We start from the raw sequence: 288,358 nt of genomic DNA, 5'->3' as shown, positions 1-288,358 counted from the left end.
CCCTTCCTTCCAGGTATTATTGTTCATTTTTTGGATGTTTTTTCACACATTGTTCCATGGGAATATTTTCTGTTAAGAATTAGCAGACATTATTAGCAGACAGTTTGCCCTTTTTTTTGCAACTTTTATTTCATTTTTTTCCCCCCCAACATTTTCTGATTAGAGAGCTGGTGTGCCAAATGGATCTTTGTATGTTTGTTTTTTGTCACTAAATTTGTCTGTATGGACAGGTTACTGCCCCCATATTTAGGTGTGTTTTGTGTTGTGATGTTTTAGTGGCAGAAGAAGGCCCTACCTATACAGAAAACGTGCAATCCATAGAGGGCGACCCAATTTCCCAGAGGACCCTGACGGTGCTGCGGGGGCCCCAGATGAGCAGCCCCTTAACGGCACCAGGGCCTTTGCGAACCGCCGGGAAAGGAGAAGAAAAGTCAACATGTCCGTGTGGGAGCAGAGAGCCAATCAACTACGCAAACGTCGTCAAATGGCAAGCAGAGAGGAACTGTTTGGCAGTCCTACAGAAGACAACAATGAAACTCCCTCTATTCCCAAACACGTCCCCGCCATCTCCCGAGAAACTAGCCCGGCTCACCTGCCTGAATCTCCCATGTCAGTGAAGATGCCCCTACCTGAGCCCCCTATGTCAGTCTCTATTCCAATGCCTGAGCCTCCAGCTGCTGAGCCTCTTGTCAATATGAGTGAGGAGAAAACAGCAGGAGCAAACCACCGGACCGCCGGCGGCGGGAGGCACCGGATGGCCCGGAAGTTCAGGTCCAGTCAGGGGCCAGAAGAAGGAGCCCGTCACAGGCGCCACCGTCACCGAGAAGCCCGGGTTGAAGCCAAGAGTCTGGACTGCACACAGACCCCACGTGAAGTTGTACATATCAGACGGTCGCTCAGTCAAGAGAGGAAGACGATTGATGAAAGAGAGGAGAAGGAAGAAAGAGACGAGAGTGAGAGAGCTGAAGGAGAGGGCGGACATCAGAACAATGCACAGATGGAGGAAGATGATGGAACATGCATTGTCAATCCATACGCAGAAGTCGGGGAAGAGTGCAGAAGGTAGGGAAGTTCTTGTGAAATATTTCTTTTTGTTATTTTTATGTTTAATTCTTCCACAAATTTCACTTTGAAAAAAAATTCTTCTGATCAAATCATCAGACTCGTCATTTTTTGCCACTCTTCTGCTCATTTTGCTATTTGGATGGCATGTAGTTTTCTCATATAACATGACATTAAGAGATAGAGAGCTCTTTAACTCTTCTTGTTAACATAATCTAAAAAGTAACATCAAAACTTTTTATGCTACATGATGGTAGGTTTGTGGAAAGTTAAAACAATGTGTCATATTTTTCTGTACTCATTGTTGTTCGTACCAACTGATGCAACTGCTAAACCCAAGCTTATTTTACTTAAATCTGCTGTTTAAAGTGCAAAATTCAACCTTGATCAAGAGGACCAAAATAAAAAAAGCACAAACTTCAAGTTAATTTACTTAAACTTATAAACAGTTCCTTCATGATAACATATTGTGGTATTTATTTATTTATTTTTTGCCTTTTTATGTTTTGAAATATTTTTTCTCTGATGAAACAGAGATGCTGCACCCAGCAGCGATATTCCTGATCCTCCACAGTGCACCTGGTCAAAACAGGGAGAGGGTGGCTGCAGGGATCCGTATGAATCCATGTCAACGGATCCCGCTTTAGAGGGAAAAGAGTACACTGTGAGTACCATTGAGTCGGAGAAACGCAAGATATCCATCAAGCGTGATAAGTCCAACCCAGAGGGAAGCGTGGCCATTGAAATGTCTTCACAGCCCCTACTGGAGCTCACTCCTGTCACAGGTAGGCCTGTGTTTCCTTTCCCCCTACAGTCATACTGCATTAAACATGGAGTCATAAAAATAGGTGAATTGTAAATTTAGTAGCTACTTGTCTTTTTTTTGGTTAATATTCTTTGTCATATATGTCCATGAATAAAATAACTCACTTCCACCTCTTGGTCTTCTCTCACATTCTGGGTTGTTTTAGAGAACAGCAAAGAGTTGGAGGCATACCAGTCTGATGAGAAAGAGGAGGAAACAGAGGATGAGGAACCACCGATGCCTCCTAAAGCCGTAGCGCCTGACAGCATGTTCATCTTTAAAGCCTCCAACCCGTAAAATGCAACAAATATCCTATGAATCATTCATTTTGAATTTTAGCATGCACCCATTCAGCATCCTCCCTTTTGTTGCTCCACAGCATCAGGAGGATCTGTCACTATGTGGTCAATCTTCGCTACTTTGAAATGACCATCCTCCTTGTGATTGTGGCGAGTAGCATCGCGTTGGCCGCAGAGGACCCTGTGTGCACAAACTCAGACAGAAACAAGGTACGTGAACTGTTAATGGCTGTTGCTAATTTTGGATTTATGGGTACATAAATTATGTTGTTTATTCTATATAAATAAACTTGGCATCAACATATCTTTTTATATTACTACCTAATATCAAAAGAAAACGTATTTGAACTCTAGAATGTGAATAAAGCCTAAGAACCTTTATTCTTTCCATTGTATCACAAACTGAAGATATTGTTAGAACATACTTAAGTGATGATTACAACCTCATGCTTTCTCATAGTAAATTACTGAAGATGACATTTTAGCTCAGTGTGACTGTCAGGTTGGATCTGTAGTTGACATAACACAGTCAGCAACAATGTGTCATGACACATTTGGCTTTCACGCACACACAAGGTGAGAATCAGCAGCTCTGCCTGGCAAATCGCTGTGCAGTTTGTTTTTTTTTACAACTTTTCCCTTTTCACAGTGTCATGGAAAGTGTCCAGAGTAAGCACACATTCGTCTTCTTTTTTTTACATCCGGTTAGAGCAATGCTCCAAATCCATTGTGAATTCATAAGAATTTCCTCAGCAATACTACAAAGACATTTTGATGCCCTGAGTTGGTGTATGGTTTGAAACCAGTTTGTTGCTCTGATGCTGATTTTCCTCTTATAAATTGGTTTAATGAGTCATGCAGCTTAATGGTAGCATTGCTCTACATTTCTGCCGCACTTTAGGTAATCAGCGTGGTTGTTATTCTGCCAAACAACTGATATTTTGTGATTTGTTTTGGTGAATATTGTATGAGTGAGGTGATTCAACAGACCCATATCCCGAGAGAACTAAAAATATCAGTATTTTTGTATCTGTGTCTATAATTGTATCTGCTTAGTTGATTCAGGCTGATTTTGATAGCATTCTCCAATGAGCTGTTCGGTTCTGGTGAGTCTTGTCCTGAGGTATTTTTTTTTGGTCACCTCTCTAAGTACTGGGTAACAAGTGTAGTACCCGGTGAATAAGTATACTGTAGATTTGATCTACTATGGGGAGTTTGATTTAATGCCTTTTTCAAACCGTACAGGTGCTGCGATATTTTGATTACGTTTTCACTGGAGTGTTCACCTTTGAAATGATCATAAAGGTAGGTGACTGAAGCAATTTTCCCATTTCCCATTTCAATTGTATAATACATTTTACAACATTTTTCTGGGCCTTTTTTCTGCATGCATATATTTTTGGCCTCCAGATGATAGACCAGGGTCTCATTCTGCATGATGGCTCCTATTTCCGAGACATGTGGAACCTCCTGGACTTCATTGTAGTGGTGGGAGCTCTGATCGCCTTTGCTCTAACGTGAGACACAACACAGTTCAGCCTTTTCCTATGACTAATGACTGACTCACTGCAGCTCATAAGTTTGAGAGCATGCAGTACTTTTATAAGTTGCCCTTCCTAAAGTCATAAGCTGCATGTATCAAGACACCTGTGAGCTTTTGGAGTGTGTAACTCAGTTTTAAGTTTCACTTCAAGGCTTTAAGAGGAGAAGATGGTTTTTGGTGTAAATTTTTTTTCTGTTGTCTGTCATGGCTTGCATGCAACAGATAATTCACTAACTAACTAATTAACCCCCGCTGTGCAATTTGTTGAAGTTTTACTGTATGTTAATTTCTCTGTTGTTAATATGGATGTGATGTAACCTTTTTTTATCCCTGAATTTTTTTTCTCTGTTGTTCCTGTGGATTTTATGACTGTTGGGGCAACCAGGAATGTGATGGGGTAAACATTTTTTACATGTGAACATCTCCCACAAGTCTTTTACATATTTCTCTAGTTCCCATCCATCTCCACCTTTGCTTTTTCTTTAGTTTTGTGCTTTTCTTACTATATTACAGTTTGCACATCACTCAAAGAGTCAGGCATTTATTAGGAGTATAAAAAGTGAATAAGACCAGATAGATAGATAGATAGATAGATAGATAGATAGATAGATAGATAGATAGATAGATAGATAGATAGATAGAGAGATAGATAGATAGATAGATAGATAGATAGATAGATAGATAGATAGATAGATAGATAGATAGATAGATAGATAGATAGATAGATAGATAGATAGATAGATAGATAGATAGATAGATAGATAGATAGATAGATAGATAGATAAATAGATAGATAGATAGATAGATAGATAGATAGATAGATAGATAGATAGATAGATAGATAGATAGATAGATAGATAGATAGATAGATAGATAGATAGATAGATACAGACAGACAGACAGAATCAGAATTTTACTAATCATGTTTGCCTTTCTCTCAAACATGAAGTTCTTTGCTACATTGTGTTTTATTCTCTTAATTCACTGACATTTTTCTCTCACTACTTATGTCATGTCTTCATAGTCAAGTTTGACAGTAGAGCTGTACTCCTTAATGCCTTATTTTAATGTCAACAGAAACAACAAGGGCCGTGACATCAAGACAATAAAGTCCCTCCGAGTTCTGAGAGTTCTGCGACCTCTTAAAACCATCAAGAGGCTTCCTAAACTCAAGGTCTGATCAAGATATGAGAAACTTGCTTTTGATGTTGCTTCACAGGCTTCTGACAGATTTTATTTACTTTCCCTCCCTCGTGTCTTTCTCCTCCACAGGCTGTTTTCGACTGTGTGGTCACATCCCTAAAGAACGTTTTCAACATCCTCATTGTGTATCAGCTCTTTATGTTCATCTTTGCTGTCATCGCGGTCCAGCTCTTTAAGGGGAAGTTCTTCTTTTGCACTGACAGCTCCATGAAAACAGAAAAGGAATGTCGGTAAATAAGCATCCAATCTGTTTTCTCAGACTCACATTAGTGTTCTGAGTAGGAATGCACGGTATATATCAGCAAAATCCTCCTACATGTTGTCACCATGTCCTTCCATGCTGTGTAATAGGGGAAATGTTGACACAGAACCTGAAAATGAAGAGACAAAATCTGTTTCTCTGTTGTCAGAAAGGTGGTTACAGCAAATTTCTTCTTGACATTTTGGGAAATATACTTTTTCTTGTCTTAAAATGTTAGGATTACAGCCTGATGGTAACTTATGGCAGAAATATTGGCAGGTAATTTGTGATGGTTTTCTGTATTGTGGGATTACGGTGTAAAATCAGTTGTGGTTTTATGAAAGAGCCAATCAAAACACTGGCACACATTAAAGCTACCAATGCTTATTCAAGCATTTTCAAGGCAGGAAATCCTATAATATGCTAGCCGCTTACAAAACATTAAAGATCTCTCGTGGCCACAAAGACATTCAGTACTGTACCTTTCGTATTTACATAACTTTCAGAAAATACAATAATGTATTGAAATAATTTTTTCCTTTTGACCATTTTTAGTTCCAGATCTCTTGCTTAGGGACTGGACCATCATGCATTCTGCTAAGAGCTAAATCCAGGTCTCACAAATATTTCTGAGCTGAAGGGTTTAAATCAGCCTAACTTTTGCAGATTTGTCTCACTGCCAGGAACAAAACATGATACTCCTAAATAACCTTATACAAATAAATTGGATTTATGTCCACAAAAGTCCACAGGATTATTTAAATTGCTCTATCCATGTTTGTGATGGTTAACATTCAGATGTAACCAAAGCTTCAGTACTGTTCATTAAGTTGCAGGTTTCATAGGTGACTAAAGGGAAATGATGACCTCCAGTCTGCTCTGGTCCCTGCAGAGGCTTCTACATTGACTACAGCAGAGACAAGAAAGAGGTCAAGAGAAGAGAGTGGAGGAGACATGAGTTTCACTATGACAACGTCTGCTGGGCCCTGCTCACGCTTTTCACTGTGTCGACTGGAGAAGGGTGGCCTCAGTAAGTTTACATTTGACCTAAATCTTTGGATGGTTTATGTTTATTTTTACAGCTCTGAAGCATAACAGAGATTATGTTTTCATGGATGAGTTAGGGAACCTGTCTCAATATGTCATAATTATAGGTGAGGGCTGGCCGCCATGAATGCACATCTATTTTACTGTTCAAGAGTGGAAACAGGAAGTATAATGGGGTTTTTTTGTGCTCCAGGGTCCTTCAACACTCCACCGATGTCACAGAGGAGAACATGGGGCCAAGTCGCGGGAACCGGATGGAAATGTCCGTCTTCTACGTGGTCTACTTTGTGGTCTTTCCGTTCTTCTTCGTCAACATCTTTGTGGCTCTTATCATCATCACCTTCCAGGAGCAGGGCGATAAGATGATTCAGGAGTGCAGTCTGGAGAAGAATGAGGTATGAACAGCATTTGTTAATGTTATTTAAGGCATAGCTTGTATTTATGCTGTTCAATTCCTCCCTTTCAGAGGGCCTGCATTGACTTTGCCATCAGTGCCAAGCCGATGACCCGCTACATGCCCCAGAACAGACAAACCTTCCAGTACAAACTCTGGCACTTTGTGGCGTCGCCTTCTTTTGAGTACACGGTGCTTGTTATGATTGCCCTGAACACAGTTGTTCTCATGATGAAGGTAAACCATTTTCTCAGTAATTTTTTCGGAAACCCTTTGAGATACCATTATAGTAATATCTTTCCTTCTTTTTAGTACCACTCCGCCCCAACAGCATATGACGCCGTCTTGAAGCACCTAAACACAGCCTTCACAGTGCTGTTCTCCCTGGAGTGTATACTGAAGATCATGGCTTTTGGATTTGTGGTAAGTGTGAATGTCAGCAGAAAACCTGCTAACTCAGGGGATTAAGAAATCAGTTTTTGTTCCTGCAAAGCATTTGAATAAAAACATCAGATTAAGTTTAAATTGTTTTTTCTATACAGAACTACTTTCGAGACACTTGGAACATTTTTGACTTTATCACTGTTCTTGGCAGCATCACAGAAATAGTTGTGGACTTGCAGGTAAGCCGTGTCCCGAATGACAATCCAGGCTGAAAAGTTACAGCCGAAAGTTCTGAATGCAGCATCAAATGTTTTTGAGTTTTCTCGTGTGTGACGGTCTCTGCCTCCAGTGCTGACTTAGGTCATGTAGTGTTGAATTTCACCATCTGTGATTTACATCCTGTCCTTGCTGTCCACCTGCCACTCTGTCCCTCTCTGACTGCATCACCTTTAATCAACTCATTCGGCGGTCCCAGTCGGTGAACACCATCAACATGAGTTTCCTGAAGCTTTTTCGGACAGCCAGGCTGATCAAGCTGCTCAGACAGGGCTACACTATCCGCATTCTACTTTGGACATTTGTACAGTCCTTTAAGGTCTGAAAGTTTTCACTATTATTTATTGAAGTTACTTAGTTTGTTAGCTAATGCAGTTGCATTGTAACAAAGTTCAGCATCGATATTTTCTTTCTTCTCTGACAGGCTCTCCCGTATGTCTGCCTTCTAATCGCCATGCTTTTCTTCATCTACGCCATAATTGGAATGCAGGTAATGTCATTGATACCATTGAAATAAGTTACAGGAACTTAACAAGAAAAGTTAGTGCAAAGTGATATATTTAAGTTTTAGTACACTATGCTATTGTTTGATAAGCATTTGAATCCCTGATTTTTTTGTGCGTTCTACAGGTGTTTGGAAACATCAAGCTGAATGATGAGAGTCACATTAATCAACACAACAATTTTAAGACCTTCTTCAGTGCACTGATGCTTCTGTTCAGGTGAGCTGTGCCGAGAAATATCAGAAGAGATTGCAACCATTATCAATTTAAACAAACGATTGTCTAAAATATTGCTTAGTGTGTTTAATGCTGTTTATGTTTTAAACACCAGGAGTGCAACAGGGGAGTCCTGGCAGGAGATTATGCTCTCCTGTCTATCTGGACAGGAGTGTGAACCAGATCCCTCCATAGCCCCCCTCACCTTGTCTCCAGACCACGAGGGTGGGTGTGGGACAGACTTCGCTTATTGCTACTTTGTCTCCTTCATCTTCTTCAGCTCTTTTCTGGTCAGAATGAACAAAAAAATAAAATAACAAACAATGTTTCTGCAATATTATTGTTTTTCTTTCTCCAAACCAGTGCTTTTATCTCCGATCTTTGTGTCTGTGTCTTTTTTTTTAGATGCTGAATCTATTTGTGGCTGTGATTATGGATAACTTTGAGTATCTGACACGAGACTCTTCTATTCTGGGCCCTCATCATCTGGATGAATTTGTCCGCATCTGGGGCGAGTATGACAGACTGGCATGGTGAGAACTGGCCTCATTTTTGTAACTGCTTTACATTTCACCATGTGAACCAGATCAGTGGTATTTTCCTTGTATCCAGCAGAGGGCAGTCAAAGAGCATGAAATGTCAAAGCCTCAAATTACCTGTGCTGCAATCTTATAATTACCTTGCTAAAGTACTCAGTGGACAATGTTTATGCAGTGGACACCAACAGTAAAAGCTTTTATTGATTATTTACATCAAAACACATTTGTGTGTAAGAATGGCCCAAACCTAAATGCACATTAATTGGAAATTTATGGCAAGCTTTCGAAATATATGTTTAATGTGTCCATTCTGAATGAGTTTGAGCTATTTTCCTTTGAAAAAGGAAGGTTTGAAAAAGGTTACTTTTTGGATTAGTATTTGGACAAAACATTGAAAACCATTTTTTTTTCTACTACTTTACAGTCATTCAGTACATTGTGCTGTCATATCTGAAAAAAGAAAAATATTGAATATATTAATAATAATTCTTGTGATTTTCATTAATCTATCCACTTTTTGCTCTCTGTCTCTGTTGTGTTTTCTAAAGTGGGCGTATTCATTACACAGCTATGTATGAGATGTTAACACACATGTCTCCGCCTCTGGGCTTGGGTAAAAAATGTCCCGCTAAGATTGCTTACAAGGTAATAAAAACATAATTATTGTTTTGTGTGAAAGATAAAATAAATTGAGTAACTAAAAAATGTGTCAATGCAAACTGTTTTGGATTTGAGGCGATAGAAATCAGACTGTTTTTGTTCAATTGCTATGATTTTACAAGAAAATTTTATTTCCCCTTTTTGTCTTCTTTAGAGGTTGGTGTTGATGAACATGCCCGTGGATGAAGACATGTCTGTCCATTTCACTTCTACTCTAATGTCACTGATTCGCACAGCTTTGGATGTCAAAATAGCACGAGGTCAGAGTCACTGTTAGTTATTATAGTAATTCATGAATATTCATGAAATGAATAAAAAAAAAATATCAGAATGTGCAAAGTATATATTGTCTCAGGCGGGGAGGACCGCATTGCTCTGGATGCTGAACTGCAGAAGGAGATAAGCATCATTTGGCCTTACCTGCCGCAGAAGACCTTGGATCTCCTGGTTCCTATCAACAAAGGTCAGCCTCTGACTGTGAAGACATTTTTCCATCTGCTGCTGTGAGACTAGAGGTGAGGCTTAATGAAGTTTGTCCGCTGCTCCTGCAGATACTGACATGACAGTGGGGAAGATCTATGCTTCAATGATGATAATGGACTACTTCAAACAGAACAAAGCAAAAAAGCTAAGGCAACAGCTGGAAGCTCAGGTCAGCACAGCATGTTTCTATGAACTCTGTTGCACTTTCTTTGAAGAGCGAGATTTTTTGTTATATTTGCATTTTCCTTTTCTTTGCTTTCTACCCCATAAAGTCACAGGGTTTCCTTAAAGTTAGGAAAAGAATGAATGATGAAAGGAAGGATGCAACATTCTATTTTTACAGTTGCATCCCTCCTTTCATCCTCCGGTCCAAATGTCCTCACCTTTTTTCCTTGTGTCTTTCCATTTATTTTTTACTTTGCTCCTTCTTTCTTACCTCATCTCCTAATCCCGCATCCGTGATGACTTTTACACTTTCTTTTCTTCTCTTTTCTTTTTTTTGTGTCTTACTTTTTTATATTGTTCCATATGTTCTCCTTCCTTTCATACTGATTTTTGAATACACCTTCCTTATGTTTTTCAATGTTTTCTTATTTTTATATGGTGGGAGAGATATTATGAATATCTCTTCATGATATTGTGGTCCATTTTATTTGATTCGTCTGCTTGAGGTCTTCCTCTGACATACATACCTCTACTCAATTCAAATGTTGTCAATTAACTATCGATAACTATCAGAAGTTTAAATGGCATTATTTCTAGGTTTTCAAAATTATTCATAGGCATAGTAATCTTGCAGTGTGCAAACGCCTGACTTTGAAGAATGTAAAAAAAAAAGATCTCTTTCTCTCATTGTTCTGGCATTTGGCAAAATTGAGAGATAGAAAAAATATACAAATATCTGGAAATAAAATAAGTTTAGATTAAAATTATGATAAATTCCACTAGGTACGGTTCTATGGCTCACATCATTTTTCAGCAATCCGTCTTGGCTCTAAAGATGTGAAGAAACAAAATCTTAACTGTGGTCTAAGTTAATTATAACGTTGTGACCTGTATTTGAGCCGTCATGTATATTCTTTTGTCTTGTTTCAGAAAAGCAACTTAATGTTTAAACGCCTAGATGCCTCCACCCTACCTGAGGACATTCTGTCCAACACCGCTTCACTGCCAATGATGGCTCACAGTGCGGGTTCGGCCCTGTGAGTCTGCAAATGTACAGGATGTGTGGAGCATCGCCGCATGTGTTTGCTTTCTGAATTTATTTCCCCCTATTCCTGTTTCTCTTATAGAACCAGAGGGGGCTTTGTGGCTTTGAGTCCTATCTCACCCCAGGAGCTATTTTTGCAGCCCATAAGCTCAGACGCTGAAGCCGGTCAGCAACAGAATGTGGTGAGACAGAGGACAGACGCAACCATCATCACTTTTTGAATGAATAATTAATGAAATTGCTTTAAATGTACAATTCAAACAAGGAAAAAAACAGTATGTAATTTTATGTGATCTCTTATTTTGGGTGAAGCTGTTTACAGCATATACAGTATAAGTGGTCAATAATGTTTCAGTGCCTCGCAGAGCACTGCAACGCTGCTTTTTTTGCTTCTATGTCTTCACCTTTAGCAGGTTGCAGACTGTCCCATTGTTGGTGTGTTGCTGTGTGTTTACAGACTGGTTGTACTGGTCTACACTCCCTGCCAGTCGAAAAATATCAAATTACTTTGACATGTTTTCATTTAAATTTCCAAAGGAATGCATTTGTCCCTCTTGACAGATGCTGTCTGACTTTTAGGATTTAATCTTCAATGACATATTGCTCTTCCAAGCCGGGACACACAGTGCCTGGCAAAAATATTTCTACTCATTACAGTTTATCCCATGTTGCCATCTTACAAATTAAAAATCACATGTATTTCAATTGGGATTTTAAGTAACAAAGGTGAGTCCCAAACTTATAAAAACTATGGTGTGGAGTTTTCAAAAATATCCAACAGTGTGGCATTTAATTTATTCAGGCCTCGTTACTCTGATTTGAGCGCATAATTTTCTTTGGCGATTACCTCAATAGCAAATTGTCCATCTGTATGTAAATTAATCATAGTATCAATACAGTTGTTCTTTTCAGTCCCCAGACATTTGCTAGAGAACTTAAGTGAACACAAACAGCATCATGAACACCAAGGAATACAGCAGATAGATCAGAGGCTCAAGTTCCAGAGAAGTTTAAAGCAACTGCAAACCCACCAAGATTTTTTTGATCACGTGAAATGGCAAGATGGGAAAAGAAAGCATTTCTCAGAGACAGTCAAGAGGTCCAAGGTAGCTTTGAATGGGCTACTGAGAATTTTTAGGAATAAGGTCCCTGTCAAAGCCTAGACACAAATCCAAAAGACATCTTTCTTTTGGATTTGAGTTCTGAGAATTAAGTTGATATTTACAGATCACAGATGGAGACAGAATTTTTTATTAGTATACTGATACATTTGGCAATAAAGAATGGGTAAGATATTCTCATCTTCCTAAAATAATGGCCTAAGTCATTTTTTGCCAAAAGGGACTTTTTTCTTTTTGCCTAAATCATCTTTTGGCAACAAAAAGGGGAACTTTTTTTCTTTAGGTTTTTAAAAATTAGATCATTATTTTAGGACGGTGACAATATGCAATGTTTGCATAGGTAGCTGTGGAAAAGATGATTCTGGAAAGTATTCACTCAGGGATCTGAAAAATTATTTGCCATATATCAAAAATCTTATTTGAGGAAAAAATGTAAAAACTCTGCATAATTTTTCTCCCTCTACTGCTTTGCGGTTCTTCTACTACATAAACCTCCTTGACCTTTGTGGTTGTAAGGTGACAAACATTTCAGTTACATTAATACTTTTGTCATGTACTGGACACTCTCTTTCTCTGTACGTTCTTGTCCTTCATGCTGCTCTTCTCTTTTATAGCCTCACTTTCTCATTTTTCCCTCTCCTCACTTAATCTAACTTTTCAGCTGTTAACATGTTTGTGTTTGGCTGAAATGGTTTCAATGGAGATTATGGCTGAGGTGGCCCTCAGTGATGAAATGGTTCGTTTGATTTTCTCTTCTTTGAGCTGGGCCTCTGCATAGGAGAGGCAGTGCTATCAGAGACGTGATCGGTGCTCTGTCTTTCCTTGCCCTCCTGTCTAATTTCTGTACTCACGTAGGTGGGCGAGTGCATTTGGGGCATTAAAGTCCCATTGGAGCTTCCACATGGGAGAGGTCTTTGTGTGCGGGCCTCCTCTATGCCGCGTCTGGCCGTAGAGTCGCAGGTATTCAAAATCTTCCATGACATGGCTCCCTGGCTGGATCTTGGCTTCGATGGCTGCATGGGCTCTTAAGCCAAAGTCCTCGGGTTTTTCTCTATGTGCACGGTTTGTCTGTTTTAAATCCAGAAGAATTTGGTTGTGACATTTGCTGCTTTCAGAAGTTGACTGAGGTTCAATGAGCTGTCAGGGTGTCATCCATGAATGCTGATGGCTAAACTTGTTATGTCTTTCATCCCCAAAATAGAACAAGCTAAACCAAAGGATTCACTGCACTTTTGCACCAATAAATGCATGAAAACTTACTTCTTACTGTTTTTTTTCTAAATCATGGGACGGAGCTTGTCATTTTCTAAATCTACTGTTGTTTTTATTTGTGGTCACATATTAGCAGGAAGAGGCTAAAGGTGGCTCCATGAAGCGTTCAGTCTCCACAGTTGCAGATCAATGTGTAAACGGTCTGTGGGAGGAGGAGAAAAGCCCTGAGAGAGTGTACCGACCTCGACATAAAAGCTACAAGGCTGCTGGTTAGTCATGTTTTTGTGTGTTCTTGACTATGCTCTATCCATAGTTACAAGTTCCTGTCCAAGTCATGAATGCAAATTTTGTCTCACAAGCAGAAAAGTATAAATCTGCAATATATATATATATATATATATTTTAGAAAACTGTCAGCCTGGCTTTGAAAGAAAGGTTGTGCATATAAGCGTTGTTAGAAACAGAACAAATGAGTTTCAACTGTCATGCTAAAGTCAAATGATCACAATAGACTGCATGACAGGAAGAAGCCGTCATAAAAAATTACATGTGATGATATCAATCTTCCAAAGCGTTCTGACACCTTACTAACCAATGATCAAAGCTACCCAATAATGGTTTACATAACTGAAGGTAATATAGTTACTTGAATTTTCTGTAAAGTTCCTGCATGTCCCTGGAAAATGCGTAACACCCCCTTAACATAGGAGGGAATAACTAGGGAATAACTATGTAATTGATGAAACAACATCTCTTCCACAAGGGTTAATCGGCTGGCAATTTAATAAACAGGACATTTTCATTACTATCCGTATTTAGCCTAGTTGTTCAATACAATATAGAGTAGTAGCAATAATAGGTACTAATAAGATAAAAATCTTTCAGTGTTATTATTTTATTAAATATGCACATTTATGTTCTTCTGTTTCTTACCAGTGTCACGGTCTGAGCACAAGGAACGAGGTCGTTCCAAGGAACTTTGTCACCTGTTGTCTCCAGACACGTCTCGCTGTAACTCAGAGGAAAGAAGTTTGCAACCCTCACGTTCCTCCAGCGTAGAACGAGCTCTTCCCCAGGATAAACAGGTGAGTAAAATATACACACCTAGATGCCAAACAACTAAATAAGCAGTTGTTTTAACATTATAAAACTTTTCTGCTACTTTAGCATGTTTCCTTGTATATTGACAGTCTCAATGATATATCTTTACCCAACCAAATCATGTTTGTTGACCAATTTTACTGACCTGTGGGGGACGTATCTAGTATTAGTCATCTTAGTAGCAGTAGCATTCCTAAAAATAGAATCACTTTAAAATTGTTAGGACAAAGACTTGGGAAAGAGAGTCGCTGTATCTTAATGTAAAAAGAAGAAACCCTGTCTTGAAGAAGAAAATGTTATATTATATTATTTTTAAATGTAATCTTTTATTTTTATTGAACTGTATTGTTATTATTTCTGCCATGAGTGGTCACTAATTATATGTATTTGAAGAAAAGGTGATATTATGCTGTGTGAGAAGGAGTAGTTTTATTTTAGAAGCATAACCAGTTATAGACTAAACATTTCAACCGCTTTAGTGCATAGAAAGATGGTTGAAATGTCCTCTTTGGCAGTTTTAGTAAAACTGTTGTTTCCTGAAAGTCTTGCTCTTTCTTTCTCTCTTGCAGCCTAAATGAAACACAAACAGGCCTAACTTTTCAGTTTCCTTTTTGAAAATCAGTCTATATGTCTGTCCTTCTTTTGACTTGATTTTCAAACACCTAAAATAATAATGAAAAATGTTAACTTTAAATTGTTGTACTTCAATAATTACTTCAACAACACCAAAGAGTGTTGCTGTTAATGCAACCTTGTTGCACTTAAGTAATATTTCTCAAGAAAAGATTGTAATTTTTAAGTTTTGATTGGTCAGGGCTTGGAAATTAGCTGATTCCACACATCATATTTCTCTGTACTTCTTTACTCGTAATAACACAGTGCCTTCCAACAAAAGGCCTTCCAGTGCCTTTTATTGTCTTAACATTCAAAACTGTAAACAATTTCACAATTTTTCACTACTTTGTAGAAATGTATCACATTTCTATAGGTCCCGTAAATTGATCTGAATGAAAAGTCAAGAGTAGCTACTGGATTAACTGACTGTATTTTTTCTTATTTCAGGGTAACAGCTCAGACAGCCCAGTACCATCCACCTCAGAGTCCAGCACCCCCAGCGGCCAACGACCTCTCTCACAAACCCCAACCCGTTCTCGCCCTCACATTTCCTATTCCCCTCTTGTGTGTCGCACACAAGCCTCTGTTGGAGAGGATGATGATGAACGAGGCAGCCCAGAGACCACGAGACGGAGCAAGGCCTCATGGGAGCCCCAAGAAGGAGCTGCGGGAGGGAGGAGGAGTCAGCTTGACATAAATGCGTCCCCACCTCGACGCTACCCCTCAGAGCCTTTCCTGGCTTCACAAGAAGACGACCACAGCCCGGATCCCTCTGGTCCCATGGAGACGTTGACCTTCGAGGCGGCCGTGGCTTGCAGCCTGGGACGCAAACACCATTGGCTCGGCCCACCCACGGTGGCGGACCGGCTGGCAGGTCCCCAACGGACACTTTAGGAAGCACCTGATGCAGACGGCCTCCGCTGCAGGCTGTGACCCCCTCAGCGACACAGAGGAGGACGACAGGTGCTAGGGACAGGACACACAGCATGGACGAGGACATCGGCACCCAGAAATGAAAGTCAATGAGTCTCTTTTTTTTGCCTTGTCAAGGTTGGATGTCGGGCAAATACCCAAAATGACAAAGACCTTAATACTTCCTGAAACTGTAGATGCCAACTTACAAAGAACACTGACAATCAATAAGGTCTATTTCCTGATTTGTACTTGATGATACAGAGTAATAATGCATCTCAAGTTGTCACTGAGTAAAGAAAATGACTGGAAACAATGGGCCAGGTCATGCCATTTGTGTCAATAGGAATTTTCATTTCTGAAGATGTTTTTAAAAGATTCTGTGTTGCTCTAAAAGGTATTTATCTGTGGGGTGTGTGAATATGTAACTATGTTTTGTTATAATTTTTCTGTAAATAAATCCTGATCATCTCACCATTGCCATCTATTAGAACAGGTCAATGCAACAAGCCATCATAAAGAGGCAATGTGATACTTTTCCAGGCAATGATATATTAATAATAAGAGACATACTAATAATGCTGGATTTTTTTACTGTATGAATGAATGTGCAGAGGTCAGCTGTCTAATTTCCCCTCTTCATTTTTCTTTTTTGGTATTAAGCATTGTAAGTTCACAAATCTGGGATGTGGTTAAAGTAATAGAATATTATAGAATGATTCGTTTGTGATTTCACTTAATATAATTATTAAATCATGCAATCATCACACCTCAGAACTCTAACTTTGGTCAGTTTTACATAATTTTTAATTGTTAATACCTTTAAAATGAACTTTTTTGGCAAAAAGACTGGCAGAAAACTAACATTGCATATCATGCAGAACAGAAATTTGTCACAGTGAAAAATGAGGAATTGCCTCTCTTCAATTTCTGACCATTAAAGCATCTCAGAACAGTTGAGACTGCGGTTTTACCACATAATGATCACAAAACTGATTTCCATCTATTGTGAAACTTTACAGGTACATCATGACACATTTTGCTTCAAAAAAATACATATTACTCTAATGCATTTGCAAATAATGTACAGAGAAAATATGCTGTTTATAACATTTAAAAAAGGGAAATTGTCTTTGCTGGCAAGCTTTAAAGATGGAACCTTTGGAAATATTCATATAAAGGTTGTGTATTGTTTTATTTGCCTGACAAATAGGTGAAATTATTGAAGCTCTCTTAACCAAAAGATTTTACTTTAAGTTCCAGGAATGCAAATACTCTGTGGGTTTGTATGTGTACAATAGCTGTATATACAAGTAAAGGTGTCCTCAAGTGGCCATTGTTATTTGAAGTCTTGTCATTTTTACCCTTTTATTAGGTCAAGTAATCTCAGACTTGGAGAGTTTCTGCTTATTTTGTTTATCTTTTATCCATATTAATATCAAAGCATTATATTTTGATATAAATATGTAACATAATGTCTACGAAGGAAGTCTATTTGTCGGGGGATATATAGTAATGCATAGAGGGAACTACAGAAAGAAACTTAATTAGTAATATACAAATGCAGACTGTGGCACATATCGATACTAAGAAGAGTATTTCATTGATGGTAAAGAAGAAGAATACGAACTATCCCAAACAAGAGATTTGCTTTTGGTTTAAAATGTTAACAGCATACAAACTATAAGTATAAATATTTAAACTTTTGAGGAAATAAAGGAAAAGACAAAAACAATACGTTCAGATATGTGAATGTACAGCCAATTCTGTTTCTTTTCATAGAGAAAAGTTGTTATAGTTGTCATATGCCTATTTGTCAATGGAGGAACAGACTCATAAAGAGGTAATTTAATACTTTTCAGGCAATGAAAAAGTATCAGCGGCAGTAGTCTCAAACTCAAATGCTCCAGCGCTGGTGTCCTACAACTTTTAGATGTGTCCCTTGTCCTACACACTGGGTTGGCTAAACTGCATGCAGTCAACACTGGAGAGCTCTGCTAGTGAGTTCTGTTGGAGCCAGCGGTGCTGAAGCAGGGAGACAACTGAAAGTTGTAGGACACCGGGCTTTGAGGACTGGAGTTTGAGACCTTAGATGTAACGATTTCATCAGAGAAACATTGTGGGAGAAGTTATGTTGGTGGCAACTGGTTTTGCACAGCTTTGTAGATGTGCCTCAACTGTTTATATACATTCAACATAAAAATACTACAAAGAGAACCTTTTAGATCCGGCCAAGAGTTGTGGTCAAAACCCTTTTTTATCAATAGCTGGAAAGTTTGAGAACTGCTGTATTACAAACCCTCTGTTTACTGAATATTTTTAAAGCTTTTCATAAAATGCCTTCCCTCAGTAAATAATATTTTCTAATCATGACCATACTGTTAGACGGTTTAAGACAGGAATGAGACCTTTTTTCACTTTGATGTGTTGCCTTAAAATAAAATAAAAAGTACACAGTAAGTCAAAAATAGAATTTATTTCTGAGTTATATTTCAGTTTATGGAATTTGATGTGAGCAAACTCTAATGAAAAATTCTCTAAACCTAGAAGACAAAAAGTTTAAGTTGAAACATTTTTAAGCGTTACATATTAAGCATATAGATTACCCATGGGGAATTAAAATAGGTGAGTATTTTTCAACCAACTTCAATGATAGAGATGTGAGAAGAAAAACTAACTTTCTGTCAGATTTAAGTGATTTTGATGGTCCCCAAATTCTCGGACTGAACAATAAAAATCCGAGGACAAAAATAAAATTCTAAGGGGAAACGAGTAAGAATTCTGATGCTATAAATTCTATTTGTAATAAAATAAAATATTTTATTTATTTTCTCCAGTACCTCTAATCTTCTTTCTTAATTATTTAAAATTATTTTGCAAATCCAATCATTTGTAGGCGTTTGTAAGGGGCTGGTCTTGTGTTCCGCTCCAGGACGCCTGATGGCGGTGTTTTCCCAAACAGAAGAAGAAAGGGGAGAGAAGAAACAGCTAGCAAGGAAACAAATTGTTTAATGTTACTCACGAAGTTGAAAGGCGTAAATGTTCTTTGAGTCTGTCACTCAGACAGCTCAGTGGGACATCCAAAGTTGCTTGTGAGCTATATACTGTGTGTAAAGTGGGAGTGTTTAGAAGGAATGAGCGTCACGCATTGAGGAAATCGAGCAGAAAAAGTAGCTATCTGGAGTGCTAACCGCTGTCATCCTCATCAAGGAGAGTTCTTTGTTTTGTTTCTCAGATTTGAGTGATCATGGGACGAAGCTAGTTCATTTTTCACTGTTGCCACTTGACATGTTTGCAGGAGTTGACTAAGCATGACAGGAATGTGATTGTCGATATAAACCTGAGTAGTGAATAATTCCTGGGACTAAACTAATATTAGCCGACCCAGAGCAAGTTTAGCAGCATAGTTGTGATTTTTGACGTCGGCCCTGAAACGGACTGGAGGCACGGAAATATGGGCAACTGTCTGAAGTCCCCAACATCCGACGACATCTCTCTGCTCCACGAGTCCCAGTCAGACAGGGCGAGTTTCGGTGACGGGACAGATCCCGATCTGGAGCCGCCTCCTCCGTACCAGGTGAGGATCTTCAACCGCTCTCTTGTTCCTTTAATAACCTGAGGTTAAAACAATTTAGTAAAGGGTTGGCTAGCACATGTTAACCTGTAGTTATGCTACTATTTGGTTTTCCAGTAATTCTGCAAGCATGGCGTGTTCAGTTTTATGGCCTCATTTGACTTAACTTTTATTCAAAATTAAAAAAAAAATGTATTGCTATTCCCGTAGGGTACATGATTGTAAATATTTCTGTCTGCAATAGCTCTTCTATTTTTCCGTGTCTGCCCTCTCAGTCAGGCCCTAATGGTGTGTTGACAGGTGATTATGTGTTTTTGCTTGTTTGTCTGCCACTAGGAGCAGGCTCACATGCCCATGTACCACCCGACACCCAGTCAGGCCCGTCTGGCCACCCAGCTGACGGAGGAGGAGCAGATCCGCATAGCTCAGCGCATCGGCCTCATCCAGCACCTCCCAAAGGGCGTTTATGATGGAGGACCAGACGGTTCAGAGAAGAAGATCAGAGAGTAAGGATTTAAACTATGTGGAAAAATGGATAGGAGTTGCTAGACGTCACACTTTTGGTTGTGTCTTTTCATACCTTGAAGTTCTGATTTCTACATATTGTGGAAACATGAAGTGTTTTCTTTATGATAAAGGCTTTGGGTGTTTACACAGAAGGTTTAAACAAAATGAAATTAGGTTACACTTATGTTTCTTTTTAAATTAACAGGTTCAAGTTCAGTGGTTATTGGAATTTTATGTCAAAATAAATTCCACCTCTCTTGTTCGTTGTTTATACATTTTTACAAATTATTTATTTATTTTTTTTTTTAATTTAAAGCAAGAATGGAAATATACTAATTTAGCAATCATTGAAGAATAGATAAATAGAAGAAACTCCCTGTATGAATTCAAAGTTTGTTGATTAGATTTTTACTGGTCAATACAGACTTTCAATTTTATCTGAGACCCGACTTTCTGATTCTGATTTTAGGTGATACTGTCACATTCAGTGTCTTAAGGGGATTTACCTTGAATTGTTCACATTTTGTCAAGTTACAAACTTTGAAGTATTTTATTGAAATTTAATAAGTTAGATCTAAACTTAGTAGTTTACATTTCCTTTTGATAATATTTATGTTTACGATGATGCGATTTATCACAAGGATTCCTGTTCTGCAGCCATGTTTGTTGTCTCTTTTAGAGCTACAACAAAATACATTTTGTTGAATTATCACAATATGTTCTCCTAAAATCTTTGGTTTCATTTTCTTTATTTCATTCTTTTTCAGGTGTGTAATCTGTATGCTGGACTTTATTTACGGAGACCCCATTCGGTTTTTGCCATGTATGCACATTTATCATATGGATTGTATAGACGACTGGCTGATGAGATCCTTCACCTGCCCCTCCTGCATGGAGCCTGTGGATGCCGCCCTGCTCTCCACCTACGGACCAACCGACTTCTCTCCCGATGCTTAGCCTGCTGTGGCAAACCCTAAACCTAACAGCTGCCCTCTTGTGGAATGAGAGGAGTTCAGAGATGTATCGTTTACCTTGCACTTTGGAAATTTTAAAACAAATTACTCGCCCAATGTTGGCCTTTCATTCTTCCGAGGTCTGATGCTAATTTAAGCTGGTCTTAAAACATCAGTTACGAGTCAGAAACAGTTTCCCTGCATGATTGTGCTTCTGTGTGTTTGTTTCGCCCAGATTGTGTCGTGTGTAGCAGCAGGTTAAAGAACACATTGAATTGTGATTGTGTGTGTCTGTGTGTGTGTGAGAGAGAGAGAGCTCTGTGGTAAATGAACATTTTCACTTGAGCTGGTCTCACTTCAACATCACTTTGTCACTTGATCACAAAAATGGATTCAAATGAACATATAGTTTACCAAATTACTGACTCTTAAGCTTAGCGATTGGAACATGTTTCTGCAACACTGATCTCCTTAACATGCTCCAACCTGAAATGGGCTTATCCTTCCGTGTGCAAATACTAAGACATGCACTTGTCAAGTCCAGATTCCAAACAATACACAGAAATACAACATAAGTCATTCAGTATAATAGACTGTATATTTGTTACATGAATGTTGCACCAGATGATGTTTAGGTTGTCTGTCAAGGGCTGATTTGTGCATGGACAAGGAGTGGGAGGAGTCAGTCAAACTTTAGAAACGCTTGCACACACCTTTCACCTGATCAGAGATTTGCACTTTACTTATAGGACATTATCTAAAACAGCATATTAATATATTTACCTTGTAACCTTGCACTATCAAAACTTTCTTTTATCTCCTGAGACGCAGGAGTTATATAGCTGATAAGATATTTCCCTACTGTCTGTAGTGAGTAAGCCTGAAGATGCATTTCATAAAATCGATGATCCAGCAGTGTGAACGTCTGTTTTGTTTTTCGTATTTTAATTTAGATTTTTCTCTTTTTTCTGTTTAAGAGAAGGGACAGAGGCTTGCTTGAGGTGAAGGGAGTAGTTTGACACTTTCAGATCAGGAGTTTTCTGATAGTGATGGTGTCGGGTATGTGCTGCAGACAAGTATGTTTTTGTAGCAAACAAATAAAAATGAATATATTGACTTCTCAAAGTATAAAATAAAACAGCAGCTAGATGTTTATTATGATTTTGATTTTTGTTCTTTTTTATTTTTCATCCGTTTTCTTCACTGTGTTCTTTTTAAGTTTGAAGGAGTCTTTTCTTGTGCAGTCAGTCTTCTTCGATATTATTTTAATTGAGATGCACTAATCGACATTTTCCTGACCAATACACATTTGCAGAGTCTTTTGTGTTGCCCTGTGATGAACTTGTGGCCTGTGCAGGGTGTACGCCACCTCTCACCAAATGACCACTAGGGATAGACAGGAGCTATTTGTTTTGAGCCCAAGAGAAAGTTGTTTAAACCTAATTTGTGCAATAAAACATATATCCCTAATTTTTTTTATATATACATATATAAATTTGGGCAAAAATGTGCATCAAACTACACAATTTAGGAGCATTTAGGAGAAACAAATGCTTCAGTAATTGACCTGCCAATCATTAATCAAAGCTGATCGAGGGAAAATTGACTGATGGGTGCATCTCTACATCTCGGCAATTTAAGTTGAACTTTTCATGTGTTTAACATAAGAATCTAGATTAATTTATTAAACACAAATGTTTTACTTTAAGTCACTGTAGCAGTAGTTAGCATAGTTGTTTATCTGATTTGTAGCATTATAAATTTTTTTTTTTTTTTGTCTTTTTCAGTTTAACTGTGTTTTTATTTCACATTTATGTTAAATCCACTGCACATTTAGTACATTTACTAGCTAGCTTGTACACTGTTTTTATGTGCAAACCTCTGTCCCAGTATTGAGACTTCTTTTGTGGTGGTAAAAGTAAGACATAAGAGGTAAAGTAAGACATACTGATTTCCTCTTGCTTTTCCTTTATTGTTTCTCAGTTTTAACTTTATTCTGAGCATTTCTTGTAATCGTTTTATTTCTGTCCCTTTGAAAGGTTAAGTCCTTGTGTAAACAATAAATTGGAGAAAAACTATTGGTGGTTTTTATTTAAAATACCCACACTCTTTCTGTTTTTAAATCGTCCGTCATCAAAAACACCCTATGTCCAATTAGATGAATTCAAGCCCAGGAGTCTGAATTTGTTTCATTGTGATTACAAAGCTGGAACACAACAAAATGCACAAATGCTAAATAGCTGAGCCTTACATTAATGCAATCCCAAAATCTGGCAGTGAAGTGGAAAGCGTGACTACATAATCAGGGCTGCTATGTTGCACCATGGCACTGCCAGTTTGGAATTTGAGTCCCTTATTTTTCATGTTTTTGCTGCTTCTATCCAATATGTTTGTGTATGCAAACTGTTATGACTCATGATTGGTGTGGCAAATTCTCAGATTTACACCATAGCTTAGTATGAAAATATTACACAGCAGACATCATCTTTAAATATGTGCAAGATTTTGAGATGTATGATTGAAAAATTTAAAGCAGAATCCAATTAAAGAGCATACTAAAAGTTTGAATGTGGTAATGGTGGACATGAATCTTAAATCTTCTTATTAGCTTTAATGATGCAGCTTTTGAAGTGGTAAAAAATCTAAACTTTCTGGCATAACTGTGGCTATGCCAATCTCATCAATGCAGAGTACTTAAATTTGAAAGCTTAAAGCTTACCAATTTAGAAAAAGATCTTCCTTTTTTGGTCCATATCTTCTAAGTACCTTGCGATGTGATTCATATTTTATTTTGACTTTGACTCATTTTCCAGGTCAAGGCAGGCTGACATTTTTTCTTTGTTGTTTCTGATCCTTTTCTATGATTTTTTTTATTATTTTCTATTCAGTTTGAATCAAGTTGCTAGGGCTTGGGATCTTTGCAAATATGATTTTGGAAAAGTATGAAATTTTGACATGTAAATTTCATGTCTTGCGGTTCCTGTGTAGGAACCTTGCAGGAATATTAGATTTATTGTATTCTTTTGTACTTTTGTTGCTTTTGTTCAATAGATCTAGAAACAATTCTCAATCTATTGCTTTAGGAATATTTATATGTTGTCATAACATGATGTCTGAATACGAACTTCTATTTCTGCTGAAATCTTTGCAGTCCTATGCTCAAAAACTGTTGCTTCAAATTAAGGTCTTGCCATTTTTAAATGCCTGTTTTAAATTAATAGCAGGTTTTTATTGATTTGAGCTGACATAAGTGACATTAAGGTCAGTAAGAGTCATTATTCACTATTGATGGAAAGCCATCCCTTTATATGAGAGGTGTGTAGGCAACATTTATCATTTGTTTGCTTTTTTGTGTGGGGGGGAGGGGTTAGTATAGGGGTTGCTATTACTTATCTGCCTTGTTTGCACTTCTGTTTATTCTTGTTGATCTCATGGTTGCTTTCCTTTTTTTAGATTTCATATTGATTTGGCTGCTTCTGAACTCAGTGCTTTCTATCTAAATACATCTGAGTGTTTTCTTGGACAGCAACCAAATGCGTATGTATTAAAACTTGAAACTGATCGAAGACCATTATATTGTTCTAAGATTGTCCTGAATTAATAAGAAAAAAGCCAGCACCTCGAGAGGGTTGACATAATAATTTGGTGTAACTTCTGAACTTTTGATGCATTATTTAAATGCCAGAATTTGAAAAGTGCAACCACACAGATCTTGCAACCCTGCCAATTAAATCCATTATCTATATATACTTTTCAGATTCTGGCAACACTGGAACAAGTTTCATATGTGACATGTATGCAAATTTTGTGCAGTTTCATATTAACTATGGAGATTTCTCAAGAACGTAAAGATGAAAAATCAGAGCATGGGGATTTATGGAAATTTAGTGCATTGTTAGAAAAGAAAATAACTATGAAGGCTACTGTCAGTCTTATCTTATTACATTTTTGTTTAATAAAATTTGTCTAAGTTAATCAGAAAATAGTTTGGACTATCTCGCCACTGGTGCCATTTTTTTGTATGTCGTGCTATTGTGCATCTTGTGGACCATGAGTCTGTTGAATAAAGTAATCAAGCGTTTCTCATGCTGATGCGAGTGAATTTTCAGCCCTGCAAAAAAGCATCTTTGTAGCACATCATGGAGTTTAAAGAACCTTTTATTTGGGTATTGTTGTAACACAGTTGCAGTGGTGCCAAGTAACAATGCTCATACCACCATCATCAGCATGTTCAAAAAGTCGTTAGAAATAAATCAACACCAGGATGTCATTTACTTAAAGTTGTGCATATTTTCAAAAGTCAGTTCTTTTCTTAAGACATTTCTTCAGATTCATAATAATATGACCGGCTTAGTAATTTTATACTTGAACTACAAAACCAAAAAATATTTTTTTCTCTAAAAATAATTATGCTGGCATGGAGGTGCTTTATATTGTCATTATTGGTTTAAATGCTGAGTAATTCGTTATACAACTGGACTGGATCATCACTGTTTGTACATCCCGTGAAAAGTGACGGGAATGGAGCACTCCACTTCTGCTCTTGCGATCTCTGACAGATCCTTGGCATTTAGAATGAGCATATATGCTGGTCTCTGGGAACCAGGAGCTGCCACAATGGTAAGAATGACACCTGTGGAGACAGCAGATCTGAAACTTGCTTAACAATACCCCAGTATGCATCTTTTGTGTGTAAATCAGCTTTAATATTAGTTTATTTTAATTTAATACCATCTAACTTACCATCATCTTCGTCTACCCCATCTGGAGTCTGAACAAACAAGGGCTCTGAGGGATATGACTCTGGCTCTTGCCAAACCCAAGTCTCCTTGGTCTTCACATTCAGCTTGCAGATCTACATATAAATTAGAAAAAGAAGTTAACATGAGTACATTTTAAGTCTGTCTCTTAAAATGAGAGAGACTTTTTAAACTCTCTAAGTTCAAAAAGTTTAATATGTTACTCTGTCTGGTATGAAATGGTTGAGTCCCAGGCCATAGGCATATGTGTAATTCTTTCCTCCATATCTCTGGTAGTTAATCTGTGGAAACTCGAAGGCTTAAACCCAAGAAAAGAGAAGTTTTAGACCAAAATGAGATTACTAATATTTGCCAAAAAATGCATGTATCCCAAACTATGTGTTGGTACCTTGGCGAGGTCCAGAGAAAAGTACTTCAGGCTCCAGCCAGATCATCCCATCAGCATGCATGACTGCAGTGGCTGTGGTATATGGCAGACTCACAAGATTCTTCCCCTGCTCCTCCTAGATAAAGTCCATAACATGGTTGGTGAGAACTAAAAACATATAACCTTTTACTAAGTGGAAGAAATGTATGGATTTATGATGCCTCACCTTGTGGACATCCAGAGGGATGACATATCGCCGCACCTCTGGCTGGGGCGCCATCATGGCTGCCTTCTTCACCTCTTCCCAGTTGGCTCTCAGATTGGCCAGCCACAAGTAGTTGTAAACAAACTCAAATCTAAAAGAACAAGAGATTTATGCTTACTGGCTACTATTTATTACAAATTGCTAGAGCCAAGTTTTTACCACTTTGCAGAGAATATTATTTTATTTTGCTAAAAAAAAAAAAACAACAACAACAAACCCCTTTAATTTTAGATGTCATAGACTCAACAGGGTGCTGGAAACAATTCCCAGAGATTCTGGTTCATATTAACTTATAAGCTACACTTTTGTGATGTTTGTTTCCTGTTTCAACATAACCCAAACATCTTCTCTTGATTTGCAAACCAGTGACAGTGGAGGAGATTGGAGTACAGTGAGCTCATTATCATTTACAAGAGTGGGAATTGTAAGCCACAATAAATATTGTCATAATTTATGCTTAGATGTTACTAAGTGAATCCAAGTCTATTCTGGTTTTCTGTTGTTCTAGCCAACAATAGACAACACAAGACATGTTGCCACCCACATGTAGAACCTGTTTGAAGGTCTCAAATGTGTTTTCAGAAATGGTATTTTGGATATGTTGATTGCAAGTGACCATAGTACATGTCTGCTTCAAACACATTTTTGAGACATTCAGGTTAAGCAAAAATTGCTAATTCTATGTCGCTACCCTTTCCATGAGCAAAGGTCAACAACAATGAATCCTTGATCCTCATAGGTGTTGATGTGGTGGAACATGCCAATCGGTGCTCCTTTAAACTTCAGGTCAATGTACTCTCCAGGGTCTTTCTTGGCAACGTGGAAAATGGTCTAGGAAGGTTAAATTACAATAGGTTAGACATTTGGCCTGAGAACAAATGATAAAATGCAGACTGATGTTTTAATTTCATTAAAAATCGTACTCCTTGGCTTTCATTAGACTCGAAGCAGTCCATGTAGTTGGAACCTCGGATGCTCCAGGCACTGAGGAACTTCAGCAAGTTGATCTTCACTGGAGTCTCAACGAAGACAAAGTAGTTTTCTGACATGCCAAAGCTGTGATGGAGGGAAGTACATTTTAACAACTTGGACTTCACACAACATTGTTGAGAACAAGCAAAGAAAAAAAAAATTACACAAAACTACACCCACCTGTGCACATAAGATGGCTTGAACCTCTCAGCACTGGGAAACTGAACCACCACTTTGGACTTCTCAATAGGGTCTGACTTATCTAAGGAATGAAAGCTGCTTTGAAGTGCAGGCGAAAAAAAACTCTTGTTTTACTTATAAAAAGACAGGAGAACCTCACAAGAGGCATAAGCAGAACATCAATATAATAATAATAATAATAATAATAATAATAATAATAATAATAATAATAATAATAATAATAATAATAATAATAATAATAATAATAATAATAATAATTTCATTGTTAAGTTTGTCCCAAAGATCTGATTATGTCACTGGGAATATGCGGGTCCAGGATCCTTTTCCAGCGTCCCATTCAGCTTGCAATGAATTCCATGCAGGGGTAAACATGGAGCCCAGGTTTTGAATTTGTTTTAATGCTGTTCATCCAAACCTTTCTGTGTGGGAGGAATCCTCACAATGTTGTAGGCCAGTGTTGCACCTTTTCCCATGCAGTTTCCAATGTTGTATACAGTACCATCTTGCTCAATATGGGGATGAGCTGTGATGCCATTGATGTTTACGAAGTTGCACATGTCAACCTGCATAGGAAAAATAACTTTTACAAGCTTTACAATATTTTTAAAGTTAAAAATTTATGTTTCAAGAGTCATGGATGGATGGATGGATGGATGGATGGATGGATGGATGGATGGATGGATGGATGGATGGATGGATGGATGGATGGATGGATGGATGGATGGATGGATGGATGGATGGATGGATGGATGGATGGATGGATGGATGGATGGATGGATGGATGGATGGATGGATGGATGGATGGATGGATGGATGGAACTTTTGCACAACTGGATACAAAATAAAGCCTGAAATTTCAGATATTTCTCTATATATTCTTTATAGGTTTTGAAACCTACCCAGAATGAAAAAGTACTTAAATCCAACATTAGGTTTTTCCAGACTACAAAACTCTGTTTTTGCTGTATCAAACTTAAAGAAGCTAAATGTCAAACTTTTATCAGATCAAAGTCCATTGTTACACTGAAATACCTTCTTCAGAGTCTCCAAGGTATCAGTGTTCACTTTAGTGATGTAGTTGGTTTCTGTCACGGCATAGAAATCCTCTCCGATAGGATAAACATTAACCAGGCAGTTATCTGTGACTTCAACTCCCTTAAAATAGGAGAAAAATCTGAAAAGAAACAAAAGGTAAAAACACATTTTAGGAAAGATGCATAATTTTAATATGCCCTACAACTGAAGAAATTATTTATGTGTGCAACCAACCTGGAGAAGATATTCTTGCAGGGATCTGGGTAGGCAAATGTCCCAAACTCAGTGATAACCACACGTTTTTCTGTGATGGCTCGGACATATGCATCTGTTCGAACAAACCTGAAAGAGGCAAGTGAAAGACCCAAGAAGTAAAAATTAATCATGCTTAAATATAACATTTGTTGTCTTGTATGACAAGAAACAAAACAGAATATTGCTTTGGTTCTAAAAAGTCATGACATGACATTTTCGTCACAGTTTTTAAAATTTTTGTGCTGGTTGTAATCATTGTGAATTCTGGAAATGTGCTAAAGATGAGCAGGCTGTGGTTTTGTGTTCAATTCTTACTTCCTGTAGTAAGTGACTTGGCCATTCTTGAAGTCAAATTTATGCATGAGGGCCTGTCCGTCAAAGAGGTGATAGAAGGGTTCATCTCCAACCTCAAAAAGTCCAGGTCCTAAACGGAGAAGGCTTCCCTTCAGAAATGAAGGAATTCTACCTGCAAAATTTTTAAGAAAATACATTTTTCAATCACATGGTTAGAAAATACACTAAAAAATCACAAATTTGCACAAACCTGTGACTGTTGCTGGCAGAGGTTCAGCAAGTTCCTCACATGTCTCAAAGATTTTCTTGTAGCTACCCGCTGGATGTTCAAATCTGTTACCAAACAGTAATGGCACAAATAAGCATGTTGAGATGAAGTTATATGAGGAATATGTGGCATTGCATATAAGGTTTAAACAATTTCATGCCGAGCAGTTTGTACTGTTGAGCCTATCAATAATCTGTTGCAAACAGACAAAATATCCACATTAGAAAATACAGAAATAATAGAAATGAAAAACAAGGCTTGCCCTCCTTTTGCGATGTACAGTATTTCACTTCATCAAAAACTCACCTGCTCACCATGTTTTCCTCCTGCGTAAGTAACACACAAGTGCAAACTTTTGAAAACTGTGGGTCACTTCTGAGCTGGAAGCTTCTGACCGTCCAGTGGATTTGGAGTATTTATTTTCCCTGCCAACGTCACGATTGCTGCACTGTTTTGTAAATCTTTCCCCTGGCCAATCATGTCACACCGTGAACAAAAAACCTTTTGTCTCTATATCCCTCTGATGGATAACTTGAGGCCTGACCCCTCTGGAAACGGATTTACTGAGAAAGATGTGTATTGCAGTAAACAATGCTTGGCAAAACTGTTGCAATGGTGCATGTGATTTTATTTTTGTCATCCTCAATAACAAAGGATGTGTGAGCTTCTGTGTTAAGACATTTTGCAAGATCTTTTTTTAAATCTTTTTGTATTGCTGCAGTCAGTCTGGAGAACAGTTTAAAAACAGAACTGAAAGTGGAGCGATATATGGTCTTTGTAATTAACAACTAAAACCTCTATTAGCTGAAATCTCTAATTGCATGTGGGAGAAGTATATTCAGATTAAATAAGAAAAATAGTTTTATGTATTTAATCATTTCAGATTAAATAGTTGGTACACATGCTAAAATAAGACATGAAATAATACTACATTTACTGTGTCAGGAACAGTGAAGGGTTTAAAACATAATCAGGTTATGAAGTACCATGACTGTTATACATAGTGCTAATAAGATAAAAACGTGCACATTAGTTCTTTGGTTTTCTTTAGCAATACAGGACCTCTGTTCAGGATAATCCAGGTGAAGGGATTAGACATAAAACAGAGTCTGTATTGTTCCACCAAGGAACAAAAAAAAGCACCATGAGAAAACCACATTTCACCAGCCACAGTGCTGTGACAGTGCTGTGACGTGGCTTGCGTGCAATAAGTCACATGCCATTCAATTGAAATAGTTTGGACAACAAGGTTGCCTCATTTTACTAAAAACAGTCCAGGGCCAAACCATATTTCCCAGATTTATTCTACAGTACCAAGCAGAAGTATTCACATCTCTTTTCTAGCATGCACACCCTGGGGCCATTACTTTGTTTCCCTGGAATTTTGCAAGGTTTATTTTTCAGTTGTTTTGATATTGTTTTGTCTCTACCATTTTAAAACTATCTTAAATGGCAATTTTTCTTTGTAAAATGACTTAAGGTCAGGCAATTGGAAAAGAGAGAATTTGTTCACTGAAAATTTGTTTCACTTGTAAGCATCAGTTTTTGTGATCTTGTTTTAAATTTCTCAAATATCTTTGATCTGTCTGGTGACAGACCTTGACATAGAAGCCATATTTGTACTGAAACTAAACTGATGTCAATATTTACTAATGTGCTGTCTTCTCAAAGCAATTTTAATGGTTTATTTTTAATTGGGCATCCTAAAGTAAAACGGGCAAAATAAATATGGTTGCAGTAAATACTGATATCTATCTATCTATCTATCTATCTATCTATCTATCTATCTATCTATATATATATATATATATATATATAATACCAACTGAGCCCTTAATGACTGTTGGTCATTAAGGGCGATTTATTTATCTCTTGTGCAATATTCATCTTATCCGCGCCACGATGTCTATTTACATAATTTGATTGAATCAAGTTAACAGAAAAGAAACGAAAGAAAGAAATGAGATTACAATGTGTCTATGTATTTACGTCCCTTCCTTTTACGCATGCGCAAAACATTCAGGCACTATCCAATATGGCCGCGACGTCTAGTAGTTGTTTCTTCTTTTAGTTGGAATCTAATCTTTGTTCTGCTAGTTATTTGCAAACAACCCGATTTTAATGCGATACGAATAGGCGCTGCAGTGATTTTTTTCCGCGTGTGTCTATTTTTTTGTTGTTGAAAAAACGGTACTTGTGTCGAAAATGAGTTACACGACGCGGGTGGTTCAGGTGACCAATGTGTCGCCAAGCACAACGTCGGAACAGATGAGGACATTGTTTGGTTTTCTGGGAACCATCGAGGAACTAAAGCTGTTTCCGCCAGAGTGAGTTGACTACTTCGCTTTTTATTTAAAATTTTAAGACTAATAAACTGCAAGTACATTTAACTGGGGTTCTAAAAGCTGTAAAAGTCTATTTTTGTTTAACGGAAATGTAGGCCCCACGCTCACCAGAGCACACCCCTGAAGCTAATGCTAGCTTCCGAATTAGCAAGGTTGTTTCACTGTCTTTTTAAATCCCGAGCAACCTTAAATCCGCTTTCAAAACTATAAATAAAACTGAGTATAAATTGCAAAAACAAACAAGCTAAAGAAAAACATAGGTTGATCTTTGAAACATATCTCTCAATTTGCGGGGAAAAAAAACCCCACTTGCTTTGTAAAAACTACAAAATTTAGGCTGGTCATGACTTGATGGATTACTTAAACAAGATTGCATAGAGATTTTTTTCTAGCATTTTAGCTCATCAACCGTGAAACACATTGTGCTTTAAAAAAAAAAAAAAAAAAAAAACTATTTAATGCAACAACAATAACAGCTGTTGTTGTATTAAAGCTGCATCAGATCAGGTTAATTTAAGACCCAGAACATCTAGTCTCATCTATAATTGTGGCTTACAACTCTCAACTTTCTTGTGATGTACTTAACATTTGTGAAAATACTCTTTTGTGGAATAAACATTTCCCCCCTCAATTTAGATGGTTTTCATTTAATAAACTGAAACATCACCTCTGTTTAAACCTACAGTGCTTTATAATAAACACCATAGACTCTTAACTCAGACTGTGATTTTCAAAACCTTTTTTATGTGTACAAGTCAGTCTACTGTAAGAAATACACTGAGTTGATGAAGAGGTCTGTTATGCAATTCCAATGTCTCAGCAATGTCCCCCTCAGTTACAAGATGATTCATCTAATGGTGGTCATCCATAACTATATACCCTGTCGTCTAATAATTATACAATTTGAGATCATTTTTAATGTATTTTTTTTTTCTAAATTCTTCATTTGCAGTGATTCCCCTATGCCAGTGACATCCCGGGTCTGCTTTGTGAAGTTCCAGGAGCCAGAGTCTGTGGGAGTGTCTCAGCATCTCACCAATACGGTTTTTGTGGATAGAGCTTTGATCGTGGTCCCGTTTGCTGAAGGTTTGTCTTGTCATTCTGCTCATGCTCCTTTTGAATGAATGTCATTATTTGTGAAAAGTAACAATGTTACCAAGTTAAATGGATCCTATTTCCTCAGCTCAACTTAACGTGTCTTATTTATATATAATTTTAAGGAAGATTGATTGAAACAGAAACTCCAGGTTCTTCTGGTTAGTAAAACGACGTGTAAAGCAGATTTTATGTATTTTCTTAAATCAAGAGAGGTAACACCACAATGCAGTTGTACTTGCTTTTTGTGGATTATATCTCTGGCTTATCTTTTCTTTTTTCAGTTTGTCTAGCTTTAACAGGTGGTGCTTGTACAAAGAAAAATGATGTAATGTAGCAAAATCTGCTTTACACACAAGAACATCCCCCAGCAGCAGGCTGTGCAGACTCCTCAGAGTTCTGAAATAAAGTAGAAAAAAAACACATTGCCATATGTACATTTTCCCCCATATTGGACTATCCACTGTTAAATCTCTCTCTGTTATTTGTGTGTGTGTATGTGTGTGTGTGTATGTGTGGTTTTTGTAGTGAAGAAGGCAAAAGCAGCTCCCTCGTTGATGGTCGTCTGCCTGCCAACAGGGAATTGTAGACATTTGCAAAGGCCAGCAAGCATTCAAGCCCCAACCCCTATTTTGTCCTCTATTCTGTCTCTGCCTGGACTTTCTCTTTCCCTCTTTTTTTTCTTATTTTAAGTGGTTTAAAGTATAAAGATCAGATGTGAATTACTTGTTAGAGGCATTGCTTAACATGCAATGTATTCAACCTCTTAAAGGGCTGCTTGGCCATGCATTATATTGGTGCAAGAGAGTCGTACTCTTAATGTCAATTTTCTGGAAGACAGAGCTAAAAACAAAGGTGTGTTAATTCACTGCTGCGAAAGAAATCAATACTTTTAATCAAAACCATTGTTTTAAATGTTTAACAAAACCCAAATATGTCAGTGTACACAAATATATATATATATATATATATATATATATATATATATATATATATATATATATATATATATATATATATATATATATATATATATATATATATATATATATATATATATACCGGTTTATTTTTTTTCAGTTAGAGATGCACCAATGAGGTTTATGGCTAATTTGTTGAATATAGCTATAAACTTTCAAAATTAGTTTGATCTTTTTCTGGTTTTGCTTTTTTAAATAACTGTTCAGTTTTTCTGTCTTGTCTTGCGATAAGACATTTATATTAGAAGCTGCAACACACAAGGTTTGAGGGCATTAGCTTTCTTTTTACTCAGACAAAATGCTCAGAGTTATTTTAATTTCTCTTTTGCATTTTATATTAGAAATCAGCACGATGGGTTACGTTCGCATTATTAACTGTACATGGTGCACTCAGCATTTAATTTCCTGGAGAATTTAACTCAGTCATCTAAAACGTCAATAAGTTTAAAACTAAATATTTAGATACAGTTTTTTTTTTATTGAACAAAGACGTTCAGCTTCCTTGGTACTTTTTTAAGTACATTTGGTTCTGAATGATGTTCTGTTTTTCTGATTCAGAAATGTGTGTCATTACCTTTTTAACCCTGAAAGTGAAATAGCTAAGTAAAAGAGTATCTCACTGTGTTGTAGTCTGACTGAACAGCAAACATGACTCTGCAGAAAACCATTTGTCAACTACATCCACTTCCTTTGATTTTAATATCTGTCTAAAATATCTGTCAGCTTTAAGTGTATTACCCAGAGTAAAACGTCCATATTGCAGATTGTAGAAGCAGTCAGGTATGAAACATGCTAGAGATTACATGAAGCACGTTCAGAAAAAGATCATGTGTTTTTAGTTTCTTACCTGCAGGTCAACATATAAATTGTCTGATTTTGGTCACCAGCCAGTTTCTCTGTACATCTCTAGATTTATCAAACTTTGCTAAAACAGCATATGTACAAGATGCTTCAGGAAATAAAAATATTCTACATGAACTGAGTATTTTAGCATTATTTGTGGCTGAGGGACAATTGAATATATACACATTCATGCTTAAAAAGTTGACCTTGAAAAGGCATTAGGTTTTTGGTTTTATTAGAACCAGGCATCTGAAACACCAAGGTGGCTTAAAATAACCCTATTCTTTCAGTGTGAGCTAAACCTGGACTTCAAAAAGGGTAATTCTTTTCATTTACTGGATGCCTGATGTCACTGATGATAAAACTCCTTGTTGTTAATTGTGTGAAATATCCACCCAACTTGACAATGCTGGTACAATATTCTCTTTTAACAGTGGTCTTTTTTTGTTTTGTTGTTGTGTTTTACAGTTCTTTTTCCTGGCTCAGCCAGTCCTGTATACCAGACCCTGCAGAAAATACCATCCAACAGTTTTGTGTCCTGCAGCAATTTCTCTCTCCAGTGTGCTCTTGTGTTTAAATGTTTTCCCTGTTGTGTGTCTGAATTTAGGTCATGTGATTTCTGTGAATAAGTTGCATTGGGAATAGGTTGAGACAAATGATAATGAGGTGTTTGGTAATCTGCGCAATATAAAACATAAAACTTAGAGGTGTTGTGTATTTCATGTTAAGCTGATAGCTTAAAAAAAAAAATTTAATCAAGACTCCATCCCCTGCCAAGGTGTGGTTAAGTGATGCAGTGTTGAGGTAAGGATTTTTAGCCTATGATGTAAAGCAGGCACGCTACCTACCCTGAATTTTATCATTTAGTCTAACCACTTAATCATTCTGAAATGTGTTTTTGGTAAGTAGACACTGATAGCTTTTTTTTTTTTTTCTTTTTTTAGTTTTCCTGCCAAATCCTTAAAATTCTCTCTGTTGTGTGTATCTCGATTTTTCTCTGTGTGCTTTTAGTAGCGAAGCCGCCAGCGTGAGTCGCTTGTTTCAGTAAGCATCTAAATGAAAATTGAGGGCACACCCAACTGGAGAAGCCGATGTGCTTGCTAACGTTTGGTTCATGACTTAAAAAACACATTCAGGTGATATATTCTTGGCAGTGTTCATTGGAATAGTGTGATTTATTCCAGCAATAGTTAAGTCACTGCAATGATTACGTTTTGAATTAGGGAACTCTGATCTGTAAGTGACCACTTTGTTGAACCTAATTTGAAGAAATGCAGTGAGAAGACTTCTTTTTTTTTTCTTTTTTTCCTTCAGAACGTCTTCTGTGAATTTTCCAAATGTGTAGACTTCCACACCTAATGCCTGTTTTTCATTTTGCTGTAGGATCTATTCCTGATGAGGCTAAGGCTTTGTCCCTTTTGGCCCCAGCAAATGCTGTTGCAGGGATCTTGCCAGGCGGAGGCCTTCTCCCAACACCGAATCCCCTCCCAAATCCAGCTGTAAGACTTCACATCTACAGACTTTAACTAGGACAACATGTACTTTGCTAGTGTGTTTACACCCCTTGACATTTTTCACATTATAACCACTGACTTTAATGTATTTTTGAAGTGTAATGTGTAATTGTTGAATGGTTTAAATGTTACTAAATGCACGTCTGAAAAAGTAGGATGTGTTTTAGCCGAAAAAATGGGTTTTTGTTCCATTAAATTACAATAAAATACATTGATGTTTGCGATGGCACTGTGACAAAATGTGAAAAGTGCAGAGAGGCATAAATACATTTTAACCAAAGGTTTGGCCTTTCTGTTCCACGTTTTAGATAAGTTATATTTCAGTATTCTTTTTGTTACCTAATTTGTAACTTTTAGTAGCAGTGTTAGAGCTGCTGGAAGGCCTGTGTTTTGCTACACATAGGTACAAATGCTATTTATTTCATTTTCTCAGCTTGGAGCCAACCCCTTTGGTCCTCCAACCATAGACCCAATGGCAGCGTTTGGATTTGCTGGACCCAATATGAACCCACAGGTGACAACTTTATGCCACTTAGTTCAGCTACTGTTTTCTTAAAAACACTTGAGATTTTGAAACTATCTTCTGTCTTCTTACAGGCTGCTGATCAGCTGCTAAAGATGATGACGGATCCAAAGTAAGTTTGCGAAGACATCAAAGTTAAATGAATGGAAACAATTTGGTGTAGCTACAGTGGTTAAGCGTAAGCTCTTTTCTCTGATTAGACTGAACCCGTTGGCTGCTGGTTTGAACCTGAGTGCGAGCCTGAAGGCCGATGCGTCAAATAAAGAGATTGAAGAGGCTATGAAGAGGGTCAGAGAGGCTCAGTCACTCATTTCTGCTGCTATTGAACCTGGACGTGAGTGCTAGAATATTTTCCTTTACTTGCCTTGGATGGTTTTTTTTTTTTTGTACAGTTAAATAAATAATGCATTATGAAACATATAAGGTGGATATGCTATGCTTCTTTCAGATAAGGAGAGCAAAAAGAAACATTCTCGGTCTCGATCCAGGTCCAGAAGAAGGAGGACGAGGTCACGTTCAAGACACAGGTATGGCTGTCATTGAGACAAATAATGTAGCTGGACCGTTTCTCTGTGTGTTGACTAGTAATTGGATTGTTTGTATCTTCAGCCGCAGGCGAACCAGGAGCAGGTCAAGACGCAGATCCAGCTCGAGGAGCAGGCGGCGTTCCAAAAGCCCACGCAGGAGACGCACCCACTCCAGAGACAGGGGCAGGCGAACTAGAAGTAGATCCAGGTGAGTTCCTAGTGGAAGAGTTTTACCTGGATCCCGCTGTGTGACATGAGCAACTTGTTGGTGAACTGTGTCATCAATTTATCAACAGAGACAGAAAGAAGGAGGATGTTAGTAGGAGGAGATCAAAAACGCCTCCTAAAAGCTACAGCACCGCCAGAAGGTCACGCAGTGCGAGCCGGTGAGTGACATCAGAACCCGCTTAGTTTATGACCATAGAACTTTGTTTGCTTGAACAAAGTGGGTGAAGATTGTTAGAAAGGAGCTTTAAGGATTATTGTACTTGATATAGAGAAGATGCATGATGGTAAATTTGATCAACATTTTAGCTTAAACAACGCAGCCCCTGCTGCCTTTACAGGCGTACAGTATAAGTAGTACCTATAGTTTCTTTATTAGCCATATTTGTTTGACAACATCTCCTCATTAAGCAGGTGTGTGCTTAGACAGAGCAAAGCTTTCTTGCAGGCTCGTCTGTTAATTGGAACATCTGTTCTTTAGCTGCCATCTGTGCTTTTCTGATTTTCACTAAAAACCCGGGAACTATGAGAATCTTCCTTTGAACTATTTTTTAACTTGAACATAAATTAATTTCCACACATAAGTCGCTTACATGTGGGGGGAGTATAAGTCACACCCCCGGCCAAACTGAAAAAAAATGCGGCTGATGGTTTGGAAAATACGTTACTCTATTCTTTGTAGAGTAATGCAAATACAACAACCTGAAATCAGCCTGGTTAGTCAGGCTATCTGCTCATAGAGCTCATGGTTGGCAATATTTAAATCTCCTTATTACTATCCTAGTTTTCTTCATTATTTAATCAGAAATGTTTCACAGCAAACAGGAAAAAAGTGTAGAAGCCGATTTTCAGCCAGCTGCCTTTCAGTGGAAAGCAACAGGAGGGCAAGGCTTTACTCACAGAGAATAATTTGATTTAAACCAAAGAATAGTTGTAACAGTTTTGAAACCATACATTTTTACAGCCTTTGTACACCTTTCCTATATTTGGGCTTATTCACTTTTTGTTTCCACAGGAGGCGCAGGAGAAGTCGCACTGCCAGCCGATCTCCAAAGAAGTCTCCTAAAAGGAGAGTTTCTCCCTCTCCTTCCCCTCGAAGGTCAGTGTACTGTGATGTTTGACAGATCTTCTTGACAGTCTACAAAAATATTGCAGTGTGGAATTTAAGGGCTCAATAATTAGGTACAAATGAAATAAGAAACTGGAAAAATGTTTTCATTTAGATTTTATTTTTCTTGTATATTTTTCATTCCATGTTTCCTTCCCTTTGTGTCTTTCTATTTCTTCTGTAGCATTTTTATACGTTCAAATCAATGTAAAGAACTGGGAACTTTAGAAAGTTGGCTACGGAGATGGTCTTTTTGCGTAAAGTTTAAAAAGTTTAATCATGTCAGGTTTCATTGTATGACCACACTGAATTTCCTTGTGGCCTGTGTTGAAGTTTTATTGGGATTTTCTCTTTACAGGCACAAGAAGGAAAAAAAGAGGGATAAGGACAGAGAGAGGGAACGCAGGAGTGATAAGGAACGTGTTCGCGAGGAACGAGAACGCTCTACTAGCAAGAAAAAGAAAAGTAAGGACAAAGAGCGGGAGCGGGAAAGAAAATCAGATGGAGACAAAGGAGATATTAAGGTTTGTTTTGTATCTGCAGAAACATTCTGAAACTATGGGAATCAGTTGTACTGTCAGCTTGCATAGAAAACATCCAGAGACCCAATCTTTTGTCTTTGTTTTTTTTTTTTTTCATACAGATCACTAGAGATTATGATGAAGAGGAACAAGGTTATGACAGCGAGAAGGAAAGGGAGGAGAGGAAGGATTCAGATGACTCTGCCATGTCTCCGCAGTCTGTGGAGGGAAACGGCTCAACCCGGCTCGTAAAGCAGGCCAAAGTTAACGGCGCTGATGATCGCCACGAAGAAGACATGGATGTCAGCGACTGAAAGCTGCTTCATCCCACTGTATCCACTTATTTTGGTTAGAAACATTCTATAAAATTTCCCCCACTTGGGTAAATCTAAAATGTGAAGTGTTTGGAAAAAAAAACCTGTTTATCGTACAGAAACAAGTCTGTCGTTTTGAAAATGTATATTGCAGCGTTGTTTGCCTAATAACTCATTTTTCATTTATCTTTTGTCAATCGTACACATTTATTCCTTGCCACCACAGATGTAATTAGTTTAAACTGGAAGTAGGTTTGCTTTACTACTATTGAGCTTGTTTTCAAATTTGTTGCTTTATGTATTGTATCTTTTTTTAGTGTCGTGGTGTATGCGTCTTTCCTTCTTCTTCACAGAACAGTTGCATCGTGCTTCTGACCTACAAGTGTTTTATCAACAATTTCTTTTATATAATAAAGCCTGTTTGAAGAGCTAAGAGTCTAGTTGTGTTTTCTTTGTCCAAAAGTATGAATGTTAGTTTACTAAATTAATGAGAAGGAATGTATTTTTGTACCTGACCAAAGCCGCCTTTAAATGATTTCAATGTTTCAAAATATCCCTTCTGTTACGTAATTGGTTTTCTAAGTAGTCTGACTGTAAACACAATTTTATATAATGCTTAATATTTAGCGTATTGTTACAGCAATAGGTCAGAATCAAACTCAGCATAGAGTTGAGTGATATTTAACACAATGTGTTTTCCATGTTAATGTAATTAATAGGATGCATCAAGCTCTGGATTCTAAGATTGTGTGAAGGTAAAATGATTTCAAATATATATTTTTTTTACTTTTGACAGGTGATTAGTAAATTTATATATATAATAAATATAATATGGTGGAACGCTTCCAATTCAGGAATTAAAAGTGCACTCCATTTTCAGGGCAGGGTTTCATTGGGTCCTTTAGCCTCAGTCACTTCTTAATATTGGCTTTGCTCAGGGTTTAAAAACTGCCAGTAACTCTTCATTTTACACATGCAACCTTTGACCCAAACAGCACCACACTGATAATTTAAATGACACCTACTTTAATTAGCTTTCACATAAGATACGTCACAGATATGCCTTTTGGTTTAAATTAGATTTATTTTGTATGGAATTACCTATTTAAACACTAGTTGGCAGTAGAATCAATGTGGGGGATTGAACTGGAGCCTCTTGTATTTGAATAGAAAAACTATTTAAAAAATAAATGAAAATGTAGCTTTTGCCTCGAGCTTATGATTTGAAAATGAAGGGAAAACATTTTAAGCACTATCTGGTGTTGCATTGTGCTTAGTTCTTGAGGGTCTTCAGTGCAAGTTTGAGTCGATGCCGCATGTTTATCACTCACTTTTTCTTAACTTCAGACTTCAAAATTGATTCCTTTACAGATCTGCATATCGCCTCCTGCATCAAGAACACTAACTCAGGAGTAATGACATTTGCACAAGTGCAGGTGAAACATGATGCTGGTGCTTTATTTAAAGGGACGTGAAGTAGGTATGGTTGTAGTACAGAAGAGCTGAAGCCAGCAACAATTTGATGGATCACATCATTTCCTCTCTCAATACTGACATCCAGTTTGATTTTCACAGCTTATTTTCCACTCCTTAAATTGATTATACACCTATATTTGGAAGAAAAAAAAAACATTATCAAACGGATTACATGTGTAACGCTAGAAGTTGTTTGAAAGTGTTAGTGTTACTTTTCACCTCCCTAATCTAAATATCCGTGTGTCTGCAAATACTATACAGTAACAAACTCTTAGATAATGTAGCATCAGGATGCATTTGATCCAGGAGGCTAACAGCCATAGCATGCCTTTAAATATCAGTGCAGTATTAAGACTACAAACTGTTTACCTGATACCCCATTCTGGGTTCTCCCACACACAAAAATATACAGAGAGGATGTTGACACAGTAGACGTATTCACTCGTACGGAGCACGACAAAACACAGAGACGGCTGAGAGGTAACATGAGCAGACCTGAAAATGCAGGAGGCCGTGTCCTGCACAGGGAAAAGGCTTTGATAACAAACTGTTTGAGGTTTTTTTTTTTAATATACTAAACCTTGTCCCAGGTGGGTAAAAACATTCTTAAGTACTGGAAATGTATTGCTACACAGTGTTACTCCATTGAGTTTATAGATATATAATATGCTATTTATAAATGACCAGTAAGCTCAGTTTAAGGGTAGCTCTATATTTGTGGGAGTTTTTTTTTTAAACGTCGTGAACAAAAATGAGAAGAATTATATACATTTCTGAAGGTGAGTGCAGCTTCGAGTATACTGAAATAGTAATGATTTGACAGCTTTAAAAATGGCGCACAGCAGCACAGAGCAGCAGCTTTACCTGCTCTGTGTATAAACAGCATGTACAACGAAAGCCATCAATCATTTCACAAAAACATTTGCAGATGTTCATCTGTAGCTGACACGGTGCTCAAATCTTGGATTAAATGATCAATAAGAGCAGCCCTCCCATTTTCTTCCCTTTGTTTTTATTTATTTTTTTTTTAATAATAGTAATAAATAGTTAATATGGATTCAGAGTCAGACCAGCGTCCTGTGTTCTGCTCTCACTCTCCCAAGCTGGACGCGTTGACAGGTCAGAGGTCCGGAAAGCGGCTTGGATCTTCCTTGTATTCGGCAGGGATGAAGAAAATAGATTCGTCAAACTTGTCGTAGCGGAACTCCTGAAAGGTGACAGTCGCTGTGATCGTGGGGAAGACGGGGATGTCTGCGAGACAAGGGAAAGAAAACGATAAAAAAAAAAAGATGTTTGTTTTTTGTTGTTGTTTTTTGTGATCTTTCCCCCTGAAGCTCGCCCACTTGCAGCCGGTGCAGAGGTAGGTCGACGTACCAAGTTTGACTGGAAACCCCGGAGGAAGTTTCATCTGAACAAACTCTCGGAGTTTGTTGAAGTGCTTGAATGGAGCAATGACTTCCAACACGTTGAGTAACCTGGAGGCAGAGCAAAAGGAATCGGCACTTGGTTTTTTTAATGCATAGACCATAAATGAACATGAAGGAGATTAAAAAAAGTTGAAAAATAATATGGAGGAAAAGATAGTTCTAAGCAGTGTTATTCTGAAATTTCTAAACAAGATTTTGACTCAAATTTAACCGAGAATGGACCGGAAAGAGGCGGGATAGGAACAATAGCAGCAAAGAGCTGATGGCCATTTTTTGTGGTTAGCTTTCAGAGAGGGGAGAATGCAGAAAAAAATCTTGTGGGATCAACTTTTCCATTTATACAGAACTGAACTTTCAAAGAACAGTCACCTTTTTAAAAAAAATGCAATGATTAGGAAGCTCTACAAAACCTAGGAATATTTAAGTATGTGCATCTGGAGCAAAAGCAAAATCTGTCTAAAAACATTTTGCTTTTATGCCAGACGGTGACTGATAATCACAGTGCATAATGCGAATCAAGCCATTTGCTGGCATAAGGTGCAAGAGCCAGTATAAATAGTCAACTACTAATTACTTCCACTTAGTTTTGTAATACAAGTTAAACCAACAACTGCTGTGTCAAGCACATTTTACTATAAATACTTAACATTCGCTCACTCCAAAAAAGCTAGAAAACAAAGAGGAATGTTAATTGGTTAAAATCTGTCCCTTGAAAATGCTAACTAGTATATCTTAATTATCGAATCATTAAAGATCTCAAATGAAAAAAAACAAACAAAAAACATTAGTGACTTCACAATAATGTACTGATTTCTCTTGTGCGCTCATAAAATTAAGGTTTGCGGCTCTTCTGTGACAAAATGTAAAAATATGGCCTAAAAAATAGACCATTTTACTTACATAGTGTTAAGCTGGGGAAGGAAAACTTACAAAGAACCACAAGGACTGAGACTTCAGATAATATCTGCTATAAAAAAGTCATTTTTCTCCAACCGCAGCACTGATGATTTTTTTTTTCCATTAAACACAACATTATAAAAGTAGTAAATATATTTTCAACAAAACAAAGCAGAAAATGTGAAGAGGAAAAATTACATCAAAAAGCCATTAACTGTGATAAAGAATGAGGTTTTAATGTTCTCCCCATTAAGGTTCACTCAGCAGAGGAGATAAAGCAATTTCCTTACGTAACACAGCCTGCTTTAATCTTACATCATCATTTACTCATCTTAACACTCATGTATCTTTTAAACTCTGCTTTCCACAAATCTACTTTACTTGTTCTCCATGACCGATTTACAGATTATAAGTCGACGAGAACATTATTTTAGTTGAAAACGACATAAATTTGTAGTTTGAGGATACAATATATTTTAGCTTTTAGTGTTTTACACCAAATAAAAGTACAGTAACGTACATGGTGCTAGTGTGAGAGTTAAAGTGCAGCTCCTCTAAAAGACAAACTTCAACACTAACTGGAGGTAATAACATGATAAATCTGTCTCTATGTTTTAGCAGACATTTTAGAATCTAGGATAGACTTCCTAGAACTTATGTTCTAGGAAGTCTAGTTTTTCAAGAATTAATTTTATTGAGTATAAAATAATAGTTCACTGGAAAATTTACTTCAAAAGTTGGAAGTTGTAGGCAGCCGCTCAACTTCTTATAGATATCTAACACAAAGTGTGGCAGAAACAGAAGAAGTCATTGTTATTTTTTTCTTAAATTTGTCTTCTGTTCATTAAGGTTTTTTTTTATTCCTTCTTGTTGCTTCTGTGGAGTTTTTGATCAGCGCTTATCGCGTGTAACAAGTGAAACCTTTCATGTTCTTATTGTCTGAATTATTTTATCTATACTCAACGCTTTTCTAAAACCCCAGGAGTATTCTGTGGATCAAGCAGCGCTGAAAGCTCTGCAGAGAGATCTGAGGCGGATGGGATGTACTTACGACTCGATGCCAAGAGGAAAATCCTGGCTCATGGCTACAGTAGCTTTGAAGTTCTTCTTGCTTTCCTTGCACACAAGCTCTCGGCCGAGGTGAGGCGGCCTGAAGGTGAGCGGAGACGCACAGCAGATGAAGATGCATTACGAACTCAGCACTTACAGATTCGCTTGTGGCTGCTCTGAATAATCAGGCAAATTACAGCAAAGACTGATGAAACCATAGAAACGTACTTTCCATGCTCTGCCGTTATGTACTCTTCCCAAGAAATGGTGTTGTGGGCCGGCGCTGTGAGCGACTCCCTCCTCGCAGGCTGCAGGCAGGAAAACATCAGTCAGGGGAATAATCGTCGCTCTACAGTGATACAACTATTAACTGCTGGTGAATAAACAGAGCACTGAAATTAAGATTTGTTGTTTTTTACCTCAAAATTCTGCTCGCTGATGCTGCCTCCCTTACTCAGACTTTCCATGATGGCTTTATTCCTCATGATGTCTTCTTCGCTTAAATGCTCCCGCCGTTTCCTCGACTCCAGCACCAGACCGTTGACAGCGTAGAAGTCGGCCAGGAAGTTTCCAACCCTTTCCTAAACAGAGCGCGGGCGCAGATCTTTAAACATCTTCATAAGCTGTCGTACTGTAGAGCTTCAAAATGGCAGCGACTCCAAACTTCAACTGGAAAACAAACCTCAGAAGGACGATCTAACCCTTCTGAGCATTTCAGCTCTGCAACTGAACTCTCTCTGCCTTCAACTTCAGGACTTTCCTCTAAATAATGTCTATAATACAATAAGGGATATGCTCAACATGAAATACATAGCTCATAACACAAAGTTATGACAGAAGGAGTCGCTTTGAACACTTAGAAACAAAATATTGACAGACATGTATCTTAAATCAACAAAATAAATGAAATATTTAGGTATTTTTATGGTTTTTGACTAAATGACAGATCTATACAAAGAAATGAAAGGACACAAATTTCACAGTCAGCTTTGAATTAGAAATGCATCTTAATAAACTAAAATAGCCATAGAATAGTTATTTGATTTCATAAATATCATTTCAAAAGTTACATTTGTGTTCATTAGACATTGAGCACTTATTATTACTTAGCACTTGTGGCTTAAAGTATAAAAAAACCTCAACTTTAGCTCCTGGAAAACTTCAATTATAACATACGACCGAAAAATAAAGAAAATAAATATTAGGACCTTGACAGCTGTCCAATAGAGACAAGAGGATTCTGTTGAAGAGGACTTGTTCACTGCTGTGGCATGGACTGGATAGAGAACTGAGTGACACCAGACCAGATTACATAAGCAACCTGGACTTTAATTAGAGCCTCAGCTGACTGTCTCCACGCCACGATGCGTTGATGCACTAATTCAAGCAAAAGGAGCCCTAACCAAATATTCATCACAAATACTGCACATTACGTAAACATATTTTTCCATTTCTTTATGAAAAATTATTTTTATTATGGTCTTTGTAATATTTCTACTTTGAACTGAAAGACACATAAAGTACTTTGTGTGTAGTCAATCTAGAAGCTGCATTAGTTTATCTCGAACCTGAATTACTGATATGTGCAACTGTATTTCTAAAACTATGTTGGGCAAGAGACTTATGAAAATAAATTGTTTTGTGGGTATTAATAAAAAACAAAAAAACAACTAAAAAACAAAACATAGTTACCAAATATACTTTAACTGGCAATAGGCGAAGTGGAATGTCACACAGATGCTTCAGACATGTTATCGTTACTCGATATTTACTGTGTGCTCCAACAGAATATTTTATTCAAGGAATAATATTTTTTCTTTAATAGATCAAACACTGTTGTTAATGCTGTAAATTATTCATTAGAATATCTCATTAAAGCTAAAAGTGACCTAGATCAATTAGCATAAAGTATAATGGTAAATTTGTTTTATCTTAATTTTTTTTACTTACTTTTTTTGTTTGTTTTTTATATTTATCTACCAGAATGCATTTTGGGGCTGCTACCTCTTACTTTCCTAACCTAAATAAATAAATTTAAAATGTCGCGTCTGTTGTGGTTTTTGTGGTAAATTGCTGTTTTTGGATTGTGAAGTTGTGACATTGTTCCTCAGTTTGCTCTGCTGCAGGCCTTACCGTTTTATCCTCTCTGAAGAGCCAGCCAATCTGACTCCGAGAGAAAGTTATTGACTTTGTTGACAGAGTTGCAGAGTAGACGTCGCTGCTCATCAGAATGTCCACTTCCTCTTCGGTCTCCATCTCTGATTCCTAGGAGGGTAGTGAGTGTCGCATGCCATATTAAAAAAACAAAAATCCCTCCCTGACACTGATCCCTGGTGACAGTCGCACCCGCTCACCTCGTGGTGTATTCTTTGGTACACTTTGGCTTCATTGTCCAGAACCACAAAGGACTGGGAAGGCGAGGCGTCACCGTTAAAAATGAAGCTCAGATCTCCGCGTTGACACTTCATGTCGTTGAAGTCGATGAGCGTAGTATCAAGTCTAAATCAGGATGGAGGGCAGAGAATTAGGAGGGAGAGAAAATTGTTTCGGCCTACTTTCTAGCTCTAAAAAAAGTTCTTGGCCTGAATATCAAATATTTGCTGCATTTAATACTCATCCTACTTTTTTACTGGTACAGGAACTTTTTTTGAATGCTTTACCTGATATTAATGCCCTGCTTGTAGATTTTGCAAGCATCGGACGGCAGCATCCTGGACAGCAATGGCACTAAAAGAGACAAAAAACAATTTAAATACATGAATCTATTACAAAGAAACAACTACCAATAGTTGCTGCAAAAAGAAGAACATATCTGCTTTAAAATGCACAGCATTGCAGACAATGTTATGAATGCTATGTTCTAATGTCTTGTTTAAGAAAATTAGTTATTTGCAACTTTTTATTCGTAAAACAAAAGATCTCACCCCAGCTCTGAAAGTCCCAATGAACCTCGAGGTAAAAGTCACCGAGCTGCAGAAGAAAAACACAAACAGACTCAAGGATCCATCTGATAAAAGGAGAAGACTGTTTGAGGTCATTTGCAGGACCGACTTTAATTATTTATACAAAATCTGTATAAATACAGTGAAACATAAAGTTCAGTGTTGCAGAAGAACAGCCACAGCAACAAATCCATTTTTCCAAACCAGCTGAGATTCTCACCTCCCTGAGAGCTTTCAGTAATTTCGGCCTCTTTTCCTCCACATTCTCTCTTGACTGCTGCTTTAACTTCCTCAATATTGCTGTAACTGGAGAAACAGAAAGAGCAGGCAAAATTTAGCAGCATATGTTGCCTGGTTCTCTACAAAACTAAACGAAAGCAGCTGACTTCTCAGCTTTGCCAAGGACGGTTGATGTCACTGGCTGACTCCAGATTTTTACACATGCGAAGAGGTCAGTAAATCTAAAGCTAGATAATAAACATGCCTTCTGGTCTGAAATGAGAAAAGTTTAAAGTGCAGCACATACATGTACACAGAACAAACATTTCCATTGCAAAATGTCTTGTTTTGTACCCAACTGAACTTAAGGCTTTATAGTGTTACTTTAACTCAGTTTGAGCTCTTTCATGATATTCTATTTGTTTTGACATCATGTGTCCTTCACAGATCTTAAAGTTATAAATTTTTGATGCATTTGTGGGGAAAAATATGTCTCTACTCTCTTAGAGAAAGAAACAAACACCATCCTGCAGTTTTAGTAACACCGTTTTACAGACAGTGATAGATGCTTAATTTAGTGACAAATATTTTTCAGAAAGCGTGTGTTTACCCTTCTTGCTTCATAAAAGCAACAGTTTTTTTTGCTATGCCTTTCCAACATTTCTAGACAACTTTGCATCGACTCATACTGGATGGGGTTCTGTAACAGATGCAACAAATTACACTGGTTGAAGTGGAACGTAGCCCTGCCCCAGTACCAACAGCGGCGACTGAATCAGCAGCTAGAACTCACTGGCTCATGAAATGTGCCTCTTTCAGAAACTAACCAGTAACCCTTTTAATGATAGTGGACCACACAGAGCAAGTCAGCACATATCAGTGTATCCTGGTTGACTCATGCAGAGGGGAATACCGGACCGGGAGTGGGCGTGATCAAGAGGCGCAATGCTGACGAGGCGCATGCAGCTTTCTGCTGCATGTTCTGGCAACCAGAAACGGAGGACAGAGGACAAGTCTGCAGTTTAAACTTTAACACACAATTTATTTCAAGTAAACACTGCCACATTTCCTGCTCAAACTAAATCTTTTAAGCAAAAACCTAATGATGGGGCCAGTATTCTCTGACTTTTCATGTCCTTGCACTCACTAACCCGCAATGCTGCCCCTTCATGAGACGTCACCTTCTGAAAGCAAAGCTCCTGGTCCAGGTCCTTCTGTCGTCGGCCAGCTTGCTGCGACAGGCAATAGTAGCCGAGATGCATACTAACTAACGTTTGGGGTTATTTGTGAAAATATCCAGCCTTAAAAGTCTCCAAAACCAGCTGTGAAAGCAGATGCTGCCAGTAAATCAGTTGTTTCATCCATTCAGCCAAAAAGAAAATACTGAATGCAGCAACACAAGATGGTTGCAAAAAGTGATAATTAAGGATTCAGGTCAGTTATTTATTTTTATTTATTTATTTTTTTTTATGTGAGATTAAAAACTGATAAATTAGCAGCCCCCTAAAGCGAGGGACAGAGCTAACAACAACTCCCGCCTTACACAATGCAAATTAAATGTTTCACCAGACATTAAACGTAAAAACAGCAGCATCACTGAGTGAAGTAGCGATTAGTCCAAAAGCTCAGGGCTGCCTCGTATCATCAGTCGGAGCACGAACTGCTTCCCATCCAATCTGGATGACGAGTGCTCCGAGAAACTCCAAGCCCTTTAGCTTTTGGAGCTGACATCATAGTGGTGCCAGGATTAAAAATTTAGTTTTAATTCTTTAAATTGCCCCAAAAAAACAAAAAACAAAAAAACAACCACCGTGGCTGAGCTGCATCCATAAATGAGGAATCTAGCATTGAAGTGACGTTTTGTGCATGAAATCTCAGGAAATCTTATGTCAAATTTGAATGTAAATGAAATTAATAGGAAGTTTTAGCAGCTTTAATGTAACCAGATATGATCGTTCTTTTTCACAGCTCAGTGTAAACAGATGACACACTGCAATGCTGCTGCCAAAGCATCGAAACAGAACACCATTCCAGTTGGTAGACAAAATAACAAGCGAGGGCCGTCAACAATCAGATACACAGATCTAATCCCAAGCGTCAAAACAGAAGGTTTGTTGCAGGCATGAAATTGAAAACAGCACAGAGTCTCATCATAAACTCCTCACAGCTGTGTTGTTGAAACTTACTCATCTGCCGATCACCGTAGCTGATAGCTTCCGCAAGCGGACTCCACCCCTGTGCATTCTTGATCTTAACGGGGGCATTGTGAGCCAGGAGGAGAAGAGCACACTCTGAACAACAAAACACACAGAGACAAACGTGTAATATATTCTGTGCATGGTTAATCTGACATGCCCAACATTTCATCAACAAAACTAAAGAATTTAGATTCAAAGGAAACAAGCTAATCCAAGAATCTAAAGAAGCCCTTTATGGCTGCTGTCTCATGTGCATCCTGCCACTTCAACTATGTGGCCAATATAAACACAAGAGCTGTTTGAATGCAAAAAAAAACAACAACTAAGAAATAAAAAAAGTCAGAGGGGTAAGGAGAAGATGATGAAATCTAGTCTGTGTATTAGCCAGGACATGATCTAAGGTACTTTATATTTACTACTGCTCATTTTTCTAGACAGCAGTTAATAACATAATAAACTAGGATGACTTTGACCTCCTCGCGCCAGTAAAAATGCTTCGCCCTCCATTTAAGAGGAAACCCGTCCCAGTCTGCTTTCTCATCACTTCTGCCCAGCTCATTTCCCACCTGATCGTGAAGGATCACGCCCGGTGTTGAAATTTTGATGCACATTTTGTACAACAGGAAAGAGCAATGACAGGAAAATAAAATCCATGTTTTAAGAAAACACTAAATGTTCTACGCTAATCATCCAGGCCGTATGTGATGTGCATTCGAACCACTCTCTGTCTGAGCGTGCACAGTTGCTGTTCATTAAGAATTAACAAAGGTGTTAAAATAAAATGCTTTATGTTCAGTTAGTGGAGGATGTTCCTAAATGCAGTGAGTGAACAGGTTTAGCCAAAATGCTGGGGACATTTTTCCTCTATTAGGACTTTCAGAAAGCATAAAAAATATTCTTGCTAGTTGTCCAAATTCTAACGAACACCTGCTGTTAAATTTAATTTACAAATATCTTTGTCTCCATGTACTGGCTTCTTTCTGAGATGATAGTGATTAAACTATGCTGTACTGCATCAAGCATAGGAATGGGCTAGACTGGTTTTAAAAAGTTGATTCCTGAACATTTCATCATATTGTGTTTAAGCCACCCGCCAGAAACCAGTTGCTGTGGATTGCCATGTGGCTGGTTTAAAATATAAACTGTTTCAATGAGTCCACGTTTCTAATTTTCTTTATTAGCACAACCGCTCTAGATACAAAAGAAAAGACTGGTTTTAATGCAGAGTGTGAACGCATCACATGTAAAATATTTTTGTTAAAATCCTAGTTCCTAAGTTGTGTGGCACACTCTCAATTATATTTCACAATAAAAACAGATTACCCCTAATTTACTGGGATACACTTCTGGTACTTGAGAACTTTCTGAAAAAAATATCCAAGGTAAAAACTGAAAAAAAAAAAACCCAAAAGACTTAAATAGTTATTTTGCTTTACCTTTGTGGCCCAACATTACAGCAAGGTGGAGAGGTGTGTTCCCTAAGAAGAAAAACAAATCAATCCATGTCCGGGTCAGTGATCTTAATCAAAAGGTAAAAATTCTAAGATAGATCCAAGATACACATAGCAAGACTCCAAGAACACTATGCGGCCAGAAGGTGGATGTTCAGTGTGCTGTATCAGAATATTCATGGAAAGTTAACTGGAAGGACAAAGTGGCTGCTAATTTAGTGCCCTAAACACCTTGTGAATGTGTCAATGATTGTCTGCTGCAAACTGTGAAATCAATCACATTAGATTGCTATTTTATTTATTTTACTTTTTTTTTTCATAATTATCTTTGCATTATAGTGAAAAGCAGCTAAGAAACCTTCATCCCCTTTTGGTAATTAATTTATGTAACATAAGTTTTACTTTTATAATGGAATAACTGATATAAATGAACTTGATTACATTCTAATTTAATAAAATGCATGAATACAGTCTGGGCCAATAGTTAGGTAAAAACAATATATGGGGCAAGTGTAAAAAGATTACCATGCACGTCTTTTTGAGAGATGCTGTGGGTCCTGATGAGAGAGGAGAGGCGACGGACATCCCCTTTGAACACACACTCGTGAACCGGAAACTCCAGCTCCTCACTTGTCAGGATTATTGGGTTTTTGTTGTCGTCATTCACAACTGATGCGTTGCCGTTTATGTTGTTCGCATTGAGCTGCTGCTGCTGTTGCAGCGCCGAGGTCTTGACAGATTTCTGAAAAGCCTTGTTAGACCTGAACAGGTTACTATTACCATTAGGAACCGTCCCGTTGGAGGTCTCATCGTAGGTGTCCATTATCGCTTCATTCTTATTTGCTTTATTATGATCCTTCCGCATGGTGCGTATCTTATCACCTGTCATGATGACTACCGTGCGTCGGTTGGATTACTATAGCTACTACAAAATGGTGAGGATGAAAGTGAACATGACAAAAGTCCTTATTTATAATTTTAAAAAATTGCGAACTCCTATTTTTAGTTTATATATAATTTAAATATATGCACTTGACAGACTGAACCCCAACATTAGCTTAAACCATCCGTTAGCTTGCTAGCCCCAAATAAAAAAATGAATACGATGGGTGCGGCGATGAATACAGAAATTAACCTTAAACATAACAGAACAGAACACAAACGCACAAAATGAACACAAAGAGAGAAGCTAAAACAACCTGTAGACGACTACATCGTTGTGTCTTCTACCACCTTTTAAATGTACGATTTAAAATAAAATCGGTTCAGTCTTTGCAGCAAAAGTCGGGCGGACAGGTTGGTACAATGAGACAACCGAGCTAACGTTCTCGCTCCCGACACTGCGAGCAGACCTCGCGAGATTATGGAAATTAGGTTTGATCGAACTGCTCTGGGTCTGAACGTAAATTTGCGGTGGGATTTATGGCTCTGTTTCGCGATCCAAATCAGTTGGCCGAGTTCCCCGAAGAGAACTGATTCCCTTGGACTTTAAATTAAATTACAATACAATATTATTCATATTTCCCCAAAAACAAACAAACAAAAAAAAAAACAAAAAAAAAAAAAAAAAAACGGATGGTTAAGCAAAAGTGTTGATTATACATCTGATAAGTAAACTAAAGAACAACTACTGTGTTAGAAAAACAAGAGCCCTAAACAACCCAAACCCCTTGGGGATGTTTTTTTGATTCTGTAGGTTTAAAAACATTTCAGATTTCTATCTACAAGAGGTTTGTGAAATCTAAATCTTTATATCTGATTTCATTTCATCACTGTGAAATATAGATATTTTTTCTAAGTTTTCAGTAAACACCTATTATGAAATTAAATTTCAAACAAGCAGAGTCAGTAATTAGGAGACTCATGAGAACAGTATGCGCTGCATTTTATTTAGTGATATTAGAAAAAATATTGAATACATATACACATCACAATTTTAAGATTAGTAAAAAAAAAATCTCTGAAAACTGTGCTTTTTTTTACTTCTGCTTCATAATAAAGAACTCCTTGTGTTGGTCTGAACAATTTTGCAATGCACTGTAAAACAGCAAAAATCAGAAACAAACAGAATGAAACAAAGAATAAAAAGCAAATACTTCCAGAATGCAGCCCCCAACAGAGGAAGAGTTAGTCTGATTGGATTGAATAGGGAGCATTTTTAATCTCCTTGGAGAAACAGAATAGAATATAAAATGTGGACACTTAAACACACTAATCTTACCCCATATATCTGGCTTAAAAATAATAAAAGACAATTCTTGACTTTAAGACTGTGTATATTAAGCCCGATGACAGAACCATGTTTCACAGTTGGTGAATCTTTGAGTTGGACTCCCTTCCAGATGGTGGCGCTGAAGAGGTGAGCCGTGAGAGCAAACACAAAAGGAAGCGCGACATATCTGTTTGTGGCGCAAGTAGCTAGCTAAGCTAACACGCTTCGTTACCAAGAATGGCAACGTCCAAGAAGGGGAAAAAAGTAGTAAATCAAGAAGAACTCCGGCGGTTGATGAGAGAGAAACAACGACAGAACACGGAGAAGAAACGCGTGGAATCTCCCTTCGCCAAATACAACAGTTTGGGTCACCTGAGCTGTGTCCTGTGCTCTGTGCAGGTGAAGTCTGAACTTCTGTGGCCAGCTCATGTTCTGGGGAAGCAGCATAAAGACAAGGTTGCAGAGTTGAAAGAAGGAAGGGGCCAAGCAGCTGTGTCACAGAGTCACCCTGTAAAAAGGAAAACACAGGACAGCGTGGAAGTTGTTGGAAAAAAGGCCAAACCAGCTGGCCAGTCTGAGGCGAGTTTGCCTGGAGACTTTGAGAAGCCCTCCGAAAAGGCGTCTGCTTCCACACAGAAATCTGCAGGACTGAGCCTCTTAGCAGGCGTTTACGACGAGGACGACGATGAAGACGCTGTCGAAGCCGATGTCCCAGCGCAGCCCGCTAAAGAACTGCCAGCTGATTTCTTTGACAGCTCCATCCCACCCACGCCTGCCATTTCCCACTCAGGGTCTATCCTCAAAGCAGACGCCCCAGAGAAGACTCCCGAAAAGAAAGACAACACTGCCGAGGCGCTGCCCGAGGGCTTCTTCGACGATCCGGTCAGAGACGCCAAAGTGCGGAACGTCGACGCCCCGAAAGATCAGATGGACAAAGAGTGGGAAGAGTTTCAGAAGGAGATCCGACAGGTGAACACAAAGTCTGAGGCCATCGTGGCAGAGGACGATGAAGAGGGACGCCTTGAGCGTCAGATCGACGAGATTGATGAACAGATCGAGTGTTACAAAAGAGTGGAACTGCTGAGGGACAAGCGGGATGTGTTGAAACGTAAATCAGGGCCAAGAAAGGATGAAGAAACGGAGACTGGTAATAACAATGAGGAGCAGGAGGGAGAAGAGGATGAAGAGGGGTTGCTGGGGCTTTTGTCCCAAGACTGGAGGGCCAAAGGGGCTCTGGCCTAGAGTTCTTCATGTAAAACCTGGTTTTGTTAAGATTGCTGATACATTTGCTCTTAAACATAGTTTTGGTAAAAGCCGCGACCTTTTGTAAATGCCATTTTCATTCATGCAAAAAATACTTGAGTAAAACACATGCTACACAAAATGAAATTTTCTGGATGTATCCTTAAAAAAACATCAGAAACTAAAGCCTTTAACTGTCTTTATTCATTGGTGCTCAAAACAACAAAGACATTCATAAAATCTCATTTACAGTTGCTTTGGGGACCCAAAAATCTCTGTGAGTCAAAAGCTTAACTAACCTTCATCCTGAAAGGAAACATTTTATTTAAGTATGTACTTATGTTAACATGGTGAATTTAACAAACATGTCATAATCAAATGGTAACTAATACCTTGATAAGATCAATTACAGAGCAGTTAGACCCCTAATATCTTTTTAATTTAAAGCATTAAAATGGAGAACACGTTTTTGGTCTAAAGAGGTATTGATCGAATGTGTAGTCAGATGCATTTTTTTTTAGGTAAGATCAGGAACATGTTAGCATAAAAGTGCATCAGACCTAAAATATCAAAAGGTTATTTAAGAAATTTACCAGAAAAGTGAAACTCCTAAAATTTAACATTCCTGGTTATTTTAATGATTCTTTACAACTACCCAATACCCAAATTTTAGCTTCTCAGAAAATTGAAATATTAAAGACCAAAGAAAAGGGATTTTGAACAGAAATGTACCACAGCGAAATTAATCTGGCTCTTCATCGAGAGCTCTATGCAAGCATATTACAGAAAGGTGAGTGGAAGAAAAACTGTTGGCACACTGTCTAAAGTACCAAAACATTGTTTAACGACCATTTTATCTCATTATGTTTCGTAAGCAAACTTTCCAGATTTATTGTCAAGAGGATGATGAAAGTATATCTGGAAGACCCAATTACCCAATCAAGAGCGAGTGCATAAGCTGGACAGTAACTGGCCATTTTTGGTTGGCCAGTAGCATAAAATCCTTTGTTTTTTTATAGGTCGTGTAGTCTATTGCAAACACAAAATTAATATCTGAGAAAGTACATTTTGAGTTTTCCTTTGCTGTCAGGAAAACTACAATTCCTAAACAATTAGTCTCTATATGTGATGAATCTGATTTTGACTTTTATTTACTGGAGTAAATAAAAAATTTCAGACATTCTAATTTGTTAAGATGTATCTTTATTGTGACCCAATTAATCAATTATCTGATGGATTTCAAACTATCAATTCTGTCAATTAACCTAGTATCGACAAAAAAAAAAAAAAAAGCCTTGTCGAGTATTTGTGTGATTAAATTTTAAACAACCCATCCCGTCTGACAATATAAGAAGTCTCAATATGGACATTTTATGAATACACTCATAGTTAGGTCCTTTATAATGCAATAAAATGTATCAAGTAAATGATGATGGTCAGTGTTTTTCACACTACCCGTTACATATTGTGAGCTCGGTGTGCCTTCATTCCACTGGAGTACTTATTGCTACATATGCCTCATAAATAACCCTTAAAAATTCTTGTAAAGAGTTTGTAGCCCTTCAAATCTGTGAAATATTGAGAAATGAGAAAAACAAAAACAATATGCAACAAAACTACAGATAAATGCACAGATGGACTAAGTACATGATCACAACTAAAGGTGGAGGAAAGCACTTCAAACTTTAGTTTTAGCTTAGAAAAGAGCATACAAAAGTTCTGACTGTTCGTACACTTGATTGTTTCTGAGATGAGCTAAGAAACTGTCTAAAAACACAAAGAAAACCTCAAAAAAGCCATTTCTAGTAGTCATTTGTAAACATTCATAAAAAGTCCTTCTCCGCAAACTTGTTTGCATCCTACAAAAGTTTTAGCTGAGCTGAACCAGGTGTTTATGTACACACGTGGGAACATCTGCGATAATCTAAAATACCTTGACAATAATCATTACATCAGGATGAGACAGAAAAACAAACAAACAAACAAACAAAAACTAAACACAATTATATAACAGAAACACTTCAAGTTGAAGCCCTCAGGTGGAAAACAGGACTTGTTCAAGGTCTACAAACATGATTTCAGGAACTCTGGTTAAAATAAGATCTGATTTTACAAACAGATACCTGTATGGATAACTTCTAAAATTTAAGAATTTTTGTTTTTTTTGCTGACAATATACTTCAGTTGGCCTGGGGGAGAGGTGTGAGAGGACGGCATACCAGTGCCACTTTTACCACCATCAAAATGATAAATATTCAGTTCACAGAAGGTGCAGCAACTACAAATAAGGGTTGGGAATCCCAGACCCGCTCCCAGACCCTGCTGGGTGTTCAATACTGTTCTCTGCTCTCAGTGACCCTGAGCTCACAAACCCACAGCAGCTCTCAGCTCCATGAGGGAGTACTTCCGGTCTCCATCATCAAAGCACGCCAGGGCGTGTTCGCTGGGAGTCGACGTCCCAAACAGCAACTTCAGCTCTTGGTAAGTAAGTCCAAGGGAGTCGTGTCTGACTCTGGCTCGCTGGTAGATGTCTTCAAGGTCTGAAAAAAAATCCGGAAACACAAATAAAATGATGGAGTTTCAGTGTGTTTTAGAAAAGGAACAACTATTACAGGAACACGTATATGTAGTTGAATGCTATGCAAGTTGAACAAATAGCCATGCTCATGGCAAATTGACTAAAACATTATAGGGATCTCTTGAATTAAATAAACAAACTATTATCACATTTCCTTTTTGACTAGGCTTTATTATCAACTTCCTCCCAAAACTGAAAACACATAAACATATGGATGATTAAGTTACTACTTATAAAAAACTTTACGCATTGCAACAAACAACTTTTTCCAGTATGAATAAATATGCAAAAAACACCCTGATTTAGCTCTTTGTTAAAGAAATAACACACGTTTTTAATGAAGGGAGAGGTGTCCAGGTTGTGTACCTGTCAGAGAATTGATGCCAGGCAGCAACACCCTCCCTGGACATTTTGTTCCAGCATTCCTCCTAAATCGCCTTGGAGTCAAGAAGCGAGGACGTCTGCTGGTCTGGGTCACTGTCAGCGGTGTGGACATTTCTGTCATAGGAAGATTATGTTAAACAGCTACAGAGTGCAAAGAAAGCCATGAGGATAAATTGCTTTTTTCTACACAATACCTTCCAACTCCTGAGGTGTTTCTTTCAGTGTTGTTGTTTCTGTCACCGTCTTAGTTTCAGGCTTTTTACTGCTGACAGCCAGTGAAGCTACTGTGTCATTATACTGCAACTGCATAGCAGGAAGAAGGCAATTAAATTACTGTGTGTTTGGAATCTGTGAACTCAAAGAGTTGGAACTAAAAGTTCAGTATTTTGCTGTTGCTGTTTTTTTTCTTTCTTTCTTTGAATGGTTAAATTTTCAAGGGGTTCATTCACCCAAATTCATTGTGCGTTCAGCTCTGTCAAGAAAATTCATTTTTAACAAGGGGATCAGTGGCAGTTGCCTTCCAATTGCATTCAAGTTGACTTAAGACAGTGTTTGTGAAGTTTTGAAAATTTTTCCCCCCTTACAGAGTGATGACAGTAACCAAAAATTTAATAAGGAAAACAATTGGCTAAGGAAAATTTATTTGAAAAAATGCATTTAGTTATTCTGATGAGGAGATCAACTGTTATCTGCTGCTGTTTGGATAAAACAAATTCAGAGGGAAAAAGCACATGTATGTATACATAAATTTAGTCACCATAGAATTAGGGTATTACTCACGCTGGGCTTTGACCCGTTCTCTAATGAGGCCACTCTTTGATGGAGGTCTGCAACAGTAGACAGAAGAATGTGGATCTGCTCATCAGTCCACATATGGTGCTGCTCCTCAGTCTTATTGACCTCACCCATGGCTCTTTTTAGGTCTGTGATGTCCTGCAAAAGATATGCAAGATGTCAATATATCTGCAGTTCAGAGTTGTACGAACAAAAATGGAGCACAGCTTCGGAGACAGGAAGAGGTATCTGGAGATATTTACTTCCCAACATTGAGTGGCGACATAAAAACATCTGATTTTTGTGATACAGAAAAGTGAAACAGTGATAAATGATTCAAAAATTAGTTCTGCAATGTTGTGATATATTCCAAGTACAGTTCACATAAAAAACAAGTATACTGTATTAAAAAAATATAAAAGCCATAAGGCTGCAATAACCTGAATGCATGTATGCACACCCTTAAATTAAAGATTTAAAATGTATAAATATTGCAAAAATATCAGTTGTGATTTGTGCATATTTTTCTATTTTCTCTCTCTTATCTATTATTCCTACATTCTATTATCTTTAGCATTTTCTTTAATTTGTGTCTGGTGTTTGCATCTTAACTGTGAGAATAAGACAATATTTTAACTCCAAACTGTCCCTTGGGATGCAAGTATAGCACACCCTGACATTGCAACAATATATTCAGAATATATCAGAATATGGTCTGTGGTCTGTTTGCAGCCTCAAGTCAGCTTGAGGCTGCAAACCAGTCATAGTCATAAAAAATAGGAACTTTTATCATTTGCAAAAACAATTCACATAACTAAAACTTGCAGTTTTAGTTATGTGAATGAAGTTAAGAACAGTTTGGGCTCAAATCCTTATGACCCAAGAAAATCCAATCTGTCATTTTTCCATAACTGAACTGATGCTTTGATAGTTTTCAAAGCATCTGCAGTCACACCAGTCATGTTGGATTTTATTCAATGTTTACATGCGAGACATGAGTCATAATTCTGCACCAGAAAAAGCCATTTCTTAGCTTCCTTCATCTTGTTATCATCTAGTGACGATAACACTGGCTCCAGTTGCTCAACTTTAAAATCAAACCATTATTACTTCTGTAAACAGTGTGCTATTTTGTGACTTCTGTGTTATTCATCTGGTAAAATAAAAACATCTTCAACTGAGTCTTAGTTAAAGAGTGTCCATGCTAATGCAACCAGGATATTACAAATTTTTTTTCTGCAATCATCTTTGTTTATTATTCATTTATTTTTGTTATGGCCTGATTCCAAAACATTCCTAAGAGGGATGAAGTGCACTCTTCAGAAGCTCTAAACAGAGCTTGCAAAACTATAGGTAAGACAAAATTATTGAGGTCACGGTATTATAAATACACGCATGCAAATTATTTGTTGACTTTCTCCTTTCATCGTGTTGCGCTTGTAAAGAAATAAGGAAAATATTTTTCCATTCTTTCAGAAATCTGACCTAGTTTTAGTTCATAGCATCGAAGCCCTCAAAATAGATTGGCAGTTGTTTAATGTATTATGAATGCAAAGCCAAGGCACAGATCCAAAGAACTGACAGGACCCTCTTATCCCAACGACTCCTTTAACATAGGCTTGACAAGAACTGCCAAGCTGCTTACATGCGTGGGTTAACACACATATTAATCTGGCTGTGGTGGCGATCACTAGCGCTCCTCATTTGGATTCATGCCAGGATTCGGAAGATCAACACAATAAGCCTGGATGTACGGTAGTAGATTTGCTACAGTTTTTAAACAAGACAAATACTACAGTTACAAATCAAAGGAAGATTAAACAACAATTTTGTCTCGCCAGTGTACGACAGAAATCTCAATGTGCTGCTGTTTGGTTATTTTTGGTGCCAATGACAGAAGACATCTTTAGCAGTATTTGGAGTGAGGCTACAGATGGAAATACAAATAGCTGAACAAGAGATATGCATATGTACTTTGGACCACTAAAAAAAAAATTCCTTTGCTTTGCTAATGCGAAAGAAATCAGCTTGAGGCTGCAAACCAGTCATAATCATAAAAGATAGGAACTTTATTGTTTGCAAAAACAATTTAATTGCAACATAGACTAAAAAAAACTGTAAAGGAATATTATGATTGGACTGTGTGATGGTAACTGGAATGACACAAAGATGTCCTATTCAGAAGTGGACCTGTTAGTTGACTTTTTTTGTTACCTTGTCCAAAGTGCTAAGAAACAAAATGAGCAGATTTATCTGCTTTCAAAGCAGTCCACGCCAAACTAATGCAAGATTAGCTGACAATGATGCCACACAGAAGATTGAAGACACATTTTCTAATCAGCAGAGGGCAGAGAGGTTTTAGATTTGGTGTGATCAATCAACAGGAGATGAGAACAGATGGTACTATATGGAAATCCCAATGGCTATATAACATACGGCCATTGTTTTCTACAAGTTTACAGCCTGGCATACACATGCTCCAACTCCTAAATAAGTGTAACCTCGTGTTCAAACAGTGGTTTGAACTGGACACTATTTCTTCCATGCTGCACATAATAATCTACTTCAACTGGTTATTTATGAACTACAACAAAAGTATTTCAGAATTACCATTGTCTTCTTTGACTCGTCGTCTTTCTTCTGATTTTCAAGAGAAGCCTTCATTGTTTCCACATCATGCTGTACACTTGTGAGCGTGCTACCAATCGTGGCGACACTCTGAAACAGCAAAAAATGCTTGAAGTAACCAAAATCAGAATAAAACTATTATATTTTAAGCTTTTGTTGGTTTTACCTTCTGAAGCTCTTCAACGGTGGTTGGAAGGCCAATTAAATCAGCAGAGGATTTCAGACTGGTTTTCAAATGGTTAACAGCTGAATCCAGAGATGTGATCTGTGTGGGTTAAAATAAAAACATTTTTGTTAAAAGTAAGGAAAGAATGTTGAATCTGACTGAAAATCTATTAGAAAGTTACTTGCAAATGTTACTAAATCTGACATATAGATGTCAAAATGTCAGGACTGTACTAAAGAGCTTGGTTAGACAGAGCACCATTTGAAAGGTTTATTTCAAAGGAATACCTATGAAAACTACAGAGAAGAAAAACTACACAAATAATAATGTAATTTCACTTCAATGTTTTCCGTTGATTTTTCCTTTATACGCATGTAATGTTACAAAAAATGACAAGCTTTGTAGCAGGCATGACTGACCTTACGATTCATTTCTGTGAGGTTAGACCAGAGTTTACTCAATCCCTTGTCCCCGTTTTCAATGTCTTCAAATTTTTTCTCCTTGTTTTTCAGATCCTCGTTTATTTTGGGTATTTCACTCGATGACACCTTCTGGCTGGATTCCACTGCAACAACAGGTGCCAAAAGCGTCTTAAGCAGTTCCAAGAACAATAAACACTTTACGACTAGATTAAAGAATACTAACAGGTTTTATGACCTTAAGGCATTGTGTTGTTTAATCACCAGACACTTACTGCTATGCAACTTTTCCTTCAGTGAGTCTAAATCTTCCTTCAGTGCAATTTGCATCCATATGAGTCCAGCACAAGCCATAACACAGGCAGCTAGTATGATGAACAAAAACAATGGGTAGCACACGTTGCAGCACTGCGAGTAGCTTCTTCTGTAAAAAGGAAGGACATGTAACATTAGACATTGAAACTCCAGAGCCTCTTTTATTATTCATAATGGGGATTTTTGGAAAGCTGCATGTGTGTGAGTAATAAGCTTGCTCAAAATGAAATGATCTTTAAGCTGTGAAAGGCAGTTTTTATAAATGTATTAATTCCCACTGAATTGCGATTTCATGACATAACAACTGGAAAGTGAAGGTGGACCTTAAACTAGTTTTTGCAGCAGACTTTTTTATAGAATTGCCCTGTATTTCCATCCATCCATCCATCCATCCATCCATCCATCCATCCATCAACTCTGACCAGTAATTTCCTTCATATACCAGAGCCTATTGACCTTGTAATTAATATTCTTCTGTCCAATCTTGTCAGTGTAGATGAATTGCCACATGTTAATAAGTTTAATGTGTCCGGCCAAGAACAGTGTTAGAGTGGAAATAATATAAATAATTTATTGTTCCAAAGTAAGGACATTCAGGATTCAATTTAAGGGGCCAAATGTGATGATTTTAGTAAAGTCAAATCATGTTTATTTGTGTAGCACAATTCAGCAAGTAGGTGGTTCAAAGTGCTTTTCACCATAAAATCATTACACAGCAACCAATTATATAACTGCGATAAACATTACATCATGTCCTGCCATCCTCAAAAACATCAAGCAAAGGTGCATCACATATGTTGATCAATGTTTCAGTTATTATGAATTAAAAGAAAATCTGAACAGGTGATTTAGCCTTGATTTAAAGGCTCTTGGTGTTTCGGCTGATTTACAGTTTTCTGGATGTTTGTTTCAGATCAGTGGAGCATTAGTGGCTTTAAGGCGGAAAATGGTCGAATACTCATTTTAAAATATGTAAATAATTGGCCAGACAATTGTCTAAGGAGTAGGTACAGACAGTGAAGTATTTTAGGAAAAGGATGTTGAATATTAGAGTTGCAATGTGAACACCAATTTAACATAAGTCAGAAAATACCTACAATTAATCCGCATATTCATATAGTGATGTGTAGAACAGCAATCACTCACTTTCCAAAGTTAGTTCCGCCGTTCACGTTGTTGAAGTCGTCATCTTCCGAGCTCGATTCTGACTCCGAGCCCGGTGGTTCGGTTCGAAGAAGTCGATGCCCTGACCCCTTCTTTGTCTTCTTTCGCTTACTGTCTCCGAGTCCGATCAAGGCATTCAGTTCCTTCCGCTTCTTCATTTTCTTCTGAGGGGTCAGCGAACCCGCCGAGCCCGATTTAAAGCCCACTAAATCCAATGTTTTGTCCAGTTTGCTGGATGTTGTCGTTTGTGTAGCAGCTAAGCTAACCTTATTATGCTAGCCTAAATTCACGCAGCGGAATGGGGAGATCCGACATAGAAAGACATCGGATTCGTAATCCGATAGGCTTATTTAACACTATATGTCAACATAAATACGTTTAGTTTCTGATTAACATATCTTCACACCCTAAAAGTCGCTTCTTTAAAATAACTGCTCCTGTAAGCTACCGGGTTTTCATGTCCTCTAAGCTAACTCAGCTAAGCAGCGTTAGCTAACAGTGGCTGTTCTAGCTTCTGGGTTCTTTTGCTTTACCTCAGTTCTGCTAGAAGATTGTTGGTTCTATAAAGTTAATTTTAACAAAAATGTATCAACAAAGTCAATACACGACTATGTCATAAAAGAGAAGAATGCTGTTTCTACAGACGACCTGCTGCCCACAGCTTGTAATAACCTCACAGTTGATTGGTCCAGTGACAAACACAACTTCCTGTGTATTGTTTTGTGACGAAGTGAAAAGGCGCAGCGCACTTCCCTCCTCTGAATGCTCAAAGTTTACAGTTTATTATGGAAAAAAATAGAACTGTAAAGTCAGGGTTTTTTTTGTTCACTGAAAAAAAACGTTGTATCTCAGGATCCGGGAATCCCTCGACGATGTACAAAATCACTTAATCGACATGTTCCAACAGAAAGTTCGGTACTACAAAAAACAGAATTTAGATAATGTATATAGTTATCTAAAAAATACTTCTCATTATTGTAAAGAAATACTTTGGATTCATCTCTGTGAAAAACAATGTCCAGAAGTGGTTAAATTTAATGCAGCTTTGAATATGAGAAGGTTATTATTGATTTTTTCTTTTTATTTTATTTTTTATTTTTAGACAGAGGAAGCTGTTCCCCTAAAGCCCGTCAGTCAAGCTATACTTATTTAGCCATTTACTGTTACGAACATTAACATAGCAAATAAGGCTTGTTAAGTCTTGAGTAAGTTTTATTTTTCTGTGCATCACTTCTCTGAATGATGTTTTTTTTTCTCTCTTGTGATAACTTTCTCATTGTAAAATTAGAAAGTTCAAACAGCTTGGAAATGGCTTTATAACCCCATTTAAATTGATGCCCAGTTGTTTGCATTTAATCTTTTTGGCAGAGTTCTTTCCACAGGAACAATTCAGTGCAACAGGCTGCCAAGACTCCTGCTTTTAAACAGATGGCCACACCTGTGGATGACCAATTAATCAAGTGTGTATATTAGCAGCACCTGGACCATCCTTCCCTCCCCTGAACACCAAGGAATCAGTAAGGGTGTGAGCTCTTTCTCTATCTGCACTGGCAGTAAAGACAGCTTCCAATTTCTCATAATTGTACATGATGTTGTGTAATACTTCCACTGTGTGAGAGCATTGGTTTAATGGTGAGGGAGTTGTTCAGAATCCCTCTTTGCTCGGTGTGGGATTTATTCTCTATGATTAATGTTAGCTTGTCCCAACTGCCTGCTCTGTGGAGTCCGGAGGAGAGATCTGAGCTAACCATGGTGACCAGCTGGTTCTGTTTTGTTTTTATGTTGTTGTACACATTACCCCCAGCAGACTACAGCTTAGTAAAGGCACTGCAGTTTCACTGGATGTTTTCAGCAGCGCCCTTCATGCTCCAAAGCATCCACGTCTTGACAGTTAAAGCAGATTTGGTCTTTGTAATAGGGGTTTGTGGGTGAACCATTTCAGATCAATGCTAAGACATTTGTTCTCTCCAACCATATCAAGATGAAACCATTTGCAAAAACTGTTTTAAAAGTCACAACCTTTTTTTTTCTCACTGCTTTACATGAATTAAGTCCAATGTTTTTCTCTTCTAAGTCAGCTAGCATAGATATATTTTTATATTATTCTGATTTAGTTTACCTATAATAATGTCATTGTGACTTAACAATTTGGCAATGCCCATGGTAATGCACATGTAATGTAAAATATGCAATCTATATTGATATTGAATGGCCATCCAAAAGCCTTGATCTCAGGAACATAGTCAATTTGTGGGCTGTGCTGAAACTGTGTGTGTGAGTGAGGTGGTCTGTAAGCCAGAAGTAGTTTGACCAATTATATCAAGAAGAATCAAGCAATATTCTAGAAAAAAGTGTTATAGGTTGGTAAATATCTGGATTCATCAGAGATTGTTGGTGTGCAGGGCATTCATATTGACAAAATTGTTGATGACTATCATTAATTCCATTTTGCCCCTTCTGACTCACAATAAGTTGTGTGGTGATATCATTTTTGCAGATGTGAGTTGTCCAGTATCTACTGCTCAGAATGAAAATGACAAGGAATATCGGAAACTCCTTTCCAGTAGGTATGTACAGTAAGATAACCTTGACTAAAAACATTACAGTGTCACATTATTTACACAAAAAATTGATGTGTGAAACGAATGAGTTTGCCTTGACCAGAATTTGCCTTCTTGTACATCAGGAAAAAATGTGGAAGTCATCTTTGAGCCAACTTGCTGGTAGATAACCACAGCACAGTGAAGTAGAAGTGTGAAGCCACTCCGTTCTTCATATATCTGGAGAAAACTGTTGCTCATTATTTGGTATTTGATTAAAATGTTTAGACATTTTTTCATCTTAAAGGTGTATTTTAAAAAAAATATTTTAATCCATTTGTCTAGTCAAGGCCTATCGCAGAGCTTTCCACAAAACAATATCCAGACCCTGTCTTACATTAAAAATGTTTAGAATGAATTGATGGGGCTGGTCTTCATGTAGTTAGTCGGCTGGCTGTTTCAGACCCAGTGCCTGCAGGCTCTCTTGCTTTTATCTAACATTACCTTCTCCCCTGGACAGCTGCTATGCAGAGATTAGGGATAAAATAAAGAGACCATGTCCAGCTGTGAGGGAGAGGATTGAAAAATCTATTTGAGAAAGACAAGATTGGAGGAGGAGGACATCGCTGGAGTTCCAGGTGTTGTGGAGGAGGGAGGGAGCTCGTGATCTGAAAGTAAATGCCTGAGATTCTGGATAGCAGTATATAGGAGAATGGGCTGACAAGAAAAGTCCCAGACTGATAGTTCAAGTTTTTGTTGCTCCCTAATATTGCTTTTTTTGTCTATTTAGGTTTGAATACTATTTCAAACCTATCCACTGATCTAATTTTGCATCTTGTTTTCTTCATGTGTTCAGAACACCTTTCTTCTCCTTTTTAGATATAATTTAAGATTTAATTATGTTGATTTATTTGTACTTTTGGGGTACTCAGTGTATTACTATCATATGGTGTGAGTTTAATGTCAATAATACCATTAGAGATATACTTATTAAAAACAAATTTTTCTGTTTTTAATATTTTATTTCCCTCTGAATATTTCTCGGTCTCTTTTTTTCCCCACGTTTGTGTTAATAGTAAAATATCAGAAGAATGAAAGATAATGGAAATCACCGAAGCAGTTGAAGAGGTGAGACTGGTGGCCTTAAAGTTGCTGTTGTGACATAACTGTGTGTAAAAGAGCTCACTATCTGCCTTATCATTGGCAAAGGGCAGAGCTGCTGATGTAAGCTGTTATCAGAATGATGGTTTCCTTGATCATAAGGTCAAAGAGCAATGACTTGCAGTTCAATGTCCCTTTCACAAAGCTTCTCTGAAGCTGATATGTTCAAGGTTGCACCATCTATTATTCACACATATCAATGCAACACAGTACGCCAGTATAACAAACAATATATAGAATTCCAGATTTGGAAAGATTTTGGTTTGTGTTTCAAAAAATGTGTACTTGTTTCATCACCTTCTTTAGCAAGAGTAGTTTGGAATCAGAGTCGAGTTTTAATAGTGTAACAAGTTTTCAAGTCACCATTGATAATACAGGATTCTTTGCTCTATAATGGATCAGGACCTCCTTATCCATTTCAGTCTCATAATTTAGATCTGGTCTTTCATGCGGCAGATGTTAGTTCACCAAAATTAATTCTTTACAACAAAGCCAGGGTGTTGCAATACTGACAGATTGTGATTTGGCTTCCACCTGGTTCAGTAAAAAAAAATCTGCTCCCTACAAAATAAATGATTCTGTGTCAATATCTTCAAACATGACTACACCCCTTTGATTTGTGTGAGGAAAAGCTGAATAATATTTGAATCGTGTGACATCATTCCATAGAAAAGTTTTGTACTTGGTCTCAAATAAATACAGAGAAGACAGTGGTGTTTTTGAAATGTGTTCACATTGCTTTTCAATTGCCATAAATTTGTCATTTCTATTATTGGGTTTTAGAAATCTTTTTAAGCATACCAAATTATTTCTTCAGTGGAGTCTTGCTTTGTTTATAAAGCAAACTCGCCTCATGATGGAACACCGCAGACATTTTGTCTCGGCTTTTATCCCTTGCTTTTGTGAAGAGAGTTTCTCTTTTAATTTTCAAAGTTTTTTATGGTTTGTCATGAGCTGGCTGTCAGTAATAAGTTAAGTCAGGGTTTTTGAAAAGTTAGAGTTTAAAAAAATGCAAAAATTGTCTGTCAGCTGGTTTCAATCATGTCCTCGTTGTTAACAACAGAAATCATCCCAACTGGGATTTAAAAAAATTGGCAATACTGATAGTCCATGTGACCTAATTCATCATTTTAAGTAAACACATATTTTATTGAAGAGATTTCTTGCCTCAAAAAACATTGTCTGACCATGGTGAGAAAACTACATCCCATTAAGATAATATCATGCAGTATAAGAACTTTTTGTTCTGTGCCTCATACTGTTTTATTTATTCTCTTTAGAACATTGAGATCTGTATCGTGCTCCATGTTTTCTCCAATGAATTTCAGTTCGTATTTCTTTGAACTCTTGGTTCTGGTTGCAGCAATAAGAACGATTATGGCAACTTGGTTGTACAAAAAATGTAAGCCTCTTTTATCTGAAGTAGTTAATATTTTCATGCCCAGTCATATTCCTGAGCAGATGCTTATTACACAAATTTGTGAGAGGTGTTTTTTTTTCCTCTTTAGCTCTTGTTAGCTCTTTGCAATCTTTTGGGGGATTATTATTTTTGGTTTTTACTTTTTGGGATCAGCCTCAAAATTGCCATGTGTTTTTAATAAAACAATAGAAATTCTCAGTTCTCATCTGAAATATTATCTTAGCTCTATTCTATTATAAATAGAGGGTATTTTGCTAATTATTACAGTCGGAAACTAAAACCAGCCAAAGTATTGCCCACTTCCTCAAAACCTGACAGAATGATGAATGTCTATTTACCTCTCTAGTTTGTCTAAAGTCCACAGTCTCCTGCCAAGATTTACTGGGTTTTTCTAAACCCAGAGGGTAGCCCACAGATTTTTGTCTTCAGTCTTTTGTCAGAGTCTTTGGAATTTGCTAAATACTTTTGATGTATTCAAGAAATTCCACAAAACAGAAATTAATGTTTTTGTCTCAGTTTCTTCATGTTCAGCATGAAATCTTAATAAATGTATTTGACCTGGAGGGCATTTTTGGCTGAACCAGTGGGACTCATGGCTGAAGACAGCTGGTGTTGCTGCATACAAGCTTTTAGCTCTTTATCATTGAAAACAGTCCCCCACTGGCCTGTTCTTGCCTTTGAAATATTTTCTTTTGTGTGCCTGTTGGCCCCCTGATCACCACTGTACAGTGCTAACATTAATGACACAGAATGAAAACCGCTCACTAGATGAATTTACAGACACACAAAAGAAACTGAAATGCTCCTCACAATCACAGTATGAATTTGATTATTGAGTTGCAAAAGATGAGGCCCACTGCTGATGCCTTATTATACTTAAAACATAATTCCTCGAGGCAACAGTTGTCAGTTAACGATAATAGTGTAAAACCATAGAAAGAAACACAAAGATAGTATTGTGATCTTTTAGCCAGACCGATGCCCCTGCCGCGTATTAAATTGTAGTATATATTCACTTTTTAAAACTTTTCATTGTCCATTGTGTTCAAGCTTGTAGCTCAAAGTAATTTAATTCATTTCTATCACTGAAGTTGAGAAATTTGGAAAAAAGGCAAGAAAGGGGAAAAAAACGAGAGCACAAGACAACAAAGCCAAAGCCAAAAGTTGGACTGCCAATTCAGGTATCACTGCATGATAGAATGTGCACCCAAGATGGCTTTGAGTTCAAAAAGTGAAGATTAATATAACGATTTATTCAGAGAAGAGAATAAAATCAAAAGAAGCTGTGTGAGAACAATAGCTTAGAAAACAAAAAAATCCCCTGCAAAATCCCCTGCACTTTATAGAAAGATTCAAAAGTCACCTGTCATGAGTTCAGTTTATCTGAAATTAAACCAAAAACAGTGACAAAACCCTCAATTAAATAAATTACAGATCTAGTAGGATTCAAATTTCTGCTCCAGTTCTGACCAGCATTACTGATCAGCATTCCTGTTTCATGTTCAGACATGAAACAGAAAACACCTCTTTACAGAGGAGGAGTTATAGACGTACGCTGGTTATGGGAATCTCAAATTCCACATGGTCAATCAGAGTTTTTACCACATTCACTACATTTTAGTCAAGCCATGTCAAGGTTATTTGTATTGCACATTTCAGCAACAAGGCAGTTCAAACTGCTTCACATCATAAAAACATAATACAGTCATTAATTATGACATAAGCGATAAACATTACATTCTGTCAAATGTTATCTCCAAAATCATCAAGTAAATACACATCAAATATGTTTAATCAACGTTTCATTTACTATAATCAAAGGCAAATTTATCCGCACAATAATAATGCAGCAGTTATCGTGTATCTAACTGTATAAAGGACATGTGAGCCATGCCCCTCAGGACTCAATGAGAGTCATTTTCTATAGCACATTGTTTGGCCTCAAAGAGTCCCTTTAAACCACCATTACCATGTTAAAATACAGATATACATCAGACTTCAGTCAGTTATGATTAATTTACATTTAGTATTTTAAAATTGATAGATTTTATGGCTTTAAAATATATTTGACTTTTTAGTACTCTAAAGTGTGTTGCATCCTGTGTATTTGCTATAGGTACTAGAGTTACATAGGCAGCAAAGTAAAATTCAGTTAGTGGCTCTGCTTTGAGCACCTGGTGTGAGAACAAGCATCACGCTGGGGGTCTGTGTGGAGCCATGCCAGTATGAGGCTGCAAATCAAAGCATCAGAGGTGTTTCATCTCCTCACTGGAGTCTGTTTTTCATCCCAGGTTAAGACTGAAAGGATAACACGTGGACCTCGGGTTCCACACATCCACAGCCACGAGGTAGGCAGCATTAGAAAGCCCTCGTTTTCTGATTTCTGCCAAACATTTGTTTTTAGCACTTTGTTCACAGCAGGACTATGCACATTCACACCAGAACCGGCTCCTGCAGCCGTGGGCCGGAAGCAGCCTTGGGAGCTGAAAGAGAATGTAAATACCGGTGGCATGATAGAAAATACTGAAAAGAATTGACTGTTAATTGAAGGCTTTCATGTGACATGGCAGACCGTGTGAATACAGATTACCATCAGTTGGAAGCAGGGCTGCTGATGGAATACCAATTTGGCTCACCAGTCGATTGTTTTAAACATTTGTTTAAAATCTTCCGGCTAACAACCTATTAACTCAGCCACCACTACATAAGACAATCTTCCCTTAAAGCCCTTCTGGATGACAGCGAAGAAAGAATCTGCATCACCGACAAAACTGGGACACATGTGTGACACACATATCACCCCTTTTTCTCACTGATGCCTTATCAGGAAAAATAAGCTCTTTTTGCAGTAAGAGCTGCAAAAGAAAAACATTTAATCCCAAAAGACTCATGCTATTGAGAGCCACAGTTCAGATGGACTAATAGAATATAAATTAGTCGTGCACCTTTAAAATCTGCCGTCTTCGAATGAATAGCCTGAAGAAAGTTGCTGTTCAAAGTAGTGCAAAGGAAGTCATGCTTTGGTTTTCAGAAGCCAACTGAGAAAAGTTTAAAACTGAGCTTTTTGACCACTTTCTCAAAGCATGGTGGTGGCAGCATAATACTGTGAAGCAACTTTCTTCAGTAGAAACAGAGAGCTGGTCAGAATTAATGGAAAAATGGTTAGAACTAAATAGTGCAATTCTATAAGAAAATTTCCAGAATTAGATCAAAGTATTTCCTTGTGTTAAGGTGGTTAGTTCAAAGGTCAGACCTAAATCAATTTGAAAATGTGGCGATATTTCTTCTTTTGCAAAGAAGGATGTGCAAACATTTTCATTTCTATAAAATCTAAAAACAAAAGAGCATTTTTATGTCATAACATGAAAAAAGACAGAAACATTCAAGTCGTGCACCTTTGAGTAGGAATGCTTTTACAAAGTTATCTATTATGTGATTCTTTGTAAACATGTAGAAATAACTCTTTAATAGGTGAGGCTTCCTGAGCCTCTATCAAAGTCCAGAAAAATGTCTGATGATTAGAATAACTAAAACCAATTAACGTCAACTTATAAAGATATCTGCATTTGCTCATTGGCTAGTAATGAATATTTTGGGTTGTTCGCAAATGTTCCATTTCAAGTGCTGTTATGTTGAGGTACATTCATCTAATTAGAAATAAATCCATCCGTCTGGGCTTTTTAATTCATACATGAGGTTGGTGCCTATCTGTCATATATATCATATATGTAATGTATCATGTATACTGTATATCATGTATATATCATAAAGACTCAGAAACACTGTCTTTAGTGTAACTGGCAAAGATTTGCAACAAAACTGTAACATGAGAGCAAGGAGAACACATGAAAGCTTGTTGAAGTTAACAGTGATCTTGTTCTGCAAAATTAAAGTGACCTTAAACTACATGTGCTCTGTCACTCTGTGGTTCATCAGATATTGTGCAAAAGGGAATCAGCAGGGGGCAATGTTCTCACATCAAAGAATGAGAGCCAAACTGGATAAAAGCAACACTTGATTCAAGGACAAATGAGCGCAGACTAACTGATTTAGCTCAGGCTAACGAAAGCAATGAAAATATTCTTCATATCTAGCACAGTGGTAATCACTGATCACGTCTATGCCGTAATACTGACTGCGGTAGCTCCTGCAGAGGTCTTGCTATATCATAAAGGGCTTGTACACCTAAATATTTCACATACACACACACACAAAAAACAGATTCAGAAAATGGCAGCATTTTCCTCACACAGTCAGCCACACTCAGGGAGCAGAACACATTTGAGATCATGTTGTAATAAATAATTAACACAATTGTAACATTCAAGATTGTGCCTGGAAGCCTTTTTAGTGTGAAAAAGCTTTACGCTAAGATGACAGTTTGACGACTACTTGCTGCTTTAATTTGAACCCCATCCCCCGTGTCGTCAGGTAAATGCTTTAATGTAAAGGAAGCGTATCATTCATGAGGATTCAACAATTAAAACTATGTTTACAGCCAGAACGTGTACCATGAAAGGCTCTAATGTAAAGGAGACATATTTCAAAGACACATAAAAGGTCTGACATCATCTAAAATGGATGAAAGAGAATAGATTAATAAATTAAGAAACATATAGCTGTGAACAAAAAAGGAGGCATATAGAGAGAGTGGGATCTGAATATGAATTCTATTGAATCGACACACTAAATCTTCAGTATTATTTGTACAATCGGTGTCATATATAACATGTCCCTCTTATGAACCTCCTTCTTGAAGCTAATAAAAAGGTTTTCCTCAGTGGTCTCCAGTTTTTGTGCAGAGCTGGGTCAAGTATTTTAAATTCAATGAGAGTGAGGATTGGTTTCAGAGACAGACAGAACGCCAAAGTTCTCCTTTTCAGTGTATTAGACCAGGATTAGTTTAATCCATGTCTGTGAAATAGGCCCCTCATTTTCCTTGTAATATCTTCAGAACACTAGTATCTTCTTACTTGGGTTTTCTTTCATTTTGCCAAGATGGAAAAAGTAAAAACAATTACAAATTCACAGAGCTATTTTTTTTTCTCTCTCTTTTTTTTTTTGGAAATGGCTGGAGGCAAGTTTACTTACACTTATTTTGCCAAAAAGAGAAGAAATGCTTGGATTGAAAATATAAAACAAAAGAGAGAGATTAAAGGACAAACAGATGGGGGATGGAACCAGTTAGCATGTATAGAAAAGTCAGAGCACAGAGAGCGAGTGACTGAGGCATCTGAAAGAGGGAAGAAATCATTGACGTTTCTCAGATTTGATTAAAACTGTTTATGTGAGTGAATAAAGCATGACAGAGAACGGAATTGCTTTATTGATGGCAGTACATCCGCAGCCCGGAGAAGAAAAGAATAAGGCTAATTTTCTCCTCCCGTTTCTATAAGGCGAAACAGAATTTTACAACTTTTCAAGCTCGTCTTTTTTTTCCTTTCTTTCTTTCTTAAAAAAAAAAAAAAAATCTGTCCCAGTGCAGATTTTAAACAAGGGTAAACAGAAACACTGCACTGGCCTAAATTTCTCCCACACAGCGGCTGTTTTATTAAGTACATCCAGCTTGCAGGAGACCAGACTCCCTTTACTGCAGCTCATCTGTGAAAAAGAGTCTGAGGCATTTGGTGTTGCTGAAACACAGCCGTAAATTTCCTGGAGCTGTTATTAGTAGGAAAATTACAATTTTTATTTGTGCTTGCACTAGTTTATTCTATGACTGGAACAACAAGTAGTGATTTATTATATTTATGTGAAAATGTAGATTTCCAGCTCTTACAAATAAATGTTTTCTTCAAGATAAACTATGCTACATCAACATAAAACATTTGGCAAAAAATTGTGTGTGAATTCATTATGGTTATCAATACGACCACAGTTATGTTCAGAAATCATCAATAGCTGATTGTTGCACTTAGAGTGTACAATTGTTTTATCCTTTTTTTTTTTTCCTTGTTTTTTTATGGACTGTATTCTATCCACTGTGAAGCACTTTGGTTAACCTGCTGGTTATTGTGAAGGACTGTGCAAATGCATTTATCATTATTTATAGTGAAAGTAGAGCCAGCAGCATCAATCTCTTCATAGATTTTCAGTAACATAAAATTAACTTTTCTATTGGAAATAATGATGATAAGAGCAGTGATCTTCGCATTAATTGTAGTAATAGTAGTGGTAATAGTAAAAGTGGAGGCATTCTTAATCATTTCACTCACACATTGAATCTGTGCAACTTTATGCAAAGCATGGATAGTAGTTAAGCCACCGTGTGTTTATTTTATAAATGAAAAGGTGATTTTGTTTTAGCAGTTTCTGTGCAAAAGAAAACTACATTTTGATGGCGCATCAGCTATTTCTGACGTTATGTATGAGAAGGCAGAAATGTTTCAACCACAAAAATGCACCAGTTTTTTTTTTTTTGTTGTTGAACAAATGCCATTAAAATGTGTTTTGAAAATAAAAGAAGAAATATAATAGGCATTTAAGACCTGGGATTGAAAATCTAGAGCTAACTAAATTCTAAGACTTTTAAATACTTTTTCAGACCCTGCAGCAAGCTTGTGTGTAAGTAAACTTTTAATTGGATTTATGCAGTCTTCTGGTTGATGTATTTTAACCTGTTACCAGCTTGAAATATTTCTTGGAATACCGCGATTAGTTTGTGGAGTCTACAGGATGATAAAAATAAAACATATGTTTCACTTAAATTTACTAATTTATCAAGTCTACACACTAAGAGCCTTGCGTATACAGTGATCATAGTTTAAAATAATATAATTTAAAGATAACTCAAAGATTTTACAATATCTTTTCTGAAAAAAGAAAAAGCTGAGCAGTTTTAATGCTAAGTGCTTTGTATATTTGGGCTATAGACTAATTTATCCATGACAGCATTTTAATAAAGGGCAGTTGTCAGATTTGCCTTTTAGAACACTGAAAATGATGTTAATGCTTCGTGTGCCGTAAGTTATACTCCACAGACAGAAAATAGACAGTAATATATTGGTTCAGCTGTTTGACTCACTTGAAATATTTAACAGCAGGAAAATTCTCTCGCTGCTTTATAACTATCGGTATGTATTTCAATTTTGAAAATCAACATTATTTACGTTTTAATTGTACCTTCAGTCATAGAAATAACCACACAGAGACAATATGTTTAAGTACTTTATGATAAAGCTTTCCAAGAGGGACTCTATCCTGATAATCATCAGTACTGAAGAAAAACAGAGAAGTGAGTAATTTCCCATTTTAGTAAAATCACGAGCAAACCTCAATTTATTAACTGGATTAAAGTTAATAAATAAAAATAAATATTTAACTTTATCTCCTGAATAGATCCCCTGTGCACTCAAGGGAAAATAGACACTTAGAAAACAGCTGAGCAGCTTTTTTGCAATATATGAAGAATTTAGATTTAATGTCTTTGAAATGAAGAAATTATCCATAAAGAGTGAGTTCCCTCCAGTAGCTTGAACTAAGGACTGCTGTCGTCAAACGTATGTAGTGAAAAAACTAAGAGATACATTTTGTTTCTTATGTAGCCTTCATATGTTAAGTGGATGAAAATTTTCACATATTTAAATCATTTGTTCCTATTTATTAACAGTATTGATGTTTTAAAATGAAAAAAAAAAATGACTATTCAATATCCAGCTGGAGAGAATCACACATTAAACTCAACAATGCATTAATGAACACGATGTTCAATGATACAGATTGAACTTTCCAAACTGTGTTTACAAGACTGAGTCTAAAGTATTTCCTCTCTGCTCTAGTCTTTAACAACATCATCATTGTCGAATAACTTAATTTTATAAATCCAGTAAAAATGACAGCCTTGTCTAAAGACAAGGCTGTCAAACCATAAGAAAAATTAAGAAATTAGTATAAATGGGAAACTGTTTTAGTGAAACATTAAAAATGTAATCTTATTTTTTATATAAAAATGCATACATGTTTTCAGCTTCATAGATATTTTTTACACCACTTTCAATATTATTCAATTAAAAATCCAGTCTTATCCCCTGATAATGTGTTACATTTTATACATCACATCTAATTCTGATCTTACATTATTCAATAGTATCATATTTCTCATTTTCAAATTAAGAGCTTGAGATGGAAGGTATGCTGAAGGTTTCTCTAAACTTAATGCAAAAGCATCTTTTAACAGGTTTTCTCAGCAAGAAAGACAATTTTATCTTCATCTGAAAGCCAAAATCTGGACACACATTTCAATGTCTGTTGAAATTCAAAGCAACCGTGATGGGACCCAAAACGGTTCTTGTGAGACCGCTGTTAAATTTTTACTATATTTTTCATCAGTTTTAATAATGTGCTCATTATCATTTAAATATGACTCATAATATAACACTGAACCATAAAGATGACTTCAAAGACAGATAAAAATTGGAAAATTTTGAGACAATTAAAAAACAGATAATGATTTAAAACATATTTTGAAGGTTTATATTGAGATTCAGTTTCACACACTGCAACAGGAGAATTTCTGAATCATGTTGCTACTTATGGAAGTCATTCAGTGTAGGCTTTTAGAGATCCTTTAAAAATTTCACAAGTATTATGAGTTTCAGATAAAAATGTTTCAAAAGTCTTAATTAATCCTTGTAAAGTTTTTGATAACACCAATAACTTGAAGACAAAAAGCACAAAGATCAAAAATATTCTCCTGATTATTTAATTCCAGTCGTTAGTATCCACTTAATTTAGAAAAAGATTTACATGTGAGAGGTTTGAACTGACAGAAACATCTGCTCAGAGTTACTGCAGCCTGCACCTGATTGGAAAAACTAAGGGTGTTACAACTGCACCAAGTTAATGGTCTAATCACAGTCATACATGTGCCGAGGGGCTAATTGAGGTCTTGTTACACCGTACACTATTTAATTATCATTTTTATTGCAACTGAGGGAAGAATAACAAAGAACATGTAAACCATTGCAATTTGACACTTTTATGGGAGGTCTTAAAAAAGAGCTGATTTCATCTACGCTTCTGTGAATTGAGATAAATAAAAAAGCAAGCTGTGTTGCCTCCTATGTAAACAAAAATGATGAAAGCAGTAAAAAAAATGTGTTTATTTTGGTCTGTGTGTCTTGTGGACATGCTTTTTGTTTTAGAAATAGACACAGACACATCGCAAAAGAAATCACATGCATGTTAAAGTAGTAACCACTTCAATTCAGTCTGACTTTGTGTTAAAGTACAGTGCCAGAATTCGGTCATATTCTGCTAACATGTTTTGACCTTGTCCTATTAATGAGCTGCTTTCTTTGTGCTTTTTGTGCCTTAAGAACCATAGCTCTACAGGAGACTTGCAAGTTTTGTAATAAAATAAAAGCTGTTTGAGAGATACTGGAACCGTCACATTTGGCAAGGACAATCACATTAGCACCCTCACTGACGCATAATTTTTAAAAAATTCTTTGTCTGTCTGCTTTGTCCTGTGACCCTCACTGGCATGCCCCATGTTCACCTGCTTTTTTTTTCACTTCAATGAATATTGTCATTTTCCTTTTAGAATTCTCAGAATAATCTGTAATATTTGCTTGCAAAAGGATGTTTTCAATCAATTGATCCTTTTTAAAATTTTAATTTTTTTTTTTTTCCAAAAAAAGGTAACATATTCTCCCTGCACTTTGCATCATGCCTCCTATTTATGTCAAAGTGCAGGCAAGGGTGTTTAGTTTCTTTATGCGTGGCTGTACTCGTACTGTGAAGCTGAACTTAATATGCAATTCTCTTTGTGCTGGATCCTCTCCCAGCATCTTCAATCCGAACACACAAGGGAGAAACCTTGACGAGGCGCACAGAAAGAAAAACAGCACATTTGGGTATGACTAAAGCCTTCAAAGCATTCCCCACCACCAAGATATCCTTTTTTTGTATGTTATTCAGACTATGGAAGACAAGCAGCACACGGGAAAACACATTTTATATTTTCGGCAGAATGTGTTACTTTGCCTTTCGGTGGACCTTGACTTTCATGGAGCACCCACAAAATGATATGTGAGCTTTGCGGCAGCTGCAAGAGAGCACGTAATACAGAAAAACAGCCATCTCTGATGAGGTAGAGAGGAAAACCAAATTCTTTGAAAAAGAGGAGCAGAGATAAAAGGATTATGGTTGATAATGTGTGAGCAACCTCCTGCAAGGGGAAGAGAGCACTGTTGCCAAAAACCTGTGGTTTATGTGATGCAGAGCTGGGCGACTCCAGGCTTCAATGGCCGGTGTCCTGCAACTTTTAGATGTATATTTACTTCAACACACCTGAGTCAAATAATGAGGTCATTAGCAGGACTCTGGAAAACTTGACTGCACTTGGGAGGCGATACAGCTGTTGGATTTAAGCGTGTTGGACCAGGGAGACACCCAAGAGTTGTAGGACACCGGCCCTTGAGGACCAGAATTCCCCACGTCTGGTGTAAGGACTATTTACAATGGAGGCGTACATTCACGACACAAAGGAAGAGAGCTGTGATTGGTTCTTGGAAAGTGTGCTTGAAGCAGTTGTAATGTGAATTCTAATTAAACAAAACAGACTAAGAGCTAACATATGGCTAAGTATATGTTGTCAATTTTGGACAGAAAAACCAAAGACTTAAAACAATTACACATAATATACACTTCCTTAGTATTCCCGTTCATAACCTGCAATCTGGAAAAAATGGATTGACGCAAAACTAACACTAACTTCCTATAGAGAGTATATGCTACAATACAAAACAAAACAGTTTTAACTTGGTGTGAAATGATTCTTCCAAAATAAGATGGTCAAGACAATTAAGAAATAGGACTTATATGTACAACATAATTTTCTTTCCTTTAAACTAAACATTAAATATGTAGCTATTGTTCAGTTTAAATATATAAACCCTAAACCTAAGCGAAAATTGTTCACGCAATGCTCTTAAGAATATTTTGTAGCTTTGCTTAGAAACCTCTGAGTCCTACAACTAAATGGTCAAAAAACTGAATTTTTAAGTAATAAACCCCCTCTTGAATGAAAAAAAAAAGAAGTGTATTGTTCTCAATATTTCGGCTATTATAAGTTCAACAGAGCAGTAGTTTATTTGCCTTAAAGAGCCAGTCAGGCGTAGCCAGCAGTGCAGGAAGAATGCCAAAACCAAAACTCTCTCCAGTGTTGAATTGTATGCAAATCCAGGTAATAAATAGCTTCAGTAGACGAAGAGGTTGCCAAGGTGTCAAACACTGCCTTCTTGGTATACTTACATTTCTTAATTCACTGGCAGTGGAATGAATGATTTGGAATCCATGCCATCTGCAAAGACTAATAAGGCATGAGCAAATGATGTTAGAGAAAGGTGATTATATAGGTCTGAGGGGATTTTGCTCAGACAAAAGGCTTCCACCATTTTGTATAAACTCCCTCACCACCGGCATCCTAAGCCACATCAGATGTTTGAGCTTTATCAGGACTTGAAGCAGTTATTAGCCTGAGCAACAACCCTGCTGAATTTGTTTCCTGTTGAAGAGAATGCCATTATCGAGCTCTGCTGGCTTTGGGTTGTATTGATTCCTTTTATTTATTCTGTACTGTTTCCTTGAATCAAAGCTACCCTCTCTTAGAAATATGACAGCAGGTTACATTGTAGCTCATTTAAAAAGGTCATATATCTCATGAGAAAGGTTAATACGCTCAAAGATTCACTTGAGATCAAATAAAGACATGTACAAAGCTGGTATTATTACAGCTAAGCTGCTAAAATGTCTTCTTTAGTGCAGTAAAGAGAAGAAAAAAAACTCTATTAAGAGACAGCGTCTGCATGGAAATCTTGCTGCATTGTAAGGCTGCTGATGGTTTATTCAGTCTAAAATACTTCAGCTGGAGGGGTTTTGGGGGAGGGTGGAGCATTTATGTCGTCTACTGCGTGTTTCTTAAATTACACTATGCGGGTCATTTTCATAGGGAGAGAAAGCAGGCTCAAGGCATAGCGAATTTGACTTATGATACTAGCAGAAACACAGATTTTCCTGCCAAGCAGCATTGGAACTCTTTTCTTTGTCAGACATTGTTTACTGGTGTAACACAAAACCTAGAAAATTATCTGGTGTTCTGCACAAAAATCAAATGCAAAGTAAAAGAAGTTGCAGGTCCAATTGAATGGGTACTTAATTAAACCTTAAACATGATCTAGTCTCACTTTACCTATCCTGCTCAAGTTTCTTGCAACAAAGGGGCCTTTAAATACTGGCCTATAATATGTTGATGCTGATTCTTATGTACCACTTGTATGTCATAACCCCTTGTAAATGATACAAGTTAGATTGTTTCACCATCAGTAGGGCATGTAATACCAACAATTGGCAACTCAAAATATCTTTTGCAAACCTTTTGTACTCACACTGACGAGTCAGATTTTGCTCAACAGATTACAGTTTCATGTATCCGTTAGCTTTATGTCCAAACATTGTATTTGTGGGCATGGAGGGCAAACAGAAGACCCGTTTCATGACATTTTGTCCACTATCATTGGCAAATGTGTAGCCATTCAAGAAGCAAAAAGTTCCTTCAGGCCTAAGAGAAGAGCAGGCAAAATATCACAATTCACTGATATTCAGAAGATATATAGTCTTAACCACACCAATAAAATAAATTGTTATAATTTAAAAAGTGTGTGTTTGGCAGTGGTTTAAGAATTTCCTTGGTGTGTAGTTGAGAATGTTTAATAAATATTTGTAAGTAGAGATTAGGCATTTAGTAGCTAATCAACCTATTTAATGAATCTTGAAAATTCTCCTGTTTTTTTCCAACCATTAAGCTGAAATTAATTATCTGATTAATTTCAGCTTAAAGTTAATTAGCAAAATTCTGTTTTTTACTGACCTAAACTTTAGAAACAACAGGGAAAGAATTGTCAATTTATATTACTTTCCTTGAAATATAAATTTATTACAGCATATTTTTATTTGTGTGTACAACAGATGAAAATATGCTGATGTAACACACTGCTGACAGTTCATTCAGGGAGATCCTGGTTGGTGATACGGGCCACATGGGCCACATGGGCCACATGGGCCACATGAGCCAAATGGGCCAAATGGGCCAAATGGGCAATTGCCCAAAGTTATATTAACAAGGGAGAAAAGTACAAGGACCAATTTAAATTTATATTTCATTTTTTTTTTCATTTTTGCTTATGCAGTCAGTTTTGAGTTAGAGCCTGTTTCTGATAATAAATTTCCCTTTATGTGCTTTGTGTGGGACTAGAATGCATACTACCCTGGAATTTAGAATTTAGATGATTTTCTAACTTTTGATGGACTATTTATGCAAAAAACCTGCTCATTTGGTTCCGTCACATTAGTGCTGGTACCCAAAACCGTTAAAATTTTTTGTTTAAAACAACACAAATTATTCAGAAAGTTCAACAAGATTTACAATAAACACGGAAAGCTCACAAAGAAGTGAAGTTATGAAAATAATAAAATAATAAAATATTACCTTTAGTCGGTAAAATATGTGAATGCCATTTAAAATGTGGTAGTGAAGGTAATTCCTTCTATATGATTTGAAAGAAGCAGTCATGTAGTTAGTTGATATTTCATTATTTTTAAAAAACTTTTGGTAGTTTTGTTTATCTGAAACAAAGAAGGTGACTGACGATAGCTGTTCACTGTCTCATGAGGAGATGCAGCGGATCATCTATGTCATCACGTCTGCTATTTTGTTTGGTAGTAAAATCACCGCTAAGAAAACGCCATGTTTTAGAGTATAAATTTTTAATGGAGAATTTCACAAACTAACATTTAGAAAAGTGCAGTGAAAAAAAAGCCTTGATATCAGATTATATGTACATATAATCTGAAGTATCCCACTTCCATGTGTTAGATTGTCGGCAAAGTTAGTCTAAAATATTTTGCTGACACTGTACAGATAAAAGTTAAGTTGCATCAAATACTTCCCTGTAAATATATCAAAAAAGATAAAAGTAAGAAAAATATAAATAAACATACACAGATTCACTCTAATCATCTTCTCTGGTTATCTTTATTTAAAATTATTTTACACCACAATAGCTAAATAAGCAGGAAAAAACTAATCAGTAAATGTTATGGTAGACAAACTAAATTCAAAGTGAGTTTATTTATTTTTATATTTTTTTCAAAAGGTTTAATTTGGGGCTCGAAGGAATCTGTGAATGTGAGGTTTAATAAATTAAAACAGCAAAAGAGGAACAGAATGCAGAACCAGAGTTAAACTAAAATAAGTAAAAAAGTTGCAAAGCAGTATCAATTGGACCTGGAGAGGTACATTCGTAAATTCCCTAATATGGAAAGCAATCAGTTTTACGTACACATCTTATTGACACACACTTACTGTGTTTACACACTAGCATAGTTCTATCTTCTGGGTAGTACAATCCTTACTTTCTAATTCTAACATGTAAAAAACATTTAACAAATAATTAGAAATATGTTGAAAGACGAAAACATGCTTGATCCCATCTTTAGTTGAGTAAAACTTATGTTTATAACCTTTCACAGACACATTTTTTTTTGTTATTTTTCATTTGCAGCTTCCTGCAAAGTTGGCTCAGTGCCTTTGATCCGCTGACAAGAATAGTTGAATTTCATGGATTTTCTATTCATGTTTTGTATTTTATCGAGTAACCCAATATAAGGAGAAAAGGCTTTTCATTTTTGCACATAGAGAAATTTACCTTTATGTCAATTCAATTTAGAATCATCACCAAAGTTTGAAAGATTTCACTGAAATAGGAGTAGATGCAAATGCGCATCATTTTTACAACCTCTGATCATGTCTTTGTTTCCACATTTTCAATAAACTAGTTTTTCTCTTTTTCTTTTTCAATGTCAGATGGTCTCAAACAGCCAGAGCCCACACATGTTCATCCATTCAGGTGCTGGTCGGAAGGTTAGCCCTTCAATATTTCAAACTGATTACTGGGTGAAGGATGGTCACTGGTCTTGAATTTAGGAAAGCTTTCACAGGTCAGACCGGAAGATTTTTTATCCTTTTTTTTAATGGCTACAGTGTGTCTGCGTACTGTAGCCCAGAGTTACAAGTTGAACTGTGTTTAATACAAACATAGCACTAACACAAAATGACAAGAAAGCTTCAAGGAAGTCAGACTATTTTTCTAATCTTTAAGTTTTAAAAATTTTCATCTATCTTGTACATTTAATTATCGCCCGTTTTAGGAGTTAGGGAGGGAGCTTATTTCTACTGTCACATCCCTTAGCTGCACAAAAAAGATAACCTTTGCACTGATGAGGAAGGAAGAGCAAAAGATAAGAAGATAGTAATTTATTTTTTTCCCCCTGTGGTGCTCGCTTCCTTTGTGCTCCAGTTAACATTTATAATAAGAATAAAATCTCCAAAAGTAGATAAAATAACCTTTTGTTAACATGCAGGTAAAACAGTTTCAGACTGCAATACCCCTAAGGGGCTATTTATAAAGTCTCTGATTTTCCAGGGAGTTCAACAGGTACGTTTCCTTACAAAAATACTCATACCCCTTTGACTGTTTCATTCCTTTAAAACTAAAAATCAGAGACTTCATGTTTTACATATGATACATAAGGTATCAAAAAATTATCCTTTAACATTTTTTAAAAATTTCAATCTGAAAAGTATGAGGTGCATTTATAATAAGCTTCCCTGAATCAATACTTTGCATATTGATTGAGGAAATATGCAAAGTACTTCCTGAATTCCTAAAGCTTTAATCAGACTTAAAGCTGTGATTAAAGCTGCTCGTCACTTGGGCCAGGTCTCTGCCAACTGTATCCTATTCTTCTTGGCAAAAAAGCTCAAATGGATTAAAAAAAAATTATTCATGTATTCTGCACTTTTTTCTTTCGTGGTGGTAATTCAATAACATTTTAAAATGTTTAATGCGTTGAATAATTTTGCAAGAGCCTGTGTGTTAGTAGCTCACTTACTAATACATTAGCTACAAATAATGAAAATGTGTAATTTTGGTTATGTCACAGAGTCAGATATTCTTTTTAACAATGCTGAAATGAGATTTTTCATGGGAGGAAACAAGCAAGCAAATATTTGGGCTCACTGAACTCTAAATTAAATCGGGATGCTGAACATAAATTTGCTCAAAACTATTTTACTTTACTTACAAAGTCAATATCCACTTTAAGTTGAAGCACAGTCAGAAAAACTGCTAATTTTAGAATTATGCTTTTTATTTTGATGTTGAAACTCTAGAATTATATTTATCTGCTATGGATGTGAAAATCTTTCATCATTGGAACATCTCTTTTCCATTTCAGAGAAATTCCCATTTAGTTATTTTTTCCCTCTTATATCTTGTGCTTCACACACAGTCATGTGCATTTTAATATCTGCTGTTGAAATTTATAACGCCAGTTAGATAAAACTTTGGAGCAGCAGCTGCTGCTCTTCCCACTCACTTTTGCAGATAACTTGGCTAGAATTTCTCAAGCAGAAGAGAGAAATTTGCCACACTGTAATGTGCTTCAAAACAAGAGGTTAGGAAAACATAACCTTCTTGTCTGGGGCAATGTGGTGTGGACAAAAACATGCTGCTTCTGCTAATTCCCTGTACAACAAAAAACTTCCTAACAAGAAAAAAGATACCAGCCGATAATGTGAATGTGTATGTGTGTTAGTGCCAGCAAGAGGGAAAAAAATAACACATGTTGCCGGGTCTAAAGCAACGCACACAACAGCATTGGACAAGAAAACACTGTAATGTCTTATCAGCTCTCTGGCTTTAAAAGACCAATCTTTGCATGTCTGAGGAGGAGATAACGAAGCAATTTTGATTTGGAACCCATAATAATATTTTATTAGGCTCCACAAGCTCTGTTCAAATCTGTTGAGGGAGTTCAAGGTTGTAGCATAACCGATAACCCAGACAGGAAATATTCTGTTCCAGTGAATATGTGTATTCATATTAGCTGTCCTGAATGAATAAAATACATAATAAATCTGGGCACAAATGAAATAACTGAGAAATTAATAATAATAATAATAATAATAATAATAATAATAATAATAATAATAATAATAATAATAATAATAAATTCATCATTTCCTCATTGATCCTCAGAGAGGATCAATCTCCATCTCCTTCAGATTTTGGACAGGAGGCGGGGAACACCACGGTCGATCGCCACACACAGGAGAACCAACCATGCACACACAGTGATGTACACACACGCATACACACTTATGTGTGCCTCCTGTTGTTTGATATTCAAACTTTCTAAATTGAAGGACAATTTAGAGAGACCAGTTAACCCAGCAGCAGCAACTAAGTAAATAGTTGAAGCAGTAGCAGCCTTGTACTCACTGGGTACTCCAGTTAACTGGAGTACCCAGTTAACTGCATCCACAGATAGAACTTGAAAAATGTGTCACTATTCAAATTTAACTATAATGATAACATGAGCATTTATGTGCCTATTATTATTTTATGTATTATTTTGTACTAATGTGTTTTTTTCCAGTTTCATTTAAAATATCTGGATATCCCATTGGTCAAAATGGCAAAAACATTTAGTAATTAAGATTTTTACGGTAAAATGTTTAAAAATTTTAGAGCTACAGTACATACCATCCCTTTAAGTTGTAATAGTCAGGATGAAAGAGCAATTATCTCCTAAACATGACTGCTGAAATTACTGTGCTTCTATAAGACAAAGTGGATTTTTAAACCACTGCTGATTGCACAGACGTGGTGCAATCAAACCATGTTTTAACTGTTCTTAAATCACTAAAACCAGTTAAAGCATCTTTTAAGAGTTAGAATTAGTATCTGTTGTTAAGTTGACACAATTTATGCCTATATGCAAGAAAAACCTTTCCACATTGGTGTTCTAATAGAAAATAAATTCCCAAAAAATGTCAAAATGCTTGTTCCACAAAATGGTGTTCAGTTCTTTAATATTGCATTTAATCACATGGAAATATCTGTTTATAAAGTCTGAAGGTTGCAGTGGGCTGGTTCACCTTGCAGATATCCTCGGATTCTATCAGTGCACTCTCGTTGCTAATGAAAAACAATTGCAGTCTGCTCTTTAAAACCTTTTTATTTCTGTCTTTAAAAAAGTAATTAGTGTGTATATATATGTGTGTATTTCCAATTTCTATCAAATGACATTTTTCCCTTCTTAAACTATATTATTAGTTTTTTATCATCTCTTACATATTAAGTCATTCCTTTGGTTGTTAATTGTTCAATGTCATAAATATATTACTGTAAATATTTGTGCATATCAAACAGAAACAATCTTCAAGCACAATTTAAGTTTTAAAGGCAGTTCTTTCTGAGTATGTTAACTTTTGCATGCATACTGTTTCATACATTGTGAATATTTAAACACAGTCTTAAATAAAAATGTGACGTTTCCTTTTTTAAAATAGCCTCATTATGATGTGAAATTACATTTTTCTCTTGTCGTTTTCTTATTAATGAATGCAGAGTCGAGCAGCTGCAATGCTTTATGCTCTAAGGGAAACCGATTCAGAGTAAAACTCTTCTCTTGAAACTTATTTATTCATTTACTTCCCTTCATTTATTTGTTTTGATTTTTATCGTAGAGTGAAAGACTTATTAGACAAAGCCAGAAAAAGGATTCATGTGAAAGCACCAGTGATCATAGATCATTCTAAATTTTGCTCAGTTCAGATCAGAGCTTGTTCCGACAGTATCACTGCATTTGCCCTTGAGAATTGCCAACAGACTGAATAGTTGTGTTCCTGCAGAAACTTTCATGGCACAGATTAACCCTGCCTCCTGTTGTTTGATCTGGTCAAGTCATGCAAAGTGCCAGAATTATCCAATCCTCATGCTAATGCTTGAGTTGTGTGTAAAGCATTTGAAGACGGTACACGGAGCATGCACTGCTCAAGCCCGTCTTCTTAACAGCTTCCAGCCTGGGATGATGTCATTTCTTACCCTGCAGAGGAGTAATCTATCTCCTGCTAGCCCTGAAGGGCCCCTTAGGAGTTATCAGTCTTTAATAGTTGTCTCTGTTGTAGCTGATTCAATCCGTAACACCATTTCTGGGGCCTGTGCAAGCATAAAACAAACATACTTAATCATTTCTGTCTTTAGAAGAAGAGAAAAATCTTCTGCGAGCCTTTAGTGCTATGTTCTGGGTGCAAAGCATTAATATCAGAGCAGACAAAGTGCTGTGGCTTGCAAGAGGTATGATTACGCACACACTCATGACAGAGGGAGACAGAGGGAGACAGATTCACACACACACACACACCCGTAGGCGGAGAGTCTCACACACACTGCTCGGTGTGCCACTTCCTCATCTCCTGCTGTTCTGTCCTTAAACCTCTTCACCCTCTTTGCAGGGAGCAGACACTGTGCTCTTTTCTCTTTGTCATGGTAATAACACTAAGCCTAACTGTCCCCCATTCTGCCTGTCAACTTGCATTTATTTTGTTTTCCTTTTTTCTTTACTCTCGTCGGCATGTACTGTCAGATTTCTTGGGATATGTTAAAGTTCCTCCCTGTATCGTTGGCTGCTCCTGGAACCAATTATATTACTCGGCCTGCCTATTCCTACATAGGAATGGGAAGAAGGGGAGGCAGAGAAAAAAAAAATCTAGCTCTTTTCCCATTGCTAGCAGCATCACACCTCCCCTAACTTACTCTTGAAGTCCTGCTCAAGAGACTTTCCTCCCCTAATCTGTTTCCTCTTTAAAAGTCTTTGCAGTGTAGTTTCTCATTCTTTCCATGACGTCTCCTTCTGACAGTGGGAATAAGAGTCTTTTTGTTGGCAACACCAGCATACTGCTGTGTGACACATTATCTGGTGTGGTGTGCCACTGCAGCAGGACGCTTGCCTCGGAAGCTAAAAGTATTGTCTGAGCTACTCACTTCACTCCTGGCTATCTGTTGTGCTCTGGCTTAAGGCTTATCCTCAGGATTCTGCTGTGCTGCTGGGCTAGCTGGGCCACTGAACATAAACAATCTCACCTTTGTATGATAGGAGTCCATGTTCAAACCATCTGTCTGTCTCTCTGTGCAATGTTTTTTTGCAATTTTATGGAAAGACAAGGACCAAAGTAGTGCACAATTGTGAAAATCAAGTAAAAGAATAAATCATTTTGTAGACTTGGTGACATGCTTTTCCTTTCAGCCGTCCTGAGTCAAGTCAAAAGACTTAATGCAAGACTTTTGCTGTATCTCGACTGGCTTTGCACATCTGGACATTGAAATATAGGCCAGATCGTCTTTGCAAACAAGTTCAAACTCAGTCAGGCTGGAATGGACAGAGAACATCTGTGAACAGCAGTTTTGAAATCCTGTCATGTATTCCTGATTAGATTTACATCAAGACTTTGACTGGGACATTCTAACATATGAATATGCTTTAAACTGACCTGCTGTACCAATTTTTGTGAGTTTTACATTATATTATAATGTTATTATCTAATCAAAAAAATATGTGGAATTCTGCCTTGATTATTAAACAAGTTTCCTTTAAATCATATTCCATACTTATAGCATTTTTATAGCAACTCAAGGTAACATAATTACTTGGTGGTGATATAAAATGGCCCTATGTGTCATGTGGAAAATACATAATGCTGTCCCTTTAAGGATCTAACATTTGCCCAAGACTGAAGAAAATCAGCTAAGTACTGTTATTAATTACTCTTTTCATCACAAAAAATATAAAAAATGTGGAACATGAATGTTAGAAACTTGACGCTTTGATAATATCACAAGATTTTAAAGATCATTTAAAAGAATTACATTTATTAGGGCTTATTAGGCCATGTCCCCAATGTTTCAAGATCCAAACAGTGCATCTGTGTGTAGAGTTAGTTTCTGCCACAAATAGTGTTTTGTAAGTAGGTCAAAAAGTTCAGTGTTGGTCTCTTCTGACCAGAGTCCCTTCTTCTACATGTTTGCTCTGTCTCTTGCATGACTTGTGGCCATCTGCAATTTCTGGAGAAATACTTAGAACTTTCTTTCACAATTGCTTTCTTCAAAACCGATTTAATTTGCAGAAGGTACCAATGACACATGATCTTAAAGTACAATCACAAAAACATTGATTTTAATCTATAATTTATTTTCGCTTAATATTATGTCCTAATGACAACTCAAGCTGAATTAAACGGAACTGATGAATTTTTACATAAATAAACTTGTGTGACTTTTAGAAAAGTTGTGCTAAAATAATTAAATAAACTTTGGCTTTCAGCGAATCTATGCTCTCTGTAGTTTGCCCAGAAATCTGATTAAAATTCTGCTTCTGCATTCAGTTTTCTCCTCAAGTTTCAGCTAAAAAGCAGGCCTATATAATTTGCCTAATCACACTTTTAATAGCAGTGGAGCTGTCAAAGCCCCCCAGAGCAAGATAAGGCATATAGTGGCTAGAAATGACGTTGCTCGGACAAACATGACAAAGTGTCAGAAATGTCATTCGCTGAACAAATTGCCCTCCATTGTTGTTCTGTGACACCTGTGAGTACCTTTCTGTAGACAGGGTGTAATTATGGACTCAACGAAAAATGTAGATGGGAAATAATAATGCAAATGTATCTGCTTTAGTATTTTTTTATGTATTTATGGTGGCTTACTAACTACTATTATTGTTTCTTTCTTGCAGCTTCTACTCTACAGCCTTGTCACCACGAAACGTTGTTTTCCTTTTTACTTTTGTTTGTAGCTGAAAAAAAACATGATTACACTTAAAGCTGAAGAAAGCCAGTGGGTAAAAAATTGAATAAAATCCACCTTGAATGTACGTACAACTGAAATCAAGAAGATTTGCATCAATCGTAGCATAAATGACCAAAGGCAAACCTTTTAGAAGCACACTGTTCTGTCAATTATTGGCAGTTTGAGACAATCTTCAGTTTATTGTACTATATTATTGCATTTATTGGATTTACTCAATTCTTTGTTAAACTGTTATCAAAATTATTTAATTTATTATTATAGATTATAAGAGTCTTTGCTTATATTGAGCATTTTCAAAAATGTTGGAAATGCAATTCAAATGAATTGTTGTAACATATTTGAAGGATTTTACAACAATCCTCTTTCGTAGGTATTTTCATTATAGAATGGAAATATATGTTGGTGAACGTCCGTGTTGGCTTAGCAAGATAATTTATGTAAGTTTGATGAAAACGGTCTATATATGTGAAAAAAAGAAAAAAAAAAGAAGTTGCTTCAGAAACTCCTCCGTCGCTCCTAAATTGAACAGAAGTTTGAAAATGCATTAAGAACAAGAGATGATGTTCTGTTGCCCTGACAACCGTGGTCCATAAATGAAAAGTTTGCAGTTGTCAGTCAAAATGCATAAAGAAAATCAGTTTTAAATGGCTGCTGCTCACAGAACTAGCAGTGATAAGCCGGTTTTAATTTGGCAGTGCTTTTGCTTTTTAAATTCTTGTTCCAAATTGCCACCTCCCACTCCCCTGCCCACTGTAGGTGATTGTGTGGAAGTCATTTTTAGCTTTAGCTGCACCCTTTGGCTGGAATTAATGCTTTAACCTGGTGTAGCCGTTTTTGTCACAGACCAATATAATAGGAGGGGCTGAAGTCACCCAAACCCTAAAGTTTAGCAACAGTTACTTAATATTTTCCCCTTTTCCCAAGAGATGACTGTGCCAAAAATGTGATCATGTTAAGAGTTTGCTTTTTCAGTGCGTGTTTAAGAGTCCAACTTTACATCTAGTGCTGCACCTACACCATGGGAATGACTTCATAGCCCTTTATTACAAAAAAAAGGAATGTTTTTTGTGGTTAAAAACATTCCCTTCAAAATGGGACACCCTCATACATCATTATTCAAGGCTCGTTTCTTTTATCTAAAATAAAGATGTGATGAGTTGCTACCAAGTGCCTGTTTTGACATTTTCAGTTCCTTTGATTTCAAATGAATGGGCTGCCGAAAACTTCCCATGGCCATCTGCTGCAAAATGGATAGATATAAGATGATCAAGCTGCTTTTATTATCTCAAAATGCAAGCTAATTAGTATGAGACTGCAAAAAAGTTTACGGTGTTGAGTTTTAGCATTTATGGCTTTAAATATTTTATTTTTGATAAATTAAGCTAATCTTTTTTTCACATTCAGCAAACATAAAAGGATGTTGAATCTAAGTGTTAGGAAAACTAAGAGGTGAAAATTAATTGATACTAAATTTGTAATGCATATTTGAAAACACAGTCACATATTCATTGTAGTAATAATGTGTTTAGTAGTTGAGCTTTGTTGACACGAATAAATATTTCAGATCAACAGCTAATTTTAAGATCAGATAAAAATGATGGTTCTCTTGAGGATTAAACGCTATCCAAACCATAGAGGAATTTTGACCCTATTCTGTTATCGTTGCTTCCAACCACATTGAAGGGTTCTGAGTATAAACAACCTGCTCAACCTCATGCCACATCACATCACTTATATTTAATTCTTTGACTAGGCCAATTCAAAACCTTTTTAGCCACTTGGAGGTGAACTTACTTGTGCGTTTCAAATCACTTTCTGGAGCATAATTGAATTGGGCTCGAGCTTATGGTCACTAACTGGTGCCTGTAGATTCTCCTGCAGGGATTTCTGCAAGCAAACAGAATGAACAATTCCTTGTACAAAATATAAAAATTGATTTTTGTTTTACTCTGGTTCATATGTCATATTCTGGTGATCTGAAATATGTAACTATGATGAAAAAGCAAAAACTGGTTTTATGTGCCAAACTCAACAAATAGGAGAAGATATTTTTCACAACACATCAAATCCAGTTGCTCCAAAATAAAGTAAGGCAGCTCAAAGGTCACAACAAAAGGGTAGAAATATAATGTATGAGAGTTCTCAAAAATAAATGTATTCAACACAACCTAAACTTTAAGTTTCCAACAGAACTGTGAAAGTCAGTGAAATGAGTAGCGGATGGTGTGCATCAGTATGGGATGTAAGTGTTATAACAGGCAAACAAACAAATCTACAAATCAAAATGTGGCAACATACCTGTGGAGCAGAGTTGACACAAGTTAGTTGGCAATCGTGGTTTAAAACCTCCTGAAGGACTTACCCGGCCATCCGGTGTTCCAGGGTCCCTACCAGGTAGTTTTATTTATGAGAAGTAAATGTCTAACCGAACCACAAGGGTCCTAGTGGGGGTGTAAGTTACTGTGGAAAGATTTGAAATTTGACGTTTTCGTATATCCTCCATCTAATCTGACTGAGCTTGAGCTATTTGGCAAACAGCTCAAGCTCAGTCTATTCTTTAAATTTGCATAGGAAGTTGAGACATTGCGAAACAGTTACTGTTGTAGATGCTATTTTGTTTTGGTCTATCTTCTAAATGCCACTAAAATATAATACATTTAGGTGTGTGGTTGCTAGAATGAGAAATATAACAAAAAGTTCAAGTTCATACCTGTATGAGGTGTTGTAAATCTATTGCTTGTGTTACTGTGCTCCACATCCACATTTTGGAAAAACCACTGGGGCTGGTTCCTTACTTCAGAACCTTCAGGGAGATGCTGTTGACTCCAGCAGAGAGGAAGATGTAGTTTAAAAATATCACGATGGTTGCCCTGACAGCACTGCTGCTCTGTTCTTAAATATGTTTAATCTAGGATTGAAATTAATGTGCAGCAGGCTGGTGGTTTCACAGCAGGTGTTGACTAAAGCTTGGCTGCTCAAGCAGGGCAGTGTTCATATCTCCACAGCAGCCAATAGTGTATTGATCAGAAGGTGAAAAGCAAGTGATTGTACATGTTGTCATGACACTTCCAGAACCAGCCTTCTTGGCAGCATGAGGCAAAACAAGAGCCTGGTGAGGTGTGCTGCAACAGTCCTCTGTACACACAGAGGTTCAGGAGGAGCTGCATAATGGCTGGGTTACTGACAGTTCCGACTCCCAGGTTTCCAGTCCTGCAGCATATGAGGAAAGTCTCCGGAAGCTCCAAGCAGACTTGCAGAGCTTAGCAGAGCTGACAATCTTATTTCCATTTATTATGTGAATAAATTCATCCTTACTCATAAAAGGGAAGGAACCTGTATTGATGCCGAGTATCACGGAAAAAAATAAAAATCCTCTTACAAATTCAAACAGTGATAGCTACGTAGAAAATCCAAATCAAGACTCTTGTATGAGAAGACGTTTGCACATTGATTTAGTGCATTGCTCATCATTCTTTAATTATTTTCAGGAATGGGAAATTATCAGATGATTATTGATAAATTGCTTTGATTTTAGGATCAAATGTTATTTTTGTAATACTGTGTAATCTTCCATCAAAGATTTGCATACAGCCATCATCATTATATATGTAAAATTCAGCTAGAAATGATTTATTCAAACCGATTCATTCAAACTGATGAAGCATAAAATAAACATCTTTATATATATATGTATAAAAGGCTTTAAAAACTTGCATTGTCTCCCCTAGAGCTTAGGAGGCTTGTTATGCTTGATCATCTCACTGGTCACAGCTACGTGGCAAAACTATGACAATAGAACTTCCTTTCAAAATTGTCAGACACTAGGAAGGTAGTTTTTAAAACTCCATTGAATTCCCAATGACATAGTTAATAGTCCCTAAGAAACTGAAAATAAATATTAGCTTTTAAAGATTATAAGCAGAGTCTGGCTCCTTGATCTATCTACGTCGACAGATAAGTCCACACATAATTACTTTCAGCGTGATATATGTGTAATTACGTCAAAAACTGAGCATGGATCACATTGTTCTATCAAAGCCACCTCGGCACGGCCTGATTATTCATTTGAGTTGCATATCTTGCAGTCAGCTTCAGTGTTTTCATGAGATAAAACAAAGCAGCCGCGCCACATTGTATACGGACGTTTCATCATATCAGCATAACAACTGTTCCTTCTGATGCCACAAGCCACAGTATAGAAAATTCACAGCTGCCTATGTTTAAGACTCTATTAATTCCAGCCATGACTGCTGACAGATGAAACAGCTGGCAATAAACTATCTTGACAGTCTTGTGTGTTGCATTAAAAAAAAAAAAAAGGGACCGTTATAGTTAGGCGGCCTGAATCTTGGTTACTTTGTCATCACTTGTGTTGCTTTTCTAGAACTCTGCCAGAGACATCACATCAAAAGAGCAAAGGCAGAGAGAATATTTCATCTTTAAAATGTTCACTTAGGACTGTTTCTCAGAACTGCTCAAGGACTAACAGGTAGGCTTTTTGTAGGGGTTTCCTGCTTGCTCTGTACTTCCACCGACATGAAAAATTAAATAAATGGAGCCTGGATGAAACAGCTAAGACTCACAGTATGTTTTGTTTCCTGCAGGGATACTCGGTTTGCTTAAACGCAATAAATCATCCTGTTAAATATGCTTCTTATTCAGATTTTAAACAATCTTCTCTCATCAGTTCTTGAAGAGTTTATTAAACTTTTAAGCTAAATGTGTTTAAAGTCCAGCTTTGAAGCTGTCTCCTCTTCCTGCCCGTGGATCCATCGCCTCTTGAGGGCAGTGGAGACATCAACGCTTCTTTTATATCTTTCCTGCATGTGAGCAGCAAGGTCAGAGCATGGCTTGAACTTGGCTTACCACCTTATGTGTCTTAGCTTCCCCTGTTTGCTTTAGGCCCAGATTATCACCATTTACAAGCTACTGGTACAGGATCATATGTAACCCTAGCAGACCAAACAGCTACTTAAATGGTTTCCACCAAAATTAATTCATTACAAAAAAGTTTGAATCTATTTGAAGAATTTGAACTTTAAACATTTTAAAGTAAAGTGAATTTTTATTTGAACCCTCCTTTTTTTACACAGCATGCTATCTGGTTGATATAAATTGGTCCTTTGGGAAGCAATTCCTGCACCATTTATTGGGTTGTTTCTACCGAAGCGTTCAGCTGGACGATCCCTCAAGGATCCACTTGTGTGTGATATGAAGCTTTGGGTGTTCTTGTAGAAATCCTTTTGATGCATGTCCCCTATGTAGTCTGAGTTTGTTTCGATTGAGTAGCAGCATCATAAACACAACAAACGCTCTCTGGGTTTGATGCACTCTATAAACAAGTTGCACGCAGCTTGATTGCAATGATGATTTGGCACAGAATGGAAAGATCGGGCAGAGTGGGTCTGGAAGTGGCCTAGAACAATATGGTTGTATTAAGCTGCTGTGCAAACACATATAATCTTTTCTTCTTAGCCAAAGTAGCTTGATTACAGAATATGATGCTTTGGAGGAATCTCTTGGCCAATTAGTGTAACACACAGGGTATCTTTCTTATATTTCATTTTATTTTGCATAAAAATAAACAGTGCCTTGACTGAAAAGCTTGAAAAGATACTCCAAAAGACTGGAGACTGCTGAGCAACTGTTAATATTTTAACAGTTTGATAATTGCTGGCTTCATCAATACATTTAGCCATAACCAGCCCTTTAAAGACATTCATGATCTTGATGTGGCCTTAGATGAAAATAAGATAAAATCCCTGGTCTAGACCACAATCACATTGCAAAACTGCTGTAGAACTTGAAAATCTATATTCACAGACACTCCTCCCACTCTGACAAATTTTGAGCAATTTAGAAAAGCGTGTAGAGACACACTCTGAAAGACTTTTACGGTATCTGTGGCAAAAAGTGGTCCTATTGAATCGTAGGAAAAGTGAATATATATGCTGCACTTTATACATAAAATATCCTGAAGCCAAAGTCTAATTTTCCATTGGCTTTATAATCAAGCACTACTTTGTACTGCTCCGTCCCAAGCAATACCAGCGAGTTATACAGAACCTTTTTAGTTGTAGGATGATAAAAAAAATTTTTTTTAACTTGACAAAATATGAAAACTTTTGCAAGGTACAGTCAAAACAAGATTTTTAGTGTACAGCATAATTTATTTTTTCTATTGAAACCTCAGGGATATTCAATGAAAAATAAATCAATAAGATTTTTTTTATGTGGCAGAAGACAAGCTATGTTTGAATAATCAGCATCCTATGCATTTTGATGTGCTTTCGGTAGGACGACTGGGATTTGATAATTCATGCATCTGTTCAATCCAAACCAACGTACTTCTTCCCTTTGAATAAGAAGGTCAAGAAATGCCATTAAATAAAATTTACTGGTGTATATATTTTCGTTTTCCTCCTTAACAACTCTGCCAAGTTTGATTAATCATGTTTATCAGACTAGCTAAAAAACAGCTGCAGGCAATAAACGAGTGGATTATCTGATCACCTTGCAAATATTTATCTTAAAGCCTCTGCACATCTGCCAGGAATGCTCGGAACATACCTTGATTAAAGAAGATGAAATGATCCACTTGTAAGAAAACAAAGAAACCCATTACAATTAAAAATCTTACTAAACCCAAGTCAAACACATCAATATTAACCTGATGAATATACCTCCGTTTTTACACACACTTGTACTTCTGATCCATCCTATAATGTTTTCTTTGCTCTCCCAAGTTCAATGAAAATTGATTTGAACTCCACTGAGGTAACAGCTGCTAAATGTTTCTTACATATTCTTTCCATAATAGATACCAAACTAAAGACCATCAAGCTGTTATTGTTTCATTTATTTCTCCAGAGGCTTGAGGAGGACTCAGCTAAGAGTCCCAGTGCGGCGAGGTCGAAGTCATCCAGCAGTGGCCTCCGTCTGGCATTTTACCCAGAGCACATCCTGTGGGAGTGGGAGCTGTGGAGCCGGCTGTGCGACCACATCAAACAATGGCTTTTTGTTGTAAACAAAGCCAGGGCAGCTTGCCGGGGGCCCTTTCTCTCTCTCTCCCCGTCTCCCCTTGCCGCTTATGGCCCCCTATCCGGCCTATAGACGACAATTCTGGACTGGCTATCAGACGGTGTGTGCCACACTGCGCCACGGAGTCTCTCTTCCGTTTGTATCTGTGCACAAAGACCGTGAACCTGGCAACGTAACAGGCAAAGTCAAATTTAGCAGCAGCAGAAGCGAAATGAAAACTAAAGGTTTGCCTTGAGAGGAAACAATTTCACCTGAACAGTTGTTTCCCTGGCATTATGCATAATGTCCTTATGTTTGCTTAGTAGTGAATTTTAACTGCTTTTTGTTGCTTGTTTCCGGGGGTAAGAGTGCCAGTTGTGAATAAAGCATTTAATGTGCTGTTGTTTTCCTAAAACATATAATTTATTTGTTTGTGAGCTCAGTTTTTCTTTCAGTTATTTCTGAGTGTTGAAAACAACATTCCTAGTCTCTCTTAAAGCTGAATAAAACATTAGTCGCTGATAGATGTGACCAGGAAAAGCACACTGCAGTATTTACAGTGAAGTAGTGTTGGTGAAAGTAAAGATTTTAGCCAGAGTGACAACTTGCATATAGAAAGAATGAATTGGCTTGATTATTTCTCCTCTTGGGGTAATTATTTAAACTGTTTCATTATTTTCCTTTCTTTATTTCCTCTGAGCTTACATACTAATGTGATTGTTTGTTGTCAGAATGTCTTTTGATTAAATTTGGTTCTGTTTTGTTTTGAATACATTGGCTGGATTGCACTTAATAAACAAAATGAATAGAATAGAACCTATGTATTTAGAACTGAACACTTTTGATTCGGCAATAGATTGCAGTAGAGGTAGGTGCTATTCCCTTCAGTACATATTCCTTAACAAGTGTTTGACTGCCTGTTTTTCTTCTTTATTCACTAACTTTTTAAGTTTTTCTCAGCAGTCAAGTACTCCAAACACATACTGATTTCAGCATACATAAAGAGCACCAAAGGTCATACTAGCAACCTTTTTCTTTCTTCTTTATCTTTTTCAAAGAGTGACAAGTATCAGAACTGATTCAAGCACATCAAGTTGAGAAAAAGTGCTTTTTGTCGTTAGACACAAAATTGGTTCTTTGGAACTTGGAAACATTTTCTGCCTAATATCACTGAAGAGCTTTCTGAAAAAAGTTATCATTTGTAAATCTGATTAACCACAGGCAAAAAAACAAACAAACAAAAAAACAAAAAACAAAGTCAAATTCATGTCAAAAAAGCACATCGACAAAATTGTTGGTAAGCCTCTGTTAATGACAGAGAAGCCAACTTTGGTCACTGAAATAACTTACAAAAGTAATGAAAAATCAGAAATTGCAGAAAATTATTGATTGAAAATCAGACATTGCTTTTAAAAGAAAAAAACAAACTACTGAAAGAGGCTGGGACAAAAATTATAAAACCTGAATCTTAACAACCTTCTGAGATAATTACTACAACCAAATGATTCCTGTAACTGTCTATGAGACTTCTCCACCTTTCCACAGGCATCTTGGTTTAACTGTTCCAGTTGTCTCAGGTTTGAAGGATGTTTTATCCAGATGGAACATTTCAGCACCTTCCACAAATGTTTATAAGTATTTAGATCAGGGATTATAGAATTTAGAACAGTCTGTAGTTTTCCTCTTTCCCATTCTGGGATGGATTCAGTTGTGTGCTGTAAGACCTATAACCTGTGACTAAGACCAAGATTTTTGACACAAGGCAACACATTTCTCTCCAGAATGCCTTGATTTTTCATTGAACCCTGCACAAATTTAAGACACCCTGTTCCAGATGCAGCAAATCAGCCCCAGAATATAACTGAGCCTCTGCCATGTTTCACAGAAGGAACTGTGCTCTTTTCTTGGTATGCTTCATTATTTGCATCTGTGAGCTGATGTGCCTCGCCAAAAAGTTCCAGTTTTGTCTCATCAGTCCAAAGGAAATTCTTCCAGAAGCTTTATGGTTTGTTAAAATCCATTGTGGTGAATTCCAGTCTCGCTGTTTCATCCTTTGCTTTCCTCCCTGTTCATCTCCCATGAAGGCCACTTTGGCTCAAACGGCGATGTATTGCGGACTCTGACACTGATGTACCTTGACCTTGAATTTCACCTTTAATTTCTTTGGAGGTTGTTCTGGACTCTCTGGTTAGATTTGTATCACCGTTCTCTTCAATTAGTCATCAATTTTCCTAATTTATTATTTTATTTTGGAAAGTGATTCTTTTGAACCACATGTCAAAAGCAATGTATGATTTTCATTAATTAATTACAATTTTTATCTATTACTTTTGTCAGTTTCAGAGGGTTACAAACAATTTTATGTGTGTAGACACACTATTACATATTATAAAAAGTTGGAATATATTTATGAATATATTCAAGATTCAAATAATCTTTGAAATACATACAAATTAACATGTGACAACCATAAAGTTACGCGAGGTGGCAATAAAAAACTTGAAGTATCACATGTGATTCCACAATGAAAGCTATAAATCACATACTTAACGTGTTATTATAGTAATGTACAGTATATATTGTAATTTCCACAGGTCTTTCATATGTGGAAGATTTTCCTACCTTGGTTTTAGGTGTGGAAAACTGATCATTTTTTTCACTCGATACATTTTGCTATATTTTTAACTGTGCTTTTTTTTTTATTGCCATTAGATGTAGAAAACAGCATGTAAATTTTCCATTGGGTTATGGATCCTTATTAAAGTTGTACATCAATGTAATCAACATCTTAATTGTCCTGGTACATGGTATGTAATAAAAGCTATAGGGGGGCTTACCCGCTTTTTAAATCACTGGTTTTATGTGTCAAATATATATATATATATATATATATATATATATATATATATATATATATATATATATATATATATATATATAATATATATATATATATATATATATATATATATATATATATATATATATATATATATATATATATATATATATATATATATATATATATATATATATATATATATATATATATATATATATATATATATATATATATATATATATTTATGTCATATTCTATACAAGGCATTTGGAAAAAATGGAATAACTAAAAATATCCTGAAGACGTAAAAAAGTTTCAAATAAGAGCAGGCCAGAATCAGAAAAGAAATATATCTTTAGTTTAAGCTGAGGTTAGCCTTCTCTATTTCAAAAGCTACCTTTCACTTGCTCTGGAACAAAATTACTCATATCTGTGGCTGCATTTTTTGAAAAGGTCAAAATCAAGTCGTAATGCAGTTTTATTCTGAAATATGTTGATGCAGCATTTTGCTTTTGTAGGGCAGAATATGAGTTTCCTGCATGATAATGCAGTTAGCACACTGACTGGCCACAAATTACTCTTAATAGATACCCAAAGGAGCTGCAGTACACAGTCAGATTATAGTGGGAACCCGGTTCATGATCACGTATGATTCCTGCACATGACTAACATGGACTGCTTCATGTTAGAATCATCACTGCTTCTTCATCTGCCAAGTGCTTAATCAAACCTTATAATGCATGTTTTTATAGCTGAGCTGGTGTTTATCCTAGAGATTATCACCACTTTATCCTCAGGGATCTTGACTGCACTCTGCTGTTTTAGACCAGTGATCGCGCTTTAGCTTTAATAAAGAAATATTTTAAACAGTCCACTAATTGAAACAGCAATGCAAGGCACCAGCTGTGGTGGCTGCCAAGCTATTATCACTGCTGATAGATTTGATAAAAAAGGAAAACAGGAGAGGAAGTGGGAGACTCTTCTTTGTGTCCCAGGAGCATTAAAAAACCATACATGTATACGCAAAAGTTGTACTCAAACTAATCTGTATTCTACCATAATTTTCAATGTTTTTTTTTTATATAACAAACACAAAAGTAGACAAAGTTATGAAGTAGAAAATAAATTACAAACAATTTTCAACTTATTTTACAAATAATTATTTGAAAAGAGTAAATTTCTATTCCAGAACAACTCATTTTGGGTTTAGGTCTGGATATTCTAACAGATGAATTTGATTTGATCCAAACAATATATATATATATATATATATATATATATATATATATATATATATATATATATATATATATATATATATATATATATATATATATATATATATATATATATATATATATAATAGTGTGTGTGTGTGAAGAGTCTCCTTACGGCAGGCTTTTCAGATAATTATTTCTTTCTTTAATTGTAGTCTACCCTCATTGTCAGTGGTCAGACACATGGCCTATGTAGAGCTAGTTGGTGGTTTTTAAATGAAGGGGAAATGGAACAACCTGCTTCACTGCCCCCGTTGATCCCTTGGGTCTCTGCTAGTTTTTCTTTTCTCTCTCTCATACCTAGTGTGTCAAGGGCATTCCCCCATTTCCAAGCTTCTGGAAACATGCAAAGGTCAATCACTCTAAAAGCTGGCGGAGGCTCGCAGCGGGGGAGCAGATTTACGTACTCTCCTAATCTTCCCTTCAACAGAGTGGCTAAAACGTGTGCTCTTAATAAATTCCCCAGCTGTAACCAGTAAAACTCTCCCCTTCGCAAAAAATGTACACTGTAACGTTCAAGCATCATTTGTTTTGTTCTGAACAAAGCTGGGACTGGTATCCTGTTAACATTTGTTTCCTGACTGCATTTCATATGAAGTGGAAATTATGATGGAGTGAATTCTAACCAAATGTGTGCATGTTAATCGCACCACTTTGAAATCCAGATGCTGGCAGCAGAGGAGAAAGAGGCTCCTATTGACTGTATTTGAATCTATTTGTGGGCGCATGTTACAGTCTCCACACTGAGAACTGAAGGTATGAAGTGTGTCAATGGGAAGTACACCAGAGGGCAGAGGCCATTGCCTTTACTGCTATTTGGAGCATGCAGTGTCTTTGAGGTTTGAAAAGTTTGAATTAGATTTGCTCCAGCACTTCCCCAGCTGGGCACTATGTAAATTGACAGCAAGGGACTGAGCTGAATAAAAGGGCAAGCCTCTGCTACCAGCTCTACAAGAACAATTTTATGACCTTTACACCAAACAGCACGTGGACAAGGTGTGGTTCATACGTCACTGAGCACCTTTCTCTTCTTCTGTGGCCTCAGTCACAAGAAAGAGTATGACCATATAAGAACATCCTGCTGATAAAATCGATTCCTGCTTCTATTCTTCTTTTCCATATAAGAGAATTAGCCCAGCGTGAAAATATTTTTCAACTTCCTTTTGTTCTTTAAGAGAAACAGGATGCCGAGGCTTTCCATTCATGCGCAGTTATTCAAAATAAAGAGAGGCTTTAGCCCCATCTGGGGTTTGCATCTTAAAGGGGAGCACATTTCAGCTTTGAATAACAGAGTAACATCTTCCTGCTGCAGCCAGTTTTAAGACAGAGTGATCTGGTTCCGCCTGTGGAGCCCGAGCAACGCTTTACAGTGAGAAGCAACAATGCTCCGTCGAGCCTGGTGCTGCTTTTTTCCTTGAACTGCAGAAACATGCAAGTAGATGAGGCGCCTCTGTGTAGCAGAGGAAGGAGGTTGGGAGGGGGTAGGAAAGGAGGGAGTGATAAAAAGAAAAAAAAGGGAATCATTTATTATTCAAATGAAATGAGGTCCAGCAGATGGTGGAAGAGGGGCCATGGGCTTGCAGCAGAAAACCTCCTGCTCTCTACCTCTGTGGTTTCAATCAGGCCGTGACGAAATAAAAAGTTCAAAGGGAATCAGCGATCGTGACAAATCTCATTAACATATTTCCAATGAGCAACATTAGAGGTGGGGATATGGGTTTGGGATGGAGGGATGAGGGGTAGTCAATGGTCTCTGGTGTGCAGGAGCTAATCAATGTGTCCTGTGGACATATGATACCACAAGCTTCATTTAAACTAGATACACCTATTACTGGATGCATACAAGAGTCTTGCTGTGTTGGCTTTCAGTATGATTGTAAACAGTCATTACATAAAATACTCCGATCATGAGCCATGAAGATAAAAGCAAGGATATTTGCAGTCTGAGAGCACAAGACATAAAAGTTTCAAGTCTTTTGAAAGTTTTGAATATGCGTAATTATCTAGGGCATGATTGCTAAGACAAGATTTTATCTTAAGAATTTTTGTTAGAATATCTTTCTGTTTAAAAGCTAAAGAAGATCAGTTTTCAAAGGTTCTTTCCTTGTGCATTTCTTTTACAGGAAAATGCAAACACCATCCCAAAATGCAATTGAGAATATGTGACTTCAAAAAACTTTGTTTTGTTTCCAAAGAAGGAAAAATGTTGGGGTTTTTGTTTGTTTGTTGTTTGTGTGTGTTTTTTAAGGCAATTGCTTCCATTGAATTATATTTTGGAGTATTGAGAAAGACGGCAGAATAAAATGCACGCCACATTATAGAGATTTTTATTTGTTAAAATTTTTTAAAAGCATTTGTAATTTTACTTTCACTTCAGATCTATGCACCACTTTATTTCATAATTTCTGTAGCCTTTTTGGCACACTTTATTCTGCTTTTAATGTTTTTCTTTTATTATTATTATTGTATCAGTTTGTCCCTACTTTACAGCACTTTGGGTGAACATTGTGTGTGCAAAATGTACTTTGGTTTCGAATATGACATATGATCTTAATCAAACATATTTACTATGTTCAAATAATATGAATACATTTGGAGGCCACTGTCACTTAAGACTAAATCTCAAAAGTACTAAAAATGTTGTTTAATTCCAAGAATCCCAGAGCAGCATGTTTTTCTGTGGATTTTCTGTATTATCAAGCACTATTGTGTCAAGCCATTTGCCTCAGCTCCATACAACAAAGCCATGTGTGGGGTCAACCAACCAAGGCCAGACTTGTAAAAAGACAAAAAACTCTTAAGCTGCACTTCATACACATAGGATTCCAACACCTGTCATGGGGAAACTTAAGCATTATTAGTCTGCAACCATGTGCGCTCAGTAAAAATGCAGGTAGCTTATGCTACATATATGAGAAACCAGTGTGCCTTCTGTTTCAAACTGAGTACCACTCCATCCTAGATTTGAAATATTGGGCTGGGAGATGCCCCCCACCCCGCACTCCCTCAGGCTCGACTGTATTTCAAAAAACTGAAATCCGAGTGAGTTATTCTGAAGTTCCCTGTGGTGCTGTTCTGTTGGACCGCAACAGCCCACAGATCTGGCAGCAGACGCCTCTTCTCTGTGAAAATACAGAGGAACATCTAGCATTAAAAAGCACAAGAGGAATTTGGTCAGAGAAGGAATGCAATAAAACGCATTTAAGAAAAGCCAAGTTTTACTTTACACAAAGGATCTAAGAGTGTCCCACAACTAAAATGAGGGACATAAGGGAACAAATAGATCACAATCACTTTTTTATGAGCTTGAAAAAAAGGAGTGGTCACATCCTGCAGTAGGGTTTTGGTTATCATATAACAAAAGAATGTTCTGCCTGTGGAGTAAAAAGACTTGTGCTGAATATAAAATCACAAGCTGTGCCAATCCTAATTTGCAACTGATTGTTAAAACAATCGTAAACTGTCAGTTTTGCAGTTTATTAGCATATTAATTGATTTAGGAATATTAAAGCGAGTACTTTCCTTTTAGAAAATCTGTTGCTTTAAGAAGATTGAAAACATTAATTGAGTTATTAGGATTACAGATTTCTCTTCTAAAAGAAATTTTTAATCTCAATGGAATTTTGCTGGTGAAATAAAGGTTAATAAAAAAACAAATAATAATTTAAACAGAAACATTTGGTGACTTGGTTTTGTTTTACTTCACTGCTTTCTTCAGCACATGTGAAAAATGGTTGGAATAAATTGGAGATTAATACTCCAACCAGTGGTGGGGAAACCCCATCTTTTGTTTTATTGCCAGCAGTCGGGGGTTTGAATGTCTGATTTGATGATTAATGAGCAGAGATTTTCAAAGCAGAATAGAAGCCAAAGCTATAAAGTATTAAAATAAGTTTTGACTTAGACAATGGATCAGTGGTGAAGGCTCTGGCTCTCTGAGAGCCACTTCATCCTGCCAGATAACAAGAGGCGTCACTGAGCCGTTTTGCAACTCACCAGTGACATTCTTTTGGTATCAGTTTGAGGATTCCACTCATCAAACAGAAGCACTTTGCACATTGTAAATTCTTCTTATTTTAAATGCGTCTCATGGCTTGGAAAATGAGGAGACCACCATGAGTTTGTAGCAGGTTCTTCTGTTTTTTTCTTAACTACTACCCAAACACTGCAGCCACTCACTCCTCTACACTCTGAGACCAGAATAGAAGCAGCAAAGTGACATTGACAAGCCCAATGGGCCTGCAGACTGACGTTAGCCCACCCTGAGATGAGGCTGCTGCAGGACCACCCCAGCAGTCCAACTGAAGCTCAGGGTGCCTGGACCAATTTACGACACCAACAAAGGAAAACTGCACTGTAAGCAAGAGACTGAGTCATGAATGCGCTCCAATCTTGCTTACGATCATGACCACAACTTTTTTTTTCATTGTTTATTACGCCAACACTGTTTTTTTGTTTCCTCTGGTCCTATGATTGTTATTCTTCTCTGCTGCAATCACACTGCTATTGTCCTGCACACTTATTATTCTATGCTTCTTCTTTTTTTTTGGCATTCGGAAGCTGTTTGTGATTCAAATATTATTGTTTCACAGGACTTTCTAAAGCAGCTTCCCACAACAGTGGGATATTACAGTTATTTACAGTTGAAACCAGATATTTAAAGACATCAATCCACCCCTTCTTACTATCTGACATTACATCAGACTAAACTTGTCATGTTTTCAGTCAGCAAGAATGAACCAAACTGCAGAAATGATTTCTATTTTGTAGATACGGTTAAATTAAGAACATATCTTAAAGAGATGGTTTTTGACTTTCTCCAAAGTCAGATGTTTACATTAAGATTATTTTGCAATTAAGTTTGTAACAGTCCTGATTTTAATGTCATTATTTTGAATGCTTCTGGTCATTTACAACCTTAAAGTTGTGGAAGCATTATCTGTGGATGCATTAAGGCAACACCTCACACGGCTTCCTCATACACTCTGCCTGGACCCCACAAGTTTGATTCAAACTTGAGTACAATTTCCAGATGAAACTATGGACATCATGAGAATGTCCATCCATCGTATTATTCAGGAAGGGTTTGGATAATGTTTCTCAGAGATGAGCAACATTTGGAAACAAACCCCAGAACAGCAGCAAGACTTGGTGTAGCTGACATCACAGTAAAACAAATTCTGTAACAATATGGATTGAAGGGATGCTTAGAGAGGAAGAATTCATTTCTCCAAAAGCAACATAGGATCCTAGACTAGGCTTTGCAAATTACTCCTGTGATAAAGACTTCACATTTCAGAGATACATCTTCGTTTCTGATGGGAATAAATTTTAAGGATTTGGCCATAATGATTATTGTTATATTTGGAGGACAATGTGAAATATTGTAGTCGGGCCAGAACCATCCTAAATCTGATGAGTCAGAATGAGGTTGCATGGGTGTTTTGCTGTAGCAGAAACTGGGGATCTTTGGGGGGAAAAAGTTAAAGCTTGGACACAACTGGGTCTTCCAAATGGACAAAAACTCTAATCATATCACCAAATAAATGACAAAGTTGCTTATGCTCAACAAAGTTAATGTTTTAAAGTAGTTATCACATATCTCTGATCTAAGACAGAAAAAATGTGTGGATAGATCTGAAAAGGTGAATGAAAACAGTTCCATTTACTGGAGAAACATTCCAAAAAATTAGTGTGTGATGATGTTATAGGATACCTGAAAGATTTGACCCAAAACCTACAGATTAAAAAGTACCAAAGAAAATACATGAAGTACTTGCTCCACACTATAAAAGAGCTTTGTAATGAAAATGTTAGTGAATATTATAATAATAAAAGTCTTTAAAAATATGTCATGGCATAAAAATACAGTTTTAAATTAATATAGAAAGGGTGAGACAACCTTCAGCTTTTTGTGTGCAGAACTGTTATTTTAAAAACAGACAGACAAGTGGCATAGTGAATGAATCGAGTTAAGCACAGTGCAAACACCTTTTGACCTTATTTGAGTAAATATTTAATCATATTGCATCTCTGATTCTTCACAATTTTACTGATAAAGATTTTCTGACATGTCAAATCAAATGCAGTCTCATGACGCTAAATGGTTTATTGATCTGGAGAGATTACCATCTGTAACAAAAGATAGTGTTTGTATTTCTGCCATTCAATGGACTCGAGTTTGCCTTTCATCCATCCACAGTGTCCACAGTGCCAATTAGAAATATACATACAACATGATGGTCATCAGGGGCTTTTAATTTGATTATTTAAGCAGGTCACAATTTAAATAAATGTTTAATCAACACACATTTGGGTGTTATCAACAAGATTCCAATATTTTTCTGCTTAGATATTTGATCACCATTTTCATTACAAATGGTAGGGCTCATTTAAGTCGGATGGCATCCTGTTGCAGACTGAGGTTTTAGAAATAAACCATAAAGTTCTATTTGGACTGAGATTAGGTCCTTTTCAAAAGTATATATTAGTCTGATTTCTTCCTTCCAAACTCAGATTTGATGGTTGTTTGGAATCATTTCCATTTATTCAGGAACAATTCAAGAATTTTAGTATCTCTGGCTCAAGATACTAAAACACAGTGAAAACTGTTTTCCATGACAAGAGTGTGACAACCAAGAAAGGAACACCTTCTCCCTCCACACACACCTTCAAACTTGGTTGAAATTTGCAGCTGTTGTGGGCAAGCCAAATGTGTTCTGGAGCAAAGTTTTATGATCAGACAAGAGCTGTTGCCCACAATGATTTAAAGAATGCTCGGAAGAGTCAAGGTGAGGCCTTGAAATTTGAGAACCAGATCCAAAGCATCATGCTTTGGTTTTGGAAGGATCATTTCATTAACTTTGTGTGGAAGAATTAGTTTTTCAGCTTTACCTGAAATCAGTACAAGATACATGAATTGGCCTTTCTTCATTAATAGCCTGTTAGGAATAAAGGCAGAGAGAGAAGGGGAGGACATGCAGCAAGTGGTCCAGGCTTGGGAATTGAACCCCTAACAATGTGTTGAGGACTGTACCCTCTGTCTGTGGTGCACTTGTGCTACATTTGAGCCATCTGGTGCCCTCACATTAATCTACTTTTGAACCGTTTGGAAAGTTTGAAACTAATTTCTTATTGCTGAGTTTTGTATTATGTGAATAAATATGCATTTAAATATGCTGTCAGAAGGTGTGGTTGTCATAGACTTACATGCAGAGGAGAGGATGGTAATATTTTTTAAAGGGATATTCATTGAAACAATATATATATAAATAACACAAGCCAGTCACAAAAAGCACTGGAGAATCAATGGAAGCAGCAACTCAAGAAAAATGGCACAAATTACAGACAATGACAAGTAAGGATCTGACAAAGAGGCAAAGAACTGACTGACGGTTACACTACGGGGAAGGTGAATGAGTGACATGAGAACCAGGTGGGACTAAGCAAGAAAATGCAGTGCATTGTGAAGAATCTTAACAGGGAAAGTAAAGGACACACAGAAACTAACACAGAGGAAACAAATTGGACCAAAAGCTCAAGAATAATGTTAAGCCGAGACTCAATAACATTGCATAAGAAAGAATTAAGACACTCATATCTTCTTCGGTGCATCTTTGTTACTGTAATAATCCTAAGAATTTCTCATGTATCAAATAAAACTAACCCCATCCTCATTATTATAAAGTTTGAGTCATATTTACGGTCATGTTCCACTCTGAATGTTTTTACAATTTGCCAAGCATATCAGAACCATTGAGTTTTCAGAATAGCATAAAGCAATTCAACAACACTGTTGTTTTTATTATTAACCCAGGTTTACCAATCAAGCCTTCAAAGGTATCGACAGTAATCAGAAGTACCCCTGCACAAAAAGGAGTGAAATTGAGACCAGACCGTACTGTGAACGAGACTTAATCCACAGCAGATTCTCTCCTCAGCTTGAATCAAGCTCTGCAGCGTGGCTCTCTCTCTTTTCTACGTCTACTTGCTCTGGTAACAAGCCTCCACTGTGACTGGGGAATTCATGAGCAAGGCCGGGGTAGGGGAACCCTTCCCTCCCTTCTTCTTCAAATAAGAAGGGAGGGATGCAGAACCTCACTGGAAATGGTGGTTGTAGGGAAGCACGAAGAGAGGCATTAGAGCTGCTTCTCTCTCTCCCCCCGCAGTCCTCAGCTTTTAACCAGTCTTTTCCGCCACTCTGTGTGCATGCAAGGCCAGCCAAAATAGATAATAAGGAATGTCAGAAACCGAAAATCACCTCTACCAAGACCAAACTGTTCCAGAGGACTAGCTTGCATTCCAAAGCAACAGAGAGTGATTTATTACTGCCCAGAAAAAAACAAGTCTCCCAAAAAGACATTTAGCTCCACAGCTGGTTAATGCCAACTGGTTGTGACTTGTGATGAGTAATGACATCCCCTTTGAGCCAGTGGCTTTGTTCTGTCATGTCTGGATGATGGATTGTTTTTTTTTTAAACTTCTTCCCGTGATGTGCCGATTATTCATTTCACAACAATTATCCTATGGTTTTTATATGAGAGCCAAGACTTTTCTTCCTCTGTCGGGTCAGTTGTGTTATCACGTTTCCGCGCAGCTGAAGAAGCAGCAGTTGTCCACTTTTCACTGTACTCATCAACAGTAGATTCAGGGTCCATACAAACCTAATTAAGAATCAATTTGAGCCAGTGTCAGACAGTCTGGCGCCTCGAGAGGGGTAAATGCTTTTAATATGAACATTTTATCGTTGTCTCAAAGTCTTCCATTCTCTAACGGTCTGGCATGTGTAAAGTATATGTCATGGAGCCTCATGCCTGGATACTGAGGCAGTAGCATATCCGCAGATTTCAACACATGGCGTGCACATGAAAGAAAAGGTAACAAAAACTGCTACGTCAAGCAGTCCCACCCGAAAGGCATAAATCAAACAATACTGAAAAACAACGAAATGTTGTTGGAAGCCCGTGGTCGGCATGTATATGCTCTGCTTGTTCAGTTTCAGTTTAGTCCCAGGACAAATGCCAGCACATGAAATCCACTCTTAAAACATGTCAAACACGTTTGAGTCCAGCTCAAAGCGTTGTGATTGCTGTGACGGCTTTGGAAAAACTGACACCTTACCAGCTATTATCCATTCTTCCTCCTTCTTCACATCCATTTCAGCCTAAGTGAGATCTGCAGACAGGCACATTGTTTGCTGCCTGCAGATCTCACTGCATATCTTCACATTTGTTCTTTACTGTTATTTGGCAGCATAATTTCATCAGTCTAAGGGAAATTGCATGTTACAATCAAATGCCTGGATGTGAAAAATGCAGCAAGAAGAGAGCAATGAACAATCAGACATCTAATGTGGAGCTTTCAGGCCAATAACAAACTCCAATGTTATATGCACTAGTTTCCATCAGTCTGCAGCATTACAAGCAACAAGAACACACATTGACTAAAACCTGTCAAACAAGAGCCTCTTTAGGGCGGCTCTCTCCGTGCTGTCATAGCTGTGAAATGCCGTGATTATCACTCGAGGCGACGCCGCCGTGCAGAAATGATGACTTTTGAAAGCAGAGTGGCAGAGGAGAAATGAGGAGAGTTTTCTGAACACTTTCACCTGGGCATGGAGGTAATTTTTACTCAAAACTTTTCTCAGCGATGGTGATTGCTTGTTATGCTGTTATTGACCATGCTTTTACATATTATTTTATTTTGTTGGACTTTGGGTTAGTTGTTGGTTAACATTTAGTCCAAAATATCAAGGAAACTGGGCTCTACTGCAGGAAAGTAAGCTGCATATAAACGTACACATGCAAAACAGTACCATAAATAAAAGAATCAGATCTGTGTCGTGTTTGTTATTTCCAAGAAACCATTTCCAGAAATAGATTGGTTTTACATGGAATTATTTAAGTCAGACCTATTGGAAATTTCTTGCACAGACGACAAGCTTCACATCATAAAAGGATCTACCGACACGTCCGTTCACTAAAGGGCTCTGAATCATCCTCTGCAGCTGTTTTTAATCTTCTGCATTAAAGAGTAGGCTTATTTAGTCTCTTTGGAAAAGAAGCAGAAGATCTACCAATTAACTACACACTAGTTTCCACACTTCCCTCTTTAAGCTCAATTGTAGGTAAAGTGCCATATATGGAGGTAATTAGGTTTATTAAAAAAAAGGTTTAAAGGGGTATGTTTCAGCCTGGTCTCTGAATCAGTTTGAGATGTTTCTTTTTCTTTGCTGTTGTTTTAACTCTAAGGCATAGCATTCTTGCTAGAGAAAATTGCTAATTTCAGTATTTTTTTCCCCCACAACAAGGGAGCTCACAATAACAGAGGTCCAGCTGATGCTCTTTTTAGATGTATTTTACAGAGAAATACCTGGGTGTTTTGAAACCTTTTACAGCTCAGCTCTCACTAATGTGCTGTTCTCCTGTCTGATGTGAAAGTGCTGACAAGGACCTGAAGGAGAAAGGCCGTGGCACCTTTTAAAAGTCCCTACATTGGTAGCCTGTCAATTCGTGTTTTGATTCGAAAGTTTTCTGACTTGTCTTTAATGCACTTTAAGGTTTCATTCCAGCCTACAACTCCCACTTGGCTCTGAAGTATAAATCAAGTTCCCTGGTGCTTTCCAGGAGAAAATCTTTTTTGGGGGAAACTGTTTAGCTCACAAGGTATTAAAACTGTCTACCTGATTACTCTAATAAATACAGAGTAATCAGTAGATTGTTTAAAGTTTTCTTACTTAAAGAGAAATAAACTTGCCTAAATTTGAACAATTCCTTTGTTCTTAAGTAAAGTAATTAAATATCAACAAGTAATTCATAAAGAATAAATTATATAAATGTCAAAAATTTTTATGTGGCTTTAAAGATAAATATTTAATCTAAACCGAGGAAGCCAGAAATGTGGTGATTGTTTAAATGCCCAAGTGGCAGAGAGTTAAATCCTTTCATCAATTACAGATCCTCCAGATCTCAGCTCGTTCTGTGTATAAAGCTCATCTGTTCACAGAATAATTTATTTTACTGCAACTTCTGCCATGGGAGAAACCAAAGAGCTGTCAAAAGATGTTAGAGACAAGATGGGAGAGCAAGACAGCTGAGTGAGAAGGTGACAACAAAGTTTGCAATGTAGGTCATCTGGGCAGTTGCCCACGGTGGTATTAGAAAGGGGCACACAGGTTTTCAATTGTTTTTATTTTATGTGTAACCAATGGAGAGTTGGCATCCCCATGTCCTGAGAAAGTGCCCTGGATGAAAACTTCATGTATGTTTACTGCCCATGCAGAGTCCACGTATGTTGAAAATTATTCTGTGACGTCTTAGTTTATATTAACTGGAGTGACAGGAAGTTAAACTGAGAAATGTATTTAAAAAAATGCTCAGTGTCTCCACTGGGTGAAGTTCCAAGCAAGATCTTTTCAAATGTAGTGAGGATGATCCAAGAAAAGTGAGGTACCAGCTACATCGAAAGAACCTGTTTCTCTTAGAGAGAGAGCAGAAAAAGGTCTAATCAAAAATAACCATTATCCATCTGGTTACTTGTCTTTATGCTTTGCTTGTCAGCTGCTCTTTCAATTGCATTTAACTGTGTGTGTAAAGTGAAATTAACTTATATGATCACTAATGGCTCTGAAGACTTTTGGTTTAAAAGAAATACGACTTAAATAGGGCCCCACTTTTATTAATGAAATGCTGCAAATACATACCATCTCAAAAGCTGTTAATTTGGATAAGGTTAGCCAGGACCAATAACTTAGAAATAATAAGAGAACAAAGAGGAATAATGTGGGTGGAAGCACAATAGGGATTATGAGATGTGTTCGTAAACCATACCGCAAATAATTACTCATATTTCATTCCAGCCAAAGCATCTTTTTCTCTGCTGTACTGTTCTGCACAGTAATACATGAGCAGACTACAAAGAGCTGCTTTGCCTTCACACACTGGTAATACATTTATACCCACAAAAACCGCATCCATCCAATTTAGCAAAGGGCTAATTCGACTGAATGATCTTACTAAAATAAGTGTTAATTTTTGTTTTCCAAAAAGAACAGTTGCCAGGAGAGCCAAGCATTCAAGTGAGGAAGAGTTTGCACACAGCATGTGAAGAGGTTTAATCAGCCACCTGTGCGGGGGTTATTGGGATTGTTTTATCTTGATTACAATGACATGGTGTTCAGATGCATTCCGTGGCTTTTCAAACAGGCCTGTAAAAGCAGTGCATTTTGAGTAAGAAATAGTGGACGCTAATTGAGGCGAAACCTGGAAAAGGGGCGGATGTGAAGCCTCCAAGTCCCACCTCACTTCAAGGCTCGGCTGTGTTCCTCTCACATCTATTCCACCATGCATTTTTGCATAATGGGTTTACTGCACCCAATTTTCCCCGTGAGCTGCTTTGCAAATTATTGACTTCCAACAACACTTGAGTGGATAATATCTTCCTCTTTTTTGTGCATTCATTATTTATTGCGTCTGTTTGTCTGAGGGTTTAAGCCGTATGGTATGTGTCTGAGCTTCTTCTGCTAAAAATAGAGGCAGTCCCAGAACTCCTGCTTGAGTGACAGGATTCCTCTGCCTGGCAAGCAAAGATGATCCAGTTCCATTTTTTCCTTAAAAAGTCAACCCACTATATTATGGTATTTCAAAAGATCTATTTCTTTGAAATCAACTAAACCGAGAAAATCCTCCTGTATCAAAGTAAGATTTCAAAAATGCAGTGCTGTAAAAATTGTGTTTACCTTTACACACATTTTTTTTTTCTGTTGGTCACACTTAAAGGATTTTGGCAAAAAGCTTATTCTTACACTGGATTAAGATAAACTACACACAAGTTACCATTTTTGAGTGATGGTGGTTTCTTCTCTCTACTTCTGCAACAGCTTCATGCCTGAGGAGGAGGACATTGTCCTTGAATGTTGCTATTTTTGTTTGAATTCTTCTGTTCCCCACCACCTGCACAAGGTCAAGACGGCATCCTGGCGCAGAGCTGGCTTTCCTGATTAGCTTATCAACAACTTCCTCTCAGCTGTAGATAAGCTGCTGCTTCTACAAATAACACCATGGAAGATGGCTGATGCCATTTTTCTTCAGGAGCTGATGGTCCTGAAGAAAAATAGTCTTCTTCAGGAGCAGCCATTGTACTCCAATTGATCTTTCTTTCTTTAGCAGGTAGAGTCTGCTCTGACCTCACTTTATTGTTCAGGTTAACACCCAGGTAGCTATAAAAATCCACTACATCAATGTTTGTTCCTCGGCTCGTCATGATCTGGATTCTCTGAAGCTCACAGAAGAAATCAAAGAACATGATCTTCACAGTCTTCCAGTCTTCTCCAGGTGAGTCAGAGTTTTGGTGCAGGAGGTAGATGATGGCATCAATCACCCTGCAGCCAGGCTGGTAGCAAACTGCAGCAAATCCTGTCAAAACCTCACCAGGAAATAAATAGTGTTGAGGATCAAAGTCTTCATCAGATGCAATGATGCAGGTACCGTGTGGTACCTGTTGGCTTCGGATGTGTGGTGTTACACATTGGTCCCACAATCGAGGTCTTCCACTTCTGTAGTATTTTCTATTTTCTATCTATGCAGAACTTCAGTAATCTGGACCTGAATTGTTTTGTTTTTCCTTTAAAAATTTTAGTTCTCTCTTCGAAAGAGTTTTTGTTTGTATTTGCCCGCTCATTTTCTTACTAAGTAAAAAAAAATCTGATCTGAAATATTAAAGAAAGAACAGAAAAAAAATTAAGGTGGTAAATACTATTTAACAACACTGTGCATATTTTTTTAAACTTATAGATTGTTTCTTTTTAACACAACCATGTGACGAAAACTTAAGGTCTGCTACTGTTCAATGGCATTATCAGATTCGCTAAATCTTTTTTTTTTTTTTTCTGAACTTTTTTTTCACTCTCCGCTTTTTCACACTGGAACAATGAGCATCTGTTTCCATTTTTCAGTGTGTTTCAGCATCTATGTGAAAGAGCACAGACGCCACTGCACTACTTACAGGGAAACAACATTTCCAAGTACACACAAAATAAACAGTCACCATTGCAAACTAAATTAAAACAAATGTTCCCAAGAATGCTTAACTGTAGATTGCGATGGCTTTTTCAGATAAGCATGTTTTTGGAGTAAATCACACAGTTGGAAAGCAGTGATTCTGGTACATTATATTTATTTGTACGGTGCTTTTCCCCATATAAAAACCGTTACTTTTTTTTCTTCACAGGAATTCCAGGGGCAGAGAAAAGGCAATTTTCTTTCAGCCAAAAAGATCTGGAAGCGAGACAAGTCTGAATCCATGTTGCTTGTCAGATTTTATCCACCGTACACAGCTGAATACTCTTCCTCTTCTTGATCCCACCTCTGTCAGCGTCTGCTGTTAAGACAAATCTCTTGAGACTATAGGACTTCCAGAGAATATACTCTGCAGCCATGAACACTTTAGTTCATGTATTCACAGCTTTGTGAAAAGGTATAAAGTGGTAGAAAGTAGGACGCATATACAGCAATGAGCTGTTTGTTCTCTATGTTATTTGCTAAAGCTGGAAGACATTTTTTAAGTTTCTTGCAGCAGTATTAATCATCTTAAAATTTTTCACCTTTTGTCACAACTACAAACTTCCATGTATTTCATTCAAAATTTAATTTGATAGGCCAACACAATAAAATGCAGAATTGTGAAGCTTACCAGAAGCTTACTAATAAAAGTCTAAAAAAGGTGACATGAAAATGTATTTATTGCCTGCAGATAGTCCACTGCAACTGGTTGGAAACAAGAAAGTCACTGCTAAAAACACCCCATTCAAATTCCCTTTTAAAATGTGTGGCATTCAATGTAGGGAAAACAGCAAAGATGCAGAAGAGATTCTTAAAATCTTGAACACACTGTCCACACAGTGAAACATGGTGGTGGCAGCATAATACTGTGGGGATGCTTCCACCCTCATACTGTGGATAGAGGTAAGTAGAAAAATGTTAGCAAGAAAACTGAGAAAAGGTTGACCTTCGAGCAGAGTAAATACCCTAAACCTACAGCCAGAGACAAAAAGGGATGCTTTAGATCAAACCATATAAAATTGTTTTTAAGAAGAAGATTGAGCAACTGACTCGGAAGGCCTAAATACACATTCACAATGTACTTGTTCATATTTCTGTTTATAAAAAGGCCAAGCCATGTATTTTGTGTTGGCCTGCAATAGAAAATCCCAATGACATACATGAATGTTTTAATGTGAGAAAATGTTAACAAGAAGGTGTCAGTATTCTGCATATTCTTTGATTCTGTAATGAATAGTAAGTTTCAAAAATAGACTACAGAGCTAAATCCAACACTGCAAGCAGAAGAGGTGTATTAATTTCAAATACACTTCAAATATTATTCTTTTATCTGTTTTTATGCCTGTCTAATCCCATGCAACTTAGCACTGTGCAAATCATTAGCAGTCAACTGCAAAGTATATGCACTAAAAAACATCTTAAAAACACAATGAATTTTAGAACAGCAAGGTGACAACTTTCAAGAAACATTTGGTAACATTTTCACCTCACTCAATAATAAATGCCACGCGCCCTAAATATGTTCAGAGGATCTCAGACATGCTGTTTGAAAAAGAATTTCCAAAAGATGGGAGGTTGTTTTGCAAGCACCACATGCAACTTAGGGTCTGCAAATTCTTCAAGCACAGCAATGAATAAGAACAAAAAAAGAACAAAGCCCACATTAGTATGCACAGTCACTCACTGTGAATTTATTTATCTGTTCTAGTCATACAAAGACAGTGCGACACATTGCCAGTACTGTAGCTAACAGGTAGGATAAAATCAGCAGCAGTGTCTGAAATGAAAAAGATAGGAGTTGAAAATCACATGGGAAGTTCTGTAAATTGTTAGAGAGGCCAGATTATTAACAGTTGTTTTTCCACACGATTTCAAGAGGATTTCAAGAGGATCGCTTGTTGAACTTTTTCAAATTGTGCCACAGTGCAAGCACAAACTTTTGTTGGGGCGAGGGGACAATGAGATCGCTCAACACAGATTGGTGTATCATATGTGTTCAGAGAAAAGGGAGCATTGTTTTGAATATCACATAAAATCCATATAAAGAAGATTGCAGTTAATGCTTGTAAGATGATACTATTGTGAAGTTGTACAAGGGAAGCAAAGACTTTTTAAGTGGCATTAAGTTGCAGTGAAGTATACCTTGTAGCTGCCTTTTTTTACATTTATTTGGATTCTTCAGATTTGTAGCTAATTATTGAGAACCAAGCAGTTTTTCCAATAAAGGACTGAAGAAATATATTTCAAGAATTATTACTCCAAATTATTCTCATTGGTTCAAATCCCATTTTGATCTAGCTAATTTAAAAATCACAATCAAAGTCCAGTTTTCTTGTGATGAGATCATGGTCACCCCATCCCCCATGTTGTTCCCATTTTTTCCTGGTTTCCAATTACGAACGTGCAGAAAGCACCTCCAGTATAAGCTTGGAAACGGATGCCGCAAGGAATTTGCCTCCCTTCGCCGGAGAAAGCGAGCACAGAGTGTCTTTCTGCCTGGAACAAGAGCATTTAACAAATCCCATAGAAAACCCTCAGAAACTTATCCTTTGATTTTTCTCTTTTTTCAGTAAATAGCTCTTCCCTTCAAGGTTTGAGATTGCCTTTGAATTTGTAGCTTTTGATCTTAATGAGGAAAACCATCTAATAATGACTTCAGACATTTTTACCACAGCTTTCCCAGCTACCCTTTTTATTTACAGCATAGATGTTTGTTGAAGCACCCCACATTACTGCATGAGGTTTCCCCCCATTATGTGAATGACACATTTGGAGAGAACACACATTTAGAAAGAGAGAAAAACAACATGTAGTTAAAAGGAACTTTAATTTTCAGATTGTTTCCCTCTGTGACGTCTCTTTCAGCTGAAAATGCTACAATAATTCCACCACTAAAGAAAATAAAATCTGTAATTCCCATTTCCATCTTACACAAGAATTTAGTTGAAGTCTTTTCTTTTAGTAGCTGCATTATGTTTTACAACCAATTTTCTAATAAATAAAACAACCAAAATTATCAGTGTTGAATCAAAATACTGGATTTTTAATTGCATATCTAGATGCATTTATTAAATCACAAATAAATCCGCATTGGGTGTTCACACTGCATAATCACACCTGCCAATAAATTTTATATGTTTCGCAGATTAGAGCAAATCAGTAGGATGCTTGTTTCTCCAATGAGTTACAATGGAGTTAAAGGTGGTCTCCAAGCATCCACAAGTAATCATCGGTGATGTAATCTGTACGTATGGATGGGCAGTTGTGAATCCCACTGCAAATTATAACTAATTGAGCAGAGATGTGGAAGTTAAGCTGTGGTTGGAAGTGAGAGGAGTATATTGCAGCTCTCACTGAGCATCCTCACAGACCTGTGATTTATGTCACGCCATGGAGTCTGTTTTTACCAAAACTGATGATAAATAAAAAAAATTATTTGCACTCTTCAGTTGAGTCAGCAGCAGCAAGACTGAAGCTTGCATTTAGTCCTATTGTGATATTGGGTTTTGATTGCACGCCGAGAATGACGGGCCGCAGAGAGGAAAAAGCAAAGCGAAGCGTTTTCTGACAACTCCATCAGGCTTTAAAAAGAAAAAAAAAACAGAGGAGAAAGCAGAGACAAGGGCCGTCTGTGTCTATTTACATATATAGTGTGTTGACCACAATAAATAAAACACCAACAAGCTGAGCTCTCCTGGGTTAGTTCAAATGAAATAGAGAATTTATACTTCCAGTAGTAGGCAATACATAAACATTGTTTCTCTAAATAAGGTTATGTACTGGTGGAGAAGCATCATTACATCTGTTTTCTCTTACTTGCTTGGTCTTTATTATGTAAAAGTACGCCTCAGAAAACATTCAAGCTCTACTCTAAGCTTCTCACTTTCCACCTGGTGAAGCTGACCCAAATTCAGGTTTCCCTGGTGCGACCTGGGGACTGTTTTTTTTTTTATTTTTATTGAATCCACGTGTAACAGAGCCCATTGACCCCAGCTGTATACTTTGGCTCATGAATAAAAAGAGCAGAGATATTTGGAATATTATTCCTTGGCAATCAAGAGTTTATTCTCAGACAGATTTTTTTTTTTCCTCAGGCAAATATGATTCTTGCTTGAATTTGCACAGCTGAGATAGGTCTTACATTACAATTCTGTAAAGCAGGGATCTAAAAATAGGAGCAGTGTTAGGGGAGAATGAAAGCTCCTACTACGTGTATAATATCATGTTCAAAAGAAAGCTGTGTGTGGCTGAACTTTAGAAACCGGAGGAAAATGTTACCATAAACCTGTCTCCAACTGCGCAGATCTTTTCCCCTTCCAGTACCTCAATTGTTGGGAAAATGACAACTACAAAGACATCACATGATATTCAGAGGCAAAATATCAGAGCTGAGGCAGCGCATCAAAAATTGTATGTTGTCTCGGAAGGAAGTTTGCTGTGCAGGCACATCAGCTGGTAGAGCAGATCAAGCATGCTGAAATTTCCTTGGTTTTTCAGCTTCTAGAGATAGTTTCAGTGTGTTTTTTAATGAGTCAGAGCATTCTGAAATGCATTTAAATAAGTATAATTTTTTTCTGAGTTTTTTTTCGGAGAAAGAAGCCCCTATTTGGCCTGTGCCTCCACTCGACAAACAATGACTGCACAATTAGGGAATAGCAGTGCACAAATATGCTGTTGTCCACTCTGTCATTAAGATTAGATTATTTTTTTGTCTAAAAACAACAATTTGAGGCTAATGTTATACAATTTACAATATATCTCTGATGGACTTTTTGTTTAAAAGAGTAATTTTATCAAGAACGACAAATAACTGCCACTAGTGTTTATCTGTTTTATTTTAACATTTTTTGCCAAAAAATAAACAAATAAAAATAAAACAGCCAGGAACACCTCACACATAAATAAAGCTATTTATGTCATGGTTACGTTATAATACAGCTTTTCTTCTCACTGAGCACCTTTTAGCCTACAAACTATGCACAAGCAGAGGCAGCATCATGCTGTGCATGATTTTCTTCAGCAGCGACAGGAGCTGATAAGAAGATGGATAAAGTTAAAAGCAAGCTCATCCTGAAAAAAAAGAACCTGCAAAATATTTAAGATAGGGTCAAAGGCTCACCTTCCTGCAGAGCAACAATATTAAACATACAGCCAGAGCTGGTGGCTTGGATTACGGATGGCTCACGTGTTAGAATGGTCAAGTCTAAATCCGACTGAGAATTGATGGAAAATTTTGATATTTGATCTCCATGGATGCTTAGGGCTACATTCATATAGAGGTGGAAAATTAACACAGCACATCCCCTTTATCTGAACACACCAAGCCCACAATAAAACAAGGTAGAGGTTGTATAATGATGTGGGAAAGCATTTCTTCCTCAGGAAAAGGTAGATGGATAAGTTAATGGGTATATATATGTTTTTTTTTTTAATTGGTGCCCATATATAGTCTTTCTTCTGCCTGTGATTTATGCACTATTTTGTGTTGATTTATCCCACAAAATCCAGGTAAGATACACAGAAATGTATGTGTGTTAGGTGACATAATACAAAACAGTTTAAGAAGTATGGAAAGCTTTGTGAGGCACAAGTGGTAAAATAAAGTGTGGATCAATGAAAGCCCCCATATAGTGGTTAATGTCAATGGAAAACTATAGAATGTATATACTCTATCTCTCACTGAAATGCACATCTTGTTTAAATGATATTGCTGATATGAACATCAAATATGGAATTTTTTGTTTATTAAATAAATGCTGGCAATGCTACCACTCTGGGCTGTTCTTACCTCATGTCTTATGATTCCATTCCAACTGGATTCACATACTCTACAAGACACCAGCCTGAATTATAAAATACCTAGCAGTGTACTTCATTCAGCTCCAGTTTCTCACCATATGCTGTTTTTCAGTAGATGACAGAGCTATTTGTGGAGCCATCTGGGTATGAAATCTATTGATTTTATATTCTTGTGCATGTTTTTTTTTGTTTTCCTTTATTTACACAAAAGCAGACCTGTCTAATATTAAGAGACAAAAGAATATCACTAAGAAGATAAATCATTTTACTTCCCTTCAAAATGTGATGTTTATTAAGCACTATCATTTGTTGACTGGTTTGGTTTCTGTACCCAAACAAAGGGTTCTCAGGAATATTGGTTTTAATGAGGAAATAATATTTATTATTTAGAGCATGTTGGAATGTTTACATGCTTTCACATTTTATCCATATTGCAACTGCAAACATGAATGTGTTAAATTTTGATTTTATGTCATCAACACAAAGCAACATATGATTCTGAAATGGAAAGAAAAATATCACATGGCTTGAAAAAACATCTTTACAGATAAAAACATCTGGGATTATTTATGACAAATAAGAGCAGTTGGGCTTAATTTTATTTTCCATGAATTCTATAAGTCACTGTTGCAATCTAACTTAATGTAGAAATGGTTGGGAACAGTTTTGCTAATTAGGTGTTTGCAATATGGTCGTTGTTTGGTGATAGTAATGTACAAACTTAGAATAATGACTAAGATTAAATCAGTACATTTAAATATTACAGTTAAACATAACCTGAACTCATTGCCCCATACAATGTGAAGGAACACCTTAAAAATAAACATTTCCCTGTAAAGTCTAGGGTTCTGTGTCTCATGTATAATTTAAGGACGGCAGTAAGCTTAAGATGATTTAGCTCGTCTCTCACAGATGTGTAAATCCAGCTTTACATCAAAAGGGAACCAATCAGCAGAAGGGCCATATTTTAGAAAGCTGGATGTATTCTTTCAACTGCTCGAAGCAGCTCCTGCCTTTTCAGTTCAGTTGTTTATGCTACAGAAATCAGCTAAAAAAGCCCATGAACCTGGTCTCTCATACCACCTTTTGTGTAACATCATCTTCGCAAATATACAGGGTGCAAGAGCCAAAACATCAGGCTTTTCTCAACGACACTGAGCCTTACTTGGTCCTCATTGCTTCATAAAACAGCCTCACAGCATCTTTTAGCTGCAGAATACTTTCGAGTAAAACTCAAACATTTAGTCATGTTTTATGGATGTTAAATTTAACCCGAAGGAGAAAAAAATGCGCTAGTTTACTTTTTATTATACAACCATGACATATTACCAATGGCTCCATACAAAAGAAATGAGAAGCATAGTACATTAATATTAAATAGCAAAATGATTTATATTTGCGACCACAGAAAGACTTGCATACAAGACTAATTACTGAAAAAAAAAAAATTAAACCTAATGCGAATCAAAGATGTCTTCACCTCCTTATTTGCACAAAATAGGGGTTACATTTTTCAATAAGTAAGCTTATATTTAGCACCCTTGACATTTATTTTCACCTCTGGTAATAAATGAATTAATCCTCCATTGCAGTTGCATAATCCTGCACTGAGAAATGTTGAAAAAATTATTGCTCAGTGGAGATGAACACACCCACATTGAGAAATAATTGCCTTTTGCAAAATCGCCTGTAGAATAAATGTAACATTTGTTTTAACATATATTTGACTTTTTTTTATTTTGCTTGAAGTTTGCAGGAACTACTAATTGTAAATCCACAACTTTAGCTAGAAAGAAAATAGATTCTAGTCTAAATTTAGCTGTATCTCAAGTCATAGGAATAGTTAAAAAAGTTGTATAAAATGCGGTCTTATGATGATGTAACAACTGCTGCATTTTCCTAACATTGATCTCTTGTCATTGTTATGCTTTGTCAGGTGAGATATGCATGGGTTCTCTACCACTTCTTTTGATAGCGCCGAAAATGACTAGTTCTTGGACTTGCCCCATGTTTCCATAATATTTCAAACTGAAGTTTGAAAGTGAAGCAAACAGAAGTTAGATGTAAAATGATTTGGGTATTCCTCACTCAATCAGTGCCCTGTTGTACCTGATGGGAATGCACAGGTGATATGTTTTTATTTTGCAATAAGAAGAGAGAACACATAGAGGTCAAATATGCATGTCATCTGCTCTGAAGCGCTGATTAAACATCCCTCTCAGTGTACTGATAGCTCTTCTGCTTAATTTTTTGCTTTCTGGAATTAAGTCTTGCAGAGATGAGTTCCAATGTGAGGTTCTCGCTCAGAAAATCTTTGAAGTTTAATGCGTTCTCGTATTCATTTACAGCGAAGAAACCAACCTTCTGGTTGCAGCTCACAAATGTTGCAAAGCTTAAACTCTTTTTGTTGCAGATATCATAGCTCGATAAGGCATTTGATCCGCACATTTTTGTGCACTGATTTGTCTTTGAGCTCCCATCTTTCTGTGGAATATAATCCAAGAGAAGAGAGATAAGAGGAGTGCAGAAGTGGGAATATTTCAAAAGGTATTTTCTTATCACCTTGGTGCATTTTTCATTCAGTGCGTTATCCATAAACTCTCTAGCCTCAGCCAATTGGAATAAATCTTACTTGAGCCTCATTATTTTTTTTCTTTCTGCTGATGCGTTGTTTTTATTAATACCTTAATGATTCAGGTGAAACTCACTGCCCACACAGCTGAAATTTAATAGAGTTAAAATTAGAGAGTTATATACATGAACTGCTCTGAGTTAAATGGACTTTCGTCATTAATGGCCTTGTAATTCCGAGCCACTCCTAATTAAACCTGAGAATGCTAATTAAAACATTGTACTTCCTGGTTCATTAACATCACCTGGAGAACACAGAGGACACCTCCTGGTTTGCTTCTCACACATGCATGAGATGTGTGCAAATACTTGATGAAGAAGGTAAATTTGCCTTAAAGGGACAGTTTTGAAGTAAGGGTTATTGAAAAATGTGACATGAGATAACTGTCTTGGATCTATGGTTTTTTGCAAGGCAGTACCTGGCAGATGGTTTGTCAGTTTTCAAGTACTGACAAATCATCTTGATTTTTGGTTTGTCAGAACTTGAAAACATACATTTATAATTAGGGTCGGGACATGTTAATTTTGGTTAGTATTTTGATTTTTACCCATTAAAAATGTTAATGTATTTAATCATGTTTTTTTGGTTGTTGTTTTTTTACATACATAAAGCCACGAGCCAGATTTTTTGTATTTCCATGTTTCTGGTAGGCCCGTGAATCTGATACACAAGCAGCAAGCGACATCTGCAGACAACAGCAAACAAATACTGGTGGTTCAACACAAAACAATCTGTTGGGACACTGGAAAGGACTATTGCTGTTGCTGTGTTGGTTGTGAATTGTGCAAAAAAGGGATTTAGCCTATCCACAAAGCTATTAAAGCCTGAAATACCATTTCAATGCAAAACATGCTGTGGGAAGCAAAGACCTTCCCAATGCAGAATTTACAATTCACATTTATGAAGAAGCTACATGAACGATCAGAGGTCACTGGAGGAATTCAAAATTGAATTCATACAATTGCACTTTGCCCCAGTGTGATGGCTGAATAACCCAAATTATATTTTTCAAAATATATATCCTCATTGTTGAGCTCATATTCACTCACATGATGCGCTCATATTGTTTAGTAACTGAGCAGCAGACAGGATTTTTAAATACAGTTTATTTTATCGGTACTTTGTTTTTGATTAACATGTGGTAAATTTTGATTATTAATTTCAGTCCTTGCAGTTAACTTGTTTAAAATTTTTAATCAAGTCCCACTAATTTACAGCATATAAGCATATTCAAAAGTCATAAGAAAATTTATTTTTACTTCATTTGGAGCTAAATTTTAGGTTTCAGCATAGCATCACAGATAATAAAACCTCCTATTTAAAAAAATAAAAAATAGGTTCCTGTATGCCTTCCTGTTATTATTAATGGCCCCCCATCTGTTCATCCATTGCAAAACATTCTGGAGGCTGGAGGCAGTGTGACAATGATTTTCCTGTGTGAAACAGATAATGAAAATGCAATACTAAGAATTTCTGATTAGTGTAACTGTGGTGCAAAAGTAAATTATAATAAAACATAAAAGAAATATGTCTTTCCTCTCAATTTCATAGCCACTCTGGCAACATATATTTTACATACTCATCTCAGTATGTTTCACAAACATTTCTAGAGTACCACCTTCAGTCTGTGCTCCTTGTATCATATTAATTGCCTTCGGAGTGAATAACTGCCCAAATACTAAGGTGAGCACTGTTTCAATGTACTAAAAATATATTTTGCATAAACCACCACAATATTTTTGAGAATGTTGTTGCAAGAAAGAAAAAAAATTCCCTTAGGTCTTGACACTTCCCAGACTAGCCGTAAACTCAGTTCTCAGTTTTTTCAACAAGACTGAATAAATCATGCATGCAGTTCCAAGAGGCTCCAAAGTGAATAATAATCTTAAGAAGCAAAACAGATTTTGGAAAGCTAAAGAAAAATACTACCTCTATGAAAATTTCTTTCTTGGGTTAGTTTTGCATTTCCCAAAACCAAATGAAGGATGTACATTGTAATTGTGACATTAATAAAAGACAAGAATTAATTTTCTTCTCTAGTGTTATTCCTGTCTCTGTACATTGACTATTACAATTACACACACATGGTTAATTATACAGATTAGGCTATAACCTTTTTAGCAACTTTTAAAAACTTTTAGGTCAGACAGTATGTGCTTTCCTTACTCAGGTGTTTGACACTCCTCAGAGGGATAGTTGTTACAGAAGAGAGAAGGGTCAAAATGAGCTATTTTTAGTATCAAAAAGGTTTCTCAATGAAGTCAGTGGAAGGACAGAGATGTCAGAAGCAATTAAAAGATCTATTTTGACAAGATGTTGAGAAATGTCTGAGCTTCACTTTTAAAAAAGATTTTCAAAATGTAACAGGGAGGCTGAAGAAAGTGCACCAACAATTGATTTTAAACTCTTAAATCCAGTCTGTCATTTGACATGCAAGATTTTGAAATGATGACAGCCTTTATGAAATCTCAAAATTAGAGTAAGCCTCTACATTTTATAACAAATATAAAGTGTAACAGTTCTCTTAATGTCCTAGCTGCGCCAACTGCACTATTTAACATGACGCCGGCTCCACATATGCAGGAATTGAGCACCTCTGACAAACAAACAGTGTTGCAATGGCAGAGGTAGTGGTACTCAAAGCCTTGTAAAAAGCCAGAAAGGGAGAGACTGAGAAAAATTGTAAGATGGACAGGACAGGAAAAGAGTCCCAGTTGTCCTTTAAAACAACTGGGAATTGAAGGAAACATATAGAGTATTTATAGATTAAAAAAAGGAATATTTATCATCAAAATGCAAAACAAAAATAAAAAAACTTGAATTTAATGGACATGAGGTAGTTTTGCTGCATCCTCATGTTGCTACAGTAGGTGGTGGTATTCTTCTAAGAAGAAGAAAAAGAAGAAGAAGAATCAGAATCTTATGGAGACATTTTTTATATACAAATATAATTTTTCCCTTGTCAGTCAACACGAAGACAAAGACAAAAGGCAATAAAATTCTCCAATGAGTCGTACATCAGGTCTGTAAGGTTATTTGAAGTAAACAATGGAGAAATCAAAGTTAAAGTCCAAGACTTTTGCAGCCACAGGAAGAATTAGTGGCAAAAAGTCTTGTCGGATGTGAGTGTAAGTATTACTTAAATAATACCGGCTTGTGAAAATCTGCCTTCCGGAAAATGTTTAAAAATAAACAGGAGCTTAAAAAGGTGCTTAAATGTAAATACCACAGTTGCTGCAGTCTAAGTTTTCATGCTGCCATGGAGTTACCGTTGGAATTTACACATAAAATCAAGCACAACTACCTCCACCTATTAATCTGTGATTTGACTATCAATAAGTATCCTCATGCCAAAAATGGGATGGGATGTTTACTGGACCTTCATGGAGTTGATCATGTAGTAGTTGCCTCAATCTCAGTTTCATTCAACTGGATATGAGATGAGCTGCATACCTTGATCCATTTCTTGCATTATTGCAGACTTGTTTTGGGTTTTGGAAATGTAATAAAGTGTATCCGCGCTCTACATGCTCTGGGTACCAGCTGTCAGGACTGTATTTTTCTCACTGACAACGTTTGATCATGATTTCCTTTTATTTTCCCCCAAATCTATATGACTGTAGCGTGTTAGCAATGGGACACATCGGCAATGTTGACAGAGGTTCAGATCCTCCAGCTAAGGGGCGTTGATTGACTGCTAAATGGCCAGTTGCTGACAAAACTCCCTTGATTGGGTCATGTAATTGACAACAAAGGTTGCTAAAACCAGCTTAAATGCCAACTCCAACATTTTATCATTCATTTAGAATCATAATAAAACCCTTACATGCCTTCTTCTGGCACTAATTTTAATAACCCATGATGCTCAGATTAAGTAATCTGGATGTTAACTAAAGTATGACATTCAGTCACAAAATCAGCTATTTATAATCTTTAAGCAAAACTTCACCGAAAACTATCCATTTAATTAGCGTCACAAGTCACCCCGATCCGTGCCGTGCCGGTGATCCGCGCCGCGTTTTGCGCGCCGCCACGCACAGCCAGCTGCTGCAGAGCAGGGGACCGGTGCGCCGTTTCTCCTCGCCTTGTTTGCCTCCAGTCCGGCTGCAGCTCCGACTGTCTGCGCGGCGTGTGGATGAGGCGCAGAGGGAACGACCCCCGAGCGCTCATAGAAGCGCTGGAGAAGCCACACTCTCCCATTTAGATCACAGTCCGCCTGCGTGCGAAACCAAACCGCCCGAGGACTTTCAGACTGATTCGAGACGCTCGGAGTTTTGATTTTGAAGTCAGACTGGGGCGCATCTCGTCTCCTTGAAGTGATCCCTTTTTCATGCAGTCTGTCCGTAGCGCTGCCGTCGGAAGGAGTCTGTGAGGAAGAGGAGGTGGTGGAGGAGGAATTGGGGAAGGAGGAGGGGAAGCAATCGTTACTTTTGAACAGACCCTTCGACATGGAGCTATTCGTCCGGTCCCGTGCGCACCGGCTGGAAGAAGAGCGCTTATCTGCCTCGGAGATCCTCATTTTGTGTCCAGTGTGAAGAAGGGTCAGGAATGCAGCAGAGCCCCAGCCATCTTTGTGTAGTTTATGAGGGCTTCTTTTAAAATAAAACAGAAAGGAGAGGCGGCGGCGGGACTCCTGGTGCTGGTGGACTGAATCGGATCTCCACTCCACGCCGGGGATTCTCATTTCTGCACCGCGTTGTAAGTAGCGTGTAAACGCGCATGTTTGACTCTTTCTTGTGGAGACGTTGGGTTGTGGCTCGCTGAATCGATGCCATTTATTTACACTTTCAAAATAGGATCAAGAAAAATGTGAGAAAAAAAGGGTGGGGGGGCTCCAGCAGTTCTTAACTGATCAATGCATCCCCATGGTGTAACACATGTACTTCAAGTTGGAAGTTGCTTGGCTGCAAGATTCAGAATGCTGTCTGTGGGCGGAAATCATTTAAAAGAAAATCTTTCTGAATGCTGTGTTTTTAACCTAAATGCTCCGTTATTGTAAATTTTTATATTTTCAGTTCAGTGTATTCATACATCTCCACATTGCAAAGAGAAAAAAAAAAAAAAAAAAAAAAAAATATATATATATATATATATATATATATATATATATATATATATATATATATATATATATTAATTTTTTTGTATGTCTTAATGTTATTTATAAGGCAACAGATCACAATAATACCCAGAAATGTAAAATCAAATGAATTCATTACAATTCAGATGGATTCATCTTCAACATTCACATTCCAGTTTATTCATACATCGGTGATCTTCACTGATGCTCAACAAGGCAAAAAAAAAAAAAAAAAAAAAATCTCTTGACATGACCTAAAAGGTTTGAGAAGAGAAAATTTTATTTGATGTATGACATAGCCACTATTATGAATTTTATAATGAATTCAAAAAGGGAGAGAGAAAAAAAAGAGAGAGAACTCCCAAACATCTCCACCCAGTCCTGGACATCCTAGAGCTGGACTGTCAGTTGCTGTCTCCATTTACTTTTCCATTTTGCGGCTGTAAAATAAGATCATTTCACAGGACATGTATAATTCACAGACCTGAGTTAGCCATGTGTGATGATGGGACACACACACACACACACACACACACGCACACGCACGCACGCTCACACACCACAATGTACACGCAGACACATGCACACACACAAACACACTAATACACACATAAATAGAGTTTTCACAGGCTGAAGGAACCATATTTTATTCTCACGTGAGGCTTTTAGAGACATGGGCCGCTCAGACCTTTAGAGAGAAACAAAAGAGCGCTTGGGCTGTCAGTACTAGCCTGAAATATCAAAGCTGAGCAACATTTACATATAATCCATACTGTCTGTACTAAATCAGGACAGTGGTGCATCATTATATAAGTTGAGGAAACTGGGGGCTTCCTTGGGCTTATATAAGAGCCTCGTAGTTAAGATTATGGATGTCTTTACGGCACCAAACAAATCCATTCATATTTAGACCCTGACGGGAACGATTCTTCATCCAAGACCAGACTATAAAAGTCTTGCTGCCTGGGATTGATGTTCAGTGCTTAATGCTGACATTCCCATCCGTGATCCCTAATCATGGAAAGGTCACCTCACCCTTCTGCTAAGAAGAGCAACTGAAAAGATCCCTCCATTCACCTTGCCCATGTCTGAATTATATTCAGAATTTTTTTTTTTTTGAAAATTTGATTTTTGTTTTCTTGTTTTATCCAAATTTAGCTACCTGAGTTCAACCAATTTTAACCACCGAGCGTTCAGCCAAAATTTAGGCATTATTAAACGCTTTTGTGGAGACACCTTTCACTTTTTCCACCATATGTTGCACAGACAGAGAGCAACATTGTCTTTTCTATGTCAGTATAATTTAGTTTACAGGGGATTAGTCTGTTTTTCAGAAAAAAGTCCTAAAAGTGCTGATCATTTAGCCCCTTAGGAGTTTTGTACCTTTGTAGTTTTTGTCGTTGCATACCAGATTTTCAGTATAAAATGGAGCCGTCTGTATCTACCATCAGCAAGCTTCTCTCTTACGATGCATCAATTCATACCTCGCCTTAAATAGAATTTGAACCTGCTTTTACCACCATTTAAAGTAATTTTCTATAATTAAGTAAGTGAAGTTTACTCAAAGAAAGTTGCTTTTTTATGTTTTTTTTGTTTGATCAGAACTTGGGTGCTGATCATTTTGCATCTTTGCCAGTTTGAACCATTATTGATTATTGTGAAGGGATAGGCGATATGGACCTTATATTTTATTTCAATATTTTGGGCATTTATTGTGATAATGATAGTAGTGAGGATAAAAATGTGTTTTTAACTTATTTGCAGTCTTTTTTTTAAACAGCTGTATGCCCACACAAACATAAATATTGCTATGAAGACACACACCCGTTTTGAGATGGACTTCTTCACTAATTACATAAAGAAGTGTGATTTTTGTCACTGAACTGCACATTGTTACTGTATATATATTTACTCATGCTCTTATAGAACCAAAGAATTTTTTTAAAATGAGTAAATGTAACTGTCCTCACAATAATGGCAGTTTTCATGACTTTTCAGACATCAATTGGAATATTTTTCTTGATAATGCAAAATACTTATCACAATAAATAGTTTTTGTCCCATGAATAAAATATGCGTTAAGTGACTACTCTCGTTTTGCATTCGGCATTTTTGGAAATTAGAGTAAGCTTTCTTTCACAGGATGTTTTGTACTGACCTTTTGGTTAATTTAAAGCCACTTTTGAGTAATTTTGTTTAGACGGCCGAGGATTTCAAGTCATTTTTCTATTCTTCGGAAATTAAAGTTGAAACCAGTGGATATCCACCATTTTCTCAGAATCTTTTTGCTTTAATCAAGGAGTCATGTTGCATTTTTCAAATAAAACCATGAGACCAAATGAGTATTAGAACCATCATCAGTGAAAAAGGAGTGGCATAGGAAACCTTAAAATGTATATTACAAATGTATATCATTATGTATAATATATATTATGTATAATACATAACAATATATGTCATATATAAATTATAAGACTGACTTCATAACTGTGAAAAAAGATAAAAAGATGTGCAATTGTAGAAATACTTGTGTGAAATGGTTTAGTAAGCAAGTCACAAAATGAAGGACCAAGGAACAAAATAGAGTTAAGAATTGGTGAAAGAACCACTAGGATAGTAAATGGTAGGAATTCAAATGGCGGCATATGGAGTGGTGCTCGTTGGGGACAAATGGTCTCTTGCGTCTTCCTCCCATCCACACCCCTCCTTCTCCAGCTTAGCTCCCACCCAAGCCATCTCGCTTGGTTTGGTCCATTTGTCTGGTGTCGTCTTTGGGAGGAAGTGCCATCTCATCTCAAATTGCGCAAATGGTTTCAGTCCACGCTAGTGTGAATTCTAGCAGGTTTTTTTGTAACTGCCAATTTCCATATCAAAGTGTCTGCATTTGAATAGGGGAGAACTTTAGCTGCCAGCCCCCTTTCGTCCAAGCAGTTTTGTTCTGATGGAGCACTGCTGCCGCTGGTGGGGTCGGTGGTGGTGAAGACGCAGGCTACTCACAGGATTTCTGGAGATGGCAGTTGGCTGTGTGTGCGCGTGCGTGCATGTGTCTGTGTGTGAGAGAGAGAGATAGTGTTTGTGTTTGAAGCAGAATTAATGTGGATTGGGGGAGTTAGTTGGCTGTAATCTAACACTAGAAAGCCATATATTGAGTGGAAATTGTGGATGCAGATCATTGACGTGGTCATGTCAGAAAGATTTTCTCAGCTTTTTCCTCTGCTATTCTCAAAACAATGCTTGCCAATTTGTGTGTGTTTTTTTAAGTAAGGGAATCAAGACTGCTCAGTAGCTAAAAACAACCCCTCCCTTCACCTCCCCCTACACACACAAATAAGTTGCAGAAAATTTGTTTAGTCGATTGGGCTGCAGTATTGAGTTTCTAAAGCGCCCCAAAACAAATTTGCTCTCGAGTGCCTTCTTGCGAGTTGAATGGTTTAATTGGACATTGATTGAGTGACGACGTAAAGACACGGAGTGTTCATGCTTTGTTGTGAGACTCCCGTGTGCCGACTGGTGTCTGATTGTTTTTTTTTTGGGTTCTTTTTTTTTCCCTGTTGCAGCGATAATATTTATTTCCAATTCTGTGCAGGTGTTATTTGTCAGAGAAAGAATGCGCCAAGACATTGTTTATTTTGATGGATCCTTCGGCTCTCTTTCCTCTTTGTCTCTGTGATACACGGTCTAATCTTCGCTTCAGTTTTCGGCAGGTTAAATAGATGAAAATAAACAGACACTTTGCGGTGAGCACAAAGAGAAACAAACAGAAAAAAAATCGCTTTTGTGCCTTTGTGTATGCCCTTACTTTGAAAATAGGATCAGCATAGGTTAATAGTGAAAGAGGGTGCAGCGTGTGAAATGTTATTACACAGAGACAGGGAATGTAAATGCCATTGGAAGCGCAGTAGGGGTCAGCGGCCCCTTCATGCTCCTCCTGCTCCTCGGTAATAACATGAGCCAACTGCTCCCCGATCGGTTGAAGAGGACAGCTCGCTCTTTCCTCCCCTTCCCTTTGTTTGGACAAAATAACATCACAAAACCATCGCAGAGGGGCAAGAGCAGGAGAGCAGATTCAAGTTTGAAGCCCAAAGAGCAGGGAAGAGTGTGTGGTGTGTGGTGTGTGGGGGGGAATCCAAACGTCACCTGCTATCTTCCCTCATGGGCGACAGGTTTGACAGCTGCCTTGTTCAATTCCTCCAACTTCCTTGTGAATGGCTGGGCAAACAAGTAGACCGAAAGGGGACACAGGAAGAGATGAGTAATAGATGAGCTTAGATTAGATTGATTTTCAAAGCGAAACAGTCCATAAAAATGCAACGTGCACATTTTCCGATGTATGGCGTAATGTTCTCCCCTCTGTTGGCGGTTTCTCAGCCCTAACAAAGCCTCGGGAACAGCCTGCCTGCATTGTGTATGTGTGGGAGGATGAGGCAGGAGCGACTGTGGTAAGTTTGTCGAGTTGGAGTGGAAACCACGCTGCGGTGCCGATCCAGAGCCGACCGTTCAGATTATTAAAAAGCTGCTGAGGAGGAGAGGTGCTTGCATTCTGCTCTGTGGAGGCTGCTGTCAGTGGAGAAATTGGCATCGGTGCTCCCTCCTAAGATGGATTTCCTATTGCTTGCTGCGAAATGATCTGGAGTCTAGTAACGGCTGCAACCTGACATTTTCCTGTGATGCTCTCTAAAGACAACCCCCCGCTCCCTGTTCCAGTCCTCTCCTCCTCCTCCTCCTCCTCCTCATTTTTTGGGTTATTTATTTATATTTTGAAGTAACATCAAAGCTGCTCTTTCTCTTGTTGTCCACATTTGGAAGGGATTGAAGAAAAAAACTCCCGGAGTTAAAAAGCTGGAAAGGGCACAGAGTATTTAACAAAGTGCTCGAGGGTGAGTTTTTCACTCACTGCTGAAGCCCATTGAAGCCATTTTGTGGCTTTACTTAAAAAAATAAAGAGCCAAATAAATGTGCATGAGGGTAGTTAAAGGGTAAATTTAGATTTTTTTAAAGAAAAGTTCTATCAAGATGTTGTAAGGAGGTAATATGTTTACTTTCACTATTAATCCAGATTTGTTATTTCCAAAGGCTGAAGCCCCTCCCATTTAAATAAACTGCATTCTAAAAAATGTTACACTAAAAATGTTAATTTCTCTTTCAGCTGTTATCTTTTTTGGAATTGGCTGTTATGCAAGGGAACATATCATTTACTCAGAAAACTTGAGTATGGAGGTAGTGTGCCCCTAATTCCCTTCCTGCGTGAAACACGTACTGAGAACAGAATATGTAAAGCATTTCTGGTTAGAGTACAGTATTTTTTATTCGTATATTAAGCAGTGCAAAAAGTCAAGAATGTTATTGTAGTTTAAGTTATTAGATTTGTACTTTGTAAGCTTTGCCAAGAAAAGCTGATATGTTCTATTTACATTTATGTTTCACAAAGAAAGATTATTGTCACCTCGCTGCAAATAACCAACTTATTCAACTATGTCGATGGTATGAAGTTCATAAAAAGCATCCGAATGAATCACTGTGACCTTTTTAAGATGGAAGTTATTCTAAGTCGGTAGAAGTCCACTTTGGTTTTGATGTTGGTTTGATTCTTAGCACTTTTTCAGATTTAGAGACATTTACTTTCTTGTGGAATAATTTTCTGCTTCTCTGTAAATAACCACTTGATGCAAATGTCACAACGAGGTAAAGTTTCATACAAAAAGAGTTTGTATTAACCGGGCAAATGTTTTTGAGATTGAAGTTGTAGTTTCTGTGGTCTGGCTTTCAGCCTTGTTAACTGTAGTGTTTTCTACTTGGTCACTTTGTAAGAATGTTTAAGAACGCCCTGGCAAACAATATTTTTGGAAACAACTGCCAACAAATCTACCAATGTTTTCTGCTGCTATTGGAGACTTCTAGAAAGAGAAAGGCCGTATCATTATTTCTCTTTACAGCAAATGGGTGCTACCTTTTGGCTCCTGCCCGGCGCCAAAGCACCTCCAGGCGGCCTTGTCCTGACGCCTCACATCAGTGCCTCCCAGCTGCAGAAAGAGCAGCAGATAGTCACGTGCGTGAGACGGCCACGCACATGGTAGTCGTGTTATGACACAGAATGGGCATAAACCAATGAAACGTGGCCCCTGTAGTAAGGTCCATCCCTCAAAGTCTTCTTTTTTGGTTCTTCTTGTTGGTCTAGAGCTTGGATGTTACAATTGTGACATAAAAAGCTTTATTTGTAGTTTATATTCAGAGTGGATTTCACTCACATTGTCTCTCCTACACTTTCATAGCACCCATTACAATTACATTCACAAGGCCAATTATGGAAATCAGGAAGCATTCTAATTTAACTTTTATTGACTTCTTGAACAGCCAACAGCTACTTACAAAGGATCTGACTGGGGTCACTTTACATGTGTAACAGGGTTTATGTACCATTCTAACTGTTTTAGGAAGGTGGCAGACCACTTCCAGCCTTGACTTGAACTGTAAATATTTGTGGTTATATATAAAAAAATCCCAAATATTAAACACAAAGATAGTTCATAAGGTGAACTATCTTATTCCCTATGGTAATCCCTTCTATAACTTTTTGAGAGCTCCACCTAATATGGATTCATAATAAGCAAAGCATCAGGTACGCTAGGTAAAAAATTTACTACCTATAAGTGTTTAATAGACACTCACTTCAGAAATCCTGAACCGTCCCTTTAACAGCATAGGTGGATATATGCCTGAGGAAAATCTCACCCCCTACTGCACTACCTTAAATGACGGTTAACTTTCCCCCACTGGTTTGAAATGGATGTTTAATGATCGACAGAAGCCCAGAGCTTAGCGTCCTAGCAGTCACGCTGACTCTGTGTGCAAGAAAGCTCTCCCCTTGGTGCCGTTGTTTGACGTCGAGTTCAAAAACGGGCTTGTTCTCAAGTGATGGATCATCACAGGTCTCTTTGGGTTGTGTGTTAACCCTTTGGAGGGTGCAGATCTCTTCCCCCGACGGCAGCACGTGATGGATGTGTCCCGTGTGTTTTGGCTCCATCTATCAGAAGATTAGCACTGACCTGTGAGTTGTCTGAGCCGCCCTCTGAGCTCCTTTTGCCCCAATGCTGCGGCGATATTAGCATACAAGGACGCTTCTCCGTCTCGGGGGGATACAGAGATAGTGTTCTTTATTTGGTCCTACCGCTGTATAAGGTCACAGGAAGTGTGTAGATTAAGGGCTGAAGAGTGTGTTGGCATTAGGTGTATCTGACAGGTCATCTGTCTTCAGTGCTTCCCTGAAATTCCTAAATAGCACCATATAATTATCCTAGAAATTGAGGTTCAGGCTATGCTTCACTGCAGTTCCTCCTTCATGGCACTCATGAATCATATAAATATGTAAATCAGTCAACTGATGTGGTTTCACAGTTACTTTTCTCATAGCATCGAAACATTTGTAAGTGGAGTGCATATACACCCAGTTTTTTTGTTGTTGTTTTTGTTTTGTTTTTATAAGGCCACCACACATGATGGACAGCATGAATTCTTCTATTAAGTGCCTTCACAGGAACTGCACAAGCACATTTACCTCTTCAGAAACTAGTTATTCAAAGCATTAAAAGGCTAAATCAAATACTACATTGCAGCCCTTTCCTTCACCTCAGTTTCACTGTGATCATAAAAGTCTATCCCCACTTAGCGCTCTTATGCAATGCTTAAATGTCACCTCCTACGGTATTTCTGGCATTTTGTCCTTGTTGTGTCTTTATGTATTGAAAGAATACCTCATATGGCTGTTTTCTTAGATCACTCGGGAGGGAAAAAAAAGTCAGAAGATCACCTGTAATCTGTGAGCTCGTCGTCTGCCATGTCTAATGGCTATTTGATGCTTACTTGGTGTCACTTGGCGTTCTGCGACAAAGCCAATCTATTTTCAAGGTGAGGAGATATTGTCAGAGTCCTTGAACGTTCCCCGGGTTTAGACTGGCAGGCGTTGTCACCGAGGATAAGGAGTGGTGGGAGTCACACTGCAGAGAGAATCTATTACCTCGGATGGCATAGGCACACTTTCACAATGTGTCAGTGAAGTCAGCCATCTTACATACTCTTGGCGTCTTGAATAGTCCCCTCACCAGTGCAACGAGGGAGCAGCTTTCAAGTTTAATTTTGGGGCTTGCCATAAGCAGTTTTATTGATGTCGCATGCTCGAGCTTAGTGCTATGATGAATCGTCCTGTAAAAGCAAAAACATTGACGCGTTTATCAGTGTCACTGTGTAATCTGTTTTGTGATCACTTGCAACATTAAACAACCTAAAAAAAAGAAAGAAATGAAAGTACCAAAGTGTTGCAGCATGAAACAGGAGCGGTAAAGAACTCCAAAACTCAGCCGAGCCCTTTCTTGTGGAGTTGTGCTCATTTCCGCCATTTCAAAAGCCTCTTTAGAACAGGGAGAAAAGGGACTGCGGGGCTCTGCGAGTTGCAGGCGAGAGAGGGAAGCTTGTTGATGATCAGCCGAGCAAATCAGATCTTGATATTTGAAGAGTGGAGTTGTGATTGCTAATCACTCTACTGCTGAGTTTTAATTAGGAGACTCATAAGCATTCTGTCATTTCCTTGCACAGCATATTCGAGCATCGTCTTCTTAAAAGAACAAATAATTAGTTGCCTTAGTAGTTGGGGCTACAAAACAAGCTCATGTTTTTACAGCATACGAGAATAACACACTGATTAAACTTTTTTGCACAATTGTGCGTAACATGACCTTTTGTGTTATTTTTTCATCTTGTAGATCAAGATAGACTCTCTATTTTATTTAAAGTAAACATAAGGCCTGCACAATGTAATGCAACTATACCATCATTGCAATATTAAGGGTGTGAAATATTCACATCACTAAGGACTGCTTGACGTGCAATAAAACTTGCATTTTTCAAGGTAATGTAATATTTTGCTAGTTGGAAAGAGTCTCAAGGCAGCTGATGCTCACAACAGACGTTGCCCAAAATGTTAAAGGTCACATCGTGTAGGAACCACAGATGAGAAAAAGATATACTGTGCATATACTGTAACTGATGCCTTCATCTCGGTAAATATCAATATTGACGCCATTGCAATATTTTCCAATAGCCCCTAGTAGAGATGTTTAGATCAGAATTTTTGCAGCTGATCTTTCACTGATTTTGTAAAACTCTGACCTGCCAGTACTGATTTCTCCCTAAGAACATGAAATAACAATAGATTTCTTTTTACTACTTTTTGAATTCATTAAGAACAGACAGTAGCATGTGGTCAGGGGAGTCAGGTGAGGCAGAGCTTCAGCTGTCATCATGAAAAAATAATCATTTATATTGCTATTTTCACCCTGTGGTTTGTACTATCAAGTATTTATTTTTAATTTAGCTAAACCAATTTTGATTATTTTTTCTTCAAAATCGCTGAATTTTCACAAGTTTTCATTCAAATACTCGGAAGCGAAGCCAGTGAGGCAGCAGCAAGCTGATAAAGAGAGCGAGAAAGAAGTGGTTTTGAGTTGTACTTTAATGGTTTTTCTCCATGCTGTGGGCCACAGCTCAAAAATTAATGATATCTACATGTCCAAGTTTCATTGATATAACAGATTTATTCTATGGCGGCAGCGCAGCTCTGCATGACATGTAGAAGAATTGTCTTTTTGCCCTCCAGCGTTGTCCACATGCGCAAAATTTCCTTATGTAAACAATAACATGCAGGGGGTCTATATTTGTAAATATAATTATGATTAAGTCAGTGCTTCACGAATTATCAACCTCACCGCATTTCGCTGAAAACAGCGTTATTGAAATGTCAGTACTGAAATAAAACAGCTGTTACAATTTACAGAGGTGTCTCTGCTTTGCTGTAAACCTCAAAAAACAGAAAAGTGCTTCAGGCTACAGGATAGAAGTACTTTTAAATAAAATCCAACTAAAGAAGATCAAAGCTTATTTTACTGACTTACAAGGAATCTTTTTTCAAATTTTCAACCTAAAAATATAAAAGTGCTTCATGCCACTTTTATAATATAGTGATTATACATGATCAATTGAGAAAATTAAAATGAAGTTCTCAATTTAATATTAGACACACACACACAAAAAGAAAGAAACAGTGATGTGTTAAACTGTTAAATCATTTTTTTTCAGTTACTGGAACTGTACAGAAGGCAACATTAGACCAGGTATGTGAGAGAGGGAGTGAATAAAACATCACACAGCTCTGACCTGAGAAAAGACTTGACAAATATTTATAAAACAACAACAATAAAAGATTACACGAGGCACATCTCAGCTATGAGACCCAGAACTTGTATGTGCTGGGACTTTCTAACAGAACATGCCTATTTTTTGTCTGTTTTTCTTCTTTGGGGTCCAAAAGGTTGCTGATGATGCATAAGAATAGCAAATTAACAAAATCATTATATAGTTCAAGGAAGAGTATACTTGTGACAGATTTTAAAGAGATTTTCAGTTTCCTGATTGAAAAGATTTGCTCTTTCTCACTTTGTCACGACCCAAATTAATAATAAATAGATAAAGTTTTTTAAAACAGTATTTCAAATTTATATGCTTCCTTTAAGACTCTCCTGACACTAAAAATATGCCATAGATTTTGGACAACAGCGTCTTTTTGTTAAAATATGTTTCTGTGATATCTACGGATTGTTAACCGATTTGAAAATATATTGTATTTTTTATTCTGACCGACCAATCACATGGCAGTTCTAATCAAGTTGGAAGTCGTCTGATTTGTGTATTTTTATGTCTCCAGTTGTAATAGCATGTGTCATTTCAGGTTTATACAATAACCTACAATCTGCTGAGCAACCACCATGCTTCTAAAGAAAATAGATTTTCCTTTCCAGAAATTTTTTGACACATTTCTTCTTTCTGTCTTCATTTTTTAACACTTCTTCACTTGGCAACAACTTTCACACCAAAGGGTGTTGTTCCCAGATGACTTGCTTGTGCTGCGTTCACTGATTGGATAAATAAAATTAGATTTTAGATCTTTTAGTGTAAAATAGTCTGATTTTGATGACCAACCTTCTGTTGGTATACAGATGCTAACACATACTTTCTTCAAACGAGCCCCAAATTCATCAGGAGTTATTTTCTCACAGTTATTGCTATAGATTTGACTGATCTTTCTCCTGAATGGGCATGGTTTCTGTCCTGCACTCCTAAGACCTTTGTTAGGACATTTTAATTACAGCAGAGCTGGGTGTAATTGATCTCGGCTTAGAGGGATTTCACTGTCAATGAGAATGAGCCTGGGCGTTAATACGACCCGAGCAAACGCTTCCACCTTTGTGCCGCACTGATACACACTCCTGCAAGAGGGACTGATGGAGATGAGACGGCTGAGTCTTGTTGGTTATGTCTTAAAATGGCGAGGCGTCTGTCTTTCATGTGTAACCATAGAGCGCAAACAAGTCTGGATCCCGAATTTGAACATATCTGTAGCCAGCATTGTTGCTACCTGAAGTGTCCTCTTACGAAGCACTTTCTTCATTGTTCCGTGTTGTCACCCACGATCCTTAAATTTTCATAAGGCTGTTAGATAATGCTTCTCGATGAGGGTGAATTATTGATGGCCTTGTACGTATGAGTGGGACAGAGCAGGCTTTTAACTCTCTGAGCTACGCGGCCTCTTATGTGGTAACTAAGGGACACCGTACAAACACCCAAAGGAATGATGTACTGGAGGAGGAAACAAACGGAGGCAGGGGGCTGAAAATAAAATAAAAGAGGCATGAATCCTTTACATCACTGTTGGGCTAAGCCACAACAGAAGAAAAAAAACTTGGCAGCGAAGAAAGGCTTTGCATGAACAGAAGGCTTCTTTTTGTGTTTTTGAAGCATTGAGAGGTGGTATGGTGGCTGTGTATGTTTTGCTTATATTTATACAGCGCTCTGGTTGTGCTTTCCCTTATTGTGCAGAAGCACAGGTTTGCTATAGTTATTAGCACTCAGGAATTTGAGGTTTGCATAGACAAGTAAACTTTGTGCACACTTTATAAGGATTACAGCTTAAAAGGAAGTCAGAATAAAGAAACTGATCAGGGGATTAAATAAGAATGAGCCTTTTACTGTTTTGGTTGTAGACTAATTGCCCTAGTCTAGCAAAAACACTATTTATGTAATGGCATTTGGTCTCATTTTCTGCTTTTCTCCCTTATTGATTTCTGAACACTTGGGTTTTGAGCTGTTGATTGGACAAATGAAACAATAAGACGATGCCACACTGCACTCCACGATTAACACTGTATAATATAAATGATTTGGGAAGTGAACCGTATAAATGGTCAATAGATGCATTGATAAGAAAATTAATCATTAGTCCCTAAAGCAATGGTTATCTAACTGAAGTGCAGAAGACTCACAGGACATATGGTTTCATTTAACAGTGTTTTTTTTTTCCTAAGTAAAACAAATTTTCCCTTTGAAAATATCCAAGGACTTTATTGTGATTATAAAAAAGCCTTTGTTTTGGTATGCATCTGGTGAAGGGAAACATAAAGAGTATTTATGAACATTTATTAGACCAAAAGAAGAAAAACATAAATTCAATTATTATGTGATTACATGTTGACAGTCTGAGTCTCTTGTTGGACTAAACCATCATCCATGCATATTTCATATTTTTTATTTTGCTGGGTTTAGTTTGATCAGCCCATAGCTCTAAATTCTGCAAACACACACCCTGACAGCTGTCCCAAGTCTTATTGCAAGAGCTCTCATCATTGTTAAAATTCACTCTCTTTGCACTACTATGGCCCTGGAGTTTGCATAACAATGGAGTGAGCAGAGCAAACTCTGGAAAAGCACATCATTTAGACATGCAGAATTTCAGCCATGTGGTCCTTGAAGCTATTAGGTGGGTTTTAACGATCTATTGATATTTGTAGATGAAAGCATTTAATTTAATCATCAAAAAACTTTTTTTTGAATAAAATACCACAGATTTTGTTGTAAAAGTGTTAAACTTGGAGAAAAGGGTTTAAAGGCTGCAATATGCTGTGAATTTCATGTTAGATTTCTTTTAAATCAGCCTGACTCTTATAGATATTTTAGTCCCTCGGGTCAGCAGCCCATCTTTCAGAATGAATATGCACAAGCATTTGCAGTTTTTTATTTATTTTTTTCATCAGAGACAGATACTCTTAAATAACTACCCGGTGTCTGCCTTCGTAAGTCAGCGACAACACAAGAAAGCAATTATGTAGAGTGAAACCAGAAAATCAAGTCCAACCTGTGTTTGTTTCCCAGAGGAAATGTGGCAGATTGATGCCTGCGTTTTGGTTTCCAAAAGGAGCTGACAGCGTGGGCGGACAAATTATTACAAACCAGAACTGAAAAAAGTGAAAGTGGAAGCTATCTAAGTTTCAAGTATTTTTTTTTAAAATCCATAGCAAAGTTTCCATCTTAAATTTGTCAAATAGATAGTCTGAGGAATACTCCCAGTCCACACAAAAGAATCTTTCCTAATCAGTGCCATCATGCAAAGTAATTAACCTTTAATAAAACCTTTGAGATTCGAACTTAGCAGAACAATTTACAATTACTGATTTTAAATTATGGTTTCAACAAATTAAATTAATGCACACTTTCTCAACGATTAGGCCCACAACTATACCTCTGGGAAACATAATTTTTCTGCTTTTTCTCAAAGACCTTCCTTTATTTAACAAGTCAACATTCCTCTACTGGTTCTTCTTGAGATAAAGTTAAGTATTTCAATCAGTGGCAACGTTTATTTTTCTTTCTCTAACAAGCTAAACAGCACATTTTATACTTAAAGTACATTGAGCAGCAATATATTATTTTATTGCCATTAACTTCTTAATTGTGGAAGAGTTAAGTAATACTAATTCTACTGTTAATTAATTTTTTTGCTTTTGCTGAACATTCTCATTATTAAGATAATTAATTAATAGCGTTTGAACATATTTGTGCAATGCTGAAAATACAATTTTGAAGTTCTAAAAAAGGACCAACTTAACGTCAACAGTTACCTCACCGAAAAACAATGCAGCATATTTAAATGTGTGCAAGTTGTGAAATCAGGTCTCAAATCTGCAGCAGTTTAAAAAAAATCAGACAAAATAAACATGCATTGTGAAAGAATCCGTTCATTGCTAATGAATGCAAAAATAAGCAAAATGAAGAAAAAAAAAATACACCACCTGCCAATCATCAAACACCAGACAGACAAATTTAGCGACCAGCTAATAATGCAGGACTTGGCAGATTAAGAATCAGATATTTCCCTCAGGAGTTTTGCAGTCTGCAGCACAGCTAAAAGTGAGTGTATACGGCCTGAAAAGCATACCCAAATAAGCGATAATTCTGGTTTGGAACTGTTGGATGTGTAATTAGGCAGTTGTTTGCAAAGACTGTCTAAACAGACTTGCTAATAATATGTCATTATTGTGTTTACAATTTCGTCTGCTGGCCCTGTTTGTTAAATTGAACTGATAAAAGTAGCTTGACCAAAGCTTTTCTGATGCAAGCAAACAAATAAGAAAATGGTGTGAAAAGTGGGGGTGAGGAACAGTGTCTAATTTTACCAAGTGAATTTGCATTTTCTGTCTGCATCACCTCCTAGGCTATCATAATAAGACTAGACGTAATATTATGTTAATTTTATTGCTGGATAGACTTGATATTCTCTTCCCTTTGGTGGAAATTATATCATAAATTAATGTTGGTGAAATTACCAAATATCTTGCATTCTTAGTAAAAAAGTGCAGAGGCTTCTTTAGTCACAATTATGAGCTCAAAGTTATCATGCAGAGACATGGTGGATGGAATCAAAGGAGGAAAAGTTCACAGTAATTTACTAGCTGGTAAACATCTTTACATTCTGAAAATCAAAATGAACCCGTATGTTCACCAAGACCCCGATAAACACACTGAGCTGAATATCATTGCAGGTATTAACGATGCCCTTCAGGATACGCTTTCATCTCTGGCCCAGTCATAAAAAGGCTTCCCCAGCATGGAGACGCTGAAAAATTAACGCAGTGTTAAATGCTCCCCTCTCTGCATCCTGATGGCTTTACCTGCAGGGAAAAACCAGTAGATATGTACTATCAACAGTAAAACATGGTGGTGGGTCCTTAATAGTATTGGCAGCCTTCCTTTGGGACTCATTACTTTTGACGATTACTCCACACAGTCCAGTAATGGCCGAGGTGTGGGAGGCAGTTTCACAGGGCCGCAGTAGTTTGACCTCATGTTGCAGGAGTTTTTGTATTTAAAGCAATTTCACTGTCTGGTTTCCCAAGGTAAACAGACTGAAAAGTCCTTTTTGTTAAATACCGAAAAGGTAATTTACACTTCCATCAGACTTTTCAGGATGTCTAAATATTGGTAGCTCAATAATTTTGGATTTGGTTTTAACAGAATGTAGTATTCATCATATTATTACAGTTTTGACGTGGTAAAGAAATAATGTTATATTTTTACCTTTATCTGTAAAGACTTTGACAATGTCTTTGTAGGTCTTGGTGCTGTTTGAGTTTTATTTGTATGTGAATTTAACTAGAATTGCATTATTATCATTCTAAGTAAATTGCATACAGGGCTACTGTTTTTCAATACACTTTAACATTACTTAAGTCTTAATCTTTGATGCAGTGATTTGAAATTGGTGCAGATTCCTTATCTCTTTTTTTGTTAAACTTTAAGGTGCCCAGAGCTATAACGGTAAAAGACACAACAGCGTTTGGAATAGATTTTCTGCCTCCTGTCCATGAGCGGTCATTAAATATTTATATAAGAACCAGAGGAGATGTCACATTTAATGTGAGAGAGCAAGGACAGTAAAACAGTATTTTGATAATTCAAAACAAAGCTAAACAATTACAGACTTGATTTTAAATTAGTTGCTATTAGAGATTAGGGTGGCCAGCATTATAAAAACCATGGTCTATTCCCAGGAGGATTGTTACTTATATATTTGTATGCCTTTTATTCCTTAGCAGGAACATGTTCATATATAGGTGATGTTCAGTGCTAAATAGCTAAAATGGTTCCATGGTGACGATGAAGGATCTTTTTTTTGGTAATTTTTTTTCTTTATGAATTTCATTGTGGTTCATGTCAGTCAATATTTGTAGTGACGTTAGAAAGTGTTTGTTGGTGTGCTGACATGCTTGAAGCTTCCATGTTAATCAGAGCTGTATGAGTAAAGGGTGAACTGAACACGCCTTGTGACTGGCTGTCACTTCTTTTTCTAGTGTTTATTTTCAGTAATTCACATTGAATTACTTGAGCTGAATAGAAATAAATGACAGTGATTTTTGACTTATTTTGCTTAAAATACCCATTCAAAGTGTTACTTAAAAGGATTTAACAATTGAGAATTACATAAAGTTGATGTTCTTGTTAGTCACTATTTGCTTCAACTCTTTTAGGCTCAATAATTTTTGTATCTGAAGCTAAAATGGATAGTTGCATGCAGTAATCATATAAATTACACTTAAATTATGTTACTTTTGTTCTTTCATCTGGTGTTCGACATATGATTATTTGCAACTTATTGTGACCTGCAACACTCATTCTTTAGTTTAATCTGACAAATCTTCTAGTTCTTATTTTTAGATTTGCAGGGCCTCTAGAGTCAGGATCTAAAGCAGCTTGATGCATGTTAGGCACCGAGGTGTCAAAACTGCATCAATACAGACCACACAGGGAAGGAAGCCCACGGGCCAACCATGCATGAGTAATGCGAAGCAGACCGAAGTTTAGAGTTCGGACAAACATTACGGTGAATCCGCTCCAGGAATGTGTGGAAACAAGAAAGATGGCTATATCAGTGCATGTGAGGCGAGCCATAAAGTTGTCATTGTGGCGAAACAGTCACTGCATGAAATTGTTTCTCATGCTGCTGAAAGAATTCATCTAACTCTAAATAGCTCCTAGAAGCTGTGTGAAAGCGTAGTGAGCACGGTTTGCAGACAGGAATGTTGGGAGAGGCCTAACAGCTTGCCTGAGTGATGTAAACTGGGTCTGAAGAACTGATTTGCTTTTGAGATAAAACAGCCTTAAAAGTCTGACTTTCAGATCAACATTACACTACGTCTGATAATAAAGTGGTCTAGGGGCTACACAAATAATGTGGGTATTTGTCCGTGTTACTCAAAGTTCATCTCAGTTTTGTCTAATTTCTCTCCATCTGTTTAGTTTATTCATGTAATTGCGGAGTGACTCCTGATAAAATCTAAACATTTTGTATAATTAGGTGTACGGGTAGGTTTAAAACGCTCTACCGAGCTCATCAATCATGTTAAAAATTTGCACACTTTTGTTTTCCAAGCTGATGTTGTACATTGCAATGTATCTTTATCACCAAAATTTTATTATTCGATTTATTAAAATCTTCAGTGACAAAGTCTTGGTTTTGTCAAGCAATTTCAATAGTTTTTAATGTATTTTTTTACACAATATATTTGAAATACTTGGATCAGTTCCAATTATCTGATCTAAAACATCGGCTTTAGTTGGACAGGTTGTCATATTGTTGCAATTCTGACCATTCTTAACGTGTAACAATGTCATTTTTTCACCTTATGATTCCAATTAAATCAATGAGGCTTTGATTAGATGATTTTCTAATGTCACAGTTGTCTCTAGAAACGTTGATTACAAGCTTTTATGTGTGGGTCTCCTGTGAAGCAGCCTTAATTACCTTTGGAGTTATTCAAAGTCATTATGTCACATAGGTAACTTTTCTCACTTAGGGATCACAAGCTTTTTGTGTCCATCTTTTAGCTGAAATGCTTCTCCAACACATCTCTATTGGAATTTTTGGTCATATTTTGAATAAAAACAGACTGATACAAAATTTGTGGATTGTGCTTTTTTTGGAATAAAACACAACCAACTTTGGGATAAACCAGCACTGGTTTATATAAATGCATCATTTAAAGGATTAACAAGATCAACATCTGGTTCATGCTCTATTATCTCGAATGACAGCAAAGTGTGATTTTGGTTTCCTACACTTTGGGTGGTGAGTCAGGAGAAGCCATTGCTATTTTCAAACAAAACTGGGTTTGAAATAAAAAAAAAAAAACAAGAACATGTAAATTAGTTTTTTCCCCCTAATGAACTGTTGAAAGATGTTTCTGCTGTTTCAGTGCTTTGCCTGTAGGGCTGCTTTGTTGCCAGCCTCAACTTGTCCCATGTATTATCTTACCTGCAGGAAATTCTAAAACTGGATTAAAAAGTGCTAAATGATGACATGAGCCTATTTTGAATGCACAAATTACTTTCTGGTTGCAGTTCCCATGAACTGCATGAGTTATGGGAATCAAATATCCGTTTTGAACCAGATAGAAAATATTGGGCAATAAATATGCAAATACCAAAAATACGTTATCTGGTCAATTTGAAAATATAACAGGTAACAGTCCATTAAGTGACTTGTTTTTTTTTCTCTCTTTTCACCACTTGGAAAATGTGCATAAAAATAATCTGACAAATATTTAAAATGTTTTAGCAGAGCTGCACCATCCAATCAGCCAGAAATTAAAACTCAGTGATCTGCAAATCAATTGCTGGAAAATCTGAATTCTTGAACCATCAGCATCAAAACTAGAAACTTTGTTTCTTCAGTTGGGAAACACATCAATCAGGAACTGTATTTGAGTTTAATAAAAATCTGTCACAAATTATGGAGAAATGCCTGGGTCTAAAGTGTGTAATTCATTCATTGTTTTCTCCCATGTAAAACTGCTACCTCTGCCTTATTGTTGTTCTTTAAAAACCTTAATAATAGGGGTGAAACGTTACAGAAGAAAAAGCTTGATTGGTTCATTTTTGTGTTTTAGTTAGCATAAAACTTCAGTATAAATCTGAACTTCACCTCTGACTTCATTTTTCTCTCTTTTCAAACTAGCACAATTCATTTTAAAATATGTTCTGTCGTTCTACCCTTATTAGTATTGATGATGACTTTTTATTACTGTTCAACAGTATGCTTTGTGTATTTGGAGAAAAAAAATAAGTTCTTGAGTTATCTATTGAGAGACAATTTTCTGTTTTTACAGGATTAGTGTGAGACGGATAATAATCGCAAATATTAAAGCAGTGCCTGGATCTTGCGTGTCAGTAACTTGTATCAATTTTAGCAGTGGGAGCTTCCTCCCTTGCCCTCCCTTACAACAGAAATAACACCTATAAAACCAGAGCTTGTCCCATCCGTGGTGACATCCCTGTGATAGTTTGCAAATAATGTGCAATTTCCTTTTGGAGAAGGTGGGACTCCCAGGGCTGTTCTGGCTCTAACCCTGGAGCTGAGATCACTTCGGCCCAGATGCAGCACTTCTTTTGTCTTTGTTTGAACAAGTTGCCGTCAACTGTGGAAATTGTATCTGATTATTATGATCCATCTCTGGCACAATGGAAGCACATGAATGGAGTTGTGTAACGTAGGAGACTGATTAGACAGATTTCCCCCTGCCTGCATGTTGCTCATTAACATCACAGATGTTATGTATTAGCTTTATGCGCTCCCTCCTGATAAAACTAATCTACTCTGAATGGGACTTTAGAGTGTGTAAAAATCTAATATCACATCAGTGTGCTTAGTTTTTTTTTTTTTTTTTTACCTCCAGGAGGTGTTAACATCAACATATCACTCGCCGTAAATGTGCTGAAAGTGAACGGATCTGTTGTGTGGTGTGTTTAGTGTGTGCAGGTGGAGCTGACATTGCCAAGCCAGTTATGGCTGCTTGTAAAAAAAGAAAAGGCTGTTTAACATCGGAGAGAGCCGGAGGTGAGAGGAGTGTGTGTGCACGTGTGGGCGTTTTTGTGGATAAATGCAGGGGAGTGTGAGAATGATGCATGGAGGAGGTGAGAAGTGAGGCTTTGAGAAAAATGTATGAAGAGATTGATTTGAAAAAAGAAACTTTTCTTCGTTGTGTCAGTACCAGACTGCTCTGTGTTCCTCTTTGGCGACCTTCCTGCTTAACCATCTGTTCTTAGGTCAGTCTATTAATTTCAGAGCCAAGCAGAAAACATCCACATGCACTAAAATAGTAAATAAAAAGTTAGCTTTCTTAATTGAATATACATTTGTTAGAAGCTCAATGAAGAACATAAATTTTTCATTTATTCATTTAAGAAAGAAAAACTTGTTATGTAGAACCTTTGCACATAGAGTGATGCATTGTATTTATTTCTGATAATTATGGTCATCTAAATGATTAAACACTTAAAATCGGGTTTATCTGAAAATTGTACTCTAATATCAATAAAATTTCATTCTAACACAACAGTTGTAGTTGATGTCCTGGATAAGTCTGCGTTCAGGTCATGAAACGATGTATTTGGTCTCAATCCAAATCTGGTGAATACACTCCCATAGTTTTATAAGAGCTTTGACTTCATAAGACTTTTTCATTCCACTTAATTTTCTATTGAACTTCTTTGTATACAGCCAGCTTCTAAAGGAATAACAATTTGTACCTTACCATTCGGAGGGTGTGAAAAACTCTCTGCTGGACAAAAAGCAAGTCAGAAATCTTAAGTATTCAGATTTTTTAGGGCCGCATATTATCAAGAAAGCTTTAAATTTCACTATTATTTTTTGAATATTGTGATGTCTATTTAATTTCTGATTCGTCCCAGTTCTCCTCACTCTTCTTTTACTTTTCCATAAGCAAAGTGACCCGAACCTCCTACTTGACCTTCTTTATCAAGGTCTGAGTCAGGTGTCAGCAAAGAAAAAAAACTGCAAAAGTTTGTCTACATAGTTTAATAGTCAATAGAGTTTGAATGCGTGGGACTCAAAATGTTATAGTCTACCAAAAATGTATTAAGTTATGGAGCTGTTAAATCTGCACTTCAAAAATATAACTGCGCAGTGATTCTACATAAAATATTAGTTGAAATAAACTGCCTTTTTGACAACTAGAAATGCTCCCACAAGTCTAATTTTGAATAATTAAATTTCCAGGTTTGTGAAAATGTCATATTGGGCTGATTGGCAGAAAAATACCCAACAATTATGATAATGCATGAACTATTTAAATCAGTTATACAGCAAAGTGCCAAACATGCACTGTTTACAGTTTTCCCAGTAGCAAGTATTAATTATGATGGAGTAACAAGCACAAGCTGTCTCCTGTGAACCATTTCAAAGCTACATTTTCCTGAGAACCACATTCTGAAAACACACAATCCCCAAAACACCCCAGTGAGCCATGCAATATGCATGCACACTGGTGCGAAACATAATGTTCTGTTTCATTTTTTTGATGCTAAGAAATTACATATCACTAACCTAGTAAAATTTGTTTGTTCAGGATATTGCTCTGCCTGTACAAAACAGGACTGCTCTTTAATCTATTTAGGACTTTTATAAATCCTCGTTCTCCCCAGAGTGCAGCTCAGAATCAATAGGTGGCTCTTGCTGTTAATTTGGTAGATTTTGTTTTGGGATGATGGCGAAATCAGAACAGGTATAAAACAGCATGAACAGTTTTGTTAATATACATTGCATATACAATTGATGCATCGGTGATAATTATTGTCAGGAGGTAAATTTGCTGTTGCTGAGAGATGTATCAGTCATAACTGCAATTATTTTAGGCATGGTTCATTATTTTGTTGACAGGTGTTTTTTCTTTCTTTTTTTTTTGTTATGTGGTCACTCGAGGCACAAATACTTTCTTTATTTTGCTTGACACTAACCTGGTTGTGACTCCTGGGCCTTCTTTGTTCTCTTTACTTTACTTAACGTATTTTGCCCAACCCTCTCTGTTTTCACTATGTTCATTTGCCCGTTGGCACTCAATCTTATCTTCTGACTCAATCACTTGGCCAGGAGGCGCTGAACACACCAACCGTTGTGCTCTCTCAATAAAATAAAGAAGCCTTGCACCTTACAGAGAGCTTCTGTGTGGGCTTTGTGCGCCGTGTTCAAGGACATTTCACCTCAAAAGCATATTTATTTTTTATATTTTTTCTTAGCAGTACCTTGCTTTCAACCGAAGTCATTTATTCCAAGAAAAAAGACAATAAATAAAAGGTTCAGGCTTAATGCACTTATAAAATATTGTATTTTGGTAGATTTTAATCAATGTATTAGTGAAAGGTATGGAAGTATCTTCAGTACATTTTAAATACATTTGTAAAATTCTATTTAAAAATATAGCTGCATGTTAGGTTTGTCTATTTTGTAACAAAATACAATTTTATGGCTTATTATTAAACCATAATACTCTACTGCTAATAGGCATTGATTTCTTAGGGTAAGCAAGTTTAGCTTGCTATCAAGTGTGACTTTAACACAAAAGTGTTAAAGCTAGGTACAGCCGTTTTCAGTTTATTTTAATAAGGTGCCATGTAAACATTTTTCTTGTCATCTGTAGTTGTGATGTTCATTGGTAAAATGTGCCTAAAGGCTTACAGGTTCAGGCTGCTAGCATGTTTTAGCTTTGTGTTAGCACTGTGGCTAATCTAGCTGTCGCTACAAACTGAATTTCTTGCTTCAAAACAGAAACTTTCTCAGCTCATCTTTTCCTATGTAGATATATAGATTTTTTCTTATATAATCACTGTAAACATATCAGCTGTGTTGTTCTCTGATGGATGCCAGACATAACCACTGCCATTGACTGAACCAGCATGTTTAATTAAACTCTAAACACAAATTTGTTTATTTAATACTTATCAAAATGTATTTTCATAATGTCATTGTAAAAAACTTTTATTTAAATGCAATACTGAAACTAAGACGAACTTCTGTCAATAAAAGAAGGCGTTCTTTTAATTCTTTAGCTTCATATTTTAGATAATAGCAACATGACAGCAGGCTATTGGGAAATAACAAGTTTACTTCTTTTAAAGAAGCTATGGATGTATGTTTGCAAGATGGAGTGCCTGCATCAAAGAGAGCATTTTGGTGCTTTTCTGGCCTCGTACATTGAGGTGCTCCAAGTGTGAAATACATCAGTAATACAGTATGTGAAGTAATTTTTGCGACCCATCATTCTGGAAAGGGGTCATAAATACGTTAACCAAACAATTTATAGTCAACCCTTGATAGTAAGAACGATTATTCACAAGTAGAAAACATTCATGACACCTGCCAGTCTTCCTGGAAATGGATGTCAGGAAGTTCATTCCAAGGTCAGACAGGGAAGTGTTCAAAGAAATTATAAAAAATAATGTTTCTGAGTTTGTTAGATGTTACAATTCTTTGTAGTCTTGAAAGAATGTTAAAATGAACTTATTTTTTAAAAAAAAAAAGACAGAACGGCTTGCTAATTTACATCTGAACAAGTGAAAAAGACATGTGGAACAATGTTCTCTGGAAAGACCTAACCAAAATGGAGATGCTTGATAATAACAGCCACAGCAAGACAACTGGCAAACACAAGCCTGAGCATATCAGTGCAAACACCTTTCACCAGCTGTCAAGCATGGTGGAGGGCTGATGAGTTTGTTTTACTGGACTGATACAGAACTGTGGTATCTTGCATTAAAGGAGATGATGGTGAATGTTTCAGTACACAAAATAAATTTAGAGTCAAATGTGAGGCCATCTGTCCGACAGCTGAAATGTAGCCAACACTGTAACAAGACAATGATTCCGAGCACAGCCGCAAGTCAGAAAGAAAATCATTGTTGACCAAAACAATTGAAGTATTGTAATGGTCCAAAGTCTTACGTTATTGTGTGCTCATACAACAATGAACTGAAGAAACAGTGCAAATAAGAACTTCCCAAAATTACTTTATTAACAAAGGAATTAAGAGATTCATCAGAGAAAGTCTGTTTTTGAAGTTATGACTCATAAAGGTGGCTCTGGCCTTTATGAGCATCTTTATATGATATGATTTAATGCATTTCTGTGCGACTGTCTGATACTATAAAGGCTCATTTTTCAAAAATATATAATAAAAAATGTGCTTGAAGGTTTTCAGTGAAATACCGAAACTATTCCTTTTTGTTTCACAGTTTTCAAACTGCTAAACATTCATTTCTCAGAATGACCTAATTTCCAATCAATCTGCTCATTAGTTGGGAAAATTAAGAGGATTGAGTTCCAATTAGGAAGTCGTCAGCATGTTTTGTTGTTTCACCATGTGCAGCTGCGAACCCGTTTACAGCCAGTTAATCCTGATAGCAGTTTATCTTATCTTCGAATTGTTGATAAAGCACACTTGGCAGACTGTGCTGTGTGAAGGTGCAGCTCTGTTTCTGGATGGTGGTGGGGACTTGTCTTCATCACTGGTGGAGCCAAGGAAATGACATCATATCCCTGCAGGGGTTTAAAGCGCAGCTCTGACAGGACTGTCATGACAAAAGAGTTCCCCCGAAACATCATGGTACACCGAGGACAGGAAGAAAATTTCCCTGAGGCTGTGTTTTCTTAGTTCCTGTAGTTCTGTCTCTCGCTTCTAGTCCATCAACCGCATTCTGGCATTTGAAATTCCATTCTTGAATGTGTCTTCTCTGCTTCTGAATATAGGGCATGGGGGTTGGAGGCAGAAAGTTCTCCAAATTAGTACTCATTCACTGAGTGGAAGACGCATCATTGTGTTGGTAAGATCCAGCACCACAGCTTCACATCTCTATTTCACTTGTAGATTTTCGTCCTACACTTGGACTTGCACATTAGTTTTTTTGTTCGAGTCTTACTTGATATGTATGTATGCGCTCTTTGACGCTCTCTTCTGGGCGTTGACAATTGAAAATAAATTAACATTCCTGGGCTTTATTTTTGTCTTCTCTAAGCCTGTTGAGAAAACTTGGAGGCAAACCCACAAGGTCAGGTCGTACTCACAGCCTGTCAATCCTCCTCAGTGACCCCACCGCCCCATTTCTTTCTCCCCCTTCCATTCTTTGCCTTCTTTGCCAGTCGCCCCCCTCAGCTCTCACAGCTATTTAGTCCCTTCCGTCTTCGAAACTCCCACACTCGCCTCTGTCTCCCCCATCTCTCTTTCAACGGACGCCTCTCCAGCTTGTGTGAGGCAGACGCAAGTTTGTCAAAGGAGTCTCGCATTCATTCAGGCGGCTGCTGCAGCCAGCCCTGTATTTCATGTTAAGACATGTGGGCCGTCTCCTCTTGTCCATTTGTTTTAATTATCCTTTAATTGCTCGCTGTCCATTTTTAAATGCTTGTTTATTATTTCTATCAGGCTGATGTGAAAAATTTGCTGTGGACTGTGATTTTCTCCATTATCTTAACTGATGATTGATCTCTCTCCTTGGGTTTGTCAGGAATGTTTGTGAATCATTTTTCATTTCATTGGTGGGGCTTTCGTCCTTTTCTTCAGACAGATAGACTGCTAATGGAAGGAAAACCTTGGGGAATATGATGTGTGTTTTTAAGGAAGGGGATCTTAATGCACAGATCAAAATGAATGTCCCTTATCTGTAGTGTGCTGGTGTGCATTGCAAGTGGGGACTCATGAAAAATAGTCACACTGTATGTCACAGTAGATGATATTTATAAATCTGCAATAACTGCATCTTTCTTTACAACTTTAAATCATTCTGAACCTGTCAGGTTTCAGCATCGGTTTTAGGATGATCATAATGAGCATGAATGAATCTCAGACAGAAATCACTGTTTAGATGCACCTACACTTGATTAGCTACCATGTCGTCAAACATTTTAGATAATATAGGAAGATTAGATATAGGCCTGTAAATTATTACGTCATCCAGATTGACAGGATATTTCTTAAGTAAAGATGTATCGCACAACTCTAGCTATAATTAAAATCTACCACCAGCTTCACCCATCAGTCAACAGTATTTGAAATTTGATTTGCATGAAGGAAATCCTGTAATTGTGACGTTTTTATTGAACACGTTTATGTGGGGAACACTAACTGCAGTTTGTATATGTTTACTCACTCTTCTTAAATTGTACTCTTTGCATCTCAAATTGTAAACATCTATATTGCATTAATGCATCAGATTTATGATATATTAGTCAATAAAATATTGCAACCATGTAGTCCTTCACAATTGCAATTTTGCACATGCTAATATTTCAATGATGACGTAAGTTGAATTTCTAACTGATTTATTCCTTGAGTTCAGATAGAGGTTATAACTGAGATGCTTTCTGATGGTTTCAAAACTACTACTTTCATCAAAGCGCAAAACATTTTTTTCTCTCAAAAAAGCTGAATTAGTCATAATTGAAAGAGGCAGGTCAGACCTTAAAGACAACCGGAAATAGAGTGATTGTGCATCTACAGATGATCATTATGCAGAAATGCTGGCCCTGTGTCAACCTCAGTTTTTAGGCTGCAGGGCGGCTCAGTGCAGACGATTTTTCTGTATCTGAAAGGGTTAACTGTGACTCATTTACTTTTTAAAATAATGTTCTGCTCGGAAGCATTGAGGCCCTCATCTACCAAATTACGTCAACTCCCCTCGTTCCCTGATGTGAAATTATGATGCGTCTGTCGGCGCTCGTGTAAAGCATCTTCATGTTAATCGCCTAATCCGTTTATCTCAAGTCTGGACCGATTCAGTGCAGAAATCCCTCCAAACAAAACAGAGTTTTTTTTCTTTTTTTTTATAGAAGATGAACATGGCTGTGTCCTCCACCAGCTTAAGGGAGAGAGGGGAAATGTTACTCAGCAGGGCGACAGCTGATCAGGAGAAAGAACCCTGGGGTGAAGAGGGCAAGCCTTCATCTTCAAGACTGAGCAGGATCTCACCCCTGAGTGTCTGGAGGGGCTTTGGAGGGGGTTCAGTAGGTCCAGCCAACCAGAAGGGCAGGGGCACGCCCCTTGACCAGCAGTCCCCAACAGTCTCCAGTGCTCTTCTGTCAGCGACCATTATAGTTATGCCACAGACTAAAACCTCATATTTGGAAGATTATTAAGTGGCTGCAGAAGTCTGGTTTGTCTCTGGAGAGTAGTTGCTCTCTTCATTATTGAACCCGTAGAAGCTGTGTTGGTAAACTGAGGGCTGCGAGCTGCATCAGTAGACATGGACTCAGACTTCCCATACAGGAGAGCGAGCCTGCTCCTCTTTGTTCTTATCTGATTTGCTTCGGCGCCACTGCCAGATAAACAACTGCAAGAAAAATAAAAGCGCAATTCCCATAAACCCACCTAAGATTGGCTGATAAATTTTAAGTTGACTGCATGTGCGTTTCCTTGGCTCAGAGTTTGCAGCTCAATAGTTCGGTCAGGGTGACCTCAAGTAAAAATAAATATTTTCAAGCTTCGACAGGCTGCTTGGAGAACCGGGAAGCTTTTATTCCACCTCTACCAGGTTCTGGTCACGTATTTAAAATGACTAATATTTGCTTGAATAATGTCTGAGTATGCTAATGTGGAAGCTCTCCCATGTTTTGTGGGGTTTTTATGTTGCCAAAAATATCTAGGTGTATTAGCGAGGCCCAGAGAGTGATCAGCGCTGACTGCTCTGCTGCTCATATTTTGGGTTCATTATAAAATAATCATGGCAGATGAAAGGTGGCTCAGAGGGAGAAACATTCAGCAAAAGGGAACATTTACTCTCTTCTACATGAAGACAAGTAGCAAGTGACCTATGGGAGGATGTATTACTTAGAGATGCACCAATTAGACATTTTGTGACCAACTTCATTCAAATTATGAATCTCTGAATTTTTTTTAGCTTTTTGTGAATGGCTATTATTTATGTTGGGAGCAGAGGTAATATGAGACTGTAATGTAAGATTTAAGATTTTTTAGTTTTAAATTTAAAAGTTTAAACGGGCTTTACTGTCTTATATTAACGGGTTGCACAGTCACTCAACATCACGTCAACACCAAAGTGTGGTCTCAGCACAGTGGGTGGTGTTCAATACGGCACATTCAGTAATTAGAAACAGATAGGATTTTTAGGTTTCCATTTGATCCGGTGTCGATCAAGAAGAAAATTTGTCTGTTTCGATTCACTGCCCAACTTCTCGGTACATCTGTGCTATTATTGCATAAAGAATCACAAACACACCAGACTAAATACGTTCTTTGTTTTTTTTTTTCTTTTTGTTATTATGGAGTTTGGGGACGTGATTCCAGCCAGGATATGCATTAACTTTGCTAACTATGTATATATTCAAGCACTCATAAATAAGTATGTCTGCGTGAGTGTGCGTGTGTGTACGTGTGTGTGCGTGTGTGTGCGTGTGTGTGCGTGTGTGTGCGTGTGTGAGTGAGTCTGTGAGCTTTCAGATGTGACACACAACACATCCTACCCCGGTGTTTGACTTTGGTAAGCAGCTTATCTGTCTTGTGTGTTAGTCTGTCTCGGGCTCTAACCTTTCGCTTCTTTAGCAGACAAAGGACCGTTTTTGCCGGCCCTTGATAAGGCAGGAAACAAAAGTAGCTCTCAAAACCGCCTCGTCTGTAATGGCGTCCTGTATTAATGTGTTGCCAGAGCGACATGCTTTCTCCTGCGGTGATCTGGCAGCAAATGTAGAAGGTTAAGCACAGAGACATAGAAAAATAATGAAGAGTAAACAGTTGGTTACAATGGTACAGTGCTGAATAAGTGCTCAAGTGTGTTATGTGCTTTGCTCTTATGTTGGCATCCTTATAAACGTGGTGAGAAAAACACGTTAGATTTGGAAGAACTTGAACTCTAAACATATCCTCGTTTGAGCAAACCTTCTTTTCAACATTGGTATTAATCATGATGTTCAAATATTTGCTGTTATTTTTTTTAAATGCAACCCACTGATGAATTCTTGAGTCTTCCAAATGTTGAATTGCCAGCACTAAAGTCACTCTAATGTTAACCATTCAGTCACTAAATTTTTCCACAATTTTCTCTTTTTTCTTTGTTTACTTTTAGACATAAAGATGCTCGTCAATATTTCTCCAAGACCTACTGATCGCTGAAGTTTTACCAGCTCTCCATCCTCTGACTGCGACATTTTGAAACGCTGTTATCAGCCCATCAGTCATCCGGATCGTTTGCTAACTGCGACACGATGGCCTCTGCACTGTGGAGGTGTCCAGTGCTTCGCTGCCTTCTGCTCCTTTTTCTGTGCTTTCACTGTACACAAGGTAAGTTCTCAGAAGGTGGAATTAATACAGTTCCAGGCAACCTTTGGAAAAGCATGTTAGTATTCAACACATTATAAATGTGTGGAATTCATTAGTGAAAATTGTGGTAAGCTGTTTTTGAGAAGTGAAGAGCAGGCGGATAGGTTGCCAAGGTCTTCTTTGAGCTTAACCTTGAAGTTTGAAAATGTTTTTCTCGACCAGGCACAAACCAGGATGAAAATCACATGGTCTGATAACCTTGAGTGAAAATGCCATACTTTCACAGTAATTACCCCAAGACTATAAAGCTGAAATATGTAACATTGTCTAATTGATTTTATTTAAAACAGAAAAGCAACAAAATTTTATTTTTATTAAATAACACAGCATATTAATTATTACAGTTTAGTACCATTTAGTCATTGTTTGATTTAGGTAAATATTCTCAGGCAGAAATTTAGCTTTAAAACACAGTTTACAACAGCCTATTGTGCAGAGTATTATATAATTTTGTTATTCTGCTCTTAAAACCAGTGGTGGTTTCTGCAACTGCCCATGTAGACCAATCAATGTTTGAGAAAAAGATATAGTATTTAAATTTTAAGAAAGTGGTAATTGTATTTATTATTTTTTTATGTCAGTACATATATAGATGTGGCATTTTAAGGTTAGCATATCTGCTTGGAGCAGTATCTATGTCTGGAAATCTCTGACTGTTAGCAGTGAGTAATTTCTTTAATATCCCATAAACAATAATACATGTTGAAACAGTTGTTAAAGTCACCTTTATAGTTTTTTTAAATTAAATACCACAACATATTGTGCTGACAATTTAGGTCCATATCACATTGATAAATGGTATTGCTCCTTTAGTTCCCAAAACTTGGTTTTCTGTTTTTCTGTCACAGTTTTTTTTACTGTAATCAGGGAGAAAACTGTGGAAGTCTTCTTTCAGCCACCTGACCAGTTGTGGGCAGCAGTAACAGGGGCAAGGGTAACACTGCGTTGGTCTATTCTACATGTAGCCAGGAAAAACCCCACTTTGCCTTTTTTTCCGAAATGATCTGAAACCACAGGAATGGCATGATGGAAGATTTGTTCAGTTTTTAAACTTTGGTATAGTTTTGTAACAGAACTGCCTAGATATTTTCTGGCTTCTTATGAATTTTAAAAAATGTCTTTTCTTTAGCGGTGGCACTTGAAACTGCTGTCATTCTCCGCCCGTAAAGTCTGAAAAATGACACCTTTTCTGCTCCACAAGATTCATTATAGATTATGTGAGTGTACTTTGATGAACCAGATTCTCAAAGAACTTATGCATTTTTTATTCTCACCTTTATAAAATTGATCTGAGGCACCCAGCGAACATGGAACTCTCAAAAGTCGTGCACAAGAGCAAAGGACTTGTTATAAATCTCAAATGAAACCTTAAAACCGCTTTCTTTTCTTTTCAGCTTTTTATTTCAGCTTCTTCTCACTTCCTTTGCTTTTGATTAGCACTTTTGGCCGTAATAACAAGTGTTGTGACAAAACACACCCATCAGTTACACGCCCGTCACCACGGCTGATGGTTGGTGTGTCTGAATTAATGATGATCGTTTCCGTCTTTCCCTTTCAGACCCTTTTGTACGGTGAGACAAAGTAACCTGAAATCACATAGTTGCGTGCCAAACATTTATTACAGATACATGTTGAAGAACTTTTTTGTTAGGGGATTCTTTTTCAATTTGGGATTTGCATTATTTCTCCCTCTTGTTCTGTGATAGCTTTCTTTTCCAGTTTCATTTTAGATCTGGCTCTAGTAGACAATTTGTTAACAATGGCAGGCTGCTACAGAGGACCTTATTCCAGCTGTCTCTCTAGCAGTAATGCAGCTTCTTGTTTTGTTAGATTAGGTAAAATGGAAGAAGGGCTTGCTGAGGTTCTTGAAGAATAGACCCCTGATTTGGCCTGGCTTGGAAACTGAGTTGAATAGTCTTGTTGAATTTCTTTAAGAGGAACACTGCTTTGGTATGCAGAAAGGGCAGGTTTTGGGTTTCAAGTTGATGTGAAGGCTCTCAGGCCCAAGAATGCATATTTGCCAATCCGTCAATAAAGGAGTGTGTGTGTATGAGTGTGTGAGTCCATCTGAAAACAATATCCAATTCTATCCACATGCCACTCACCTTCAGCCCGGCCAGCCCTGAGGGCCTGCATCCTGCCGCTTATGATCTATGTTTCCATCAGCGTCCCTGCAATGCAAACTCTACCTGATAATTACCTCCTGTCCCTCACCAGGAGAGGGTATAATCAGGTTATGATTTTCACCTAAAACACTCCAGCCTTACTTTGAAATACTCACTGACATACCTAGAAAAAACAAAAAAGAAAAAAAAAACGGTTTTCTCTCAGTTAGCTTTCTCTTATGGTGGTGAGAAGGAACAGCAGTTTATCATCTGTTTTGATAAACTGCGAATGAAATGCAGAAAAACTAAATTAAACTAAGTAGTTGAGATTTTTGACTATGGAGACCAAAATGTCTCCAGAGACAGACAAAAATGTGGCCAACAATTATTTTTCTTGAAGTAAACAAATTAATTGATTTCAAAAGGCACAAAATAGCTTTTTTCCTCCAGTGCTTATTTCAGAAATACGAGAGAGGAAAAAAAGGGCCGTTTGGACAGTCTGGTAGATCACTGGTAACTTGTTGACAGCTTATAACAGATTTTTGTGACCAGCCAACTTTTTTAAAATTTGTTTTCTTTCTCCAGCCTTTACTTCCTTTCCAGCCAAAAAAAAGCAAGTTTCTTTTTGGGTTTTTTTGTCTTTTTAGGTCTGCCTACAGACAGATTCTTTGGCTGTGCAGAACAAGTGGGCTTCAGAATTAATCTTATATCCTTATAGCTCCATTGTGGAATATGGCTCTTAAAACATATTTTGCCTATTTTGGAAGGACATCCATGTTAAGTAGAAGTGCATGCATAAGTCATGTTTTGCACAGAATGTAGCTGTGGTCTAGGCACAGCTATAAACCCATCAAAAGAACCGGTACATCAAAATAAACCATCTTTTATAAGATGATGCTCTGAAGTTAGCAGTCTATGTACAGCAAGGTCATCCAGTTTGAGCTGAGCAGTGTGCATCAAATAAAATGATTTATATGCAACACTACCAGGTATCTTAATAAGAAAATAGAAAATATGTATTGTTTTAATTATGATTATTTTACTTACATTAAATTTTTTTAAATAAAAAACAGGGTAAGATGGGCTAATCTTTTCCATAGTCAAAGAAATAAAATAAGGAGGATTTTATTTAGTGTTTGGTGGTGACTGGAGGTGTGTTTATTTGACGGTATGCCAATCTACAAATTAGTAGATGGGGATGATTCCTGATATGAGAGATGTAGAATAAAATCAAATATGGCTTGCCATTAGCCTGCTGTTACATGAATATTGGGCTTGCTGTATTGGCTCAATGATGGCTCAGCAGCATTGTTGTAAACCTGAAACAAACTCTAAAAGTGAGTCCTTGAACTTCTGAAAATCATTTGTCACCAAATGTTTCTGCATTAGTTTGGCCGGGAGTTTTTTGATTCATAGTTTAAATTTCAATTTTTTTTGTCATGGCATGTTAATGTAGAATGAAAAAATGTTTGTCCCTTGCAAATTTCTACTGTTTTTGCTTCTCTCTCACACATAGAGGTTTTAGACCTTTAATCTGAGTGCAAGCAAAGTTAGTTTTTAAATTAGGACTTTATTTATTCAGGAAAAAATGAATAATGAAACAAACATGGAAGGTTATGGAAGGTGTTCATTGCGTTATATCTTGTTTCTTTCGAAGGCAGGATTTCAAGAGAAGAACATCATATTGACAGTCAAACATGGCAGTGGTAATGTGGTGGTCTGGAGATAGTTTTCTGTTTCAGGTCTATCCATTCACAAATGGATGGTTTCTGCAATTCTGTGTAACCCAAAAAGTCTTGAAGGGGAATATCCAATCATTGGTTTGCTACCTTAAACTTAAGCCTTCTTCAGTTGTACAGCAGGACAATGATCCAAAGAACTAAGAAGTCCACCTTGGTATGGTTAAAAAAAGGTTTTAGAGTAGTCACAGGTTTTAGAGATGGCACAATCAGATGGTAAGTTTAGGCAGAAGTTACTTTTTCTCATTATTGTATTCTTTGTAGTGTACTGTACATCTACCCTAAAACCTCTAGTATTCACGTTTAAAATATATATTTTCTAGAAAACCTTATTTTTGTTTATTATTGCATTAAGATCTGATGAAACATTATCAGTGCCCATCACTTCCACACAAGCCGACTCCATGATTAATGCCCTGTTGTGGTTAACGATGTTTTCAAAAAATCCTGCTGACTTTTGTCTTCAAACATTCTATTTTCTTCCTGTCACTCCGCATGTTTTCTTTGCAAAATAAATCAGCCTTGTGAGAATATTCATCTGTAAATCTTCAATAATGAAGTTTATGATCAGGATTAAAGAATGCTTTTCTTCTTCTATTTGTATTTGTTTTGAGGCTATGTTTGTTCAGCTGTTGCTTGCATCTTACTGCTCAATCTAAATGTTCCAGTAGGTCTTCAGCAGTCAAACAAGGATTTGAATTTCATTGTCTGGCATCTTTTTTTTTTTTAAACATCTCAACTCCACACCTCCATTGCTCCTGTTAACCACAGTCCCTTAATTAGATCTCAGACCAAGGAAATGGCTACCTGAGCACGACTTCACTATCATCTACTGCTTTATGGGCATCAATTATTTTAATTATCAGAGTGCTTGGCAGTTGCTTAGAAGAGCCTATGGGTGCTGATTGCTGGGACAAGGTTTGAGGAGGACGGAAATAAACCTTTTTTCACTCACCTGGGGTTTAATAATTATGAGTGGGAGCATGTCGTTGCACTAACGAGCTTATTAAGATTTGAAAAATTGTGAAATTAACTGGAAACTGACCTTTTTAATGAAAACACAAATACACAATATTGAAAAATAACTTTATTCTTTTTCTAACAGACTTTTTCTAGTTTGGGATATTTCTCACCAAATTGCAGTTTCAAATTAGGTTTTGCATACATCTTTGTTATTATTTTCAGCACAGCAAATCTAATACTTGAACTGGCAGTCTTTCATATATTTATACTAACAGTGTGTTGTATGAATATTTTACACATTAGGATACTCAGACTCGGGATCTGCAGCTCTTTTAGCATTGCAGATCTTCACAACAAGCTTCGACTCATTGTTTGGATGCACTGTCAATGGTTCCGCAATATTGTTTTCTCTGCAGCAAGCAGGGAGCTAACAAGCAGAGTAGTAGAGATGCATGTACCTTATACTTCTTGTTCAGTAAACATGCACAGTTAGTGGCTGTGTTGCACTCGTACTGGGGAGCTGAGCAGCAGACCAAGCCTGTATAACCCCAGAGGAATCTACCCAGAACCTAAAAACAAAAAACTTAGTGGATTTATATGCTTCAGGTGAAAAGGGAAGGAAACTTTAAAATAGTAAAAAACAATTTAGGATTTTATGTGGGTGGGATGAAAATCATAATCCTGTCCTTTTATGGAAGATTAAGAAGAGAAAACTACTGTGTGGGAGGTAATTACTCAAGATAAATAGATGAAATTGCAATGACTGATAGAATTATTTGTGACTGATTTCATTAAAAAACTATTTAAACACAATCTTAATTAAACCTTGTTGTTTCTAATCTCTTCATATGCAACCACATTTGGCTATATGCGACCACAAATTACAATGTATTTTTATTGGAACCATAGGCTCACACAAAATACTGCATACTTTTGAGTGAATACACAATTTCTTAAGACCTTTTACAATGAAAAATCTCAAAAGAATGGCTTTATGTTTGTATCCATTCCCCTTTACAATGATATTCCCCAAAAAATCCAATGTCTGTTAGATTTCTGAAGGCAAATACACATAGAAAATAAATAGTCTGTGTGAACTATAATCAGAGAAACAGCCAAGAGGCTTTTGGTATCTCTGGAGGGACTGAACACCAACCAGGTAAAAGACAGATGAACAAGAAGGTGCTCTGATCAGATGAGATCATAACTGAACTTTGTGTGGAGAGAAACAGTTGTTTTTCACTCTGAACACGCCATCCCCATGGTGAAACATGGCAGTGGCGGTATCATGTTATAGGATGCTTTACAACATTCACAGGAAAACTACTCAAATGTGCTCGATGCATATGCAATAGTAAAATTAAATGGTTTAGACCAAAGCATAATTATATGTTCAAATGGCCCAGTTAAATTTCAGCACAACTTTTGGGATTTTATGATATAAAATCCTAATAAAATACATTAAAGTTTGGAATAGAAACTTCACAAAACGCTATGAATACTTCTGTAAGGAATCATATGCCTTGTTCCTTGCCTGCCTGATTTGTAGTTCTCTCCCCTCACTTCCTTGTAGCATTTTATAACCAGTCTATAAAACGATGCTTCTACCCAGAGGGAAGTAGGTCATGCAGGTATTGGAAACTGTTGTATATTTCTCAGACCGCTACGGTGCTCCTGTCTAAAGATATTAAAGACGACGACCTGATTCAAAGGGAGCAGCCACAAAGGGGAAGCAAGTGTAGAGCGGTTTATCTGCTGCAGCTGAACACGAGCTGCTATCTGAGTCATTAAAGGAAAGAAAGATGAGTTTGGGAGGGGCTGTGTCATAAAATGTCAACACTTGTCTGTGTTTTATTATAAAATGGTCTAAATTGAGTTTCTTTCTCAGAACTGCACAAAGGTCTGCTGCAAAAATTAAGTGGCTTGTGTTTGATAGGTGTCATACATCTATAGAAATAAGGATCAAAGTTAAGGAGTGTTTGCCAAGGTCTTGAGAAGTTGTTCCAGCACAAATAAAGCGTAGGGAAAAGACTTTTAGCTGTAATTTTTTTTTTATTTATTTATTTTTTTGAATGATAAATTGTGTAGAAAAAAAAATGTGCGAAAAATGAGGCACTTTATTTCTGAGGAGCTGTTTCACAACATCATTTCTGCCACTTGTGAGCCCCCGCTGCTCTGGATAACACACTGTATGCCTCGCACTGAGGAGTTTTTTGTTGATAGTGAGAGACCCCTCTGCTGAACACACCAGTATGCTTGTGTTTCTCCCCCAAAAGGTCGCGGAGGTTAACGCCACGTCTCGGCACAACATTCGTGTCAAGCGGTGCCATACATTGTGCTGACGGAGGGCCCTCCCTCGTGCCACGCTGGTATTTCCAGTCTTGGGCTTGACAGAGCTGAGGGGGGAGGCCATTGTGCTCCAACTTCTCTCTGGCCCCGGGCCATACACAACCAGTCTGTCATCCATTGATATGCTTGGCTTGCCGTTTTATGATTCATATTGAATGCTGCGGGTCCATGGTAGGGCGATCATGAATTATCTGCTAAACCGTGGGAGATTCACAGATGACTGGTCAATCTGTGTGGTGAGAACAAGCGTAGAGGAAGGAAAAATGTGATATATCAGTGCTTCATTGAAATTCTGCCCAACTGGAAGTATTTCAAGAATAAGGGCAGGGGTTCATCATCTGGACTGGATGGACTTTCCTGCTGCTTGGAAGACACATGGAGATGGAGAAATGGTCTCATTATTTATTTTTCTAAATTTTTTTACACTGATAACTGATAGAGTTCAGTGTCTTGCACAAGTATTCATAACACTCACATCACAAAATTAAATGCATTTACATATTTAGTAGAATTTTAATGTGATATAGCAGCAAAACGTAGCGATTAAGGAAATTTTTTTTGTCATGTTACATTGATAAACTTCATTGTATTTTATTAGGTTTATGTGTGATAAACCAGGAGATAAGTAGTGCATAAATACTCAATGGAAGAAAAAAAAAAAGAACTTCAATTTCTACTCTTTTACACTTTGAATCTGAAAAGCTTGGTCTGCATTTGGAATTATCCCCTTTTCCTTTATTACCCCACATAAAACCTAAAGAAGAAAATCGAATCCTGTGAGCAACTTAACCTGAGTATAAAGAGAGCTTCACTCTGAAATCCTGTAATGTTTGTAAGAGAACATTTGCGAAACAGTATCATGAAAACCACAGAACACTGCAGAGATGCCATTGAACATGAACAGACTAGAGCAAGCAATCGAAAAGAGTAGTAATCAGAAAAACAAGCAAGAAGCTCATTGCATCACTATAGGAGCTGCAGAGAAAGACATCTCACAAGCCATAATCTAGGAAAAGGAAAATTTGTCATGATTCTTTGGTGTTTGGGGTTTTGACTTATGGTTTTTATTATGGGTTATTTATGTTTAATAGTTTTTGCAATATTTGCTTTTCCTGGGAGGTCTGTTTCCAGTTTTCTCCAGGGTTTTCTTGTCTGGATAGTTTTTCTAGGTTATTCCCGTTAGTGTGTTAGATTATTCCCTTTCTGTTTTATTTGGGTTAGTCCTATCACATTCTGTTCAGTTCCTTATATTTCTTGCCAGTCAGGTTCAGTCAGACCAAATGCCTAGTTTTATAGTTTATTCTGAAGCCTGGATTGTTTTTCCTTTTTCCTTTTGCATTACCAAAACACATGGTGTCATAGAGTTATGTTTTTTTTTATTTTTTATTTATCATCCTCATTAGTTTCATTAGTGCTATTTAGGCTTGCTGTCACTGTCGAGAAGGTGTTGTTATGTTGCCTTATGTTTAGTTTCTTAGTGTTACACGTCTTGTGTATTTATATTCATTATCTTAGATTCCTGTCAGGCCTGTTTATCCTTTTGGTTCCAATTCCCATTTTGTCTCATTGCAGTTTCTATGTCCCTTTAATTAAGCCCATTGAACTCACCTGTGTTGCCCCATCTTAGTTATGTTACTCTCCTGTTTCTCTCGCCATTTAAGTTCCTGGATTTTCTTTGTTCATCGCTGGATTCTTTGTTCTGTTTTGCTCTATTCAGTTGTGCATTGGCTCTCCAACAAACCCCATGGTGATTTTATATTTTTACTTTTTTTTTTTTAACCTTTTATTAAAACAGAAAGACAGCCACAAATGTATCTGGAATGATGAACAAACACTGTTCGTCATCTCCTAAATACTAGCTTCACCATGTGATATTGTGGTGACAGCTTTATGCAGTGGCATTTATTTTTTCGGCTGGGACAAGAAAGCTGATCTGTTGGAAGATGGGGTGAGCTAATTACTTATTAATTCTGCAAGAAAACCTGTTAAAGGACTTGCAAGGAAGGTGAGGTTCACCTCACAACAAGACCCTAAAACATATAACCAGAGCTACTATGTAATGGTGTAGTGAAAAGCTTATTTATGTGTTAAAAAGGCTTAGACATAGACCTAAATCCAGTCGAAAGTATGCAGCTAAACTCTAGTCTGACTGAGCTTGAGCTTTGTTTGCAAAGAACAATGGACACAAATTTCAGTCTCTTCATATATATGCAAAACTGGAGGTATTGCCCCTCCACCTCAAAAGACTTGGAAGTGGTTCTACAAAGTAAAAATGTGATGACTAAATACAAATCCACAGTTTCAGATTTTTATTTGGAAAGATTTTTAAGAAAAGTATGTCACTACTTTGTTCCACTTTAGAATTATGGACTATTCTCTCTTATTTTTGTGGTTGTAATCTGGTAGAATGTGAAAACATTCAATGCTTTTATAAGGCACTGTATTTTGTCTGTATTCCTGCCTGATGCAGCAGCATTTCAGACTTCTGCAAACCTCACCAGCTATATTTCTGCATGACATCGCCCTTTATTATTTTAATAATATCCTGGAAAGTTTGCAACCATAGGAGAGCATGAAATTGAAATGAGCCAGACCCACGCGAATGTCCAGGATCAGGGTTTCACTCTGAGGAAATGAAATACAATATCAGCCTCAATGGGTTCATCCTAGATTTATTGCAACAGCCATTTCCTGAGTGCGTTTTTTGGTCAAAGTGAAAGCAAAGAGAGATGTTTCCATCCAGCACTTGAGTGTTGGTGTGTAACTCTTTCCCCAAACTTGAGGAGAGGCTTAGCTGTTATTGTGTGTTTAAGACAGGATTGTAAAAGTCAGTTATATGGCGAGCTGATGAACAAGTGCTTAATTTAATGGGCTCAGAGACGCACAAGTTGTCTGGCAGTTTCATTCTATTTGCAAAGCGTGCCCTAAATCTTCATTTACTAGCAGAATCTGAGATCAACTCCATTCATGCCTCTTATGGCAACAAGTTGTATAAACACTGGACCACATACCCAGCTCACTCTTTCCTTTCTTAAATGCTGTCTAAGAATTTCTTTTTTTCTCTCTCTCTTTCTCCAGGCTACCTCATTCAAGTAATGGATGAGTCCGGCTCAAAGCCGTGAAGTAGCTTGCCTCGGATTTGAAACTTTGCTCACTGCAAGACGTTGTTTTGAACAGGGCTCAGCTGTCATAACACAGTATAGCATTTAATCTTGAAGGGAAACAGTAGGGGTTCAATAGCAATATAAAAAGATGCAGGAATCTTCTCGCCTTTCATGGTGTCTTGGGATGTGTTTTTCAACAGCAGAAATCACCTTTTGAAATAGAGACAAAAGCATTTACAGAGCTAACAAGAACTTCTCAGTTTTATTGCGATTTTTAATGTTCACAGAAATTTGAAATAGCTGAAAGGCATGTCATAACTAATCTAAAGCACAACAGCAACAATAAAAGTGTATACCATTAAACACTTTTGTGTAAAAGCAATCAAAGCTAGTTGGCGCTCTGAATACCTTCAGCAGGATTTCTTTAAGCACTACCTCTTCAACTGCTTTGTTTTTAATCCTGACAGAGTTGGAACAGTAATTTGTCAAGACGGGTAGACGCATAAAGTGTGTCTGCCGTTTGGACAAAAAAGCAGCTCGTTGTGAGGAAGGGGAATAAAAGGAGACTACAGTTCTATTTACTCTGTGTGAAAATTGTTCCAAAATGATGCATTTGTCTCTACTTGTCGTTGCTGCTCTGAATCAAAAATGTCATAACTGCTCACATCTCACATTTTCTACTGATGGTTGTGTTTTGCACCGCAAGCGATGAAGTTAAAACGGATGTTGACAGTAGAAAAAATATGGCAATCAATGAAAAGCATTGTGGATTTGACAACTTTGGCTCTTTTGTGACATCTTTCTTTCTTTGCAGAGGCTCAGGAAGAGAGACTAGTAAGTTTAAAAAGGAAAAAAGGAGGACAAACTGGCTCCACAGCCAGCTCTGGTTTCTTTTTTCCTTTGCTCTTGTATGGCAGACAGTCATATATGATGTGAGTCAGTGTAATGATGTGTGTTAGGGCTGCTGGCGAGCTCTCAATACAGCCCATGAATGTGCCTCTGTTGCAGGCACTGTTTTACTAATCTCCTCAGAGCTGAGTCTGTGCCATAGAGCATGACCACACATTTTTTTGTCAAGGAATTAAATGTCACCTGAGGGCAGGTCACCTGCAAACAAAAGGCCACCAGCCGATTTGCAGGTATAAACAGTCCCAGATAAGGAGGCCTTCTCTTGCTGTGCAGGAAATTGAATAACACAGAGGCAGAGAAAAAGTCGGAGAAACAGCCACGCACAAAGAACGTTTTTGTTTGCCTTACACTATCAGTATTGACCTCTTGTAGCATATATCCTCATTGAGTGTGCACGGCACAATGGTCTCATCGAAGATGAGGAGCAGGAAGCTGTCTGTCATCTAGATCTCCCCATCTGGGCATCTGTTATCAGCACTGCTGTTTTCTGCTCGCATTGACCGGAATGCTGGTGGAAGGGAATGGGGCAAGGTCATCACACTCAAGTCAATCAAAGCGGTCAGCGCTGCAGAGATAGCAGGGGGTTATTGCCAAGGAATGTGTTTTCATTTTTTTTTTCCATCGACTTTCTGAAGTTCTCCAAGACTCCCAACAGTGTTGCACATAGGTCCACAAAGTCAGGTAGTGTACAGTGCATTGCAAAGGATTTCTATATCCCTTTAACTTTTCATTGCATTTTTAAAGTCTTTTAATATGGTTTAATGTGATACTCTGAGACAAAATAAAGCAAAATTGTGAAGTTTTTTTTTTTTTTTTTTTGATGAGTCAAAATCTGAAATGTGTTGGACACTTTCATTCAGCCCTCTATACTCTGCTACCTCTAAGTTAAGTGCAACCAATTCTCTTCAAAAGTCACCTAGTTACTTTACTGCAAACTACTGTATGCATCAGAATCCCCAGGAAATTTGGTAGCACAATCCAAACTCCTAGACAGTTTTCTATTCTTACAATTTTCAATAATTCTAAAGATAATATGGATAAAGAATTAGATTTCATAGAGATTGCTGACACTGCTGCCAATACGTTGGAAGGCAAAGCCACATGCCCTGATGGTCTTCCTATTGAGATCTATGAATGTAAAAATAAATTAGCTGAACTTCCTAATTAACCCAGATCAAAATGACTTTGTGAAAAACAATCAGGAATTCCATCATGTTATTGGAGTGTTGAACTTGATACGTGTTATGTAAGTTTTATAAGTTTCATTTGTTATTTAGAAATTGTGAAACATGAGGGGGGTGTAGGTTATAATAATTTTTATGTTAATTTCTTCCAGCCAGTTCTGTGACTGACTGGAAACTGTGAGTGCTCGCTTTCATTGAGATTGTGCAAGTACCAGCTTAAATGTCCTAAAAGAGGACAGAGTGCAAGCACACACTGATGTGACCAACACATTTTTTAAATTAGGTTGCTGCAGAGTCGGCATTCTCGAAAAGAAACTCCTGCAGGATGAGCACAGTTAAAAGAACCTCAGGATGCCTCTTGAAGAGATTGCTGATAAAAATCAGCCCATTAATCTAAGTCAGCACAGACTCTGCCTTAATTGCATTAAAAGTTGCATTTTAATGCAAAAGGAAACATGCATTTGATGAAAAACATATGGTATAATAACAAAGGCATGAAAAAACTTTTTTTTTGCATGTGCAGCCAAATAAAGTCTTATGTTTGGATAAAAAACATCTAAAGCCTGATCTCTAGTCATCATTGTAGGTCTCAGCCTCATTATTCATGTAATCCATGTTCCATTTGCAGCTTCTTCTTACACCCTGTCTAAGGGCGTACATGCAGGACCGGGTGAATGGAAAGGGGGGGTGTTTAAGGGGAACTCTGCCCCGGCAAACAAGAACAGAGACAAGAGCATGTGATGGAGACTAACTCACCCCCACCAACACCACTTCTCTTTTCTTTCTGCTTCATCCTCTTCTTTCTTTCTCTCTATCCTCCGGGAAGGCACCTGACTTACCCACAGACGTTTCTAGCGTGGAAAATCCAGCAGGGGTTTAAGTGCAAGGGTAAAATGTGGGCTTCAAGGGGGCTTAGGCATCACTCAGGGCAGATCAAACCCACAAAACTATAACCCTGCTGCACTCTGGAGGGTTTGTCTAACTTACCTCTTTCTGTGTGTTTCATCAACTTCCCTGAAGAGATGCAACAATATGTTGGATATTGAACAAGCAATGAACTAATTCTGTCAAAGCGCCACTCTCCCAAGAGGGCATTGGAGGTTTTTCATGTTCTAAGCTGAACATTACCTTCTTCTAAATGTTTATCCTTTGTAATAGATATTTGTATCAGTACTGAAGGGATGTTTTCTCAGTAAATTATGAAAGATTATATTTTACTTTAATCAGACTAATGTACTTGGGAAACGGACCAAACATTATAGTTTACTACATCCTCACCAGAATTATTCCTGTCATGGCCCTCATGAATTTAGAGGCTTACATGTATTAGTAATGTAATGAAGCTTCGTCTATCTTCTGATGTTCACCCAGAGGGTCAGAGATAGGGAGTATAAATCTTAATTATTGTGACCAAATTAAGTCATTACAGCCTGCAAGTTCTGCAAGAAATCCTTATCTGCAAGGGCCTGTATATGAGCTGGATGTTCATTAGATGTTCTAAGTAATCTACCATGTTCCCTGTGCATCATTTGGGGCAAAGCATACACATGGAACCTCTGAAGCTCAGGAAAGTCGAGCAACAAGCTTGTAATTGGAAGGTTATAGGTTTAATTCTGGCGTCCTCAAGTCACACGTTGATGTGTTTCTGGGCAAGGCACCTAACCCCAAGCAGTCTATTCATACACCATGTGTGGATGCGGGATGTTGCACATATTGAAATTGTGATTTGATACATTATTCAACTCTACTTATTTAATTTATTTGCAAATTTACTATGCAGAACATAACCAATGACTGTCAAATAATTTGCCATCATTCAAATGCACTATCTTATGGTCATCTGGGGTATATTTTGCTAATTGTGGTGCTAATGCTATGTGTGTTCTGATGGAACAATACCACTTGTCATCTCTGAAAGACCCATACATCTCAGTTTGTAAACTAGATACTGTGTCGACATTTTATCTTCTTTTAACTGACATGGTTTAAATGAAGCTTTTTTTCTTCAGATTTGTCTTTTTTATTGGCTCTGCAAGCCCACAGGAATAAAAAGATTAAAGGGAAAGGGTCATAAGCCTCTTAAAAATATAAAATGTAATTTTCTTCTCTGGATTAAACAAATCATATCATTGGACCAACCTGCTCATTTTTGTTCAGTGGCCTAACCACTAACATTATTTTTGTTAACTTTAAATCATGCAAGTCCGTAATGTTTTAGCGCATTGACTGCTGGCTTCAAAACTAATTGGGAGATTCCACAAATGAAGTGGAAAACTCTGCTAAGCAGTTATATGTAAATTATAATTTACAAAGCGTGTCAAACTTTTGTATTGCCCAGTTCTGTGGGAATAGTAAAGAGTGGCATACTTACCTTTTAGAAGGACACCATGGTCTGGAAACAAATGGAGTGATTTGTCAAAATGAACAGAAAAGACTACTAATGTGCTACTCTCATAGTACTTTACAGAAAACTCAAACAAATCAACTCTGTTCCAATCCCTTGCTCTTTTGGTGCATGATGTCTTTTCCCTTCACCTCACTGCATCGTGAATCTTTAACAACCCTTTAGATCATGCTCGGTCACTATCTACTAAGTTTCATTATCTTTTAAACCAAACCAGTGAACTCATTATTCAACAACTGTCAGAATCTGAATTTATGTCCAAACTTACTTAATGTCCAGATATATTAGGACATTAAGTCCTAATATATCTGGTTTTATCTTTCAGAAACAATAAAATACCTCTCTATGGTATGATAGCATCTAGGTTTTAATAAAATGGCCCGCCTGAGGACTTGAGAGGCAGTATTAGGATCTTTTAACCCTAGCGATATGACAAATCCTTCTCCTTAGACCCCTTCATTGGGACATATGTCAACATTTAATCTGTTATTCTATACTCCCGCTCTGCATTTCTGAGTTAAGACAACATTTAGAGAATAAATTGGGGGAAAGGGCAGTGGTACGAGTTGCGGCTTTGCAACTTGAACCTGCAACGGCTTAATTTATGTATCACCAAAGAGAAAAGGGATACGACATGGAGCGCTTCATCTGACCATAGAAGCAGTCTCTTCTTTAGTGCTGGTTTCTATTTTCGAATTCTTATATGGGAATCAAGAGTGTCTGATGGCAGCAGTCTGGGAAGGGCGGGTGTAGCCCTGGGGTTTGTGGTCTTGTCTGACACTGTCTTTAGAAACAATTCCCAGCAAGGTGGACCAGAGCAGGGACTAAAGTGTCATGGGAAACGGTGCAATGTGTCCAACTTGATTTTCAGTGTTTCGCCGTGTTTCGACAGTTAGACTGAAATGTGAGCTGCAGAGGGATATGGAAGGCTTCTTTGGGTGTCATCTGTATTCGAAAAGCAGGTGTTACGTTGTGAATCCCCAGATCTCCATTCTAATCTTCCACCTTTCTTATGTGTGCCTCTCACATCTGATAAATAGTCATGTGAAACATTTTCTAACATTTTGGACAGGATTGTCAACTGCCAATTAGGGAGTTTTTTTTTCATGTTTTCATACAAGTTCATTCAGGCTAGTTGAAAAAAATTTGTGTTTTTAAACTTCTATGCCTTTTTTATGAATTTCTTTGGAAAAGCCTAACTCTGCTGAAATAAGTCCTTCTTATTCCCTCCGGATATTGGATTATGGAGGCATCTCTCACTTTTGGGGAAAAACTTGACTCTAAGATCTTCTCTTTCTTTTCAAGATGTTGCCTACCAGTAGCACCGGGAATAAAACAACTTAAAAAGACAAACAATCTTGAAGTACTCCTGCTGCGACCGTGGTGGGGGCACTCTTATTTGACTAAAAGCTACACCCTCCTTTATGCTGCAAAAGAAAGCGTCCCTGTCAAACCGAAACCCAGAACAATAGGGGCCAGCCTCAGGGAAACAGGGCCATTTGCATGCAGCTGTTTGCCGTTTCCAGGACCACAAAGGCCAATCAAAGAAGCCTTAATGGGAGATGACAAGCGTCAACCAGTGCCTTTGCTCTCTGTCTGTGCCAGATCTCGTCATTCTCTCCTACCCTCCAAATATGGCCCAGTTTTTTTTTAAGTTAAACATTCCTCCAGTCTTTTTTTGCCTCCCACTGCCTGATGGTGTGTAGTTTGAGCGGTCAAAGGTTGGTGACGACTGCAGACTTGAGAGCTTGCGTGCAGAGCAGCCAAGATGAACCTGAGCATGTGTGTTATGGTCCGCCACTTGCAGTTGGCAGACGGCAATATCGCAACATGAAAGCGACATCATGTTCTCATATAATCTTCATAGATTTTTTTTTTTTTATTACGTCACATGAGGGTATAATTGCAGAGGGTTTCAGATGCACCCATCTGAGCCACAGTGCCACTTCCAATTTCAAGGGTGTTGATAGAAAACAAAATATGTATTATGAGAGGGATTGTCGCCAGTGAATTATAGCCTGTCAGCTGGAGGAAAAAAGAAAAAAAAATAAAGCTCCCAGAATGCAACAGATTGAGCAGCAGTACTGATCTTGCTTTGCTCTCTTGAGCTCAATAGATGGCTTAGCAGGCAGGTCAGGAAGAGAAATCTGAAAAGCTACTTTTCTGTGCAGCCTCTCACTGACGGGAATGCATGATTAGACCTGATGTCAACAAGGGCAGGAATGGGGATCAGAGCCAATTATCACTTTGTCAAAGTGGCTTCCCTTGCAATATGTCTGGGTGGTCTCAATCAAATATGATGATACAAGGCTTTTTACTTGCCAAAAATAAAATATAATTTTTTTCAACAGGAAAATTATGGTTATCACAATCTCTGTATGTAAAAACAGTATCTACAGCTATAACATAGCTTAAAGCGTAGGCTGAAGAATATTTATAAACATACTGTACATCTGCATTGCAGTATCTGTTTTTAACTGTAAAACTTAGATTTTTCAATGGGAACAAACACAACAATAATAAAAATCAGCTTAAGTTAACAGATACAATTGTTTGGATAGATACTTTTATTCAAGAAATGGATAGTTATTCCAGTGACATCAATGTAGAAAGAAATTATGCAAAAAACTGTGTTCACTGTAGGAAATATTTACAAAGAGATAAAGCTTGTATTGTTGGATAAAGTCTTGAACAATTTCTTTTTACCTTTACTTGAGGAAAAAAATGTAGAGATACTCTTATAAATGTTGACTACTGTACTCATCTCTGCCCTTTACATTTATGTCCTTAAATAAAATTGAATAGAAGTATGTTCTTGTTTGTGGATGCCATACATCAATACAATATGAAAGCTAGTTCAGAGGGGAAATGGACAGTGCTGCACAAGGTAGAAAAACTGTGGCAGCTAATGTTTTGAGACTTGCATGTGGGTTCATCCTCCAGCTGGACTGTAACCTTAGGAATAGAGTCAGAGCCATGTACAAGGCTTGTAGAGACTAATGTTAAGTGATTGTACAAATTTATTGACTATCGACAGTAGGCTGCGACCTCGTGCTTCAAGCGTTGTTGCCAGTAACACTGCAATAAGTAGCTTTTTGGAGAAAAGTTGCTAAAGGGAACTGGAAAGTTCCTAAATTTATTGACAAAGTTGGTAAGTTAGCAGCAATTATATCTTGCAAACTCCCTAAGTAATATGGGTTAGGATGGTATTGTATTGGCATCCCACAAACAATATACATTTTTCAAAAACAGAGGAGTAAAATATTTAAAAATATGTGGAATAATGGAATTGTAGCCAAAGAATTGGTGTTGTTTGGTAATTTAACTTTTTGCTTTTGTTTGTGGTGAAGCTTCTGAATGACTTAATTTAATTAATAAGTTGGAGAATTGTTTTTTATATATATACTGTATATACTGCATGCAATTTTATAGGAATTTCACATTAGGAATTGCTATTGAACTAACATTTTAATAATGCATATTACTATAGTAATCATTACAGCCAACAACTTTTTCGAGTCTACTACATATAGCCAGTATGGTGATGAAGTATACGATTCAATTAAACATTAATGTTTACCGTTTGTCCAATAGACCATGTATTTTATTTAATGTTAAATATTGGCAGTGACGCAGCAAGATCACCCACTCTGCGACTCACACCCACACAGGGTTTGCGTTATGAATTCTATCCTGCAGTTTTCCTGACACCATTTGCCCTACAGCTGGTGGCCTTCTGTCGCAATCTTCCACTGCTGCAAAGTTGATCAGTCAAACAAAGCACAGAGTGTGAGATGAAAAGCTTTTCATGCTTCCCTAGAACACACTGCACACAAACAACCTTCACTCCTTCTCAAGATCTTGCAAAACTCGTTTAAACCAAGGAAGTGCACACAGAATAGACACATTCAGAAACCTTTGTTGTCACAAGGTTTTTGCTTCAGAGCTTTGTCTAAACCCTGAGATCTTAGGCGACATCCTGTTCAGCCACCAAAAATATATTCCTTTGAATTTAGATTTTTCCCATCGACACAATGAAAAAAAGTCTTCTTTACACATGGTATAGTGGTGTATTTCATTCAGATTCGTCATCACATGCCTAGTTACAAGTTTACTAGACAAGCATTAATGAGACCAAGACTATGTGCAGTTTGGAGAGAAGGGTATTTATTCTTTGGGCCGCCGGCACAGTCTAGGTGCTCCTAATTGATGTAGTGTTAGCCTATGACCAAAAAGATCTATACCAGAGAGTTGGAGGGTGGAGTCCAGCCAGCCACGAGCCTAATCAATCGCTAGTCTTCTGCTGACAGCAGCTTCCCATCATCCCATAGCGATCTGATAGATGGGCAGAGGCGGCAGTGGACAGCCGGAGAAAGAAACTTAGACAAGGCAGATGGCGCATGTGTCCGTGAGGATGTTTTTTTTTTTTTTCTTGGAATTTTAAAACCCCACAAGATACATTATTTCCGTCTGTTCTCTATAGCTGCCGTGATAAACCCGTCACTCCGTCCATGAGGAATGGCAGGCGGGACGATCATTAGTCTTCGCAGTAAAGCCGCCAACTCCTCTCTCTGGGTTTTATCATCCACCATTCTGGACAGGTTTTCTGAAAGGTTTGGGTAATTGTCGTGGTTATTGGGAAAGATGGAGTGACCCCGCAGCCCTTCACTTATGATTTGGCTAGACTGATTTCTTCTAATGAGGTGATAAACAGTCCAGCTAAGAACAATTTACTGGCTATTAGATGGATCATGGTTTCATAATGAAATGTCTAGAGGCCAAATGCCAGAGAAAATCTGCCATTAATTTCATATTTTGTTCTCTTGCTACCTCTCCTAGTGTGCCTAGAACTTTTTTCTAATATGCAATGACTCTTTCGGTATATTTTTAAGAGTGAATGTTTTACAGATGCCATTTTTCTCCTTTTTGTTGCTGTGGCATGTGCAGGCTTACATAGACTATCATTATGACTGAGCTCGGCACAGAAAAGCTGAAATGACTTGCAGACATGTTGGTCAGGTTTTTAAGGACAGGAATTTTCAAGCCAGAATCACTTCAGCTCTGAGCAGTTCAAACAATGCTAATTGCACAGGACCCAGACTATCAAAAGTGTGAGGATAATTAAAGCATGGGGGCAAAGTGAACCCGGGGTGGTGTTAGTACATGACAATGGTCGGGAGCCAATGGGAGCAGGAAAAAGGTAACAGGCTGAAAGGAGGGCTAATTAGAAGAGAGCAGTGTAGAAAATACAAATGGTAGCTACTCCCTCAGGGGCCTGCCGGTTCTGAAAACAACAACGATTATTGACAGTTCATGCAGAGCTCTACTTGCTCGTCTTTAATGGAGCACATTTCCATGTACTGCTTAGATTTTACCAAATTGTTTTCTCAGAATTGCAGACAGTTCAATTATTTTTTTGACTGGATCACTTTAACTGCAGTTAATGGATTTCTTTTTCTTGCTTACCGTGGATATAAAAAGACTACGTGCCTCTGTTAAAACGTCAGACTTTTTGGATGTAAAGTGTACAAATCCTTAAACTTGTACTTTGTGGAAGCACTTGTTGATTCAGATTCAGCATCCATTGTTCTTGTGCACTCACCTGTCATAATTTATTATAAATCAAATTAATTTTTAATAAAAATCAGCAGTATTTCACTGATATGTACAATAAAACTTGTTTTTTTTTAATACTCTGGGTAGATTTAGAGCTAAATACTCATTTTAACAATTTCTTTTTTAGAGTAGCCCAGCCAGAGATACAACTTGAATATGCAGAGGGAGCTAAAGGTTAGAGTGATGGCAAGACTCGGTGCTTGTCACCCAAGATAAATCTTCGAAATATCATTGGGGATTTTCCTTTTGATTATTTTTAAGGAGAGGTACAAATGATTTTGACTTGATATTTTTTTTTCACTCACAAACTAAAAAACTGTTACCTTTAACCGAAACTCCATTTTCATTTCCTGTCAGAATGGCATTTTTTGGTTGAATGAAAATAAAGAAAAGATGGAACAGCAACATTACTGAGAAGTTTCTCCATAACTGATAAAAAATATAAGATGAAAAACTGGTTTAGAGATGGCCAGAAACCTGGCAGTAACATTGAAGAACTAGCAGGTTTTTCTGGTTGGTCCTAACTGTGGGGTCTACCTGTGGAAACAATCTCCATAGTCTCCATATGTCTGGACTGAAGACTGGAGTTGAGCAACTAAAGCCTTTTCCCAAATATTCTGATGGGTCCAAAATCTCCCACCATCTTTTTAGAGAATGTGCTATGTGGTCTTACAAAACCAAACTTGAACTTTTGGTCATGATCTCAAAACATGGTAAAACCAATATCATGCTGGAGGATTACTTTTCATCAGTTCAACCTAGACTTTTTCTAAAGACGGATGACATTATGAGTAGTTCTAGATATCACTCAGCTGTGATGTAAAACCTTCTGGTCTATGTTAAATCAAAGCACAAATAACAATCAATGCTTTAACCAGCAAAAACACAAGGTTTTAGGAAAGACCTAGCAGTAGTTTGGAATAAATCTGACAGAAAATCCATGGGGTTGCTGATAAAGCTTGTGGACAATAGCTCCCGTCTCAATCTGTTACATTGATCGAAATTTGGCAAATACTGACAAGTATAGAATTCATCTCCTAATAGCCAATAGAAGAATGAACATTGTGGTTTATTCTTCTATGAACCACACCTTTTGTAGGGTAATTTCCTCTAAAGTGATTTAGACATCAGTAAACTGTTTGGCAATTCTCCTTTCTGCTTGATTTCATCCATTTGTCAGTTGTCCAATGACCAATGTGGACTTTGCACTGTCTCTTGTCTGATTGGCCCCACATAATTTTTAGAATCCCACTTTACTCAGGTGGGATTCTGAAAAATTTCTTTATGTTGTTCTTTTCAAACCACACAGAGCAAAAAAACAGAAATAAATCAAAGGGTATGTATAATAATAAAGCTGTTCTCAATTCCACTGGATTTGGTCCTGCTGGTGAATACTCTCTGTTGGTGGAGACCATCTCAAAGCACTCTGGCCTTTATATCTACTGAGGAATTTATTAGATTACCACTGATCTCAGATGATTTAAAAATTTGACAGGCCTGACCACAGTGCAATGGAGAAATGAATTGTTTTTCATCTTTCCCCCATTCCTGGGTTGCGTGTAATGACCTCTCTATTTAAAACTGTGGTAAACATTGGACTGCTGTGGCCTATTCGGAGCTTGCCAACAAACTTTTACAGCATGATGTGCGGTCTTATTGTGCTGGAGCAGTGATCCCTTAACCTATTAATTTAGTGATGCGCTTTCTTTTGTCTTTGTGTGTGTTTCTCTCTCCCTCCGTCATCAGGCTTCAGCCGTGCAGCCTTGCCTTTTGGGTTGGTCAGGAGAGAGCTCTCGTGTGAAGGATATGCGATTGATCTCCGTTGCCCTGGGAGTGATGTCATCATGATCGAGACAGCCAACTATGGCCGCACTGATGACAAGATCTGCGATGCTGACCCGTTCCAGATGGAGAATGTCAACTGTTACCTCCCTGATGCCTACAAGATTATATCGCAAAGGTAAAACACCCGGGGGAGAAGAGGGATTCCATTTCACAAACACAACCAGGAGCTGGGCAGAAAAAGCATGGCCTTTTGTTTTTTTGTTTTCTTTGTCTGGAATATTTTCACTGTATGCTGAACTCTTTATTGCTGTAATATTTTGTTACATTTTGGCATATACTTCTTCAGATGGATATATGCTTATGTTAATTGCAATTATCATTATTTCTTTTTCTAGTGCATCTCAATAATCTGAATTTCACACAAGAATTTATTTAATCCAGTAATTCAATTCAAAAGGAAGGCTCACATTAGAATGATTCATTCTACACAGAATGATGAATTTCAAGTCTTTCTTTTAATTTGGATGATTATGACTTATAACTTATAAAAATTCAGACTTAGTTTCCCAGAAATTTTAATATATAGTAATATAAACATGTTATGTTATGGCCGTGCTACGGCCTGCACAATCATGGAGAAAAACTGCCGTCATGGCAGTTGTCCAGCAAACAGTCACTGACTCGTTCCAGAATGATGTCATTAAAATGTCATTATTTACTTTCATAACGACATACTTTGGTCAGTGTCTTTGAAGCACTGACTTAAGCACCGTTTTCTGTTTCCTTCCACTCAAATTTGACTGAGCAGTCAAATTTCTAAGCAACGATGTTTCTGCTTGTTGGTGGATGGTGTCAATCACTGGTAGCTAAAAATCTTAGTCAGACAATTTTCATGTAAGTCGTGCTATTTCATGCTGTGTAAGTCATGCTATTTCTTGTATAAAAATATCTTTAATTAATTTAATGTAAAATTATTAATTTCTGAATTTTGTGTTTTTATTACCTGTAATTAGAGGTGTGCCGAGCAGCTGATTTCCGTGAAAAGGTGTATGATCTGTGATCACCTGTGTCTCATTTGCAGTCCGCGTGTGCTGCTGTCTCCTCTTTCCTTCACACTGTGCAGCAGTAAATCCTAAACTGTGTGGTGTGGAACTTGAACGCTCTGAGAGTGAACGGGGAAGTTTGCATGTTGCGGTGGAAAATTACCTCTGGGGTGAAGCACATCAAAATGCATCAACACAACAAATCCAATGCGACATTTAAAAAAAAAAAAAAAAAAAAAAAAAAAAAAAAAAAAAAAAAAAAAAGCGCTTCAGTTTGGCCACGTTGAGGCTTAATGCATGGAAAAAAGGACATCCGAAGCCACCAGTAAAGCAGCGCACAACTACCAACACTCACCTGGATTAGCGTTACGGTCAGAAAGATGCTGGTTCTGTTTCGCTGCTGAACCGCCACTACGCGCCACTGGTTTCACAGACGTAGTGCCGTTTCTCCTCCACCTGCAGTGACCTTTGAATGAATGATTCCTTTTTTACTAGACATTATTTGACATAGCCGTCATGGCAGTTGTCCAGCATACTGTACAGATTTATTTGACTCGTGTATAATTGATAATACTGAGAGCCTTGCTATTAAATATTATTTTACTAATTGCAGGTTTTTCAGTTGTCCTTTTGACTGAATAGCTGCTGTATTGTGCTTGCAAGTATTTTGCATGTTTTATGCTAAATTAGATGAATTTATTGCCAGATATTTTTTTAAGTTTTGTCAGATCATATATTAGCATTTATGCCTAAAGCAAAAAATTTAAAATCAATCCAGGTGACTGGCAAAGATCAGTGATCGGCAGAAATCAACCTGATTGATCGATATTAGAATCGGCAGCAGAAAACCTGATCAGGGCATGCATACTTTTAAGTCATATTACTCAAAATGAAAAGAAATAAAGATTTCAAATGCATCAGTGTGTATAAAGACTTCATATAGTATGTAATTTTTACTTTTTGAATACATGAACATATTTCCTGGCATTACTATCTATTAAAATTCACCTGCATTTTTGACCTTAAGTATTTTACTCTGGTTCGTCTTGGTGCAAAAAAAATCAAATTTTGGGTATGCTTATCTAACATTTTTGCATACAGTATTCAAATATCTTGCACAATTATGTTATTAAACAACATTAGAAAAGCCTGAACCATAAACTTCACATTTCAGGCAGATCAGGGCCAGTGTGTGTTGTGTGTCTTTGGTGCCTTTTAGACTCTGCAGAGCTTTTTCATGCACAAAACACTATGCAATGCGCTGAAAGCCAATATGTATAGCTCGAAGCTGTACATATCATCTGTACAAGCAAAATGGCGCTGTCTTGCATCCTTCAAATTCCAGGTTTTGCCGTCTCTTGCCAAATTATGTGGGTGACATTTAAAATCTTTTAAAAAGTGTTGCGCAGATTAATTCTTGACAGGCAGTAAGTGACATCCATGCAACGGAGCTCTTCACACCAGCTGCGTGTTGTTGCTTCTGTTTGAGTCATAATCAGAGTAGCTCAGGGAGGCGACCGCCAGTCACATGAACACCCTCCTAATACCCTATCTGGAACACTGCGCTTGCTTTGTTCAAACACTTGTAGTGCATTGAAGTGGCTTTGCCTCAGGTAGCGAGCGGTGCCCATCATTGTGCCTTTTATCCTGGTTACCCTCTCACAGGATGCCGCCTCATTGTCAAACGACAGCACAGCAACACTTCAGCTCGACTGCTGCTTACCCCTAGAGGTGTGTGTGTGTTTTTAAAGGGCACTGGATGAGCTATTCATAAACAGTAACGACCACTGTTCACTGTCTAATGCGCTGCTCTGTCTTAACCTGCAGCCTCTTTAAAGCTGGCTTTTGAGCATCATCGCCCACCATGTCAGACCTTTGGGATTTTTACATGCCTCATTTTCTCCTGTTTACCCCCATGAGATGCAGCTCCACAGAAGAGCTTCATGAATACATCAGGTCCTGCTGTCTTTCTAAATCTACACTGCAGTCCCAGTACAGTTGTACAGTATAATGCTGCAGATGCTTTCCATGCCTTTTGCTTTCAGTGACAACCGCAACACTTTTGTTGACAAGTCGAGACCCACACTGGGTGGGGATTTACTTCAAACTTACACTCAGGTGAAAATTAAAACACCCCACAACACCCCATGCTTTTACTTCGTATTTAATGTCAAATTGAAGTAATATCCCTAACAAAACAACAATATTGAGTGAAACACATTTTAAAACCTTGAAAACACTCCCACATTTATTCTTTCTTAGAATGGTTAGGAAAGTTAATTAGTATTTTGAAAAAGATTTTGTTTGGTGTGGCTGAAGAGACTGTTGAAGTGAGAGAACATTACAGGAGAATCTGTCTGAAACATTCAGAAATATGTTATTGCATCTTACATGTCTTACTTAAAAAAGGCCTCAAAAAATAACAAATTTGCTATTCCATTCTATGGAAAATAATCTACAAGTCAACAACATCCAACATGGTCTGGTCTGTCCCATCTAAGAAAGTCCCCTGATAGTGGACTGTAAGATGCAAAAATAAGTCTCTGGCTATAAGTCATCAATGAACCTGCAGCTGGCCTTTGCAGCTGTTGCTATGAAAATAAATATTTGCATAAAAAGAAAAAGACTGCATACGTTTAACTTTCATGGGAATTGTGCAAAGAAGAATTCTTTAATTAAAAAATAAAAATAAACCAAAGCCACACTAAGATTTTCCAAGGATAGCCCAGACAAAGACCATTACTTCCTGTATGTTGTTCTTTGAACAGATGTATGTAATATTGAGTTATTTGGACGCCAGGAGAGAAGACAGCATCTAAATACAAAATTCCAGGAAAGCTCAAAAGAATCCACCATGAGCTCCACACCGTGATTTAAAAGGTGCCTGGTGAAAATATGAGACCCTCTCTAAAGCAGTTGTTGGTGAAGCAGAACTGGACCCTGTGACATGACAATGACTCAAAACATGCTGGTAAAATCTGTCGAGGACTTGCTGAAATGAAAAGTGCTGCTCTGAGTTAAAGCCTAGATCTTGAGCCGATTGAGGTTCTGTGGGGCGACTTGAAACAAGCTGTACATGCAAGAAACTCTTCAAACATCTTACAGTTGAAAGTGAGGAGTGGGTCAAATTTTGCTCAGATTAATGTCTACAAGAACAGAAGTTTTTTTCTGTTCTTGTGGGGTAAGGCTAGCTCTTATAAGGTAGTGTGTCCGAAAGTTTTCCCCATTTTTATTCTTATCTTTTGTTTGATGAGTAAAAGCAAGGTTTGCTGTTTAATTCCAATTGAATTACTTTCTTTTCCAGAAATAAAAAAAATACAATTAAACACCAACATTCCAGCATTTCTTAATAAACAACTTAATATTTATTTGGGTGTCCTATTTTTTTCACGTGCCTTAATATTGATCCAGGTTCCCAGGAAATAATGGTTTTGAAAGGAGCCTTTTGCCACAATGATAGTAAGGATTCAGATTAGAGAGAAAGGGCTCGTGATCGTAATTAAAGGCGATGTGATAAATGGTGATGTTAAACCGGCCGCAAATCTTTCAGAGACCAATCAGCGCTCCATTGGTGTGCAGCAAACTAGAATGTGGGTATTTTAACTCTATCACAATGGACCAGTCAATACTGTCAGGATTAACAAAAGGCAACAGCCCCACAGACGGATAAACAAACACATTAAACAAGAGCGGGTAGATGGAAACAGTTGGAGGTCTGCATCTCAGACTGGCAGTTTCTGGAAATTGCGACAGAGAGCATTCGTCAAGAACTGTTTTTTTTCCCCCCAACAAAAATTCCTAGACAGGAATCAAATAGATTGATTTTTGCACGACAGCTACATCAGAGGGTTTTGTCAAGAAGAACGTTTAGTTGAAAGTTTCGTAAAGAAAGTGCCGCAACCTCTGGTCACGTTGCTTAATATTCAGGTCCTCATTCCTTTAGAAACGCGCCGTGAATGGACTGTGAATCTGACCTTTCCATCTCTCGACCGGAGCAGGTGCAAAAACTGTTCACTTGTAAAAAATTATGATCTAAATACACTTTTCGTCTCTCTGCCTTCCATTACTTCATTTGAATCGCAACCTCTTCTCTGACCCTTTAAAACTACCAGAATGAATCTTTTATCTGGTCAAAGGTGCAGCTCTCTGAGAGAAAGCGAGTGGAATTCAAACACTTGACTGCCGTGAGACTGTTCAGTGCAGATCGCACGCTGGGATTTGCTGCTGTTATAAACAGACTGTCAGAACCCTTAGCAACAACACCTGCTCCTAAAACACGAAGGCATCTCCAAATTACTGTGAAGGAAAACGCAGCGGTGAATGGTTCCTGCATAAAAAAAGAATTTTTAGCGATGAAAAAAGCTTCTTTAGTTCTTACATGTACACAAATCAATATTTAATGTTTACCAAAGATCAAATGGTGTAATACGATAGGTGTTCTCTTGTACTGGTTAACCAACAGAAAATGATCATCTAACAAAACATTTTTCCTGTCTTTTAACTCACAGCCTTAGTTTTCTGGGCTGCAAACTAAACAGTTTGATTTGGTCTCATTGCTCACATCAAGTCAGCTGAACACAACCTGCTTAGTACAACAAAGAACTCGTAAATATCCAGAAATGCTTCCCTTCGGAGCCGCTAGAAACCAGAAGTGGAGCTGAAGCTTGGGTGAATATTTATTAGGCGTGTGCCTTTGTGTGTTCTTTTGTCCTGCGGGTCAGCTGCAGTGTGGCACAAAGTCAACCACAGTAAAAATTGTAGATGAATATTCAGTGTTCTTTATTATTGATTTATCACCACCTCTATAATTTAACTTGAGCTTAAATTTCCTGCGAGTTGAGATGAAGCTAATAGTTGCTTCCTTAACATACTTAATGTCAGATTTAAAAAGAAAAAAAAAACAGGAATGCACAGAAACATTTAACCCTTGAGACTATGCATGATGTTTACAAGGTTTTAAAGAAGAAAGCCAATAAAGATTTTTGAAATTCTGCTTCTTTTTCATGAGTTGTGCATCTTAAACCTTATAAGAGACTGTTAAGATTAAAAATGATCCTTTTTTTGCATTTTCACAGACAGATTAATGTCTTATTACGGTAATATAAAAATAATCTCTGTGATGGAGCATCATCCAGTTTAGTGTAAATTAATCAATTATTTTATGGTTTGAACTACTGATGATCAAAGATCTAAACCATTGTTTCAAATTTACCTTGAACCATCCCAATGCCTTGATTGATAGCACTATTGATTGCTGATGCATTTTCAACACATATCACATAATCATCTATTGCCCAATTATGCTTCATTTTGCTGATCAGCACTCTACCTGAATTTATATCCATTCTGTATGCTACAATGAAATTAACAATCACACAGTGAGACCATGCATTTTCCAAATATTTCAAAGCCTATTTCCTATCACTTGCAGCTATTGACTGTAAAATCTCTGTACCCTGAATGAAGGGGAACATTTTTGGGTGTATTTGAGGTGATGCAGCATGCCCCGCACGCTGTCAATCAGATCACATTTTCATGCAGTGACCCTTTCTCCCTTGCGGCAGCTCTCTTGAACATTTGCTACGCTGCAGGTACAAAAGTTGCTTCTCGAAAAGCACAGCTGGCAATATATTGGCACTGAAGTTTAGACCACAGCTGAGCCTTTCTAAAAATCCTTTAATTGTGCATGGTTTTAGTAAGATGTAATAGTTCTGTGGCATTAATCTTGAAGTACAGGGTGATGCAAAGAGAATGCATGTGCACTACTGAGCAAAGTTTCATGATGGATTTACATGTGTGCTTACCTGCTTTTTAAAATTCATTAACTGAGTCTTAGATGGGTAATTCTGTTCCCCTGTCATATTTTTGTTGTTTCTGTGCAACACTTTGCAGTGATAAATTGTCCTAAATCTGTTACTGTTACTATTGTCCCCTGCTCAAATATATGTTACTTGCATCTCTGCCTCTAACTTTTTTTAATTATTATTTTTTTTATATATATTTATCTCAAGCCTGCACATTGTTAAACGTTTCTTTTCTGGTGCCAGTTTTCATCTTGTTTGCCTCTCTTGCTGACATCATTCTCAATCCCTGGGCCTGAAGAGAGCTCGATTGAAGTGGAGCCAATTTCACCCTATACAGTATTTACACAACCTCGATCTTTTGCTGTTCTTCTATTTTATTTATTTATTTTTTCCTCTTGCTGCCTCTTGACTTGAACTTTTTTTAACACCCAGAAACATATGCTAGCACATGCACACACATACCCAATGACTCTGCAATTCACACATCATACTGTTATTTCGCTGAGGGACACCATATCATGCTGGAAGGCAAATAACCTTTCATGGAGTTGACACATTCATGTCTTGTTTGGGCATACATGCAGAGGAGCTGCTCTGTTATACTCATGGCCACCCATTCCAGTCCAGTGCATGTCACCACCACCTGTCGCGTGTGTTTTAATGAATGTCCTCTCTTCCAATAGCAGCCTGAAGACAGTAATTCCCAACATGCCTTGAAGCTGCTCTCTCGCTCTGTCATTCATGCCATCGCCTTCATTTACTCGCCCCTTAATGCTCTCATTCCTCTCCCTCCTCGTTCGCCAAGGTTTGAAACTAGAATGCATAAGTAACAGTCAAGCCCGGGATTTCATCAATGTCACTGAGGCTGTTACAATGAAGCGCTCCCTCCTTTTGTGTTGTTAATGTTGTCTCATGCGGAGTACTCTTACTGTGGGTAGTCATGATGAAATCTCTGGTCAATCTTTTTTTTCCCCTAGGTGCAACAACCGTACGCAGTGTGTGGTTGTCACTGGCTCTGATGTCTTTCCCGATCCATGCCCTGGCACCTACAAGTACTTAGAGGTCCAGTATGAGTGTGTTCCCTATAGTAAGTATCACCACCCCAATCTCATACAGAAATCTTGTTGTTTATTATCAAAATGTCTGATGTGACTACAGCCTCTTTTTATTAGTTCTTACAGATGACTCTTCAACTCTTATCTGGAATAACACTGTGTTAATAATGACCTAAAGCTAGAAGGACTTGGAATCTTTTTTAGGTATTTAAAGTTTAGTTAAATACCAAACACACATTTTTCCTGTTCCCTTATTTGAAGTCTAGTCATGCAGGTGTGATTTTACTTGACTTTATTTGAGATGTAAGATATTTTATGTAATAATGCAGATTTCTGTTGGCTGTAAGTAAGCGCCAAACAAATGGCAAAATAGAAATTGATTAAAAAGAAACATGCACCCACGGAGGCATGCAATCATAGTCATTGCAACATAAGAAATAAGAAAGGAAACAAATGTTTCATTGTCTCATGGTGTTTACACAAAAATCAAACAAAGTTCTGTAACACAATCTAATTGAATTTATTTAAAACAGAAAAGAAACATTCCAACTCCGCTAAAACAAAATATTGATTTTTTTTCCCACTTGTATTAATATTATCTATCCGATTTATTTATTGTAGTTTAATCTTGATTCATATACGTAAAGTATTACCCCTTTTTGCTTTTAATGTTGCAGCTTCTTAACTATAACTTTTAAATGTTGTTAGAGTGCAGGAACAACATCTTTCAAAAACTGGGTTTTGCTTCCAAACAGCTGATTTTTTAAAATGTTTTTAAGAGAAGGAAAACCTATCCCACATTATGGTAACCTAAAGATCTCAGTGACAGTAGGTGTCTGCCAGCTTGTTAAATTTAGTTTAAATCCCAGGAATAGGATGATAAACGGGTTTTACCAGTTTTGAAAAGAAAGCTTTGGTTTAACTGGTCCATTCCTACGTTATTTTTAAGTCAACACTTACTGGTTAATGAAAATGGCCCAACTTTTTTTAGCTAATGTTCAAGATAGAATCAATATACAAATGGTTCTTCACAATTGCAACTTACCAAAGTAAATCATCACCACATTAAGAGTTGTATGTCTACAGTTAGGAGTATCTAACTGAAAAATTACACATAAATGGCAATTTAAAGCCCCCCAAAGATGAACAAAGAAGCTAACAGAAAACAGTTTCTTCCCAAAAGGCATCTATTACATGGTTGCACTTTAACTCTAAGTGACCAAAAGTGTCCACTTTTTAAAATGCTCAACAGTGACTGGCATAGAGAATGCTCCAAACTGCAAAAAGTTATTCAAAAGCTTTCTTTTTTTTCTCCTTTTTTTGTTTCCTGTTTGCAAATTTCCACCCTATTTATCACATTTCCTGGTAGCAGTCGGTAGCCTATAATGCTGACCGAGGTCACTGCTCAGCGTTGTTTATGTGTTTTAAACAAACTAATAGAAACATGCTTAATTTGCATGCTCATTTTGTACCTGACAGCGACATAGAAGCCTGGTTACTGGCATGCCAATTATCAACAGTGAGAGCTGAACTTTCACTAACAGATTGTAAATCTCCTACTGCAAGATTCAAAATTTTGTTGTAGTCAGTTTAATTTTCTTCACATAATTGCAAGCTGAGCACAGCAACACAAATCAGCACGTCGAACTCATCAGCTTTGAATTTAGTGAAAAGAAGACTGTAAATGTCGTCACGGATTGCTGTGAACATTATCTGGCTGCGTAAGATATCATTTATTCGACTTTGCAGTGTTTTTAGTTTAGCTTTGGCTTGGGGTTTTTAAATTAAATCTTCACGTTTTAGTCATGTATCATTTTAGTTTCAACCACTAAAGCAAAACCGAGTCAGATTGAAGCAGAGGTTCCACATGATTCAATTTCCACTGAGGGATTTCACTGGGGACTTAGACGTGATAAATGGTTGTTGATGTGTCCCCATCGCCGTCTATCCCCGACTCTGCTTCAACGGCAGTAAATGCATCTCTGGTTTATAGTATGACGCTCATATAGATCAAATTGAGTTTTTCATTGGCCATATCTTTTCTTAAAAAGCATTGCTGGTTCTGCGGTTAATCCTCAGACCTTACTGTGATCAGTTTACTTTGGAACTACTTTCCACCGAACAAATAGCTTCTGCTTTTTCTTTTTTTATATAAACTCAGTCTTACATATTTGTGGTTCAGTTGAAAATCTCAGAGGTATATATTTCTACAGCTTGACAAATAAATCTGAAGTTATCTGCATGACTAGATATTAATAAGGGTTGGAGACACAATGTTTTCTCACAGTTTCCGTTGGCTGACTTTTGAATTCTCTTTTACTGAAATCAGAATGTATGGCCTTATTTAATGCTCTTATTGACCTGTAACACAAAGGATCTTACTGTAAAATCTGTTAAATGGCCTAACATTTAAAAGAATACTGTGCATTTTTCCTGAAGTTAAATTGAATTCTTACACTTACTCATCACTGCTCTCTTCTTCTACAGTTTTTTTTTATCTCTGCTGCAAGTACGTTTATAACAGTCACCATTTTCTAGTTAATCTAGCTTTAAATGGATGCCTACAGTAGTTCATATAAGTTCAGCTTTATCTGAGCTTACTCCATATTGTAAGTGCTGAAATGTAAACCTGAACTCTTCTTTCCCCTCTTCTTTCAAACAGACTTTCCTTTCACCTCCTGTTCCCCACCCGTACTAACGCTTTCTATTTTTTTCTTCAATTTTCAACCTTTTTTCATATTGTCTCCAGCCTCTCCAAAGCACTGAAGCACATGCAGCTGCATTTCTAAAGAATGCCCATTAGGTTGACTGTGCCATCAATCACCTTGTACATTGCCAGCTCGTTTAAGCATTAACTTAAGTGTTGTGTTTTACGTATGTGGGCGAGCAGATCTAGAAATCCAGTGTTTCATTTGTGTTGAGAAAAGTTTGAACAATTTCCACCCTCAGCCAAGACATGCCAGAAATAACTCCGATGCTGTGTTGACTGTTCTCCGTCTAAATTTGACCCGGACTTTGAAGGGTTTTTTTGTTTTATAAATTTTCTCCATCTCTTGCTGCTTAGGGGGCAAGCATTCTTTGAGGAATTTATTCAGCTTTTACTGTACAAACTGTTGTTTTGTTGGCAGATAAAGGCGATGAAAATGAGTAGCTTATTGAGAAGTGCGATACATGGCTTGTCTCTTGCCATAACTTCTCTGTTTTCATTTCTAGGATGAAACATCGCTCTAACAAACTTTTTTTTGTTTGCCCTTCCTCTAAGATCTTCTATCCCAGCCAGCCGAATGGTTCATTTCACTCTCACACCCTCCAACTAATTTTCTTTCTTTATATCTACTAATTAACTCATGATAACACTTCTCTCCCTCTTGCACTCTTTTTTTTTTTTTTTTGCTTTCTTTTCCAATGCCTGAAATAGAAGTGGAGCAAAAAGGTAAATGAGTGCTCTGGTCCTTCCCTCTCTTTACCCTTCCACACTCCCACCCTTTTGGCCTCTTGTTCTGTGGTGTTGAGTACAGCTCCCCTCACGTCCCAACCCCTTCCACCTTTCTCCCCCCTTCCTGATTGCCTTTTCCTGTCAAATTGTAAACCCATAGGAGGATGGTTTGCACTCATGGAACCCAAACAATTTGCAAAAATTTCAAATGACAACCATGGTCACCAGGCCAAGTTCTCTTCTCAATACGAAAGAAAACACTGACTGTTTTTGGTGTCCATTCATTCCTCGGACCCCCTCGTAAGCAGTGTAACCTCCACTCCCCGACTTCTCCGAAGAATGACTAGTTGTGTGTATACCTCTTAATTGGCTCAGTCTCAGTTTGCCTGGCCCGAGTTCTGCTGCACCCATAGCACGTGATGTGAAATAGCAGTGATGGCTGAGTGAGTTTGGCACCACCTGTGAAAAAAACAAAAACATGTTTGAGGACGGGGAAACAAAATTTCCCTCTTTCCTTTTTTTTAAAATCCAGAACAAATTAATTTACATTGGAACTTTGCCATGGCCTCCCTCACCCATCAGTGGTTAATCTTGTCTTTTGCCACAGAGTAGTGAAAATCCTTTGCCTCTGTTGTTTCGATTTATTCCCTCAACCTCCACTTTCATTTTTTAGTTTGTTTTACCTTTGCTTTGCTGCCGCCACCCCCATCCGACAACCTGTTGTTCACTCTTACCACGAGATGTAAAGTCTGTTCCCTTTCCCTCTTGTTACTTAATAACCCTCAGTCATGTGAGAGTGCATGTGCAATGTGTTCATATGTACAGTGGATATTGAAAGGTGCATACACCATTGTTAGAATGCCAGATTTAATGAGACCATGATAAATGATAAATCACTTGAAAACTTTTTCTACCTTAAGTGTGATATTTATCTATTACAATTTAATTGAGAAAGTTATGTTTGAGGGAGAAAATGAACAAAAATATAAAAGCTGGAATAACCTGGTTTAGGACCAACTCTGAAACCAATAGTTTGTTCAATCCCTGAAGCCATTTATGATTCAATTTCAGCATTCTCGGATTTTTTTGGCCTCTCCACACCTTGTAGACTCTCTCAAAACCAAAATTGGATTGTAAGGGCATCTTTTGCCCCTCTTCTCTTCATGTGATCACAGAAATTTCTGTCTGGCTTTTCTATTTTGAGACCAAATTTTTGCTGGTGAAGCCATTTTTTGTATTCTATAATCTTCAAGCTTTGACACATAAGTGTTTAGGCTGAAAACTGTCTGGTACCTTCCCAAAAAGTCTAGTACGCTAAGCAAAAGCATGATGCTGCCACCAGCATATTTCACTGTAGTGATTGTGTTTTAATGAACTTTTTCAACTGTGCCAAAGGTTCAGATTTAGTTTGATCTGTCCAGACATGCGGAGCACCCTGGAAATTGTTGCCACATATAAAATCGAACTTAGCACAAGGACTAACCAGAAAACTTTGCCATTAACCCTGATCTTTAATTTTTTCTGGAGACTCTTGGCAGCCTCTTCAACCAGTTTCTATCTTGTCATTCTATGTTATGAAACTTGCAGTTTTTGCCAAGGATTTGTTGTCTATATTGTCTGCAATTATTGACAACATACTATGTATGATGAGATATTTTATGACATATCTGTAGTTTGACCTTAGCTAGATGATCAAATTAAGCAAAGTTGGTAAAATTTTCCTTTTCTGGCTGAAGTTTATTTGTTAACCATTAGATTCACTATTACTGATGGGAGGTGTAAACACAAGAATACCAAATAATGCTATAGTGGAATTGAATTAAAAAGGGGTTCAATATAGTATTCGATTCTAGGTGTGCATACCTATTAAGCCAGCATTAATGCTTTTTACATTTCCAGAATATTTAAATATTTTTCATTTGAATTGTAAAAAAAAGGGTGGAAGAAGTTTGGAAATTATTTTTAATAATCTCCTAAAACCCTGACATTTTAATCAGCCTATTTTTACTTTTATAGCCACTGTACCCAGCTGTTCATGTGGCATTTGGCATTTGAAGAAAGGCTGGTGTTGGATGAAAAAAAAAGCACACAAAACAAAGCACTGTGAATTCTCCTTTCGCCACTTCCCGTGTCTTTCGTTTGCAGGACTTTAAAACTTTTTTCGGTTCACATTTTATTTGTTTTGTCCCTGGTACAGTGTAGCAGCAGCCCCTTGAGAAGCAAGTTCTATTAACCTCACATTTTTCATCCCGAGTAGTTACTTTGACACGTACATTTGTTTTCCTCCCCTCCTATCCCCTGCTCATTAGTACAAAAACACTAGTCAAAAGCTTCAAAGTTCCTGATCTTTTTGTCCTGTACTTGAGTGGCGCAGCTGGGAAAATTGTGCCTGTCAAACATGTAACGTTTGAGGTTTTTAATATTCTGCCTTGTTGTATTTTTGTTTTGCTCTCCTCTGTCACTAGTTTTCATTTGTCCGGGGACTCTGAAGGGCATAGGAGCTGCAACCTTCCTGTTTGAGGCCGAGCAGCAAGCGGGCTCGTGGTGCAAAGACCCGCTCCAGGCTGGAGACAAGGTCTTCTTCATGCCCTGGACGCCCTACCGCACGGACACACTCATTGAGTATGCCTCCCTGGAGGATTTCAAAAACGGTCGCCAGACGACCACCTACAAACTGCCTCACCGTGTGGATGGAACTGGCTTCGTTGCCTACGACGGTGCAATTTTCTTCAACAAGGAGCGCACTCGTAACATTGTCAAGTTTGATCTCCGCACGCGCATCAAAAGTGGAGAGGCCATTGTGAACAATGCCAACTACCATGACACCTCACCTTACCGCTGGGGCGGCAAGACAGACATTGACCTCGCGGTTGATGAGAGGGGTCTGTGGGTGATCTATGCCACTGAGCAGAACAATGGACGCATAGTGGTGAGCCAGCTCAATCCATACACCCTACGCTTTGAGAACACCTGGGACACAGCGTATGACAAGCGCTCGGCCTCCAATGCCTTCATGGTCTGCGGCGTGCTGCACGTTGTGCGCTCCACTTATGAGGAGAATGAGAGCGAGGCCAGCCGCAGCCAAATTGATTACATCTACAACACCAAGCTGAACCAGGGCGAGTACACAGACATCCTCTTCCCCAACGAGTACCAGTACATCACCGCCGTGGATTACAACCCCCGGGACAACCAGCTGTACGTGTGGAATAACTTCTACGTCCTGCGCTATGACCTCGACTTTGGGCCGCCAGATCCTGCAGAAGGTGAGGGACTGCTTCATTTTCAGGTGTAATCCATTGTCTTTGTGTAAACCCCTCTATTGTTTGGCAGTGGCTTGGAATGTCACAGATGGCTGCTTTTTAATTCTGGATACAATTCAGGTGTGATCAAGGAAAGAGGCTTGTGTTATTCTTGGGGAAAGGCCTCATTTGCAGAGAGAAATTACAGATTCACCTTGGAATGAGGGACAGCTCTCTGTAGGGTTGAGGCGCAGCTATGAAAAATAACATGAAAAATGTGCATCTTTATTACCTTAAGGCAGGCAAGCCACTCAACCCAGCTGATGCTTGGACCCCATCAAATTCTTCAATCTCAAGCTTTATCCGAAACCATTATCTACACCGCCTCCCTGAACTTCCCTCTCATGCTGCGAACATGTAGGAAAAGGCTTGTGCACAGTATGACGGAGGTTATCCTTTCCTCTCTGCCTCAGGATTGCACTATGTGTTGCCATGACTACCTCTTCAACTTTTGCTGTTGCCATTTTTTTTTTTCTGTAATAGATGAGGTGATAATCGGCAACCTATTGTGAGCTAATATTTTTCAAAGGCGAGTTATGGAGCACGCAGCGCATCTGTTGGAGAAAAAATGGTTGGAAAAGGAGATCTATTACAGTGAAGAATCCTGTCAGGCAGTTAACAGGCTTAAATTAATCTGTGAAGTGCTGAGAGGCGACATATGTGTCATCAGACAGGGACATTACATCAGGCCGATAATGGGTTTAATTACCTGACAGAAGCCAATTTATCCCATAAGTCTTCTGTATGAAGAGGGGGAATAAGAATTTTGACCTGACTGGATGGTAAGTTATTGAGATTTGGGTTGCTGGCCCCTCCAAGCACTGTTGCATATCAAGTTACGACTGGGCAGCTTATTAAAAAATCATCGAGTGGTGATATTATATATTGCGATTTTGAGATCATTTCTGATACATTTTATGCATTTGTCATTAAAGTTCTTCTAAAAAGTTTTGTACATTCTTCAGTTTTCAGACTATATTTCTCATTATATTATCTAAAAAATCTAAACAGCAATTTGAGAAAATGAGTAACATTTTATATTTTATAGTTTTTATTGCCAGTCTTCTAAAAATAATGAAATTGAAACATTTTATAGCTTTGTTGACCTCTGGATCCTCATAGATCAGGCTTTGAGGTAGTGATCAACTAATCAAGTTCTATTTGACAATATATTTTGTTAATTGGCATTATTTAAATGAGCTAAGTTTAAATTGATCAGGCTTTCTTTGGTAGATACAATTTTTTTTTTCTTTTTTCCTTTGTTTTGAAACACATGAAAGAGAAAATGCGCTGCTGGTTCTTAGGTGTAAGCATCGGTTTGAAATCCAAATGACAAAATTAAAATAATTATGCATCCTATGCATCATAGAAGTTAAGTAGTTAAGCCATACCCCAGCCAGAATTAGGTTTAAAGTCATGTTTTTCATTTCACCAACATATTTCTTTCTGACTGGAGGTATTGTTAATGTTTTCGAACAGTCTGACTTGAATCTAGTAGAGAATATGGCAAAAAAAAAAAAATTTCCATCATCTATATGTAACTCTTCCATTTTTCATTAGCTAAGGAGAAATGCCTGCCTCATTTCCTATCCAAAACAGACTTTTTGGTTCATTAAAAATGAATTTAATTCAAAGCTGTTTGCTTTTAATTTTTTTTTTTATTTTGACCAAAGCTGCATGTGCAGCTACTCCAATCAAGAACATTAATGCTCTTAATGTATGTATGGGTTTGCTGTGTTTCTAGATTGAAAATATTATTATCTCAGATCACAAAACATCTTAAATTGTTATTAGTTGGACAATCCAGCATTAGATTTTTAAATTTAGGTTTATTCGAATTAGTCCATACTCCAAAGAAGCAGTGAAATATCCTTAGATTTATTTGTAATTTCTATTGAAAATTGTTCATCAGCTCATAAAAGGCATCACAGCATCATTCATAAATTAGGAAGAAAATTAGGAAGAAAAATGACAAATACACTGAAATATTATACAGATTAATTTTACATTAAAACATTGTTTAAATATGCAAAGAAAGAAGACAAGTGAGATACGCAATAGTATAGCTTATCAGCATTGCACTTTATATTTTTCATATGCAGTCAATAAATATAATTGAAAAGAACTGTTTCAATAAAACACATAACTGAGCTACAATTCACACTGAAGATGATTCAGGTTTCTGTGCCAGTTGTGAAAAACCTGAATATAGTTTTGCTAAGCAGGGTCAGTTTTTGAGCATGTGGGCCCCAGGGCCAGGAGTCAGATTGGGTGCTCTACTTACACAAGTATGTAAGTTGCAATAGAACGATAGTTAGGTATGAAACTTTTCCTCATGAAAATAGTTTTTCCAGAATTCATCAATCTATATCTTTTCTGAAAAGATTGTTTTGTTTTGGTCATTTACATGAATATTCAATAAATTAGAACACTTAATGATATTGACTTGCACCTTGTAGGAAACCTACCAGCCTTGTTGCTCTATCAATACTGATTTTTTTTTTTAACTGATGAATATTTTGGAAAGGGGTTGCCATGGGGCTTGAAATCTGATTCCTGACTTGTGCTACTGAAGAAAGAGATATGGGGCAAGGTTGATTTTAGAATGGAGACTGTGTGCTCCTGAACTTTGGCCCCATGTCACCAGATCTTGTTTGTTTTCCCACTGTTTTCCTGGGAATCTCCGAAGACTCAATTAAAAGTATGTTAGAGTTGATATAAAAACTACTCGAACTTTGATGAGTTTGTCATGCGTGCAAACTGCTAGCTCAACTGCTCACGTCCTGATTTATGTAAATGTAATTAACAAGTGAATTATCATAATTACCCTCTGTGTCTCTAAAGAGCCTCGGGAAGAGGAGGGAAGTAGCCATCACAAAGCATTTTCAGTGAAGGGTTTAATGTGCTCTCTCAGCTACTGTAATGCCTGGGTAAACATAAATGCCACATAGGCTCGGCGTTCCCACTTGCTGCAGTAAAACAACACAGTTGTTGATATCACCCATTAGTCTTACAGCTGGTTTCGTGCTACTGTTCTGACACGGGGATCCATTCGAAAACCTGTTCTCTGCGGAGCTTGTCACAGTGGATAACTGAATGTGTTTCATGAGAGCATTTAGTGAAGTTGTGTTCTGAAGGAGGCAGATCTGAATATGCTAAGGCCATCCTCAGCGGCAGCAACAGTATGCTTTATAAAGGGCTCTTGAAAATAATTGGTCCTTGTTTATTAGTTTTTTTCCCCTTTTCCCAGATCTACACCTCTAATTCTGTACTGTGAAGCTGTTAGGAATTACTGCTGGCCGTGATATGTCGCTGAATTAAACAACGTACTCTGCAGGGTAGTCTAATCGTGCTGAAATAATGTCTCACTCTCTGAAACTGAGGAGCACTTGAGGCGTAAAGGAAATTAATTGTGCCCATTAAGATTCATCGACCACAAAAGGAAGTTACACCAAAACCAGAGCATCTTTTCTGCTTTTATTTCCTGTCGGTAACAGCAGGAAATAAAAGCTGTTGTTTCCTGCTCCGTCCTTTTCTGTCGGCGGCATCAACCTTGACGGAGATTCTCTTACTAGAGAGACGCTGGAAGAGCAGCATGATTATGGGCTCATTTTAGGAGAGTTTTGGCGAAGTGATCAAAGCGGGAGATAATTGACCTCAGCAACTCGTCTGCTCTTTTACCTTGCAGGAGAGGTTGTGTAACACTTAAGGCTGCTCAATTCTGGCCTCTGCTTGAGGCGATTAGCTCGGGTCATACCACGTATTGATCTCTCTTCTTATTGTTCCAAACAATTCACATAGAATTAGGAAAGACATTAGAAGGTTGCTAATGCGTTGCGAACACAAGCCAATATTGGGAGAGCACACCTCCTCAGATGTGTTGAACACCTCTTTCACCACCACCCAAGAAAACCAAAAGGTTGTAGCTAGAAAACTTATAGAGACATCAGTAATGCATTCTCTGTGATGTACAAAGGCATTAACTGATTTCTTAGCCAGTAATTGCAGAGAACATTTCAAACTAACAAGGAGAGAAAGGGGAAAATGAATTTGTCTTTGAGGTAGCATTGATTCGAGACCTTAAAGAGGAGAGGCATAAAATTGATAGCTTTGTTCAAAAGGCTTAGCTCCTTGGAGCATTCTGGTAGAACTGAACAATAAGTGGGCTCTGTGTTAGAAAAGGGGGGGAAAGGAGCATTTTGCTTTCCACAAATGCATTGGTGTTGAGGTTTTTAAAAGTTAGTTTTAAAACAGCAACATTTTCCATTCTACCATATTTAAATTAAATCCCAAACAAAGTTTCTTGACTTCATAGTAGGCCTGTCACGATAAACAATAAATCAATTAATCGCATGATAAATTAAAACTATGGACCTCATTTCAATTATCGGCTATATCGTTTCTTCCTGTCTTTTTCTCTTACTGTTGATGACACTGAATGAAAAAAGGCTCAACTCCGGTGCTCTCCACTGTCCCTCCCTCCCTTATTTCCTTATGTCGCCGGTTGTCGGCCCATGATCAACACTTGAGAGGCATATTAGCCGACAGAAATCCTCGGTATAACGGTTCAATTGAACCGAGTGGTGTCCAACAATGGACACAAAATAAAAAGTCCAGTTCATTAATTTTGAAACCAGGCATTATTCAATTCATTGATACAATCTACCTGCAATGCATGTAGCTACTGTCAGGCCTGACTGAATAAAAATTATTGAAAATTATTTTGTTATCAATCCCACTGTTAAGTGTTCTTTTGAAAGTAAAGTGTATCTATCTTTGGGAAGGAAATTGCCTGTATTATTACATAATTTCCATTAAATCAGGTCTTCAAACAATATCATCGTTTATCACAATAATTTTTTTATACAATTAATCGCCCAGCAAAATCTGTTATCATGACAGGCCAACTTCATATAGTTTTCTGTGTAGTCAAGTACACATCAGCTGGCAGAAAAATGGTTCACAGCTACATATTTTTTTTCTCAACTTCAGACATAATTGTTTCTCTTTCTAAGTTACTTGGAAAGTTTCACACGACCTATCATTAGAATGCTTTTTACACCTTTCAACATGTAATCATTTACAATTTTTTTGAAAATAGCATTTGCATTAACCTTTTCAGGTCTTGCTAACTTACTTGTCAATTTTTTTCCTAATGTGTTGTAATCATGTGCAATTTGTTAAATCTACAGTGGTTATGATTTTGCTGAAAAGTTTGCTTTTTATTAGTAGATAAGTTCACTCTTCTTGAACTTCTTGCTCTTATATATATATATATATATATATATATATATATATATATATATATATATATATATATATATATATATATATATATATATATATATATATATATATATATATATATGACCTGTCTGGTCAGGTCTTCAGATAAAGCTGGTCACCTACCTGTCAAGATGTTAGACTCCCTGTGTTTTGAAATTCTGGGTCGGAATCTGTGCGGATAAAGTGTTTACTTTGATCATCCTTTGATGATTCTTTAGTAGATGTTGTAGTTTTGAGTCCGACAGAAAATGAAGGAATTACAAGGTTATGCTCTTTTTTGGATCAAAGGATTTGTCTCCAACCTTTATCTTGCTTTTAGGACTCAAAGCCAGTGCATCAAACTACGTGCTGTAAGTTGATTATAGACTGAAGTTTTGATTCAAAGTTTGAATCCAGTAAATGGATATAGAAAATTCTAATTAAGCGTTTGACCTAACATTTACCTTACTTACTTTTTTTTTTCGGTCAATCCAGACCTATTTCCACATAGAAAGAAGTTTGTCTATTGTCTTTTTTTTGTGTGTGTGTGTGTTCTGGCTAAACCAAGCCTTGCATTTTGCTTGGCTTTGCTTTGCTTTTATATCTTTGTATGGCACCTCCAGTTGAGCCTTGAAGACTGTGAACATTTATAGATGTATCACGCGCTAAGCCTGTGCTCCACGCTCTAAAACATGTTTGGCAGCAGAAATAGAGTCTGAAGCAAAAGAAGTCAGGGGATTTGGAGCAGCCTTAATTGTTCTGCTTGCTGGATTATGGCAGGAGACTGTTTTAGTGGACCTCATAGGTGTACATGACAGGGAGTTTTGGAGTGTTTTGCTCCAAGTGTATTTCTGTCTCTACATATATCTTCCTGTCCGCACGCATGTGTCTGTACAGCAAGCTGCTTTGCCATCTCCTCCTCCTGAATCAGACTTGTCTCGTTGTGACTGTGTTACGCCTGCTGCTCCACAGTGTTCGGTTTCTTCAGGCCTCATAAATTACCCCACGCAGACACAAGATATGTCAGGCAGAGCTTTTCTCGTCCATGGCTCTTTTAAGGAACAAATGTCAATAAAGCTGTCAGCCCAGAAATTTTTGGATTTTTTTACTACTTTATTTTTTTATTTTGAAGGAATGATGGCATATTCTTTAGACTCAAATTCAGGAGTGCATGAGTTATCTTGTTACTCTTTACGATCCACGTTGCCAACATGTAACCCTGAATCAAGCAGAAACAGCACGAGCGCCTATAAACAACCTGATGTAAAATTCATGTCTTGTGGGATTTGTTGCTCTGTCATTAATTATCAGCTCGAGCTCCAGGTGAAGAGGCAACTGAAGCTCAGTTTTCAACCTCTAAGACGTCCTTGTTATCAAGGCGAGTTACACATGGATTTATGTAGAGCCACATGCATATAATACAGGCTGCATGGAGTCCTACTGCCACTCTCATCTCTGCTAAGCTCTCCAGCTACTGGGACAGCTTTAAGTGAATTTTGGAAGTAGTTTGTATCTTAGTCGCTGTAGATAACTCTCTTGGTGTGTTAGTGACATCCAGATTAGGTCCCACATGCTAAAGCTAATAGATAGAATTGAGACCTGCTACAATACTCTGAATATCCTTTTGCTAAATGGAATTTTTTTTTCCACATTTACATTTGATTAGCGTCCAATCAAAATACTGTGAGATTTTGGCTGCAGCATTTGTTCATTTTGATGTCCTAAACTGGATTTAAATTTTAAAAAGTTAATTATATTTTGGTGATATTTAAATTACTCCTTACATCTGTAACTTTTTTCCCCTGCACATTGATACTCACAGTAGCTAACTTTGAGTCATGTAACAACATTCACAGGAGGAGGGCCATTATGAACTGGTTGTGCTAAGAATGGTTAATTTACTCACTAGACAAAAATGTGATGATTTTAGTTTCACCAATCAGGGCCCATCATTCTAAAAATGTTCCTATAGACAACCAGTTTCCTGTTGCATCTCTTCACAGAACAATTATGGGTGTTGAACCGCCTCCAACCTCTTTGCACCTTGTAAATAGTAATCAGCTTCTGTGCAATAAGAACACGCTGCAAGCATGACAACAGTTTAGAGCTTCATAAAGCAGCATGTACATGAAGCTGTATCATGGACTGTTTTAAAATATGCTCTGCTCAAAACCCTGAAGCACAACATTACTCCAAACATCTTGAACTATTCATTTAATATCTAGCACAAAATATAGAGTCATTTTAATGCCCACTGTGGGAATAGCAGCAGAGAGATGTGGGGTCATTTGAATATTAGTTTATATTCTTGCACATTTTAATTTCCTATAAGCCACATGTGTCTATTTATTAGTATACAAGGAGGATTAGCAGTGTAAGTGATTCATCTTCAAAACTGAAACTAATTAAAACAGCTTGATTTGACTGGAAGCTGTCATTGCACTTCCCTTAATAGCAGGCATTAGACAGCTTACAATCTATTTATTCATGCGTCTGTCTGGACAGGTAGAGAATATTCCGACTTTGTAATTTAGGTGAAAAATTAAAGCTCTGCTAGTGGGAAAGTTTGAGGTAGAAAATCAAGGACAAACAGAATAAGCCCTCTTCTCATCAGATGATTACACTTTAATATTTTTTGCCATCTCCCTCTCAGGAATGACTCAAGGGGGCCATAATGTGATGAAACTAATTCTGCTTCATCTCCCGCGTTTTCAACTGATGATCTTGCGGGATGATATTCCTTCTCCCCTTTAGCTGTGTTTTAATTTACACACTCTGCTTTGACACTGGTCATAGTCATTTTTCAAGTGCTCAATCTCAAACTCTTCCATTATATACAAGAGGTAATATTCACCATATGGCAACGGCGTGCTCTTTGGTGTCAGATTTCCCATAAAGAGTGACTTCACTGCCTCTTGAGAGGAATGCAAGCTAATTGGTGCAGCCCTCTCTTGGATGAGTGCTATCAGAGGACGCAAGGCTCTTACTGGAGGGAGTTGCTCTTTGCAATCAAAAGAAAATTGTAGAGCACATGGTGCAGAGGCATCAGAATAAGCCTGCAGATGTGTTGCCTTCTGAGCGCATTACTTTGTGTAGTACAGAGGAGCTGTGTTGCTTCGCTGACTGTCTTGATGTTACCCTCACTTTGATTTGAAGTCTAAAGACATGATGACTACAAGGATCCACAAAAATTTTCTTTGATTAAATAAGGTGAAATGATGCTGGTAAGAGAACGAAGAGGGATCGGGGAAGATGATGACCAAGTGTCTAATAGCTTAAAAAGCAGAAGCACGCTGATTGAAGATTGCTTAAACAATTCCAATTTTTGTAAAGCTGTTCTCCTGATTTATTTATGTAGTTGTGTGTTTACAACTGAAAGAGGAAAAAGTTGAAAGAGAAAAACATTCTCTGAAAAGTCCCAGGTTACATATTTTTCTGTAACATCTCTGGAAATCTTTGAACAGTGACCTTCAGGTTGTAGTTTGATGAAAATAAACACAAAGAAAAAAAATGACAATTTCTCTTCCTTTGTAAGGAAGACAATGGCCCTTTCCCGTCAAACTTTAAAATAATAAGTTGCACCAAATCACAAGATTATCATTTTTATTGACTGATTGACCTTAATTTATGCTCAGTTTCATAAGTCTTAAACATCTTGTTCATGCAAAGAATCACATTTGCAATGTAATGTGTTAGATTAAGTACAGAGATGCAATATAAGTCACAGCTTGATACTGAAAGCTTAAAACGATTATCTGTCCCGTGATTGCAAATTATAGATCTCATAAAGTAACCTGGAATTGAATTTGTCTATTTAGTAGAAGGTACTTTGAATGATAACCTTCCAACATTAATTTTCTTCTCCTGACCTTATAAACTTTTAATTTTTGTCTGATTTTATTTTTAAATTTTTAAAGTAATTAGCCACTTAGTTAAGGTGCCCTAATGGGGAGGAAAAGGGCATTATGGATTGGATGTTAGCACTGAAAAACAGTATTTAAGTACCATAAAGAACCTCCCTGTCTGAATATACACCTTTCCCTCTGCATCAGTGGGTTTTGTTCAGGTACTCAATTTATTTATGTAATTATAAATTGTAAATTATCTCATTTTAGTTCTTTGGAAATTGGACTACAGTAAATACTGACCAGTTATTTAGGTACTATCCCATCCTTCCTCTCTATTTCCAGTAATATATTTATTGTTTATTCATTGCAGCGGAAAATGTTGATGGAAAGCTTTAAGATGTTCTAGTCAAATCACTGAAAAACTACAGCTATGTTGTTCTACAGCCAAATTGGCTGATGTAGCTGGATGCAACGCTTTTAATAAAACAAGTTAATGAGATGAACTTAAAGCATTTAATTTTTAGTTTTACATCAATGCCATTTAGTTAAGTATTTGCTTGTTCATTATTACCGATAGTTGTACAATCTAATACGCTTCACAAACATTAATGCATATCACAGAAAGTTGAAACAGGAGCAGAGACATTTGGCCATAATATACAGCAGCACAATTATTGAAAATCAAATCCAAACAAAAATATATCTTTCCCAATTTTAAGCACAGTGGTGAAGGGGTGGTGATTTGGACCTGGGTACATTGAATCTGTGCTTCACACCATTCTAGATTGAAAACCTAAGGCCATCTGTGCAACAACCAAGGTTTAACTGAATTTGGATCAATAACAAGACATCTACAAATCTACAACAGATTGTCTGGGGAAAAAAAAAAAATAACAGCAGTTGAGATGTAGTAATGACCCAGCCAAAGTCCTGAGAAACTACAGCTAAGTTTTAGTTTCTCAGCCAACTAAAATGCTGTGGTTGGACATTAACAGAGCTGTTCATAAAGAATGTCTGCAAACCACAACGAACTGAAGCAACATTTTACAGGGGAGTGGGCCAGAGTTCCTCCACTGAGATGTGAGAGCCTGATAAAGTCATACAGAAAACGACTGCTTGAAGTTATTGCTGCCTAAGGTAGTTCTACAAGCTGCTGGGTTTTGGAGCACACTCAACTTTTTACATGACTGTATAAATCTGTAAGAAAACTATTATGCATTTGAGAAGCTAAATATAACATCATTTTTGAAGGGGCATTTACTTTAGAAAAACATTTCTTGGCAGTTTTATCTTGAAGGTTCCAGAATAAACAGTATTTTATTTATTGGAAACTTCAGTGCCATTGTTTTTATTTTGCTTCAAATTCCTAAGTTCATCAGTGTTATTTATACACAGTAATTATTCATTAGATACAGTTGACTAGACAGGCATCCTCAGTGGTTGAGAAACGTTCTTAGCAGTAGTTTTTAATGGACGAAATCCTAAAAACTACTGTAAAAAGCTGTAGTGGAATATACAGTAAAAAGTAAAATAATATTTTTGAAAGCAACAGAACTGTAAAATCTGAAGATTTTTAATGGATAAATATATGAACAATTATTAACTTAAATAATAATTTATTTCTTTTAACATCTAACAAGCACAAATGTTTCTGCAAGAGAATTTCTGCAGCATGTTGCAGTGGATGTTTTATGATATAAAAAAGTAAAAGAAAAATATTACTGCTTAAGGAAAATTAAAAAGCAAACAATTTACATGTTGTGATCATTTGCACAAGAACAAGTTGCTTCAGAGGGTTGAGTTGGAGAAATACGCTCTCAGGAGCAAGTTAATCAGGTGATGCAAGCAAGCTGTTACAAACAGCTGCGTATCAGGGTTTATATCAGCCTGTGGAAAAGCAGAAGTTTGCTCAGGTATGGAGAGCTTTAATATTCTGAAACCCAATTACACTTGCCCTTATATTGCATTATATGTGTCTATTGAATCAACCAAAGTCAGCCTATGAATCTTCTCACTTTCCCTGACTCGATGAAAAAACTTTGCCTGCATTACATAATGTGTCAGAAACTTTTTGTTCACTCTTATAGATATCATTGTTCTGTTGGAGCAGCTTGAGAGCCGATATTGACTTTCAGATTAAATACGATAGCTTCTGGAGAGAAAATATACAACAATAAATGTAATATATATAAAAGCCATTTTCCCAACTTAAAACTCAAGTTGATTTCATTTTTTCTTTTTCTTTTCTTTTTTTTTTTTTTTTTTACTCTTTTTGTATTACTTTATAACACAACCAAACCACACAGGGATTAGCTGTTAAATGTCCAGCCTTGTTGACCAAGCCAATCTGTGAATGTGTGGCTGACAGCCACATGATCAGTGAGTGAGTGCAAGCAAACTGTCCGGGCCCATGTAGGAAAGGAAAAAAGGTCATCCCGTGAAATGTCATATTTGAGACACTCTGTCGCATTTCCTTTTCTCATCATGAGCGTCACCCACCACCCCATTATGCTTAGGTGGCCTCTTGGCCTCATCACAGATATCAGCTTTGTAATAAACTCAAATATTTTACCTGAATGAAGAAGCGGCGATCCCCCTGACCCGCTGATTGGTGTGAAACAAGAAATGTCGGCTCTGTCACTATTCTCCCCCGGGAAATGGAGATAGGTGTCTGATGATGGAGTGTCAGATAGCATGATATTGCATTTTCCCAAAAGCACCCAGGGAACATGATGAAGACTATAGTGGCTTCTCGCATGGGCAGACCTCATTGTGGGAAGCTGCTTTTATCTTAAAATACAATCAGCAGGTTGTGGGTAGAAATGTATGGCCTTTCAGAAGACAAGAAGCCTTGGATATCCGCGAAGGCACACAGACACACAAACACTCACTGTGTTTTCTCTTTTATCCATATTGACTCTTCATACTGTATTAAATTTATTGATTTCCCATTCCTGCCCTCATTTCCTAGTTATCTCCAGGCCCTCTGCTGCAGATATCAATCTGTGAGCTGGCAGTGATTTTAGGCAGGGACACACCTGAGTAATAGAGCAGACCCTGGTTGGGTTGCACACTTGTGTGTGTGTGCGCGTGTGTGTGTGTGTGTGCGCAGTCACACTCTGATTTGCTTGGTAGGCGTGGACCGAATACAGTGGAATCGCATTATTGCTGATGTATGGTTTTTGCTTGGGGCAGTGCGGTTCTCCTTCCGCGCTCCAGCTTTATCAAAGGGAAAAAGGCGAACTAGGCAGGGAGAAAAAAGGTAAAATGTAGACAGCCTTTGTCTTCATTGTTGACATTTAATCAGCCCAATACGGAGCCTGCTTGGAAGGAATCACTGCTGTGTGAAAGATTGCCCTGCCGCTATTGCTTGTCTTGCTTATTGGTTTAAGTGAAATAGAAACAGTGAAAGATAGTGTCACATTGTCAGGTTTTTCCCAGTGTTGTTTTGCGAGGGAGAAGAGCAGAGGTGGAATTATAAACGACACCCCCATGAACCTTTTTCATTTTCAGCCAGCAATAGCTCTAGCATTCACCGGTATCAAGAAAGCACGTTTCTAACAGCTTCACCGTTCTGTCACTCCAGTCCCAACCACTGAGGATCCCTCCATCTCATCATCCGTCCCCAAAACCACGCCGATGTTCACCACCACCTCCGTGCCCACCCTGAGGGGGCAGGGTGACACCACTGGACCGGGAGCTGATCCCAGAGAGGGAAGGATACTTTACGAGGACAACCACGGGTCTGTTACGTCCGAGCCCACTGTGCCCGAGTTGCCCCCGACTCCCCGGCGTTTCTGCGAGGCCACCAGGAGGCGAGCCATCGACTGGCCCCAGACGCACACCGGCACCACTGTGGAAAGACCGTGCCCCAAAGGAACCAGAGGTAAGTGTCTACATTTATTTGAAATCCATATTTTTTTATTCAGTTATTTGTAAAAAAAACTTTTATTTTCTTTAAAATGGTCAATTTGTCATTTTATATTTGTCAGATTTCAACCATAAAACTCTTCAGATTTTGTTTGAAAGAACGAAATCCGCTCCAGATTAATGCTTTTATTGCTTTGGCTCAGTTTACCATGACTGCCTCTGATGTCTTGTTAGATTTGCAGTTGTGCCAGACCAATTGAATTTTCTGATGATGGATTAAGCAGTACTGGGTTTTTATTAGTGGTGTCACTTCATGGAATACATTTCAGTGCCAAAAACCAGCATTACTATTTCATCAATATGTGCTGCTTTGTGCTGGCATATCTATAAAATCTCCAAAAAGTTAGTTGAAATTTATGATATTAACATGACAAAACACAAACAAATTCAATGTTTTCTTAATTACCCATATTCCTGTGTAATGGTAAACTTCAATGATTCCTGGAAATGTCAGGCGAAATTTGTTGTTTACGTAGGAGCTTTAAAGAGATTAAAACCCTTATAATTATTTTGTTGTGAATAAAAATACATAAGCTTATCTTTGCACTGCTTCAAACTTAACCAACATAAAAGTTATCTTATTAAATCCTCTACAAGCCTATGATTAACATCAGTACTTTACTAAAGTTTTTAAACCCCTCTAATTGATTTAACTAATGAAAGCACACAACACAGATTTTACCTCTGTGTTACGAGGAAAAGATTAAAACCTAAACCCTAGACACGTAGAAATAAGAATAAATGTCTGACATTGTCTCCTTTTTACGGGTCTTTTAATTAAATTATGTTTTAGAAAAGTGTAAACAATGTTTCCATTCGCCTAAAGGGTATAAAGAGATGTGTTCTGAATGCTAAATCTTCTTTTGCAATTCCCTATTTCTGAAAATCATAAAAAGTATATTTCACTAGTATAAAAGACAAAGTTTAATTTGTATAGATTTCTTACACAGAGTGATGTAATTAATTGTTTATTGCAATAATTATGACTTACAGTTAATGCAAAGCTAACATTTTTCTTCTCTGAAATTTTGAGTATTGCATAAAATCAGTAAACAAAAATAAGCTGGATTCTTAATATTTAAATGTATACCTACTGACATGTATCTTCATGTACTTTAAAATGAAAACCAGGCTGCTTTAGTAGCAACGTTCAGCTCATCTGTGTTTTTGGGCCTGGTATCTCTGACCTTTCCTTTGACAATACCCCACAGACTCCCAGTTTGCTGTGCAGCGTACCACGGTAATACCACAGTCCAATCAAGTATTGGTACTTTTGTTTACACTTAGCAGTGTGGCCTGACTTTCGACTTAATAAAACACAGTGGACCAACGCCAGCAGATGACATGTACAGTGAAGAATGCTGAAAGATGCTTTGAGCACACCCTGAAGTTCTTTGTAAAAGAGGCTACTGTTTTTGTGAAGTAATTGACATGCACTGTATTTCTAAAGTATTATTTGTTGGTTCAAAATATTTTGTTTTTTCCTAGAAATTGTGCTTTGGATTATAGCATCAAGCCGGATTGATTAAAATAGTAACAATAAATTCACAAAATGTGTATTGAAACTATATAGTTTTCACTTTTGAAAGAAATGGCTAAAATAAGGAACTTTTTCGATGTTTTACTGTTAAGCCTTGTTTTGCTCTCCCTCTTACCAGCAGCAAAAACATGTAAAGCTGTTCTCTTTTTACTCTTCAGTTGCTCAATCGTGTCGCAGTAAGAAAAAAAATTCCTAAGCTTCCAACCAAAATACACCTTTAAAAAATAAAACGTAATATAATTAAACCTATTTCTCATTATAATGCAACCCAATGGTAATGCAGTACAGCACAATCTGTACAATTTAAAACTGCCACATTGTTGATCTGAATCACTGTTTGTCTGAGACACTTCCTCAACAAAAACATAAAACAAAACGTGTCCATGCTTTTATTTATTTCAGGTGGCTTGGGTCTGTTCTCATTTGGTACGATGACAGTCGCAATTGGAAAAGTTACTTAAACCACTGACGTTTTAAAATGAAAAAAATGAGCGAAAAGCAAGACCCGAAGAATCTGACAGAATCTCTTAAAATGATCCGTATTTGTGTGCTCAGCGTTGTGTTATTTCCACCTCTATTTACATGCATCAACTCAGCTTTGTTTCAGCAGCGAGGCAGCATGTCAGTTTTAAAACCAAAGTGTTGTATGATTAGAGCTTTTTCCTTCCTACATCAAGGAGGGAGAAAAAAAACCATTATGTACCTTCTTTGTGCTTTCATGCTATTTCGAAACTGGAATAAAAGTGTACAAATAGCAGGGGGGAAACTGTTGCCTGTTTCCGAATGCCCAAGGACAAACAAATAAATGTGACGGACTGTTCATTTCATGAAACAGCATCTCTCCCACCGAAGGTAAATTTTAATAATGCACTTACAGTTTACTTAGTGCAGTTAAAATCTCTGCTGGAAGCATATGAAGTCAGCAGTTAGGAAAGCAGTTTTTCTGCTGCAGTTCTGTGTGATTGTCTGACAACATTGCCATAGTAATCGCGCTGAGATTACATTTTGAGTAAATATCAGAATCTGGATGTTCTGTCAGAATAAAAATAGAGCCAGCAGATACAGATACAAAATAACAGTGAGATAATGTTTCAAAAGGACATAGCGTCAATTTTTGTCTTGTCAGTGTGGCAGGAATTAATTGGAAGTAAATGTGATTTTGAAAGATGAGGCAGCATATGAGATGCTGAAAGCTGTGAAATGTGTTGATCTTTAACTGTAAACAAATGCCACTTCGCTTGCTCTGTCAGTTCTTTTCCCCCTTCTATCTCAAGCTACACGGACCTTGACAGCTTTTTACTAAACCTTTCCAAACATGCTTTTTTTTCAAGACAGACATTAAAATTCTTCTCAGCCTTTCAGATCATTTGAAAAATTCCTGCTGCTGCAGAACATTTAGTATCCTTCACAGGAGAGTCTGTATAAATGAGCGATCAGCAGGAGACATAGTATCCGAGCAAGGTTTTGGCTTCTCTCCAACTGTTGTTTTTTTTTTTTTTTCTGTGCTGCTGCAGGCACAGCTACTTTTCTCTGCACCGTGATGGGGACTTGGTGCTCCAAGGGGCCGGACCTCAGCAACTGCACCTCCCACTGGGTGACTCAGGTGGCACAAAAGGTAAAACGGAGAGTTTGCCCATTACAAAACATAGCAGCGATCAAGTACAGAAATCAAACATCTACACTGTGTGCAGTGGGTGACCCTTTCCTTGCTTGGTTTATTTTCTGAACAGGTCAAGTGTACTCATCATTGAAACACTTTCTTTTTTTTTTTGCAAGGGGAGCCAAAGTCATGTGGCAGAAAAAAGAAATGCTCTCTCTCTCTCTAAAAAAAAATCTGGCATAAATGCCAAGAGCTGCAGCGTGCTACGGAGAATCAAAGAAGCAGGGTCTCTTTCGTCAGTGCTTCTGTTCTTTGATGTTTTGCAGGTAGAGCTGTAGATGTGCAGATAAGAGCTTCAGTAGCCTGAATGCACTATAATAAAACAGGAACACGCTGCATTCTGAGAGAGAGATTTTTGTTCTCTCTGTTCGAAAACGCAGAAAATGAATGCAGCAGGTTCATTCAGGGCTCCTGGGGTGGGGGAGTGGTAGTGCGTATGCATCTAAAGAGCTGTGCCCTGATTTTGAGCACTTTATGTGATAGAAACAGAATTAGTGTGATTTTTAAAAGCTGATGCACGGTGAATCACCTTGGATACTTTTTGTACTATTTCAGCATTTTTTTTTCCACATTATTCCATATTTTCCTCAAATGTAATCTGTATAGAACAAAGACAGTAAAATGAATAAACACATATACGCAAGATTTTTGCCATTTCAGTAAACTGCATTCATACAAAACCGGAGGGACAAAACAAGAGGAAACCTAGCATATTGCAATTATTCTTACATTGTTTATAAGAAAAGAGAGAGTGATCAGCATTTAATATCCAGTTTCCAGTAGAAGACTTTTGCAAAGCTCTGACTACTAATTTTAGCCAATGATGATCTCTCATTTGGAGCTATAATTGAGGAAATAAAAACAACATTAACTGCATTTGTTTCTAGTCTTTAAGCCTTGAGTCCAATTCAAAATCATTACAGATTTCTATCTTTAGCATCTCATATTAGCAATTATCACAGCATGTTTTCCAAAAATGACATCCACAGAGCCTGAATCTCCACAAGGGCTGACCTATATTAGGGAAACATTCTATGTGTGAAAATATTGACAAATGTTTCAATATGATAAAAAAATAAAAAATAAAAAAAGAGAAGTATGAGCGTCTTTCTGCTTTGGATCCATTGCGAACATAAACGCCACTTAAAGAATAGCCTGTCTAGTAACAGTTTTAAAACTGAAATGCATTCTCTCCATCTCAGAATTATGGCTTCAATGAAAACGCTGCTTCTCAAAAGCTTTGTTATAATTTCTTAATGACTTAAACGCTTTGTTTACTTCTTCACCTTCTAAACCTTTTTATGCTGCATTAAGCAACAAGTCCCATCATTGACTGTGATTGAGGCATAGAAGTTCTGAATGCATGCTAAATAACTAGCTTATGCTTATTGCAGTCCAAGTAATTTTGTGTGATTATCCATAAGTTCAGTAATAATGTGATGATAACTTCACAATATATTTTGAGGCCTAATCTCTGCCTTAACTCTGAGATCTCGAAAAGGCTTTTCAAATGAAAAATGTTATTTAAATGACAGGGCTTGAAGGATCAAAAGGATAAAACAGAAACTTTGTTGTTCAACTTTCCTATTATCTACTGAAATTGTTGCTTACTCTTGCTGTCTCATACCTTGAATGTTCCACAGACATGTTCTATTTTGTGGGAAAGAATATTTTTTTAACAAGTTCTTAAATTTCTGCGCTTTCTTCGACTTTATTTTTAAACACCTCGCTAATATTAAGAGTAGCTAACCTTGAGTCTTCTTCCTTTAATAACAGCATTAACCCAAATGGGCCGGTTGTTACCTAAACATACCGGTAATAGCTCTTTGGAATGCTAAGTTTTACAGATCAGAAAAGGAAGAAGAAAAGTAAATACATAAAAATAATTTTGAGTTTCAGTGCTGCTTGTTGCTTTGGGTCGATCCAAATGAAAATTAGCCAACAGCTCAATTTTGCACTATCTTTTAAAGCCAATGTTTCTAATGATTATTTGCACAAGTTATCTATTTTATTTAATAAAATGTAATCTGGGAGCAATCAAAATATAGGCAGGTGATTTACCAGCTTTAATACATTTTATTTAGGTCCTCCCTCTAATATTGGTGGATTTATGACTATGACATTGCTGGTCTTCTAACTGTTCAGTAGCATATTTTTATACAGTCTCATCACCTTTCCTGTAGCTTTAAATTAAATCTCGGACAGATTGAGTGAAAATGTGCTTCCTGTGTCTGTACATGTATTGCTTCCTCCTGCACAAATTGATTCATCACTCACTACAGAACAATCCCACCATGAGAATTAGTATAGATGTAGTCAGCGTATGTACTACGACCATGAGTCACTGCAGAGCTGAGATTGGGTCTAATAATAAATACTATATTACACTAATCACAGAGGACAGCTTATAATTGTTATGTTGGTGTATTTTCTTATACTCCTCTAATGCTTGCGGGTGACTAAAACATCTTTTTTTTTTGTAAATGAACCGTATTGCAGTGGATTAGGACTCTGAGATGTATGTGAAATAAATTATTCAAGCTGGCGTTATATAACCATCATCTCAGGCCTTCATCACCCACATTTCCTTGACACCCCCTTGTTTCCCCTCCCTCCCTCGTCTGCTGTTTTTAGATCCGAAGTGGCGAAAGTGCGGCTAATTTAGCCAATGAGCTGGCCAGGCACACGCAGGGCCCCGTGTTTGCAGGGGACGTCAGCTCCTCCGTGCGGCTGATGGAGCAGCTGGTGGACATCCTGGACGCGCAGTTGCAGGAGCTCCGGCCCAACGAAAAGGACTCCGCCGGACGCAGCTTCAACAAGGTCTGGCCTGTTGTAACCTCTCATTACACTTTGTTTCCTCCTTTGCCCCTCACTCAGAGTCAGCATAACCCAAGACATTCATTAGCAAGATGCTTACGGATAATACATAGACAACCCCGTACACTCTCTCGCTCTCACCCACACACACACACACACATACGTACCACACTCAAGTCTTAGGTGAATGACGCTAAGGGGCCAGGCCTCTGCCCTGAGGGGGAACCTCATTCCTTTACAGCTCCTGGGTAATTAAGGGCTTTTGGAAAAACAAGCTCACCTGGCAGTTCCACCTTATCCGAGCTAATGGCTACGGGCCCCCCTGCCTTTCCACCCCCACAGAGAATAACTCTTCATTGCTGACAAGTGCAGGACTGATGTCCTTCGGAGCCTCGGTGGACGCCTTTGGAAAAGAGAGCGGGTCCGAGATATGGCTGTTTCTCTCAGCCGCCAGAGGTACAGCAGAGAGATGAGTGACAGGTTGAAAAATTGCATTATTATTCAGACTCTCCAGACGGCTGTTGCTTGGTAAACAATGTGATATTTTGCTGAAATGACAACTACAGTTTGTGTCCATATGTTCAGACAGCAACATAACTATCCCCGAGATTACAAACAGCTAGTCTGTTCATAAGGGGGAGTTTTTATGAAGGTTTTCTGAAGTGCTGCTTTGAAATGTCACAAAAAGGGCACAGTGTAACTGAAAACTTCAGGGATTTAACCTCTCTGCAGTGATGTGAAGGTGTACTCAGTGACTTTGATGCGCTTTGTTATTACAGCTGCAGATGTACACAAGAGTTTTCTGTCCTTACAGGCTGATATGACATTACTCCTGAAGCAGGTTGTTTCCCTTTGGAAATTCAGTTCTGTTCAGCTTGTCTCAACATTGTAAAAATAAGCTCCTCGTTGGCACCTTGTCCTGTACATGTGTACTATATATGATGTACAATGCCTTTTGAAAACCGTACACACATCTGTTATTTTGCACCACTTTATTCTGACACCTTGTACAATGCAACTGAAAAAGAAATCGGACCAATTGCTTTTAATAATAATAATAAAAATTTAAAAAATTTGACTTGACAATAATTCTCTACTCTGCCTGGCAAACGTTTAGCAAATCTGTCACATTATGAGGACAACGCTTGTCCACAAACCTCTACAAGGTAACTTAGATTTTCTCTAAAATTTTATTGTAAAACTAGAGTTCAACCATTCCAAAAGTGTTATTATGGAAGAATCACTCATTTTGATGTAATTGTATCTGTTAATAGTTCAAAACTTGAACTATAAATAAAGTTTTATTGAAGTAACTAGACATTATGACGCCACCACAATCATGATGTGACTGTGGATCCAATACTCTTCTGGTGGTACCTTTTAGAAGTGTTGCACACAGTTCAACCTTGCTTCAACTCATTATCCCACAAGGTTTTGGGAAATTTCAGCCAGGCTTGTTTTGTTTTTCAAAAATGATCTGTGTTGAAACCATAAATTGTGGTACAGAAAAATGAAAAAGTGGCTGTCCAACCTCTGCATGGTGGAAATTCCATGAGCTCCTTCAGTGCTGCTGTGAACCACTTGTTATTCTGTACGACCAGTTTCAGTCTTGACTTTTGGCTAAATTTTGGAGAAAATTATCTTATTTGCAATGCCAATTTTTGATCTCCAGTTAATGAGCAGTGTCTTCATCGTGTCATGACATACATAAAGCCTTGGAATGGCTGATTCCTTTCTCCTGACCGATGCCTTTAAGCAAATACATAATTATGCAAATGACCAAATTTCAGAAAAATCCTCCTTGGATACGTGAACTATCATTTAGGTTAGTAAAACTCACTAATGATATAAAGGGTCTCCTTAAGGAGACTAAATGCAGAAACTGAATGGAAAGGTGTATTAACGAAGCATTAGTTTAAGGGAATGCACTCTTATGCAGGCACATTTTCAGCTCTAATTTTTATTTTTATCCCGAAATAATCTTCTCAGTTGGGTTTGTGCAGGATGCTTAATTAACAGTTGCAGGTGTTGCACAATTTTGAGATCTACTACATGCTCCGTCAACAAACCCCCCCTCAATCAGGAAATCGTGCTTTTATGGATGAGCAACAACAACAAAAAAAAACACATTTCTCAAAATCCACATTTTACTTCTCCACTGTGATGCTTCCTTTTCTGGTTTTTGCTCTGTTTTTGTATCTTGTTGTGTTTTGGACCTCATTGCCACTCCGACTACGGACACTGTATTTCATTTACGACATCTGATATCCTCAGAAAGCAGCCTGCAAATTTATCCCTGTGTAAATGTAAACACAAGTCGCGCCAGTTCTTGGAGTTGGCTTGTCAATTTGCATGCTCTGCAAACAAACAAAAGAGGAAAACAGTGTACATCTGAGCATGGAGTTTGGAAATGTTTATCCATAAATTTGTTTCCAGGAGGATGAAACCACTAAAACCATTGTGTGCCCCTTTAGGTTCCATGCAGCCCCTTCCCTGCAAACTAACTACTCAAATCAAAGTCACAAATCAAAGTCACAGTCTGCAGAAGTTTTGTGCATATCCTTAGGTGTTTTTGGATCCTGTGGCCTGGATAAAAGCCCCTGTGTTGCAGTGGAAGGAGCAGCAGTGTTTGATTTTCTATGGTGTGACTTACTTCCAATGACATGGCCACTTACTTAACGCTAAGATATTAACCGAGGGTTATAAAAATAACTAGCATTTAATTGTTTTCTCCATCGAATGGAATACACAGGATTTTATCATCAGATTGTTTATCCTCTCTGTGTATTTCAACGTGCTGCTAATGGTGAGCAACAGAATGTAGTCTCAGTACTTACTCCTTCCCGCTCTCTGTGTGTTTCTTATCTCTTCCCTTCACTCGTATGTGATCCATATTCATAGCAAGGATTTGCCCCTTAACTTCCCCTGGGAAGCTTTTAGATCTGTCTCATTATTTCAAGGTGATAGTTCACAAACCTGTGCCTTTCCTTCTTTTCATTAATACTGTAATTGATAGTAAGTTGCATGGTTTAACGCTTCCTTTTCTCTCACCACCTTCTCTCCCTCTCTCTCTTTACAATCTGTCTCTTATGCTTGATCCTCTTGTTGTGCGGAAAAGCTTCAAAAAAGAGAGAAGACATGCCGAGCGTACATGAAGGTATAACTGCCAGGCTTTCCCCCTCCTCCCCCCTCACATTGCCGTTTCTACCTCCGGCCCCTGACGTCTGACTCTCTTGCATGCGCCTTTATCTTTGGTTGTCTCTGTGCCAGGTGACCCAGCTTGTACGAAAATACAGCGACTCTGTCTGTCTCTGCTCTGCTGTCGGTCCCTTTGAGGATGTCCCTGTCAATATCATTCCGTTTGTGTCTCATTCTCCCTCCTTAATGTCCAATCACTTACACGTCTTCGCTTCATTTTTTTCCCTTTCCCTCCTCCCACTTTTCACCCTCTCCATCACTCTTATTGGCTTTTTGCACGTTCTGTGAATAATTGTCTTCCCACGGTTGTAATTGCATCTCCCTGTCAGGCAGACGTGTGATCAAAGTGCCTTGGTGCTCAGTTGTCACTTGCTTACATGGTAAAATCTCTACTCTCCTTTGTCCCCACAGCAAGAAAAAAACTTTTCTCCAACTGTGATTGTGTTTTATCTGAGGGATTAATTTCTGAGCCCATTGCTTTGTTTGTATTTCCCTCCAATTTTTACTTCTCCTCTGCTGCTTTGGAGTTTATTTTCTCAGGTGGGCTCTGCTGAACAATAAGGCCATGATATAAACTCAGGGGACAAGATTCCTTGCACTGACTAAAACAAATGATCATATTATGGTTTACTCAGTTGCTATGTTGTTTTTTTGCTTGACATCTCGTTTTACAGAGAGAAAAGTGTCATGTATTTCCTTACACTCATTTGGAAATGTTGTTTTAGCCACACTAGCAGCCCAACTAAAGGTGGTGTGGGTCCTCTCATCATCCACTCAACATCTGCTAAATGAATTGACGAAAAATGCAGAGCCCATATATTTATAGCACCCAAAGGCTGTATGATAATGTTTTTTTTTTTTTTTTTGTGGCCCTATGTTTTGCATTCTGCACTTTTGAAAGCGCATCTTTTGGAAGGCCAGAACCCACAAGGTGATATTTTGCAGCATTGTAGTAATGAGAGAATTCATTCTTTCAGGCTTCAAAGTGGGCTTTAGTTGCCAAAGCACGGAGGGTTCAGCCAGACGGTGTTCATGCATCGACAGTGGCGAGGGAGGTTTAGATGTGACAACGATGTTAGCTTAGCAGCTTGTAGCATCAATTCCTGCATAACTGGAAAGTATTTTGGAGAGCAAATACTGCTGGTGCAGGCTTTTTATCTTGGAAAACATTTATCTGCACTCCTACCAGCTGGATGGGCCAACTGTTCTACTAGTAGTGGTTTACTCATCTGACATGTTGGTCTTATAAAGACCAAAGGTATTTACATCCTATTGAATTAATATATTTTCTACATTTTTAAGGCACACAAATACACATTCAAACATTTTGTAGATTAGCATATTTATTTTTCTGAACACTCTGAAATATCCAGTGCAATAAAAGGTTCAAATTATCATCGAAAAATCGAAATAGTGACGCTGCTGCAGATTTACCAGGACATGTCCATCTACCTTACGGGGCAGCAGAGCATTAATCACAAAAGAGTAAAAGGATTTATGGATTTATAGAAAATCCATGTGCTGATTTCAGCAAGCAAATGTAGGAGTCATAACAAAGATTTGGAAGATTGCTGCCTCGTGAGACCACAATTAAAAATTTTGTCCAACATGCAAAATCCTGTTGTTGGTGTAACACTGGTAAAAGAGCAGATCGCGCTTCCTCTTTGAAACATGGTGGTGGCAGCATCATGCTGCAGGGATGCATAGAAGAATGAAGCTAAAAACTAGGCAATCCTGGAAGAAAATATCACTTTCTAAACAGAAACCCTAAACAAACCACAGTTACCATAAGATTTACATAAAAGAACAACTGAACTGCACTTTTTTCAGATTTTTTTTTTCAATACAACAGGAGTTAATAGGTCACTTAATTAACTATTAATTAACTTAATAGTAAATATTACCAGTTTCTCTTTGAAGTGTAATACATTTTATTACATAATTGTTACAGTAATCTAAAGATCACTTTTTATTTTCAAGAGTAGTTTTTTAGTTGCAGAGATGAAGAGTCATTGCATATCTAAAAATAAATCAAATCCATACTTAAAAATAAATAAATTGCTGCAGTTCCAAAGAAGGGTTTTAAAGCCGCTTGAATGTTGACTGTCCTGTTCAATAAGCTCTCACCATATGTCTCCCTAAAGGCTCCCCTGACTGAACCCCTGTGATTTGTAAACTGACCTCCAACCCAGGCGAGATTTAAAGAGCATTCAGTCAGAAGACAGGTTCTTTCTGCGCTAACATAAATTAGAGGCTGACAGGTTTTTTTCTTCTTTTTTTTTTTGTTTTCAACAACTTTTTTTTCCCATTTTTTTTTTACCTCAGGGTGGGAGAAGACCATTTAGTGTCTGTACTGCTCTGTTACATGCACATCAAGCACACAAAGCGACAATCTTTCCGCTGCCTGCAAGGTCAGGGCCGTAAAGATTGATTTTTTTGCGCTCAAACTCCCAGATATAAAGGAGCACTAACAGCTTGGTGTCTGGAAACAGTCATCATTGTTGTGGTTACCAGGAGCTTTGTGGTTAAATGTTGCGGTTGATCAAATTTCGGCACAGACCCAGGTCCTACTTTGTTTTTAGTCCAGGCATGTAGAGGATCCTGTCATTGGTCAATTAGTATTTTGGAAAATCACAGGCATGACTAATTGGTGCCGTGAACGGGGTCTTGTTGCGGTTAATTACCATTATTGCGGTGGCTCTTGCTGTGGTTAATGACACCTATGGTTAAATTGTCACTCTGAATTATCACACTTAAAAAAGTAGTCCTAGATTGCTTTGCAACTGTTTTTATTTCTGCTGGGTTTCTCAAAGCTAGTTGTGTTGTTTCTTAATTTTTGCCCATCCTGAGTCATGAACTCAGCCATCCAGTGTCAAAGGAAACTCTTGTTTTATCGACATATGATACTTGTGTAGGGTTTGCTGGAATGTTTTGCTTACTTAGGGCTTATCAGAAAGCAGGAAATTAAAGGATTGAAACTGAAAACAAGCAAACCGTATAACCCCTTGCCCCCGTTTTGACTACTCCTCTGGATGAGAATTTTATGATAATGCCCCCTTTCCTCCAGGAAAACAGCATCAGCAGATTCAGGAGTAGCAATTGTTCGTTAGGAAAGCTGGAATTCTGAAACCCGAACATTAGAGGCAGCTTTAATAATTAAAGCTCTTTGGTTTTTGAAAGGTTTTTTTTTTCTTAAACAGAATATTAAACAATGCCTACTATATTTTTTTTCATCATTATTATTTTAGTTGTCCTTAAGAACCCTTTGTGTTTTCTGTCGGAACAATCTTGATATTTCAGTTCCAGTTTTTTATCACTCTGACTGTTTCTCATTCATGTTCGCTTCAAGCATTTGCTTCCCAGTCCCTTGGTGCTTTGCTGTTAAACTGGAGTTGTGACAGGAAAGCGAGGCATGGCAAACTGACGTTTGTTTTTTTTCCCTCTCGTCTCTATGGATGCAGGCGATTGTGGACACCGTTGACAACCTCCTGAGGACGGAAGCACTGAAATCCTGGAAGGACATGAATTCCACGGAACAAACGCATGCCGCCACCATGCTCCTAGATACCCTGGAGGAGGGCGCATTCGTGCTGGCGGAAAACCTGATAGAGCCGGCGATCGTGAAAGTGCCCGCAGAGAATATTGGTGAGTCCATTAAAAGCATAGATATGATATCTTGCAAAAGTTTTTTGTATCTCTTTAACTTTTTGCATTTTTATGCTGTAACAACACACTTCCCAATAATTCATTTGGATTTGTTGGTGGTAGACCAGTACAAAGTAGAATATTAAGAATGAAGTAAAATTTGAGGTCTCCTTTTAATTTAACTGATCAATTCTAACACATAACAGAAATACACTCATCTGACTTTATCTACTGCGGCTCTAGTTCAGGTTTTCTTTCTGTATTTAGCTCCATTCATCCTCCCATCCTAACTCTGATCAGTTTCAATGTCCTTGTTGAACACTAGGATGCCCAAAGTATAATGCTGCCACCGCCATGACTCGCAGTGAACATGTTTCAGGATGATGTGCAGTGCTACCTTTCTGCCAGCAAAAGCAGCCAAATATTTTGTAAAATACACATTACACAGCAAAAAGTTCAAGGGTTATAAATACTTTTGCAAAGGGGTTTTCACAGCATGTGTGGCTCAATTTATGCTGCTTGTGTTTTTTTTTTTTTTTTTTTATGAGCTGAAATTTATTTTTTAATTATTTTCTATTTAGTAATCGACAGATTTTCTCATTGGAAAACCGGTTTGATGTACCGGTAAAATGTGAAACGTTCACATCACATCATATTTGACTTGGCTAACAGGGGAAAAAAAAGAAGAGGTTCATTAGTGAAGCAGTCGCATTCATTTTGGTCTTTTTCGAACGTGCGAACTGTCATGTTTCTGCTTGTAGCTCTTTGTTGCTATGGTTATGGTTCCTCACTCACCCCATCTTTTTTTGTCTTATATCTCATTCGTTTTTAATCTTTCTTTGTGAAGTCACCTCATTTGAACGTGTGCTGCAAGATGAACTGTCCCGATCTCTTTGGTGGGAAACAAAAGAAACCAATTGAATGGCACCCCTCCTTTCAGACGGCTTCTCTATCGGCTTTCTCCGAGCCTTTCCCATTAAGGGGTAGTTAGCAGCGCTGATAACGACAAGTTCTGTCTTTACCAAAAGCACTGATTAATACATTTGTGTAGTATGGACTATATTGACTATTTAATCACGTTCTGGCTGCCCTCATGAGGCTGTTGAGCTGTCGCTTATCTGCAGCAATGAAGATAATATTTCAGTGCGGGAGAATAGATACACCCACGAGAAGAAAGGAGAACAGTTTACTTGATCTCCTTGCAAAGGTAGAAAAAAAAAAAAGCAGAAATTGATTGTTTTTGCTCCTAATAAGGTATTTTAGAAGGCCAAATTAGTTTTCCGGGTAAAATCTAAGCACATGATGAGAAAAAGAAAAGGAAAGTGAGATGGAGCGGAAGAGTGACCAAAACCAGAGAACAGTTCTTCATCTTTGTCCGTCAGAAACGCCTATCTGCTGAAGTGTGGCTGTTGGTGATGGGAGGGGGGCAGATACGTGTATCCTTCTGACCCTTTAGTAATTTCACACATCAAAGGGAACACCACCCTGCAGCTGGCATGCCGGAGAGAGAGAGAGGGGGGGGGGGGCTGCAGGAATTTGGAGGATTTTCAGAGATTTGCTCATTCAGCCCCGAGTTATCTGAGCCCACGGGGGGAAGAAAAAGTAAAAGTAAAAGCACAATGATATGTTTGATCCTATGAATATTTGACATTCATGCTGCAGCAGGCTGTGCGCTGGCGTTTACTCATCCTCCACCGCAGCCCTTGTCGTTATTTTTTTTTTCCCTTTGCTCTTCCCTCTGAGGCTTTCACAATGCCAGGAAACAGCTCAGTGACATGGGTTTTTTTAAGTAAATGACACCCTACGGGATTTTGCCAAAAAGGCTCGACTCTGTTACTGTTACAATGAACGCTGAGTCTTTTACAGATGCACCACTGGGCCTTGATGGTAGAACTCTATTGAACACAGCAAAGCTTTTAAAACGTCGTCTATGAGTTATGCATCGCCCTGTTTTTTTGTTTTTTTTGTTAGTTTTTTTGTCGCTAACCTCCTCCTTTCTGCCTTGTTCCATTTTTTTAGTGTTGGATGTGTATGTAATAAGCACCGACGGCCACGTGCAAGACTTCAGGTTTCCACAGACAAGCAAGGGTGGAGCGACTCTTCAGCTATCCTCCAACACGGTGAAAGTCAATAGCAAAAATGGTGAGAAAAATAAAAATCATTCTTATCAGTTGTGGAAATTAAAATTTACTGTTGAGCAGTTTTCAACCACAGTGGCTGAAGGGAAGCAATTGCTGTGAGGAATACCACAGCAGTGCGTGACCACGCTTATGATCAGCATGAGGAGAATGGAGCAGGGTATTATGGCCATGAAATTCCATACGTTAGAAAATATTTGAATAAGCACTAAGAAACTTAGATAAAAAATCCTCAGACTTAAAAGTGGAAAGTAACATTTTAATCATTTGGTTAAAAAATCAGATACATACATTCTTTGCAAAAGAAACTAAAACTTATGTCAAAAAAAAAACAAAACAACAACAATATAAAACACGTCTAGATGTAGTAAACATCTGTGAAAATCTCCATGGTTTTCTTTTAGTATCATCTCTAAAAGAAAACCACATCTCTAGACTGATGAGTTACTTTGCCGATTTTGGCTCAAAACTCTAAGAGTTTGTCTTATCTTGATATCCTGAAAAATAATTAAATCAAGACAGGGACTGCGGGCATGTATGATATGAAACAGCTGCCCCTGTGGTACCATGATAATGATTCATCCATGAAACATCAGATAATGTTATTAGATTATTATTATTTTTTTTATAATCTGATTTTTATTCTTTAACTGAATGGAACATAGCCTGTTGAGTAGTTCAAGTTTTCATCTCATCTATCTACTGTATAGACCTAAATTATTAATAAATTTATATCATCTTGTTCTTTGCTTACTGTACAGGATTCAACATATTTAAATGAGTAAAATAGTTCAAATAAATTCAACTTTTATAACAATATCTCTATATCATGTGAAAAAGGAGATTTTTTTTTACCTTTCTTATTATACTGCTTGCTAAGCATGGAATCCAGAAAAGCGTTGGATTTTGTTTGTCACAATTGGTTTAAACTTTAAAGCATATAAATGGACATGTTTAGGTGGGTATATTTTTTTCTAACCTGGGAACATCAGTAGACATCTGGGTTTCTTGTCTTTCCCATTTTGAAAGGTGAATAAAAGGACTTTTATGACATAAAAAAAAAATTATGACATAAAAGTCATAAAAGAACTTATGCAAAAAAAATAGAAAAAAAGTCCCAAGATTAATTTAAGTGAAAACTACAAAGGATTAAAAAAATTGCTGAAGTGGTGTTTGCTGTTGTCAAACATATGTTCTCAAATTAAAGGTTAGATTTTTCTAAAACTTTGGATGTTAAATTATGTTACTGGAATGAAACTGTCAGTTGTTTTTTTAAGACATCCAGTGACTTATCAGCCGTGCCTGTATATATTTAGGGTTCTGTTCATCCAAACAATGAACCCTCCAAGTACTTGTCATTTAAAACGATACCTGATTTCTGCACTTTTGCTTCAACTAAATATGTTATCATGAATTTCTGCAAATGACGAGATTTTCTAATTGTCTTGTTGCAGGTGTGGCCAAGCTGGTGTTTGTGCTCTACAAGCACCTGGGCCAGTTCCTCAGTACAGAGAACGCCACACTGCAGGGGATGGGGGATCTGAACAAACACAACCTCTCCCTCACTGTCAACTCCCACATCCTGTCAGCTTCCATCACAAAGGAGTCCAGCCGTGTGTTTGTGGCCGACCCGGTGGTCTTCACTCTGGAGCACCTGGATGTAAGCCTCTTCCTGCGGTTTGACCGGACCACCTAATAGTGCTAAACTCTAATGAATACTGAAGTTACACCATGAACTTTGACAAAAAAACATTGAGGGGGTTATTATTGAGGCAAATTGTTTTACACTGTACCAATGCAATTCTCAAATTAGCTCTGACAATGTTGATTGAGGAGAGGCTATGACAGCCTCTATTACCTATTTTTGATAATTCAAAGGCATAAAACTTTAAAAGAAATGTATAATCGCCAAGAAATAATATCCCGTTACCAATAATGTAGTTTGCTTTTTTAGTGGCATTCATTTATTCAGGAATGTCAATAATTATCAGTCTATGTGAAGGTGCTAGGTTGTCTGCAGGTATTGTTATTGGTTCCTTTGCTTTTCACTTTTAGTCACATTATAACTAAAAGTTGCAATGTGACTTTTAGTTAATGTATCAAATCTGAAAATTGCACTTGCCCCTACCACACCTCTTTTTCCCTAAATAAAATCATGAGCAGGCTTCAGATATTTAGCTAATTTGTAAATAGAATTTATTATAAAGGCATGTTTTTTTAAAGGCCTGAAAGGTTTCTAAAGGAGGCATCATGTTGTAAGGAATGTTTGTTTTTTTTCTTTGAGGAAATAAAGGATAAATCTGAAAGAAAGCCTTTCGGAGGCTGAAAGAGACTTGAGACTAAGGCGGAGGTTCCCCATCCAGCAGCCAAAACATGCAGCCAATTCCAAAGTAGATCCGTTTAAATAAAAAATAAAAAAATCATGTGTGAGAATTGGCCAGTCAAAGTCCAGACCCAAATCCAATTGAGAATGAGTAGGGCTGATAAATATTTTTACAAGGCACTGTACATGTATACACATAAAGAGTTTATGCAGTTGGTTTTCTGATTTAGGTTCTTCTGTGTGTTTGTTACTTTGCAGAAGGAGCATTATTATAACCCTAACTGCTCCTTCTGGAATTACTCGGAGCGAAGCATGATGGGATACTGGTCCACTCAGGGCTGCAAGCTGCTGGAAACCAATAAGAGTCACACCACTTGCTCCTGCAGTCACTTGACCAACTTCGCTATCCTCATGGCTCATCGGGCAAATGTGGTAAGTGGCCCCAACCTTGCTGTTCTCGCCTGCTATTTTTCTTTCTCAATTAGTCCTGTCTCCTGTCCTGCTGAATGATTTGTGCACACGTAGCAAGTGCAAGAGTGGCATCTCAGCGGTGATAATTAGATTAGGGCCGGAGTAGAAGGTGAGCATATAAGCAGAAGGGGTGGGGGAAAGAGAGAGTGGTGCTGTCATTTTAAAAGAGCGACGCTGTGGATCAGGATAGGAAGTGGCACAACGTTATCAGAAGTAATTATGTTTCACCTGTGGTCCGTGTCTAATATGTATTCTCCGTGCTTGCATACGCGAGTATCATGGGAAACAGCAGAACCTTGGGTTTTTACTTACATTTGCCACCCTTCTTGAAGTGGTCCAGAATTCATTCAGCTACAAAATGCAATTACAATCCAATTGCATGAAAAATAGCATGTGTAGCAGAGACCAAGCCAGTAATAAATGTAGAGGATAAGTATGTGGTTTGTTTAATAGTGCGTTCCAACTCCTGAACTTGGTGCCTCTCATCTGTCTTAACCTCAACCTTAACCACATCTTGAAACCAGAGCCCAGAGGCTGGGCTCAGCCTCACACCAGTCCCCATACATATCACCTCAACAGTAACTCCTGACCTCAATGTAATTACAAATATCACAGAAAGAATTGCCTCACTTTCAGGCCACCATGAGTTTGAGTGATATTTCTTATGGTCAGGGCTGCTTTCCTATTTTTTTTTTCTTCTTTTTTGCAGCTTGGCCGGTTGCCCGCTCAGTTTTAGATCTTCTGAAACGCTGCATGAATCAGCCGCACACGGCCGCTGCTCTTTGAGGCAATTTTTTTCTCCCCCTTCTGATGTCGCTTTCTGCAACACGCGCGGCGTAAAAAAGGATGACGGATCGCATTCAGTTCGTTTGCCAAATGATGTCAGGCTCGATCGGGTTAAATTAGGGCTTTGCAGTTTGTCAAGCCTGTCTCTTGTTGATCAGTCAAACGCCTAAATGAGCGCTGAAGCACTTCTGGCTCTGATGTCAAGTTGAACATATAGCGCTGAGAATTCATACATCTCTAACAGCTGCTTCATTTTGGGGGAAAAAAAAAAAAGGAAAAGAGAACCCTTAAAATCAAATTCACCCTCATATAAAAAGAAAGAAACTGTATTAATCTTTCACTGCAGCAGCATAATCTCTCTTTCAAAAAATGTGTAAACATGCAACATTTAATGCATTTTTTTAGTGCATTTATTAATTCTAAGAACATTCCATTGTAAGAAATGATTCTCACCAGTGCCACAATTATTGGCACCTCCTGCTGTTAATACTTTGCACATCCCCCGTTATGAAAAGAACAGCACTTTCCCTATAAATATTCACAAGGTTGGTGTGCGCACATAGAGGAATCTTTGACTCTTTCTCTTTGTATGATATCTCTTAGTACCTCTGAATCCTGGGTACTTCTTTCTACTCTTTATTTCACCGTACATGTTTTCAATAGGATTGGGGTCTGGGCACTGGGATGCCAATTAAATAAGGTTGGTTCATCGATGTGTTTGAATCATTTCTGAATACATTTGGACATCTGTTTTAGGTTATTATCCTTTTTTAGTTTACAGGTAGAGTTCACAAGATTTTTAGAGTCTCCAAAACCATTGAGACATGCTGAATTTATTGATTTATATTATTTTGGCTTCAGAAAGTCTTGATCGAGGCCAGGCTTCCCAAAGGAGGCTTTAAATCACCTGTGGCTTGGTGCTGAATTGGTACATTTATTACTTCTTTCATTGACCTTTTTATTTTTTGAGAAACATTACTTTTATTATTATTTATTATTTTTTACAACCTCTGTCTTTCATTTGTTCTATGTATTGTAGTTCTTGCTTAGGAACTAATGTTGTAGCACTATTGGAAGGAAATTAATGCCGAATGTTCTCCTTTCTTGTGTGCCCCTGAAAGAATGATTTTCCTGTCACAGTTGCTTTATTGGCATAATGTTTTCTTAATTATTTTCCGCTGTGTCCTTTTGTTAATAAGATCAATGAATGTTTTAAAGTTTTGCCTTAAAGTTTTGGCAAATTGATATAAGAAAGTTGCTGCTTTTCTTGTATGCATTTCCTATCACAATCAATACCACTGCCCCTGACTTTAAAGTCACAATCTTTTTGTTTTTCCCACCTTGAAGAGTGGTGAATCGAATTGAGTATATTTTATCTAAGAAAACGGGATGCGAGGAATCACCTATGTTTCTTAAACATCCATCAACCCTCTGATTACTTAAAAAGTATTTGGTGACTTTTGAGTGGTGGCAATTTGGTGGTTTTTCTTCTATGAATAAATAGACTTAAATGAAATGTAGTCTTTCAGTACAAGAACAAGTTACTGCAATAAAATATTATTTCATATTAATGGCTTTTGCTCATCTTTAGGCGGGGTGCCACTAAATGTGCAGAGTACTGAATGAATATGACTATTATAAAACTAAACTGAACACCTCATGATTTTCCATTTTCTTTACATGGATGAATGTTTCCACCAGACTGGACTTTAATCTCAGAAAATCGCAAATGCCAGCTATTATGATGAGTAGTGCAGGAGCAAAACTGAGTCTGTGCTTTCCGTGTGTGTTTCTGCAGAGAGACAGGGGCATGCACGAGGTCCTCCTCTCCGTCATCACCAGGATGGGCGTCGCTGTGTCTCTGGTGTGCCTGGCCATCAGCCTCTTCACGTTTTGCTTCTTCAGAGGCCTGCAAAGTGACCGCAACACTATCCACAAAAACCTCTGTCTCAACCTCTTCATTGGAGAGCTTCTCTTCCTCGTGGGCATCCACATGACCGAGCCAAAGGTACAGGGGAAATTATGCTACAGTGGCTCTTAATTTTAATTGTCTCAACTTGAGCAATTAACATTTACTAATCTAAATTTCACTCCTAATTAGTCTTTTTAAATGTTGCACCAAAAAGAAAGAAAAATAGCTACATCTGAGAAAAATTAAAGCCTACTTGGAATGGCAGACATTTATAGTGTCTTTAATAGGCCTGTCATGATAGCAACTTTTGCTAGACAATAAATTGCCCCAGAAATCATTGTGATAAACAACAATGTTGTCGTTTTCAACTAATATAGTGATGGCCTATTAACAAAAGTATGAAAACTATGAAATTTATGGAAGATTGGGAAGAGGAAAGAGATTGTTGAGTGAAAGACGTAAGAAGTTCAATTTACATTTTGCCATATGTGGAATAGAGAAAACCTGTGGCACAATAAAACATGCAAATCTGTGTCCTGGAAAACAAAATCTAGACATCACTCAGAACGCATCCTGACCGTAATAAATGGTGGAGGTAATGATAAGTTCCTTCCAAAGGGACAGGCAAAAAGCGTGTCTAGCAGAGCTGATTGAAAGATTTAGATCAATTTGGATTTATGTGCCAAGACCTAAAATCTGCTGTTCACAAATTATAGTATTTTCATATGTAAAGCTGCTAGAGACAAAGTTTGACTCGAGTGCCTTGTAATATAAAATTCTTGCCACACTTTCCTGATTTTTATGTGCAGATCCATAGTTGTTGAAAATATGTAGCACTACTTTGTGTTGGTCGATTACATAAAATCCCCACAAAATGCATTGAAGAACTGTTTGTAATTTTAAGAAACGGTTGGAAAGCAACACAGGCATCGATTTGCTGTATTGATGTCAGCATCTTTGGTGAATGCAGGTTCAATATGTGCTGTCCTCTTTGCTTTCAAATAGTTCACTAATTAGAACTATATGAACATTTGAAGGCTAAACTCAAACCAATAGACCTTTTGTAGATAGACAGGACATGGTGAAGTTTATTAAAGGTGCTGAAGACCATACAATGAATACTTCAGATGAAGAAATAAACTCAGTTTGAGTAAATAAAGCGTAATGGGGCATTATAGTTTTATGCTATGACAACAAACATGCAATAATCTCATTAAAAATTCTATTTCTTTTTTATTTCAAAAGATATTCAACTGAACTAAAATATCCTCTTGTGTGCAACTCCTTTGTGTGTTTCCTTTTCAGCTGGTGTGCTCCATCATTGCCGGAGTCCTCCACTTTTGTTTTCTGGCTGCGTTCACCTGGATGTGTTTGGAGGGTGTGCAGCTGTACCTCATGCTGGTCGAGGTCTTCGAGAGCGAGTTCTCACGCAGAAAGTATTATTACCTCTCTGGCTACCTCGTCCCTGCGGTCGTTGTTGGCATCTCTGCAGCCATTGACTACAGGAGCTACGGAACACAGCGGGCGTAAGTGATCCGCCTTCGGTGAATCCTTTCTCCTGGTTTTGCCCAGAAATGATATGAAAACAAAAATCATGAACTTCTCTACTTAGACACACCCACACAGCATGCATATGGTGCTCTGTGCTAATGACAGTAATATCACAGGGAGTAATTCCACCTCCGGCCCATGGCAAATTTACAGCCTGTCACTGCAGAAAGAGGAGTCTGTATTAGGAAAAGCATTAATGAATGTGCTGGCTGACTGGCTTGCCAGTTCTTATTTATTTATTCTTTTTATTCTTTGCAAATGGATAATTACTGCCCTTATCAGTAAGAAGTCTATGTGCCTCTGGATTGGTCTTTATCCAACCAGTAAACTTAGAACTTGGAAGGCTTTAATCTTATAATTTGAAGAATGAAAGTGTACGTCATGTTTCACTCTCCCAATTTCTTGCAGCTGTCCTCACTTCATTTATGCATTCTGAAAAATAAAGACCAAAGGAAAGGGTATTGCTTTTTTAAAACTTCCTGCAAAACATTGTTTGCTAATGACAGCACCGGTCACAACAATGACAAATATGAGAAAAACCAGGCAAGCTGCCACAACCACCTATCCCTGGATTCTTAATCTTTAAATGCTCACCAGGTGAAATGACCTCCAGAATCACCACGCCCAACACCTGGCAGAGCGGTGAGCCCTAAACCAGGACAATCAAAAGTAGCAATAACAGTAAAAAAGGAACCACTTAAGAAATAAAATGAAAATAATAACAAGTTTCAGGTTGCTATCATCACCTACTCTCAGTGCAATCTCAAGACAGACAATGGTTTTGTGCCCAGTCTGCACATTTGCAAACACTGAAACTTAAAAACTGAAAACACAAGCGCGATAAGAATTGTTTTTTTATTCTGCAGCATCTCATGGCACAGTTCCAACACCCTTTCGAGGTCGAGTTTTCTTCACTGTGGTCAGAAGAGTTGCTCTGTTGCCATGGCCTATCATCTAACCAGCTCCTCTGTGCACTAATCAATACGACTGAGCAGTGTTTTGGCATAGAAACGACTTGATGAACTAAATGTTCCTTTTTACGTATTCCAGATGCTGGTTGAGAGTGGATAACCATTTCATCTGGAGCTTCATTGGACCAGTGACCTTCATAATAGTGGTAAGTTTTAAAATTTGTGCAAGCGTAGGATCTTTTTTTTTTTTTTTCTTTAATCGCAGAGAAGCTTTGGAAACAGTTTATAGATTTTCTCTCCATGTGTGCTGGCAGCCTCTTAGCTCTGCTTTCTCAGATCAATTTGCATGAAAGGAAAGTGGTCCCATTATAGCTGACACGAGGACATCAGTGTCCACTCAGCTATGAAATCCTATGAAATCAGAATTGTTGAGCAGTAACAACGCGGAGCTTTTCGGTCCTCTCGTCTCAACTAGAGAATACTCCCCTTCCTGCAATCAGGAGGAGAAATCGTTTCAGGCATGAAGGTCATTTGCTCAGTGGGAAAACAAGGGGGATGACGGTGAGTGAGGGGTGAGTGGGATGGTGGTGGTGGTGGGGGGGCAACATGGAAGTAATGAGTGGGTGGGCCAGACAACCATTACCAGAGTGCACTGCCCTACTGAGGATCATGACACATCCCCAGCCAATCCAACACACAGACATCTCCATCTTCACTTCTTAATATTTCATGTAGAGTACACCGAGTTCGCCGCAAATTCACAACACACTTGCAGAAGAGGTGAGAACTAACACACGGCGAATGTCTATGCAGGAACATGCATGTAAACGAGTCCAACGGTTGTATAAACATGCAAAACCATGAGAGGAGCTGCATGGACTCCTGCACTGGTTTTATGTGCTTTATTTGGCAGAGAAGTAAGAGACCTGAAAACTGTGGAGGATGGCTCCTTAGAGACCAAGCATGTAGAGGAGGAGGTGTTTTTTGGGGGGTGGGGATCCATATGCAGCTTTCTGCAGAGTGCCTCCTAGCTTCTCTACTCGGCGTCCATCCGTCTGTCCTTCTCGCTGTATCTGTGTCATCACTTACGGCTGTGTTAAATGTATCTCTAGCCGCTCGGCTCGTGTGGACGTAAATTGGCCCTAGTGGCCGGGAGACAAAACTCTGTGATCTAAAAGCCTCTTTCTGTCTTCGCAGCCGCTCCTACTTCTTCTATCTTTCTCCCCGCCGCTGTTCGGTTACATATGCCTGCCCTTCACATGCTGCTGTTTCCCTTCCAAGACTATTTTCTGTCATCTTGTCATTTTTTTCAGACTGCATCCATATGGTCGGATAATTGGGATTCTTTCTTCCTGTAGGAGGACAAAAACTTCAAAAATGTTTATAATTATTGTTTGCCTCCCAGTAAACTTCACCTTTTTTCTACACTTAAAAATTTTTAAGCTTTAACAGAAAAAGCGATTTTAGTTGACCTGAAGTTCTTAAGGGAGTAAAAAGGATCCGTATACCCTTGTTGTTTTTCATGGAATCTTTAGTGCAGCACATTTGAACAGTTAAATATGGTATCAGACCAAATCAAAGCTCATCCCCTCCCTTCCTTTTGTGGCCACAGGCCCTGCGGTGCTTACAGAAAGACATCCTGAGAGCATGGAAACCTTTTCTGGATATATGGTTTGAATCACTTAAATGTTTTTCCTGGCCTCGGTAGAAATTGCCTCTAAAATATGGCATTCAGCTCCCGTTGCTCCCACCCCCACCTTTCTCTCCGAAAGCTTTCCGAGCTTTCAGCCATGACGTGTTAAGATTTGTTTGGGCTTTGCCGCGCGTGCGTCCTCATCTCATGTAATTGCGCTCTGTGTTTGGCATTGTCTGTAATGACAAACATGAGAAAGAAAGACAAACAGAGAACGCAGCTCGTGTCAAAGCCTCGAGCCGACTGAGGAAGACCAAAGTGATAACCTCTCGCTGTTGATTTTCTCTGTGAAAGTCAGGTCTTATGATCAGTATAAAATTTTCATAGACCTCTCACTGAAGGTGTGTTGCTTCCTTTCAAGCCAACACAATAAAAGATGAAGTGTTTCTTCTCATACTATATTGGTTTCTGTCTACAGTGTCTTTCAGAAATAGTATTACCCCTTGAATCTTTTTCACATTTTGTCACGATTCAAACACAAACCTCATTTAAAGGGATTTCAGGGGATTGGCCAAGACAAAGTAATACGTTATTTATAACTGGACAAAAATAATACGTGTCTCTCAAAGTATTTCTCAAACAAAGACATCAAAAACACGGCATACTTTTGTATTCAGCTTCAAGAGTCAATAGTCAATTGCAATTGCAGCTGCTAGTTTTTCTGAAAATGTCTTTTACCAGCTTTGCACAACTAAAGACTTAAATGTTCACCCTATTCTTTGCAGAATAGCTCAAGTTCAATCCGAGTAAATGGAAAGCATCGCTGAAAAACAATTTTCTCATGCTATCCAAGAATCTCTGTGGGATTTTTCGACTGGGCCATTTTAACACATGAATATTCTTTGATCTAAACATTTCTTTTGTGGCTCTTAGTGTCGAAGTCCTGCTGGAAGGTCAACTTCTCTCCTGCAGCTTTTTCTCCTAAATTGTCCTGGATTAATGCTGCGGTCAATTTTTTTTTCTTTTCAGAAGTTGGAGCTTAGAGTTAGGAATGATGTCACAGCTGAGTTAAGAGTGTAGTTGCAATTCGCTAAATAAGAAAATTTGCTATGTATACAACTTTCAACGAGGCAAAAGAATAGGCTTCTCTTCATCTTATACTTTCAACTTCAAAAGGAAAATTGTCCTAAGTAAATAATATCCGGTACTGTGTGCTTTTCTAAGAAAACATATAGACCAAAGTGAAGTTGTGAGAGAGAACATGGAAAAAGACCAAGACCCAGGTTCTCAAAGATTTTCAGACTCCACTCAGAGAACTCCCATTTTATTCAAAAAAAATTCCTGCTGGGGGCGCTAATGTGGTGCAGGGGTTAAGGACAAGCCCACATAAGGAGGCCTTAGTCCTTGACGCAGCTGTTGCAGGTTCGATTCCCTTGCCACATGTCTTCCCTCGTTCTCATTACCCTACTTTCCTGTCACAGCACTTTCAAATAAAGGCCACAAGAAAAGAGTGACTCAGTTAGCTGCTAAAAGGGACAGAAATGTCTACCTGACTGAGATGGCACGGTTGACCCTGTCGCTAGGTGTGATACTGTCTTCACTGTAATTGGTTTATACATAAACAAAAAGAGACATAAAAAATATGCCAGTATAAGTGATCTGGATTTAGAAGTGTCATGGTGATGAAACTCTGCAAATTGGGAGCATATACACATGTATAGGCTTCTGGCCGTGCTGGTTATTTTACCACTCCATCTATTTAGTGATGATGTGGACACTCATTATTTGCTTGTGTCAAGTTGTTTTATCTGGCGAAACAATGCTTCGTGAAAATTCTAAGAAAACTCCCAGAAATTCTACAAAATGTTGTAATTTGTTATTCATTTTAGTCTCAAAACTAAAATTAGCTCTACAATCATAACCCCTTCAGCATTTCTCAATTGGAAGTGAGAAGAACAGAATCCTTTCCAATACCAGAGACATCAAAGTTATTTCAGCCAAAGGAGATAAGTCTAGGGATTAGAGAGTAGAGGGGTCCTAACATTTTTCTGCAAGAAAATATTCTTTTGTTTGTGTCCTCTGTTTAACAAGTAAAACAGATTTTTTTTCTTAATTCAGTTAAATCTCCTGAGACAAAAGCTGTGATTAAACATCCATGTTTGAAAATGTCTTAATACAGAACTGAATATTTAAATGCAAGCAGTGTTTAAATACGTGGTTTTAAACACATTAGAATATCTGGAGTGCTTCACAGCACTCTCTGTGAGGACAGGATCTGACTACATCTCTACTGACAGCACCTAAGCCTGCACTGCGAGCACATGGAACTGGAAGCCTTCCTTAGTGCAGTCTATTAACCCTGATGCACATCTGTTTTGACAGGTCAATGTCATCTTCCTGGTGGTGACGATGTACAAGATGGTGAAGCATTCCACCTCCATGAAACCCGACTCAAGCAGGCTGGGGGGTATCAGGTGAGGGGTGTCACTCTTGGAGATTAAGAGGCCGGGTGTGTTGTTGCTTCTTTTGTGGCTGCGTGTGTTTGTGTGTGTGTACTGAGAAAGGTATGAGGGGGAGGGATGGTGGTTTATATGCGAGGAGGAAAATAATATGCGCCATCGCCACTTCTGCCTTGCTGCTATAATTTCAAAAGTTGTATTTGACCTACACATTTTATTTGATTTTACTTCCAGCCAGACCCATGGTTTACCCTTTCAGATTTTATTTTCCTTTTCCATCTGTTGGTGGTGCTTTTTTAGCTCACTTTTATGATTTCAGTATTTGCGCCACTCATGGGTATATTGCCTATTCTATTTCTTCATAAGTGCATTTCTGACCTTTTGGCGTCTCTTTGCTCCTGTGTTCTCACATAGTTTATAGGCGCATTTGGAAGATAGATCCCAACCATATGTCTTGTTGATTTCAAGATGTGTAAAAAGGAGAGGAAATAATTATATAAAGTGGGTTTTAGGGATGGGGGTTTTCTTCCATCTCCCTGCTTCCAGTGGGCTGCTTTGGTTTGATAAAACAGCAATTCCCTGACCATTTCTGCGCTTGGAGCCTTGTTCAACAATATGTTTGACAGCATGCCAGCATATGTTATGTAGGCGTTTGATTTTTAGGCAGCAACTCAGATTTGGGTCCAAACCAAAAAAAATCTGAAAAAAAATGAACAAAATAAGACATTTTAATTGGCTTTCTTGCTTGTTTTAGCTCACATAAATGACACATTTGTGGATTCTGCATTTTGTGCAACCACAACTAGCAGTCAAAACCCATTAACTGTCATTAATTAAGGTCTTCCGCTGTGTTGTATAGAGTTTCTGCTGTGTATATTGGAACTTGTTAAAAAGTTGTCTGGCTTTTTTTCCCCCAGACCAAAAACAAAATTATATGCCTGCAGAAGAAGCACAAACAAGTGGACAGCATGTCTACTAATAAGACATGATTATTATTCTGATTTCTTTTCAAGTGACATGTTGATGGTCTATATCTCCCCTTCTCTCTACACTCACTAGATCTTTCTCAGAAATGGGTAGGACTCCCCTCTCTCTGTTGCCTTTTTTGTCACCGAATCTGACTGTTAGGCTATCTTATGTCCTTTAGACTTTCCTCTTAAGGAATCAAGTCAAGCCTGCTGTTTGTGCCATATTTTCAGCTACCAAACTGTGATGCAGACCAAGAAGCTAAATTTATATCTAACTGTCCGTGCCAGAAATTTGTCAAAACTTCTGCAACATTTCCAGAGCAGAAAAAGTAAACCAAAAATATATATTGTGTTAAAGTGCAGCTCAGAAGTTTTGAAATGTGGCACGATTTTTTTTTTTTGCAGTAGTTCATCATCACTTTTCCACCTTTTTTTGCAGGTCATGGGTGTTGGGAGCTTTTGCTCTGCTTTGTCTTTTGGGACTCACGTGGTCCTTCGGCTTGTTCTTCCTCAACGAGTCGTCCATCGTGATGGCTTACCTCTTCACCATTTTCAACACTCTGCAAGGGATGTTTATCTTCATCTTTCACTGTCTGCTTCAGAAAAAAGTAAGAAACTGCCTTTTGGGACTAATGCAGGAGTGAAAAAACAGAACTTGTTTATCTGTAAAGTTGCCATGCAGTATGTATTGCAAAAGTATTAATACACCTCACACTTTTACAGCTTTTGCAAATCTCAAAGTTTTTCACTGGGATTTATGTCACATTAGATGTGCAGAACACATACTTCATGTTTAATATGCTGTTCTTTACTCTTGATACCCCTATCTAATATCCATAGTCTCTAATTCCTTTTTTAAGACGTCAAATAGGATAGAGGACATCTGTTTTCAAGTTTTGCCTCAGATACTCAATTTGATTTACGTCCAGCTTTTGACTGGAACGCTTGAATAGATAAGTATCCTTTGATCTAACTCACTCCTCTGTGGCTCTGGTTGTTTGTCTTTTACATCCTCAAACAAAGTTTCTTCCAGGGTTGCCATGTATTACGCTCCATCTTTCTTCCCGCTAACCCCATAGTAAATCACATATATCATCATCATCACAGTATGAGTGTGCGCTGCGTTAGGATCACAAAGGAATGTCTGGAATGCACGAGTTCACAGCTAACATCCATAGCTCAGTTGTGCATACATACACAAAATGGAGCCTATCTGATAGTCTCAGTCGTAGATGCCCACTCCTCTCATATGAAGGTACAAAGAGATATTGACGTACAGATCAAGATAGGAGCGAAGAAAATGCAAATCACAGCTGTTTGTCGTTTTTTTACGAGTATGTTGCTTATGCGGTAATATTGCTTTAGTCGTGTTTCTTAGTCTCAACTCACCACAGAATGTTTTTTTTCCACCTTTATACAACTGGCGGTCCGATTTCTTACAGCTTTGCTTCAACAAAAGCTTTTTTCTTGACAGATTTGTGGATTGACATTAGTCTTGTTTTCCACCTCAGCTGCAGATCTCCAGAGTTACTGAGTAGTTACATCTATTCAGTCACGTTTGGCTCCAGTAGGTTACACAAGATTTAATTTAAGTGTATCAAACTAAAGAGAACTTAATGCAAATAAATGCATATCACTTGCATCGTTCAGAATTTTTCTAGTTAAAAAAATTTGATCTACTTTGTGTTGATTTTTCACATAAAGCCCCATTATAATGCATTTAGATCTTTTGAGTACAAAACAAAATATGAATACTGTAGCAAGGCACTATGTAAGTTTACCTCTTTCATGCACTTTAAACTTATACAATTAAAATAGTTGGCTTGGGTTTTAGAGCTCTGAGAAAGCTTTATTTCCCTAAAACTTGCATTATGAACAAAAGAAAAAAGGACTGCAATAATTAAACTTCTAATTAATAGAATCAATGGCTGATGTAAAACATTGATACTTTAAAATGATTTTTTATTGGTTGTTGTTATTGCATTTATTGGTTGCATATAAATTTTATTTGAGAAGGAATTTGAAGTTGGTCAAATCATAGCATACGGATGAGTGACTGATTATATGTTTTCAATTTAACTCCAAATTTCACTTAATGTAAGCCCAACACATTCATTCTCCAATGCTAAGTATATGGATAATTTATATTTATCCATATACAAATATTTTTCCTACTTAAGCAAAACAGATATTCGAGGGTGACTTTAATTTGTGGCATGTTACAGGTTTCTTGTCATCCCAGTTCTTGAAGGTTTGGCATTTAAACTGCTGTCGGCTGGCTGCCAGTAGATAAAGATTTGGGATTTGCACCTCTCCCTGAGGAGAGGCGGACGTGTCAAACTCTATGTCCGTGTGTTCAGTTTGTCCTAATCTTTTTGCTGCTCTGCAGGTCCGGAAGGAGTACAGCAAATGTTTCCATCAGTCCCAGTGCTGTGGCGCTCTGCCTTCTGAGAGTTCCCACAGCTCGGCCAAGGCAGCCACGTCTCGATCCACAGCCCGCTACTCCTCTGCTACACAGGTACGCCAACAAGAAGCAAGCAAGAGTTTAAGCTATGAAATTATGTCTGTGAAAGGTTTTCAGCAGTAAAACTATTTTTTTTCGTGATCTTTTAGATTTTTTAAAAATAAGTTGAGTTATTTTGCTACATTTTCATGTCAAGAAATCCAGCTGAAAGGTTTACACCAATAGTCACTTAACCTTCAAGTGTTGAGGCCTTTGTGTGACTTCAGCTGAAAGCGCATGGTTACATATACCATATAAAAAGACATGTTTTTTGCCTCACTGACTGAATGTTTCCTATTATATGTCAGTGTCTTATACTTCCTATATGGAAAAATGCCAAACCTGCAAATTCAGAACATGTCATACATGTCTTTAATATTTGAGAGGATAGCCTTTTAAGCTGTGTAACTTGGGTTTGAAACATTCCAAATTTCCCCCTACAAGCTTGATAGTTTGCTGGCATTTTGGCCCATTCGTCCTGACAGAACTGGTGGAACTCAGTGAGGTTTAAAGACCTTTTTACTTCACTGCAAAAAGGCCATTCTCTCTTTTTAATTAATTTGGTTGTTCTTTTCTGAAGATGATTGTTATGACATATTGGTTATGTCTTCTAGGTATATGCTGCTTCAGTATTTTCCACAACATGTTCTTTCCTGATGATGCCATTTAATCTGTGATATTACTGATGATTGCCACAGTAACAATATTACTTTACTAAATAGTGAAATATTTAAATCAACAGTGATATTTCTGCTGTTGAAAACATAAAGAACATTCCAATTATGAATGACTTTACCTTCTAAAACTTTGTTATGCTGCATTAAACAAGTGTCATCAAATGTACTGCTTGAGTACCATTGTTGAGCAATCTGCATGCATGATACCTAAATAAAAATTGTTTGTTGCAACAGTTCTTTGCATGTTTGAAATTGCATACACGTCTATTCCTCTAAAGATAAATGTAAACTATATTCTGAGACCTGTTATCCCCAATACTTTACTGTTTGGAGGATGAGTTCAGTCTTGCAAGCATCCCTGCTTTTTCTCCAAATGTGGTAATGGTACTTAAATTTTAGTGAAATACTCCAAATACTCAAATTTTAGGGACAAAATGGCATTTTTTGAAGGAAATGCCTTTAAAAATTCATCTTTTTTGCTCAGGTGCATTTGCAAACTGTAATCTGTCTTGCTGCTTTCAGAGCAGTGGCTTCTTGCTCGCTGAGTGGGCTTTCAGCTTCTGTCAGTACAGGATTCATAATAAGTTTCTTCCCAGCTTCTACCAGCATCATGTTTGCTTTTGTCTTTAATATTTCTGTTCTTTTAACGCTTTTATATCTCTATCTGGTTGAAGAAATTTAATACAGAAAAAAGTACAGTAGTACTTATTGTGATTATGGAGAAAACCCACGTAGTACACAACAAGATGTTTAAAAAGTAATAAAAAAAAATGCTCTTGGTTGTTTTCTAAATCTAATATCTTTTGAAGTCCTCATGAGGTGAGGCATTTTTACAATCAGTCTGACAGGAGGAAATGCCTCTCAGCCAGATAATGAATGAAAGATTTACACTTTTTCACAAAGCAGTCGCCATCGTCTGTCAGCCAAGCTTGTCAAAATAATGATGGGTAGATATATTTGTAAACAAATTACAGCCACAACTGTTATGATGCTGTACAAAACATTTAAGATGCTTTATTTCATGACACAAGTCAGATCAAGCAAGAAATACATATGTCAGAATTTTATAGATAGGTAAACCTGTTTATTATTTTTAGACTTTGTTATGTGAACCAGAAAGCATGCAGCTCAGTTTCATTCATAAAGCCAATACTTAATATGATTAAGTCTTCTTTCTGATCGTTGAGCCGTAGATTATATTTAGCATTAGGAAAATCTCTCTCATTTGGATCAATTAGCTTGTTTTAGAAATATTGAACCAGAATAAAGAGGTTCCGCACTGACTGGAACCTCTGTTAAAGCTATTTAAAAGCCTCAAGGCCTTTTGTTCTCTTCCTTTCAGCTCCCCAATAGCTTTTCTACTTGATTAAGGTTTGCGGACTGAAATCGCACACAACATCTTGTGTGTGAGCTTGTGAATTGATATGACCAAATGTTATTATTATATTTCAAAATGTACTGTGGTACTAAGGTCTAAAGTGTTTCAGATCTTTAGTCGTACTAAGGATCTCAGATACCCACAGCATTACTGGTCTCCATCATGTTGTGCACTGGGCATCAAGCGCTTTTCTAAAAGTTTTCATGTGAGACCTATGGCCTTTTTTGACATCAATCTCAGACCTACATTATGTTGTTGGCACCTAAATGTTCTACACTGTATTCTGCTTACTCCTTAAACTTTGCAGGTCTTCTACCCTCTCCCTAACCATCCTTCTTCGTGTGGAGTGTAGCAACATAAATGCAGTCGTTTATGCTTTTATGTTATGTTATGTGTCCTCGTTTCCCACTTCAAAGAGTGACCGAAAGATATTTGTCTCTCTGGTATATTTATAGATTCACTGATCAACCTAAAAAGCAAAGTACAAATAAAAAATTTGAAGGATATGGAAATTGTGAACAACTTTCCCAACATTAATGAATACAACACACAACAAAGCAGGTTTTAAACTGTGGCAATTTTGCTTGATTTCTTCAACCTTATATAATTTTTTAACCATTTTTTTTATGATTTCTTGAAAAGCATCTGCTCTGAACATAAAACATGGGCACCCTGTGGGAAAGAATTGCTGCTTATCCCACTTATGATATCTGCTCCAAAGACTTTGTGAGGTCTCATTTAGGGAGCACCGCTGGGAATTCGGTGGCTGCTTCTGCTCTTGCTGCTCAGAGTAGAAGAGAGCAGCTCAGAGTCAAATTACAAACCATAAGACTCTCAATTTTAGGGAGCAGTCGAATCAATAGCATGTTGTGGAGCTTTGTGATACACAAACATGTCATCAGCTAGCGCGTCAATTAGATACTAATTTATAGAGAGTATGGTCTGAATCACAAAACCACAAAGCCACTCAGGCCTGGGGACCAGAAGCCTTGAAACATAACAGCACCATGTTGAGCACTAATCAGCGGCTGCTTTTTTTTTCTCAACACAGAGCCGCATCAGGCGGATGTGGAACGACACTGTGAGAAAGCAGTCGGAGTCTTCCTTCATCTCAGGCGACATAAACAGCACCTCCACGCTCAACCAGGGTAAGCAACTACTGCCTCCGTCATCACCAGACGAGACACGAATTCTGTTCTCTTTGTGATGAAGCTCTGAATTAACAGTGAACACTTCAATGGATGCAGCCTGCATCGCTTCGTGCTGACTGAGGGGAGAGGGAGATAAGGCCCGATTTCATGCTGCTTTTCTCCAAACGAACAATCAGATGCATTAAACTCTCAAAGCTTTGCAGCATTTTCTCACTTGTCTCTGCTTGCTTAGACTAAATAAATGGAAAGAAACAGACAAATAATAATATATTTGCAGTGCCTCCCTTCCCAGAACCCCTTTACATTTCGTCACATTACAACTATAAGTGTGTGTGTTCATTAATATGTTGTTATGAGATAGACCAAGCCAAAGTTGGGGAAAATTGTACAGTGGAAAGAAAATGATGCAATTTTTTTTTAACTAAAAGTGTGGCATTCATTTATTTTGAGCCCTTTATTCCTAACAAATCCTGTTAAACATCCACAAGAGGTCATCTAATTTTTATATCGTCCATCAGTGTGCAGTTCAGTCCTACTGTGAATGAGGTTGTTCTGCCCTTCAAGCTTTGTTTGAGAACTTCACTGAACATACATCATATTTAAGAACAAAAAACACATCAAGTCAGGGATAAAGAGAGATTCAAGGTAGGTTTAGGTAAAAAAAAAAAAAAAAAACGCACAAAAAGGGAACAATTCAATAGGTGAAAGTGAAAACATTTCAAGGGCAATGAAGAATTTAATTTAAAAAGCATCCAAAATGCTAATGGTAACTCTGGAGGAGATGCAGAGACCCACTTTTTGAGTGGGAGAATGCATCAACAGGACTGATATTAGTTGTTTGGACCAAAAGAGGAGCTAGATGAATTCCACTGACGAAGAAAAGCCATGTAGGCCACACAGTCAGCATGTGGAATAAGGTTATCTGGTCAAATTACTGTAGTCCAAAATGTACCTATTTTGCCCTTATGGAAAATCTGTGGTTGTAGAAAACTCCATATGATTCTTAGGAGACCACCCTTGGTGTGAAACATGGAAATGGAAGCATCATAATGTGGGGATGAATTTAATAAGCAGAGTTGATAGGAAGATGAATAAATTCAGTCTCCAAATTTGCAAAGCTAGTCAAGAGCTAGCTGTAACTACAGCCGAATTCAGATGCATACTACCGTTTCAAATACTTAATGAAAAAAACTGTTCCAAGTTGCAACAGGACAAAATCAGTTTATTGCTTGCAAAGCACTGTTGTGAAGTTTATTATGTTATAGATCAGGACTAAAGATACTGTCATCCCGAAGTGACTTTGTAGGTAGAAGAAGAGGACAGAGAGGAGCAAAGTCGGTTGGGGGTCAGAGCAAGCTTTGGGAGTTATTCCAGCATCATGAAATCCAGGAACCGGACTCTGCCAATACAGATTTGGCTTCAGTTCAGCACTTTTAAAGCGATCCTTGCCAATACAAAGTTTCTCAGCGATTCATTCTAATAACTTCGGATGTGTTGTTGCATTCCCGAGAGCTTAGAAAAGCGCATGATGGTTGATGAGGACACTGTGTTATTTGTGGTAGGCCGCATGGATATGTTTCGTCTGCTGTCTCGAATGGATGAGTTTGTTTGGATGAATCTGCCTGACATAAACATTGCAGCTGATTATGTTGCCAGGTTTTGGTCAACACTTGTCCCTATAATGTTGTTTGTCAGTTACATCGGCGAGCTGTTTGAGATACGGCACGCCTTGACCAGCGTTTCCGCGGCTGCTCTGTCCGCACACAGACGGAGCAGAGGCTGTAAATCTTCTGCGGCGAAAGGTTTTGTACAGCGAGTATCAGTGTTTGTTGATGGAAACTACCCGATGCATTGCCGCACAAACCTAAGAACATGCAACCTTGAGCTCACTTCCTCTAATGTTTTCACCTCCTAATTCTTTCCCCTTTTTTCTGTCTCTTCTTCCTGTTATTGCAGGGATGACTGGCAACTACCTCCTAACTAACCCCCTCCTCCGAACCCACGACACTAACCCCTATAACAACCTTCTGGCTGAAACGGTGGTGTGCAACACCCCCTCTCCACCGGCCTTTCACTCCCCAGGTGCACATCCTCTACCCCTGCCACCTCATGTCTTCTCTTTCTTTGTCTTGCACAGATTTGTGGTTGTTTCCAAAGCACACATACAGCATTTTGAGAAGTGTTCCCCTTTCTGGAAAAAGAAAGACAGATTGCAACCACTTTCAGGTCTAGTCTGTTAAAGCTACAGCTAGCTCTTTATTTTTAAGCGTGAAGAGTGAAAACCTGGCTCTGGTTTCAAAGTACACCTACCAGCTCTTCCAAGGCCCAATAATTAACATGTTTTATCCTATTTGTGTAAAAACAGCAGGTTGTTAGGGTTTAACAGCGAGCTGGAACATCAGGCGAAGCAGCCTCAATAACAAAATCAGCCTATCAGGACCTTAAAAGCGCACTAATTAACACTTTATATCTCATTTGTTTAAGCCATTGGAAAACAACAATTTGCCATTTTGGAGTGGGTTATCTGCCAGTCTTGGAGCGGAGCTGTTCCCAGGCAACCGACTAAGAGAGAAAGAGAGCAAGAGAGAGAGAAAAGAAAGTTAACGGCCTTTGCCAGAGGAAATATTCCAGCAGGAAGTTGTCTTTTTTATACATTGCACATACTTGTGCAATTAATAAATGATCCTGATATCAAGTGTTAATTAGGGAGCACTAAAGGTGGCTGCAGCTGGGCTGTGTTGCCTGGTTAACAGCCTTTATTCTGTATGCTATTTCAGTCACAGCAGCTTCATATTCAACAGACGAAGTTTGAGAGTGATGTCACTTTTCTCATCTGTCTCCCTGCCAGAAAACAAATCCTTCTCAAAATGCCAAACTGTTCCATAAAGTATGTTGGATTTTTATTATTTTTTTATATGTGAAAGCAGTGGAGACTGAGACTGTGACATGGCATAACTGAAAATGTTCAGACTAATTATACAGACTCTACCTTTTGTCCTTCATGGCTTGCATCTCTAAGTGTTTTGTTTATTGTTTTTCCTTTTTATTACGGAGATTAACATCAGAGTATTCTTCTTATCTGGTCTACTTAGAAGTCATGTGGGAATTTCTTTTTGGTGAACACAGCTGCAGCATTTTAGTCCAGATTATTTATATATGCATATACAGATATGTTATCGCCACCTGACAAAAATATCCGAAGTCAGTCTGGAAAAAAAAAAGAGATTAGATTAGTGAAGATTTGTTTCCCCATCCTTCAGTTCATATTTATACATCCATAATTCATCCACCTATCCATTGGTTTGTCCATTATCCATTCATCCATCCATCTGTTGGCCTCCATCCACCCAGCTGAAATCCAGGCATCCACTGAGTTGTCCATCATAATCCTTTATTGTCCACCAACATGGATATTTCATGCATGTAATATTGGGTTTTATCACGCAGTGATAACTTATTGAAATCTCAACATTTTCTGAAGATAAACCTGATTTGGAACAGCGCGGTGCATTGTGACCTAGTTCCTCTCTTGCAGAGTGAAAGAAGCCCAATCAGAGGAGAAAAAAACAGAAGCTCATGACGCAATGCGGGCAGAGTTACAGGCCTCTGTTATTTCACAGGCACTTGATGATAAAAAGGGAATACACAAGGCGGCAGAATGGCAAAAGTGTGTATGGAGCGACTGTTCCGATTAACCTGCCCCAGTCTCTGTTGTTTTGTGCTGCGAGCTGGCTGGCAGCACAATGCGCACTTCATGCCTAGAACTAATGAAGCAGTGATTGGACTGAGCCACTGCTGAACTACTGAAAAGCAGATGCATTTTTTGATTACATCCTTTTTTTTTTTTTCAAAATTGATTAATTACATTTTTATTGAGGTGAGTTGCTCTGCAGCCAAGCAGCTCAGGTGCATAACTTAGCTGCTGCTTTCTATCCTTAAAATGTTTACCTGCCTAATCTGTGTCGAATAATTGCATTTTAACTCTGGCGCACAGGAGACAGATAAAAAGAGGGAATATTTAATTACTGGGTAATTCTCAGTTTGAGAGCATAAATCCTTGCCTTACACACTTTCTTTCTCTCCTCCTGAGGCTGTCCTCTGTTGTTATTTGTGTTCAAACACACAGGCAAAACAAAAGAAATAGTTCACATGCTTATAAACAGAAAAAAAAAGTCAAGGATTTAACATATGGAAAATAACGTTAAGGAAGCTGCAGCAGCATGACACACAAATGACAAAACCTGGTGCGAAGATCACCAGCCAAAAATGAAATACGCATAGAGAGAAGCTGTCAAGCTCAACACAGGCATTTACTAAGTTTGCCTGCTATAGTCATTACACTTAGCTCCTGGAAAAGGATGAGCCTGTCCCCCATTATAAGTGCATTAATACAAAGTAATATTCTGCAGATGTTCTTCTGATGCAGTAAAAACTGGAAAGAGAGCGCATATTGAATGAATCTCTGTTGGAACGTTTCCCAGAGTGCAGCTGTCGCCATGTCCAGTTGAATTCTGTTCACATCATTTCTCTCCCTTTTCCCGGTAGACAATACCTGTCTGCAGTAAAAATAAATAAATAAATAAAAATCCAGGTTGCATGCAAAGATAAATGTACATTTTGCAGCAAAGTCTATCCAGACACAAGATTGATAACTTCCCTAAAAGCACCCCGACCTTGATTTGCATTGTGCTCTTTGCACTTAATTTTTTTACTCATTCTAGAATATTTTTATTTACCTCCTTTGTAGATTTTTTTGATATGGTTGTTTAAAACCCGACTCTTACCATTTTTTTTCTTTTGTTTGTCGGAAACAAAATATATTCAACTCATAATAACCTATCCTGAATCCAGTCTATTAACTAAATCAACAAACTACTTCAGTATCCTCACAAGTGAAAATAATTAGGTTATTTTAACTACTTTTATTGAGCTGCGCTGGATAAGTCCTTGCATGAATGCATGCCTGGCTCAGAGCCTTTATCAGCAGTCCACTTTCTCCCTGCTCGTATGAACCCTTCTCATGCCACCCTGGGCAACTGCCTATGTTGCTCAATCAGCAACATAGGCTTATTGAGGGATATTCCAGAAATGTCTCATGGTTAAACTGTGCAATGCCCAATGAACAGTAGATAAAATTTACAGCTGCACCCTCAAGCCACAACCTGAAAATAGAGTAGCCTAATCTGAAAGCGATGGGTATAATTTGAGATCTCGGACAACCCCCCATTAAAGTTAATAAGGGCTGGTCCACAATCACCTTACTCTTTGCTCTTTTCTTTTTTTGGCACTTTCCATAAAACACTTGCTTTTTGCTTTTAAACTTATTTTGAGTTATTTTTACTCATTTTCTGACTAGCTCACTCGAGACTCGACACTAACACGCTGTCCTTTTGTTTGCCTGAAACAATAAAAACCCAACACTTCCATCACATTAAATAATCCTAAAAGCAAACTAGACACTTCCACTTAAATCTTTAACACTTGCACTGTAATTCAGATGCAGGCTGTGGAAAACCAGAGTAATTTTTAATCATTTGTATGTGTTCTACATTGTTCATATAAAAGCGGAACAAACTTGGTTTTATCTAGGAAGTGTCTTGCTGATGTTTTATTTTGTTTTGTTTTGTTTTTTTAATAGGGAGCGCAAATATTGTTCATCAACCTGAATAATATTTGTGACTCTTGCATTTAACACGTTTTTTTTTTAGGATTTAGTGTTTATTTGACAAATAACTTCAGTGAGTTTTGAAAACGATAATTTTTTTTTTCTGTAATCAACACAGGGTCAAAAAATATTCATACAGACTCAAATATATCCTTACATCTCTACCTACATTCGGTTAAATGAAGTCTGCAGCAAACTTGTGGCATAGCTATTGGTTGAATATTGACAGCACTTCTTTTTAACCCTCCAAGATGTTATCAAAACACTCAGGATGAGCATTAGAGGTGTCACAGTTAGACAGCTGGGAAAGAGGAGTCCTGCCATCAGACCGTCAGTTTCCTAAACCACACATAAAAAACCTTGTGGGGTTTAAATGACTCCATTTCTAAAGACTGTGGGAGGGTTAAATACAGTGAAGCTAATTTAAATTGTTAAGTTTTCTTTCTGCCTTAGAAACAGCTGTAGTACCCAATGCAGTGCAGACTAGAATAGAATAGAATAGATAGTATTTAGTGTCATTGAACAGGATTCAATGAAATTTCTATTGCATCAATCTTATTCCAAAAAATTGATGTTTACTTGCTTTATCTATTCCTAAACCAGTTTCATTAGTTTTTGGAATCATTTTCTTGTGGAAAAGTTTGTAGGTAGCCCTTTTCTTCCTATATTCTCCCCATTTTGCGAGAGTCCAAGTACCACAGGCAACATAACAAACTGTTCCCCTGACAGTTTGCACAGTTGTCTTAGACTAGAATGCCTCAAAACATCCTTTTTCTCATTGAGACTAAATGTTTCAATAAATTTACAAGTCAGAGGATATTAGGAACTGGTTTTCCATCAGCATCCTGTTGTAAATTGAGTTCTGGCTTGCCTTTACACTCTGTTTCTTTAGTCAGAGATGATAGTTTTGGTCAAAAGTGTAAAGTTGGTCTCAGTTATATCTTTCATCTGGTCAGCGACCTCAAATATACATCAAAACTGGTTTTAGGAAAGATAAACATTCTAATTTTTGCCTTCTGGAACTCCCCCCAAACTCAACCCAGTTGAAAATGTAGGGGCTTATGTTTTAAAGCTCGCTGTGTGCCAGGAAACTAACCACTTTAAATTAGTTCTACCAACTCTGCTAAGAACCTGTTCAAACATCCGGTCAGAATTATGCCAGGAGCTTGCTGGTGGCAACAAAAACTGTGTGGTTTCTCTGCAACTTCCTAGAAGACAGTAGTGCGAACATCAGTAGGGATGTCTGTAAGTATTTGAACCTGGATATGCAATTTTGAGCCTGTGTGCATTTCCATAGTCCATGATAAATTTCAAACATGTGAACCTAGTTATTTTAAAATTCCCTGAAGTTGTTTCTTCTATGTCCATTCTTCTCCCCCAAAAATGTTTTCAATCATGTCATTAAAACCCCCAAAATGAATTTAAAATTCATATCAGTGATAAGTGTATGTAAAGTTCTGACATAGGCTGGATATGCTTGCTGCTGAATCTTTTCACCTGCAGAGTCCTGGATTCAGTTGTTTTGTTTTTTTTTTTTTTTTTTTTTTTTTCTGGCTTTCACTTCTCAATCTGGTGAACAAATGCATGCATTTTCCATTCAACTTAAACACTTAGAAGAAAAATCACTTGTGTTTTGAAGGACACAGCTGAATCCAGGCTGAATGTTACAAGCTTCCACTTTTGTCTTATTTCACTAATTTTGTTATTTCTGCTGCAATTGAAAGAGCATCTGTTTTCCTTTTTTTTTTGTTTGCAAATCAGCTGTTCTTAGGCCTGATAGCCTGAGCAGACACACTTGATGTGAGTGGTGGCAAAGTGAGTCATTGCACGGTGTCTGTGTTTCATGGTGTGTGGGGGCCTGCTGCTGTTTTCATGGGGCCCCCGGCGTAAAAGAGGTGACTGGCCATCTGTGTTTGACATTACACTCTAGTCTTGCCTTCTTTTACCAGGTGGAATGTTTTATTCATTGTGGATGACACATTTTCTCATCCCCTCGTTTTCATCTACTTGGGTTATGCGCATCACCTATTTTTCAGCCATTTTTGCTGCTGTGATGTTACCTGGTCATGAGCTACTTTGATCTATGTTGTTGTTTATATTTTTAAGTTTTAAGTCATTCTTTGGTCTCATTCTTCCAATATTGTTCAGGATAATTTCTTACATTGGCCCGAGAACGTCATCTATAATGAGGACGAGCATAGCGGGAAGATAATTGGTTCTCTTTTGACTTTCATGTTGTCGCACTTACATGAAATTAAAATCAAACCTGAGATCAAAAAGCAAAAGTTTAAAGTGTCCTGAGCAGTATCAACTGAAGTGCTTTGCAAAAATATTAACACCTCTTGAACTTTTAAAATTTTTGTCATGCCCTAATTATAAATTCCATGCAGATTGGGATTTTATATGCTAGACCAACACAAAGTAGCTCATAACTGTGAAGCTGAAGAAAATGAAACAGCTTTTCAACTAAGTAGTACATTTTTACTTTTACCTTTACTTTGATGTTATTTAATAAAATCCAGTGTAAACAATTGCTTAGAATTTATCTACAAGTATAAGTTATAGATACAAAGGAACACATGAGAAAGGTCAGGGATAAAATTGTAGTGAAGTTTAAAGCAGAGTTGGGTTTTAGAACAATGTCTCAAGCTGCGACCGTTTCACGGCGCTCTGTTCAAACCATCATCTGAAAGTAGAAAGTACGATTCAACTGCAAACACACCTGGACATAGCTGCTCATCTAAACTGACAGGCAAGGCATGGAGAGCGTTAATCAGAGAAGCAACCAGGAGGTCAGTGGTAACCGTGGAGAAGCTGCAGAGATCAACAGCTCTGGTGGAAAATATGTGAGCAGAAAAAATATTATTTGTTCATCCTGGTTTTTAGGGAAAACGGGGAGGCAGAGCAAACATGCTCTGGTCAGCAGGGGTCAAATTTTAACTCTACGACCTGGTGGCAGCATCATGCTGTGGTGTATTAGTGCAGAAAAGTCCAGATCTAAATCCAATCAGGAACCTGTGAGAAGATGTGAAAATGGATGTTTTGATATTTCACATGAAGAAACAGGCAAAAATGTTAATCAACCGGTACATTTGCCTACTGGATAGAGATGAAGCCTTGCAGCTTCAATTCTCCACATTGTGTTGGTCTATCACATAAAATGCCAAAAGACTGATTAATTGTGCCTCTACACAACAACACGCAAACAAGTTCAGGGGCTATGAATACATTTGCAAGACCCTTCGTATGTGAATGATGTGGTGGTTTTCTTTGTTGACATAAAAGAAATTATATCTTACCTGCTTTTCCGCCTTTCGTTCTAGGACAGCACTCTCTCAGCAACAGCAGGGACATCAGCGCCATGGACACCCTCCCCCTCAACGGCAATTTCAACAACAGCTACTCCCTGCGCGACGATGACTACGAAGCCGTGGGTGTTCGAGCCCCTGGTGACCTGGGGGGCCTCAACCTGGATGACGCCGCATTTGAGAAAATGATCATATCTGAGATTGTCCACAACAACCTCAGGCCCCGCGGGGCCCCTAAGGCTCGCAGCACCCCAAGAGAGAGAGACCGCGCGCCGCCTCCCCACACCAGGGTGACTGTGGATCAAGGAGGGGGTGGGAGCGGGAGCGAGGATGATGCCATCGTGGCAAACCACACGGAGGCCTCATCCCCGCAGAGAGGTGGTGGAATAGGAGGCCACACCACCCTGGAGCTGCTCCTGCACCCCCACCACAAGGAGGTGCTGGAGGCCCCCCTCCTTCCGCAGAGGACTCACTCTCTACTCTACAGCGCCCAGAAGGCTCCCAGGCGTCTGGAGGGCCACAGTGGCCATGGCTCCGAGACTGTTACCGCAGTGGAGGACATGGGCTCCCAGTCACCCAGCAACAACAGAGACTCTCTGTATACCAGCATGCCAAATCTGAGAGACTCTCCGTCACCGTCAGCTTCGCCCTACCCGCCGGAGGAGGGGGAGGAAGAGGAGGAACTCTCTCCGTCGCCTCACAGCGAAGGCGAGGATGCGTATCACAAGAGCATGCCTGAGCTTGGCGACGCTCCGCAGCCGCTGTCCTACTATCACATAAACCGAGGCACCAGCGATGGGTGCATCATCTCGCCCAGCACTGAGGACTGTGAGCAGGACGGAGACGCCCCAAGCGATGGACAAATGCAACTGATCACCAGCCTCTGAGAGGGGATGCAGGGTTGGGCACCTCTGTTGTACAGGTTTGAACAGCTGGGTGCTTTCTGGTGATGTCAAGAGAGCCTAGTGGGCCTGGCTCCGCACATGCCCTTCCTGTTCGGACAGGAAGTGAAAAGTTCCTGGATTGGGAATAGGAATGAAAGACTTTTTTTTTTTTTTTGTTTTTGCACAGAAATCTCATTTACACACAAGACACACCCAACTGAGGCCAGACAAATGTGGTGCTGCGGCTGCTCTGCTGCTGGACTAATGAGGTGCAGAGGATAACACAGAGGCCGCAGTTTCAAAGATAAGTCTGGTGTTTCTGTCGTACTGAGAGAAAAATCGAAGAGTAAGGGATTAAAAAAAAATTTAAACCTCCAAGCAAAGAACCATGAAGCTCTTGGCATATTCCTGGGGGACTTTACGGATCCAGGGTCCTTTTTAAGTCAAGAAGTGCAGAACAAGAACTAGTGAGGCTCCACTTACACCGTCAGGACTGTAAAGTTAAGAAACCACTAATTCAGACTCAGGCCTTATATTTTTCTCTATTGCACAATTAACTGTTGTACATGTAACAGCTGAAAAAAATATATATTTTGCTGTACCACTAGTGTAGAAAGTAAAAACAAAAAGACAAAGTGGAAAAAGATAAAGAAAAAAGAAACGGCAAGAATTCAGTAGTTATGCCCTTTCAATGTTAAAATTCTTCAGACAAGGTTAATCAAACTGTTGGAAATGTGCTTATTTTTTCCTCTCACACTTGACTTGTAGAATGTTTGAATATAAAAAAAATGGGAAAAAAATAAGTTCATATGAAACCATGTTCACATCTCTGCTTGTGAAGTGTTTTTTGCTTTTATGAATGATGAGTTTTTCGCCAGTAGCATATTTGTTGACACCGGGCCATGCAAAGACTTAACATTAGAAGGAATTGGATCCCTGTGTAATTTATTTGACTTGACAGAAACTTTCAGTTTTGACTCCTTTCCTTCCATGCATTTGCAGATTTTGCAGGTTTTATTTTTTATTCTTTTGCAAAACTGTTTCATCCTTTGACACTAATTAATTTATTAAGTAATTAAAAAAAAAAAAGATCATGGTCGGAGAAGTGTGAAAAGACATTGCCGCACTGATGAGGTTAATTTTATTTCTTTTGTAAGAGCCCATCATCAACTGGTATTTAATTCAACTCCTGTTTGATATTAAATAAATGTGAAACTTTTTCTCGTTCGCAGAAATCTGTCTGCTCTTTCTTATCTTTTTTCCATTTATTTCTGTGGCTAAACAAATGCTCTCCATTCATGCAAATATGTATCTACAAATGAATATGTGCATTAAATCCACTTGTGTTCAGCTTTGTAAATATCTATCAGGGGACAGCATTTCATCTGAATTGACCTTTTAATGCAACACACAAACAAAAAAAAAAAAGAGCCCATGCCGTTCTCACGGCAGCAGTTTCTCCCTGCTCCCATTCTGTCTCATTCTCTCTGTGCTTTCCTTCTCTTCTGTATGAGACATCTGTTGTCCGTCTGTAAAGTCTGCCCGTTTTATGTCCAGTAACAGCGGTGTGTTTGTATCCTCTCCCCCGTGGTGGAAATGGGTTTTTTAGAAATGGCAGCTGACGAGTTGCACATGGCGTCTTGATTTTTCTTTACAGCATGTGATAAACTGCAGTATTTAAGAGTTAACAGATACCCAAGTTTATAATGCTGGACTAATAGAATGAATAAGTAGGAAACAGATGGTACTGTGAAATATAGGCCCATTTATGCTATATTTCTTTTGAAATACGAGGGCAAAAAGTTTCTGATAAATTGTGAAATTGTGAGTTTCAGGGTTTGATGAATGTACATGATGCATCTCAAAGAATTAGGATATCAGTGAAAAGTTGCTTTTTCACAAATTCAGTTAAATAGTGAAACGTTACACACGTTTTGAGTCTTTATGATATGAAAGAAAAATAATATCATGTATCATGTTTTTGCCATGTTGTGGCATGCACAAACATGAGAAGACTTTTATTTTAAAAAATTAGAAGGTGAAGGAAACCCCTAAAGAAGCTTGTTGTACACACTTCTTTTCCTGACACAAGTAGAAGAAGTTTATATCTTGACATAGTTTTTATTAGGCATCATTTCATTAGACATTTTTGTATTAATTGTTTTTTACAATTTATTGATCTAAATTTAATCTTCAAATTTAAGGCTTCATTGTCTGTAAGCCATAATAATCATAATTTGCTGAAAATGAAGCCTTAAAATATTCTGCTAGAATCCATAGATAACAAGTCTCACTTTTTTAATTGATTTTTTTTAAATCAATAAAAAAGTTTGACAGTTTATTCAGATGCACCTGTAATATATATATACATATATATATGTATGGTATGCGAGAAGCCATCAGAGTTCTTCATTCTCATGTAAGATTCCACAAAATCAGTATTTGTCTTGCAAAACATGTTAATGTGATATCGGAATCTGGATCTGGCTGCTTTCAATCATGTGAAACCACTTTTTTTTTTCCCAGTCAGTTATAAAGTCAGAAATTTTATATTATAAATTTATTATAAGTATTCCACATGATTTTTATTTTTTTAAGAAAAAAAAACAGACTCCTTTAACTTTTGGTTAATTTCATTCATGTTAAAAACACAACTTATGAGACATTTAATTGGTGGTTTATGTGACAGACCAATACAAAGAAGTTTGAAGACCACTTCAGTGGAAACATAATTATACATTGAAATTCTTTCCTCCCAAATAAAAATCTGAAATGTATGGCATGTCAGTATTCAGGCCCTTCTAGATTTGTTAGATTTGCAATTACAGCTGCAAGTCTTTTTAAGCATCCAGATGTACATATTTGTACATCTGGACGCTAAAATTTCTGCCCATTCTGATCAGTTTCCAAGTCTCCCCACAGAACATCAATCGGACTAAGATCTGAACGTTAGCCAGTCCACTCTGCAATGATCCAACTGTCTCACTGTAGCTCTTGTGTGTTTTGTTTTGTCCTGGCAGAAGGTGAACATCTGCCCCTGTCTCCAGTCTTTTGCAGCCTCTGGCCTGGCTGCCCTGCAGTTAGCTCCATCCATATTCATATTAACTCTGACTAACTTCCCTTTCCCTGCTAAAGAAAACATTCTTCTTAGCATGATCCTGTCACAATCATAACCTTCTGAATCATCCATTCATGTTTGTCGTAACGTGACTAAATTTGGAGATTCAGAAAATGTAAATCATTTTGCAAGGCACCATATGATGAAACATTTCAGAATCATGTTTTGTTTTTATGCATTTATAAAATGCATAAAATTTATATTTATAAAATTCCCCACAATATTTCGAATATTCATGTTTTTTATATATATATTTAAGAGAAACAATGCATAAAATGCAAATCTAGTTAAATTTAGTTTTAAAAATTGCTTTGAGGCCAATCTTTGCATCCTATGAGATTGAAGTTTGAGTTTAGAGAAAGCTGATGTAGAACGTTATTGAGTGATGCTTTCTGACATTGAGAGATTGGAGAACATCTAAAATGTCAGAAGAAGATGCATCCATTGGAGCGTCTGGGGGTCTTTTAGCGAATATTCAAATTTTCATTCTTCCATCAGCTCTCTATTCCATCTTTTTGCAGTTAACAGTTGCAAAAACCTGAGGTCTTTCTCAGCTGTCACAGAAGACGGGTTGGACACAGAAATATTGGCAGCATAGCAGCAAACAGCGCACTCATGGCCATATCAGTGGCACTTGATAAATATCATTTTTTTAGTATTGTGGATTTTGAGGGTCTGCTTGAGCTACTGCTTTTTAAACCCACATGTGATTCTTAAGGTGAAGGAGTTCTCGTTTTGACTGATATTTTGTTCCATCTGCTTTGGCACCTCACATGATGGTATAATGTCTGGGTAATTGAACTATTATTACTTAAGGCCTACTTTTTTGGATTTCTACCCTCTGGGTGTACTTTGCATACATAAAAGAAGGCTTTTTAAGTTGGAACAATAAAGCATTAAAGCATTAAGGCACAGCCAACCCTAACCCCACCCTAAGTATGGCTGGCAAAACCAATCATTTTGAACTTTTCATTTCTGACTGAGACAAGCTAATAAAGGACATATGTAGTAAAGTTGAACAAATTTTACTGCTTTTTGATTGTCCCACTGGTGCTTATATCTTGAATGACCGACCCAAATAAAAAAGGCACTTTCCAGACTGTCCAACTGTAAAACTTTATAATATATGCTTCATCTCTTTGGTCCTTTGTACGTCCAAGTACTTACTGGCACAAACTGTGTATCAGTTGCCCGAGAAAAAATGTGTAGTATGCGCTTGGATTAATTTCTCCCCACAGGCCGTGATCAAAAGCCAGCATTTTGCGTCTGAAAGTGGTGGCATTTGGCTCAAATAGGTTGCATGTGAGCATTTTTGCATCAGAAATGCTGCTTGGGATGTATACGAGGTTATCATTATGGAGGAGTTTAATCCATAATGACAAACAGATACTATTTTGCAATCCATCACTGGGATATTTGTACATTCGGGGTGAAGTGTGGCGAGAAAATGAACTGTAGGTTCCAGGGTGATTCATTCACACATGCGATTCTCATTTGACGATCACGCCAAAGGAATTGAGTAATGCTCGGGTGCATTGCGGCCCATGCAAACGAGTGAATCGAGTTATTTAACCTTCTTTGTCTAACTTAATGGATTATCAGAAGAGCAGCTGAGTGTCCTTTGACTTTGACAAGGAAAGTAATATTATCATTAGACACACCGACTGTAAAATTTCACTGTAAAACATATTGCCTTGCAAAAGTCTTCACACCCCTGAAACTTATTCACCCTTTGTCATATTCCACCCACAAACTTTAACATATGGATTGGCATTTTAGGGGATAAAACAACACTCGGTAGTGCATAATTGTAGTTATAGCTAAAGACAAAGAAAGTGAGGCATGCATCTACAACATATAAAGTTCCCTAAATTTGCTTGATTTTCTTAATAAAATTCAGTCAAAATTCCTTATGATTACTCAGTGAATACAGTTCACCTACGTGTCATCAAATTTCATTATTAATCCAGCTGTTCTGTGAAAGCCTTAGAGCTTTGTAAGGGAACATTAGTGCACAAACAATATTGTGAAGACCAACAAATGTAGCAGAAAGACCAATATGGTGGTGGCAGCATCAAGCTGTTGGGAGGCTTGTTTTCAGATAACATAATATTTCAAGAAAACCTGTTAGAAGTTGCAAAAGACTTCAAACAATATGAAACTAAGCTGGAAAGCATTTTCATGTGGCCAACTCAAATCCACGCCTAAATGAAATTGAGAATTAAACACAAGACTTGAAAAATCATGTTCATTGACCCATTTTGAGCAAGCTCAAGGTATTTTACAAAGAAGAATGAACAAAGAGGTTCAGTCTCGTGTGTGAAGCTGGTTGAGACGTAGCACAGGACTTAATTACAGCAGGACGTGGCTCCACAAAGCATTGCTTTACCAATTAACTGTCCTAAAATGGCTTATTTTAACAAGACAAACTGTCAAATAGATTCAAGGCGCATAAATGCTTTCATGAGGCACTGAGTACTATTTATTGTGCATCATCAGGCAAAACTCCCATGGTAGATTTCAAAGATTTAGCAAAAATGGAAATGTCTTTCATATGTACGTTTCTAGGAATTTTCCAGCTTAGTTGGCCACACACACACATTTACCAGTTGCAAAGCTGAAGCAGTTGCTTCAGGATCTTTGTGGTGCAGTTTATTAAGTGGACGTTGGTTGCCAGTTTGCTGTCAGGAAACTGACGTGGAGGCCAAAGCAAAGGTCTGGGTGCAGTATGGCTCTCAGCATTGTTTTCTGAATATAAAGTGCTCGGTTTACGCAGAGCCCTCCAAAAATCCCCCAGAGACAACAACCCCATCTGTATTTCATACAGACTTCTGGCTTCCCTTCAGTTATAAATTAAATTAAATGCAGAGCTTGATGACCTGCTAGCAGTTCACTGAAGAACGGACAGGCATCGTTGGTGAAAGCTTCCTCTTCAGATACAAAGGCCCCACTGAGAGACAAAAGCTTCAGGACGTATCTGATGTCACAGCTAGGGCTTTTTTTTCTCATGGTTGTGTGATGAGTTTCCTCCTGTCTGCCTTATAAAAGACAAAATTTTGATAAATGAATGCACTGAGCTCCCTTTTCCGAGCGCAAGGATCAGTTTTGCATGATGCATATATATTGGTTCATTATCACTAAGTCACCTGTGCTCTGTATTAGCTTTCTCACCATATTATTTTAAAGAACATTGGATTCTGAGATTGAACAATGTATAGATGATCCCATACTTTTCTCCAAATAACACAGAGGGAGTAAAGTGTTGATAGGAGAGAGATTCCAGACACAAAGATCAGCATTTCTCAGGCTCTCCTCATCCCGCTGTGACGGTTTTCAGTCATTCATCCTCTTCAAAGACACTCCTTACACCTCTGACTTCTCATTGCGTCGCTGACATTACCGTCTGTCCTTATCTGATGATATTATGATGCACCATATTAGCCATGCAGTGTTTGCAGTGCAAATGAAGAAGTTTCGCAGAAGTTTCCCAGAGATGAAAGTGCTTCATTTATCAACTCATCTTTTATCTTGGTGCAGTCAAAGCCCGGCATTCATGGGGCAGCGGGCAAATGACGATGCAATAAATAAGGCCCGGTTCGAGAAAACATTACCGTGTTTTCATTTGGAGCTGTTTGATGTTCCAGCTCCAGCCCCTGGTGATTTGGACATTATTTCATGTCCATCATCAAAAAGACATCAAACAAGATGCTTCATTCAAAATCAGATCACTGGCTGGACCAGAATGTGCTTTATTTGTGTCTGCATATGGGTGCTCTGTACTGTATGTGCACTGCAGTGCTCTGAAATTTACCCAAACATTTTTTTTTTCCTCACGAAATCTCCTGAACTTACTGAAATGATTATTATGTTTACAGAATCATCTTTTTTTAAGCCCGCTCTGGCAAAGTCTTGCTTTGGAAAACATAACAGTATTATTAAAACTATGAGGCAGCCTCGCAGAAAATGTTTACTTTGTTGGATAGTGATCTTTTCTTCAGCTTGTACCGGACCTATGCATAATTACATTATCAAAACCATAATGCGGGAGAAGTATTAGATATCCCGAGGGTCTCAGCTTACATTCCTCTACCTTTCTCTCAGCAGCATGAAGATAAAGAACATCTGAATCATTCCTGCTCTGCTGCCGTCATTTCACCAAACAGCAGAGCATTGAGAACGCTCACAGCATGTTGAGCTCGAGGAAAGGCCTGGTACTCGTGTTTGCAACAGATGTAGTTCTGCTGAATCCTCCAGAAGAGCACACTGTCTTGCAAAAAGGGCCACACTCTTCAAACATTTTCCAATTTTAATAAAGTAAATTTTTAACTTGGATTCTATGTGATACTATAACAAAAAGTAAAAATTTGTTTTGTTGATGTTTTCAAAATGTTTTACAAGAACATCATTTTAAATGTATGGTGAGTATATGGTAGCTTTGCAGGAGGTGCAGAAAAATCAATCTTAACTATGAATATCTGTTGGTAAGACAACTATTAGTTGTGCATTCTACAGATCTGGGTCTTATGGAAGAATACCAGCCATAGGAAGTCGTGTTTTTAGCTTTCCTCAAGCCATGTAGAGGACACAGCAAGCTTGTAAAAGAACCAAAATTGAACTTTTTGGCATAAATGAAAAAAACATGCAGATGGTGTAACCCTAAAACTGTACAGTATAACGAACACACCCTTCCAATGTTGAAGCATGGTGGTCATGATGTGACAGTGGAACTGGTTGGAAGCCAAACACAGTTAAATACAGAAAAGAAAATACTTTATAAGAAGGCTTGCGTCATGAATTTTCATATAACACATCATCCTGTACTTTGTATCACTTAGTCCCATAATATCCCAATAAATTTCACTGAAGCATGTGGTTGCAATGTGAAAAAATTAGAAAAAATTCAAGCAGCATTGACACTTTTGGAAGGCAATGTAATCCGTAAAAGACTATTTGCTGAAAAATAAAAGGGTTCGTACAATGAAGCAACTACCAAATGTTTCCCTAAAACATTCCTTTTGTCCGATCAACTTACTATGTAATTAACTACGTAGTAAATTTCCAGCTGTCAACTCTTTCTGTTGATTGAAAACTAAAAAAAAATTGAAACCACATCCAACGGGGAGCTGCTTCAAAAGAAATATGGGTTTGGTTCATCTTTAAGAATGAAGCCTATTGTGAGAAATTTAGACGTCAGACTAAAATATGCTCAGGAGCCCTTTTGCAGTCAGTCTGGGAGGGCTTGATATAATTTCTTACCCGCTTGTGTTTTTGAGGAATAAAGAAAGCAATTGTTTCTCACAGAAACCCAGAAAGGCAGATGGGGAGAAAGCGGGAGGTGCAGGGAGGGGAGTGTGCGTCGTGAGACAGACGGTGAGCAGCAGCCTAACATGTCAGAAACTATCCAAGTCTGAGCCCGGCAGCTGTAAAACTGTCATACCTCGTAGGAAACACCAGCATTGACCTCAGAGCTGGGCTAAGGTAGCCTGTCCCACCCATTACACCGTAAACACTCCGCAGAGGCCCGTGTTTTTGCTGGGTTGTCTCTGTTAAAATAATAGCAATACAACCCCAGGAGACACAAACATAACATACGGCTGCTATTAGTCAAACACTTTACAGAGGAATTTTTCCATATTTAAGCAATTGCTCCCCCAGTTTTTTTTTTTTTTTTTTTTTTTTGCCATTTGAGACAAAATGTAATGATTGTAATTTTTTAAAACATACAACTCAAGTGGGAAAAAAATGCAATTCAGGTGTGGGAAGAACATGGGAAGAAAGTGTGGGAAGAGCCTTTTATTTATCATATGAAAATAAAGACAAATCCTGTGATTTCCAAAAGTATTTACACCGCTTTTGGAAATACCTTTCCACATTTTGTTGCATTACACTCCTAAACTTTAACGGTCAGAGGGCCCGGTGGCGCCAATACACGGAAGCCTCGCCTCTGTCAGACTGGCCAAGGGCAGCTGATGCCACCATCAGCGTGTGAATGTGTGTGTGAATGGGAAAATGACTGAATGAAGTGTGAAGTGCTTTGAGGTCCTCTGAACCTGATAAAGTGTTGTATAAGTACAGGCTATTAATGTATATAGTTAAGATTTTCTGTGCTATATCAACAAAAGGAGTGTATGATGTTAGGAAAAAGATAATGCATAATTTTAAGACTTTTTTTCTTTTTGTTTTTTGTTTTACAAATGAGTATCTGAAAGTAACATTTGGTTTTGTGTGGAAAAATGTCAACACTCACCATGGTATTACCGTGAAGCATGACGGTCGCAGGATTAGGATGTGCGGATACTTTTCTTTAGCAGGGGCAAAGAAGTTCATCAGTCCTGATACCAGCTGGATTTAGGTAAACCGAGGTGATCAATATAGAAAACATGCAAGGCTTTGATAAAGTATTGACATAAATTAAATTCAAATTATGCTTGCAGTTTCATCTAGATTGATGCCCATTTATTTCTAATTTTGCTCAGTTGAAGTAAACGTGCACTTTTATAACTACTTAATTTAACATTCCAAAACAACAGATCCTTGAGGGGATAACTATATGTATATAGACAGATAGATGTAGATATATATATATATATATATATATATATATATATATATATATATATATATATATATATATATATATATATATATATATGAAATGTGGAAAAGTTCAATTGCTGTCGACAGATTCAGAAGGCCCTGTGTACCTGGATTTATTTTACATTTGTAATTTATCACAAAAAAAAAGAAACAATTAGACAGAACATAAAATAAGGCGCTTCTGGTTTGTAGCGTTGGAGCAAAAGTTGTGCATTAATCACTTTCAGACTGTGTGCGCTGTGCTTTTGTTGCCCCCAACTTCACTGTTGGATAACCGAGACGATTTGTAGCATTAAACTGCAGGGTGCCCTTATTTAAAAGGCTGTTATTCACAGCTAATTTACTTACAGTTTGGTATAATCATCCAGCCAGGATGTAGTCTGCCTCATCTGAATGTGAAACACAGTGGTACAGTAACATGTGGAGATAATTATGAAGCTAAGATAATCAATGTCATGCTTGAAGTTGCAGTCAAAAGACGCCCAAAGCAATGTTTTCTTGAGCCATTGGTTTGAAAATCAAAGTGACGGGTTCGGAAGGGGGGGGTTCAGCTTCTGCTTTGGAACTGCTGAAACCTAATGGAGTGTGTAGCTATGAAATGCTTTATTAATGCTTTCTTTTTAAGAAACTAAAGTGACCTTTACTAAGTATTACATGTACATCAACATAGTTTATACTTCAGCAAAATATTTAGTTTGGGACTAAAGACAGACAAAGCCAAGCCATCATTAAATATTTCTAAATAAATTGAAACTATTTTAGAGAAACAAAAATAGTTAAGAATGACATATTGTTTTGAAAATGTAAACTTTATGGCAGAGTGAAGAGAGAAGAGTGAAGAAAAAACCTGAAACTATTTTTTAGGGATCATATTTCAGAGGAAAGGCCTTTTCCTCTGAAAAGGCCTTTAAGAGGAAAATAACAGGGCATATTTAATTTAACAATTAAATATGCCCTGAAGCAAGGTTTAGCTGCATCTCATGTCAGGAAGTCCCACAGAATTTCTTTTTTTTTTTTTTTTTTGCTGCAAAATATGAAAGTCATGCTCCTATTACTAACCATTGATTATACCCAGTTATTTCCCAGTATGAGGGGGAAGATAGGCCAAAAAAGCTAAAAGATGGATCAAAAACTGGACAAAGGTGAATAGAGAAAACACCTTATACACTAAGATTTTGAACTAATATTTACACATTTTCCACAAAGGAAAAAAAATCTAATTACAATAGAGATTCAAGGTTTCAGTTTCATCCCAGCATTTAAAGTTGCTCTAAATGAATGTACTATATATAAAAATCAGAAGCTACTGTAAATAAGCTATTCAAAACTAGGTCAAATCTCTAAGTATGTTTGTAAAAAAAATCTTCAATGTGAAATTACTCTGACATAAACAGTGGAATAAATTTCAATGACTCAGTGGAAGGTTTAAGTGGAAAAATTAATAATGCAAAGAAGACCCAGTACTCAACAGAGCGACATTGTATTTTTTTCTACCCAGAAACCAGCTTGGGATTTCCCCTGAGGGGCAGAGGAGTACTACTGGGACAAAGAATGGGTTACCTCTGTGACCCCATCGCTGATAATCAAAAGAAAGTGAATAAAATGGAAGATGGCAACGCAGAACCAAAGAAATAAGAAGGAATGGAAACAAGAAAAAAAGAACAAAAGCAAAAGGAAAAAGAGATGGATGAAGGAACAAAAAGAAATGTATGTGTGCTAAGAAAGCATTGTTTTAAAAAAAATAATAAAATAGATACACATAGTTAAACAAGTATGGAAAAAAATGAGATCACCATAATTTTGTTGGTGACCTTCAGTAAAACCTTTACTCTGTATTTTCCAAGTCAGGGTCGGGAGTTATTTAAGAGAACTTGACAAGCAACACAAACGTTCACCTCCCTTTTACATACATGAAAGGAAACTGCTTGTATGACGTCTTAGCGGTACTAAAACATCATGTCAGTGAATCCAGTCAACAAATCAAGAGCACACAAGAGCCGAACTGTGTTACGATGACAGCAACACTCTTCTTATTGATACTGTGGCTGGGGAAAGAAGACTCTAAGTTGGGATTTTCGGCGACTTTGAATCTTCTTAGTGAGAAGACTCAAAGTTCTCACTAAGAGAAGAACTTTGAAGTAAGAAGAAGCACAGATTTGTTAGAAGTTATTTAAAAGAAAATATAACTGCAGTATTTTCAGACTGTGTGAAAGATTTAGAGGTTGCTCTGGTTATTCTTTTGAGCTTTCACCCTCTGTCTATCATGGAAAATGCTAGATTTGAAAATGAAGAGAAACTTTTTACAAGTCTTAGGGTTAGGATCTATTCTCTGTCAAATACACATCGAAGGTACTATTTACAATTACATAAGCTGACTTTTTTGTCCACATAAGAATCAAGACACTTTAAATTGTCAACTCTGTAATAATTTATTATGGATTCTATTTTTCACATTTTAACCAAGCAAATAAATTCTTAACAATAATAACAAAGCCGTTAGGTAAAGTTTTAAAATTAAGAACAAATGTAAAATGTTATTGATTAAAACCAAATTTTTTTTTTTTTTTTTTTTTTTTACTTTTTAGTGAGATCTTTTCAGCATGTGGAAAAGATAGGGTGAGAGTTAAGAGTTAATCCGTCTCAGTCTGTGGAGTTGTTCACAGTTTGCTTTAAACAGTTGTCCAATGAAATACAGTCAGTAAATACTTTCTATTTTATCTCAGTAAAATTTTCCAAACTTTTATTTGGTTGACAAATGGCACTGCAGCGGTAAAGTCATGAAATGTCATTGCAAATGTGAACTAACAATGGGAAAACTTTTTCTTTGAAATTTACAGCTGAAGTGAGTAACACACAATGACAAAAACAAGCTGTGATAGCTTACCACTTAATAAGCTGAAAATCTTGTGAGTGGGGAGTAGAAAACAAGGTAAATTGAAAATAAGACCAGAAACGATTTTGTATTCAAATCAGAGCAACACCACAAACATCCAACATAATAAAACCAGGGTCATGACAGGATCACCGGCTGCTGGAATAATCCCAAGAGCATCAGCGCACATTTGCCACGCTTCCTTATTAATGAAGTGATCTTAAAACCTGGCACACACCTTAAAGCATATATCAAATATATCACATGAATATTTCTAACTTCTGAACTGACATTTCCACATGTTTTCAACATCTCCATGGAGAGAGTACAACACAATACGAGCTCTCTCCTATGTTACGTCACTCTTTTTACTCCAATATAAATTTTATTGAGGACTTGCATTTTAAATTATTCCATTTCAAGAGCTCACATCTATTTCAGTCGAACATATACGTCGAGAAGGAAAAAAAGAGAAATATCTGCTAGACTCCTGCCCTGTGTGTGACCTCTGCTGATCCTTTTCTTACCATCCTGTTTTTAAAACCAGAGAAACATCTCAACTCGATACCCCTGGGAGGAAGAATATTCCCCAATGAGACCTGGATGGTTTTTCTTCTTTAGTCGAAAAGAAAACCAAAAACATACAAACACATATATTATTTGTCCCTTTTGAAAACATAAAACCTCAAATGAAGCAAAGTTAAGATTATAATTAGAAAACAAGCACTGCTTTATTTTACTTTGTGTTTTTCAAAGTAATTTGCCCAGAATGATAATTTGCCTTTTTATCATCATACTGATGACTGTCCCTCGAGGAACCAAGGAATAAGAAAGAAGGTTTTTCTCTTTTATATTTCAACCTGTAGTAATGTAACTGACATAAGTGCACAGCAAATTGTTGGAAGCAATGACAGGCCAGTACTACAGCTAAAAAATAAACTTCAACACAAATAATAAGGTTGTTAGAAGGATTCTGGAGAACTTGACTGCATATTGAGGAGGTAATTCAGCCATTTCATTCAATTTTGTTGGACCAGCGAAACGTCTAAAAGGTGTAGGACACTGTCCCTCGAGGACTGGAGTTAAAGACCCCAGATCTCGATGCAGCTGAAATGTCCCCTGAAAATAAATCCTGTCTGACTGGTAATCCTGTATGGTTCCGTTTACAGGCAACCATAAATTTTGCTTTTTTTTTTTTTCACTGCATTATGACTTGTAAGATTTATAACTTATTAAATATGAATTTATTTAATAAGAGAAAAAAAAACTATAATACACATCTTAGAAAATGTATATGAAGACACTTGTCAGTTTCCGTTTTTCACGAGCTTTTAAATTTGCTTCCATGTCTTTTTGTTTTTTGTTGGGGGTGGGGTGAGTGTATTTTGGCTGAATGTATTTTATTAAAAATCTTAAAGGCTATTTCTATGTGATAAAGTTGAGTAAGTTTAATTTAAAGCAACGGCTTAAACCTAATGGGGTTCTATTTAAACATATACATTTTTTAGACCTGTCAAATTATAATAGGAGCAATGCTCAGCTGCAGGTTTGCAATAACTTATCCTGTTTCAGAGATTTATGTCTTTATACAAATATATAGAAATTTGCGCGTGCGTTTGTGTGTGTGTGCGGGTGCATGTAGGTGTGTTTGTGGGTGTGTGTATGTATATTCAAGCTTTAATTGTTTATTCTTAATATATAAAATGTTCTTTTTATCCATGGTTATCTTAACTATGTATCACTTTTGAGATCAAGTCCTTGATTAGCTTTAGGAGTAGATTACAGCTAATTATTCAGGCCATGCTCAAAGTCATTTTTATGTCTGAATGCTTTTTCTTCTCAAAGGTTTTCTACACTTTGGGTCTCAGTGTTTTGTCTGTACTATGTTGCGTTTGTCTTTAATGTTCTTTAGTCTTTGTCGTCTTCTTTTGAAACAACTTCAAAAGCTAACATTTGTTCTGCTGTGTTTCACTTACAGCATAAAAGACAAAAAGGCGATTCATACATCTTAAAAGATAAAAAATTTACTTTCCCTGTACCGATTAATAGCTATTTAGTTTTTAGATTTTTTTTGTTTGTTTGTTTGAATTAAAATCAAAACTGCATAGTAATGTATTTTTATTGTGGTTAAGAGACAAATGTTTATTTAGGCATTAAATTTAAATAGTGATGGACATCTATGGTGACTAGATGCTGTTGTACTTTTAACATTGGAGCAGTGGCACGAAAAGAAACTTTTACAATACAAGAGTTAAAGAGCTTAGAGATGTAAAAGGAAATATAAAATTAATGAATGAGGTATAGTAATGTGTCAGGAAATAATTTATGTGCAAAGATGAAAAATGTATTTAGAAATAAATCAGTTCTATGGAGTATGTATTTTTTAAAAGCATCTTGTTTGCAATTAATAACAATCAAGTGCATGTGTAATCTATAAAATCTGTCCTCATGAAGGTTATATCTGCTAACAAACACTAAACATTACCTAAAGATATTCCCCATGCCCTAAGTGCAAGCGATGTTGCTTTTCAGATGGGGTTTTATATTGCTTTTGGGGTCACAATAATCTTTTTTTCTTTTTTTTTCTGTCTAAAGTGGCCTTAAAAGTGTATCTGTTTTTTCTCTGGGCACATCGATAGTGCCAGAGGATTATATTTTTCCCCCTCCCTTGATTTTCAGACAAGATTTTTTGGCTTTCCCTGGTGGATTTCTACTGGGGGGGCTCACTGTCGTTAATGCATCGTTAAAAGGCTGCAGCTGGAAAAGTGAACAGGAACAATTTTTAAACAACCCCACAAAGCCCTAAAGCCTAAACCCTGAGAGCGGTTCCTGAGCGCCTCCAGCAGAAGGAGGGAGCTGTCCTCTAAACCCCCAGACTCCACAAAGCTGAACGTCAGTCTTCTACATTGCACAATGCCAGTAGACGCTTCACTTTCATTTCTCTCATAGAGCCTATCAAACATTAATTTTAAAAACATCTTGTGGCCAAGAATGTATTTTTTTTAAAGAGCATAATTCAAATTTGGAGGTGATTCGGATGAGATATAGCGGAGACCTTGAAGTCATCCCTGAGAAATAGGGAGGCTTGCACTGTAGTTTATTTCGAGAGGGATGTACCGAGCATATATTTTCACAACAAAGTGCAAATCTTGTGGAGACGTCCAAGTCGAAGAAGATTCATTTCATCACAACATAAACGTCTAGCCCAGCTGCATCATTCAAGTGGACCATTGTGTGTGCTAAAATAATCTTTGCACTTTGGGAGAAAATATGATTTCTATTAGTCGTCCTTGGGTATGAAGAACGCACAGTCTGTCTCTGGCACAATAGAGGACAGAGTGGAAACATTGTATGAGTGACTGAATCAGGCACACACAACTTAATGAGAGAAAGTGTGCAAGTATGTGAGTCATCTGAGCAGACAATTGGGCAAATGCACTACAAGAGGTGCCAACGTTCATATTAGATCCAGTGCCCTGGGGCATCATTCTGTGTTATGAGTTCAGTATTAATTGCTGCCTTTGGGAGCGTTTGTTCTTGACGCAACGGCTTGTCAGAAAGAGCGCTGACTCCCGCAGAAATACAAGCAGCTTAGCAGAGTGTTTGGTGACAAATAATTCAAGTTTTTAACAAGACGGAGTTGATTAGCAGCAGCAGGGAGAACAAATTTGGCAAATTTAATCCTCTGATGACGTTTGTCTCCTTGTATTCCTAAAAAAAACCACACACACACAGCTATGCTACAGTTTCTACAAAATTCAGATAAAAAATATTGACAAGGACTAGAAAGAAAGTTCAGATCACATGTGTGTTTTAGAAATCAATTTAAAAAGCTTTTATTAGTCTTTGATAGTATCTCTTAAAGATCTTTGTCCATCCCGTTAATTTAATTTTCTTTTACCTCACAAGTTCTCCAGGATCTCAATAAATGAAACCCACATTGGTTTAATTTTGGAGGCCATAATCAGCCCCTTACAGTGCTTCCCCATTCACAGATTTCTTCCGATTTTGTTTTTTGGGCAAAAGTGAAAAAAAAAAAAAAAAAAAAAAAAAAAACTTCAGATGAAGACAGCTAGATTAAAAAACTTATATATATATATATATATATATATATAAAATAGGTCTAACTATATAGAGGGTAAAAAACTATCCGACTCTGACCAGGCCATGTGTTAGAGTAAAATCCTAAATTTACTGTGATTACATACATTTTCTGAACAGCAGAGTACAATTTCCTCCCGCACATACTCAGACCCGATAAGTGTCAGATCTGCAGAACCAAGACATCACTAACCTGCCTGACAACATGAATTATGCAAAATGATATTAAAATCCAAAATATTATATTTGTGAGTTCATGATATTCATCTCATAAATAGCACTTGTGAAAAACATTTAAAAGAAATTCTCACTGCTTAAACTCTAGAATGTTTTCATTAGTTCAAAACATAACTTGATATAAAAAAAATTAAACAGGAATTTTGCTTGACCTTCTTATTCTTCAACTGTTTGTTCTTCAAACAGTAGAAACAAATCGATCTGGCATTTTCTGGCTAGAGCCAATTTTCAGTTTTCTTTGAGCTCTAACCTCAAAGAGTTTTGAATACTGAGTTCTGTGTAGTTTTGAAAAATGTTTAGCTTTGTGTAGGTATAACTATGACATTTGTTAACATGGATCCTTGGTCCAGGTCCTGAATCAAAGGGAAAGTTTCCCTACACCTAGGCCTTGCCACAGGCTCTGGGGTTTTCTGAAAATGGTCTTTTATTAGCATCCAAAGTAAAAACTGAAACTTGTGGCTGGAAGCCATGTTCTTATTGCAGAATGGCCTTTCTGAGAATCTCAGGGTCACTGAGAATGTTTTGATGTTTTCCAATTCACTAAAAACTGATTTACACCCCGTTATCAAACTGTAGATGGGTGTTTGTTCTTTCTGACGTTTAATGTGTCTTTTTATCAACATTTTTTGTATTTTAATTCACTTTTTTATAGATAAAAGTTTATTGTTTATCTTAATAAATTTGTCTTGAGGTTAAAAATAGACAATCACAATTTTTGGGTATTGCTTTTATTGTCTGTCTTTTCAACCAAACAAGATGATTTATAAAAGAAATGTTTTTTTTATGGACTTGTGTGAAACTATTTTTGTACATATCTTTGTTTAATTGAGTGGTGAATTATACATTCACAAAGTATTATATGCTATTTTGAAACCTTTTATCACAAATAAGAATTTGTGTTTTCATTCAAAGCTCTTTGAATGAAAATATTATGAATGACTGACCTAAGTCAACTAAAAATACTCAAATTAGAAATAAACAGTACATGAAAATTCTATGATATATTGGGTGTTCTATCATTTTAATAAATTTGTATGTATTTTAACACAATAATTAAGTTGTTATTTTTATTAATTAAATTATTTTTAAAAGAGTTTTGGGAAAAATCGCTAAATATCTAAAACATGCATATATTTATGAAAATTATACTTTTTCTCAATTTTTCAATTTTTTGTGCTCACATTTACTCTTTCAAACTTTATTCTGATCTTTCACATAAGTCATAATATTAATATCAGTCAGTCAAACTACTTAGAAATAAACATATAATCATAGGAGCTATGATTAACTCCTATGATTAAGTTGAATGTCTCATTAGTTCATAGGAGGAACTAACCTAAATACAATTGGGTGAATTAATTTTAAAAAACTGGAAATAAAAAATGATAAAAGAAATGGTAAGAGCTTCAGCCATTATAAGCCAAGTTGAAAAAACACAGTGAACAAAAAAAAAAAAATACTGACAGAAGCAAAAAATAGAACTAGATAAAAATAGGTTTTGCTGTATTTCAGCTTCACACTCTCATCTGAAATTAAAAAAAAGTTGCACATCAGCAAGTTTATGATCCAGGATCTCAGTGTCACTTTCACATTTGCTGCTCTGCTTGACAGTTTGACACACCTGTGCATCCACATCAATACCCTGAAAAGGGGCACTCATGCAAATGCATGCTGTCCCCCTTCTTCCCTCCCACACACACATGCACACGCACAGTCAGGCACACATGCCCTATTGGAGTTCGAAGCCTTGCGACCGTCATGTCCATCTTTTCAAACACTGTCCAGACAGGAGAAAAATCTTGGCCATCAACTCTCCTCTCTGAACCTGTCCATCACTGTCACTCTGGATCACTGGTGCAGAACTCATCTTTCCTCTCCCGCTGGTCCCCTCCGGACTGGACTCGCTCGGTCTATAGTCCCTCATATCGCTGTCAGGAGTCCCAACTGACAGCCTGCTGCTGCAGCTGATTCCAGTTTGTTGGCCCTGCTATGGGCTAATGCCAGCAATCTGTGCTCTGGCAGTAGGAGAGCGTCTAGTGGTGGGGGGGAAAGCTCCAATGATAGACTTATGCATACGGGCATCTTTACACCTCAAAAACATGATCACATGCATGAAACATCATGCAAGTAACTTCTGACTGACATGAGAATCCACACATCCTGGCCAGGCAAAAATAATGCTCACATGTTAAAATGTTTCAAGCATTGGATCAGACCGGACGTCACTGCAGTTCTCTGTTTTTGCACAAGCACATACTCGTCCTCTCTCTCTCTGTCGGCACCACATGTGTGAATTCTATCACAGTGGCTGGGGTTTCCAGAGATCTCTGGATCTCTCAGACAAACCACAACAGGCGGTAAAACCCAGCTTCTCAGCCTCCCACAGAGACGGGGACAGTCGGTGGAGAAGTGAGAGTGGGGATTGGAATTTAATTACAGCCTTAAAGCCCTCAGAGTCCAATATGAGAGAGAGGGATGAGGCATAAATCTACTGGGGTGCCTTTGTTTGTGCGGTGGCTACAACAAGAAAAATCATTCAAAACCCACTACGGAGACACTGAAGTCTGGAGAGCGGTGGTTCAAAGTTTGACAAATGAACAACTGGGCTTTCAAAGGGCTGACATTCACTCATTCCTACAGCTTTCTTTAATTAAAGTGTCCATTTTTGTTCTCTCATGAAAAGCCATGCTTCAATAACAGACTGGAAGTAACAAAGACAAATATAGATTTGATTGCACACACTGGGAAAAGTGTCTACCACTATAACTGACTGTAAATTAAAATTACGTTATTTTCAACAACTGACAAAACAATGAGATTTTTCTTTCTGTTTTACACTGGGAGAAACACAGCACAGAGTTCACTGATTAACTGCTGAAAAGGTTTGCTAAACTATCGCAAAGGATAAAATTCCCAACTAAAATGAATATTTCTTTTTCATATTGTATAAAACCAGCCCCTCTGCATCTCAGTGATAAAAACACAGAGCCGAGAAAATAAGTATTGAACAAGTCAATGTTTTTCTCAGTAAACATTTATCTAACAAGGCTTTTCAAAGGAAATTCATACCAGATGTCGGAAACAACCTTGTAATCCACACATCAAAAGAAATGAAAATAAATTAGACTATAAGTTAAGATATGTATAATAAAATAGAATGACATATGAAATTAGTATTTAACATGTTTAATAAAATGTATTCTAAAATAAATTTGCACCTATGACTTAGCTAGAATATTGACCCGCAAAAACTGTCTTCCTATATCTTTAACTATGACTTTGAGTTTTTGGCATTAATTTTCAACTCGAGTCCAGTCAGTGATAGACCAGATAATTCAAATAGTCTTCTTTTCTTTCTCTAGCTCCTATTGAGAGTTATTAAGGATATTCTTGTCTTTCTGCAAAAAAATCCACCCCCAAATTTATCCTCACATTCTCCATTTTTCCTTTTTTTAGTTAAATGGAATCTGCCTGTACCATATGCCTGAAAACCGCTGCACACCATGATGTTCCATCACCCCAAAAAATACCATGTCAAAATACCATGTCAATGTAACTCTTGACATGGTATTTTTTGGGGTGATGTGCAATATTTTCAATACTTTCCCTTTACCAAAATGGCATGTGCAATAACATCAAAAGTTCAGTTGTGGTCAACTAGAACAAAACCATAGTCTCTAAGTATTTTTGTTAGTTTCTTCAAACCTTTTGATGTAATCTATAATAATGTTTTATTCTCAGCAGTGGAGTCTTGTGCAGCAAGTGTGCATCAAAAATGTATGTGTTGTTTTGAAACAAAGAGTTTGAGAAGATCTTGAGAGACCTATTTGCTTTATCCCAACAACACATGCTTTTTGTGCAATACTTTGAGAATGAGAGTTTCATTTTAACAGGTAATCATTAAGACCAAATGAACCAATATCAATAATCACAAACGGAGACAGATTTGCTTTGAAAATACTGACAGATTTCTCCAGATTTTAATTTGTTTGTTTGTTTTTTGTTTTGCTATGGTTTTGGTTTTTTTCCTTCATGTGTGCCTTTCCACTTCATTACACCTAACTTAATTTATAAACTAATTTATTCGGCTTCCTTTGTATTCATGAACTACCCACATCTGGTGTGAATTTTATGTCAAAAGCCTCATTAGAAATACATTTACAGAGAAAAACGCTGAGGGGTTCAATGCTTCTTTTCCCTGCAGTAGATATATGTTATGAGGGAGCGTATGGCCTTCTGATTCAATTCAAAGCTGCTTTGGTGTACACATCAAGGGACTTACTGGGCTACAGATTGCCTGGACTGGCGGTGTAACACAAAATCTGCAGAGTGAGTTAAAAGTCAAAGGGCCTGCATCACAATCCATTGTGTTCCAGTCAGTGTGGACCTCAGGATAAAACGCAGACAAGCTCCAAATGCTACTCAGCACCACCAATAGAAATCCAAAGAATGTTGTTTGTCTCTTTTGCACATTAGCAGCAAAAATACAGTCAGGAAGTGTTGCTTTAGGATTCTACTAGAGTGTGAGAGGTGTGACAGACACCCCTGACGGGATGCATTCAACATTGCGTGACTTGCAGGATAAAATCAGACTGAAAGAGAGCAAAATTTTTTCTTGTACCTCTGTGAGGAGGCAGTCAGGGGGTGGGGCACCAGCTAGTGTAGAAATCCAGATGTAGATCACTGCCAAAAAATTCCAAAATCCTGATGTTCTTGCCAAAAGGGAGACTGCAAAGCCTTTTCGATGTAAAAAAAAAAAAAGTCAGCAAATCACTCCCTACAATTCATTCCATAAAAAACATGGAGACATTTAAGCTGAGACAGCCATGGGAATCCAAACCGCATGTCTTCTTCTGTTAGGGTTTCTTAAATCACCTCAGCTCTGTTAAAACATAATATCAGGGTACGATTTGACACATCAGGGAATAAACGTATGGGTATGACATATGTGGAGCTTTTACAGGATAAAGAAACTGGGTTATCCTACAAATCAGCAATGGTAATATTCTGCTCTGATATCAACTTACTGGATTTGCATAAGGAGCTCATTTAATTTATAAATAAAAGTCTTGTGAGCTGAACTTTCTTCTACCATAAGAGTCCATGCTCAAAGTCTTCATAGAAAGGTCCCAACACTCAACATTTGAACTAAGATAATCTGACATGTGAAAATGTTATGTTCTAGACAGCCCATATGGAAGCTCTGGGCAAAGAAAGCAAATGAGTATCAAAAAGGAAGATCCTCCTCACAAAAATATCACTGAGAAAAGATTGTCCCAGGTGGGTGGGTGCACTCAGACTCCACATGTTTTCCATTCTTTTGCGAAATCACAGCCACGCATGTATCATCATTCCGCTCCCCGTTTCAGTTCTAGGTTCAATCCACCAACTTTATGTCAATTTTCCTGACAGATGCAATCTCTGTCAACAAATGCAACAACTTTTTTTCTGCTCCAGAAGCTGTGAGGTGTTACTGACCAGATGTTTTATGCTCACTTCATTCAGAGATGCTTTGATTAGAATGAAAGCATTTCCAAAACTCATCTAAAATTTAGCTGGTGCGTGCACAACGGCGGTAAGACATACCGTATAGAAGTATTAAAATCTGAATGAGCTATCCAATAAATGTTAATTGTTACTTTGGGATGCCACCTCAAGTCTGACATTTTCTCCCCATAAAATCACAGTAAGGCGACATTTTGAGTCTGTTACTCATAGTCGTGCAGGAAAATTGTAAGACTGTGTGCATGGCGCAAATTTTTTAAGAGCACTGCAAAAGTTTTCATACCCCTTCCTTGAACTTTTCTACATGTTGTCACTTTTCAACCCCAGACTTCAATGAATGTATTTTATTTTATGATGTGCCAATACATAGAGAAAAATACTTGCACCTTTGTGTTCGGTCTACTCTGACACTGCTATACAAATTCCATTGTAACCAGTTGCCATCAGAAGTCTTTTATTTAGCAAATAGAGTCCACTTGTGTGTGATTTAATTTGAGTTGAAACACAGATGCTGTGTGAAGGCCTCAGAGGTTTGTTTGACCACATTCGTCAACAAACAGCACCATGGAGCTCAAAGAACACAGCAGGCAGGCTGTGGATAAAGTTGTGGAGAAGTTTAAATTATGGTTCAGTTAAAAATAAAAGCAATATCCCAAATGTTGAACATCTGACAGAAACAGCGGAAATGTGCAGGTGAAGCAGACTCTCTCCTTTAATCCTGGAAAGTAAAATACATGAGAAGGAAAATAGATTCTAATAATGATGAGAGAAAATACATTTTTCCACTTTACTTTTGTATAATTTTTATTTGGTAATATCAATTATGGTCAAAATTGTTGCATTTATGCATTGTCTTTCCAAATACATGATAGAAGTATGAGGTGAGGCGGTGCAGTGCAGTGCCTCACCTCTTGTGGCGCTGTGGTGCACAGAGTGAATGAAACAGGCAGTTGGCGCTTACCATTTACTGTCTCTTTTTAAATAGCCAATATATTTTCTTAATTATAAATTAAGTCTAATATATTTAACAAATCTGAGTGACATAATTGGTCTGTCTGATCAGCTATAAAGGTTTAGTGAAAATGCACAGGGTGAGGCAGAATGCCTCACTGATAGAGGGCAGTTCTGAGCCCCACAGGCACAACTGAAAACAGATGCGCTTCTTCTACGTCACATATGTCAAAGTCAAGGCCCGCGGGCCAAATCTGGCCCTCGAATTAATTATGTACAGACTACAGTTAGCCTACTTATCGAAACCACTTTGCGTGATTATTTTATTTTGCTATTTTATTTCCTCTACGCCTCTTGGGGAGTAACCGCAGTTTCTATGTGAAATTGTCAGCAGCGACAGAAACAATGGAGGGAGATGCGCATTTTGTTGCTGAAAATTAACTATTTTGAGTTTCAGTTGCCAATTTCATTTATTGCAGCTTTGGGCTTGTTTTTTCTTTCTAAAGTTGCTTGCAGATTTAATGAGTCGCGGGTTGCGGTTTTTGGGCGTGGAAATAAGAAGACATAAACCCGAGAATTTGTCTAACATCCAGTTAGTTTTAGTCCATCATTTCCCGGATGATCCGTCCCGCTGTGTCTTTGTTAGTGTCAAGTTAGTATATTTGCTGTGAATGACGTCGAGCTTCGCGTTGCGCTCCAGAAAACCGCAAGCATCGATATGAACAGCGCAATAAAACAGCCACGAATGGACGTGTTCGTAAAGTTGCACGACTAAACGTCATTATAATTATTAATATTAAGATAAGAGTCACAAATCTGTGCAGCAGCCATCTGAATTGTGGAGCCGCAGGGGGAGATCTGTGCGATGTTCTCTGACACCAAACACAGGGCCTCAACACAGCACTAAAATTGTGTGTGGGGGTGGCAGAAGGATGTTTAAAATCCTATTTATAGTTTTCCAGACAATAGTGGACCACAAAAAAACATGCACAAATTACAAAAGTTTTTTTGTACTGTTGTAACCATCAAACACTCTCCCCTCCGGTTCAAACTTATAACTGGAGACACATTGTTGATGTTATCATTATAAAATAACTCGCAATTAAGTTTTGGCAAAAGCTCAATGTGATTTTCACAGGCAGCAGAGTGTTGTTGTCAGCAGTTGTTGAAAGTAACTAACACAATTACTTTTAATGTAACTTACTTTATGTCAAAATCAAGTAATCAGTAATCTGATTAAAGTTACTTTTTCAAAGTAACTATGCCATCACTGAAGGCAGAGTACATGTTCACGGAGGTAAAAGGCAAAACTGAAGATAGTTTTGCCTTTTGCAATGAAAGAATATAATCTCAAAAGGCTCTATCAAACTTCTCAGAAACACATAGACAAAGACAAGAATATGGACATCACAGAACAGCACAATAATGCAATTTCAGTTTATAATGCATGCACTTTATGTTTATGTTTAGTTTATGTATTGATCATGATATTAAGAAACTTTTTTTTTCAAAACAATTTCATTTTTTTGCTGTTTGCCTGTTCAAAATGTTTTCCCTTGAGGTTACTGACAGAGTCATAACAAAATATTACTTTATTTATTTAATTATTAGATAATATATACTGTGTTAGGTCTTGGTTCAATAGACTATGGGCAATTATTTCTATATATTTTAATAAAAGTTGAACCAGTGCTGCCCTCGGCTTGTAGCAAATTTGGATTTTTGGCCCTCGGTGTATTTTGTATCTTACCATCCCTGTTCTACGCGTTGAAAAGACTCAAAACTGTCAGAAAAATATAAAAATACAGTCGGAGTAGATGTGTTTGAGGCCGTGTTCCTCTTTGACGCCAAATTTTTTTAAATGAAAGGAGAATGAGAGCCAAACAAGGACACTTTTACAACAGACTCAGACATTTGTGAAAAAAGACAGGTGCAAGAACGTCATATAAAAATAAAGATAAAATCATGCATCATTTTTAATTTTAGTCACAAAAGAGAGAAGTTAATCAAAGCCAATCAATACCAATCTTACAAAAACATGGCCATCCAATTCAAATGACAGAATGTAATTTAGTCAAAGAACCAGCCAGATCAACACTTCTTACCTTCGGGTTGCCCTTTGTCACTAATAGTGTTCATATTTTTTAAGGACAGAATTCCTAGGCGCAGTCAAAGTGTTGAGGGGATTTGTTTTGGTAGCCTTAGCCTTTTAAGTGGACAGAATGAGGATCAGTGCCTCCAAATTGTATTTTTTGATCCTGAGCTTTAAAAATGTTGTGTCTTTTTTGGGTTGAGTAAGAGGTCCAGCCCCAAGAAAAGAGTTTGATGGGGTCTTGTTCAAAAATTTTGGAAAAAATGGAGTGGGCAGATCAGTTCTGTGTCAGGAATGTGTCTACATAGATACCCTCATCTGTAGTCACGAGCTTTGGGTAATAACCAAAAGGACAAATAGAAGAGGCCAAAATGAGCTTTTTTCCTCAGGATGTCTGGGATCTCCTTTAGGGATAGAATGACAAGTCTGGTAATTTGAGAGGGACTCAGAGTAAGGTACATTGACAGAGTATGATGGATTTGTGGAATGACTTGAAAGACTTAAATGGCCATAGACACTCTGCACCCAATCAGGCTGAGACCAACCATTTTGTAAAGACAAAATTTGCAGAAATTTCAGTCTAGAAATTTCAAAGCTTGCAGACATATAGACCTACAGCTCTAAATAGTTGCTCAGGGATATTAATTACAAATACGTTACCATTATTCCTCAACCGTCCACTTCGCCATTATGCACTACTTTGTGTTAATCTGTCACATAGAATAAACAAACTAAATAGGTTGCTTGTTTTTTCAGCTGGGAGAAAATGTGGGAAAAAAGTCAAAGACAATTAATAAATTTGGAGAGCACTGCTCTTCTTTAAAGTAATGTCAATTTGATGTGGTCTTGTGAAAATGGCAAACATCCACAAAGCTGAACGCACACAAAAATCCTAGTTGTTTAAAAATAGTTTATATTATTTGTCGACTTCCTTGTTGGTGATGACTATGCGTGTGTATAATCCTTAGTTGTTTTATTAGCGCTGTAAGACTTTACTAATTTGACATGTGCGAAAAGAATCATTATTTAGAGAGTCTTTGGAATTACTGGAACACTATCACTGTGTCTCGTACCACCTGGGTCTCAAAAATGTGTTTAGGATATCTGCCAACAACCCCTGATCCATGAGCTGTCTTTACTGTTTTCCTTTTCCAAGGAGCAGGAATCACAACAAGTTCAGAGTGTGCAATGCTTGAGGAAATTACAAGAGAAAAAAAACACAAGAACTCACATGCTATGGGTTTTATGTTAAATGTGAAAGAGCATTGCAGTATAACTAAAAAAAGATGAACTTCTTTGGAATGAAGCCAGGTTGAAGCTTATTCTGTCTAAAAATGCATGACTTTGGTTTGCAAAGCTGGATCAGAATGAACCACAAGACATCTGGAGCAGCGTCCATCGAGCAGATGAGATCAAAGGGAAGATGTTTGACCATAAAGGCACTGGCAAACATGGCATTTCAGCAATCAAACCCGGTGGTCGGGAGATGATGACTTGGGCTTGTTTTGCAGCCACAAAAATGGGCACCTTGCAGCCATCAACCTCGTGAATTCTACTGTATACGAAAGTGTTTTAAAGTCAGGGTGGCATTGTCTGAAAAAAGCTGAGCCAAAAAAAGTCATGCAACTAATATAAAGCAGACGGTTCAAAAAGGAGAAGAATTAAGATGATGTGACACCCCCATCAAAGCTGAACAGAATTCTCCCAGTTAAAAATGCTGCGTAAGAGCTTTATTAAAGCTGTGCAGAAACAAATGCCCAGAAACCTCTGTGAACACATGTGAAATTATTCAAACATTGTTTATGTAAAAGTATTTGTTCTAAAGGTGACAAAGAGTTTAATGGTAGCACTGGCAGCATTCGTAGGCATACCTAGTAAAATACATAAATAGTCTTGAAATAAGGCGTCACCAAAATAGCAAGATGGCACTCAAAAAATATTATATTAATAGAAAAAAGGAAATTTTATTAAAGTATACAGTTTATTACTGTTTTTCCCCATTGAATAACTATAGGTAGTACATGCAGCAGATTAAAAGCTGTTGCAACATTTAGCAGAGTTCACTGTTACTCTAGTGGGAATAGACACAACACATTTTTGCTTTCAATCGACCATGTATTCATACAAATTTTTCTTTCTCAGTAAATATTTATGATATAATATTTATGTGCCTCCAAATTCTTAAATTGGTATTTATAAACTGAGAGTAAAGTGAAATCAAAGACAGATTCCTTGTTCGGCTACATAAATGTAGCCATTCCACTTGATTTTGATTTTGTAATCAAATAATATTGTAAGATTTTTGTACAATCCCTTTTAATTTTTTACTCTTTTTAAGCTTAAGAAGAATCTGTTCTCCCCATTTAGTGACTGTTTCCTAAAATTTATACTCCATTATAAAAAGCACAATCTAACTTCAATATCTGACATGACTTTGAGTTGATGCAACAAAGACGGTAGGTGATCCTGACAGGAATAGAAAGTGTTTGACTGATTTAGTTCCCCATCAATATGTGTAAATGTGCTTGGAATGTCAAAAAAGGAAGTAGAATAACTGATATGTTCACATCATGTTTTTTTGTAAGTTTATTTTAAAAAATAGACAGAAACAACCTGGAACTACCACTGGAATAAAGGAATAAGAGCTGCAACAGAGACAATCATAATTCTTTTGCTGGTAAGTGCCAAAGACAAACAGATGCACAGCCTATTTCCTTTGTTTTAAATTACTAAATATAAATTGAGATACACTCATTACCTTCAATAGATAAGGAATAGGTTGTGGTTCATACCATTCCAAAAGGTTATGTTAGTCAGCTGTATGCATTTCAAAAGTAGTTTTGATGTGTGTTTGGTGTCATTGTCATGCAGGGATACAGAACCGTGACCAATGTTTTGTTTTTTTACCTATATTGTTTAACTGTGCCATTTCCCCAGGCAATGGCATTGGATATATAAAAAGTAACCAACTTGTACTATGATAAATCAAATGCACATACAGTTTTTATCAATAAACTGCAAAGCTATATGGATCATGTCCATGGATTTTCTGCAACAACTCAATGAATGTATTTCATCGGGTGCAGTAGAATATTGTCCTTAATTTGCAGATTTACTGCTAATTAAGTTAGCTAATTTTCATAAAAAACTTGTATTTTACTTAAAAGAAAATATCACTTTTGTATACATTATACAAAATGTTTACAAAAATTACATTAGTATATTTTTGCAAGATTTTCTAAGACTTACTTATTGTGTTTAAATCTACAAACATGAAAAATAATTTTATCTCGTATGAAAAAACCGATTAGCTGCTTTGTACTGATTAATAAAATGTGTCAGGAGGTACCTTAAACTGAGCTGTGGATCTAAACTACCTGGATTATTTAAAATAAAAAAAATTATTTCCAAATGTTACTGTCAGATATTTTCTAAGTGACTTTTTTGCAGTTATCTAATGCATTGTTTGATTCAAAGGAGTTAGAAAGTTTCAAATCTCAAGCACTAAACTCAAAACTACCTGGAATGTGTTAGGTAAAACGAAAGTGACTTTTTTCCTGTTTAAAATAAAAAAGAAATGTTTTTAATGTGTAATTGTCACAATTATCCCCAAAATGGTTTCTATCACTCGTTTACACAAGCACAGTTATACAAACCTTATACATACCTTGGTTAATTAGAGAGAGACAGATCCATGACATGTTTTCATAACATCATGTCTCTGTAGATTCTTCCCTCCTTGATGAAAATACCTGCTGAACTTGGCCCCAAACAGAGTGTAAAGGCTGGCGATACATAAATGACATATATGAACTTTGACATGACAACATGACTGGTTGTATTCATCCATGCGTATGCTGCAACTGCCCAGCCATGCAGGATGGCTGCGTCAGTCGCTGAGGTTAATTAGCTATCTGGAAACCATTTTAGCTCTGCCAACTTTGTGTCACTTCAGGTATGTCTCTGTTTGATGATTTCTGCTCTAAGTAAAGGCGGCCGGCACTGGCCCACAGTGGTTTTCCATTGTGTAGAGTTACACTGACATGATGCAAGAATGGGGACTTGGACTCGGAAAGGTTTCACTCACAGAATCCTCAGGGATATGTGCTTTTGTTCAAAAAAATTGAGCAGTTCATTATTTCTGCTAAAGGAAGACATTTATTGAATTGTGAGATTTTGTATATAATTGTTTATTAATTTTTAAAGTGGGTACATAGTGCTAGTCAGGCAACTATCTTTCCTTCACTTGTTATAAAAGTGCTGTATATATCCAACATAACTCTTTCAAACCCTGCCACATCATTACAACATTTCTCGCTATGCCATTCACTACGATTCTTTGGAGTGCTGGACAAAGAAGTAAAATGTACAGCAGATGAGCAGTTTCATCAGGTGTTTACCAATTGCTCATTGCTAATTGCTGTTGCTGCGATAGTTTGAATGAGCGGTGTAATGAAAACTTTGGCAGAGTAGTGCTCAATGGGGCAGGATGAAATTATACCATGATCAGAATTTTAGAGTTTAAGCTGGAGCAGATCCATTGCATTAAAGCGTCTTTAAAAGGCAAGGACAGCCGTTTAATTTTGTGTTGAGTAGGACAGTCTTGAGCAGAACTCTAACACAGGGAGTCATGCTCTTTAAGACTAGCCAGTCAGTCGCCCTCTGAGAGGCAGAAGCTCAGAAGTTTGGAAACTGCAACTCTGTAGAGACGACATTTAGTTCACTCAGACATTTGATACAGCTGAATGTTTGCTGTGGATATTTTTCCAATATGCATAAAGGAATCAATGCAATACTTCAGGTTTGTTTTTGATGAGAAAATAACATAATATGACATAAAGATAAAAAAAAGTCAATTTTAAAGAAGACATTACTTGATTGATAACATGGAAGAAGAAACACCACTTTGTTTATGTAATTCATCATGTGAATTACAAATGATTTCTACTTTTTACTAAGAAGGCTAAACTGAAGGTGTGCTTTCTTCAGATCTACAGACCAAAACTTTAATACATTAAGTCGAATTCACAGACTCACATAAATTAGTTCACATGCTGTTTTGAGTTTCATTGCCTTGCCCAAAATCTCTTCAAAATGTGCTGAGAGAAACTGGCATCAAACCATGCCTAATTTAGCTTTTCAATGAAGTATATTTTTTCTCTCAAAGAACATAACTGCTCATTAGTTATATTGTATCGAATTTTGATTATTTTTCCATTGTGAAGGTTCAAAGGAAGTTATTAAAATGTATGCAAGCCTTTTCCCCAACGTCAGTGTTTCTCTCTTGCTTTGTGAGGAGGAATAGGCAGAATGAACACTCACCAGCTCATATTATGACACTGCAGTGGTTTTAAATTATGCTTAGATTACAAGATAAAAAAACACTATGTTTTCATTAATTCTGTCTAAGCAAAAGAAACTAGCACAAACAGTGTATACTTTTGCCAGTAGAAAATCTCAAAGTAAAAGAACAGATATATTAGCATAATCTTTGATGACTTATGCTCAAACACTGTTGTCGCATTGTGAAATTGATAGCACCCCTGATGTGCCATCATTTGTGCTGAAAACACAGCTATTGGTGCACAATCTATAGAAAAAGACTAACTTTTATGCAAAATAGCAGAAAGTTTTTGACAGCTGCAGCTCTGTCAGTTTCCACTTCAGTATTGATGTGAAATTTCCTGCCACACGATGAAATTAGGGAACACACCGCATTGTCAAATAAATGGGCAGACACAGTAGTGCTGTGCAAATATGAATTCATAATAATATTACATTAAATAACAAGGAAAGGCATTAAAATTCTATTTGTAAGAAAAGATTGCGGGTGTGCATCCCACTGTAAATTGAAAAAGCAGCACATATAATATGGATTCAAGATTTTATTTTCCACAGCAGTATGAAATTATTGATTGACACCACTTATTATTCATGTCTTTTTTTTTTGTACACTGCATGAGTCATTCAAATGCAAAAAGGAAGAGTTCTCTCCATTCACCCAACATTACAATAAAGGATTATATGATCTCTAAAGCTTTTGTTGAAGAACCAGCCTGACAGCATGCCGTAAAACTCTCTGCACTCAGTTTTTTTTTTAATTCGCACTTGAACTGATGTTGTTTTTCATGGAACGACTTTTAATGTTTAACATTCAAGTGCAAGTGTGTGTGATTAGAGTTAGGAGGGCACAGACATGAACTGGATTATCGCCAGCAAGTTCAAACCCAAAAAGACAGTTTTTACATTGTTCACAGTGACTGGCTGCTGAGTATGAGCATTAGCTATGCTGGCTGCAGAGCCACAAATAATATTTTACCACGGTAAAAGGGGTGTGTGTGTCTGTTAGCATGACATCTGGGTTTTAATTCTGCGAGAAAAATCCCATATCTGCATGATCCGGCTAACGCAAGCCATCTGAAGAGAATACAGATGAGAAACTTTCCCTCTGTTCTCCCAGAACCTCTGTCAACAGCCGTGCATGGAAACACGTAGTGACCTTGGCTGTTTATATATTCCTCTCTGGTCTGCGTTCCCAAAAGCAAACCTTCTCCCATGTCTCTCTACTGTTTCGATACAGAGCACCTACAAAGGCAAAGAACTGTGGAAAGAGGGATTTGAAATAAAACATTTTAATTGTGTTCTGATCTGAACTGTTTCTGCATGGGAGCTTGATTGTCAGACTCATATGTATGCACAGATGGGAGGAAAATATGTGCATTTGCAGATCAATATGATTTCATTTCACGTGGCTTGCGGGATTTATTATCATCACTCATTTTAATGAGGTAGCAAGTGATAGGGCAACAAGATTACTAAGAGTAATGCTCCGTGGGGATAGTGCGAAGACCGCCACCAGATGGCTCAGTTGGGGAATGACCAGAATACCAAGCAGATTTTACAAACAGAATGGTTTGACTTGCGGTGTTAGTGTGATTCCTGCCATGTTTACAAAAACAGACCTGAAATAGCCTGTTAGTGGGTTCCCACTACAAAAAAACAAAAAAGGAAAGCAAATGGAAAATAATGCATCAGTCATCAAATCGAGTTCATCCCCAGGAAACACATCATGACTCAAATACAGAACGAGTGAAGAGTGAATGCCACATCAAGTGACTGTGTTTTAATAAAGTGGAGGATACTCAGAGGATTTTTATGCACTAGACAAACAAAACATAGCCCATATTTGATTCTTCCATTTTTACAATTTTTTATAAGTAAAATCTTAAAAGTGGTTTAATTTTTAACCTTCTGAGTCAATACTGTGTAGAAACACCTTTATATCTACAACAATTGAATAATTAGAGATTGACATTTTGTTTTGCAGCCAGTTTGGATTAAGAGAGTCTGTGACCAGCATTTTTCAAGTAATGCCACACATTTTCAAAGTCTCCACCGTTGTGAGCTATGAATATGCTTTGATCTGATGTTCCTATTGTAGTGTGGTAAGGGTTAAAAGGTAAGCCTCGAAAGATTTTCTTCCCAGATTTTCCTATGATTAGCTCCATCTTCCCATCCACCCTGGACAGGTCGCCAGTTTGTTGCAGGGCAACACAGAGACAAACAAGCCAAACAACCATACACTCACACCTAGGGAGAATTTAGAGAGACCAATTAACCTGACAGTCATGTTTTTGAACTGTGGGAGGAAGCTGGAGTACTCAGAGAGAACCTATGCACGCACAGGGAGAACATGCAAACTCCGTGCAGAAAGACCCAGGCCGGGAATTACACCCAGGACCTTCTTGCTGCAAGACAACAGTGCTACCAACTGCACCACTGTGCAGCCCTTTTTCACAAAGTCACATGAGAAAAAAAATGTTCGGAATCTGAGTCGAACATATGCTAAATATCTTCATCATAGCAACACTCTCCTATGTATAGTCCTGGCTAAACTTCATGGAGACCTGCCAACTCTTTGTAGCCCTCAGTTACCACACAGCTGAGACTGGAAATGTTCCATTTAATACCTGTCACATTGTCAGTCGAGTCACCAGTCTTTCGGCTACTTCAAGCCTTTTGTGAGGCAGGAGAGGAACAAAGGAAATATGAATTAAATCTGTAACTGATCTGGCCCCTAGCATACGTCTGAAATCAGCAGTGCTTTTATATGCCTTTCATTTTATTCTGTTTTGATAATTCTCAGCCCTTAATTGCAGCGGTGCAGCAAGCAAACCTGGGCTGGAGGAAAAAGACGTAGAACACAAAAGGCACAGCTATCAAGGAAGCTAAAAAAACTGAGATGAGCTAAGAATACCACTCCCACATTTTTTGATTTATAAAGGGAAAGTTGGAGTCTAGTTGAATACCGAAAGATCATAAACCCTCCTGGAATCAGCCATGTCTTAAGCTGTGTGTCTGCGTGTGTATGTGTGTGTGTGGGTGAGTGTTGGCGTGTGTGTGTGTGTGTGTGCGTGCATGCAGACTTCTCAGTTTGGAGTTATTTAGCAACCAATTCCCTACTGAACACCAATGCCTTCGGCCAAAACTGTCTTCCTATGTCCAAGGAAAAATTTGGGGCTATTTGAAAACAGTCCTAATGTGAATCGAGCTTAAATCCAGAAAGAGTCACATCCTATTAAAGCAGACACAATGCATGGAGTGCGTGTTTGCAATGGGTAAATATTTAGAGCAGAGGCGGTTGACATTTTATTGGCTGGAAAGTCGCAGCTACAGTGTGTTGTGCTTTTGCCAAAAAGTTATTTATTCAGCACTCGCAAAGCCAAGCAGTGAGAAAATAGAACAATGCAGGAGTTATTAACTGAACTGGCACAATTGCGGAAGCTCTGTTGATAAAAATGATAGTAAAAGTAATACAAGGCCTTGCAGGAGATAAAGAAATTTATCTCCTGCAAGGCCTCCTGCAAGGCCTGAGTGACGGGGCAACTCAGAGAAAAATACAGTCTTAAGGTCAAGTCAATAAAATGTCCAAGATATGCCTGATCAGATTAAGATCATCTGTACATTCTGCTCTGTTTGACCTTTCACTTTGATCTTTAACACATACCAGCCAATAAACCACTTAACCAGCAGCTCAGCCTAATTAAACTGTACCCTGATGCATTAAATTCCACGTAACACTTTGAAAGTCTTTCATCTTGCCTTTATTAACATTTATCTGCATCTGTCAGAAATGTTCAAGGGCACATAGGACAGGAGAATATTACCACCAGGACCGAAAGCTTTAGCAAACCAAACAAGAGTAGAGCAGCTCAAAAAGGGGGAAAAAAGAAGCCAAAGGACTTCAAACAGATTGATGAAACATCATCAAAATGAGAGTTTCCCCCTCAGCACGCTCGTCTCTGCTGCTCTCACAGACATTACAGGCACTCTAAAAGATGCTGTCTGTGGAATTGACAAGCAGGGCCAGGTTGGGTGTTTGATCTTATTCATAATTATTCCTGCGCTCCTAATTGAAACGTGTTTGTCCCTCTGTTGCTGCAGGTCTGGTGTAAGATATTTGATCGGTGATCCCAGAGGTAGATCTTATTTTTTCCCAGTGCCTTGTGTACCCTTTTGGCGATTTCCCTGAGGTGAAAGGCAGCTTTTACATCTGCAGTATAAGCTGCAGAATGTGCAGACATTTCTGCATGTACACACCAGACTTTGCACATTTTCTATGCACTGTGTATTTTTAATGCAACTTCCAAGTATTTCCCCGAGAACACAGCAGCTTTTTAGAATGATCAAAGCATTACGTATTTCTCACATGAAGGCACTGTTTACGGTTTTAAGATGTTTTGATTTGAAGATGAACTAACATATATTTCAAGCTTGCCGCAAATATACATTCCCTCATCATCATCATGAATATTATGTTAATTTTAAGCTTTAATGATAGAATTAAACTATGCTTTTCCCAGTGTGGAAAGACCATACAAAATGCCAAAACCTTAAAAATAAGTTACTTATTAGATGTTTTTTTCTAATCCACCAATTGCTATGATATCCACATAGACTTAATCTTTACATAAATAGGCCATTGCAAACATAAGTTCATCTGACTGATTATTTAAAAGAATGTATTTGAATAGTTAGAATTGTTGTTTTACTCTATGAAGTATCAGCAACATTTCTTCCAAAATAGAACTACATTTCAAGCATTTGCAGAAAATGACAAAAGGTCATAACAATTAAAATACGAAATGCAGTGTCTATGCATTGTTCAGACATTAATGTTGCAAAAAAAAAATAATCAGTTCATACTAACTTTAAAATTATACATTCTGAATCTTTTAACCTAAGAAGAGTACAGAAATTAATATTTGGTGTGATGCCCATGTTTTTTATTCACACCTGTTGTGCATCTTAGGGATGCTCTCCACAGTTTTCCACATAGCTGGTAGTTTTAGGTGATCGCCTAATCAGCTCATCATTGGGGAAAATAATGCATGCTTGTGTTGGAATTCAACAAATACCTGGCCTTTTTTCAATGCAAGAAAACTCATTAATTGTTCTTTTCCAGTGGACCACACCAATGTTACTTTGAATTTCCCTTAGCAAACACTTGTGATATAGTTTTGGCTTGATACTTGAGCACTCTGCTTGGAAGAATGGGTAAAGTGACACTCTACTTAAATAAATGTAAACTTGCAATTGCTTGTGAGGAGAAACAGTCTGCATCCATCTAAAACCCTGCAGGGAGAAGTAAAAATAACTAAATAGTAAAGGTCAAAATAGACCGGACTGGCAGTTACAATAGTTTTGTTTGTGAATGTGCAGAATGTTGCACATCTTTCTTTTCAGTTGACCTTTGTGGAAGAATGTAAGGTTTTGCTTTCGCATGTTTTCATCTAAACAAGCATCGATAACATTTGGGAGAAGGTGAGTGCCATCAATATTACCCTAAGTTAAAACCACCAAATTGTTTCATTAACATGTACTGAGAATGCTTCTTATTATTCCACTGAATGAAAACATCATGACAAATATAATTAGAACTCAAAAAGAACTATACTTATTGAATGTTTAATACTTACAGTGGTGTGTAAAAGCATAGACATCTTGTAGTTTTTGACATGTATTTGCTTTATAACCACAAACATCAATTCATTTAATCGCAGCTTATGTGATTTGTGACTACCACAAACATTAAAATATTTGTAAAATGAAAGAAAAATGATACACAAAACCAAGTCCCAAAAAGTGTGATGTGGCATTCTATTCAGATGACTAAATAACTACTTTCTAGAACACCCTGTCACTAGAATTATAGCTTCAAGTCTTTTGGAATAAGTCTCCAATAAATTAGTGCTTCTGATTTCTGAGAAATCTTCATTGTAAAATAAGTAGTGATCAGTCAGACTGGATTGACATCAACTTTTTATGTGTTGCCACAGATTCTTGATCAGACTGTGACTTCAACTGGGTCCATCTAAAACAAACTAACAAAAAAACCTTGTTCTATGCTTTGCTTTGTACTCGCTCTGCCATGGAAAAACAATTGCTTCCCATTGCAGTTAAAAATTTTTACCCAATTTCTAATGCTTATTCATTACGTATCCAATGTACGACACTATGAAGCTTACCAGAAATTGCTTGCACTGTCAACCTCCATCCCCTGACTGCGAAGAGAAAAGGGTTGAGCTGAACGAGGCATCTGATGATGTTAGTTAAAAATTTGGAAGAGTGGCCAACAGAGAATGAATGGCTTTGTTCACTTTCTCTTCAGACAGACTACAATTTTAAAACAGTGCAGAAAATCTATCATCATTCACAACTTGTCCTTCTGTTCGCTGATTAGCCCAGTCAAAATTCTATCAGAGGAATCAAAGTGAATGGGAGAAAGAGACTGAGTTGCAAAACGAGATTCGAATCAAGCACCGTAGCAAAGGAATGACCAGGTTAATTCAGGCCTAAAATGCCATCTGAATGGAAAACATGTTGCAACAACCACAGATATTCCCAACGCTAATGTCAACAATCCACATTTCTAAGGAAATAATTTTTCAAAGAAGTTACATAAATCATCAGGTATTTCTGAAAAAACTCAGTGCTGAATAGCATAGTAGCATTTTGCACCAATCTGATGCCTGAATAATCCAAATAACAAATTAAAATTAGTCT

The 288,358-nt window shown here is 37.6% G+C and overlaps 8 protein-coding genes across 18 annotated transcripts in view; 5 read left to right on the top strand and 3 right to left on the bottom strand.

Moving 5' to 3' along the window:
- LOC129361800 (voltage-dependent R-type calcium channel subunit alpha-1E-like) overlaps positions 1 to 17,168 on the top strand; it is a 58,346-nt gene extending 41,178 nt beyond the window's left edge. Inside the window, 29 exon segments of the mRNA XM_055032910.1 lie at positions 277 to 1,062; positions 1,597 to 1,847; positions 2,034 to 2,160; positions 2,247 to 2,376; positions 3,412 to 3,471; positions 3,577 to 3,683; positions 4,787 to 4,883; positions 4,982 to 5,142; positions 6,046 to 6,183; positions 6,394 to 6,595; positions 6,667 to 6,831; positions 6,907 to 7,017; positions 7,137 to 7,217; positions 7,454 to 7,573; positions 7,679 to 7,744; positions 7,885 to 7,976; positions 8,089 to 8,263; positions 8,379 to 8,506; positions 9,061 to 9,157; positions 9,327 to 9,432; positions 9,528 to 9,635; positions 9,724 to 9,824; positions 10,751 to 10,857; positions 10,948 to 11,047; positions 12,842 to 12,946; positions 13,332 to 13,467; positions 14,135 to 14,283; positions 15,362 to 15,741; positions 15,743 to 17,168. Of these exon segments, the coding sequence (XP_054888885.1) occupies positions 277 to 1,062; positions 1,597 to 1,847; positions 2,034 to 2,160; positions 2,247 to 2,376; positions 3,412 to 3,471; positions 3,577 to 3,683; positions 4,787 to 4,883; positions 4,982 to 5,142; positions 6,046 to 6,183; positions 6,394 to 6,595; positions 6,667 to 6,831; positions 6,907 to 7,017; positions 7,137 to 7,217; positions 7,454 to 7,573; positions 7,679 to 7,744; positions 7,885 to 7,976; positions 8,089 to 8,263; positions 8,379 to 8,506; positions 9,061 to 9,157; positions 9,327 to 9,432; positions 9,528 to 9,635; positions 9,724 to 9,824; positions 10,751 to 10,857; positions 10,948 to 11,047; positions 12,842 to 12,946; positions 13,332 to 13,467; positions 14,135 to 14,283; positions 15,362 to 15,741; positions 15,743 to 15,884 (4,528 nt within the window). The 3' untranslated portion in view covers positions 15,885 to 17,168.
- Positions 17,169 to 18,805: 1,637 nt separating this feature from the next.
- On the top strand, positions 18,806 to 22,938 carry LOC129361799 (RING finger protein 11-like). The gene is made up of 3 exons (XM_055032909.1): positions 18,806 to 19,403; positions 19,737 to 19,906; positions 20,675 to 22,938. The coding sequence occupies exons 1-3, from the start codon at positions 19,281 to 19,283 to the stop codon at positions 20,862 to 20,864; spliced, it is 483 nt and encodes a 160-aa protein (XP_054888884.1). The 5' UTR covers positions 18,806 to 19,280; the 3' UTR covers positions 20,865 to 22,938.
- Positions 22,939 to 25,000: 2,062 nt separating this feature from the next.
- On the bottom strand, positions 25,001 to 29,673 carry rpe65a (retinoid isomerohydrolase RPE65 a). Its single transcript, XM_055032901.1, has 14 exons — positions 29,584 to 29,673; positions 29,260 to 29,342; positions 29,031 to 29,181; positions 28,695 to 28,802; positions 28,458 to 28,599; positions 27,841 to 27,988; positions 27,405 to 27,486; positions 27,176 to 27,308; positions 26,944 to 27,083; positions 26,214 to 26,343; positions 26,009 to 26,123; positions 25,824 to 25,918; positions 25,604 to 25,715; positions 25,001 to 25,493 (listed from the first exon to the last, which is right to left on the bottom strand). Exons 1-14 carry the CDS (start codon positions 29,592 to 29,594, stop codon positions 25,348 to 25,350), a joined length of 1,596 nt encoding a protein of 531 aa, XP_054888876.1. The 5' UTR covers positions 29,595 to 29,673; the 3' UTR covers positions 25,001 to 25,347.
- Positions 29,674 to 31,306: 1,633 nt separating this feature from the next.
- LOC129361796 (serine/arginine-rich splicing factor 11-like) lies at positions 31,307 to 39,705 on the top strand. 3 transcript variants are annotated; one of them, XM_055032903.1, is made up of 12 exons: positions 31,307 to 31,604; positions 32,575 to 32,708; positions 35,924 to 36,039; positions 36,488 to 36,568; positions 36,652 to 36,689; positions 36,778 to 36,911; positions 37,026 to 37,104; positions 37,187 to 37,312; positions 37,401 to 37,490; positions 38,345 to 38,428; positions 38,796 to 38,961; positions 39,081 to 39,705. In XM_055032903.1, exons 1-12 carry the CDS (start codon positions 31,483 to 31,485, stop codon positions 39,270 to 39,272), a joined length of 1,362 nt encoding a protein of 453 aa, XP_054888878.1. In that variant the 5' UTR covers positions 31,307 to 31,482; the 3' UTR covers positions 39,273 to 39,705. The 3 variants fall into 3 exon arrangements, with proteins under 3 accessions (XP_054888878.1, XP_054888879.1, XP_054888880.1); XM_055032904.1 differs by having other exon boundaries at positions 38,796 to 38,902; positions 39,081 to 39,134; XM_055032905.1 differs by lacking the exons at positions 31,307 to 31,604; positions 32,575 to 32,708 and adding an exon at positions 33,806 to 35,676.
- Positions 39,706 to 40,703: 998 nt separating this feature from the next.
- Positions 40,704 to 52,269, bottom strand: LOC129361795 (ankyrin repeat domain-containing protein 13C-like). The gene is made up of 13 exons (XM_055032902.1): positions 51,458 to 52,269; positions 50,918 to 50,959; positions 49,470 to 49,574; positions 47,285 to 47,370; positions 47,047 to 47,092; positions 46,783 to 46,849; positions 46,477 to 46,621; positions 46,256 to 46,387; positions 44,542 to 44,703; positions 44,351 to 44,430; positions 44,124 to 44,222; positions 42,123 to 42,223; positions 40,704 to 41,999 (listed from the first exon to the last, which is right to left on the bottom strand). The coding sequence occupies exons 1-13, from the start codon at positions 51,819 to 51,821 to the stop codon at positions 41,869 to 41,871; spliced, it is 1,560 nt and encodes a 519-aa protein (XP_054888877.1). The 5' UTR covers positions 51,822 to 52,269; the 3' UTR covers positions 40,704 to 41,868.
- Positions 52,270 to 53,322: 1,053 nt separating this feature from the next.
- On the top strand, positions 53,323 to 54,587 carry znf830 (zinc finger protein 830). The gene has a single exon (XM_055032908.1). It carries the CDS (start codon positions 53,382 to 53,384, stop codon positions 54,384 to 54,386), a length of 1,005 nt encoding a protein of 334 aa, XP_054888883.1. The 5' UTR covers positions 53,323 to 53,381; the 3' UTR covers positions 54,387 to 54,587.
- Positions 54,569 to 63,519, bottom strand: efcab14 (EF-hand calcium binding domain 14). Its single transcript, XM_055032906.1, has 9 exons — positions 62,797 to 63,519; positions 61,611 to 61,759; positions 61,336 to 61,481; positions 60,917 to 61,015; positions 60,733 to 60,840; positions 58,129 to 58,281; positions 57,543 to 57,651; positions 57,331 to 57,462; positions 54,569 to 56,926 (listed from the first exon to the last, which is right to left on the bottom strand). Exons 1-9 carry the CDS (start codon positions 62,970 to 62,972, stop codon positions 56,751 to 56,753), a joined length of 1,248 nt encoding a protein of 415 aa, XP_054888881.1. The 5' UTR covers positions 62,973 to 63,519; the 3' UTR covers positions 54,569 to 56,750.
- A 63,815-nt stretch (positions 63,520 to 127,334) lies between these two features.
- On the top strand, positions 127,335 to 251,933 carry LOC129361792 (adhesion G protein-coupled receptor L2-like). Of its 9 annotated transcripts, none has more exons than XM_055032897.1 (24): positions 127,335 to 127,970; positions 157,147 to 157,361; positions 179,520 to 179,733; positions 187,383 to 187,492; positions 190,879 to 190,893; positions 193,362 to 194,162; positions 206,898 to 207,197; positions 210,296 to 210,396; positions 213,076 to 213,261; positions 216,377 to 216,415; positions 219,918 to 220,101; positions 222,121 to 222,243; positions 223,694 to 223,899; positions 224,821 to 224,994; positions 227,618 to 227,827; positions 229,037 to 229,257; positions 230,333 to 230,399; positions 234,209 to 234,300; positions 235,693 to 235,861; positions 237,643 to 237,771; positions 240,863 to 240,959; positions 242,919 to 243,044; positions 248,389 to 248,442; positions 249,951 to 250,048. In XM_055032897.1, the coding sequence occupies exons 2-23, from the start codon at positions 157,286 to 157,288 to the stop codon at positions 248,424 to 248,426; spliced, it is 3,678 nt and encodes a 1,225-aa protein (XP_054888872.1). In that variant the 5' UTR covers positions 127,335 to 127,970; positions 157,147 to 157,285; the 3' UTR covers positions 248,427 to 248,442; positions 249,951 to 250,048. The 9 variants fall into 9 exon arrangements, with proteins under 9 accessions (XP_054888872.1, XP_054888874.1, XP_054888871.1 ...); XM_055032899.1 differs by having other exon boundaries at positions 248,389 to 248,427; positions 249,951 to 250,034; XM_055032892.1 differs by lacking the exon at positions 248,389 to 248,442 and adding an exon at positions 152,825 to 152,898 and having other exon boundaries at positions 127,341 to 127,970; positions 249,951 to 251,933.
- The last annotated feature ends 36,425 nt before the right edge of the window (positions 251,934 to 288,358 follow it).

Source organism: Poeciliopsis prolifica, unplaced genomic scaffold (assembly GCF_027474105.1).
Source record: "Poeciliopsis prolifica strain line A6 unplaced genomic scaffold, Auburn_PproV2 SCAFFOLD008, whole genome shotgun sequence".
Classification (NCBI taxonomy): domain Eukaryota; kingdom Metazoa; phylum Chordata; class Actinopteri; order Cyprinodontiformes; family Poeciliidae; genus Poeciliopsis; species Poeciliopsis prolifica.
This window is presented reverse-complemented; position numbering and strand designations above follow the sequence as displayed.

Excerpts from the sequence above, each read along its gene's own strand:
- LOC129361799 (XM_055032909.1), top strand. The coding sequence starts at position 19,281 with ATGGGCAACTGTCTGAAGTCCCCAACATCCGACGACATCTCTCTGCTC. Across the intron at positions 19,404-19,736 it reads AGCCGCCTCCTCCGTACCAG|GAGCAGGCTCACATGCCCAT; the intron begins GTGAGGATCTTC and ends GTCTGCCACTAG. Across the intron at positions 19,907-20,674 it reads TCAGAGAAGAAGATCAGAGA|GTGTGTAATCTGTATGCTGG; the intron begins GTAAGGATTTAA and ends ATTCTTTTTCAG.
- rpe65a (XM_055032901.1), bottom strand. Across the intron at positions 27,084-27,175 it reads AGTCTAATGAAAGCCAAGGA|ACCATTTTCCACGTTGCCAA; the intron begins GTACGATTTTTA and ends TAACCTTCCTAG. Across the intron at positions 26,344-26,943 it reads GACCTTTGCTCATGGAAAGG|ATTTGAGTTTGTTTACAACT; the intron begins GTAGCGACATAG and ends TTGTTCTTTTAG.
- LOC129361796 (XM_055032903.1), top strand. The coding sequence starts at position 31,483 with ATGAGTTACACGACGCGGGTGGTTCAGGTGACCAATGTGTCGCCAAGC. Across the intron at positions 36,690-36,777 it reads AAGATGATGACGGATCCAAA|ACTGAACCCGTTGGCTGCTG; the intron begins GTAAGTTTGCGA and ends TTCTCTGATTAG. Across the intron at positions 37,105-37,186 it reads AGGTCACGTTCAAGACACAG|CCGCAGGCGAACCAGGAGCA; the intron begins GTATGGCTGTCA and ends TTGTATCTTCAG.
- LOC129361795 (XM_055032902.1), bottom strand. The coding sequence starts at position 51,821 with ATGACAGGTGATAAGATACGCACCATGCGGAAGGATCATAATAAAGCA. Across the intron at positions 46,850-47,046 it reads TTGGGACTTTCAGAGCTGGG|TGCCATTGCTGTCCAGGATG; the intron begins GTGAGATCTTTT and ends TGTCTCTTTTAG. Across the intron at positions 46,622-46,782 it reads AAGCAGGGCATTAATATCAG|ACTTGATACTACGCTCATCG; the intron begins GTAAAGCATTCA and ends ATCCTGATTTAG.
- znf830 (XM_055032908.1), top strand. The coding sequence starts at position 53,382 with ATGGCAACGTCCAAGAAGGGGAAAAAAGTAGTAAATCAAGAAGAACTC.
- efcab14 (XM_055032906.1), bottom strand. The coding sequence starts at position 62,972 with ATGAAGAAGCGGAAGGAACTGAATGCCTTGATCGGACTCGGAGACAGT. Across the intron at positions 61,482-61,610 it reads GAAGGAAAAGTTGCATAGCA|TGGAATCCAGCCAGAAGGTG; the intron begins GTAAGTGTCTGG and ends CTGTTGTTGCAG. Across the intron at positions 61,016-61,335 it reads TCACAGAAATGAATCGTAAG|ATCACATCTCTGGATTCAGC; the intron begins GTCAGTCATGCC and ends TAACCCACACAG.
- LOC129361792 (XM_055032891.1), top strand. The coding sequence starts at position 157,286 with ATGGCCTCTGCACTGTGGAGGTGTCCAGTGCTTCGCTGCCTTCTGCTC. Across the intron at positions 216,416-219,917 it reads CATGCCGAGCGTACATGAAG|GCGATTGTGGACACCGTTGA; the intron begins GTATAACTGCCA and ends CTATGGATGCAG. Across the intron at positions 234,301-235,692 it reads AGCAGGCTGGGGGGTATCAG|GTCATGGGTGTTGGGAGCTT; the intron begins GTGAGGGGTGTC and ends CTTTTTTTGCAG.